At 37.9% G+C, this 288,358-nt stretch overlaps 7 protein-coding genes across 16 annotated transcripts; 3 read left to right on the top strand and 4 right to left on the bottom strand.

Moving 5' to 3' along the window:
- The first annotated feature begins 32,835 nt into the window (after nt 1-32,835).
- Nucleotides 32,836-39,346, top strand: mrps22 (mitochondrial ribosomal protein S22). Its single transcript, XM_026941241.3, has 8 exons — nt 32,836-33,005; nt 33,784-33,941; nt 34,207-34,371; nt 35,363-35,506; nt 35,596-35,679; nt 35,984-36,129; nt 38,638-38,740; nt 39,109-39,346. The coding sequence occupies exons 1-8, from the start codon at nt 32,879-32,881 to the stop codon at nt 39,193-39,195; spliced, it is 1,014 nt and encodes a 337-aa protein (XP_026797042.1). The 5' UTR covers nt 32,836-32,878; the 3' UTR covers nt 39,196-39,346.
- Nucleotides 39,347-41,084: 1,738 nt separating this feature from the next.
- On the bottom strand, nt 41,085-45,343 carry rbp2a (retinol binding protein 2a, cellular). Its single transcript, XM_026940815.3, has 4 exons — nt 45,184-45,343; nt 44,539-44,717; nt 42,768-42,869; nt 41,085-41,265 (listed from the first exon to the last, which is right to left on the bottom strand). Exons 1-4 carry the CDS (start codon nt 45,317-45,319, stop codon nt 41,212-41,214), a joined length of 471 nt encoding a protein of 156 aa, XP_026796616.1. The 5' UTR covers nt 45,320-45,343; the 3' UTR covers nt 41,085-41,211.
- A 5,516-nt stretch (nt 45,344-50,859) lies between these two features.
- brwd1 (bromodomain and WD repeat domain containing 1) lies at nt 50,860-79,415 on the bottom strand. 4 transcript variants are annotated; one of them, XM_053227521.1, is made up of 44 exons: nt 79,088-79,415; nt 77,968-78,237; nt 77,794-77,852; nt 77,655-77,684; nt 77,395-77,454; nt 75,689-75,839; nt 75,503-75,601; nt 73,647-73,807; nt 72,157-72,378; nt 71,984-72,084; nt 71,164-71,234; nt 70,583-70,683; nt 70,438-70,478; nt 69,872-69,973; nt 69,330-69,480; nt 68,870-69,004; nt 68,067-68,195; nt 66,910-67,135; nt 66,337-66,489; nt 65,881-66,064; nt 64,936-65,026; nt 64,373-64,513; nt 64,210-64,286; nt 63,771-63,996; nt 62,909-63,025; nt 62,721-62,828; nt 62,382-62,506; nt 62,188-62,270; nt 61,931-62,042; nt 61,762-61,823; nt 60,844-60,999; nt 60,601-60,721; nt 59,856-59,981; nt 59,694-59,763; nt 59,565-59,618; nt 59,056-59,172; nt 58,086-58,238; nt 57,670-57,845; nt 57,271-57,440; nt 56,666-56,797; nt 56,407-56,559; nt 55,670-55,969; nt 55,309-55,449; nt 50,860-53,336 (listed from the first exon to the last, which is right to left on the bottom strand). In XM_053227521.1, exons 2-44 carry the CDS (start codon nt 78,014-78,016, stop codon nt 51,925-51,927), a joined length of 6,648 nt encoding a protein of 2,215 aa, XP_053083496.1. In that variant the 5' UTR covers nt 78,017-78,237; nt 79,088-79,415; the 3' UTR covers nt 50,860-51,924. The 4 variants fall into 4 exon arrangements, with proteins under 4 accessions (XP_053083496.1, XP_034170543.2, XP_034170541.2 ...); XM_034314652.2 differs by lacking the exon at nt 79,088-79,415 and having other exon boundaries at nt 77,968-78,397; XM_034314650.2 differs by lacking the exon at nt 79,088-79,415 and having other exon boundaries at nt 55,670-55,966; nt 77,968-78,397.
- Nucleotides 79,416-85,913: 6,498 nt separating this feature from the next.
- On the top strand, nt 85,914-91,973 carry get1 (guided entry of tail-anchored proteins factor 1). The gene is made up of 5 exons (XM_026941121.3): nt 85,914-86,075; nt 87,552-87,717; nt 88,408-88,475; nt 88,915-89,029; nt 89,553-91,973. The coding sequence occupies exons 1-5, from the start codon at nt 85,983-85,985 to the stop codon at nt 89,624-89,626; spliced, it is 516 nt and encodes a 171-aa protein (XP_026796922.1). The 5' UTR covers nt 85,914-85,982; the 3' UTR covers nt 89,627-91,973.
- Nucleotides 91,974-92,039: 66 nt separating this feature from the next.
- On the bottom strand, nt 92,040-103,650 carry LOC113543091 (lebercilin-like protein). 2 transcript variants are annotated; one of them, XM_034314701.2, is made up of 12 exons: nt 103,595-103,650; nt 100,837-101,115; nt 98,658-99,154; nt 98,427-98,564; nt 98,205-98,274; nt 96,604-96,719; nt 96,417-96,522; nt 95,336-95,451; nt 95,073-95,166; nt 93,806-93,921; nt 93,633-93,726; nt 92,040-92,610 (listed from the first exon to the last, which is right to left on the bottom strand). In XM_034314701.2, exons 2-12 carry the CDS (start codon nt 101,093-101,095, stop codon nt 92,087-92,089), a joined length of 2,130 nt encoding a protein of 709 aa, XP_034170592.2. In that variant the 5' UTR covers nt 101,096-101,115; nt 103,595-103,650; the 3' UTR covers nt 92,040-92,086. The 2 variants fall into 2 exon arrangements, with proteins under 2 accessions (XP_034170592.2, XP_053083528.1); XM_053227553.1 differs by having other exon boundaries at nt 96,417-96,510.
- A 1,586-nt stretch (nt 103,651-105,236) lies between these two features.
- Nucleotides 105,237-121,424, top strand: sh3bgr (SH3 domain binding glutamate-rich protein). Of its 6 annotated transcripts, XM_026941111.3 has the most exons (11): nt 105,237-105,396; nt 109,756-109,941; nt 110,376-110,456; nt 112,319-112,546; nt 112,945-112,974; nt 113,475-113,504; nt 115,650-115,673; nt 116,000-116,026; nt 117,602-117,628; nt 119,126-119,180; nt 120,507-121,424. In XM_026941111.3, the coding sequence occupies exons 1-10, from the start codon at nt 105,352-105,354 to the stop codon at nt 119,147-119,149; spliced, it is 702 nt and encodes a 233-aa protein (XP_026796912.1). In that variant the 5' UTR covers nt 105,237-105,351; the 3' UTR covers nt 119,150-119,180; nt 120,507-121,424. The 6 variants fall into 6 exon arrangements, with proteins under 6 accessions (XP_026796912.1, XP_034170597.1, XP_026796915.1 ...); XM_034314706.2 differs by lacking the exon at nt 112,319-112,546; XM_026941114.3 differs by lacking the exons at nt 115,650-115,673; nt 116,000-116,026.
- Nucleotides 121,425-150,926: 29,502 nt separating this feature from the next.
- Nucleotides 150,927-286,088, bottom strand: dscamb (Down syndrome cell adhesion molecule b). The gene is made up of 33 exons (XM_026941410.3): nt 284,874-286,088; nt 260,016-260,333; nt 257,829-257,975; nt 206,432-206,578; nt 202,221-202,499; nt 201,706-201,981; nt 192,221-192,517; nt 190,371-190,643; nt 187,326-187,604; nt 186,769-186,888; nt 183,116-183,295; nt 173,895-174,091; nt 173,685-173,781; nt 172,743-172,871; nt 172,404-172,571; nt 171,939-172,009; nt 171,042-171,282; nt 169,761-169,907; nt 167,439-167,594; nt 166,921-167,054; nt 165,651-165,804; nt 164,993-165,110; nt 164,667-164,830; nt 164,111-164,209; nt 163,660-163,848; nt 162,866-163,156; nt 161,272-161,448; nt 161,130-161,160; nt 160,904-161,019; nt 157,431-157,580; nt 156,552-156,749; nt 155,858-156,160; nt 150,927-152,276 (listed from the first exon to the last, which is right to left on the bottom strand). The coding sequence occupies exons 1-33, from the start codon at nt 284,914-284,916 to the stop codon at nt 151,903-151,905; spliced, it is 6,063 nt and encodes a 2,020-aa protein (XP_026797211.3). The 5' UTR covers nt 284,917-286,088; the 3' UTR covers nt 150,927-151,902.
- Between the last annotated feature and the right edge of the window lie 2,270 nt (nt 286,089-288,358).

Genomic DNA, 288,358 nt, shown 5'->3' with positions numbered 1-288,358 from the left:
AGGTAATTTTAAAAGAATCAGTTAGAAGACAGACATATTTCAGTACAAATGTCTTCTCTTTTTTTAGTACTAGTTTTGTTACAGATGTTTAAGACTTCTGCATTATTGAATCAGTACAAAAATTTTATATTTTAAACATTACTTTTCCAACAAAAAGTTGAAAGTTACAGAAAAAGTGTTTGTATATCAGTAAAGAAAGCAAAATATTACATATCAGACCACTTTTCAGACAAAAAACATAATGAAGGCTTTTGCATGCAAAAAAACAAAACAAAAAAAAAACAAAACAAGTGCAACAGTCAGAGACTCCAGAAGAGTTGAAAAACTTGAACTGTTTGGCAATAATGATCAGTGTTATGTCTAGAGGAAAAAGGGTGAGGCTTTTAATCTGAAGAACACCAACCCAACTTTGAAGCATGGGGGTGGCAGCATCATATTGTGGGGGTGTTTTGCTGGAAAAGGGACTGGTTCACTTTAGAAAATAGATGGCATCATGAGGAAGGAGGTTTATCTAGAAATACTGAAGCAATACCTGAAGACATGAGACAGAAAGTTAAAGCTTGGCTGCAGGTAGGTCTTCCAGCAGAATAATGATCTTAAGCAAACCTCCAAAGTTGTAACAAAATGGCTTAAAGACACCAAAGTAAAAGTATTTGAGTGGCCATCACAAAGCCCTGACCTAACTCCTATTGAAAATTAGTGATCTTAACTGAAAAAGCATTATCTGAGCAAGGAGGCCCACAAACCTGACTGAGGTACACCAGTTCTGTCAGGAGGAATGAGCAAAAATCCTGATAAAGAATTGTGAGACGTTTCAGGAAGCCTACACCAAGCGTTTGATTCAGGTTCAAGCATTTTAAATGCAGTGCCACCAAATATTAACAAAGTGTATGTAAACCTTTATCTCGCTTAAAATCTGAAAAAAAGTCTCTTAGCTATTATTTTGAAATGACCTTTTATGGAAATAAAGTATATACCCTAAGTGACTTAACACAGGAAATGTATGGCAACATGAAATGTCGGGAGTTGTGAAAAAAAAAAAAAACTTCAATTTTATGTGTGTGTCTGTGTTTTCATCCACATTGCGCACACACTGTACTCTTAAAAAAAGGTTCCATCTAGTTCTTTGGGGTACCTATAAAGAAACATAAACCCGAGAGTTTGTCTTTAAGAAAAGGTTTCAAGTAGAACTTTTTTGGAAATGTAGAATCATTAACGCATCCCAAAAAAACCCTTGTGAAACCTATACCCTAAAAATGTATAAATTTTTAAAATTAAATTAATACTAAAATGTTTACATTGGGTCAAATTCCATTCAGATAATTTCACATAAGAAATATAAGTTTCAATTAGTCATCCATAAGTTGCATTGCAATGGATACAAGCGTCTGATCTGAGAGGAAGGAGGAAAAGAGAGATGTAAAGAAGTAAAAAAAAAAAAAAAAAAAGGCTGTAGAAACAGAAGAAGGGATTAAGAGAGAGATATCCCATAATCCTTGTTGTGAGTTGTGACCAGTTGGACACGGGGCTAGTTCCACACAAATAAACACACACACACGCACACACTCACACACACACACACACATTTTTCATATGCCTATGTCTATACCCCTAACCCTAATCTTAATAATTAAAGAAATCTTTTTGGATTTGAATTTTTTTGGTGCTTTTTATGAACACAAAGATCACCTAACCAACTGTCAGTACCCAGTAACATGCAAATAGTGTTTTGGATATATTTTTCTGTATTATTTTTCCAGGCACAGTTGACTGCATGTGTAAGTCATGTACAGTATGTCTATATGTTAATTGCTCCTGCTTGTGTGTGTGTGTGTGTGTGTGTGTGTGTGTGTGTGTGTTGGGGGGCAGGCTAAGGGGGGTGTTCACCTGACCCCCTCATGCCCTGTGGTTGCTAAGTGATAAGAGATCATTCTTAGCACACTATTTGTTCCATGTTACAAAGGCCTAAACCACATGTGGGTGGCAGTGAATTGTGGGAGATCATATCACATCACGTTGCCATGACAAGTAGAAAGTCAATAATGGCGCGTTGTGCCACACAGCTGTTCCTCTTTCCATTTTTCCTCTTTCTCATTCTCTTAATCTCTCTCATCATCTTTCAGTGAACCTTAACTTGTTTTTCCTTTACTTCATAATTCATGGTTCCTTTCTATGCGCATGCACCACTAATCTAAAAACATCAAGCCTTTAAAAATATTAAATGGGTAAAAATATTTAAATGGGTCTAAGCGGGACTTTGCACAAGGCAACTGTTTAGGTGGAAGCTATAATAACTGTACAGTAATAACTGTACAGTGAAACTGATGCTTAGCAAGTATTAGTGTTTATATCACATGCATACAACTATACTGTATATATTTGCAAACTATTTACAGTATAATGGCCAACACACAGCATAATGGCAACACACAGCATGATGCAGTTTGCTTTGGGCAGTGATTATACAGTCTTACTCTCTACAACCTACTACAATCTATAATTTTCTACGTAACTGTCCATTCCTTTCTGGAGTACCCCTTTTGTATGAGAATTTCTTGAGAGTTGATAGTGATAGTTTTCTTGATATTATTTTATTTACAATAGAGCAGATATAGTAGGGAGAAGTGAGGGGTGGAGAGAAAAGCTACGGTACATTTGGACATTTTTATTGCACCTGTAGCTCTATATATCCTCTAAAAATTCATCATATTGGTATACAAAGTTATACTGTATTTACCCCTTTTCCTGTATTGTAATTATTTCTGGCATGATCTTGTAATGAGTCACTATTTAATCAAAACTCAATAATGAAGATTATATAAAAAGTCAACAATGATAGTGATAATTACGAATACAATGAAGGTGGGGCACAAATGCCTTTGTGTGATACAGTGTATGTACATTGTTGTACAGTTAATTACTGAGCAAATTCTGAATTTCAAGAAGTGTAAAACAGAAGTTTACATTTGTAACCATGGTCCTGTGAAAGAGTGGACCTGGTGTTTTCCTGTTTCCTTATTATTTCCTTGACGAGTACTAATAGCAAAATCATCAGCTTGTGACTGTGGTTGCATGTGTGTAGCCTGTAAAAGGCCCACGCTACATCATACTCATCCTCTGGTCATTCTTGTCAACCCAAATATCAACCTCCCTTCCTTCCAGACCACAAGGACAGTTTCCTTCAGAACTAGTTGAGACCGTGTGTCAAAGTCTGTCACCAGGGTTTAACACATCCTGATAGTGCATCTTGTCAGACAACAACAAGCAGAACTCATAAACAGTGCAGAGTTGAGTATAAATTAACAGTAAGTCTCTTATACCCCCAAATTCCATGTGAATCTCCATGTGAAAGACCTATAGGGGGAATATAGGAACGGTGCCCAGAACTCCTAATTTTTATGGATGAGGAGAGTTCTGACTATAGCCACCAACTGCAAAAAAACAGACACATTCAAAAAGTAATCTTGAGGTTGGGAGACTTCTCTCCCTAGCATCATCTGCCCCAGTGCAGAAGTGTGATTTAAGGAGAAGTACAGTATCTTAGAGCAGTGAAGTAGAACCACATTTGCAAAAAGGAACCACCCCAAAATTCTCTCGGAACTTCAAGCCTGGCAGGGCCTCTCAAGGTTTCTTCACCATGTCATTTCTGAGACGTTTTTCTTTCCAAGCTCAGCACAATAAGCACTAGACAAAGGACTTGTGTCCAAAACATGCTATGTATATAGTGTATGTTGCCTGGGTTTGGCCTAGAGTCCCAGCCTGAATTATTGTACCATTTCAGCCCTGTCCACCAGGCTATGAATATGGTACCGGCATGGGACAATATGGTCATGGGGATACCCATGCGGCATAACAGATGCACAGAAATGGGCACTGTTGTGCACTGTAGACCTCCATAGAGCAAATGGCAGTATCTACTTTGATTAAGATGTTCTTGTGTCCCCAGGTTGAATGTGGTAGAGCCCAGACCAATCCATCCATGCATTCAAGGAGATAACAAGAAGGGATGCAATGGCAGTGGGTGGTGCACCAGTGCAAGGGATGAGAATGTGCTGGGGGCATCACTGTATGAATCTTTTTGCGGGGCATTAACTAGGAGTGTGGCAGCCAGCAGGTTCCTATGTCACTGTAGTTGGTATACAGAAGGATTTCACAGATGAGAAAGTTGTGAGGGAGTGGCTGATCCAGGGCTATCCTTTATCAACTTTTTATATGCTCATCCTTCCACACCTCCTGGAAGGAATCATATATAGCATTAATTGTTACCAGCCTGTCTTATTTGGGGCAGTCTCTTTGGTCTTATTGAAATCTATGAAACCACATCCCAGGAGGAGAGGACTTGCAGATAGGTAATAATTAGGCCTGTTTTGTGTGCTAGGATGGTGGGGACCTACTGAGTATCTAGGACTGTAGGACTCGAGTCCAAGACATTTTCTGTATTGACTTGGACTTTTCTCAGACATACTAGCAGTTGTACTTGCACTTGTCTCGGTCTTGGGCATTGGCTAAATATGGCCTTGGTCTTGACTGAGAGTTTGTAAAAATAATGTTTGTGCTGTCTTTTCTTTTTGCATGCACAAATTTCGACAAGTAGTAATTCCTTCTTCAAGAAAGCATAGCCTAATCGTTGGTGCAAACTATGAATGAAGCCAAGTAGCTGAAGTAAAGGCTTAGTCCAAAAAAGATTTGATGGTTTTTGGTCTTGATCTTGACTTAACTTTCATTTGGACTCGACTTGACTTAATATTGGCTAGTCCTGGTCTTGGACTTGACACTGGCAGTCTTGAATTCAGCCCTAGTATTACCATGCACACAAGCCTCATAAGTTGAACCATAGTTTGCATAATTCCTGTTCTGAATAGACTGGTTTTAGGGGTGTGTCCAGAAGTGATGTTTCCATTGTAGTCATCTTGAAACTTTTGGTGATAGTACACCAGCTGTGGGTAGCATTGACACCACTGCTACTCATGCACATTAGTAGCCAGATTTGTTTAAAAGATTTTTTTTACTACTGGAATAAACAATTTTGAAATGAAACTAGCCATATCTCATTTGATGTTAAAATGTGTGTGCATTTTTGAGACACAGCAGGTTTCTTTTAATGGCTTTCATTTAATGTCTTTTCAAAGTCCCAAACACAGACAAGTGTACCAATACCTTAATCTTTACAGGTGTCTGACTGCAAACCTTTACCAGACACACTTTCTGCAATATTCATGAGAAAGTTAGAGTAGAAAACTTCAAAATATGCAGGGTTGGGGAACTGCAGGATCGTCTTCATGCTAACCACAAATTCCTGAGCATGCAATGGCAAACAATCTGCTGCAAAATGATCTAAGTTGTACACTTCCTCACGAGCACACGAACAACCATGCCCCAGTGGACCTAAGATGTATATGTTCACTGCACTGGCTGATTATTTTTATCTGTCACAGGAAGCACCCTTCTAATAATAAACCCACAGATCAGAGTGATGACAGATCCCAATTAGGCTGAAAAAATTGGTGGAGAAGTATGACTGGAGCTGAGCTCTAGAGATTATCTACTTTCTGTAATGAGGATTTCAGTATTTATACAGGATTTCAAAAGGAACTGCAAAAAATTGAAACTTCGCACACACACACACACACACACACACACACAGTTCACACTCAAGCCCCACCAACACTGACATAACTGACATATGTGCACCTAAAAAGTTAACACCTGGACCTCAGACAGGCCCCTCCCCACCCTTACACACATACACACACAAAACACATCTGAGTATCTCAGGGGTCAGCAGAGGCATCAGAGAAACTGGAGAGCAGACTCCAGCTGGAAGAAACAATTCAACACAGTAGAGAGAGAAGAAGAGAGAGATTTTCATTATTTAAGTCACTGCTGCCAGTCACTTGTCTCAATCGCAAAAGATAGGATCAATCTACCATGTTGCATTCAAAACAGACCTAATAGTTATGTACAGAACAGAAAAAATAGACTTTGGCTCAAGTCCAGAAATAATTTTTTTCTCTCCTGTCCTTCTCCACTGCTTATTCAGATGTGGGTATGGCTGCAGATTTCCCTTAGGCTGTGTACGTGTGTGTATGTGTGTGTGGTGGGGGTGTTTTAGATAGTACAGCTGGTAGAGCTCTGAAACGAGCTTTGAGTGATCCATAAACACAAAACACTGCTGTTCATTCTGTCTGTGTCTGATCAAATGTTGCATACATACAGTATATAAAAGCCTTTAAGAATGCCTTTGACAAAAGAAGAACTTATTGAAATCATTCTCATGGCTGGATCGGGGAGCTGACGCAAGGTTGAGATGGACTTTAATAGGAAACATGTCAAGCACATCACACACGACACTGTTGCCAAACTTGTTAAAAAATTCGAACAGCCTGGAAGTCTTGCGGACCAACCGAGAAGTGGACGACCACGAACATCCACTGACGAAGACAAACCAACGTGGTGCTGGCATATATAGTCCCCTATGCATTCCCCGTAGTCCCCGAAGACTTTTGGGACACCGTGTATTTGCACACACACACACACACACACACACACACACACACACACAGAGTAGAATATACAAGGTATGTGTATTTTAAAGATTTTCCTTACTCACATTTATGACATGCATGTCCAAGACAGTGTATACAGAGTCAAGAATCATCTCCAAAATAGAATCAAAGAGGATTTTACTAAAGACAAATTGACGAGTGGCTTCAAAAAGCTATTATTAACAGCTAAAGTAGAGAAAAGACGTGTAGTGTGAATGTGGATACAAATAAGGAAGGATCCACAAAATTAATGACATTTTATTCCATTGTATGTCATACTAGATAAATGTTCTGTATATTTAGTGTGCATATCGGATACATGTCAAACCTGCAAGATGCCAAGATACGCATCTTTTCCTCTGATGTGTGACCTCGAATGTCAATATGTGTGAATGCATGCGTATCATGAATATGTGGTTGTGTGTGTGTGTGTGTGTGTATTTGAGGGAGAAGAAGTGGCAGAGAGAGACGCTTAAGGTGCTGGTTCAGTAAGAGGTTAGAAACTGACATGCTGGTATTTGTGAAAGAATCAGGTTCCACAGAGAGAGGTGTGTGAGATTCAGAGTGAAGGTAGTAAGTAGTTCCTGATCACGTGCGGAAACAACACATTCAGCACAGCTCTGTGTGTTTAGTGTGTGTGTTTTTTGTAACCTTGTGCATGTGAATGTGCCTAATAGGACCATAGCAGCATTGAACAAGAGAGGCAGCTATACTCAGGTGTTAGCTTGTGGCAGTGAAGCTTTGACTTTAAAAGCTATTAATTTCTTCGAAGAAACAGTGAAGAAGTCTTTAAAGGGATGCAGGGTAATGCTGGGAGAATTACTCCTCTTTCATTTTGAACAATACCTTTAACAATACCTTGAACAACAGACATACAGGTATCTTGGACCATCTCAAACACACAGAGAGTAACAGTGTAATAGCGAGGCATGTGGACGAAGCCTTCAGAGGAGCCAAGATCACTCTCAGTTGCTCTGTTTCGAAGCTACATACCAAGGGTCATCACCTGGTAGACCGTGGTCGTGATGCAGACCCAACAAAGGATTGCAGCAGACTGTCCAAAAATGAACCAGCTCAGCTTCTGTAGCAGTTTTATCCAATTCCATGCATTTATATAACTAATTTAGGCAGCACATCAGACCAGATACTAGCTACAGAACCAAAGACATTAGGTCAGAACATGGAAAATTTTCACAGACTTTTGTAGATTTTTCATTTTATTTACCCTCTCTGGTCTGAATAGTGAACTGATGATTTGAGTTGATCAAAGTCAACGATAGAAAACAAAATGTTTAAAGACAAGTGGACAGAGAAGTATGCCGTTATTTTCCCCAACTCATCCGTTTAGAGTCCACAGCACTAGTAAAACATGGTAAGAGTGAAGCACCAGTATGTAATCAAACATAACCATTTTGAATTGTCTTATTTATAGCTATAAATGAATCATTTGTGGTAACTGTTGTCTCCTTTTAGTCATGTTAATTGCTTAACCAGATCTTTCTAAGCAAGGAGTTTTATGTAACGAGATTGTTACACGTTCTTTACAAATACCCCCATGTTATACACAGTCAATAAGGCGTGGCTGTTTACATAGCCAGTTTACATAGTAAGATCTGATGCACTTGAACCTGTAATGAGAGAAGAAGTGAAGTGCTGAATGCAATAACACTGACGATCACTCCCTATTCACTTACAGGTTCTAAGTAACTGACACCATTCTGGTGGGTTTTAAAAGTGACCGTGAAAGTGGACAGTTTGAGATTTTTCAGATTTTCTCCACAGAAAAAGATGAGTCATATTAAAAGAGAATTTTATTGAACTGAAGCACATTCATTTTCAGATCTTATATTGCTAGTAATGCAAGTTATTATATGAAACAATATGCAGCTGCAGACCCAAACACTAGAACATCAGATCTGCAAAATAAGCCAATATGGAATTGCAGCTCTGATGAAATGATATAAATCACAATCACATGGACTTCACTTTATGAGATTATGGACCAGTGTGTTAGAGCTCTCCATAGCCATCTTCAAAACACCAACTGAGGGAAATAATTCGAATTCCCTGGTTTATTTGCTAAATGGGGTACAATATTTTAATTATATGCAGATAACCATACAGAGCACACAGTGGCAGCATTGCCATCTTTAAACTCCAGGTTCCCCAGTTCAATCCTGAGCTTGGGTTACTCTCTGTAAGGAGAGTTGGGTTACTCTCTGTAAGGAGTTTCTCATGTTCCTCCTGTGTGTGTGGTTTCCTCCAGGTTCTCTGCTTTCCTCCCACTTCCCAAAAACATGCCACTAAGTGTGCTGGTTATTCTAAATTGGCATTAGGGGAGAGAGAGATAGAGAGAGAGAGAGAGAGAGGCATCCCATCCAGGGTGTATTCCTACCTTGCATACAGTGTAAGCCTGAGCTAGGCTCCAGATTCACAGTGACCCTGACCAGGATAAAGTGGTTACTGAAGATAAATGAATGAATGAATGAATGCATGAATAATCATACAGGCCAGTAGTGAGGTGAATTAACCTAAAATACAACCAAGACATGAGAATGTACTGTATTTTGAAACTAAGAGGGAAACATTCAGGCATGAAGAATCCTCAAGTACACAGCTGGGTTGTATACAGTGGATCAGTGGGATTTCCTGGGAACACATGGCACAAGGCCATACATCCAGGAATACAACCTGGAAAGGTCACCAGTCTAACAGAGAATATCACGCACACACACACACACACACACATACTTGCCTTCCACTTTTACTAAAAGATGGTAGCGAGACTAAAAACAGGACACCTGGGTAGGCTTTCAGCTGAAACTGCAATACAGTGTGTTTGGAATATTATTTCATTATTTGTAAATATTCTGCTAAGATTTTCTATATATTTCAATATGGTTACTGCAGAAATGCACAAAGTCTGGAATCATTCTGTTTTGAATGTGTTTTTAACAGTTTTGAAAGCAGTGTGTTAGCATTTGAAAAATGTGCTGCAAATATATCGTGTTTTGCAGGTGATGGAGGATGAATGACTAAAGAGTTCATGGATTTTGGAAGATGTGGTCATTGAATGCATTTTGTGTGAAAAATGAAAACTGATTCACAGTTTGTTCTGCATAGACTTCTGTTTCACTGACTATGTGAAGAATTTTGACAGTGTGACTTCAGTTTTGACCAATGCATGTTAGCAATCGAAAAAAAAAACTGTAATAACACTCCCCTAAAATAGATATACACTTTGCATATCAGCAATGTCGAGTGTATGAGTGTGTATGTGTGCTAGTCTGAGAAAAATGTTTTCATCTGTGTGTGTGATCACATGGCAGGACAGTACGCTGATTCAGCTGTAGGTTATTGTCGCACTGAGATTCTTCTTTACTGAGAAAATATTGTGGTACATCTGTTCACACTTAGACACACACAGATAAGAGAATCAGGGCAGATTTGGAGCACTGACTTTTGGAGCACACATTTCTGTTGGATTAAGCTAAAATGATAATGCTCTGAAATATCACACAGAAACTATTTATTTAATTTAGTGCAACCTTTCCTAACTTCACAGAACTAAATCCATCCGTCCACATCCAAAATGTACTTCATTATCCTTTTCAGGAACCACAGTGTCACATGATGCTTTTGGAAAAAGTATTTTAGTATATTTTGTCATGTGTAGAAAAGTGAAATGCAAATAATTAATAATTCCCAAACGAACAATAGTATTTATTGTTATTCCACATGCCCCACATGCCCATATCTGCCACAGGGGTTATGTGGCAGCTAAAATACTTCAGTGTTTGTTTTGATATCTGCTAGATGTGCAGGTAGCATACTTTTAAATAAATAAATAAATAAATAAATAAATAAATAAGAGTCAAGGATCTATATGGAGTTTGGCATGTTCGCCCCGTGTCTACATGGGTGTCCTCAGGGTTGTCTGGTTTCCTCCCACTTCTCAAAAACATGCCAGTAGATGGATTGGCTATGTTAAATTTCCCACAGGTGTGAATGCATGCGCAAAGTGTGAGTGTGAGCAAAAATGTGTGAGTGTATGGCTTCAATTCCAGAGTGTATTCCCACCTTGTGGGTATAGGCCCTGGATCCACTGTGAGCCAACTTTATTATTACGAAAGTAAATTTGATCATATTCTTTACTCTTTACTCCAGCCTTTGTTGCTTCACACATTGCGTGGCAAAGGATAAATTGTTATTTAACAGTATTCAAATGTTAATACTGTTGGTAGGGCACCGCGTACACAACTCAGTCACTACTAAACATGGCCTTAAATGTATATCAGTATTAGGATTCTTTTAGTCCTGCAAAAAACATAGACAATGGGAAAAACTATTTCCTAAAAAATATATTTTATATTATATATTTGTATTTTGCATAAAAATCAAATTACAATTGTTTTTTGCTCTCTCTCTCTCTCTCTCTCTCTCTCTCTCTCTCTCTCTCTCTCTCTCTCTGAGCCCTGAGTAAGACATTATCACAGCAGAATGACCTTCCTTATTGCAGATGTGGTAACTGTATCTGCTGTGACCCTGTCAACCTTCTCAGACTTCACCCCCCTGCTATCTTTCTTTTTCTTTTTCTCTCCCTAGCTCGACCTCACACACACACACACACACACACACACACACACACACACACACACACATGGCACAGCCAGGCTCTGTATAGGACCAGATTTATCCCATTATTTGTTCAGTATGTTGAACTAATTTTCTGCATGTCATGAATGGGCCTTCTGGACTGAGTTACTGTTCCTCAGAGTTCAACGCTGACACTCCCAATCACTGAGAGAGAGAAAAAGAGATCACTGGCAGAGTCTGAGTGTGTTTCTAGCCAACGTCTCACCCTGTGTTTAAAGCACCGATCCTTATCGTGAATTAATCTAATAAAGCTGTAATGTGCTGCCAAGCTCTGATCCTCTCAGCAAGATCTGGATTCATATAGGTTTTCACCACTTTGGTGCATGAGGCTATGTGTGACAGTTTGTGTCACCTATGTGTGTGTTATGTGTTTGTGTATCTCATTTTGCAGGTGTGTCAATACATGTAAGTATAACTACATACAAGTGTATGTATGCTTGTATATGGGATGTAAAAGTGTGTGTTTGTGTGTATGTGTGTGTATGGGGTGTGAAAGTGTGTGTGATTGCTAGCTAATCAGAAACAGACTCTAGTGTGTCTGTAATGTGGTGAGCATAAAGGCTTAATCACATTTATTTTAGACTTTAAAATGATACGTGTTTTTTTTTTTTTTTGTTAACCCAATAGCAAAACGAGGTGAGCTGAACCAAGGTCACCAGAGCATTAGCAGCCATCTGTGCATATCAGAATATTATCAAAAGTTCAGTAATATTTTAAACAGGTTCTGTAGCAAAGTTCAAATATTGTTGTGGTATCACAGTGTTTTAGAGAAGATTCCACATGAGTGGTTGACTCTTGTGGTATTCACAACTTTGGAAGGTGAAATGTTCTGACAGGTTTAAGTTCATGGGTTGTCAAGTAACGTTCATGCAGATCTCACTGATATTTGGGTAGTGGTTCACTTAGTATAACTAAAGTTTAATTTGAGTTGAACAATGTCTTTTCCTAGTAATTTAGCACCATATCTGAGGAATATGTTGATTTTTCAGATGGTTTGGTCTCCACTGTAACCATGTCTTCCAGTGGCCTTATAAAAGACTCCAAGACAGAAGTCTTGTCATGACTTGAAGCATGTGAACAGCAAGCGAATCATGTGTTAGCCTTCTCATGTTGAAACTCACAATGAACTCGCAAATTTCATTTGAACACACTATAAGAAGGTTGTGCATGGGACGTTGAAAAACAATGTTTCTGCAACAGTCTGAAAGCATGGTTTGACTACACAATGTTTGCAGTTAAACAAAATTTATAAAAACGTTTGTGTTAATTTTCCTACACCTAAACATTTTTGCAGGAATGTTTACACTGCAAATGTTATATTAAAATGTTCACAGAATATGACGTAAACTTGACAGTTTGAATATTATAGAAGCCAAAAGTTCTGGAAACCTTAATGTTCCAAAAATGTCAACTCGATATTTATGGAAAATGTGTATGCATTTTAATGAGTGAGGATGATGTGGCTGAATTTCATACATAGGAATTAAGTTGTAAGAAAACATTCAAATGCTAACCCCTGAGCTTAACCTTAACCTTGGGAACTTTTATAGAATGTAGTGAATTATTATTATCATTATTATTATTATTATTATAGATCCTATCTTGGAAACACTGGACGTGAGGTGGGAATACACCCTGGATGGGACCCCAGTCCATTACAGGGCACCATGCACATATACTGTACACTCATACACTCTTTCACACCTAGGGTTTTTGTCTTAGCAATTTATCTTATCTAATCCACCTACTGACATGTTTTTGGGAGGTGGGAGGAAACCGGAGAACCTGGAGGAAACCCACTCAGACACAAGGAGTACAGGTACAGAAACTCCACACAGAGTTACCTGAACTCGGGACTGAACTTGGGCCCCTGGAGCCGTGAGGCAGGAAGGCTATCCACTGCACCACCATGCTGCCCATTATTATTATTATTATTATTATTATTATTATTATTATTATTATTATTATTATCATCATCATCATCATCATCATTATTATTATTATTATTATTGTTATTATTATTATTATTATTATTATATTCTTAAATATATTTTTTATAGATAATTAAATAAAATTATTTAATTTCTTTGTGAATTTGTGACTGACCTCATTCACACATTTTGTTTCTCAGCTTAAAAGAAGCTACAACACTACACAGTGAAAAACCTGGGCAGTTTATTAGGAACACCTGTACCCCTGCTCATACAATTATCCAATCAGCCAATCATGTGGCAGCAGTGCAATGCATAAACCATGCGGTCAAAAGCTTCAGGTAATGTTCACATCATACATAAAAATGGGGGAAAATGTGATCTTTGACCGTGGCATGGTTGACTGGATAATTGCTTGCATAAGTAGGTATACAAGTGTTCTGGTGAGTGTAGCTCACAACCCTTTAAAGTTTTACATTAAGACATAAAATTCTAAAACAGCAAACAAATCAGAAAAACAAATCAGCAAATATTAATAAATGCTGGGCAAAGATACAACTACAGATAGGACAGATTATAATATTAATACCTAAGAACAATCTAATAGTATGATGGTTATAGGCATGGGATAAAAACTATGTTAGGCCGAAATTAAATATATATCTCTGGTACACAATCAAAGAATACAATCAAGAAAAGAAATATGGAAAGAGAACTCTTTAGAAGAATCTATGAGAAACATAGTTTCATAGGAGAAACATAGTTTCTCATAGACTGCAGTGAGATAAAATAAAAAAGAAAGGGAGATTTCATCTCCTGACTGTCAGGTTTTTCTCCTGAGTAACCTCACATAAATAGAGATCTCAACAAAGTTATACATTGTGCTCAGATCTGCCAAGATAATGAGGTGTGAAGTTCATTCAAGTACAATACAGATTTAAGCAAGCTTACTACAGTTTACTTTTGATATACTATTGTGCTTCAGCAAACTAGTAGACTTTTAACATGCCAGAATTTATAGGTACACTTGAAGAGAAGCACACTAGGTGCTAAATAAACTATTAGTCTACTTTTAACAGCAATACAGGTATGAATAGTATACATGCTAAATACTAAGTTCTACTTATTTACGTTTGATTCAGCAAACTTTGCAGTGAACAACAGACAAAAAACATCAGTTAACATGTTCCTGAGTGGCGCGGTGGTAAAGGATTCATCCTATGATCAGAAGATTCAATCCTATTGATGACAAACTTGACCTTTCTCTCTCTGAATCTTTTAGTCAGAAAAATCTCAGGTCTTTTTACGCAATTCTATTTCTAAAAAGACATGAACTTGACCTCAGTCAAATAATGTAACAAAGTATGGTGACAAACTTCATGCAAGTCGCATTCAAGCAGCATAAAATTGTTCTTGCTACACATCAACCACAACTCAATTCTGACCCATCAGAATTTTTCTTAGTGACCTTGTAATCGACACTCCTCACCTCACCAGGGGATAAGAATGACGGGTGTGTTGGAGAAGGGGGGTGTGATCAGGGTCTGCATGGAGGGGTGTCTCTCTGTATTCAGAGGTCTGTTCACTCAGGATATTTGACCAGTATTTGCCCTTTATCCCCTAGTCCTCCCCTTCTAAACCCCCCACCAGATCAGTCAAATTGGATCAAGATGATAGCAATAATTGGCTCAAGCTGTGGCCAGAACTCGGACGGATCCAATGATCCATATCTGTGTTTGTCATTGGTGTCTGTACGCTTCCACGCTTTCAGCCAGATCCCCTTATGAGTGTCGGCACATGACATCACAAGAGCGTTGGAGAGGTTACATCTTCAAAGATGTCTTCGAATTTATTCTCTTCCAGTGCTTTTATGCCATTGCAGTTGTTTCCACAGACCCTGATCAACAGTCGCTGGATGTTGTGTGACACATTAGTGTTGATTTGAAACAGGATTACAGAACTTTGAAAATAAAAAACCTAAAATGGTGCATGGAGAAAATCTGGTATGGCTGTGCAGCATGTGCCTTTTAGGTATATATTTAACTCTCATCATGTAATCTGTATCCACAGAAAGTCTTGGATGTCTGATATTGCAACTCAATCTCCTGAGCGTGTGTATGGCAAAAATGCAGAGTTCACATTGTCTTTCTAATTGGAACTGGCAGTATGTGTTCATAGTTTTAAATATTTTTCCAGCTGTAATTAGCCATTTAAGAAGCATTTAAGGCCAAGATACATGTTAATGTTTAATATATTTTATTAAATTCAAATCCAATCAAAATTAAAGGTTGGAGAACACATTAACACACACAAGCATCTAAACTAGACATACACAATAATACTAGACCTAAAAATCAGTCTCATACACTATAGAGAAGCGTTAAGAAGTTTGGTCCCATTTCTTATTGATACTGTATTGTATTTAATAGTAATATATTTTATTTATACATTGTACAAAAAGTATTCAGGAAAATGATTTACAAAAATATTTACAAGCATAAAAACAAACAATTTTTGTTTTAATGAGCAGCATTAAACTGAGCACAACTGAGGTCCCACTACAACTGCGGTGCAGGTTAGACTTATTTTATCCTCACCTCCTTATCTACTCAAAGCCCTGTCCCCAGCTCATAATACCAGTTGGATAGTAATGTAAATTCATTCATTTATCTTCAGTAATCATCCAGGTCAGGGTTGAGATGGATCTGGAGCCTATCCTGGGAACACCGGGCATGACGCAGGAATACACCCAGGACGAGACTCCAGTCCATTGCAGGGCGCCACATTCACACACTCTTTCACACCTAAGGACAATTAAGCATAACCAGTCGACCTTCCATATTTTTGTGAGGTCGGAAGAAGCTGAGAGTCTGGAAGAAACTGAAACAGACACGGGAGAACATGCACAAAAACTCCACACAAGCACTAAACATGCCCCCAGGTAATGTATGAACATACAGATATATTAATATTTATTAACATTAATAGTAATGATAACATTATTACTTGGTAGAACAGAATTATTTAATCACATTAGCAACTTCCTTCTACATGCAGATTTACACAAAACACACTTTAAATTTGGGCCATTCTGGCAGCCTGCAGGCTCACGACGCTTTTGGCCCTTTGCAGCTTCCATAGTGCAGAACTCTGCCCAAAACAAACATGGCATGTAACAGACACAAGACACCACCTTGTTTAAACTAACATACATAACAAAACTCGACAACGACATGCACCAACATAACACATACTAACTTCAGTAAATGACCATGTGTGTGCCATTTAGCCCCATAACACTTTTCCCCCAATTTTCTCCACAGTTTGGCCACCTGCCAATTTCCATTCACCAGCCAACTCTCCCCTATTATATGGCAACTTCCAACCATGGAGGGTGAATGTTAACATGTGTTTATTCCAAAACACAATGAAGCCAGCCAACCGCATCTTTTTAAACTGTTGCTTATGCTACAGAGGAAAGTACTATCTGCCCTCTTCTACATACATGAGTGCACAGACAGCCATAATTAAAGAGTATGCCAGATCTCTCACCTAGACCGCATGACCAATTCTGCCCTTGGCTCCTGGCCAAAGATGGCTAGGGCATCGTCAGGATTCAAACTCACAACATCCTGATGATAGGGAGAACTCTTTTCTGTTGCACCACTTGGGAGCATTTAATCATTTAAAAATGCATTAAGACATCTAAATATCTCATTGCATTTTCTGAATTTTGCTCTGAAATAAGTAACAGGGTTGAGGGTTTTTTTTGCAAATCCATAAAATGTGGTTAAGCACTATCCACACAATGGTGTGAGAACATTAAGGATATTCTAATAATTCACTTAAAATATTTTTTAATTAATAATTTACTTTCAATCTATAATTTGGGTAACAGAGTCATTGACTAATGACCTCATCTTGAGAACTGAGAGAGAATATGTTCTTCCCATGAACATGTGACTTACTGTATATTCCATAAGATGTTTAATTTTAAGTTACATAATAAGGTTTCTGAAATATTTTAATGCTTATATTTCAGGGTAAATTGTAATTATAGTGGGCTGGGACAGTCTACGAGACATGTCTCTCCCAACAGTGTCCCAACGTATTTCTCTTTTGCTCACGCTCACACTCACTCACTCACTCACACACACACACAAACACACACACACACACACACACTAAATGAGATGACAGGAAAGAACAGTGTTATCAGGAAGGCAGATCAGGGAGGGTGCTCTCCTGTCCTGCACAACTGATGCATTTAATTACAGCACTCATTATCTAATACAACACACCTGTGTGTGTGTGTGTGTGTGTGTGTGTGTGTGCGTGTGTGTGTGTGTGTGTGTGCGTGTGTGTACACGTGCATGTACGTGTGCATGCATGTGTGTGTTTGTGGTCCTGCTACTCTGAAAGCTCACATCTCGTCTGACAAGTTCAGCTCAGAGTTTCCATGGTTAATGATCAGATTTCCATACTGTATCATGCATTTGAGATCAGTTAGTTAGTGCACTTCGTATCTGTGTGTATATATTTCACTAATCCCATGCCATTTTGCTTTTGTAATATATGTTTTCTAAAATGGTTTTTGATTGGCATGATGTAGAAACATGAAAAGAACACAATGTTCTTTCTAACTGTTTAAAGGGTTTCAGTCATGTGGAACTGGATGTTTTTTTTTTCACACCATTCTGTGTAAACTGTGGCGTATGAAAATCCCATAACATCAACAGTTTCTGAAATACACAAATCAGACCATCTGGCACCAACAGCCATGGCATGGTCACATTTTCCCCCATTCTGATGTTTGATATAAGCATTAAATGAAGCTCTTGACCTGTATCTGCATGATTTTATGCATTGTACTGCTGCCAGAGTACTGGCTAATTGAATAATTGCATGAATGTGCAGGTGTCCTGGTCTTCCTTATAAAGTGGCTGGTGAGTGTATATAAGCATGGTTCTACGACTGAGTGGAGGACTGAAAAAAGGTTTCCTTTGGAACTAATAGAGTATTCCCTTTTGTTCATTTCCTTGCCGAGTACCAAAAGTACCAAAAGTTGTCACTTTGTGCCTGTGTGAGTAGCCAATAAAAGGTCCTGGAAAAACAGTGCTTATCCTCTGGCCATTCTCGTTAACCCGAGTGACTCATCTGACATGTTGGTCCTCCACTCAGTTGTAGATGCATGGTTACAATGGCAAAGTGACTGCTAGTCACCTTAAAATATTAATTCAAAGTCAGAGCTGTTGGGTCAGATTTGGTGATACTCGTACGTCGTATGTCACATACCAAGATAGGCACAAAAAAAGGACATTATCAGCACATTAGCACATTAGCAGAAGAACCTGAACATGGTGGACACCCCAAAAACAAACCGGGGCAGAGTGAGGATGTCAGGTCCTCCTTTTGAATGTTACAATCACACGATCCTTAACATGGCACGGCAGACCATTAATTCATTTTGGCACAAACTAAGACAGTGCAACAGAGCCATAGATCCACTTTAAAAGCTGTCTCTGCTCCATACAAGATATATAGTGTGCATGGATCGGAAACATCTTTAGCTCACACCCACATGTCAGCAGGTCTGTTGCTGCTGTCACTCATCAGTCCTGTGTGCCATTTAAGCAGGTCACTAATGCAGCAGACCATTCAAAAGTTAAAATAACACACACAGACTCAGGCACACACACACACACACACACACACACACACATCTTTAGAGTACATCCTTACATTGTGTACACACACATACACCCCATCACACAGAACATACACAGAGGCACGTGTGCATACATCCCCGAACACAAACACATATACACATTATCTGTAAAATAACAATTTATATAATGTTAACAATGTTAACAATTTATATAACAAATTTAATCAGTAATCAGATTTCATCTGTGAATTAGCCATTCTGCATTAATTGCTAGATCAATAACAATCATTTGCAATATCATGTTAATCCCAAACAGGTACACAGTCTCTTCTCTTTAGTATGTAATGCGTAACACATTATACTCTTAGCAACTATCTTCTGTGCACTGAAGTTCCCTTTATCACAAATGGTACTATATGGAAATATTATCTACATTAAATACATTATATTATCTATATTAGTTTCTGTTATGCATTTCTTAAATGGACAGCCGTTCCCACAATATCTTCGAATAAATTCAATAATAACTTGAGATAAATTCATGGTGTCAGTTTCAATACCTCATAATCATAATATCCAAAACTTTGGGATTTTGTTGTCACATCATATGTCTCTGTTTCAGTGTTTCTGCAAATTAGTGGAATCCTATAATCAGAAACCTATTTAATCCTAAATATTCCCAGCTGTGTGAGTAAATTAATTTTACTCCTTGGGCAACACCATGGCACAGACTGCATGAATTTTCAATTAATTGTTTTGGAAAAGTTTGGGAAAAACTGCTGTTGACTGACTAAAATTTTTTAAAAGCATATAGCAACAAACAAACAATATGAATGATAGTAAATTCACAGGATTTTTTTTTCATATATGTGAGGTGACTGGTAAAACCATTTTGACATTTTTTACTATATGCTGCTCTAAAAGCTACAGGCTTTCCTGACCTGAAATGTTTCTCTTTTGCGTATATCTCAACCAGATGTAAAATTATAGCATTTTAAAGATTTCATTCCACTGAGAGATACCAAGGTATTACGTCATTTATTTTAATTGAACATGCAGTAAATAAGCTATATAAATTATAATAATGGAAAATGTCCATCTTTATATCAGTCTTTATTCATAGCCTGTAGACTGACAAGCTGTTCAGAAGTCCAATCCATCTAGTAGCCATTCCATATTCCAGGGCCTGCACCTCCCTACTCATCACAATCTGGAGATGGATCTCCAGACATGGGCAGGATTTTCTTGATTCAGTACTTTCTGGTCTTTGAGGTCTAAGTCCATCAGTATGCCTCTGAGAGTGTCTGAGTGGCTTACATGTTCTCCCTACTGACAGGACACTGGAGTGGTGCTACTGAACCTTGGACACATTGGTTCTCAACCACCCTGCTGTGAGCATCCCTGGCAACTGAGAGCACACACTAATCACAGACTTCTACTTGCGATTGGCCAAAACGATTGAAGGGCAAGCTTGCAAGTCAGGATTGAGGTGACTAGCTGCAGGGGTGGACAAATATTGTGATAGAGACAACTGGCATGAAAACAGCACGACCCCACTGATCTACCCACATTTAACTCAGCACTGTGCTAGTCACCTGAGATTAATGTAGAAAAGTCTATTGCTCGGGGTCGCTCAAGCTTGACCCAGGAAGAGAAGAGGATATGAGAAATAATGCCTTTTAATGGGCTACTTTCATGACCAGTGCTATGAGCTTCATAGAAAGGGCTATGCTCACCAGGGGCACTGGGGCAGGCTTCATTACCAACCTAATTTTCTCGGATGGTACTTACACAACCATAGTAGACTGTTTCTCCAGACCTGCACACTTGCTTCTGGACTACGTTTAATACAACCATAGGTTTTCCTCAGCTTATCAATCCCAGTCCAACTAATAGACTGAATGTACCAATCAGGAAGAATTACCTCTGATGTGTGGCTGTTAAGACATCTGTGATACCTTCGTGGGTATGGAGGGAAGTGAGGGTGTGGGAGGAAGGCTTTGGACCTTTGGTCGAAAAGCCTTCTTTTCTTCACTGCGAGACATGCAGATAGACTCACACACAGGTGAACACTTATTTATGGAATTACTCACTCCTTCTCCTGGACTCCATTCACAAATGATGTTTGACCACACCTCCACCTCCACATACCTCCACTGCCTGTCTCAGGCCAGCAGCTGTCCAGCCTGCCATAGTAATTCAAATGGGGAGAACCCTTTTGGGTGGGACCTCTTGTAGGGTATCATTGTACACAAACTTATGAATCATAATTTTAAGCATTAAAAGCTTTTTAAGCTAGACTAGTCCATCTGTTTGCAGATGGTAAACAGTGGTATAAATCAATTTAATCCCCAATAAATCATACAGTTTGCAGAGTGTATGTAACATAAATGCAGTGCCCTGATCCTGAAACAGACTCTGACTTGAGAGATTACTCTGAAGAGTGCCTCTGCAACATTGCTTCCAGGTGTTTTTTGCGTAATCCACTAGAACTAAGAGGAAGCGATGCCTTTGTGCAGTCTGGTCTAATGGCCCACTGAGGTCCATACCAAATCTCTTGAAGAGAACCTCAATCAAAGAAGCGGCGGTGCTTTTGGGGTGACTGACAGATTGATCAGCTGACATTTGCAACCATTCAGTGCTTTATAAGTCATTATTATTATTTTATAGTCAGTGTGAAATTTTACTGAGAGATAATCTGGATCGTGTGGATAAGGTAAGGGTAATGTGGTTACATCTTCTTGATCTAGTAAGGACTCTAGCAGCTGCATTCTGGACAAACTGGAGCTTGTTTATGCACTTGGATGTGGAACATCCAGACAGCAGGTCATTACAATAGTCCAACCTAGAGGTAACAAAAAAAAAATTTTTCTGCATCATATAGTGACATTACATTTATTATATTAGCAATATTTCTGAGAGGAAAGAAGGATATTCTAGTAATATTATCTATATGAGCTTCAAAGGAGGGTCTAGAGTCAATAATCACACCATGGTCTTTTACCATGTGGATAGGTTCAACAAACCGGACTTCCTGTGAAAACTGTAATGAATTTACTGGTTGCACAATTACACTATTTATCCACGTAGTACAAAGTTGTAGAAGGGATTTATTTATAATTGCACTATCTGTTATCACCCAGATGAGGATGGGTTCCCTTTTGAGTCTGGTTCCTCTCAAGGTTTCTTCCTCACATCATCTCAAGCAGTTTTTCCTTGCCACCGTCACCTCTGGCTTGCTCCTTAGGGATAAATTCACACATTTACACTTTATTTTGCTTCTAGCTGCCTGTGGTTCTAGTAGAAGTATTTCTATGTTGTCAGAAGTAACTAGGAGGAAGTTACTCAGCATCCAGTTGGATTCTTTCATCTGACTTTGCTGAAAAATAAAACTGTGCGTCATCAGCATAACAGTAGAAGTTTATGAATAGTAGTAGGTCATTTGCCACTTTGACTAGCACTATCTTAGTACTGTGGTGAGTTCTAAGTTATGACTGATAGATTTCATGAATGTTATTCCTATGAAAGTATGAGCATAACTGCGGTAATACAACTTTTTCTAGGATCTTGGAGGCAACCAGGCAAAGCCAATCTTTGTTTCTGATTATTTTTCACAAAATCCTTTTGGGCTGATATGTGATCAATTAACCATAAGTAAATTAAAGGAGAATTATAGTTTATTACTAGCTGCATAGCATATCACTAAACAAACATTAAAAACAGTAGGCCTTGGACCTCTTGGGGCTGTCTTGAGCTGTCTTGTCTAAATAAACACAATTAAATAGTAATTCCATCTAAACTATGAATATAGAACCCATCTCACAGTGGTTGAGAAAATAGAAGCAGTGTTCAGTAATAATATGATTTTAGCAATTGATACTGAATATCTCACAAAGCTGGATTTACTGTTGAAACAGAGGAGAAGATTCTATTAAAAGCCACATTGACATAGTTTATTTTATGGATTCAGACAGGTATGGATTTACAGTATTACAGTACAGGTATGTATTTTCAGTATTCACCCCAACTGACAGCTGTTTCCTTACAACAAACAATGTATTTTGATGAGCTATTGGTTCATTTTAAGAAACAGGAAATGCTGGGTGCAGAAATTGAAGAAAAGAGCATAACCTCTGTTGCACCTAATGATACTGGCATGATATACTAATTCTAGAGACAATCCTCTGAATGGAACAGAGTGAAAGATTCAGGAGGGTTTTTACCAGCATATAATGCACTGTATAAACTCTAATCAATGTCATTAACTTAAATTAACTAAAATATGGAGCAGTATAGACCTCTGGGTCACATCTTTTCTGTACTTTTCATGTAAAAATGTTTGAATCAGAACCTTTGTGCAACATCACAGTACATATCGGTATTTAAAACCATATAAAAATACCTTATGGTTGAAATATTTTACTTATTTTATGTTTTAGACATTTCAGATGATGGACCAGTTTTTTGTGTACTAGAACAAAGTATCACAGTCTTACTCTTCTGCACATCACAGCTCCCATTTGACAACGCCATGTGCTTTTGTTTATTTAAATTTTGACTTCCTGTTCTAGTCTCTGCCCTTCTCCTGTTATTGGTTCATTTCCTGTGTCCTTCTTTGTCAAGATTCTCTTAATTACATTGTCTATTTAGACCCTTTCATGTATCTCATTCCTTGCACTGTCTGATTCACTTAATCATTGTGCTTGTATTTGTTCTTGATCTTTTTTCTTGTTTTGCATTTGGATCTCTAGAGTAGCCTGTTGATGATATTTTGACCCTATGCCTGTTTTTCCAACTACAGTTGTAGGTTTGTGACTGTAAAACACTTGCACTCGTATCCAATCCTCTTCATTTGTGACGCAGAACTTTTTTTAAATACATGTTGGTCAACATGTTGGTCAACTAAAAAGTTAAGGGTAAAACTGTCTAGCTATCTAATTAAAGCTTCTTAAAATGAAATACAGGCATTGTGTCTTTTAATTCTTGATTGCAGAGAAAGAGCAGCCAGATACTTTTACTGTGAGCAAAAAAATATACCCTGCTTCAAAAAAACTTAATGACATTAAGTGAAGTGAAGTGACTTGTGGCCAAGTATGGTGACCCATACTCGGAATTTGTGCTCTGCATTTAACCCATCCAAGTGCACACACACAGAAGTGAACACACACCCGGAGCAGTAGGCAGCCTTTTTTTGCTGTGGCACCCGGGGAGCAGTTGGGGGTTCGGTGCCTTGCTCAAGGGTCTCACCTCAGTTGTGGTATTGAGGGTGGGAGAGAGCGCTGGTCATTCACTCCCCCCACTTACAATCCCTGCTGGACCTGAGACTCAAACCCACAACCTTCAGGTTGTAAGTCCAACTCTCTCAAGTTCAAGTTCAAGTCTCTAACCATTAGGCCACAACTGCCCCCAACATAACATAACATAGTAATATTACAATAAACACTGGTATTGCTTTCCAAGATGTAGAAATTTATTAGTGATGATTAGGGATGAAGTGGACACAAATTGGACATAAATTCCACCTGGACATAAATTGTCTAATGTGCTGAACTGTTTGAATGGCTGGCTTTACATAATGAATCAAGTGGATTTTGAAGTACATTTTTATCATTTAGAGAGCAAGGTAAGGAAATGCTTTGGGTGAACCACCTTTATAGAAATCCATGCAGTGCTAGCTACATTGATCAGACTCCTATGCGGCTACCAATGCTAACTAGCTAACACTGGTAGTGACGATCAGCTGAAAAACTCATGGGAGCTCATTTCAAAGAAAACCAGGACAGTGAAGGCATGCTTGACCATTATTGCAGCAGCAAATCAGTTTGAGCCAAATATCACATGTTTATAGTGGTCATCACCTATCTAACTGAACTCTATGAAGGACCTATGAAGCAATGGAGGCAGGTTCAAGGATAAAAAAAAAAATAGTTGCATTGTTGTTGTACTTCACCTACTTAACTGCTAGAGCTCCAGTCTTGAGTAATTTTGACCCCCGGGAGTCTGTGAAATTGATTGATTGATTGATTGACTTACAGTGGCGGAAATCACAACCCAACATTATTATATTTTATTATATTTCTTACTGACTTCTTAGAGTTATTAACCTATGTGATTGGTCATGTTGGTCATTTTAATTATAGGTTTTTATTGACCATCTGAATATGGGTTTAACCCAAACCTCAGTAACTCAAACCATGTAGCTTATAAATAATGTCAAATTGGACATAATGTGTTCTGTCTGAGGAATGATCAGGAATAAAAAGCTCTTTGGCTCCAATATTTAGCCAGAATATTATTGTGCATAGCTTAATAATATAAGCTTAATATTTGAACATTTGTATTATGTTCATAAAAAAAAACTGTTTTGGGAAATCAGTGGAATTTATTTCACTGTGGTTCCTACCTGCAAAACCTTTAAGAACCCTTGGTCTACAGCATCATTTCTTTTCAGAGAAACAGGGGTATGCATAATTATCATCATCATAGTTTTCTATTTCTTACTCAGTTTACAAACTCTGTTATTGCAAAACTTGCTCTGAAATATTTCAGTGCTTTGGGTCAGGTGTTTTCTCAGCAGCTGAAGTAGGTATGTATTCAAGATTTTAAGTAAAGACCAGTCTGAGATGCTCTGCATAGCCAGTGGTCAGGTTGCTATAGTTGTACTGGGTAAGGACACATTAAACAGAAACAATGCAAAAGAGACTGACAGTAAAAAAAAAAAAACAGGTAAAAGAAGAGAAATTGACTTTAGAAAAACTGTGCTGCTACTGGTGTATGGAGCAGTACAAGCTCATCATTTGGATGTGTAAGTGGACATGTTCCATTTCTTCAAAAGTCAATAATAAAATAGCATCAAAACAACTAAAAGTTTGCAATCAGAGACAAAAACAACAACCCTGCTGTCGTCATCACATTTTACTCATATCCTTCATCATCATCATCCTCATCCGTAAACCAGACTGTTGCGTGTCAGGCTACTTCCAGAATGTTTTTGAGATGACAGTGACAAACGACCATCTTTTCCTTAGTCTTTGATTGGTGTGTGGGAGTGGAACAGCATTAATGAGTTCGGAGCCATAATTAGCATCCCACTCACTCATCGCCAGAATTTATTCTCTTACTGCCTGTGTGTTCTTTCCTGTGTGGTTTGCCTCCTAATTACTGGCCCCATTCAAAGTGAGTGAGGAAAGCATTCAGCCTGTGTTCTCTCAGATTTTGAAGTTGAAAAGCCTTAAATTAGGATTTGTCCTCTATTGATCTATATTTAGCACCATGTTATACAATAAAGAGGAAAACTCTGTTAGCCCTAAAGCATTTAGTACAAGTGAGACAGTTCAGGAGAAATTAAAAGTTGAACATCAAAGGAAAAAACTAATGGCTCATAGTTTTTTGTACTTCCTGTGTGGAGAATTAATTTCCGATTGATTCTTGAAAAAGTTCTCATCATGTTTAATTATCATCTGAGGATGATTCTGTCACTAACTAACTAACTAGCTAACTAATATATCACAAGATTGAAGAAGACCAATGTAATAATAATAATAATAATAATAATCTGTCTATCTACATCTATCTATACTATATGGCCCTACATATTGTAGACACCCATATGTGCTTTTTGAACATCCAGATTTAGTCCCCCTTTGCTGTTATAAGAACCTCCACCCTTCTGGGAAGGCTTGCCACTAGATTTTGGAATGTGGCTGTGGGGATTTGCCCATTCAACCACAAGATCATTAGAGAGCTGAGGCACTGACAGGTGAGAAGGTCTGGCATGCAGTCTATCTATCTATTTAACGTTTGTTAATGTCCACCACAATGTGCATAAAATGTTATACAGTGCTATAATTAGGAGGTCTTTTTTTAAGCCAATTGTATTACTTTTGTGGGTAACTACTGCCAGCAAATTGTAGACCATATACATCAAAAATCTATATCTCTATATAAGATATAAATGCTTATAAATCTATAAGAAAAGCAATGAAAATAATCTCTGGTTCTTAGAAACCCACTTTATACAGCTTCAGAGCTGCTACCCTCAGACTGCAGGTTTTGGTCTTCAGCCTTAGTTCTAAATAGGATCAAATTTGAGTTTCTCTTGTTCACCAGGATGAAATCATTACTTTGTGTTACTTGTATAATATAATATAATAAAGTATAATATAATTAAATTGTATCTTTTTTTTTATAAAAAAAAAATTGAAATTTCCTCCTGTAAAAAATGTAAGAAGGTCCTGTAGTATAATGTAGTGTAAAAACAGTAATGTAGTGTAAAAAAAAAACAAACAAAAAAAAAACAGTTCTAATGGCAATGAGAGCCCTCGAGTTAGAGGCACGTTTGTAAATCCAAAATTTATATGCAATATTTTCAAATAAATAAATAAATAAATAAATAAATTACACACACACACACACACACACACACACACACACACACACACACACACAAAAAAAAAAAAAAAAAAAAAACAGTTACTCAGTTACAGGCCAGGGCACTTCCTGATGTTTGACCTGTTGGGACATGAATAGCACAACTATAGAAAGCTCTAAATCAAGCCAAAGAAGAGAGAGCAGCATCCATTTCTCTAGAGCTAATTCAAAAGCTCCAGTACAAGATAAACATCTTGAGCTTTGGTTGAAGGTAATACTTTTCAGTGTGTGTGTGTGTGTGTGTGTGTGTGTGTGTGTGCGTGTGTGGCACAAGTCAATTACAGCATGCCAGCCATGTCACATTATCCCTGCGATAAACCTGCACCCATCACCCAGAAACTGAGGGGGGAAAGTCTGGCTTTCAATGCAGCAACTCATCATCATCATCTCAAAGAGTGAGAACTGCGTGAGGCGGCTGAGCATGAGAAAGAAAGAGAAAGATAGATGATGAGAAGAAGGCAGTTACACTGAATGTGAGAACTGACGAAGTTCTGGTGTCATGGTGACCTGCAACTCCTCGCTCCCATCTGCTGCTCCTTTACTCCCAAAGAACACAGGGGTGAGGAAAACAGTAAAACTTCTGTGGTGTCAGACCTTGAAGCATTTTTTCACTGCCTAAAAAAACCTTGAACTTTTTTTTTGCCTAAATGAACAGCATGCACACACCTTTTCCGTTTCACCTTTTCTGAACCCTTCATTCTCTGACAAAATGAAAATAAACACACACTTCCATACTTACAACAGGTGCACACACACAAATGCATACTGTATAGGCTACCACACAATTCTCTTCACTTCCCAAACAGTCCAACACCTCCTTTGCTGATTGTCCATTTGCACAAGGATATGTGTGTGTGTGTGTGTGTGTGTGTGCATTTTCAAGGTAAGTGAGCCAGTCATAAAGAGCATGTGGTTCCTTATGGAGGCAGCTGTTGCTTGCTGAAAGCTTGATTGTTTCTGCTGTCTTACTCCATCATAATTCCCCCCAAGCCCCCTCAAAAAGAAAAAAAAAATGCATGAACATTTCAAAATGTTCATGTGTTTGTGATAAACACTTGGTAAGCGTGCCAATGTTATAATGTTTTAATTGGTTTGGGGCAAAATACTGCCTCCAGACGCCTGCCAGTCTCATGTCTTAGAACAACAATAGTAAGAAAAAAGGCCTTTTGAGTCCAAAAGCTTACATAAGTATGTGGTTCCAGTAGTGCCAGAAATACGTCAGCTGTGTGCAATGCTTTGTCACTGTTAGCTATCATGTTATACATTTCAAATGTAGCTGATGGAAATGTAGCTCCCTGCTCATTTCTCTTCTTCCCATTGTCATTTTGAGGTTTCGTTATGCTCCATCTTTTGCTTTTCTGACTAAACCTGCTACATAACTCTGAAAAATAAAACAGTGCCCTGGACAAAGTGAACACTGCACCTTAATTTCTCCAGCTACTGTTTTTCATGTTAATTATCTTACAAGATAAGTAAGTCAAGATATGTAATTAGCTGTTAGTAAACTACACAATCCAAGAGTTTACACATCTAAGTGACAGTGAGAATGACACAACAATCACAAAGCCAAAACAAATCAAAATATAGACTCATGGGGTCCCAAATGGTTCAACATTAAAGCGTTTACCCTCAGCAGGAGGTCATGAGCTCAAATCGCAAGGATGCCACAGTCATGTGTGGCCAGAAGTCAAAGAGCACATAATTGACAAAGCTCTGTATGTGGGTAGGGTGATGTTTCTCTCCCCGCTGTCAATCAGAGCGACACTAGCCAATAGTGGTAACTGCTCATGTGCACAGATGAGGACACAGTTAATGCTCTCCTCCAAGAGTGTTCAGCTGCTCTGTGATGTTTGAAAAGTCAAAGTAGGCTATTAACAATTAACAAATTTGGTTTAAAAAAAAAAAAGAGTTAAAAAAGAGAAAAAGTAAAGACAATAACAGTTGACATTGATCAAGTCAAGCACCCTTAAGGTTCTATCCTTTCTATCAAATTTCACATTTTAATAATGAAACACGTTTTTAGGCCCTTTGTGTTATTTATCACGTGATCACATATTATTTACATTATTCCACACGCGGTTACTTGTTGTCATATGTGTAAAACATTATTGTGCTAATCTTATACAAAGATTAATTCATTATTCCAGTGCACTAACTAATGATTCTGGCATGAAGGATGTTATTTTAGCTACCAGTGGCACATGTTTTCTGTTTTCTTCATAACTGCTTCATAACTCACAATAAATACATGTCTAGAACAAGTCTAATTTTTTTTTAAAGAACATGCATTTTAACATGTACATTATTGTTCTTATTGCATCTAGTGCACAACAGGATGAGGTGTAAAATGTAAAACTGGTTTCTGGTGTGACTTGGAAAGCTGGCGCCATCTTTGGATGGACTTTAATAACTGTAGAAGATCATTTTCATTTTGTTTTGCATGAGCCTGTTTTTCATCACCATTAGTGTCAACAGGTTAAGGATCACGAGGGGGTGAAGGGCACACAGGAGAAAAAAATCTCAGTGTTCCACTGCTCAACATGAGGAATAAGAAGATGAAGTTTCACTCGTGCCTTGTGCCAACAGTGCAGGCAGCTGCACACTTCCAGGCTCCTAAAGCTAGCCTCTAGCCCCGTTCATTCCTCTATTCCTAGTGTCACTGAGTCTCTTTACATATCCATTATACTTCTATTGTCACTTAGTAACTTTACATCTTACTTTCACACAGTGCTATATTTTGTATTGTTTACACTACTCATATTGTTTTTTTTTTTTACCACTTCCACACCCCTGCTTTATAAATTTCAGAGGGACGTCCTGTTCTTGGCAAAGTGCTCCATTTTCTCCATTGGTGCTCCATTTTCTCCATTGGTGCTCCATTTTCTCCACTGGTGCTCCATTTTCTCCACTTGATGATGGCCTTCATGGTGTTCCATGGTACATCTAATGTTTTGGAAATTATTTAATACTCCTCTCCTGATTGATTCCTTTCGACGGTGAGACCATATATAGGCTTTGTACGCTCTTGGCGGACCATTGCTTCAGCAGTCAGATGAAACCAAGAAGACGCGAAGAAGAGACAGCTGATCTTTATTTGCGGTTAATCAGACTAATTTCATTGATGACAGCTGTATGAGAATTACTTTTGAACATGAGATTGAATGTGATTGGTTCATTCTGAACACATCCACATCTCCAATTATAAAAGCATGTGCACAATTATGCAACCTGATTACTGTAACTTTTTTATTTTTCGTATTTTTCCCTAAAATGTTTCTGATTGTTTTTCACTTAATTTGTACGTTGTAATTTCACATTCAGCGTGGTAAAACTTCTGTCATGATTCATCTTGGTTTATTATTTTTTTTTCATCACAAAACCCTGCCATTTTAACAGGGACTTTTGATATCCACTGTACTTATATTGTATTATTGTATTTTTATTGTACCTTTTCTATTTTAATCATGTTTCTTAAAATGAGCTTGAATTAGCTGGTACTCTTGTGTTGTGTGAATGGATGTGTGTTTTGTATATTCTATGCCTTACAGTGTTACAATGTTATGTAATGAATTTACTCGAGCCTTGACAAAATATTGTGAAATTCCAAGTAGAAGTTATTTGCTGAAACTCTACAGCAGCATTGTGAGTGAAAGGCCGAAATGAGACCAAGATGATATAATCTTTTTGTAAATATTTCCGAGATGATGAATCCTGAGATGGTCTCTTTTCTCTGATCCAGTCCTTGAGCTTTCATTCACTCCAGGTAATTTAAGCATGAGTTATATTTTCACAAGACTGCGAGGAGGCCAAATACAGCCAGTGACAGGCAGTCATTATACTCTGTGCCTGTACAAACTTTAGTCTGCTTTTTTTTTTCCACAGAAAGCACATACCCTGGATGCCAGCCAGCCACTACAGGCTAAGTGCAGACATAGTTATAGTCACCGAGTCAGGCTTCCCATGCAGAAAGCTTCAGGTACCACCATTTGAACACCACCGAGCTACCTAACAAACTATTCTTTCTAGTAGAGCCAAGAGTATCTCAACCAGACAACATAAAACACTGATTATTGCACTTATATAGGAGTAAGGAGGCAGAAGTGGGGTTTAGGCTTCAAAAGATGGTGCAAATATCTGCAATATTATCTGTCACATCTATTCACAAGGCCTCAGCATTTACTGATCCCTGTCCTGGAACTAAAAAAACGTGTTTTCCTTTCTGACTGAAAAACACCAGGCAGTTTGCCATCAAAGCTGGCCAGTAGAGATGGTCTTCATGCAACTCAAAGTGGAAAATTCATGCTGGCAGCTAATATTGAAAAAATATGTAAATATCTATGACTGCGGGATATTTAAATATCTTCAACTGCAAGCATCTCACCAAAAGCCTTCATAATCATTTCTGACATGTATCCTGTTTAGTATGTGGTGCCAGATTATGGACTCAGATAAAACTATTAATTTAGAAAATATGTTAGAAAACTGACCATCACAAAATCCTCTGCTTTATGTTCCTAAAACAGTTTTAGTGAATATGTGGTCTCTGGTTTAACAAAATGTATGGGTCCAATTTTTGTTTAATCAGTAAAATGTGGTTGTGTTTAGGTAGGGAAGTCCCTCTCACTGAGCAGACCAAAACTATACCATTGTTCCCATTACACAGCTGTGAAAGAGGAGAGGTGGATTTAAAGAAGTGATTGTGTTTGAAAAACATTCCTTTTGGGGAATTTTAATCTTACGCATGAGTTGCGATACTTTTTTTAGTCAAAAATTATTGGGAAAAGCATCCCCACAGCATGATGCTACCACCACCATGCTTCACTCTGGAAATAGTGATGGGCATTGCTGAGGTTTCACCAAATATAACGCTTTGTGCCAAGGCTAAAAATTTCAGTTTTGGTCTCAACAGACCATGAAGCCTTTTTCAATATTTGCCTCCAAATGGGATTTGATATGGCTTTTTTCCCCCCCGAGAATGTCTTTCTTCCTAGAGCGTATGTTGGTCCTGGGAATAGTTGTTCTTCTGTGCATCTCTCCAGCTCTCCAGATGTTTTTTTAATAGCTAAACTAAATTGATAATTTTCCAGAACTTTGTCCCAGACTTATTTTGATAGCTCCTTGGCCTCCATGATGCTGTTTGTTTGGGTATGTTCGCTGACAAACCCTGGGGCCTTCCAGGAACAGGTGTATTTATACTGAGCTCATGTGACACTTTAATTTCACCCCATTCAACTAATTACATGTATTCAAATGACACATAATTAATAAAGAAGTGAGTTATGGGTTTCACCGCAGCAGTGGTGAATTCTCATGCAATCACAACTTTCTGAGAAGATTCATGACGTATAAGCTCATTTACGTCAATTTTAATTTCAGGATGTAACACTACAAAAAGTGGATAAGTTCAAGGGGGTGAATACTTATGCAAGGCATTAAAGCTAAAGAGTTCCAATTTAAAAATGTAAATCTTGGTGTGAGACTTGATCTTTCTCATAGGAAAAAAAAAAAAACCCAACAGTGTTGCTGACGTCATGGGTTTGGCGTGCTCTATGTGCTGTATGAACGCTAGATGGCGGTAAGCGCTGCAGTTCATCATCACAGCCGCAGAAGAAGAAACCGAAGAAGAAGAAGAAGCAGCAGGCGGAAACATGGCTGCCCTCAGTGCTGTACTGCGCTTATTTCGCTCATGTCATGGAGTGAGACCTGTGGATTTTGATGCTAGAACCGTTTTACGTGGTGTTAAGCGGCTGTCTTGTAGTTTATCCTCAGTGGACAGTGAGTAAATGATATTTGAACTTTTTGAAAATAAAGCAGCGACCCCTGAAGTGGGTTTGTGTGTTGACCTGTGCTTAGCTAACCTTAGCTCCCTCCTGTGAGGAATCAACCTGAGTACCTCACTGAGCATCACACAGTGCTGTTTCAGTAGAACATTTTATAAAATACAGAAAAAATCCATCATAAGGTTTGGTATTGTATGCAATGACAGATTTTAAATTCATAATGCACTTTTTACTGGACTTCTGTCAGCATTGTGCTAGGCAAGGAGTGAGGTATTGTTTAATTTGTCCTGTTGTGGGTTATATTCCTCTTAATTTACTAAATAAATATTAATGTTTAATATTAATAATCTTGAAAGAATTTAGACAGATGCAAGACAGAACCAACTGCCTGACATCAAGTCATTTGAAATATATTTTACACTTGTCACATGCTTTCTTTTGTGTGTGTGTGTGTGTGTGTGTGTGTGTGTGTGTGTGTGTGTGTGTATATATATATATATATATATATATATATATATATATATATATATATATATATATATATATATATATATATATATATATATTTTTTTTTTTTTCATATATTCCTATATACTAGTTATGGGTTGTATATAAGATTCGTAAACTCCAAAATAAGTGGGTAAATCCTATATATCATGTACGTGTATACGGTTATTACTACATCCTGAAGGCCAGTTATACAGAAGCTTAGATCCACATTGCTGATTTATTGTTTTCTTTATTTTTTTTTCTCCGTTTGCTTTTCTTTCAAGATACTGACGGGGTTAAAAAAGCCCAGTTCACGGATGCTGAAGTTCAAGACATTTTGACAAGAATCACAAGTTTGGATTTGAATAAAGTGTTTCGTCCGCTTAAACAGGAGCTAAAACCACCAAAGTATAAACTTCTGACTGACGCTCAGTTAGAGGAGGTAAGATAGAGAATTTTTTCCTTTTTCTTTTTGTAAACATCATGTTCTTTCCTTTAAAAAAAAAAAAAAAAAAAAAAAAATTCATTCATATTTTCAGCTTATAGCAGCACTGCTGTGTGTTGGGGTGCATGTGCCAAATACACAAACATACATACAGATTAAAAGTGGTGCAAATGATAAAAAAGAAACTTAAACATTAAGGTGGGTGGGTGTGTGTGTGTGTGTGTGTGTGTGTGTGTGGGTGTGTGTGTGTGTTTGTGTGTAGGCTGTGTGGAAGGCAGAGGAACAGGCCCAGAGGTTGCTGAAGATGCCCCCAGTTTTACCAGAAAGGCAACCCATTGAGGATGTCCTGTGTGAGGATAAGATACTGGAAGGCATGGACACGGCCAAATACGTCTTCACAGACATCACCTACAACATCCCACACCGAGTAATTATGTCCATTATATTATCTGTGTATGAATAGTGTGAGTGTGTGTGGACGTTATCAGGTTTGTATATGATTTTTATGTATGCGAGTTGTGTAGGGAATCAGGGATTCCAGGACACATCAGCTAGCCTGTACGTCTGCAATACCTGGTTGCTGATGAGCCTGGGCTTCACTGACAGAGTTAATCTGTTGACTATAACCAGAATTATTAGATTAGATTATTAGATTAGAATCATACTGTTTCATACTGTTTCTAGTTTATTTGTCATGTGCACAAAATGTCAGGGGCAGTTGTACATTGAAATGCTTGTTGTGAAGCTCAGGTACTCTACAGCTGTGCAGTACAAAATATAAGAAGATAAAGGGAAAGGAGGAGAAGAAAGAGGGGGGGAAAAAAGAATCAGAATCAATCACAGGAACAAGAGTAGGTTATAGGAACCAGAGCTATTAGAACCCGAGTCAGTCATAATAAACCAGAGCTATTAGAACCCGAGTCAGTCATAAGAAAACAGAGCTATTAGAACCAGAGTCAGTCATAAGAACCAGAGCCAGTGTTTGGGACCAGAGCTATTAGAACCCGAGTCAGTCACAGGAACCAGAGCTATTAGAACCCAAGTCAGTCACAGAGCTATTAGAACCAGAGTCATACATAATCAGTCATAAGAACCAGAGCCAGTGTTGGGATCCAGAGCTATTAGAACCTGAGTCAGTTATAGGAACCCGGGTCCATCATAAACCAGTCAGTCATTGGAACCAGAGTTATTAGTTAGATTTTGCTGTGCGTTTGATCTGCATTTACTTAAAAAGGTTGAAATGTTTTGAAGCGTAATGACGTAATGAGCTTCTTTTTATTATATTTTCCAGAACATTCTGGATATGTCCCCAAGGCTGATTTCAGCACCATTACAAACACTGCTTTGAGTTGTTCTTCACTGCTAATGCTGAATCTACAGTTCCTTTCACCTTCTTTTACTCCTTAAATTTTCAATAGGAGCGGTTTATTGTGGTGAGAGAGCCGAGTGGGGTGCTGCGCAAAGCATCATGGGAGGAAAGAGACCGACTCATACAGGTTTACTTCCCCAGGGAGGGCCGCAAGCTCACAGCGCCACCTGTCTTTAAAGAAGAAAACCTCAAGGTACTGCAGAAGAAAATCCATCTTTTTAAAAAAAAAAAAAAATGGTGGATTGAAGTGTAACCCCACTCCTTTTCTCTGTCCATTCGTAGGTCTTGTTCGGGCAAAACAGACACGAGGAGGTTCTGAACTACTGCCTGGTCCAGTTTGAACCCGACTCTGCAGATTTCAAGCGGGTATGATTTATTAAACGATAAGGAAATGTCACTGTTTTATTATACATGCATTACAATTAGTATTTCACTTTCATATTAAAGCTACGGCCCTGATCAGTGCAGTCACTCCTGTTTGATCTGGCGCTCAGCTTATTCTGGCAGAAAATCTCTTCTTTTTGATTAATCAGAAGTGAGTGGAGGGAGGGACAGAGGAGGGAGTGTGTGTTTCAGGCTGTTTCAGTAAATAAAATTCAGATTTCAGTCAACAAAATGATATACAGATTACCAAACGATTCCTGACTGTGTTTGTGTGAATTGTTCTCAGGTACACACACTGACCTACGAGGACATCGAGAAATACGGGAAATATGACCTTCTCAGATCCACGTGTTTATTTGGAGGTGTTGTGTGGCACCTCGTCAGCAGCCGCAGAATAGACGGACTGTTGCTGGACATGCTGCAGAGAAACCGGTGAGCGTGAGACGGGCAGAGTGTTTAAAAAGATGAGGATAAAACCAAAGATTTGTTTCAAATGACATACCATTGGTGTCAATGGTGGGATTTTAAACAAGCTGTCTTAGCTGATTAATAGTGACCTTGATTTATGAAAGTAGTGTAGAAATGAGCTCAGAGTTGAGTACACAGAATGACATACTAACAGTACTGCATCTGATTCATGAAACTGATACATGAACAGTTACTTCACCCCAATCCACCTCCGCTCCCTCCCACTAGTGCTTTATTTACACGTCACATGCCTACGGCATGCCCCAATTTACCCTCGTATATATATATTTATATTTATATATATATATATATATATATATATATATATATATATATATATATATATATATATATATATATATATATATATATATATATATATACACACTATATTACCAAAAGTATTCGGTCACCTGCCTTGACTCACATATGAACTTAAGTGCCATCCCATTCCTAACCCATAGGGTTTAATATGATGTCGGTCCACCTTTTGCAGCTATTACAGCATCAACTCTTCTGGGAAGGCTGTCCACAAGGTTGAGGAGTGTGTTTATAGGAATTTTTGACCATTCTTCCAAAAGCGCATTGGTGAGGTCACACACTGATGTTGGTCGAGAAGGCCTGGCTCTCAGTCTCCGCTCTAATTCATCCCAAAGGTGTTCTATCGGGTTCAGGTCAGGACTTTGTGCAGGCCAGTCAAGTTCATCCACACCAGACTCTGTCATCCATGTCTTTCTGGACCTTGCTTTGTGCACTGGTGCACAGTCATGTTGGAAGAGGAAGGGGCCCGCTCCAAACTGTTCCCGCAAGGTTGGGAGCATGGAATTGTCCAAAATGTTTTGGTATCCTGAAGCATTCAAAGTTCCTTTCACTGGAACTAAGGGGCCAAGCCCAACTCCTGAGAAACAACCCCACACCATAATTCCTCCTCCACCAAATTTCACACTCGGCACAATGCAGTCCGAAATGTACCGTTCTCGTGGCAACCTCCAAACCCAGACTCGTCCATCAGATTGCCAGATGGAAAAGCGTGATTCATCACTCCAGAGAATGCGTCTCCACTGCTCTAGAGTCCAGTGGCGGCGTGCTTTACACCACTGCATCCGACGCTTTGCATTGCACTTGGTGATGTGTGGCTTGGATGCAGCTGCTCGGCCATGGAAACCCATTCCATGAAGCTCTCTGCGTACTGTACTTGGGCTAATCTGAAGGTCACATGAAGTTTGGAGCTCTGTAGCAATTGACTGTGAAGAAAGTCGACGACCTCTTTGCACTATGCGCTTCAGCATCCGCTGACCCCTCTCCGTCAGTTTACGTGGCCTACCACTTCGTCGCTGAGTTGCTGTTGTTCCCAAACTCTTCCATTTTGTTATGATAAAGCTGACAGTTGACTGTGGAATATTTAGGAGCGAGGAAATTTCATGACTGGATTTGTTGCACAGGTGGCATCCTATGACAGTTCCACGCTGGAATTCACTGAGCTCCTGAGAGCGGCCCATTCTTTCACAAATGTTTGTAAAAACAGTCTGCATGCCCAAGTGCTTGATTTTATACACCTGTGGCCAGGCCAAGTGATTAGGACACCTGATTCTGATCATTTGGATGGGTGACCGAATAAGTATAGTGTATATAGTAATATAGTGTATATACATCATCTATATAAAACACTACCTCATTTATGCTGGTCCTACGTTAGCGAGCCAATTACTGCAAAGAATTCAGTGTGCTACTCATCCAATGTCCGAGCAAGAAGTAAATTAGAGGGGGGGATATATATTTTTAAAAAAATTTTAATATCAACAAAACTTCTTGTTTTGTTGATCCCTCGGGGATATTTGGGATAGAATTGATTTATAATATTGATGTACACCCGTATATTGGTTCTGATTTATTAAACTGCAAATCAAGAATTTTTCAGGTTGTTAAAACATCATGCTCATATTTACACACATTACAACCAGGCACATGAAAGATGAAAGAGACAAATAAGGAAATTGTTGGTGTAATTTCCATGCGTTCCATTTACAATCAAATTTGTCACTGTGTTACTGACAAACAAGGGCTATTATGTAATAAGAGGCGATGCTATGGATGGGTTTAACTAATTAATTGTGTGTGTTATTGGTATTTGTGTTACTATTATTATTATTATTATTATTATTATAATTATAATATATAATTATAATAATAATTACTCTGGAGAGGTGGAGCATTTATACTGTAGGCTTAAGAATCACCTTAAGACTGCCGCATAAGAAGCACCTGTTGTACCTGTGTATAATTAAAAGCCTTGATTCGCTTGATTACTCCGAGTGCATTCCTTAAAGATCGCAGACATTGATCGAATCCAGCTCATGGGCTGAAGGATGTATCGAGGAATCAAGGAGTAAAACATTTGTGTAGATATCTTTGTTGATATGGAGCCAGAATTCTGTAATATGACGGTTATGTATGGTGCTCTTACTGTTTCAGGCTACAGGATGCAGTGGATTTAGTGCATCTGTTTAATCTGGTGCATCCTCAGAGTGATGTGGCTTTACAGAGCCAACAAGCCACAGGCATCGACCTGCTCAAGGTGATGACACACACACACACACCCACACACACACACACACACACACACATACACACCCCTTATCTGAACATGCTTTGCTGATAGATTGTACTAGATGGTGTCAAATCAACATTTCCTTACAACTGCAGTTTTATAACTGTGTGAAAACTGTAAGATCAGCACACCTCTCTCAACTCAAACACAAACTTTTATCTTGATGGTTCAAACGAGGGATTAGCGCTGTTATCTTTTACTCTGCATATAATTATTTATTTATTTATTTTTTAAAGTTTCACTTAATTTCCCTTGCATCGTGTCCTGAAGGTCACACGTCTCACACGTCTCACACATCTCACACGTTTCACACTTTTTTTTTTTTTCTTTCTCAGGTCTATGCTGATTGTGAGTCTCAGAAGCCTGCAATAAAGTTGGCTTTGCAGTCATACGAACAGGCGATGGCAGTGAACTCTGCTTAAATTGAAACTGTACCAAAGTGCGGCATCATGTGAGACATCACTATGTATTGTACAATAAGACGTTTTGTAATACTACAACTGCACAGAATATTGCAAATTGATTATTGTTCTTGTGTAACACTGTGTGTTAATAAACTCTCAGCTATGTGAAGTGTGTCATGCCTACAGTATCTACACACCACCTAGCCTAAAGAATAGCTATACAGTGAAATATCTCAAATTGAGTTATCAGTGAAGTCCTCTTCAAAAACTTATATCTTGGCAAGTGAAAATATCTTGAATATCGGCAAATTTATCTAATATTTCTTATGATATTATTATAAATCAAATATAAGATTATTCTAGAATGCTTAAAATTCTACGATTATTTCAAGCTTGAAATTAGTAACAGATGACTAGATATAGGTTTAATAATCATATTTCGCTTATTTGTTTTTTGCACTTGCTAATTAAGTTCTGAGACTTTACAACTGGAAGGGTGTTCACACTTTTGCACATGCCATAATTTTATTTTTTTTTCTATTGTTTAAGTTCATCAAATAGACAGTAACTGTGCAGTAACATCTGCAGAATTTTTTTTTTTTAAATAGTTGTGTTTACTTCTTTTAACTTTGATAATATGTAATTTGCTGAGGGGTGCCCAAACATTTGCACACAACTATATACACACCTATATAGACACAACTATATACACGCCTAATATTGTGTAGATCCCACTGTTGCTGTCAAAACAGCTCTGATCCGTCGAGGCATGGACTCCACAAGACGTCAGCAGCAGTCCTGTAAGTTGTGAGGTGGGGTCTCCATGGATGGGACTTGTTTGTACAGCACATCCCACAGATGCTCGATCAGATTGAAATCGGGGGAATTTGGAGGCCAAATCAACACCTTGAACTCTGTCATGTTCCTCAAACCATTCCTGAGCAATTTTTGCAGTGTGGCAGTGCGCATTATCCTGCTGAAAGAGGTCACTGCCATTAGGGAATACCATTGCCATGAAGGGGTGTACTTGGTCTGCTACAATATTTAGGTAGGTTGTACATATCAAAGTAACATCCACATGAATGCCAGGACCCACGATTTCCCAGCAGAACATTGCCCAGAGCATCACACTGCCTCCACCAGCTTTTCTTCTTCCCATAGTGCATCCTGGTTCCGTCTTTTCCCCACGTAAGCGATGCACCCGGTTGTCCACATGATGTAAAAGAAAACGTGATTCATCAGACCAGGCCACCTTCTTCCATTGCTCCGTGGTCCAGTTCTGATGTTCACGTGCCCACTGTAGGCTCTTTTGGCGATGGACAGGGGTCAGCATGGGCACTCAGACCGGTCTGCGGCTACACAGCCCCATACGCAGCAAACTGCGATGCACTGTGTGTTCTGACACCATTCTATCATAGCCAACATTAACTTTTTCACCAGTTTGTGCTACAGTAGCTCTTCTGTGGGATCAAAACAGATGGGCTAGCCTTCGCTCCCCACATGTATCAGTGAGCCTTGGGCAGCCATGACCCTGTCACCGGTTCACGTTAATAATGTTATGTTTAAAATAATTGCATACTATATTAAAAAAAAACAGAAATATTGTGTAAATTTGACTATATTTTAAGATGTTTTTGACTTGATCAGTTATCTATAAAAGCAGGATATACTGTGTATATATATATATATATATATATATAGCAGGTAACGTGGTATCAAAAAGGTATCAAATGGTTCTACCTTTATGAATGAGGCATAATGTGAACAACTTACATTTAACAGGTTGATATCATATCAGGTACAATAAATCATCTAATCTGGTTGTATTTATTGATTGATTTCTTGAACTCATACCACACAAAGTGGCTCATGCACACTACTTAAAAAATTTTTTAACGTACAACCGATTAAAAGACTGTGTAAAACTCCTTTAATAGAATCACATTGCATAAGTACATATGTACAGCAACATTAAATGCACACACATGAGCGTTAAAAGGTGACACACAGGAGAGCTGCTACATCTTCAGAGTCCTACTCCTTCTTCTTAAAGACCTGATGGCAGACTTTGTCCTCACAGGTGATCTCCTGATGAAGGAAAGGGTATAATTTAAAAAAGACCATCACAGACTCACACACTACATACACTAGAAGATTACTCTTTGGACAGGTTCTTATGCTCCACTGGCTGGGTTTACAGGCAGACATTTTTATCAGTCCAAATTTTAAGAAACTATAAACTTGGCACTTGGTTGTAAAAATGTGCATTTACATTTGTATATGGTTACACTGATTAAATCCTAATTTTTGGACATGAAGCTGTTTAAACCAAAATCAAATTATATATAACGTGTCTTTTATGATGTGCAAAAAGTGGTCTGAAGGCAATAAGAGCTCGTGACTGGACATTGCACTTATATACAACATAATTCACAGCCAAATCTCCATGATGTCTGTCTGATGGCACTCAGTGAATACATGCCAGCGTTGTTAATAACAACCACCAGACAAATTGGATTGGATTCAAACCACAATGCTGCTGAATTCTTGTATCTCAGTTTTTAATAGATTTTTTATATAGTGCTTTTAACAATGGACATTGTCACAACCAGCTTTACAGAAATCCAGATATGGCTCTATTTGACCTGAATCTGATTGGTCAGATTGGTCAGTGTTAATGTATTGTATATAACAGCATGGTGACATTTATTTAACATTTCTGGAAGGAGTCTCCAGTGTCAGCACTTTGTAACACTCAGTAAGTTTTCCACCCCAGGAAAGTCATCAGGACAGAGGACCTTTCACTTTGCGGTTTCTTGGTAATAAGACAAGCTGTACGTTTTTTTTTTATGTCTTAACTTCAAAAGAGAGAGGCATAAAGAGGCTGGTGAGAAAATGACTGATTATAGCTGCTATAAAGTAAGTGATAACAGAAACTAACATGGCCTGCGGTTGTTCCACAAAGCTAAATGTAACAATAAACGATTTAAAAGCATGACATGTTGTTTATAAATAAATTAAAAATGGTAGTCATTGGCACTTCAGGACATGCTGTTATAGGAAAACAATCTTGATAACCACCTGAATGTGGATTATTTTCCTATAAATAAACACTCTGTCGTTTTTATTCATCAGTTGCAATGTGGATAGTCAAATCAAATCAAATCTGCAGTGTTAATACTGTAACATTATCAAAACGAGAAGAAGGACAAGAACAATCATAAATGATGTTGGTCTTAGTATATCCTCTCCAAATTTTTTCTATTAAACTTAATAATAGTTTGCATACCACATAACTGTGCTTCAGAATGCTCCTCATACATCCACCAACTAACCTTACAATTATTTTAAAAACTTTGGTCAGCATGCTTTATGACACAGACACATGCGCAGAACATAGGAAAAATTTCTGATTGTAAAAGTAACCAGGTTAAAAATATGCACTTTACTATCATATAACCGGCTATTAAATGATAATTTCCATCTGATAGAAATCTCATTTGAATTGACCTCTATTCCAGTGTAGGCATGCCTGTGAAGCTCTTAGTTATCAGGTTATTAAGCAATGAAGGTGCTGATAGATGATTTACCAGATGTAGCAGGTCTCCCTCGATCCAGTGCTTCCAGCCTCGATTGTTCTTCTCCCCTTTTTGCACACACACAAGCTTATCTCCATCCCAGGTGACGAGTGTCTGCAAAGCAAAGGCTGTGAGCAAAAGACACACACGTGCAATGGAAGATCTAAAGTGATCTAAAGATCTAAAGGGACAACAGTGTGTGTGAGTGTGTGTGCACTTCACAACGCAACAGCAACATCTCTGTATTAAAGGACTATAAAATGCAGAGTCCAGAAAGATACTTCATTCTAACTGACAAGCGAATGCACCTTCTGTGTTATTCATTCACTAGATAACAAGTGAGCTAAACAGATAGCTAGCTAGCTAAATGGCGCACAAGCTTAGAAAAATGTTTGCCACTTAACATTCTCTGTATTGTTGTCATGATATTACAATGTTCAATCCTGTGCACATTCAGCTTGTATTTCCATCACCTCCAACAATGAGCAAATGCAAGAAAGTATGATGTTAAGTCATACTTAGCATTGCGTGAGTGAGTGAGAGTGTGTGTGTGTGTGTGTGTGTGTGCACGCACCCTTTGCCCTTTGGTACAGACTGAGACCACTTGTCACTTGTACAGTTTCTTGTACAGAGTAAGCCTTTGCCCTACCCCTAGCCAGTGGGCGGGGCTTGGCAATGACAAAATTTTGAGATAATTACAGAAAAAGTGCCCTGTTGGCTAGTGTGTATAATAATTGTATTAACTGTGTTAGAAATCAAGTGAAAAAGCAAACATGCAGCTTGGAGAGCAACCGTGAGACCTTTGGCCAGCACTTCGTCCTAATCTGCACCACCGGCTAAGATCTGCCTCACCCTCAGAATAGAGCTCCACCCTGGTGCAGTACCAGACGCTTATAGAAGCTCGCATCAGTGAACTCAACCCTGTCATGGATTCATCCCCACAGCATTGGAGTGATAATTACAGTTATAGCAGTGTATGTACATATCTGAAATGTCTTGAAGATGTTGAAATCACTGATCAAATGTGAGTGGACAGGTTTAATCAGCTGACCACTGACTTCTTGTCATATAGAGTTATGCATACATACAGTGTGTGATTATGAATACAGATGTGATAGTCGCATCACACAAGAGACAATGTTTGACGATCCACTTGCACAAGTCACTTTATATGTTCATACTGCTGCTCAGGACTATTGTGTGATAAAGTTTGGTTTTGCAGTATTTAATGTTCACTGTATTGCTTTGTTAATCGTATAGTCTATTGTCTGTTTTTATTGTAATTACTGACTTTGCTCTGCCTGTCACTGTGTTTCCTACCCTCTTGTCTGATATCACATTATGCTAAGTGTAGCGCCATGATTCCAGGGGAACTATAGTTAATTTCTAACATTACATCTGTCTGCAATGAGAAGAATGACAATGAAGCCTAACTTGACTTTATATCATTGGTGCCAGACTAGAAGGATTGGTTTGTGTATGGTTGGGGATCAATAGAATTATTGATTTGTTATTTATTTTATTATTTGTTTTATTGATCACAGTATACTTTGAATCTGGTGATTAGAAGCAAATGATAAGTGATAACTTATGCACTCCTGTATAACTTTTTCTAATTGACTGTTCTAATTCAGCTTGAGGAATAAGTGTTTGCACTCTAGAGAACATTACAGAGGGAACAATATTGACATATGGAGAAAAAAAAGAAGAAATGGAGTTATAGATGACAGAACAGACAGAAATGTCCTTAGACATTGTCCTCAGCTCTAGAGGTCACACACACCTTGACCACTCTGTTGTCCAGGCCCTTAGTGTGCTCCTCAAACTCCTCTCCAACAGTGAAGTTCACTTCGTAATTTCTGAATGTGCTGAGAGTTTTGGTCTCAAATTTATCTCCATTTTGCACAATAACCTTTGTTTGTGTGAGGTGTGCGGCGATCTTGCGTGTGGCAAAGTCAATGTCTGATAGAGAAAAAAAGAAAAAAAGTAAATACATAGCTGAAAAATAGTGATTGTCTGTCATTTTTTCTGCTGACCATAGCTAGATTATGTCTTTTTGTCTCTCAGATGCATGTGGATTCAAAGGGTAAGCAGGATAACCAATTATCTTATCAGTCTTATCACTAACACACTATGACCTGAACACACTTTGATTTTGACACAAAGCTTTAAAGAAGAATTTTGCAGTTATGATAGTATAGAAGACTAAGATCATCCCTAAGGACTGTACAGAGGGTTTTCCCTTTTACAGAAAGAACCTTTTTAGAAAAAAAAAAAAATATTATTTAAATATTATATAAATATTAACCATCATTTTATTTAAGATCGTATCTCACATCAGGTCTGCTAATGTTTTAAATAAATAATGTTTTAAATAAATAAATTCAGATTTGTGTTTTTGAACTGCAGGTATAAAGAAAGTACTCACCCATAGCCTTCATGACATCATCAAATTTCTCATTGCTCACCATCTCCCATCTCCCGTTATAGTCGGCAGGCATTGTGGTGTAGTGAGTCAGGCTGTGTGATGGGTAAGCGGGGTCAGAAAGGATCCAAGTCTGCATAGATCCAAGGCTGGCTCTTTTATATCTGGAATAGTGTGTGTGTGTGTGTGTGTGTGTGTCACAACGTGGACTTCTGTGTCAAAGTTCAACTGATAAGGCCCTGTATGGAGATGTGGGGCGTTGTCTATTATATTAACTCACCTTTTAACTGCTGATCAATTTATTATTAATGTTTCTTTTATAAGTTGGAGGCAGAGAAATAAAAAAAAAAAACAAGTGTGAGAAAAAATTCTTAGAAATACCCTATTGCACTGTGGTGTCTTTCACCCAAATGGAGACACTGAAGTCTCGATGATGGGATGATGTAACTCATATCTGTCTCAATGATCTATCTTTTTTTCACAGCTCTACACAGTGTCTACCTTTTGATCATTGATCACAAGCATTATCTGTGGAGTCACTGTTAATCAATTCACCCACCCGCCTCTACACAGATTAAATAAATTGGCACATGCAGCAGTTAACAATGGAATTTAAATGCTATTACAAAGGTATGATAGTAACTACAGGCTCCTTTGTCTCTCTAATAAACCGTTTGTCCTTTTGAAAGTTGTGTTTTGAGATTTTCTCTTAGACATTGAGAAACATCCACTTCGTCTTGAGACTAAAGCCTCAATTCTAAATTTCAGATGATAGCATGAACACAAGATCCATTTAGATACTGTTGCTTTCAAGGCATTTTATGCAGAAAAGTATAGCAACACATTTCCCTGGGTGGTCAAGATGAGAAAATTGAGGGAAAGTTCAAACTGGGCCCTGCTGTATGTACAAAATTACTGTCATGGTCTTAAACATTGCAAAATACTGGTTTTGTGTTCCTGCAACCATTTTTGTTCATTGAGATGTATCCTTGGGGTCATTATGTTGAAAGTTCTATCTAGAGCCAAGTCTTATCCTCCTGGGAGAAGCAGCCAGAAGGAGTGGGAGGGAAGGGAAGGGGAAGGGAGAGAGAGAGAGAGAGAGAGAATCTTGCAATTATGTGGGAAAACTGTAAACCTGATAACACTGCCATTGCATCTGAATCTGCTACAGACCTCTGCAACTGATCAAACAGTTAGTGATAGTGATCGTGATAGTGAACAGTTGATAACGTCTACAAAATAGACTTCATGTGAAAAGTATACTGAATTTCCTGTTTACGCAATTGCACTTGTTGACCATGTAGTACACAGTTATAGGAGGGAATTATTTATAATTGCTCTATCCAGTGTTACCCAGATGAGGATGGCTTCCCTTTTGAATCTGGTTGCTCTCAAGGTTTCTTCCTCATGTCGTCTCAGGGAGTTTTCCCTTGCCATCGTCGCCTCTGGTTTGCTCATTAGAGATAAATTTATACGTTTAAAATTTATATCCTGAATTTATATATTTCTTCGTGACAGTGGCCATTGTTAAAAGAGCTATACAAATAACACTGAATTGAATTATTCACAATTATAAAATGTCATTACAAAGAAAATGTAATCTACTCATAAACTTTTAGCACCATTATTTTTTAAACATTTGAATTCATAAGTGATATATGGGGTAATGAACATGTCTGTGCATGCGCTCCCTGTGACAGTATGGATTTCCTCTGGGTTCTGTGGTTTCCTCCCACCTCCCACAAATAGTAGGTGGATTGGCTAAGATATATTGCCTCTAGGTGTGAATGTGTGTGTACATAGTACCCTGTGATGGATCCATCCATACCGGGATAGGCTCTGGATACACTGCAAGCCTGACCAAGAGAAAGAGGTTACTGAAAGTGAGTGTGGGAGCTTATCCTCTAATGCTAGTATCTAATGCAGTTTGACATATAAAAGTAATTTAAAATGCTATACTAGGGATGAAAACTCCAGTCCAGGAAGACCACAGCCCTACAGAGGTTTATGCTTCCCCTCTTCTAACACACCAAGCCCATAAAGGCCTTAGCAATAAGTGAAGCTGGTAATGAATCAGGTGTATTAAATGAGGTGAAATGCTAAACTATACCGGACTGGAGTCTGTCATCCATGTGCTTTACATTGCAGGATATTCTGTATAAAGGTTTCATTGTCAGGAATTCAAACTTTGCATGAAATTAGGCATGAGGACCTCCAAGTTCAGCACACATTACATCCATACTATATCAGCTACACAGGTTACCTGTTTCACAAAGAATTAAGTACAAAGTCCTACTTCTCAAAAAGCACTTCATGGCACAGTTATCAGATACTCCCAATTAAATTCTCAAAAATACTGGTGTGACATTTTTATTAGTTCTCTTTAGCAATAAAAATGTTCCATATTTTTCTGCAGCTAAGTAGAGGGAAAATCTAACAATAGTGATTACATTTACTTGAGCAATATGTGGTTAAAATACTATACAAACCTCTATATATAGCTCTACGTTTGTGGTGGTCATAAAGATAGAGAGATGCATAAACCAGAGATTCTAGTATTATTAGTCACTCACCCCAATTTCTAATGCTGGTGTGCAATTGAGAAGAGGAAACAGACCACAAACATACTATTTTAAAAATTCTTAATTTTATATCTAATCCAATGCAACTGAAAAAAAAAACTGAATTGCACTGAAATTGGATGGAGACTGTTAGTGAACAGCAATTTTCAAGAGCTGTCAGATTCTCAATTGATCGAGGGCCATTCTATCACATTTAGGTTTTGAACCATGCCAGTGGTCAGTGATTGGCAGCATACATATGATTGTTGATTGATACTTTTCGAGAACATTGTTCCATACTTCATAGCTCCATGGGTGCAATGATACTCTTTGTTTAGGTATGTTGTCTAACAAACTCTGGGGCCATCCAGAAACAGGTCTAACAAACTCTGGGGCCATCCAGAACAGATTTCAACTTACGTTGAAATCACACTTTGACAGTTTATTTGCCCAAAAGTGGACACCATTATGTGACTTTTCCTGACAACTGGTTGAACTGGACCTATTTAGGGGTTTCATAGCAAAGTGGGTGAATACAATCACACTTAGTGGCAAGGCTTCCAGCATGTAGGCCAAGGTGATGACGTCTAACTCCCAGTGGGCCGTTCTTTAAGACAGAGATGCTCCCTGTGTCTTACCCAAATGAACGACTGACCTGATGATGTACTGGCCCCTTTTTCTGGAACACTGTCAGATCAAGAGATTGGGTAACTAAAGTAGGTAAAAGGTCTTTGGGCAGGAACTCCAAGTTCAACCACAATGTCACTCTGGATGGTAAGATCCCACATTTGGATCTTGGGGCATCATGGTGGACAAAGGGGCCTAACTTCCCTGAGAAAATCTTAAACAAAATTATGAGCTACAGTACATCCACTGTCACAGCATACATGTGCACAAGAAGGTATCCAGGTGATTAGGGTTTGAAGAGTTGAAATAAAACCAGTATTATGTGGAGTTAATGAACCAGTGAATTTGAGTTTACAGGCTTGTGGAATTATGCTATGTTGTACTAATTAGGGTTTTGCATTACTTGATCACTTTGGTAATTCAATCACCACTAATGTCAAAGCTACAGTCACCTCTGAAAGTATTCAAACTGTCTTGTTTTTGCTACACACGGAACACATTTGTGTTCACGATCAAAAGATGAATATGAGACGATAGTTCCGAATTTCAGCTTTCATTTCCTAATATTTACATCTAGATGTGCTAAACTAAACAACTTAGAACATGGCACCTTTTTTGAACCCACCCATTTTTCAAGTGATGAAACAACAGCAGCAGTTGGTGACAAACATTGTGAGAGCTGTGAAGGAAAAACCCCAAAGCAACAGTCAGTGAGAGCAACCTCCACAGGGCAGGGGTGAAGCTACCACAATCCACCGTTTGAAGAAGACTTCAAGAGTAAAAATATAGAAGCCATACTGCAAGATGCATACCACTCATCAGCAATAAGAATCTGAAGGCCAGATTGGAATTCGCAAAGAAATACAGAGATTAGCTACAAAAAAATCTGGAACCAAGATTAACCTCTAGGAAAGTGTGGAGACAGGAACGATCTGTTGTTGATTTGAAACATATGAACTCATCATTCAGGCATGGTGGAGGTAGTGTCATGGCTTGGGCTTGCATGGCTGCTTCTGGAATGGGCTCATCACTAATCTTTTTGATGATACAACTCATACTGGTAGCAGCAGAGTAAATTCAGAAGTCTACAGAAACATTGTCTGCCAATTTACAGAGAAATGCATCTAATCTAATTGGGAGGAACTTCATCATGCAGCAAGGCAATGACCCAAAACACAGGTTTAGACTGGCTAAGTCAATCACCAGACTTCAACCCAACTGAGCATGCATTTCACCTACTGAAGAGGAGACTGAAGGGAGAAACCCAATAAAATAACAACAATTGAAAGAAGCTGCGGTACAAGCCTGTTCCAATATTTTGCACACCTAAAAATTAGGTGGTCTGTTAAGCACATGTAGATGTAAATATTAGGAAATGAAAGCTAAAATTTTGATCAATCATCTCATCTTTCGATCTCAAATTCAAATGCCTCCAGTGTATAGCAAAAACAGAAGAATTGGTCTTGCCGTTCCAATACTTTCAGAGGAGACTGTATCTGCGTGTGGCAGCGCATTGATCTACGAGTTGCTGTTTTTATATGAAAAGCAACATTGCAACTTGATGCGTAAATTTTATACTTTAATTCTTGCACCTTCCAGTATGAAGGTTTGGAATGCACAAGGGCTGTAATTACTACACACAGTGTCCTGCTCCAAAGGGTTCATTTTTTTTGTCCGTTCCGTTTATTTCACAATTTTTTCATTGCTTTATGTATGATGTAAGCACTTTGTAAACCAGTTTTTTTTTTAAAGTACTGTATTACTAATTACTATTGATATTTTGTAATGAACTGTAAAACAAATTATCTGTTGTAAACCACCATGAATGCGTGAAATAAGATGTAATAGGCTGTAGCATGGACTAATCACAATGAGCATGCACCAACAATGCTTAATGAAGGAAAACAGTGTGAGCGGCTTGTTAGCCACAATGTTATGACCGTTAGGTCTAGCCCTTCTTGTTACCAATTTGAATGCCAGAAATATCCTTAAAATATACTTAAAACAGAAAGGAAGCCATTGAAGAATCTGACCACAGACATTTGACCTTGCTGTGACCTTGACCCTGTTTGAATCAATTCCAAAATCTAATCAGTTCATCCACTGGTTACAACGATAATTCCATATATATTACACAATTATTCAATCACTCGTTCTTGAGATATTTTGCTAAAGAGAATCTTGGACAGACAGATGGACAGACACACAGACAGACTGAGCAACAGACAGACCGATGCCAAAAATCATAGATAGCCAGAAAATGCATCTTGAGTTCCTGAACATGAATGTGTAAGTAACATCTCTGTATGGAAGGAAGGAAGCCATTGAAGAAAAAATATTTCAGACATTTGACCTTGCTGTGACTTCGTCCCTGTTTGAATCAATTCCAAAATCTAATCAATCAGTTTATCCATATAAATCCTACAAACATTCAATTGACAAACAGACGATCCACCTGAAAACATAATGCTTCCACAAAAGAAATATGAAATCGGTTTTGCCATTAAACAGTAGGCTATTTTATTCATCAAATGCTTTTACCTCTCACTCCATCCATGTTCCATTATACTCAACATCTGCAAAACTTGAATTAAAGAGTTGGCTTTTTGCAAAAGACATTAAGAAATAATGTCAGGTCGGACGTATTTCATCTCCAACACTAATAAATTCAATGCAGTGGGTACAAAAGTTATTTACCGTTCATAAGTTAAGTCAGAAAATGAATTAATACTGAAAAGTATATAACAGGTGACTGAAACATCTTCCCAATATGAGAAATCTCTGTATTTCGCAGCAAGTACTGATTTCCTGTACTTTGCAAACATGTACCAAATTTATACTATATGGCAAGACAATGCATTTGAATTTAATACAAAATAATGCTTGACAATTTTAAATATGCAAAGCTTTGCTACAAACCGATTCTCAGAAAACTCTGGAAAGATGCAGATTTAAAAAAAAAAAAAAAAAAAAAAATCCACATAATGTATATACACACCCTAACTGAAATGGGAAAAGGAAACTTTGTACATATTGGCTCAATAATTCCTTTGACAAATACAATATAAGATTCATGTGGCTTTAAAAAAAGAAGCAAGTGTCAAATGATGGAAGAAAAGTTCATCACAATTATACTTAATGGGGGAAAAACCCTGAAAGGGAAAAAAGAACAACCCGACAAGTCTGAAAACGGTAAATGTAGTTGACCCCTGAGTTTCTAACAGAACTAGTGTATGAGATACCTCAGTACAGTGTGCCATTTAGTGCAAGCCAGCAAAAATATGCTCAATTAAGCAGGAGGTATATTAAGATAGCACCCAGACAGACAATGCACCTCTAATCATTCTTGGTGGCCAAATCACAAACAGAAAGGGGCAGCCAAACCAGTAGCTCAAATCTCATATCTATACATAGCTTCCCCCCCTCCCCCAACAGAAAATATAAATATCCCTGAAGTTGATTCACAGTATGTAGAGGACTCCAGTGCTACTACTTTTTTGGGACAATCAAATGTCTTCAAGTTCTCCAGTTAGTGTCTCTTACACAGCCAACTCCTTCACTCGCTGTCTCTGTAGTTTACAGTCCGTTTGCCGAGATTCCGGGTCCGAATGCGTGTGGCTCGCCGAGGCTTTCCATAGGAATTGTCACTGTCCATATCAGAAGTAGATGGTTTGTGATGTGCAGTACCTCGTTTTCGATCCCTCAGTCTTCCCTTGACATATCTTTTTGGACTGCTTTGTGATCCTGAGCTGGAGAACTGTGACTCATTGCTGGACTCCTCCTGGCTCTCCGAGTCTGTGTTGCCATCACTGCTGTAGCTCTCGCTGTGCTTCCGTTTCCCAGACTGCCGTTTTCTTCGCTGACCAGCACCTCCAGAGAGTTCATCCTCAGATTGGTGCCTTTCTGAAGGACCATTTGCTACTTTCTCCCTACTTCCAGAATCGCTCTCTGATTCTGAAAGTTTCTTGAACCGCTTCCCTTTACTCCCTGAAGGTTTGCCACACTCGCTTTCATCACTGGCGTTACCATTTTCTTCTCTGTCTTCAGATTCCGAAGTGCTGATATGTTTCCTTTTGGATCCTCCTGATGATTTTGGGCGACGGTTGGTGCCGTCTTTCACTGAATCAGAGCTTCTCTTCCCATTCCATGGCTGCTTTTCTCCCTCAGAATCAAGGTCTTCCTCTGAGTCTGTGATGTATTTCTTCTTGGGGAGGGCTCTTAGAGTAGGTCTTCTGGAAAACGATTTCTTATCCTTTTCTGATTCATCGCTTTGTCGCCACTCTTCCGAAGAATCAGCCTCTTTTTTCTTACGTCTCTGGTTTGAGGCCGTTTCACTCTCAGAGTCAGAAGTGTTGGAGTCACCATCCAAACTCTGAGACTTGGCTGGTCTTCTTGATTTGTTCTTTCTCGCCAGTGAGCTTTTTTTGTTCGTGATTTCTTCTTCTCCACTACTGCTCTCATTCTCCTCATTTTTTCCCTCTTCTTCATCTTCAGACCTGATTTTTCTCCTTGAAGCACTGGATTCCTTGACACCTGACTTTAATGCTATGGCTCCAGGAGCTGTACGAGCTTTTGAGGCAGATACTAGTTCTTGGCTTTTTAACGTCATATTATTCATTTTCTCAGAGTATTTAAGGTCCTGTGTGTCTAATTTTCTTCCATTTTGATGAGGGTGTTTCTCAGCCTTTGGAGTCTCCATTTCCTCATCAGACATTTTTGAGGTATTTGGATTGCTTGGATGATTTCTCCGTCGTCTGGTTCTACAGTGATTCTCTTCCTCCTCATCACTCTCATTAATTTGTTTTATCTTACATACTGCAACTCTTGCAGTTTTCCTGATGAGCTTTCGCCTGCTGATGGAATCCTCCTCCTCATCTAAACTTTCATTCTCACTTTCTCCCTCGTTGCTGTTGTCCTCACTCTCTTCGTGGCTGTGCTTTCTGTGCCCATTGACACGAGGAGAATCATCTGAAATGAAAATATAAAACAGAATTATAATTCAGCCTGGCAAGAAAAGTGTGTGTGAATGAAACTTAGAACTGAAATGAGCAAACAGATTCAGAACTGAAGTGTCTCACATTTACTCCCTTGGTTATCAACGTTTCTCTCCCTCATCACGTCTACAGACATTTCAGAAAATGCTTACATAAACCGGTACAGCACTGAACCAAAACAACCAGCTATGAGATAGATTATGATGATATAACCATTTCATCAAAAAATATGAGACTTCACTACTAATCTCATAAAACCCTGCAAAATGACATCACTGAATCTGCTTCCTTCCAACAGCTTGTTTTACACAAACACTGCACTTGTAACACTAACTCTTGCATTTTATACAGCATTAGTGCTCGTGGCTGATATTATTGTTACCCAATTATTACAGAGTGGTTTTGTTTACATATAGCTTCAATGCGCATTGGCACAGATTCGATAAGTCTCTGGAAATGTTTTAACACCAATCTTCCTGAACATATTCCCTCAGTTGGTGTTTTGTTGATGGTGCCAGAGAGCATTGTCCAACACATCACTCCATATAAATAAGTCGTGTTAATCACTGCAGTACAGTTCCAGAGACTGGAATCTTTGCCAATGCAATGAAATGAAATGATTTTCATTTCAGATGATCCAGTGTGGATGCAGGTTTTCATTCCAATCAAGCAGAAACCACATCTGATTCCACCTGTTCAATTGGCTGATCTTGGCTTTCAATAGACTATCAGGTGCGGCTTCCGATTCGTTGGAATGAAAACCACAGTGTGGAATGCGTCCACACTGGCCCTGATAACACTGGACGCTCCTGATATAAATCCTACAAATATTCAGCAACTCGTTCTTGATATATCACACTAATGAAAATCTCAGACAGACAGACGTGCAGACAACCTGAAAACCTACACACCACCTAGTGGCAGAGGCATAAACAATTAAAACCATACTTGGCTTGTATTTAAATTGTGCATAAAATCTCACAGCTAAAACTTGTCCAGTTTTGTAAGGAAATTGGCTGGTAAGCTGTTCTGGCTTCTTGGACAATTTACTACAGTTCTTGTGTCTCTGCAGGTAAAATGCATACAGCCTCCATGTTTTTTTTTTTTTTTTTTTATCACAAATGTCTATTACTTCATATGTTCCATTAAAATTAAATTCAGGTGTCTACACAAGTATATACACCATTAACTCATAGCTCACAGCTCACAGCTTGAAGGTGGAGAAATTTTATAACACTGTATTCACTGTTTTCATGTGGATAGGAAAAATATATGTTTCTGAAAAGTGATATCACGGCATCCACAATGCATGTACCCTTTGCAGTTTTGCATGCATTCTGAATAGGCTTGGACTCTTTTTTTTTTTTTTTTTAATCATAGCTGCTGACCAGGCTGTAGTTTGTAGTCTGCAAGTTCTTATTTCATAACATGTTTGAAATTTTGTTTCACTGTGTTTATTACAACACTGTCCTGCAGAAGCGCCAGAATATGATACATGCTGTACTGCTCCTGAATCCACCACTCTGGTAGTACAAACTGCACTACAAATGGAGATTTTGGATAAGATCCAAGTGGAACCTTAAGCAGTAACTCCACCTCAAGGTCAATCCATACATGTGAACGTTTGGCCAACTGTGACGCCGACCTGGATAAAGTGGTTACTGAAGATGGTATGAACAACCTTCTGGCCATGTTGGTGATTTCTGCATTTCACCTTCTCTATGTTATTCTTGAGATGTTAGACATAATATATGACATACTACAACTGGGTTGGGGTGCATCTGTGAGTGTATATGTCTGCATGGGGCCTCTGAAGGCTTATGACATTGTCACTGATTATGATATTCACCACAGCCACCACACCAAGGCCATCACAAAACATCTGTTCAGCACTATCTGTTCATTTCTTGTCATCTATATTTTGCTTCAAATCAAACTGTATTCACCTTCTTTCACGACTCTCCTCCTTGATGGTCTACGGTTAAGTCTTTTACTCTCGCCATTCCGATGTGAAACTGAGAAGTCACTATCAGGACTGGCCTCACTCTTCTCCTCCTCACTGGCACAGTCTTCACTTTCATGCGACTCTGTCAGGAAAATAATCTGTACTGTAATTCTTGTTTAGGAGACTGAGGGAAAAGAAACAATGCCAATCCAGACCAACATAAAAATCAAGAGTAGTTGTTTTCAAGGATTGATTTTTCCAAGTAACCCAGGTAACTTGTAACGTTGCCACGGAAAATTAAATTTCAGACAGAAGGCAAGTCTATCATAGAATAAATTCTAAAAATATTTAATTCCTCCTACCCTGCTGGTCATGCTCCTCAGACTCTGAGCTGCTCTGGATAACTGCAGCACGTTTGCTGGTCCTGGAACGAGCCTTATGCTCTGAAGTATCCTCTTCCTCAGATGCGTCAATCAGCTTCATCTTACTGACTGCAGCCATAGCGGTTTTCCTGGGCTGGCGACTCTGGTCTGCGTCAGCCGCATTTTCCATATTCTCCTCGTCTTCAGAACGTTCCAGGTCAGAGCCACTGCTGTGTCGAACTCTTCTGCGCTCTGCACGGGTGGATCTGCTGCTAAGCCCGTTCACCTGATTACTACCTTCTTACACACAACAGGATTCTTGTTAGGGAAATTTACCAACATTGTAACACCAACATTTTACTGCCATTTTCAGTCTGAACAGCCTAACTGGATCAGCAGACATTATACATCAATAATTTTACCACAATAAAATAAGCAGCATAGATTTTTTTTTTTTTTTTAAATAAGGAAAAAATATTTGCCTCAAATATTAAGATTCAACATGTTGTACTAATCAGATATAAACAAGGTATCATGGTATTGTTAGCCTCAGTTCAACACACTCCTCTGTCTCATGTAAGGGACCCCTTATTTACATAATACAAAAATGTAAGTATTATGCAGTGGGAATGATATCAGATTTAACTCAGGGGGTAAATCCAGGACAAGAGTTGGGAACCTCTACATTAAACGAATTCCACTGATTACGGTGTGCAAAGGCCATTGTTGGTATTTACCTGGCTTTCTTTTCTCAGAGTTCCGAGTGAGTCGGGTGTTCCTGTTTTTGGTTCTGCTCGACTGCAGTCGTCTTAATGAGCTGGACTTCCCAGAATACTCAGCATCATCATCATCCCCAGTTGAGCAGTCAATTTGACTTCCACTGTCAGTGACTGTAAATAGAAGTTTAAAAAAAATAAAAAATAGAAGCAACAGCTAAGATAAACTGTGATTTGCAGTTTGGAGTAAAAAGAACATTTGGCAGCACAGTAGCCTCACCATTCTTTTTCCTCGCCTCTCTCTTTTGCATGGCTCTCCGTGTCGCTCTTGTTTCCCGTCTGAATGGCTGAGAAGACGGAGGGAATTCTTCCTTTGATTCACTCAATGAGACTTCACTGTCATTTTCAGATTCTACGGCAATAAAAAGGGGATAGAGATAGAACTGTTACAGTGGGCGGGTTATAAAACAAACTGAAGTTCCTGGTTTAAACACTGGGTGTCACTATCACATGAAAACATATCTAAAAGGAAATCAGACCATCTTTCTCCCATTAAAAACATTAAAACCATTAATTCTGTAAGAATACATTAGGCTTCTGGATCAATATGTCCACACCAAAGAAACAGTTCAGAGGAAAGTGTCTGTGTGTCTGGAATGTGCTGCTGTATAACGGTATAAAAATAGCGTGTAACATCTGAAAATGAGTATATCAGAATGGGCTTAAAACTCACTCACATCCTCAGGCATTTGCTTAAATTAAAATGCTATGATCACACAGGTTTATGATTTCTTCTTTTCCTTCAGTTAGAGCACCTTGCTGTAGGAATTAACATGAGCATGTTGTCTTATTTTAACAGCAATGTTGTGATTATTTTAGGCATACCTGACAGAGATGATGCACTCTTATTGGAGTCCTCCACTGATGTGTAGGTAGAACTGAGCCGCCTTCGCTTCTTACTGCGATGGCGCTCCACTGTAGAGGCTTTGGCCGAGGTAGGTTTGGTTGTAGGTGGTTCCACTTTTTCCTGAGTTTTAACAGCACCCCTCTTCTGACTGACAAGACGAAAAAAAAAAAAAAAAAAAAAAAAAAAAAAAATCACTTACAATTGTGAAACGATGCTGTGGACGTTGACTGCTATCCAGTTATTCTAGCTAAAGTACAATAAACTTGTTAGGGATGATCAGACATGATCAATGTGAAGCATCATTAAAAAGGCAATGAATAAAATACAAACTGGACACAGAATAAAGTGGAATAACAATGGCTGAATGAAAAGCCCACCTAGTGGATTCAACCCTGGGAGGAGGAAAAACAGGTTCCTGCTGCTGAGTTCTCTTTTTAAACCTCTGACTGCGTCTCAGCTTCAAACTGCTTTTAACTGCAGTCTTGTAGTCAGATATGATTTTACGAATGCGCTCCTCAAAGAATGCAGACAGACGCAGAGTCATACTGTAAATCTGTAAATTTAAGAAACAAATGTAATGAACATTAGGCATAGCATCGTGGCATTACAATTGATGATACTTCAAAACAACATGACCAAATTAGTTAAACATGGAAAAAAAGTTTTTCTAAAACCCAAATATGCTTTACGCAGACTATCACAAATGTTTACAAAGATTAACGCATGTCACAGGCACATAAAACCATACAAATGGTTCTGATTAAGAGACCATTACCAAAAAAGTCAATTTTACCTTTGAACGTTTGTTTGGTGTGTAGGCTTTAGCATTGGCAAAAATAAGCCTGGTGTCTTTGCATAGTTCAGTGGGGTTTTCATAGCGGTCTTCTTCAAGGGTTCGTCGAACGGTCTCCAGATCCATGGGAGTGTCGATGATTGCTAAATAGTCCTACAGCAGTGACATGCAATGAGATTTAACTTTTTTATCAAGGTCATTCCTAATTAAATAAGCAAAAGACTCAATAAGCTTTTGACAGTAAACGTTTGGTTGTTTGGGCTTTGTGCTGCATTAGATTCAAAATGACAATGGCAAAGTTTTAACTGTAGTTTATGGAAAGGGATATCCCTTCTGCCTGACTTGAATATTCAAATATCTATTAATGAATGGATTTTCAGTTATGTACTAGGAGGTCTTTATTGTGGCGAAATCAACTATAATTTTCCATAGCAAATGAACATTCACCCCGTTGATGGCAGAGAACGTGTATGAATTTTCAGATATAATACAGAAAAAAAAAATAATTAAATGAACGAATGTTGATTGCTCTGAATGTTAGCTCAATATTTTAGCCAGTAGCCATAATGAAGCAGCTTTGTCAGTGTTATAACTGTGATAGAGGTGAGCATTGGATTGGTAAAATCTACCACCAGCTCCAGAGACTTTTTCAGTCCTGATTTCTACTACAAAAAACTGTCACACAAGACTTTTCTCTTTCATATTTTCTCACTGACTTCATGTGGATGCATGGCATAATGAATACTTCATTGACAAACTACATCTAATGGATTTAAATCATATTAATCAAAATCTAAAATATTGCACATATCGAAATGAATTGAAGTGTTTATCATGCTTAAACTGTGAACATCCACAGACTACTTCCAGGATCTTATACATTTTTAAAAACATTACATTGGTATGTGCTGTGTTACGATGTGGATATTAGTGTTTTAAAAACATAATTATGATCTTTGCATCATCATACCTGATACTCATTCTGATCCACAGGCTGACGAAAAGGCTCAGAGTCTTCACACTCAAACATATAATCCAGCAGCTGTTTGCATGCATCCTTCCATGCATCCCTGTCCAGCTCCATCTGCTTAACAAGATATAAAAGAGCCAAAAAAAACATTTCTGGGGAACTGTTTGTAGGATTAGATAATGTTTTACCACTGAATTTGGATTAAACAGAAGTACTCCTTCCTGATCCAAATAAGATGTCTGGACCAGGCTGTAGAAATGCTTCATGGCAATTTAATCAAATAAAACTGCATATAACTAAATTAGATTTCTTAGCTGACTGCAGTGTGTCTTAGTAGAGGCACAATAATATGATATCCTGAACAGAATTCTCTCAATAAATGCATAACACAACTATTACTATTACTATTAATGGTCAGGTGTCCACAAACTTATAGTATATGCAATCAGTCCAAGTTTCAGCTGTTTAACTTAATCCTGTGTAGTCCATCTTAAAATATCAAGTGTTACCTGATGTGCCCTCCGCCCAGTAGATGTGCCTGGTGCATCAACATCTTCCATATCCTGAAACAATATAAAGCAATGAAGAAGACAGCAAACACAAAGAGTTATCTACAGTAATAAAGGAACCTAGGTCACCTCATCCTCAGTGTACTCCATGTTTTCAACTGCATTGTAAATCTCCATAACATCAGTACAATGTGGCTTGCTGAGGAAAAAAAACACACACGTTGTAAGTAAGGGTACATATAAACTACTTTCATGAAAGATATATAAATATTATCTATAATACAAACCTACCTAATGAACTTTAAGAGGACATCTGTTATAAATTTTGCTGAGTGTGCAATCTTGCTACGTGGTTCATTGAAGGTCTTTGCATTGAAATAAATATACCTCGTGTCCCAAATTAGTGCAGATAGTCTCCTGAAAATAAGACGGCAAAACAAGATAAGGCAATATAAACAAAGCCAAGGCAAGTCGGATCAAAAACAGAATGGAATTTACATAGGGCAACAAGTTAGAGTAATTTTGAAAATGACATCAAAACCACTCCACCTTGCCTAATAATTTCTCTGGATGAAAAACTCTATAGAAAGTCATGGCCCTTAAATAGTATCTTTAAAAAGAGCACAAGCATGGCCAAACTAAGCACGCAGAGCACTTATCAGTAGGTGTGGTCATTAAAGAGTGCAGGGTGCCAAGAAACAATTACTACATAAGTACTGTATGTAACATCTTTTTCCTAGAATAGGAAGAATGAAAGTAAAATTTTCTAGTGTTGACACCTAATTAAATCAGAACTAAAGCAACAAGAGTTTATTTCACACAAATTCTCAAAACATTCTTCATTTACCCAGAGAGAAAACTTACTAATGTGAGACTTACAGATGCTGCTCTGCATGCTCAGGTTGTCTATCCTTGTGCTCTCTACTAAAGATACTATTCAAACACCATACAAAATGGCATATCCATAGCTGGGACTCAACTGGGATTTTTATTAGTTAGATGAGATGGTGGAAATTCCCTCCCATTTAAGATTCACCTGTAGAAGTTGTGCTTCAGCCTCATGCGGATGGAGCCCAGGTCAGTGGGGTAGGCGATTACAGTACAGTAAGTGGGATATTGAATGAGGTCCACTGGGCCAGAGAAGGGTGCAGCAATATCTTAAGTCCATACAGAAAAATATATATTTAGTATAGTTTCCACGCAGGTCTTGACAGTGATATGAACAATCATAGTAGTTAAGAACTGAGAATTAATTCAGCTCTGTTTTCAGCACACATACCTACTGTGATGAGCTGGTCTATGCCGGCAATGATACGTGCGCACTCTTCTTCTCGACTCCTCCCTCCCCACTCGTCCTCCTGTGGTTTGTACAGGATGTCAGCTCTTTCTTCATCTGTAACCGGCACACATCCACCCACCACCTCTGGACGCTGAGCTACACAACCAACACACACTGTGAAATACACTACACAACCCTCATCTCTATTAACAGGACACTGCTAATGTTTGAACTGGGGCACTACAGACTTTATCAGAAATGTTTCAGTTATATACCAAAAGGACACAAGATATGAGTTAACATTGCATTCAGTGTTGAGTTTCTCCCACTGTGTATTACAACAGAATTCAGAACTATAAAGTTCAAATCAAAGCTGAATTACCAAAATTAGGCCAAAAAAGCCTTTTAATTTTAATATTTATGCGCCCTCCCCTGCACGATAAAAGGTTTTAACATGCAATGAAAAAGAAATGAATTAAAAATTACAATTTCAACTGAGGATACTGAATGCATGGAACTAAAAGATTTAAAGCTCATGCAAAAAGATAAAACAAATAGGTCCCCCACAAGTGTCATTTTAAGCAATAAACATAACAGTAAATATGGCTAGGATTGTCTCAACACCTTTAAACTCAAAAAATGCCAGCTTTTATAAATAGGCATATTTAAATATATGCATATCCAATCATCTAAGACGGGTTAGCCATTTAAACATTTTCCCTTTCAATCAATTCTCTTGATATAACACAAATAGTAAGGGATACCCTGCTGCTGTGTATCTGGCTGAAGACACATCTAATGGAATGTACAGAGCGCAAGTGAGAGCATTCCTCTCCTTCAAAAATAATGTACATAACCTAAGGTTTCTGAGGAGAGAGGTACTTTGGGTTCTTGTGTGTGTGTGTGATAGGAGTTTACCATTCTCTGGAATAGCCTCAATGTCCCATGGACTAAGCTTTTCAATTTCTCCATTGTCCCACCTGCAAAGAGGCCATTGCATTACCAATACGACATATCAAAGCCAAACAAACATCTGAACACACTACAGTTGGGGGGGGGGGGGGGGGGGGGGGGGTTTGCCCCTTACTTGACTTTGAAGCATTGGAAATGGCTGTCAGGATACTCAGGCTGATACGGCTCCTGACAGACTATGGTCCCAAACCACCAAGCATCGTCAATTACTGACCGGAAATGATCATCTAAATGACAAAACAGGATCACGTTAACATAAAAAAATTCCTGGGAATACAGGAATTTACTGTTTTTCCCAAACAAGTGTTCCATCTGGATATAGATGTAAATGCTATAAGGTTAAATAAGGTAAAGAGCACTAAGGTGACATACTTGGCCTCCAGATCCTGCTGCGTGCTTCATCATAGCTCTGGCGGAGCACAAGGAAGTCAATCACATCGGGCATATCATGATACCTGCAGGAAAGCAAGAGCAAACAAGACTCCAGCAAAATATGACAAGGAAGTTCTAATAACAGACTACAGTAGCTAATAGGTGCAAACACAATAGAAAATGGTGACTCTTACTTCACAGAAAACGACTTGTTTGTTATTTTGCCTGTTCCTGTGTCAATCTGCGTCAGTTTCAAGCAACAAAGTGTTGGAGGACACACCTCGTACTTGATCCCAGTTATTTTAACAAACTCTTGGTCCTGGTGATTAAACAGCAGTGTTATTTGAAGTAGTGATGCACCAAAGACATCTATAAAATAAAAGGACCACTACAGGACTATGACAAATAACACATAAAATCCAGACAAATCTAAATGAGGGATAAACATTTAATTACCAAACTGATGGAACTATCACAACAGTAAATGATGTTTCAAGCCTAAATGTTACAAGAGCTTTTAAATGAAAACTGACTCTCAGATCCATCTTCCTCCATGGCTGTTTGTCCAGGTTGATGGGGTACAAATTACTCCTGCACACTGCATCAACATAGGCCTCGTGACCCTGACGGAAGTAGATCACCTACAGACAGAGTGTGAAGTATAAATATCAGACACAAGTCAGCACAGAACATGGAGTAATATGGGACAGTGAAAACAAACCTCATCTCCCATTTGCGGAACAAAAGGAGACTTTCGAGGAATGACATCAGTAATCCAGGTAGAGGGACGAAACTCGTTGGACACCTCTCTGTTCAGGGACAGCCTGGGTTTTGGACACTTTGGTTTTCAGAAGAGACAATCAACAAGGTAAACAATATTTATTGTAATCATTTTGTTCTATTTACAGCACATTGTCTACTAACGTACTGATTCATTACACTACTGTCCCTTAAACATTCCTCTCAGGTTGATATCACAACCATTACTGCACTTTACACTAAACTGCATTCTAGTTGCAGCTATGGACCTTATGGTTACATCTATGTCTTACTGTCATGTTAAATGTTCTTTGTGATTGGAGTATTTATGCTCTACTGCCCCTCTGTGTACTCACTCCCACTGTTTCACCCCTTCCTGCATGCTTGTTATTTGTTTTGCACTTTATTTACATCCTGTCAGCACTGTGTATGTCATGTCATACATATATCTTGCACCTTGGGTCCAGGAGAAATGTTATTTAATCTCACTGTATACTGCACACTGTATATGACTGTGAAAACAATAAAGATCTAATTCACTTGATTTAATTTTTCTCAATATTTTCTAACCCTAAAATCCAAACAACAGAAAGAGGTCTAAATATATAACTAATATCCTAGAACCTGAATTATAATACACCAGGCTGACAGTCCAGGGTTTCCCTACCAAAACCCTAAAGTGCTGGCTAGGTGTTTTACTTACTCTTTTAGGTGGCAATTTCACAAGTTTCACTAATATCTCATTAGGTACTGGAATACAGTTAGCTAACATACAGTTGGTTAACATCTGTTAAAGAACACTGCTGCCTCTTGATGCTATTCACCTTTGGTGTTTTGGTTTTTGCTTTTCTCTTCGGTTTCTGAGGTGACGAGGACGGTGCATCCTCATCCTGTGTTTGTTCGGTTTGCTCATCCTCTGCAGTGTTGTCTTCCTCCTCCTCCTCATCAGAACTGCTAATCTGCCTACGAGCACGTCTTCGGGAGGACATGGCCGCCTGCGCAGTGATGCCAGCATCAGCTGTCCAATCAGAATACTCGCTGGACGAGTGACTTCAAATAAGAACATGCAGACATGTAATTAAACAATCTGGTAATATTTACATTAGCATGTGCAATGAAATAATAGATTTGCTAAAATATACTTGGAAGAAATATAAGCCTTTAGGTCTTTACTCGGCCTAGACTATGACGTGCGTGCCATGATGACAGAAAATGTTAACATCACCCTAAAGCAAACCACTTGCTGGAGTTATGGGTTTGTACCTTGAGCTGTCACTTTTCCATTCCTCCTCTTCCTCTTCATTTGACGAGTCTACCTCGCTAGCTTCAATTTCATTCTCCTAAATGTCCACATACACCAGGATGAGCGGTCACCACAAATATCACACACAGAAAAAAAACATCAAGAGATGAACACAGGCTTTACCTCAGAGGAAGCAGTTTCCTCTCCCTCCTCACAGGAAAACTCGATCAGACTCTCTGCATAACTGTTCGTGCTCTCCAAATTGCGGTGCCGCTTGCGTGGCTGTGTGCGCTTAGTGCACACCGCCTCATCATCAGAATCATCCTGTGTTTAAACCAAGTCCACAAACAGTAAGTAGATATAATAAGCGCAAATCCAGTCTCAGGTGACAATTCCAAACATTCTTCAGTCAAAGGAGGTGAATCTTTGTTAGTTACTGAAATGTTCTACTACCAAAGGAAGGAAAAATCCCTACGATGTAAAATTTCTATTGAACAAACAACACTCATAGAAAAGTAAAAACTACATAAGTGAAAATAGATGTTACTAAAGTACTGTATGCTGACTGCAAGTACATTTAATATTTTACAATCCTATTTAAATTAATCACCTGGGAAATCTGACAGAAAATTACAATTCATATAAATCTACCACTTGAAAATAATACAGTGATTCATTTTGCAAAATACATTACATATAGCTGCAATTCATTACTTCAGCATTGAACATATGAAAAAATGTTTTACCCTAAAGGTGCCGTGTGCAATTCTGCGTTTCTTGGCATTATAGAGGACAATCTCCTCGTCTCCCTTAGCGATTCTGAATAACTCCTGATCACTGCAACGGAAAGTTGTGTCATTGTTATTATTCCTGGACCAAATCTTTTTTTTTTGTCTGAATCTCCATGCCAGGGGTTAGGTAAACAGTTACCTTTTAATGCTTAACCATAAAGTGAATAGTTATATACAATGGCTATAAACAAGACAATGTGAAGTGGTTTTGTTTTGTGAGTGGCATGTCACACTGCCATTGCCACTTTTGACTAGTGCCACAGACTCGAATAAACGCATACTTCTCTGTCCATTGGTCTTTAAACATTCTGTTTTCATTGTTCACTTTCCTGTAAACAAGCCATGTCTTCAGTTTACTGATCAGACCAGATTATGGAAATAAAATGAAAAATCTGTGCAAGCCTGTAAAAAAGCTGCTTTGTGACAATGTCCACTGTCAAAATAAAACTGAACTGAATTCTGACTGTATATCTCTAGCCCTGTAGCTATCGTCTGGTTTGATGAGTTGATGGGCTTCAGCTAAATAATTTACACAAATGCATGCAGTTGGATGAAACCACAATAGACATAGTACAGAAGCCACACTGGGTGATATTTAGATAATGGAATCACTGAAGTATGGCCAGGTTTTTCTGCTACAGTATTTTTTGCCGTATATAAGTACTCAGTTAGGTCTACTGAAATCACCAGTTCATGTTGCCCGAGTTAGAATGTCACAGCAACCTCGCTTACAGCTTTGACATACCTGTTTTAACCATTCATTTAATTATGAACCATGTGACAAGTTTGGACGTTGCGGGGAAGAGCAGGCATTACCATAAGTTATTAAAGTGACACTTTATAACTTTAATATAACTATAAACCACAAACATTCTGAATTTAGAATTTAGAAGGCCTTACCTGTACGCACTGGCAGTAAGTTCAGGCACCACCACCCTGCGCCGCCATGCCTGCAGATCCCTTTCTGTTGCCATCTGACTGCGCGGTGCGTTTTGATGCATCTGCCGCACTCCCTCCACTTGCCCGCTGCGCCGGAGCCCCACGTTAGGTGGAGACTGCACCTCCATCCGCTCACTCAGAGACACTACGCAGAAAAATCAGGGCAAAATTACACCAAATTGATTTATGTTCCATACACAGTATGTCACCAATGACACACACAAACTACAAAAACCAATATGTATAACTGATCACTGAATTAAGCTGTTGCTAAATTTTTACATCTGTACTGCAAGGAAATTGGATGTCATGTAGATCTGTATGGTACTATGGGCTTAACAGTATTCACACTTAGTAATGAGCAAGAAATTGCCTAAATATTTTACTCAAAAGGGTTTGAAAATTTGCAACATGCACCTCTTCTAGGGGTACCCTGCTGCCTCCCAGCCTGCTGGTCCTGCTGCTCCTGGAGCTGACGGATGGCGTCATCTAAGAGACTGCGGCGCGCCTGAGGATCCTCACTCTCAGCTGGCTGCTGGCTGATTACCTGCTCCACCACCTCACCATCACCTGCATAAATGCAAACGATCTGCTGAGTAATGTTTTTAATATGAAAACAAGAGTGGCTTTATCTAGACATTTCCCACTGATGTGGGATCAGTGCTTCCCAGGCTGGTGCCTAGATTAGAGCTGTTCTGTGATTTTCCACCATTGGGGTTTTGGCTCTCTGGATCAGTACCAATATGCAACTGGTTTTGTACCAAGAAATGGTGATGGTAAGGGCTTGGGGCATATATATATATATTCCATACTTTTTTCATAAGATTTCTGGGATTTAAACTCACACTCCTTAATCCAGAACCTTAACCCCCAGCACTGCTTGCATACTTGGACAACTTTGCAAAAATTTAATAGTTATTAATAAAATAATAAATATAATCAAAACACAGAAGTAAAGAGGCTGTTACTTAAAACAGATATCTGTCTTACTCGTAGCAACGTATCCAAGCTGAGGAACCAGGTGCTCATCTGTGAAGTTCTCCCTCCCTGGCACAAGTCTCTGATATCTAGGAGGATGAGGATTCCCGTCGACATCCACGAGGAAGGGTGGGGGCATGAGGTGAGGTGCCTGTTGTGTCTGCTCGTCTAACACGAACCCGTTGGAGTCCCGGATCAATGGACGGTAGTCAGTGTGAAAAAACACCTGATCTGGAAGCTGCAAGTAATTTCAAAAGAGGTTTTCATCATGTAACATCTTCCCAGATTAGCCGCAGCAGTAGCACCTTTACATAACTAAAATGAGCCAAAGTCCAGCCCCTGTAGCCCTTCTGTTACATAAACGTACAAGTACAGCAGTGCCCCAGTTGTATTTTCTTCTTTGAATTGTAAATGAGATCACTGCACACTTTGGTAACGTTCTAATGCATGGTGATGGCTAAAATAACTGGATTTTAAAATTAGCTTGGTCATTTGTAACCCATGTGCATGCCATTAAATTCAAAATCTACAGACATGACAACTAGCATTGAGTTGATAAAAGACATTGTCCATCATGAGAATTTAAAATCAGTATTTGGCAGCTACCTGAAAAAGCAAAACATTAAAAAATACTCAAAGTAAATTCTAACAAGTATAAATAAATTATGTATGAAATTAAAAATAAATATTCCTAAATTAACCTCTGCAGATTGAAAGTTTTTTCTGCGGCACTCGAATACGCATGTTCCACCACCTCATGATATTACTCAGCATGACAAATGAAAAGTTGCTTAATTGCTGTAATCACTAATTATAGCCTAAGGATTTAATTAATATATTTATCTTTGTGAATGCAGATGTAAGTGAAGATTGTAATTATATTCATCACCACAGAGAACTCACTGCATAATGTCAGCATCCACTGTGATGATATGATTCATACTGATAATATTAATCATGCTAGTTTAACAGACAATAATACTGTTTAAACTCTTATGGGTTGCACATGTATTCATGGAATCTAGATCTTATACACAAGCAAGGACTTGCTGTAAACAGGATGGCAGCAAATGGAAATGTTAAAAGCCCTAATTAACCACATTTCAGGCAAAGAAGTTTGTCATCAGTGACAAGCTTTACAAGTGCAGATGTAAAAGATGAAGGCAAACCTTTTCATAAGGCTTGGAGCTCCCAAATCCAAAAATGACCAGGTGACCATGAGAGTCTGTACAGGCGAAGCGATGACCATCAGGGGTGAACTTGCAGTCAAAAACAGCACCATGCCCCTGCCCCTCAATCTACACCGAAAGAAACATAGAAACCTTTAGACAGAGGGTTCTTAACTCCTGTCCCTTTGGTTTCAAGTTCTGCCTACCGATCCAACTGTAGTTGAACGAGGGGTGTTGAGGGTAGGGAAATGCTAATGCTTATACCGACATCGTGCTCGTAATCCAGTACATCGCTAACTAGCTGAGCCAAATCCCTGCAGTAATTCAGAGCAACTGTTTGGTATAGCTGCTTTACATTTCGGAAGTTCTGTCCAACCTTATCTGTCTCCACTACTTCTGTGTTGGTGTTCTCATCAATGTGATGTTTAACATCACTGGAAAATGGTGAGTGAATAAAGGTGTTGTTGCTGTTTTTGGTTTTAGTAGGTAAAAGCACAACCTGCTTGTTATCCCTTATGTTTAAGATGACTGAATCTTTTCTTATTAAACACCACTGTAAGCGCACCAGCACGGCACGTGACTGCTAACTTCTCATGGGAATAACGTACCAAAATACAACACACCAACAAATCAGCATCAGAATCACTACAAACAAAAAACTTCAATATAAAACTATTTAATGTGTTTCAGGGAGGAGTTTTCCTTTAAGAACCCTTCCTTTAGCCTAATAAGGCGTACAAATCCAGATCTGCACAAAGCAAGATTTTTTGTAAATTGTAGTAAGTAGTACTGGAATACTGCACCATGTTAAAGTAGTGATGAGTCTTTGTGCCTCGTATTAGGTCCCAAATGAAAATGTTGCCATCATGACCTGCAGACAGCATGACACGGGGATCATATGGGTGTGGCTCCAGCACAAACACCTCTGCCTCATGACCCTGGAAGGAACGAAGAACATTACAGCCTGTCCCACAGCAACACTCTCAAAAACCATCTTTTTTTTTTTTTTTTAACATTCAAATGATCCAAAATTAGGTGTTTGAATTCTTACTTTTCTAAACAGATATTTTTGGACCATATATATATTTTATTTTGATATTTTATGTCACTACTATGTCTATACTTGGCCATATATCAGCCTGTAGTCCTATTGTAGCAGCACACAACCTCATGCCAGTTAAAAGTCCTGAATGTTCTGAGTAAAATCTCACCAGACTAACAAACGTTATTTAATCATATAGAGTTTTTTTTTTTTTTTAATACCTTCAACACATGTAGAAGTTGCCCTGTATAGGAGTTCCACACTTTGAGGAGATGATTGTTGACAGCAGTGATAACTGTGTTGTCATGACGATCCCATGACACCATGGTGACCTTGGGTTTGAAGAAGCTTTCTTCTTCCGCAGGCACAGTTCTGCAATCAGCAAAGATTAAGAATAGCAGTGATAAAGGTTATAAAGCAAGGCCAAATATCAAGAGAGCACTACTAAGGACTGTTTTTTTTTTTTTTTTTAATTTCACATTATCACAAAAAAACAGACTACTTTTATTGTGTAAGCTTATCATTAAAAATATCATATTACTTAAAGAAGATTCATTTTAATGAGCTGTATGAAAAAAATCTCATGAATATTCAGCTTGTGCAGGATTTGCTTTCATTTTTCAATTATTCTAACGCACCTTTTTCAACAAATAAAATACATACACACTCCTAACACACAATGTTAAACAAAATGTCATTTTGTTTAAACAATAAAGTCAAGTCAAATCTGATGGGATAAAATTGTGATTCTGGGGACACATACCCTGGTAAAGTGGCAGACATCTCCAGCAAAATGCTTCTCCACTGATGTCTCTGATGCAGCCTCCAGATGCGAGCAGTGCCGTCACGACTGCCACTTACAAACCTGAAAGTTTTGTACAAATAGTTGAATACAATTTAATTTTACAACACCATCACCCAAATGTCTTTAGTGTCTGGGTTTGGATCAATTCATTAAAAAAATTTTAAAAAAACAAGCACATCTATAAATCCAGTACATTGTCCAACAGGATGTTTTTCAAAAAGCAAAGGATGTTCATGAAGTTTAGATATGCTGTAATTTTATTGCACCTGACCAAATATTACTGGCTGGTTTAGGATAAAACAACAAAATCAGCACACAAGAGGTTATAAGCAAAAAAAAAGTTTGTAAGTTAGACACCATGAAATTTTGGAATGAAGGCATGATGGATAATTAAGAAGGGAAGAAAAAAAAAAAAAAAAGCCTTGTGTGCACTGAGGCCTGCCTGAAATCAGTCACGATTCCTTCACCCCAACATTCCACCAATCTGACTGAAAATCTGAAAATGCTCCAGAAAACCTACATACCTCTCTCCTGTATTGCAGAACTGGATGCTGTCGACTTTATCCTAAAGACAAAAACGTGTCAAAGCTAGCACCACATTCAGTTACCGTCAGTTAAAGCAAAGGACGGCAAATGTGACGCCTCCATGTTTAAAAATTAAGCTCTTACTGTGTGTGAATTGAGCTCCGCTATTTTTTCCGGACTCCCATTGCCCAGGTAGTATATCCTGATTACATCATCGGTGCTCCCTGTGGCTAGGAACATGCCTCCTGTATCAGGTAAGAGCAATTATATCAGTTACATTAGGTTCATTTGAACCTGAAATCAGGATGCTTGGTTAAAAATATTGATTCTGTTGAGACTGTGAATGTTAGATATGAATTCATTTCACTGAATTTCACATTTTCAAAAATTCAGTGAATGTGAAAATGTTCAAATTACCAAGAAATAAACCACTCTGGATATAATCATGTCTTTGAGGTCAAGGCTACACTGACTTCTGTGCTACTGTCCGTTTTTTCCCCACTACAACTGAATACACCAGGTGCTCACTGTGGGACGCTTCAAAATAAATGGAAAAGAAATTTGCCCCAAATTACTTGTAATGCAATCTCGTAAGTCCATTAGCTATTAAATCTGTTCCTGAAACCTCTTTTCTGTACTATTAGGTGTGGCTCGTATTTGGCTGAATGGGAAAATTTGCAGTTACACTGGTTATTTTCCAGGATCGCTCAGGCGTTTCGCCTTACCTGGGCTGAATGAGGAACACACCATCTGAACACCAGGTCTCGGCCTTTCTGTGAACTTCAGGGGACGATCACTAAAACCAATAAATGAGAGAACAGGATTTTACATAACATATATACTAGGAGTATTCATCTAAAAGATCCAGCTACATAAAACTTCAAGCTTTGTAAACAAAGGTCTGGATAAGCAACTAACATGACTGAATGATGACAACAGATATCTTTTAATGCATAACCATTAATGATTGGTCCATGGCTATAAATAAGATGCTACGTTATGTTTTGTTTTACAGTGGCACTTCATGTTACTACTTCTGACTATTGCCCAGAACTCTGAATAGATGACATGCATTTTAAAACGTAAAGCAGGGAAAACAAATGTATACCCTCTATGTCCTTGATCATCAACTTTTAATTTTGAACAAGTCACTCAATTAATCAGACCAGAGAGGGAAAAATTTATTTTTAAAAATCACAAAAGTCTGAAAACTCTTCCCTTTCCTCTTCTTTTTAGGCAGATAAGAACATATATAACACTTGACCCTTCTTCTCATTCTTGATGGGCTTCATGCGATTTGCTGCAACAAGCCACAACAAAGACCTGTTACAGAAGCCATGATGCTACATATTTAAAAGACTAGATTCACTGAATTACTGCGTTTTTACTGAGTTTTTCTGCTCTGCAGTGTTTCTGAGTGCTCTGTTTAATCTGCAGCCAGTTGTATTGGCTCTTACAGTCTCTGATGTTGTAAGCTCTGTACAGTCTCTGTCTGCCAGTTACAGGACACAATTCAACAAAATTGCAAGGAATTGTCACACTTACGTGAAACTGGTGTTATTTACATCCCACTGCCAGAAGCAGACAGTTGCATCAGTTCCTGTAGAGACCATGTACCTTTTGGAGCCCTTGACAAATGGAGAAAACTAATGGGACAAGACACGAGCGTCAGATCAAGCTTATTAAATAAAGTAGTAGTAAACGGTAGTGTAGCATACCTGTAAAGAGGTAATAGATCCACTGTGACCCTGCAGCACTGCCACTGGGGCACAGGTACGAAGGCACCAAACTCGGATGGTTTTGTCGCAGCTCCCTGCTGCAATGAGGGTGTTCTCCAAGTTGACAGCGAGGTCTGAGATCTCAGCATGGTGTCCTCGCAGAGTGGAGTGGAGCCTCCCGTCAAAAGAGGACCAAATTTTTACCAAGGCATCATCTGAACCCTGAAGAGGAGAGAAAGGAGCTTAATCATTCTTCAGGCCAGAGCAACTAGCAGCTACACCCGGAGCTTTAAAGATTGTGTAGCACTGGATCAATAATCAATATAATATGATATTTTAATTTATCTTCTAAAATAATGGATTTAACCATGCATCTTGTGAGGTTCAAATTTTGAGACATTTTCTACAATCAAACCCTGATTAGTAATTTTCCAGAACTTGTTCTGAACTTGTTTTGATAGCTCCTTTGTCTTCAGTACCCTGTTTGTTTAGGTATGATGTCTAACAAACTCTGGGGCCTTTCAGGAACAGGTGTACTTATATTAAGTCTGTGACACTATAGCTCCACACGTGAACTCCATTCAAATAATTATATAACTTCTGATGGCAACTAGCTGCAAAATCTAAAGGTTTCACAGCAACAGTGTGAATGTTTGTGATTTTAAATTTTTTTTATTTGTAAACAATTTTACAAACTATATTATATAACTACTACTATTTTCCCCACTGAAATATGATGGGCCATTTGGTGCAGATACGACACACAATCCCAATTAAGTCCATTTAAATTGAGGCTGTAACACAACAAAATGTGGACAAGTTAACGGGGGAGTAAATACTTTTGGACAGTTTGAATACTATAGAAGATTTTCAGTTTGCAAAGAATGCTGAGATGTATGCAAATAAAACAAACTCTGCAGAAAGTTGAATGGCCAATCAATAACATTTGTAAAATGTGTGGCAATGAAGCAAGAAGAAACAGGAAACACTTGAATGCACTTTTACACACCCTGTATATTCAACTGTTTTTTTCAAATGGTGGAACAAACTGGTAGTGTTTCCAGACTTGCTGGCACTTGCTAGACTCTGACATATTTTGCACTTTGGGTCTTAACTGCACTTGGTCAGACTTTAAATATCTGAACTATACACTCCATATGATGGACTTGATGTGGCCTTTCTTTGAAACAGTCATCAAGAGCAGTTTGTTGTTTAAACACGATTCCCTCAAGTGGGCATGCAATACACCATTCAGCCTGATCAGCTGTAGTGATGGCTTTAAAAAAAAAACCCGCGTGCTGCGTAAACAGGCTACATGCGTTGGTTTTTTCGGCAAGTTAGACAGGAAAATAGAAACGAATGTTTATCAAATTTGAATACCCTCAGCTTATCATCGTTGTTGAAGAAACCTTTATATAAGATGTTTGTTTTCCTCGTAAAGCATACATGTGTGTCAGAGTAAAATATCCACAGCTGAAGTAAGTTCTCACCGTGAAAATCCTGGATCCTGTTCGGTCGAAGGCAATGCAGTAAACAGCCGACAGATGTCCCAGAATCCTCCTGTGCATTTTGATGTTCTGATATACACTGACAGGATGGACAAAGCTGAAACGCTGAGTGCCTGTCAACTCCCTGCCTCTGCACACCTCCACTGCATCCACACAGACACACACACATAGTTCAACACACACCGCAGTTATTCTTCTATTACTTGCTAGTTACAGTACTGTGCAAAAGTCTTAGGCACATGTAAAGAAATAATGTAGAGCAAAGATGCCTTCAAAAATATTCAAATTAAATGTTTCTACATTTAAAAAAAAATACTATAAAGAGCAGTAAACAGTAATAAATGAAACAAAGTCAATATTTGGTGTGATGATCCTTCGCTTTAAAAAAAGCTGTAGGTTTTACTGAGCATCTTGCAGAAGCAGCCACAGTTCTTCTTGAGACTTTGGCTGTCGCACTTGCTTCTTATTTTTGCAGCACAATCTAGCAGGCTTCATTCTTTTTGTCTGAAAAGTGTCTCTTATGTAATATGCTGCTTTCTTTACTGACATACATACATTTTTCTGTAATATTTAATTTTGTGTTGGAAAACTAATGTTTGGAAATCTAAGAAGTTTCTGTACTGAAATCAATAATGTAGAAGTCATAAAATAAAGAAAATCTATAACAATAACAGTTTGTACTATAAAAAAAATAGGGTGCCTAAGACTTTTGCACAGTACTGTATATTAACTCTACCACAGATTTCGTGTTATGATTGTAATGGTGAATGGAACGGCAGCACACCAGTTAAGAAAAATGCAGTATAGACTTCACCCTATGAACTGTCACCGACTGAAACCTGAGCTGAAGCGAACAATCGCAGTTAACCAAGATGTGCGGAAATTAAACCACAGATCAGCTTAAGAAGTGCACCTAATGTATAGACTCAGCAGAGGCTAAATAAAATAAACACAGACAGAAACATGAAGGTTGCCATGCCGCATTGGACGTATTTGCGCACGTACACCTTCCTCTTTTTGGCAGGAAGTGCTTTTCCAGAACTGTTTCAGAGCTGAATTATTTACTCAGATATTCAGTGAATCTGAATCAAGTGGTCAAGTTTTTGCTCAATAGGGCTGACTAAAAACCACTGAAAAGTATCTTAGGGTACTTTTACACCAGCTAGCCTGTTTGCTGAGTCCAAATCTGAGTGAAACTGATACCTTTTGATTTATCTATCATTTGGTTTCGTACTGCAAATGAAACCAAAGCAAAAAAGCAAAAAAGTGTGGGCCTGTAGGGCTGAAAACATACTCATAAATGACAAAAAAAATTATGCAAGCATGAACACCACATCACCGCTCAATAAACAACAAATAAATTAGATAATTATATAAATAGCACCCATGTGTCTCTTTTTGTTTGTCAGCCCAAATATCCAAAACATGTCGCATTACTGTAGCTCATTTTGGACCTGGCTAATTCTGGGCATTGCAGCCCAGTTTAGCAGCTTGCATTTACAAAATATTGTTGAGAGCAAACCAAAATACACAGAGGTTTGGTTCACTTCCTGCAGTTGGGTCGATTCAGAGCTGAATCATTTTATCACTGCGATCAAACCTCACTAGATTTCGACTGGAACCAGACTGAGGTCTCCTCGCTTACCTATTCTCAGATCAGTTATTTTTGTCCGTACCCAAGTGTGATTGCTGTGTTCTCACCTACACACAGAAGCTCAGTGAGAAACAAAAACACATCAGTGTTCTATTCAAACAGACTAAACCCTGCATATGTAAAAGCACCCTGTCTTCATATAACTATAACCAATAATACCCAGTGAAACAGCAGTGGCACCTACCCAGATTTGGGGCATCCCTGCAGCTCAGAGGCCTCTCCGGTGGTCTTCCTCGATGAAGTGCAGCAAAAGTTGAGCTTTTCCATCGGCTACGGCCACAATCTGTACCATATGAAGAGATAATATTGGGTAAGAAGAATGCGTGTATTCCAGAAAGGTCAGTTGGGTTAAATGTTAACGCTACCCCACCTTTAGCTGTACGAAGTAAGGAGTGTCTCCCTGTTCCCAGTAGAGAATGCACCCCAGGCAAACCAGACGGCACCTGCTTGTCAAGGATTGGACCGATCTGCTTACATATCTGCAGCAAGTGGTCTGGTGCAATATGTTTGTTGGCGGTGATCTGACGGAGGAAAAAAACAACACGTGACGCAGATGTCACTCGAATACGGCAGAAGCTCCCTTATGAGACCAACTTGATCTGACCGGTTTATTTAAATAATCCATTCCTTCATCTTCAGCAACTGCTTTATCCTGAGTCACAGTGGATCCAAGGCTAATCCTAGGAACACTGGGTGTGAGATTACTGCTAGATAAAAACATATTAAAAGATGTCCATAACCAAACAGATGATCAGAGTAATGAGTAGACTATGCATGCAATCATCTTTCACAAAATTCAGTGCTAATTTAAAGGCATTGCTTGAAAACTGTTTCCTATATTTAGACATATATTTATAGACATGTTGGTCTATTTCCTCCATTACCCAGAATGCAGTTAAACTACCTGCTGATAGTGGTGCCAGTGGGATTTAGCTCTTGCTTCATTGCTACTAAAGAGAGCAGTGCAGTAGCGCTTTAGTCCTTGAGTCTGTCCAGCTCTCTCACCTCCTCATCTGTACATGCTGCTTAAACAGATGGTTCTACTTAAACAGGTTCTAGATCGCCAACCATCAGACCAATACCGCCATCAACACCATCCTGCTTGTCATGTCGTCGATCGATAACTAGGCGAGCCGATTCTGTGCAGTTACTTGGCACAGCTGCTTCGTACATCTGCACTGCATTCTGAAAAGCTGAGCCCAATGTTTGTTTCTCCTTAATAGGACATTGAATGTCACTGGAAAGTGGTGAGTGAGAAAAGAAGCTCTTGCTCTTCTGTATTTAGGAGCTAACAACAAAATCCACCCTTTATCTCTTATGCTTGAAATCTTTAAACACCACTGTAGCTGCACTAGCAATGTCCCCCTTGCGACAGCACGGCACACAATCACTAACTTTTCACAGAAATAAAGAAAATACAGCACCAACCAACAAAGTAGCACCTGAATCCTTAAGCACATTACAAATATTTCAATATAATCATATTTAATGTGTTCCAGGGTGGAGGTTTCCTTTAATGCACTTGTTAAGGTTTCACCAAAGATTTCTATTTTCTTGGACTAATTTGCAGGTCAGCAGCACTATAGGCAACAATCAGTGTGATTTCAGAAATAAAATCAATCATGATAAATAACCATGTCTGAAAAGGAAGTGGTTTGAAAGTGAAGCGTTTATGCAAATCAGGACCGCGCGTCAACCAATCAGAACGCAGGGACAAAATAAAAAAAATAGAACGCGAACAGCTGTTTGAGGAAGCTGATTGGTCGTGAGAAGGGCGACGTCACGAGAGCTCGGGATTCTCCACCCTCACTGCAATACGACACTAAGTAAGAAGCGAGTCCGGTCAAAAACAAAACAAAACGAAAAATAAGATAAAACCTCAGCGCATCTGGTACAGAGAAATGCATACACATACCAATATAAACAGTGCAGCATGCTTTTTTAATAAATCCAAATGGCTGCCTAGGCTTCTTCCGGATTAGTGAATCTTTTGGTTAATCAAATCCTGGGGAAATTAGTATCATTCAGCAGAAATACACACATGCAGCAATTAAAGGCAACAAGATGAAAACATACCAAGTCTTCATATGATCTGGGATGTTCATTTCCTTCCCAGTCCACTCTACGGGGAAGGAGCTGCCGAGAACAGAAACCCGTTCAGAAATGACAGGACTTCAAATATGATCAAATAACAACTTGATTCACCATATCATCCCAAAACTCTGTCAAAGACAGTGAAAAGCTATCAAAAGTGACAAGCATTAAATCCGCCTCTGAGTGAGCTTCACTCGAGCCAGGCTTTGTGCTGATTACGAACAAAACACACGGACACACACCTGATGTTCCTCCAGTTCACTCACGAGAACCTGCAACAGATTAGACACAGTGATGTGTAATGAGCACTCGCAACCAAAACACAGCATTTTCACCACAACACATCCACATATCACCGAGTCGGAAATACACTGCGCTCACCTCGGCCGCTCTCTGACAAGGACCGGTGGTTAAAAAGCGAGAAATTAGATAATAAAGCTCTGAAAAAAAACACACAGACGAAAAGCGAGGAAATGAGTGAAAATGGGATTTAAACGCAGGAAAAGGTGATGCTAGCTATTCAAAACATTAAACCTTACTTTTCTTGTGCCTTACCCGATTCAAGGAGCGAAATACTCCCTCTTTTGTCCATTCTGTCAGCCATAACTTAGCTGACGTACTCCTCTTGAAACTTCTTTCTATGTCTTGTTATCCGCTGATATATTTATTTAATTCTGACTGCACGGTTCGGGTCTCCTTCGTGATAGCTCCCGCTTTCCGTTCAGCCAGTTTTCAGTCGCCATTGGAAGTGCGAGGCCTCGGCTTACAGAACAACTTCCGCTCCGACCAAAGGAAATGGGGGGTTGGGGGAGAAAAAAAGTCTCCCTGTCAAACAAAGGAAGTAGAAATGTCACTGACAAATTAAAACCATATCGACAGTTTTTTTTTTCTGTGTTTACTCGCTTATAGGCGTCGAAAAGCTATTCTGTTTAGCGGCTTCGTAACGAAAAGATTTTTTTTTGTCTCGCGCTTGCTCGCGTGAGCTTGTGGATGACGTCAGCAGCTCGTGCTCTTGCTTTTGCAGCTGAATCTGGCCTTCGTTTATTTTTTGGAGTAAATATACGATAATTATTATTAATATGAATTTATTTTATAAATTAAAAAGTAAAATGAATTCAAAAGTATTCTAGAAATCTGCCAAGTATTCAAACATTTAATACAAAATGCACCAGCTTGTTTTTCTTTATTCCTTTCTTATATTTTATTTTAAAAATATTTTATTTAAAACATCTTTGTAGCATTAAAAATGTATTTAGATTCAGGTTGAAATGAAATATGAATGCTACAAAATGTCACATGAACTTATATAATGACATCATTCACCTGTGAATTTACACATGTGCTATGTAGACAGTTAGCATGTCACTGTTTCACACGCTGTCACATGTAATAGACTTTTCACATGTGATTTTTACACAATCAACTTTTTTTTTTTCTTGGCCTTGTGCTTTTATTTTTTCTCATGTAATTTATCACCCAATTTACATGTACGGCACATAATTTTGTTTTTTCAGATGTGATTTTCTCACGTGTAAGTCTTGTTCACATGTGATATTCTCATGAAGTCACGCATGTTTGTTCGAGTTCACGTATGCAGTTTCAGGGCATGACATGGTTAAATGTGTATATATATGTGTGTGTATATTAGTTCCCCAGTGCCGTATTGATGTCATACTATGCCTGCAGCAGTAGCAGGTTGTTCTCGTGGATCCCACAGTGGAAGGTTGTTTTCGTGGATCCTGGAATAGCAGGTTGTTCTTGTGGATCCCGCAGTAACAAGTTGTTCTCATGGATCCCGCAGTAGAAGCTTGTTCTCTTGGATTCTGCAGCAGTAGCAGGTTGTTCTCATGGATCCTGCAGCAGCAGGTTGTTCTCATGGATCCCTCAGTAGAAGGTTGTTCTCATGGATCCAACAGTAGAAGGTTGTTCTAAAGGATCCCGCAGTAGCAGGTTATTGTCATGGATCCAGCAGGAGCAGGTTGTTCTCATGGATCCCACAGTAGAAGGTTGTTCTCATGGATCCCGCAGTAGCAGGTTGTTCGCATGGCTCTACACATTCCTGCACTTGTCTCACTCCTGCACTCTTGTGGCTGCTCTCATTACATGCCACTGAACCCAGAGCAAAGTTTCCAATGAACGCAGAGCACCAACACCACCAACAGAGGCAGGGAATAGCCCAGCAACAGGATAACAGGAGTGTCGCCCACTCTTTTCAGGAGAAAGTAGCTAATGCATGCTCAAAAAATTCATTAGAATTTGTCAGACAAATCTGTAGACTATTTTGCATATTCACTGAATTGTTATCATTTGCATACCAAAACTTGTTACATGAAGAAGGAAGATTGTCTGAAGACAATTAGAATAGAATAGAATAGAGTTTTATCAGAATAAATAATACATTATAACTTAATTCTTAAAAAGATGTACATTCAAACCAACTATTTACTGTATGTATTTACACAATCTCATTTATTTCAAGAATGCAGAAAAACAACAGTGGTTGTGAGTAGTCAGGAAATAGAAAAGGAGGAAATGGTTACTGATAAAATAACTCATTCGTGCACAGATGGGACAAACAATGGTGATCAGTGATTTGTCAATGGGAACAGTGGTGAACAGTGATTGGTTATTGGGAAATGACAGTGATCAGTGATTTGTCATTGGGAACAATGGTGATCAGTGATTGGTTATTGGGAAAGATAGTGATCAATGATTGGTCATTGGCAACCATGGTGATCAGTGATTTGTCATTGGGAACAATGGTGATCAGTGATTGGTTATTGGGAAAGATAGTGATCAATGATTTGTCATTGGGAACAATGGTGATCAATGATTGGTTATTGGGAACATAGGCTCACACAAGCGCAACTCAGTCAAGCTCAGTGGACAAAACTCAGTGGACAACATTCTCCACCCTCACAGTGCTGCCAGTGTCACATGTAGCATGTGAGAGCTGTCCTGAGATCTTTGAGTCAGGCAGGACATGTAGCATACTGTAGGAAGTGTGCAATAAGATGGACGAAATGTATGGCATCTGGGCTTTCATTTGTATAATGGGCAGATACATCCCCAATTTGATAAAACTTGAGCAAGGGACGCACCGCAGTATGAATGCGGATGCGGTAAAATATTAATTTAATGTAGCTGAATCATCACAGATTTTGGCTGAATGCCCTTGGACTACAGCAATTGCAGCTTGTCCAAAACCCAAAAGGATGTCAGACAGTTGTTTGAGCTGGCTGGCTTTCATCACAGGTTTGTACCTCAAGATTCAGATGTCACCAACCTCCTGACTGGTATCACTGAAAGTAGCACTAGACACGGTCCAATGAATAGAGCAGTGCAAACGTGATTTTTATCTTGCTGAAACTGTTTTCTGTTTCTCTATCACATTCTCCTAATTTCTCTCTTCCTTTTGTTCTGCAGACCGACGCATCAGATGGTGGACTGGGAACCATTTTGTCCCAGATGGTGGAGGGGAAGGAAGTGTTCTCTTCTTTGTTTATTCTCTGAGTGTGCAAATGTGTGTGTGTGTGTGTGTGTGTGTGTGTGTGTGTGGGTGGGTGAGACACCGGTCCCCATTTGCATCTTCATTTTTCAAAAATAAGGAAAAAGGACATCTCTGCCATTCAAATATCTGCTTACTGGGGGTTTTGTCTTACTGAGTAACTCAAGTCTCTTGCTTGTCTAGTAGTTGTCAGCATCCCTACCAATCAACTGGAGTCTCACAGGGTTAAAGCCATACTATGGTATGGCATCCAGAGTGACTTCAGATATGCTGTAATATGAATAACAATAATAAGACTTTAAGAGGTTAATATTATGAAACACTGTTTGCTGTAGTTCTTGAATCAAATCTGTAGAAGAGCTGATCAGTGTATCAAAAAAACTGGCTGTAGTCCAATGACCCAGCTCAGCTTCTGCAGCAGATCCTCTGTTGCAGTTTGTCCAATCACATTCATTTATGTAGATTATTTTCCGGAAGGAAGCTTGTTGGACCACAGACTAGTCACAGAGCTAGAGACATTATTTCAGAAAAGGGAGAGATTTAGATTTTTTTTTCTGCAGACTTTTCATTCTATTTTCCCTCTATAGTCTGATGAGTGATTACATGACGTTCTTCCTGCTTCAAATTCAAAACAGCTCATTGCGTGTGGCATTAGTCAAAAGGTGAATTGCCACTATGAATCAAAACACAATCACTTCACATGTCCTAATAATAGCCATACACTAATCATTAATGGTTAAGCATTAATAGGTAACTTCTTATTATTCAGGCTTGTTCGTTGCTTATCTAGGCATGGAATTTTTAAGGAACTGGATCTGTACAAATTTTAGCTGAATATCATGGCAGTAGAGGAAGGTGTTTGATACTGTAGCCTACTGTATTTGACAATGTTCCTGGATGAAGCTTTAAGTTTTTGCCAAATATATCACAATGATTTACACAACCAGGTAGTTCAAAACAACTGAATCACTAAAGTGAGTCATTACATGCGATCTATGACTGAGAATATTCAATGGGTATAAAAATAGTTTTTTTTATTTTTTATTTTACAACATTTTCTCCCCAATTTGGTCACCAAATTGGCCGCCATCCAGCTCTCCCCTGTCATACAACAGTTACCAACTGGGGAGGATGAGGGCTAACACCTGCTTCCTCTGAGACACGTGAAGCCAGCCAGCCATAGCTTTTCAGAAGCACTATCTGCCCTCTCCTGTATGCACGAGCTCACAGATGCCCACGGTTGGCTAGTGTTGCTGTGACTGCCAGTGGAGTGAGATTATGCCATCCCTCCCACCCAGAGAGCATGGGTAATTTTGCTTCTTTGGCTCCTGGCCAATAAAGCACTCATTACTTTAAAAAGCAACACCAGTTGTAATGAGGTTTCAGATTTTTATTAAATAACCTGTGAGAATTATCTAGCAAAAACCAGTACAACCATTGAAACTGTGAACACATACTAACTCTCTCAATGAGGGGTGAGAAGAACTCTTTTTACTCCTTTTACTTTTTTTCATCTCAGCCTCTTAGGAGGTGTAGTTCCTATTTTACCATCACCAAATATTACATCAAAATATTACACTTCATACACTGACTTAGGATAGAACACTGATATGGTAAATGACTTAGAATAAATGATACCATTCTCTGTGTACAATTATAGATTCACAATCAACCACACAGCAAACCTGACATTATATGAATTAAAATTTGTTTCTCAAATTCCAGATTGCCATCTGGAATGTAGTATTATAGTATAATAAAATAATATAATGAAAAATGCTCATTTTATATACAGAAGAGGTCAAAAGTTTACATCCCCCTTTCAGAATCTGCAAAATGTTAATTATTTTACCAAAATAAGAAGGATCATACAAAATGCATGTTATTGTTTATTTAGTGCTGATCTGAATAAGATATTTCACATAAAAGATGTTTATATATAGTCCACAAGAGAAAATAATAGCTGAATTTATAAAAATGACCCCGTTCAAAAGTTTACATCTCCTTGATTCTTAATACTGTGTTGTTACCTGAATGATCCACAGCTGTGTTTTTTTGTTTAGTGATAGTTGCTCATGAGTCCCTTGTTTGTCCTGAACAGTTAAACTGCCTGCTGTTCTTCAGAAAAATCCTTCAGGTCCCACAAATTCTTTGGTTTTCCAGCATTTTTGTGTATTTGAACCCTTTCCAACAATGACTGTATGATTTTGAGATCCATCTTTTCACACTGAGGACAACTGAGGGACTCATATGCAACTATTACAGAAGGTTCAAACGCTCACTGATGCTCCAGAAGGAAAAACCATGCATTAAGAGCCGGGGGGTGAAAACAAGATCAGGGTAAATTTAACTTATTTTGTCTTCTGGGAAACATGTAACTATCTTCTGTAGCCTCCGAAGGGCAGTACTAAATGAAAAAAATAGGATATTTAGGCAAAATAAGAAAAATGTACACATCTCCATTCTCCATCCCCCCGGCTCTCAGTTGTCCTCATTGTGAAAAGATGGATCTCAAAATCATATAGTCATTGTTGGAAAGGGTTCAAATACACAAAAAATGCTGGAAAACCAAAGAATTTATCACTAAACAAAAAAAAAAACAGCTGTGGATCATTCAGGTAACAATACAGTATTAAGAATCAAGTGGATGTAAACTTTTGAACAGGGTCATTTTTATAAATTCAACTATTATTTTCTCTTGTGGACTATATGATATGTATCTTTTATGTGAAATATCTTATTCAGATCAGCACTAAATAAACAATAACATGCATTTTGTACGATCCCTCTTATTTTGGTAAAATAATTAACATTTTGCAGATTCTGAAAGGGGGATGTAAACTTTTGACCTCAACTGTGTGTATATATATATATATATATATATATATATATATATATATATATATATATATATATATATATAGCATGCTAACATTTCAAGAAGGAAACACAAAATATCAATGAAGCATCATGATAGCCAATTTCTCTAAGTAAAACTATAACCTTTATCAGTGATGACTGATGGATCATAACATATCCTGATAACATACTGGTAAAATAATCATCATAATAAGACAGTAAAATCACACACATTTCACGTGATCATTTTCTTCAGCAGCACAGATCTAAATATTTATGACAGTAACATAAATGATGGATTCATATTAATGCACTTGATCTAATACGTTATCGTTTCTGTAACTGCTCATTCACAGGGACTTGTACTGCGGATGCCCTACATAACCTAAGCCTAATAATAAACAGATTAAAAAAAACATGATGTTACACAACAAAGAAAACGTTTAATCAGTGATATGGTGAATTTGTCTGTAAGGAGATGTTTATTTAAAATCTATGGAAGGAGTCTCAAGTGTTAGCACCTCGTAAAAGTCAATAAGTTTCCTGACACGGGAGTTAGTTCACTTTATTACTTGTGTTATAGCAGCTATAAACAGTCATTCCCTCACCTACCTCTTTTTTCTCTCTTTTGAAGTTAACGAGACAAAAAAACTTGCAGCTTGTCATGTTACAGAGAAGCCGGAAAGTGCAAACTCCTCTGTCTTGAAAACTCGAGTCTCAGACAGACATTCAGTAACATGCAATGTAACTATGAACAGTTAAAAAGAGCAGTGTGTCGCTCAGTAATAAAATAAATGAAATTTGACCGTGGCATGATTGTTGGTGCCGGATGGTCTGGTTTGAGTATTTCTATAACTGCTGATCTCCTGGGATTGTCACACAAAACAGTCTCTACAGTTTACTCAGAATGGTGCAATAAAGAAATAACATCCAGGGAGTGTCAGTTCGGCGGACGGAGAAAGGCCAGACTGGTTGGACTTGACAAAAAGGCTACAGTAACTCAGATAACCACTCTGTACAATTGTGGTGAGCAGAAAAGCATCTCAGAATGCACAACACGTCGAACCTTGAGGTGGATGGGCTACAACAGCAGAAGACCACCTCGGGTTCGGCTTCTGTCAGCCAAGAAAATGTGTAGGAATTGTGTGAGGCAATCATGTCAACATGGACCAGCGTCTCAAAGGAATGTTTCCAGTATCTTGTGGAATCAATGCCATGAAGAATTGAGACTGTTTTGAGAGCAAAGGGAGACCCTACGCAGTATTAGTATAGTGTTCCTAATAAAGTGCTACGTGTGTTTTCTCAAAACTGGATAAAAATTGTGGTCTCCAGACCTGTGGCTGTTTGTCTTGGGTGATCTGATCACAAGCACACGGATAAGACGGATAGCTGTTCACACCTGGGACGGTGACAACCATTATTGAGGAATAATAATACCCAGTCTGAACAGGGCCTTAGTCCAGGTTCAGTGTAAGGCACTATACTAACCCTGATCAGCTGAAAACACATGCTGTCAGTGCTTTCACCATTTAAAACTGATGCCTAGTTATTTTATTTTGAGCTGTTTGTAATGTTTTATTTACACCCTAATGCTATTAAGTGTTCCGGGACTTTTGAAGGAACTTTTTGTTGACGCTTTAAATTCAAGTTAGCTCAAGCTGGAAAACTGCCCTGTCCAAGATGGCGTCACATTTCTGTGCGGACAAAAAAATGTCGCAAATGGGGTAAAGAGTGTGAATGAAAATTGTGTATATTCTCAGTCGTGATATGTAAATCTCCTAGTTATGAATGCCGTTCTGTGTTATTGTTCAAAGCATTGAATAAAAAATCTTGGACAAAAAAAAAAATTATATAAAAATAAAAAAATTATTTAAAAAAAATGTCGCAAATGGGGCGGGATTTAAGGAAAACATTTCTTTTGTGATATGCAGCCGCTCTGATTGACGTGCTTTAGAGCTTTAGGTCAGCACACTTTTTTTGCTCGACCTTCGAATATTGTATGCCTTCTTTACATAACATAACTAACTAACTAACTAACTAACTAAATAAATAAATAAATAAATAAAGCAAGCAAGCAAGCAAGCAAGCTTCCTTTTACTTTGAAGGAAGTATCGTACCACATACACTTCCGGCTTCACGTCGCCCAACCTGCGCCTGGGTCCTAGTTGCCGCCGACTTCCCTAACGCTTCATAAACAAAGAACATGGCTGACGTCGGATACAACTGGCTGCTGGTCCTGAGCTCGGTTTTTGTGTGTAATCTCGTCAAAACGTTATTACCATCCATTTCCTCACTTGTAAGTAGCAAAGTGATTTAGAATGCAGTTTCCTGAAAGTTACGTGATGTATGTGTATTGTTAGGATGGTGAGAATGAGCCTTTAAGCCAGTGGTTCTCCATCACTGCATGGCCAGGGCTTAGCACCTGCACATCATTTATTCATATCATAAAGTGTTTAATAAGCTCTGATTACAGTGATATTTTCAGTATGGTAACTTGGACCAACCTCTAACACTCACATTTAGACTAGTACAGAATTACAGACCTGATCTGATGTAACTGGCATTCTGCTTGTGGAGGTAATGTCAGTTGTGCTGTGTTCACTGCCTAGTAATAAATGTGCTGTTCAATATGTGAGTATTTTGACAGAAAATAATATAAGAAATGATATGAAACCCTTTAATACATTTATGTTTTTGGGCGGGACAGTAAAGGAACATGCTGGGGAGCTCCTACCAGCCGGTGTGTGTAATCAGGAATCAGTGCTATTAAGACATGAATGAATGAGTGAATTCACCTGTTTTGTTTTGTTTTTGTAAAAGCAGTTGGTACCAATTGATCTTTTATCATTTTTTTTAGTTTGTTTTATTGTCATGTTTTCAGAAGACAACGTATCCAAAATAAACAAATGCATAAATTTCTCATACTACAGTAGAGTGCTCTTTCATCTAATATAAAGAGCATACAACAAATGTACCGGAAAACATAAGGACACAGTTGCACATTAGTGGGGAAAAGTATTGCTCAAGGTTGAGATTTCACATAGTATGAATTTTGAAAATTGTGTAATATGTTTAAAAAAATGCATAACATATAGTGCAAGTAATGATACAGAGGTATGTGGAGGATTGTATACATCACTGAACAGTATAAAAGAAATACATAAGCAGAATGTATAATATACATAAAATAGTGAAAAGTATACACTGAGGACTGAGTACAGTGAAAAGACAAAGTCTACACACCCATGTTGAAATGGCAGGTTTTTAAAACCAAGATCAATCATGCCAGGTCTTTGTTTTTTGTACCTTTTAATGTGAAATACTGTGGATATAAAAGGGCTACACACTCCTATTAAAATGGTTTGTGTGATGTAAAAAATTCATAAATCAAGTCAGAACTTTCTCCACCCTCAATGTGAAATTACAATGTATAAAAATTAAGTCAAAAACAATCAGAAACATTTTATGGAAAAATAGGAATTTTAAAAAAGTTACAATAACCTGGTTGCATAAGTGTGTACAAGCTTTTATAATTGGAGATGTTGCTGTGTTCAGAATGAACCAGTCACATTCAATCTCATGTTCAAAAGTAATTATCATACAGCTGTCATCAGTGAAATTAGTCTGATTAACCGCAAATAAAGATCAGCTGTTTCTGTAGGATTTTCTTCACATCTCCTTGGTTTCATCTGACTGCTGAATTGTATTATAGTTTTATAAACTAGCATGAATTTTAAGAATTTTTTTTTTTTTTAAATGTTTGCACGCGAAGCTCACAAAGATCCTGCAGAAAGATGCTGAGCAGGAAATGGAGATGCGAACAGAAATCCAGAACATGAGGTTGGAGCTTTCGTCTATAAGCATGATGGATGAATTCGCCAGGTATGCAAGGCTGGAGCGCAAGATAAACAAGATGACAGACAAGCTGAAAACTCATGGTAAGAGAATCAGACATGGCTTAATAAAAGGAGGTGAAGACAGAAATGACTGTCAGTAAAATACTAACCTACTGTCATTAGACTAAGATGCCATGTAGCACTATGATAAATCTGTCATATGAAGTTGAACACCTGGTGATATCATGTTATTGCATCATTTTTATTTGTAGCAAAGTGCAATCTTGATATTGTGGCTAAAAATATCAAGGTTTTTACAGTATCACGGTCCTAATTGACCATTTAACTTACACACAAGCAGTTGTTGAAAAAAAAAAAAGTAACTTTTTGTAAATGCTTTGAATACCGAGCAAACCCCCTCTAGATCGTAACTTGGATGTAGATGTGAAATTTGAAAGATAACAACAGTTTTGGCTGGATATCTGAGTAGGAGCAATGACTGTATACGAGTGGACAACAACACATCATTTACTCCTATTGTGTAGTCCCATTTTTTTACATTTAAATAGTGACCTAGAAATAATGCCGAGTCATGAATATTAAATATTCAAGATATTGAACATTTGCTTTCTTTGTTTTAAATATTTAAAAATTCTAAAACTTCTGGTTTATTTCCAATTTTAAGTGGAAAAAAAAAAAAATCAGACTTTTGATGTGGTCTCAGACATTTGGACCCCACTGTATCCCAATATAGTTAGATTTTTATTTTTTTTTCTGTTATCTTTCATACAGTGAAATCAAGAACGGCTCAGCAGGCTAAAATGAAATGGATTGTCAACATCATTTTCTACATTCTTCAAGTAAGTTATAGTCATGTTTTATTTGTGTTCAATTCTTTAAAAATAATACCTTATTGAATTCAGAATGTTCAGTCTGAAAGACAAAACAGATGCAGTTTTGCATATTGCCCTGACCAAGAAAGAGACCAAAAAATGTAAAAGCAAATATAACTGCGTTATAGGGAAAATTAGCTCACGGTTATTAACTATTTCAGCAAAAACACATAAATCTTTGTATATAGCATTAAATAAGCAGATGATTTGAGACTGTGCTAAAAAAGCTACAACTTTCTGAAAGGTGTCTGAAATCTTGAAGCTACAGAGAAATGTGTATAATTTGCTTCAGAATGTAAAAATCCCTTTATGGTTTCTCATTACATTATAGCAGTAAGTGTAGCTGCAGTGTTGCCTCACTGGGTGTGAGTTTAATGTTGCTACACGTTTTGCTGTATGATCCCAGGCGGTTCTCATGATCTCACTTATCTGGAAGTATTATGCAGACCCAGTCACTGTGGTTCCCAGCAAGTGGATTTCACCACTGGAAAGACTTGTAGCTTTTCCATCTGGAGTTGCAGGTAAGGACAGATGGATCAGTAAAAAAAAATAAAAATAAAATTAACATAGTCGGTTTATATATACAGACCACTATACTGTTGTATGCAAAAGTGTGGGCACTCCATTTCCACCCCAAATTATGTATTTTATTTGATTTTGGAAGTGAAAAGATGTAAACACAACAAGCTGGCTAAAAGAAGGGTTTGCAGGCTATCTCCCAAAGGAGTGTCACTAAGTACTGATTTAGGGTAGGGTGTCAAAACATTTGCCCAGGCCACAATTACTTTTTTTTTTTAAAGTTTTTTTCATTACTATCCGCAGAAAAATGTTGTTTTAAGAATAGTTTGCTGCAGAGGTTGTGTTTACTTCTTTTGAACAAAATATAATTTGGCCAGGGGCGCCCAAACTTATGCACACAACTGTATATGTTTAAAAAAAATATGTGAAATGAATAGAAACTGTTGCCAACAGAGAGTATATTTTTGTTACACACAAATATTTATTTTATCTAAATTCGACTTGCATTTCCTTGTCTTGTTTTAGGTGGTGTTGGGATAACGTGCTGGTTGGTGGTCTGCAACAAAGTAGTAGCCATTGGCATTCATGCTTTTAGCTAATTCTTAGTTTAAGTCCTCTGTCTACGACTGTGGAAATTATTTACAAGATCTCAAAAACGTGTTATTAGGAGAACTATGATTTCATTAAAGCCAAATTATGTAGTTTGTTTAAAGACATTTTGGCTACCAAATTTCCCCACGTTGAATTTGAGGAATACTGATAAATCTAGTCCCTTCTTTCAGTTGTATAGCAAATAAAGTTGCTTTTTGTTGTAAATTTGTCATTTTGAGCATAAACTTATAATTTGATTTTGAGTATCATTACACATCTTTCATATACCATCAGTGATTTTAATTTTTGTTTAATGTGAGGGGTTTATGGTTATCTAAACTGTAAATACAGCTGTGCCTCTTTATTGCACTTGTATATAAATCATCATCAATGCATTTAAGAAATGTTTCCCAATAGTTTACAGCTAATGAAGTTAACATTCCTGAACACATAGTAAAACAAATAGAACTGGATAATGGAAACACTAGTGACTTATGTAACTATGGTTCTGTAAACACTGGATAACAGCCAGGGACGGTGAATGTCATGTGGAAACCTTATTGTGTGCATGGTGAGGTAGCCCAGGTAGCAGCAGTACAGACTTCTTGGCCATGCATTTAAGTAATATCCATGAGGAGTAGACATTCCTCGTAGAGTGTAGGGTCTGGCTATGAAGCCTGCCAGTAGGATATGGCGATAGTGTCCATCACCCAGTGGGCCAGTTTTTGTTTAGACATGGACGTGTCCCGTGTCTTTCCTCCATGACAGGTGAACAGTTAACTTGATTTGGTCCACATAGTACCACAGGGTGAGTACTGGGCATAATAAGAAGCACTCCAGAATGCTGCAAGATCAATTGATTTGGTTAAAAAAATTTGCTATGACCTTGATCAATAACCCTGGGTTTTATCCAAGAGGTCATTCCAGAATCATCTGGCCACCAGAGCATTCAAGGGAAGAATATCACCAAGGCATGCAGTACTCTTTTTGCCGAGTTGATCTCTAGCAATGACAATCTTTAGAGAAACTCATTTCATTTCAGCATCCTTCATGTGCTCATAAGGAGAGGACTTAAAGGGCTCCATCACAAGGGGGAGATCTCATTGGTGGGCTCTTGGGGGAACGTAACTGACGAAGACACCTTGTTCCCTTCAGAAAGTATGTGATAATTTTATCACTTGGACTCCTAGGTCATAGTCCTCAACCTGCACTTTAATCTGAGGGGCCAAACCCATTGGCACAGCGAAGAAGTTCCCAAGATGTTCTGACCACTAGTGAGAGCAGCAGGGGAAACCAAGGCCTTTACTGGCCATTTTGGGGCCATTAGCCAGGACTCTGTGGCCCAATTTCTAAATTCCGTGCAACACCGGCAGTCAGGGAGAGCCACAGTCAACAGGGACTCGATTTGCCATTGGCGAAGAGGTCCACTTGTGCCCTGCAAAACTTCCCCAAGATCTGCTACACCACTCCTGAGTGCAGATGCCAGGCATATATTGTGCCTCAACAGTGCATCTGCCTCACCATTGTGCCATCCAGGCAAAGTGAGATTTTCTCATGAGGCTTATGCTTATGAGTTTTTGTGCAAGGCAGACAGCGCTATCCGGCCTTGTGCTGTCTTGATGATTGATGTATGTTATGCAAATGTTAAAATGGACCAGCATATGGCAGTTTCACAGAACCATTAAGAAGAACTGCTGTTCTAATCCATTCTAATCTCACAGTGTGGTTGACATAACCTCTGTGCCGCTGTGACACCACACTACCCCCAGCCATTGAGAGAGGGTACGTGGTGGCTTCAATGGAGCAACCCTCCCAAGCTGATCCCTGTTGTCAGAAACGCCACCTATGGACACCTGTGGACTTACGGCTGAAGGGTAGATAACTGTTGGCTGAACAAAAATGGTATTTACCAAATACTACCTCATGTGGTCACTTTCTTGGGAGATTTTGGCATGTGTGCCTGCATGCACAAGAAGGTACCCAGGTGATATTCACCACCCCTGGTGGTTAAGAGGGGTGAAACAGAACCTGCTATATATTTATTGAATTGTGGTTGTATTTCGAATTGTTTTTTTGCATTTTAATTAATTTAATTAAAATGCAAATTCAATTTGCGGAAAAGTCTTTAATTTGAGGAAAAAATAATCTATCATTTGTAATGATATCCATACAAACAGTGTCCTGTATTTTCACTTATTTGAAAGGGTAGCATTGGTCCACTGTGAAGAAAGCATACTGCACCCTGGTTTGATGTTTGAATTTATTTGACTTTTTGGATGTTTATATTGATTATTATATTCATTCATGCTTCATGATGTTCAGTTTCAGTAAATAAACACAACATCTGATCAAGCATTTTTATTTTGCATATTATTTGCATATTAATATGTAATTCAAACAACAAATTTAGACAATGGAGTATATTGATTAAACAGGCTAAGATAAGAGCCTTCACATGGCTTAACTTCTTAAATTCTGAGATTAGTTGGATCTGAGGATTTAGTGCCAGCGTCTAGTTTATTATCAGGCATCTGCTCAACCAATTTTACTTGACCAAACAGTTCCTTCATCAAGTTGTTCTTTTTGGTATTGCTTGGCCTCACTATTGGCTGTGGCTCCTGCTTCATTGATGATGTGGATGCTGGCACAAAAAATGATGGGTCATATGTACCAGTGTCAAGAACGGTGGTAGTGGCTTTGGGTTTGTTACATCTGTGGAACCTTGGTCCAGATCTTTGACTTGTTCCATAAGCAGGTGTCCCACTGTGTAGGTTCAGGATGGTCTCTTTAAATATGTATTGCTGTCTATTCTTGCCTAGGGATTTGGTGGCCTTTTTTGTTGACGGTGACTGAGTGATAACTAACTGGTCATTATTATCTTGTGAATTGTGCCCCTCAAATGCTAAGTCCTGAGTGAGGTTGGCTGTCATTTCTTCCTGCTCTGCATCATACTCCAGCTTAATTCCATCAGTGCCACTAGTCCTTCCAATGTCTAATAGGAAATAGCAAGTAGTAAAACCAGACAGATTTAAGAAATTAAATAAAAGCATATCCAAATTCAAGCACTAAGGATCCTTCTGTATAGTGTAATCACTCTATTTTCCCATAAGAGCACTTCCTGAAATGTTTTATTAGTCTTATACCACAGCAATTTACCAATGATTACAATTTTTAACAACACCACAGCATACTTTTTACCTGTTTATAGTTACATTTAATGTTGTGGACCATCCTTGAGACAAGTTATAGGAGCTATGAACATTTTTTCCCTCATCAGTATCACCTTTTTCTCTCTTGAAGTCAGTAAGACCAAAAAACCCCACAGCTAATGTTACAGAGAAACTGGAAACAGCAGTCCTGAGGACTTTCCTGTAAAGGAACGCTTACTGAATGTTACAAAGCACTGGAACCCAGGACTTATTTAACCACAAATGTTAAATAAACATCTCCTTACAGAAATCTTCACCGTATCAACGATTATATGTTTTGCTTTTGTTAAATAACAATATGTTTTTTTTTTTTTTTAACTATTAGACTGTTATTATGTGCTATACAAGTCCCTGTGAATGAGTTGCTATTAGATAAACCTATGTATTAGATAAACCTGTGATACAGCTGGAACTACTGTCAGAGCTACTGTTACAGAAAAGTCAGATTCAGACATTCAACAATGCTGTGGTATAAATATAATAAACTAATGGCCAAACCCCAGCCAAAGCTATTTGAGGGGCTTGCTGTCCTTCAGGCATCATCATGAGACAAATAAACTTTTGCTTTCTTGAGAAAAAATAGGATGTGAGGAGCCTTAGACAGGGAAGTGGTGGCTCAGTGGCTTTGGGCTGCTGATTGGAAGGTCATGAGTTCAAATCTCAGCACCACCAAGCTGCTTTGGATATTAGTGTCAGCCAACTGAGCAAATGTAAATGTAGACTTGGACAGTACAGCTATACTGAAAAGGACTGTCATGTATCAGTCCACCTACAGTGGCAGCCTGGACAGTCTGGCAGCTCTTACCAGGAGGTGTCTCATTAGAGGTTTCCTCCTTTTCCTTGTGCGTCAGTTCGTCCTCACTGCTCCTGTCCTTTGCTGGTTTACTGGCATCAAATCTCTGTAAGTGAAACTACAGTAAGCACAAATAGAGTTGAGTTTCATTTAAGTGACTCAAAGCAATTTAACGTGAACATTACCCAAGCGTTCTTCTCAATGTCTTTCTGTGGATACTTTATCTGCAGTGAGAGAGGAGGAGTTTCAAATGCTATAGACGACAAAGGTTCAGTTTGAACTAATTTGGTCTCTTCTGTCGCTGGAAATGGGAGATGTAAAAGCACAAGGTTAGTCACATTTTCATATTTAATTGTAGTGCATATGTTGAGTGACTTTTTTTGCTTTATAAGGCTGTTTTTGCACCTAAAAACTGGAAAAAACAAAGTCTTCTGTCCTGAAGACTTTCCCATGGAGGAAAACTAACTGAATGTTACAACGTGCTGTCACCTCGGACTCATATAAGCATAAATGTTAAATAAATGTCTCTTTACAGAAATCTTCACCCTACTAATGTTTTACATTTTATTTGTCTTATACCACAGCAATTTACCAATGATTACAATTTTTAACAACACCACAGCATACTTTTTACCTGTTTATAGTTACATTTAATGTTGTGGACCATCCTTGAGACAAGTTATAGGAGCTATGAACAATTTCTCCCTCAAAAGTATCACCTTTTTCTCTCTTGAAGTCAATAAGACCAAAAAAACCCCACAGCTAATGTTACAGAGAAACTGGAAACAGCAGTCCTGAGGACTTTCCCGTAAAGGAACGCTTACTGAATGTTACAAAGCACTGGAACCCAGGTCTTATTTAACCAGAAATGTTAAATAAACATCTTACAGAAATCTTCACCGTATCAAGGATTATACATTTTACTTTTGTTAAATATGTTTTTTTTATTATTAGACTTTTATTATATGCTATACAAGTCCCTGTGAATGAGTTGTTACTATTTAAAAAATAACATATTAGATTGAGTGCGTTAATATAAACCTGTGATACAGCTGGAACTACGGTCTGACTTTACTGTTATAGAAAAGTCAGATTCAGGCATTCAACAATGCTGTGGTATAAATATAATAAACTAATGGCCAAACCCCAACCAAAGCCATTTGAGGGGCTTGCTGTCCTTCACGCATCATCATGAGACAAATAAACTTTTGCTTTCTTGAGAAAAAATAGGATGTGAGGAGCCTTAGACAGGGAAGTGGTGGCTCAGTGGCTTTGGGCTGCTGATTGGAAGGTCATGAGTTCAAATCTCAGCACCACCAAGCTGCTTTGGATATTAGCGTCAGCCAACTGAGCAAATGTAAATGTAGACTTGGACAGTACAGCTATACTGAAAAGGACTGTCATGTATCAGTCCACCTACAGTGGCAGCCTGGACCGTCTGGCAGCTCTTACCAGGAGGTGTCTCATTAGAGGTTTCCTCCTTTTCCTTGTGCGTCAGTTCGTCCTCACTGCTCCTGTCCTTTGCTGGTTTACTGGCATCAAATCCCTGTAAGTGAAACTACAGTAAATACAGACTTTTCAGTTTCATTTAAGTGACTCAAAGCAGCATACCAGCAACATATTCTAATATGAACTTTACCCAAGGCTTCTTCTCATTGCACAAATAGAGTTGAGTTTCATTTAAGTGACTCAAAGCAATTTAACGTGAACATTACCCAAGCGTTCTTCTCAATGTCTTTCTGTGGATACTTTATCTGCAGTGAGAGAGGAGGAGTTTCAAATGCTATAGACGACAAAGGTTCAGTTTGAACTAATTTGGTCTCTTCTGTCGCTGGAAATGGGAGATGTAAAAGCACAAGGTTAGTCACATTTTCACATTAATTGCAGTGCATATGTTGAGTGACTTTTTTTTTTGCTTTGCAAGGCTTCAAAGTCCTCTGTCAAAGTCCTCTGTCCTGAAGACTTTCCCATGGAGGAAAACTAACTGAATGTTAGAAAGCACTGACACCTGGGACTCATTTAAGCATAAATGTTAAATAACTGTCTCCTTACAGATATCTTCACCCTGTCAATGTTTATATGATTTCCTTTTGCTAAATAACAATATGTTTTTATGATTACACTTAGATGTTATGGTGCATCTGCCATATAAGTGCCTGTGAATTAGTTGTTACTATTGAAACAACGTTGTTGTTCCTAATTCGGCTGCTCCCGTTAGGGGTTGCCACAGTGGATCATTGGTCCGCATACTCGATTTGGCACAGTTTTTACACCATATGCTCTTCCTGACACAACCCTCCGCAATTTTATCTGGGCTTGGGGCCAGCACTTGGGGCCAGGCTGGGGTTGATTCCCTGGCCGGGAGTCGAACCCGGGCTGCAGGGACCCTTACTATTGAAACAATAACATATTAGAATATTAGAGTGCATTAATATAACCTGTGATTTTAATTAGAGCTAGAACTACTGTTATAGAAAAGTCAGATTCAAGAATTCAACAATACTGTGGTATAGATCCAATGAAAAAAATGACTAAAGCTAGTTGAGGGACCTGCTGACTTTCATCATCACGCGATCAAAGAACTTTTGCTCTTATGAGAAAAAGAAGAATGTGAGGAGCCTTAGACAGGGAAGTGGTGGCTCAGTGGCTTTGGGCTTCTGATTGTTAGGTCATCACCAAGTTGCTCTGGATTACAGCCAATTGAGCAAATGTATTGGACAGTACAGCTATACTAAAAAGGATTGTCATGTATCAGGCCACCTACAGTGGCAGCCTGGACAGTCTAGCAGCTCTTACCAGGAGGTGTCTCATTAGAGGTTTGCTCATTATCTTTCTGCATCAGTTTGTCCTCACTGCTCCTGTCCTTTGCTGGTTCACTGGCATCAAACTCCTGTAAGTGAAACTACAGTAAATACAGACTTTTCAGTTTCATTTAAGTGCCTCAAAGCAGCATACCAGCAACATATTCTAATATGAACATTACCCAAGGCTTCTTCTCATTGTCTTTTTGTGGATACTCTGTCTGCATTAGGAGAGGAGGAGTTTCAAGTACTATAGGTGACAAAGGTTCTGTCTGAACAAATTTGCTTTCTTTTGTCCCTGAAAACGGAGACATAAAAACAAGGTTATTCACCTTTTCACATTTAATTGCAGTGTGTATGCTGAGTGATTTTTTTTTAAAATTTGATTTGCAAGGCTGGTTTCACACTAGACTTAGATGCAAATTTTTTGGAACACTGTATCGTTTTCAGAGGCTAGCTACACTAAATCTCCCCAAGGTGTAAATGAGTGTGTGAACATGTGTCTGCGATGGACTGGCAGACTCCATCCAGGCTGCATATTCCCACTTCATGCCCAGTATTTCTGGGAAAGGCTCCATAAACACTGCGACGCTGACCAGGATGAAGAGGTTACTGAAGATGAATGAACGACTGTATCTTTTTCATTTGGTTCACACTGCACCAGTAGTTTGCAAGTACACTAAATTGTTTGCATGTGAGGCTGTTCTCTGCTTGGTCAGATATTTGGTCGGTTGTGATTTGTTTGTTTTTAGTGAAATGACAGAATACTATAATTGTTAACTACTAGTTACACCACAGTGCTGTTAAATTTTCTGATTGGTTAGTAGGTGTTGATTAATTTCCTGCTCTGACAGTAGTTAGGCTGCAAGGCAAATCACAGGTTTACATTAATGAGCTCATTTGAATTGTTGTGTTATTGTTTCTATAGCAACAACATACACAGCGATGGTGGGTGATCCGCCATACATTTCTGTGAGGATATGTTTATTTAGCATTTTTGGATGGATTCTCTATCATCAGTACTTTGTAACAGTCAGAGGTCAAACTACTGCTTTAAGTTCTGCGATATGGAGGAGTCATCAGGATAGCAGACTTTGTGCTTTTGAGGTTCTCGGTAAATGACAAGCTACGTTGTTTTGTCTTATTCACTTCAAGAGAGAGGAAAAAAGAGAGGCTGGTGAGGGAACAGATTTTTATAGCTGCTATAACAAATGATAAGAGGAACTAACTCTGTTGTGGCTGTTCCACAACATTAAACATAACTATAAGTGTATGTAAAGTATGACATATCGTTATTTGATAAATAAAAAAATTGCTAGTGTTGGCAAATTGCTGTACTATGAAAAGAATAAAACACTTTGGAATGTGCTACCACTCTGTCACAGATTATCTTCAGTATGTCCTAAATGCATGTCCTGTCCTTGTTTTATTCTTTACTTAATAGTGTGCCAATATTACCCATAATTTAAGGTCACTTTTCTACACACCCTTCAGGATATATATCAGAGCCATTTTCATTGTTCATTGAAATGGCCATAGTTCACTTGGACAAGGAGCGAGTCCCTGATTTTTAGCAGACCAGGGTCCAGTTGTTTGGTGGGAACTTGAGTATGGGTGTCAGGTTCACATCAGAAAAAAAAACAACCCAAACCATAATGAAAAAATTAAACGGTCCACACCAAACAAGGACAGTATAAAAACACCCTAGTTGTGTGTCTTTGCTTACTTGGACTGCTCTTGGAACAAAGTCTCTAATTGTGAGAAATTATACAATGTGTAGTACCTTTCTTTAAACTGCCTTTCAGAAATCTGTGCGAGTAGATATCATGGTTCGCCAATTCTTTCTCCATCCCCTATATTGCAGGATAAACAGATAAACAAAAACAATATAAAATAAGATATATTACGCAAGTAATCTTACTATGCAGGCCAACAAAACTGCCTTCCAGCTTTGGCACTTAATCTAAATTTAAAACTCAAATTTAAAACTCAAGAAATGCTGCACCTTGATTTTCTGCATTAAATTACTTATTAATTCCTCCAGATGTCGGGACAGGTCTCGGGCTTCCATCGTCTTTCTCATTTCCGAGCTCATTTGACGATTAAATGATGCAGTGCTCAGCGCAAGGTTTGTCTCCAGATCCTGGTGTGAATTTGAGAATTCGAATCATTAAGAGAGAGCTGCTGGTGTTGCTGCATGACACACACGTCACTGCAGCTCAACTTTACCCAATACCTGAATCCTTTTGTTCTTCTTCTCCAAGTCCACAGTGAGTACAGTGAGGCGCTGTGTCAGGGTCTCTCGCTCCTCCAGGTTCTGGTCCTTGCTGAGGCACTGTAGCCACTGCAGCGTGTCGCGGGTGTGCAGCAGTGCGCTCTCTGTGCTCCGCAGCTTGCGTGCGAGAAGGTTGATGTGAGTTTTAGCTCTGCGCAGGAGCTCCTGGAGTGCTCTAACCTCACTGCTGTGATTATGGAGCAGTTGGGGCAGGCTGCCCTGGATGTCCTGGAAGTGCAGCAGCGCAGCTGCGTGTCTGCACTGTAGACGCTGGAGTAGCCGATTCTCCTGCACGGTGGTGCGCAGTTGCCGCTGCAGATCCCACACCTCATTGCTCAGCTGCTGGTTGTGCCTCTGATGGGCTGATGCTATGCGTTGACTGGTGCCATCTAGGAGCTTGAGGGGGGCGAGGACAGGTACCCTGTTACTCCTGTGCTGCTGCCCAACTCTATTTTGACCTATAGGGGAAAAAGATGTAAATGCTATACACTGCAAAAAATAACCGTCTAAATATAAGAAACAAATGCATGATTTAAGAAGATACAGAGTAGAAACAAGTCAAATGATCTGCCAGTGCAGTAAGATAATTACACTTGGTAAGATTTCTTGAAATAAGAAAACATATCTAGGCTTTAGAAAAGAACAAAATGTCTTAAAATAAGCATTAAAACACTTATTCCAAGCAGTGTATTTAGTCTAATTAATTAAAACTAGCTTTTTAATTAATTTTTAAACAGTTTGCTTATCTTAATTTGTGTGAAAATATCTTAAAACCAGAGCTACTAAACAAGATAATTCCTCTTAATTTAAGAATTGGAAATTAAATGTAAATAAATGTGTTGGTGTTGACATAAAACAAGCATTTGGAATAAATAATACTAATGAACAAGTCCTAAGTGTGATTATTGAGCATTTTTTACTGGGCAACCTGAAAACCAGTTATTACTAAAACAATTATTTATAGATATTTATAGATACAAGGCTGGCCTCAAATGATGCCTGTGATGGTAAATAAGCTTAATTTGCAGGTAAAATAACTAACTTAAAGCTTTGCTAACTAAGTAAGAAAAAAAAGATAAATAATCTTAAAACAATCATAATAATCTTACACGATCTGCACTTGCATAGTACTTTATTCTTAAATTAAGATCAATAAGATTTTATGGCTAGAAATAAGATTGTAAGTCTTGACTAGATGAGGAGTTTTTGCAGCGTAAACGATACAAAATAAGCACAATATACAACTCTTCATTTCCTGTCTCTGGTCCCAATGGACCTGCTCATATGCAGTACAAGTCTGCAATGCCAGCTTACACAATATCCAATGCAACTGCACCTACTTGCCTTACATTACATTAGGTTACATTCCAAATCAAGTCTAATAACACGCACTCTTCTCTTTTTTTATACTTAGTGTACTATTATTTATTAATTATCCCCCTCCACGCTTCTCGTTTCCTTTCAGTTCCAATCAATCAAACTGAAATCAGACTAATAGCCTGATACTGAATGGTGCACAGGTTTCTAAACACTCTGAAGTGTATTTTGTTGACACAGAAAAGCATCAACCCTGTTGTCACAAGATCACAAGCTCAAATCCCAATGATAGTTTCTTTAAATGTAGCTTTCACACATAGCGTATGGAGATGCACACTTTATGTGGATTGTCTCGAAAGGAGAAATACACAACTCTAATCCTGATTATTACAATCTGCAAACACCTGGGTTTATCAGACTGTGATGTCATTCTTGGCCATAGACTTACATTAAAAATAAAGCTGTTATTATGTCTTAAAAACCAAACAAGCACAATCAGTTAATTTACAGCACAAGTATTATTTAAGTTACTGTCATATTTACAGAAATGGTCTGACTATTTGACTGTTTGTGGTGATCAGATCAGCGCTGTTCTATCGCAGGACAGCAGAGTTGCTGTTGTGGATAATGAGAGGCAACCAGATGACAAATGAGATAAAAAAATGAGCCCACATTTACCACTTGGAATGGCAGCATGCAACTAAATAAAGTCAAATACTTTGATTTAAAAGATAGAATGCACAGCACAATTTGTTTACTCTAAATTAGTTTATATGTAATAATTATGATGGTCATTTTATATGTAGAGAAAATGCATAAATACCTTTGAACCTCTTTCGTGTTAACTTCTTGCGGGTGGTTAGTGGTGCAGTGCGTTCAACCTCCTCGTACTCCTCTTTGAACGACTGAAAACAGGATTGATCGGAATCTTTTCTGGGAGAGTCTGCTTCATCTGCAGATCTGTGGGACGGTGCGCTGAAGGAATCGTCATGTCCGTCACCTTGTCCACCATGCCCCTTTTCTTCAGCTGCTCTACAGCTTGCATTATCACCTCGCCATTCGCTGTGATGTTCCTTGGGCATTTCTCAGAGCAATGGCTGCACTAAGGTTTCAAAAACAAAAATCATATGTGATGTATGATGCAGTATTCTCCAGATATACGCAAACACATAATATTAACATCACTTCCAAGTTCTCCATTTTAAAATTTCAGTTAGTTTAAATTTAATATTATTTAGACTAGCTATTTAGATTAGAGTTTTCAAGTTTTAAATTAGGCTTATTCAATTAGGCTTACAACTATAATAACTAAATCATAACCATAACAACCTTGATACTAGTTGATACTAATCTCCACCAGCATCATGTGATTTTTATAAAAGCAATATGGTCTGGATGTACATCACAGACCACCGGGGGCCCTGGACCCCAGGTTTTGTACCAGGAGTTTAGAGAGTAACTCAGATTGCTTTCTGGGTGTCTTGCTGTGTTTGTCAGTTGTTTAGACTGAGGAGCTTAGGTCAGATTCAGCTCTGAGTCAGGATCCAAATCTGGCAACCGAGCATGCCGTGTCAACATGCCCAGTAAGAGCAGGAGATGTCCAACTCAGCTTCCTGGAGATGGTCAATGCCAAGGCAGTGAACATACAAACATACAGTATCTGGTGCACATCCTCCCTCTATACATGGTTTGAATACTCACTCCATAATATATAGCTGCAAATTAGTGGGAATCTAGCTAAAAATAGCAGGCTTAGCCATTAACATGCAAGATATTTTGAAGAAGTACACACACTATGAGCCAGCTACAGTAATTGGGAAGGAATGTGAAATATTTGGAGGAAGAAAGCAGAGGAGAAACCAGCTTGGTGGGAGAAAGCCTTCTAAAAAGGTGTGGATTAAGAAAGGAATAACTGACCTAACTGAATCTGACCTAAGCTCCTCAGTCTAAACAAGTAAGAAAAATTCAAGAATAATAAAAAGAAACAAATTCAGTAAAAATGATAAAATATAGAAGTATAAAAATTAAAAGTAAAACATAAAATAAATATAACTGCATAAACACCAGTCCTCTGAGTAAATGTATACGTGACAGTGCAGTGGTAACAACGGAAGTATGTATGATCAGTAGAGCATCCACGATAATTTGTACAGTGTAATTATACGGTATATTAAATGAGCAGCAGTGCAGTACACAGAATGCAGCCAAGCGCAAAAATGCACCAGATGTCCAATGAGCTTATTCTAAGAGTAGGCTCTAAGGTACAGTAATGTCAAGACAAGTGCATTTACTAAAGTAAAAAGGAAAAACAGGAGGCTATGCCTAGCTTTACAGGACCAGACACGAGTTGCTGAACTGTAGTCACATGTAGTCACATGCTGTTATAGAGATAGCCCTGTAGCATGCTCATGTCGCCTGACACTGGTACAGGTCAGAAGGACAAAAGGAGTGACTGTGGTATGAGGGCAAAAACTGTGTCATACTGAAAAATCTCTGCATGTGTGCACACACACAGGAGGTGATGTTTGAAAGGCACTCCCCTGCCTATAAAGGAGTATATCCACAATATATTTTTGTGGATCCATTTATATCTGTAAAGCTGCTTTGTGACAATGTCCATTGTTAAAAGCGCTATACAAATAAAATTGAATTGAATTGAATTGAGTATATTAATCTTTAAGAATTTATATGTGACCTCTTGGGGGTGTACATGGGATCTCCGGGGTTGGGGGTTCGAATCTTGCCTCCAGTCTGCATGTTCTCCCCGTGCTTTGGGGGTTTCCTCCCCCAGTCTAAAGACATGCGTTGCAGACTGACTGGCATTTCCAAACTGTCTGAAGTGAGTGAATGGGTGTGTGAGTGTGTGTGTGTGATTGTGGCACCCCGTCCAGGGTGTCCCCCGCCTTGTGCCCCGAGTCCCCTGGGATAGGCTCCAGGCTCCCCGTGACTCTGTGTAGGATAAGCGGTACATAGAATGGATGGATGGGTGGATGGATGGATGGATGGATGGACGGACCTCTTGAGTATGGACCCTTGCCATTTTAAACGTAACTCACCTATCCTCCATTAGAGACCATGCATTTTTTAAACGATTCCTAAATGCAGCACAAATTACCTAGTGCTTATTAAAAAATCTTTTACAAATAAGATAATGTAGGTTTCTATCTTTCAGTTCTACTGGTTCATTAAAATGAGAAATAACACAAATATAAGTTATGGTCATACTGATTAATTTGATTACTAGGCTATTTATATAGTATAAATCTAATATCTGCTACTCATTACTAACTGGTGCCGAAAAAAATTAGAAAATATACATTATTAGATATGACTACAGCCTACAGATGTGTTTGCAGATCACTGAAAAAAGTGTATAAGAATACTACAAGCAAACTAACTATTGTTGCTAAAATCCTCTCTAGTACTGGAACCAGGACATGTAGCTGACTACAGCACTAGCCATTTCTCACTGTTTATTATAAATTATAGACTCTATATGATTTATGGAGTAAACTAATCAACACTGTTAAGCTAAAAGATTAATTATTTGGGCATTATTTGAATAAATCCATGCATTTTACCTGCTTCAGTTCAAAATAGCCGTGAGATGGCGATAGATGTGTTTCATAGATCACTGTGCATTGCTTGAAAAGATTTTTGGTTTCCATGGAAACCATGACGCCGCGATTCTCAGTGTGGAATATATATGTATATAAGTAAGTATAAAGTATAAAATATAAAATTTATATAAAATTATAAGTTTAAAAACATTAAATAATATTACAAATTAAAAGAAAATACTGCTACTACTACTACTACTACTACTACTAATAATAATAATAGTAATAATAATAATAATAGTAATAGTAATAGTAATAATGATAATAAGTAATTTTATACGCAGAGGTTTTATGAATGAATGTAATTTCATTCATAAAGAAGGAATTTCAGGTTTAAACCCCCTGAAATATTTTTTAACATTTCCAAATGGTTGGGTAACATGGCACACATTCAGCGCAGTTGATTATAACCGTGATAAATAGCATGTCATGCGCATTAATTGCGCTGTAATGATGCTCATAAATGCCCTACGAAGTCATCACTACTATTCCTCTACATTAATCCACCCCAAAGGTCAAATCAACATGTAACCTTACTTACTGGATGTTGGAATAGATCTGGTTTTATAAGATGAAAATGTAATTTCCTTCTAAATAGCATCTTAACTGAATTATTTTTAAAAGTATAGAAAATATAGAAAATTATATTTGAATTATTTAATTATAAAGGTATTTTATAGCAATTTTGTTAATATGGCCAGATGGGTTAATGGAGATTGATGATGGAGCCTTAAGGGATTAAATATTAAAATAAAATTTGTGCAAATCATGCGATGATTTTATTTAGTATATTTCCTCATTTCCTCCTGAAATGAACTCCTGGCTATGTCACTACGTATGACTACACATACACTCCTGGGCAAAACATGTGCCAAGCCCCAAATGGCAAAATATTAAGCTTTTAATGGTCTTAACAACAAATCAGTGGTCAGAAAATGAGCAAGAATTAAATAAATGCACTCCTGAGAACTCCTGTGCCACCATTTGCTGGTTTATTTTTGCTGCAGTGAACTATTTGGGGAAAAGCTAGAAACAGGGAAACTCACTTATAGTCTTCTTGTACACAAAGGTAAAATCATAATAATGATTAAAATGTTAGTAATATGTAGTATTCAAACTAACACACGTCTGGGTGTACAAAAAACTTTCAAAAATATCTTCTAGGATGTTTTTTTTTTTTCTTAAAAGATTTAGAAGATTTAAAAGATTAGTCATTTTTTGGTTATCTGCCGCGCCTGATGCAGTCCATCAAGGGGATGATAACAAGCTCATAAATGGAACCAGGATTGATAGAGCAGGGAGATATCTACAGTATTTGTTTAACCCTTGCTAATTTCCTGACCAATGATTTGTTGTTAAGACCATTAAAAAGTTTTACTTTACCATTTTGGACTTGGCTTATTTTTTGCAGGACCCAGGAGTGTACACTTTGGCAACCTGTCTCATTTCTGTCTCCAAAGGCAATAAAAATCCTGTTTTTTCAAAGGGGCTATTCATTAACTACAGGCCTTCAAACTTTCTCGGCTGGCCTAACTTGCTATTTCTGTCCATGTGCGAGTTTGCAGTGCCCCTCAATGCTGACAGACAGACAGCTGAAGTTGCCAATCATTCAGTAAGAACCACTATCATGAAGTGCTGGAGGACAGAAATAGACCTCAGTGCCTCCTGTGCGCTCCAGCCGAGTGAACAACCTACAGCCTGTCCCCAAAAACCTCACCATGGTTATTAAAGTGTTTCTGGCCTCTTCCTCAGGATCGACGGCGGTAAGTCAGCCTGAGTTTTATTTGTAGGCCATACTGTGCTTAGTTGTTGGCTATAGATCTAGTTTTAATATAGACTAGTGATGTAACTTATTGCTGATAAATCGGACTACTTATAGGGGCAGCCTACAAGTTCATTGGTCTCAATGAGTATAAACTGAGAATAAAATTAAGCTTTAGGCTATATTAATTATTCTGAAAGAGTTGGAGCCACAGTGCAGTTCTTAGCCCTCCACCAGTTTCCTTATATATCTGTGCAGTCAGAGCTGGATCACATACCAACCCTGCAGAAACACTTAGCAACACACAGAACCTGCTAGAACACACAAGACATGCTATTCGATCAAAAAAAGGCATTTTTATATTAACTGTTAGGCTGCTTTCACACTGTGCATTTCTTACCCTCAGCATTTTGTATGCCCCTATTTGGGCCTATGCCCTGCTAGTTATTTAACCTTATATTTAACTCTCTATATAATGGATTTTTACAAATAAAAATCCATAAATCCATTTATAAATATTAGTAATCGATACTGATGGAGAAGTATAAAAATGGTAATCAGATACAGTTAATGTATGAGAGTGCTGAGTTGCTATTAGCCTATGTCATAAATTTTGTCCGCTGGTCATGAAGTCCATGTAGGCAATGTTATGCACCTTCTCTCTTTCTCTCTCTCTCTCTCTCTCTCTCTCCCTCTTTATATATATACATATATATATATATATATATATATATATATATATATATATATATATATATATATATATATATTGATTGTGTGTGTGTATATAGTTGAATATGGTTGAATAGTTGCATTACATTATGCATTAGTTGCATTATATTATGCATTTTATGATAATTAATTACCCTTTACTCTAAACTTTAACTAAACATTGGATTATGGACTAAAATGTACTAATGTGGACTAAAATATGAGAAAAGATGTTCATTTACAGATTGATTCAAATTTGTTAGAAGTTAGCATTTGTACAGTTGTTTTTACCAGGTTTCCCTGAGGTTTTCTGCGTGTGTGTTTGTGTGTAAGTATGTATGTATGTGTGTGTTTGTATACATATATATATATATATATATATATATATATATATATATATATATATATATATATATATATATATATGTATATAGGTCTGTTCCGGAAGTATTTGGACACTGACAGAGGTTTTTTTTTTGTGATTTTGCCTTTATACTCCACCACAATGGATTTGAAATAAAACAATCAAGATGTGATCGAAGTGTAGACTTTCAGCTTTATTTTAAGAGGTTTCACAAAAATATGGCATTTACCATTTAGGAATTACAGCCATTTTCAACAAAGTACCTCCATTTTCAGGGGCTCAAAGGTATTTGGACAATTGACTGGCAAGAAGTTAATTGACCAGGTGCGGTCCATTCCCTCATTACTGCAAGACAAATGAAGCAGATAAAAGGTCTGGAGTTGATATCAGGTATTGAGTTGACATTTGGCAACTGTTCGACTGGAGCTACCAATATGAAGTCCAAGGAGATCTCAATGCAAGTGAAGGAGGCCATCATTAGGCTGAAAAAACAACATAAATCTATAAGAGAGATAGCAAAAACCTTAGGTGTGGCCAAATGTGTTGGGTACATTCTTAAAAAGAAAGACTACTCTGGAGAAGGTAGGCATATCATTGTCAAAATCTACAATCAAGAGACGCCTTCATGAGTGTAAATACAGAGGGTTTACAACAAGGTGCAAACCACTGGTAACATTCAAGAACAGAAAAGCCAGATTAGACTTTTCCAGAAAACATCTAAAAAAGCCTCCCATGTTCTGGAATAAGATTCTTTAGACTGATGAAACCAAGATTAACTTATAACAGAATGATGGGAAGAGAAAAGTATGGCTAAAGAAAGGAACAGCTCATGATCCAAAGTATACCACATCATGTGTCAATCATGGTGGAGGCAGTGTTATGGCATGGGCATGTATGGCTGCCAATGGAATGGGCTCACTGGTGTTTATTGATGATGTGACTGCTGACAGAAGTAGCAAGATGAATTCTGAGGTGTGTAGGGCTATACTCTCTGCTCACATTCAGCCAAATGCTACAAAACTGATAGGATGCCGCTTCACAGTGCAGGTAGTTAATGACCCTAAACATACTGCGAAAGCAACTCAAGACTTTTTGAAGGCAAAGAAATGGAATATTCTTCAATGGTCAAGTCAGTCGCCTGATCTCAACCCAATACTTTTCATTTACTGAAGACAAGACTGAAGGCAGAAAGACTCACAAACAAGCAGCAACTGAAGACCTGGCAAAGTGTCTTCAGGCAGGAAACTCAGAATTTGAGTTTTGAGAACATGGGCTCCAGACTTCAGACAGTCAATGACTGCAAAGGATTTTCATCCAAGTATTAAAAATTATGGTTATATTTACAATTATGTCTCTTTGTCCAAATACCTTTGAGCCCCTGAAAATGGAGGTACTTTGTTGAAAATGGCTATAATTCCTAAATGGTAAATGCCATATTTTTGTGGAACCTCTTAAAATAAAGATGAAAGTTTACACTTCAATCACATCTTGATTTTTATTTCAAATCCATTGTGGTGGTGTATAATCACAAAAACTCTGTCATTGTCCAAATACTTCCAGACCTGACTGTATATATGTCAAGAGCTTCAGTTAATGTCCACATCTAACATCAGAATGGGGGAAAATGTGATCTCAGTGACATGGGTGTTGGTGCCTGGTGGGCAGGTGTGAGTATTTCAGAAACTGTTGATCTCCTGGGATTTACACGCATAACAGTCTCTAGAGTTTATACAGAATGGAGTGTAGAGTAAAAAACACCCTGATTAATAGTAATGTTGTTATGTGACATGGATACATGTGGGACAAAGATACACAAGTCCATCTACATGGTGGTTTGTATGTCCCAATACAAATACATTAACATACCAAACACGAAGCAGCAAAACAAAAAACACAACGGCAAAAGAAAAAACACAACAGCAAAACTAAGGACACAACAGAAAATTCAAAACGGATGTGGTAGCGCATGTCATTCTGAGGGACTGTGAAAAACAGACAGCTGGAGGATGTTGTTTACTGTAAGAGGGACTCATGAGCCTAAATGAATCTGCTGATGCTCCATTCATGCTAATTTTTTTCATCAAGGGCTATGAGGTTATTTTAGATATGCTGTCAACATTGCATGGCGATAATATGAGTACACAAATGCTGAAAAGCCAGCTAAAGTAACCTGAGTTATTCAGAGACAAGAATTAATCCTCATTATAATAAAGTAAGTAACTTCACATTAAATTGTTTTTGCGAGCTTAACTAGATAACAGAGTGAAAAATTTACATTCTTTTTCCTTGTGATAGTCATATGCCACGTCCAATCAGCAATGAGAATGTGATGTTCAATAAGGATCTACACTTTTCATTTTGATTTTATGATAATGTGTTTCTGAACTTGCTGTTGTTTGTTTGGTTTTGGGTGGTTTTGAGTTCACAGCTCCAGGGTCCCAGGTTCAACCCTGAGCTTGGTTACTGTCTGTGTGGAGTCTCTTTCTATGTTCTCTGTGTCTTCATCTTCCTCCAGTGTCTTCCTCCAGGCTCTTCTGTTTCTTCCCACCTCCCACATGCATGCTAGTAGGTGGACTGGCCAAGATAAATTGCCCATAGGGTGTGAATGAGTGTATGAATGGTGCCCTGTGATGGACTGACATCACATCCAGGGTGTATTCGCACCTCACGCCCAGTGTTCCCAGGATAGACTCCAGGTCCACCGCGACCCTGATCACGATGAGCGGTTACTGAAAGTGAACGAGTAATCATTTTGTTTCGCTGTTTTTTTTTCTGAAATTGCTGTTGCATTTTTGTTTTTGCACTTATGGGCTACTGTACATCTACAATTCTGGCAAGAACAGAGATCAAATTTGCTACATTTGGATTTGTTTGATTGTTTTTCTAAAATTTGATGATATACCATTAATGTTTATAATGTTCAGATCAACAGATCAACAACCCATGTATGATGGCACTGCGTCTTAAAGGTTGCTACTATTGTACCTCTGCCGCTTCACATAACTTGGCAAAACATTTTATAGAATGAATATTGGATCAATATTGTGTATCGGCTGATACTCATGGCTTTGATATCAGCATTGCATTGAAAGTGGACAGATTGGATTGGTGCATTTCAATGAAAAACACCTCAAAAACTATTTACTTGCTCTCTCTTTTCAAAAAGTGTATGTGTTGATTGATTTTGCTAGTTTTGCTTTTTTTTTTTTTTTTAGTGTTTCCTATGTAATGTAATGGTTAACTAAAAGAAATTCAATAGGCTATATATTTCCTTCATTCCCACAGATCAAAAAGAAGCAGCAGGATGTGCTTGGGTTTCTGGAAGCTCTAAAAATTGAATATGCACAGCTTGATATTGCTTCAAATGAAGAAAATCGCATGTGGATGAGGGAGAATGTACCTGGAGACAAGAAGCCCTCCAATGGAATCCCACTCCCACCTCAGATCTTCAATGAGGACAACTACTGTGGGGTTAGTAATTTAGTGATGCCATGGTCTACTTACAGGAATCGGCTCTACGTATCAAGACTTCAGCTGAGCTTTACCAACAGAGTACATCTTTCTTGTAGTTAACCTGGTAAAACACCCTCAAATTCAGTTAGCCTCAGTAAACCTGGCTGTGATTTTCATAAGAGCAAGTGGTTGAACAAGGTAAAAATCTTGTGCTGAACTCGATCAAGAGATCTTGTTTGTGCTTTATTTTTTCAGTTTCATTTCTTGCTCTTCCTAATATTGTCACTAGATCTAACCCACCACAATGCTGAAAAACACACCTCTATTCCGATAATGTTTGAATTTGACAAAAGAGATGTTTTTCTCGAGTTCTATAATTTTATAATTCCTATAAGTTCTATAATTCCTGTCCGTCTACGAGACACAAACTGAAACAATATCTTGTGTTACAGGACTATGACACATTCTTTGATGCTAAGGAGGACAACTCGGTTTATGAATTCCTGGGTTTGACCCCTCCACCTGGCTTCAAGGTCAGTATTTTCTATTGTTTAGTATATTTTATGAAGGAACATTTAGATTTTAACAAATGAAATGCTTGTAGAAGTCGGTGTTTTCTTTTGTTGCACGATATGCATTTGCAGAAGGTTTCTGAACCCTTTGGAATTACCTGGATTTCTGCATTAATTCATCTACTCTTGATATTGGATCTCCTTCTGCCTAAACTAATAACACACAAAGGATTGTGCTTTTCCAGTCTTTATTGATCACACGGTTTAATCATTTACAGTCCAAGTGTGAAAACCCTTGTATTTAATAACCAGCTATTACATCCACCAAATGTTTCCTGTAGATGACATATTCATGCCTACAAATAAGAGGACTATTCTCCCTACAAAACTGTATTTCTGGAATTTGTATTTATAACTGACTCTATTTAAGAGAACTGTATTTCTTGCAGGAATTGTTCTGTTCAGGTCATGCCACAGCATCTCAGTTGGGTTAAAATCTGGTCTCTGGATTATTATTATTATTATTGTTATTAAACCATTCTTGCATAGTTTGCATCAATGTCATTGTCATTGCATTATCCAACCTCTGTTAAGCTTCAGGTGACAGGCAGCTGCTCTGACATTCCCTTGTAAAGTTGAATTTGTTGTTCCTTCAATGATTCAAACTCTCCAGGCCCTGAGGCAGCAAAGCAGCCTCAAACCTTGATGCTCCCTCCACCATGCTTCACAACTGGGATGAGGTTTTCATGTTGGCATGCGGTGCATCTTTTCCTCCAAATATAATCATCTGTTTCTTCCAAAAATTAAACCTTTGTCCAGAAAACATATTGATGTATTTAAATGGTGTGTCCAGTACTGACAAAGCAAGTAGAATTGTTGTTTTGACATTACTTTAAGTAGATTGCTTTTATCTATAATTGCGGTGGGTAAAGCTCAGACCACCATTTATGAGTAAATAGTAGAGAATAATATAGAAATCTTGGTAATTCCAAATGATTGACAGATTTTTCCTTGCAGCTATACATAAAAGAATCCTGTAATCACCAACACTGTTCTGTTTTTTTCCTTTATCCAAACTTTAACAGGTGATGTAAATGATTGTGTCCTTTTTAACTTAAATCTTTTGGTACAGGTAGCGAAACAGTCAAGGAGAACATTGATGACGAGCCTGCAATGTCAAAATTATTCCTGAGAAATTGAAAGGAATTCTCCTCATTCCTCACTCATCTCATTTCCATCCACCTCATCTGTAGCATATATCTGATTACCATGGACTTTCCAATATGTAGTCTCTCTCGCTTTTTTTAAAATGTTTATTGATGGATTAATGTCTGCCCTTAGACTTCAGTTATAAATTAATTTTGAGTAATCATACATGCGCTACAGATGTGGTAGATATAGATTTGGCTGAAAACACAGCATTTATTTAATATTGCCAAGCCTGTCCATGAAGTCAAGATTTCAGCTGATTTGCAAACTGAACTGTGCTTTTTACTGAACTGTTTATTTCCCCCATTTTCCTCTGTATTGACACTTGTGTATGTATTGATTATTTCTTTTTCCTTCCTTCTTCAAGGTAAAATCCTTCTGCAGCAATTCAAAAGTGCAAAAATTAAACAAAATAGGAAACAAGAAATGGGAAAAAGAAGCTAGTTATATTCATATCATTAACATTAATTATTCTTTTGCATTAAGTCTCGGGTTTTCTCGGCATCCTGTTGTCCAGATGGCTGTTGTTCCTGATGTTTTCCCACTGCTGATACACCTGATTATGTGTGTCAGCAGTAAGACCAGCGTGACGTTCACAATCATCATGTTTACATCCTGCTACATATGTGTTTTACCTGTTTTGTTTTGGGGAATGCTGATCTCTTTGCCTTCAGAAAGAGGCAATCGCAGAAGAAGAACAGAACGAAAATACACCTGCGGGGACTTCGCCAGGGGAGGAGGGAGGAGAAGAGATTAAAGAAGATGTCGTAGCACAGGACGAGCCTTCAGAAGAGCCTAAAGTGGAAGAAGAAGAAGCAAAAGAAGAAGAAGAAGTGGAGGCAAAGGAAGACGAAGAAGGAGAAGACGCAAAGGAAGAAGAAGAAGAAGTAGTACAAGACAGTGTAATTCAGCACTTTGGTTAAACCCTTTCCTCCTGGTGCACTGTTTTCTTCCCTCTACCTCTCATCCATTCCCTCAATAATGCTTTCTGTTCTTTCTCCCTGATCTCCCGAGGTTTGGTTCCTCCACACTCCTCCCCTAACCTCCTACCTGTAACACATTAATTCTGAGTTTGTTGTTCTTCAGGTCTGTTGGACATGCAACCATCTCCAATTTTAATCATTTCCTCATTTCCTCATTTTCTCATCTAAGCCTTCGCACAGCTCTCACTGCATGATTAGCACCATCATTTTTATATGGATTATTGAGTTATTATTGAGTCTGGAAGAATGGGGAAGACTTCTGATTTTATGACAGGAACTGCGCACTAATGGAGAATTTTCCTTTATCTTTTCAATAGAAAATGCCATATGCAGAGGAGGAAGACCAGGTAAAGTACTGAATCATTTCCTCTGACAGGCTTAGTCATACCATATACTCTTAATCAGGGTTCATCAGGGGAATTTTTGCGTAGATATTGGCTCAAAGGACAAGATTTGACAAGTGTACGTAGCCCTAGAAATAAAATAAATTGTCTCATGAGGTTGGAGGTGAGCTGTCATGATGGTTTGTCCCTTAAAACACATAAATAGAAGAATAAATAAAGAGGCATGTAGAAATACAAGAAGATGCACAGTAATTATTTGGACGAAGTTGGGTGTAGATTAAACCCAAGATGGATATTAGGTAGATGTATGACAGTACGATTTTGGAGAATGTTTTATTACATATTCAATAGATTCATAGAAACGATCTAATAAAGTCCTCAGTCCCCAATTGAAGAGCTTTTTTTTTTTTTTTTTTTTTAAAAAAAAAGGAGAATTGTGTTAAATTTTGTATTAAATTCCTTCTTATTGTTGACAGTACTGTATTTTTCTGCCTCTTTGACAGGAAGGTGAAGTAGAAGCAGAATATGAACAGGTAATGTCTTTTAAACATTATTTTTAACAAATCTCTGGTATCTGCATAATAAATGAAGACTGCAGTCTTCAGTAATAATTATTTGTTCACGACTGTAGAGAGACATAAGTTGGCTTATTTTACAGTACATACAGTATTTTATTTGTATTTTATTTTTGTTATTGTATATCATATAAGCCTGGGTTTAGTGTTTAGAATGAGTCTTGTGTCAAATCAGTATTTTCTTTCTTTCTTTCTTTTGTTCTTTCTTTTGTTCTTTCTTTCCCCACTGAGAATTACAAAAAGTTCAGAAGTGTCATAGATGTTACGAAAACAAAAACCTAATTATTTTTATTGACTCTTTAAGGGAAAAGAGGAACCCACAGTTTCAGAGGTAGATGTATGTTTAAAGTGTGTTTAAGCTCTTTACATCTCTTTCCTCACTAGAATGTAATCTGACCTCTGACCTCCTCTGTTTGTGAAAAGTCCTGCCGTCCATCAGCTTGTTTCTTTCTTCCAGCTATGTGTTTGTGTGTCCCTGTGTCTGGACTGCTAACTCGTCCCTACTTTCTCTCTCGTAGCCCCTCATTTGCAAGTTTCTTTCCTTTATTACCTTCCTATTTCTCCACAGGCTACATGGATTCATTTCAGGTTTTGGGGAAGTGGCTTTTAACCGTTCTTTTTCAGCACACACTTTGCTTCAGCATGACGTTTTGCACATTATACATCTTGACCACAATTTTAATTATTTCATCTTTCTGTTACAAACACAATATACACTATGATCTAGATTGTCTAATATAGAGGTTCGTAAACATTTTTGCAGCCAAGAACCCTGTGAAATGTAACGGTTCCAGGGAGCCTCTCGGTACAGATTTAGTTTATGAACGTAATACAACTATTTAAATTTTTATTATTTAGTTTTGTCAATTAATTTTCTGGCTGTTGGAGACCTAGAGCATTTTTCCAGCACTTTCCACCACCAGAACCAAGTTAGGCCCAAGCTGACATTATTTATAGGACTGCTTGTTTTTGATTTGGATTAAACCTATTTCAGTCAAATATGCTAATAATATAGGAGCGCAGTAGGAAATATAACTTCGATAAAGATGGGTAGTGTTTCCAGCATTCCAGCATCCCTGGGAGTTTGTAGATTCACTGGTCTAATATTTACTCAATATGTGAAATTTGAATGAATGTATGGCAGCCTAAAGTACAGCTGTAGCTTGTCCTATATAAAAACACGTACAAATGTTATAAGAACTAGAAAAAAATCTGATTTTCCAAAAGGCTAGCCTTATCTCTGGAGGATGAGCATCGTTTTGACTACGCAATTTGACTACTCAAATTGGTACGTTTCTACCTAAAGATGCAAATTATAGGATGGTGTGAATACAAATGCATTAACTTAACAGCCACAGTGTGATTTTAGTAAGCGTGAAGGTCACTTTGGGAATAGCAACTGCTGTTGTATTATTTGCATAAACCCGTTAAAATAAAAATCCTGATGTCTCAAAAAATAGGACTTAATATTACCTCTGATGATAACAACATTTAAAGAGTGTAAATTCTTTACATATACCTTAGTAAGAGGCATCAATCATGTCTACACTTTAGTTTTAAAAGCTTTTAAATCATGTTTCGAATCATGTTTTTCAACGTATATCGGCACATATAACTGCATTTAAACTTGATGTTATTTTTACACGTATACAGTGTGTGTGACAATTGATAATTTACTCCTCCAGGATTTGTAAAATTTGAACAAGACAACTCACATGGCCATGTGGTCTAAAAACAGCAGGAAATCTCCAGTGTGTATATGCTTTCTGATTCAGTCCCCATTGCTTCCCACTTCTTTTACATCCGGCTTCATACCTTACCATAGAACACTTTACTGCAAAGAGTTTTCTAAATAAACTGTTTATCTTTCTCTATCTCTTTCAGGGCTGCTTCGGTGCATATATTTTTATATCATCTGTTTTTTGTTAACTGTTGTGCCGTTACATGACTTCTGTTTTCCTGTGCTCTGGGCAGCATGGTGTGTTCAGTCCTCAAACTGGACCAAACTATATGAACTTTTAAAAAAAATTTAAAAAACAGTTCAACCTCTTTTAAACCTTTAAACACCCTTTTTGCCCCTTCTGTCCATGTGCTTTCCTCCAGGGAGAAGAGGACTTGATGTCTGAGGTAACTTGGCTTGTGTGGGTCTCAGTAAACACAGTGATCTGGGTTTATTTCTCATTGTCCACCAGAAAGACCCTCCTCTTCCTTACCTCTCCCTCTCTCTCTCTCCTCCCTAACCGCCTCTCTCCCTAGTCCTGCACCTGCTGGTTTGATTCTTTTCCATATACTCCATACACAAAACAGCTCTTTTATTCCTTTTACTGCATGTGTGTGCTTTGTATGTGCTTTGTGTGTGTGTGTGTGTCTGTGTGTGTGTGTGTATGTGCGTGTTTTCTCTCTTTTGCCCATCATGTGAGCAATGCCTTTGACCCACTGCGGTTCCTTCTTAGGAGGAGGAAGAACTTCGACAGCTTGAGGTAGATCACAACACTCTCTCTCTCTCTCTCTCTCTCTCTCTCTCTCTCTCTCTCTCTCGCTTTTCTATCTCTCCAACTGTCTGTCTAATGTGATGGTTGTGGACCAAACCTGATACAGGGACATACATATTAATATTAATATACATATTATTAATGCTTATACCACAGTCTTGCTGAATTCTGAAATCTGATTGGTCAGAAGGAGTTGATTAATTTTCTATAACCATATGCCTGTGATGTAGTGTGAGCGACAAGGTATATAATAATCTGCTCATTCTGATACGTTATTGTTTATATAGTAACAACTCATTCACAAGGATTTGTATGGCAGACAGTCACATAATCTAAGATTTAACGTAAATGTGTTGTTTTTAACGTAATAGTCACCACAAACTTTAAGTTTTTCACCAAGGGAAAGTCTTCAGGACAGAGAACGTTGTGCTTTGTGGTTTTTCAGTAACAAGCTGCATTTTTTCAGTCTTATTAACTTCAAGAGAAAGTAAAGGAACTACTGTTTTCATATAGCTGCTATAATGAAAGTGATAACAGGAACTAATTTCCTTCATGGATGTTCCACAACATTAAATGTAACTATAAAAGGATAAAATTATGATATGTTGTCTTTAATAAATAAAACATTTTAATTGTTGGCAAATCACTGTGGTATAAGAGGAATTAAACACATCGGGATGCATGGTTCATGTCAGACCACATCACATCACCCCATCCCTGATGCCCCGTCATGATTTATTCGGTACATAATGACTACACTAGTTGGGCCAGTACCAAAGGCAGCAATTAATGCTGTGTGTTAGGAGTGTACATAATGTAACATGTGGGTTTACTCTTGGTTCTTCAGTTTCCTCCCAAAAACATGCTGGTAGGTGGATTGGCTATGCTAAATTGCCTTCAGTTGTGTATGCTTATGTGAATGTGTGTGTGCATGGTGCACTGTGAATGACTGGAATTTAAATCGAGGGTGTATTCCCACCTTATGTCCAGTGTTCTCGGGATACGCTCCAGATCTACTGCAACCCTGACCAGGATAAAGTGCTTACTGAATGAATGAATGAATGAATGAATGAATGAATGGATGTATTACTATACCCCCTTCTCTCTCACTCACTCTCTCTCTGTCTCTCTCTCTCTCTCACACATCTTTTAAATAAAAAAAAAATCTCTTCATTCTCAACTTGACTATCACTGCTTTGCTTCCCTCTCCGCTACATTTTCTCTTCTCACTGTCTGAAATCCAGCTCTGTTCAGGTTTTCTCTTACCATGCTTCTTTTCCCCATCCAATCATATCACAGGAAAAAACAACACCAGCCTCTGGTCTCTGTTTTTCCACCCATCGAGTGTTGCATTTTGCTTTTTTAAATTTTTTAAAAAAATTTTTATTTCAGCGTGTGAAACAGATCTCCATTTTAGCCTGATTACACACACATCATCTAAGTGACTATAGCTTTGTTTTTCTCTCTCTGTTGTTGTCATTGTTGTACTGTTTGTGGTCTAAAAACATGGGACACATTTTGCATGTTTTAATCGATTTCCTTGCTACTATTTCTGTGACCCAGGAAGAAGAAGAGGCGCAAGCATCAGAGGTATAAAGGCTCACTGCATTGCATGTGTAGTGGATTTAGCGGGCAGAGATCTTAACATGTTTTTGTGCTGTGTTTTAATCCAAAGCTTTATATTATATCCATCCACATCCTGGAGTATAAACAGTGTTTTCTCCGTGAATTATGATCTCAACAAGATTCAGACAGCATGTAAGGGGCAATTGCAAATTTGTTCTCACATTGTTGTTGAATTTTCCCTTACTAAATAAGAGCAATAACAAGCACTTAAATGGCCAGTATTTCTGATATGTGTACAGTCAAAATATCTATTTGAAATGCTAAAATATAATTTTGTATTTGATGGTCATAGAAAAATGGGTTTCTAATTTGGATCGAAATCCTTTTCTGTTCTGGATTGAAAATAGTTTTGTTCATTTTGATACAGTTACAGCTGGGGTCCTTTGAATCATGCTTAAATATGCGTTATATATACATACACACACATACACACACACACACACACACAAACATATATATACTATATATACATATAGTGCCCATTCCCTGGTGGTAGTGTTTTATACATGAGAATGGAATCCATTGGAAGAAAAAAAGAAAAAAAATATCAACCTTGTGTTCATTTGTTCTCGAGCAGACACGGTTAAAGTCCTGATACAGTATTTAAACCAGTACTTTAAACCAGACATGCACAATAACATACCATCCAGAGGTATGTTTGAATCCATCTGAGTCAGTCATTTAGGAACTCGTTTCAAACCAGGTCCTTACAGCAAACATACATGACTTCTTCCATCATCACAAACTCATTCACTAGCACATGACATTAATTAAAACTTTAAACCTTAAAATAAATAAACTTTACACCATTACAGGAGTTATGAAATAACAGAGGTTTGGGACAAAACCACGCCTGAAGCTCCACCGTCAACCTAGTCAATGTCCTCTAAATTCCCATCTCTCTCTTTCTCTTCTAGTGAAGAACTTTTGCACCCACAACCTCCCTAGATTTTCTGTTGACCAGACCCTTGTAGCTACTTACAAAGATTTGAATCAACCTAAGACAAGCAGAAAAAAGTCTGATCTGTCTACTATACAACCCTGTAAATGTAAATGTTCTCCTGATGGAGGGGTAGAGAACGCTTCCCCTATCTATTCCTACTGTCTAGAGAAGAAGTGGACTGTGTTCACCTCATGGAGTTACACATTTGTTCTATGTAACCTCTCATCAATGATGATGATCCCACACTTCTGTCCATCACTGAAGAGAATACACGGTTCTCCTTTTGTGACACAGTGGAATTGATCTCAGTTTTAATCCCCATACCCTTGTATTATATTTGTCTATTCAGTAATCAGATGACGTGTGAACATTATTTCATAACTAAACTAACATTTGCAGCCTTTTAATATTTCAAAAGATGATAACTGATTAATTAACTCAACTAAAAAACAATTTTTTTAGGTAGCAAATGTTAGTATTGTTTATAAAAACCAATTCTGATCCGTTTTGTGCTACAGGAGGGAGAAGAGGCTGAGGACTGAGGATGGGACACTGAGGATCAGGACAATTAAGGTATTTGTTGTTCTCCACTCCTATCACTAGATGGAGTAATAGGGTAAATTTGATAGACTATAGAGCATATATATATATATCTATATCTATATCTATATATATATATATATATATATATATATATATATATATATATATATATATAGATATATATAATTCTTTAAGTATGAATTGGTGTTCATGCTATTTTTTAAAAACTAACTTTGTTAACCAGCTAGCTAACATGAACTTACCTTATTTGAGAGTTTTTTTTTTTTTAAATTCATTTTCATATACTGTATGTTCATAGGCTTCACTGCTATAGCTAACCAGCTAGTTATCATGAACTAGCCAGATTTCTGAGAGGATTTTTACACTATATTTGTGTATTTTAATGTTTCACTTATAATGTTAGCTAGCTAGTTTTTCCAAACTATTCTGACAGAATTCCTGAGAGGATTTTAAAGTAATATTTATGTTTATCATTTTCACTGCTCATGCTAGGCAGCTAGTTATTAAGAACTAATCTCAGAGAATTCCTGAGAGGATTTTAAAGTAATATTTATGTTTATCATTTTCACTGCTCATGCTAGGCAGCTAGTTATTAAGAACTAACCTCAGAGAATTCCTGAGAGGATTTTAAAGTAATATTTATGTTTATCATTTTCACTGCTCATGCTAGGCAGCTAGTTATTATGAACTAACCTGATAGAATTTCTGAGAGGATTTTAAAGTAATATATTTCACTGATATTTGAACCAGCTAGTTATTATGAACTAACCTGATAGAAATTATAGTCATATATCTGTTCATATGCTTCACTATTAATGTTAGCCAGCTAGTTATCATGAAGTAACCCGATAGAATTTCTGAGAGGATTTTTAAGTCATATTTATATACTGTAGGTTAATACGTTTCAGTGGTAATGTTATTGGACAGCTAGGTATTATGACTAACCTGAATTTATGAGAAGACTTATAATTATGCTTATATGTGATTATTTTCAGTACTAATGCTAGGCAGCTAGTTAAGGTGATCGCCTATCATGAATTCTGAGAGGTTTTTTCATGAATTCTGAGAGGAACTTTCATATACAGAGGAATGTGAAATGAATATGAATATGATGGTCATTAGTCAGAGGATTAGTCATATTCAAGAATGTTATATGTGGATAATCTCCACTGCTAATGTTAGCTAGATCTAATATAAGTTAAGAAATACACATCTCAGTATGAACTGAATTCACCAAGCAGTATATCATCTGTACTATTACGAAGTAATAGTTTCTACTAATATCCATTGCAGCTTGCTAAATAGAAAATAACCACATTTCTGTTAATGTGTTAGATTTTTAGTTTCGCAAATATTGACTCCCACCCACCGTGACAGCCTCTGTTTGAAGACCATGAAGATGTTTAGCGCAGGACATTTTCCACACAATGGTCCTGGAGTGCGTGTTCACATGGACACTTTCTGGAACTTAGACATGAGCATCAAGCCACCAAACTTGAATGAAACTGCTGTTTCCCTTCCTCTTTAGCTACCTTTAGTCTTTTTTTTACTATGATGAAGGAGCTTTTGTAATATCTAAAGGTTTAATGGTTTAGCATATGTGCTGTGGCATTGCTCATCTCAGTGCCATATTGCATGTTTTATGTTTAGAAGAATTTAATGCTGTTTTAGAAGATAGTACTAATAATCTTGCAGTCTGTTATAGTTCTATACCATAATCAGTAGTGTGTAACTGCAACCCGGCGAGCCGAAAGTGTGAGGGCTGGAAGTAAACTGCTCTTTCAAATCACTACTTGTGGCTTTATAATCATGCAGTTATGTATATAAGGTAAAAAAAAAAAAAAGTCAGTACAGCATAACTTTATGAAAGACAGCATTAATAGGAACATTGATATTGTTGTATCATTTCTATTCTATCTTTCTATCTATCCTTCATGAGGCTCGGTTTGCAGGGCTGCAGCTAGATGTCACTAATAAGGTCTATTTTCCAGAATATCAAAATGGTTAAGTTATTCCTGAATGTGCAGAATATCCAAATGTTTTGTCCAAACCCAGTCTTAATCTTTGTTTGGAAAATACCCCCCACAATATTCTATTATGAACAGGGGCCTCTCTCTCTATCTTCATCTCCATTTGATCTGAGATGTAGGTTCTGGCTGTAGGCTGCTGTAGTCATGTATGAACTAAAAAGCACTTTTGTTTAACATGATTTGCTGAAAATAAGTGAATGCCATTAAAATGTTGGTGGCATAAGATGCTGTCTGCTTCATTATTTACAACATATTTAAAACTCCCACAAATGAAAGTTTTTTTCCTTTCTTTCTTTCTTTCTTTTAACAATACAGTCGAGTGTATTGTGTATCGGAATCAATCAAAAACATCATGTTTATTGACATCTAGTTTAAAATGTCTTTGGAAGGCTCTGAATATGGAAACCATACTGTTGATAATATTTTCTATTTTATTTTATAGACATTTGGTCAAACCCTTTCTTTTCCGATATCATTACTGGAACTTCGAGTATCAGCTGATATCTACACCTATGCAATATTGTTCGCTTTAAAAACTACTAAGCTTTCATTTTTTTCCCCCTGAAGCACTTCACAGTTAAACTCTTCCACAAAAAATCACCTACATTGTGAATATATAATATAATAAATATAATACAAACAATCCTAACAAAAGAAAAACCAGTCAAGTCCAGGTGCAAAAATAAATTACTTTCCCAAATACTATTTCAGTCTGTGCCATTTGTTACAGGATCTGATGTTTTCTCTGATACTCAATCCACCATTTTTTTTACTGGTATCAGCCCGAGACTGATACTTGGTAGTGGATCGGTGCCAGTTCTAGTTTCTTGTTTATTATGTACATTAACATAGAAACACTTGGTTTTCTGGTCCTTGCCTCTGCTGTCTCTTCAGTCAGTACCACTGCTTCACATCAAACTTCACCATGCTAGTAGTGACAGTGACGCCTGTGGGTGCTGTTCTGCCAGCAACTCTATTCGCATTACCTAATGTCCCCTAAGAGTCCTGCCAGTGATACAACTGAGAGTTCCAGACAGTGGGTGATGACTGGTCACAGCCTACAGAGATCACCTGGAAGCATCATGTGGAATCTTGAAGGGTAAGCGACAGTGGAGGTAGTGCTGCTTGTTTCTCCAAGCCCAGTCTACACGTTAGACAAAAAATTGCTACTCAAGGAAATACACTGGGTCTTATCTCTTTGCTTTCCTTTGTGTCCCCAGTCCTCTGTTCGTTAGATTTACCTGTTTGTAATGTTTGTGTTTACTTTTCCTTTAAGGATTTGTCCTTTCGGTAACCACGTCTACCATAGCAAAAATCATTTCTTAATCACTGTATAATGTCATATGTATATGATGTCAATGTACAGAGTAGTGCCTGAGCCTTAAATCAATAATTTAAGCCAATAATTAAATAAAATTTTACAAAGTGTAGTAGTATGGGTGTGTATGTATGTGTATATTATTATGTGTATATGTGTATATAGTAATTCTATTCTAATATATATATATATATATATATATATATATATATATATATGTTTAATTACTAGCTATGATTATCATTAAGGATATGCTGCTGGGAGTGCCGGTAATTAAATGTACAGTATTATTAATAACGTACTAGGAAATTGTATTTATTTACTCTGTACGTAGTTGGTAATATGAATTGTCTAATATTTTAAGCATGCAAAAAACAAACAAACAAACAGAAAAAAAAAACAGAAGGATGCAACAGAATGATAATACTCAGACTATGCCTGGCACATGGACCATGACTGAAATATTCTTAAATATTGTACTATAATAAAAAGTTGGGTTATTTGTTTATTGTTGTTAATGCTGCATTAAAAACCTGATACTGAACCAATGAATGCAACACATGCATGCCTTTGCTTGAAGCTCTGCTGCTTGCAAGGAGTCACCCAGTTTCTTTTTTTTTTCCTTCTTTTTTTTTTGGTGTAAGCACTTACTAAGACATTTTTCACTAAGAATTTATTTGCTCCTGGCTAGGAGGAGACAGTTGCTCAGGTACATTTGATCAGGGATATGACATGAAGAAGGTTTCTGGAATGAGAATCGATTGGGCAGTGTTATTAATTCCTATAGCAGAGCAGTTCTGTTGGGTAGTAGGCAGAGCCGCAAAGAGCTGAATTTGACTCTGATAGGAGATTTAAAGTCCATTAGGACATTCTTGATCTATGACCTTCCACTCCCTTACCAGTCATTCTTATGCACTAACATCCAAGCATACTGCTGACCAGTCGACTGTTTCTCTTCCTGTATGAAACTGCTGTACCAAAGCTTACCTTTTTATCCGTATAATTCACTTATTTCTGTACCTCAGTTGACCAAACTTATAGAAGAGTGTTCTTATGAGCTTTGCATCATGCCTAAAACCCCCTTACCCATGATTACACATGCCCTCTTGTGGCTTACTGTGTTTATAGAATGGTGACAAAAACAATATATAGAGAAAAAAATTGAGCCTTTAATAAATAATGTAATTTATTATTAATAATATTCACAGTAAACAATTATTTTGCCATACAATGTAATCTGTTACAGCAAGCTCTGGTTGCTAAGCAACATAACAGGCAAAGATTTGGGTATTAGGTGTAATAGATTTATTGGTTTAAACCCTGGAGCATTAATACAGAATTTGATTACAGTATTCACAGATGTGCATATGTTAAGGATTTTAAAATGGCTTTGAATGCAGCTCAGCCAATCAGATTTTAGAACAGAGACTATCCATTTTATATAAGCCCTTTTCTAACTTCCTAAATAAGTCTTGTATTCCCCAGGTTTGATGGTGGGGAAATTTAAATTCTGTGTTTTTAATGCCCATATTTAATTTGATCTTATGATGTTCAGTTTTATGTCTAGCTGTATTCAACTTTACACATTTTGTCTTACAATAGTAAAACCCAGTGATTAGTATAAACCTGGAAAACACTTTATTTAGACTACCCATTGCTATTGAAAACAGGAAATGAGACAAAACAGTTTTTTAAAGCTTGAATTAGCTCATTTGCCATATGTGCTACTATAACAAACACTAGCTGATTTATCGTTAACAGAATTTCAAAACTCTATTAAAATCCTGGGAAATAAAACCATACATTAAAGAGAGAGCTTTTTTATTGCTCATCTTACAAATTCTCCTCGACACGTGCACCCATTAACATTAATGTGTGTTATATCACTGCACTGTGGATACTAGGCAGGGCTCTCTTCTGACAGAGGTTTTGAATAAATTTGTGCATTCTGGCAAGTGAAGTTAACAATCAGTAACCCAGGCCGTGATTTGTGGGACTACGTGTCAGATATTTCACTGGAGGAGAGTCAGAAATCCATGGCCCCATTCATAGACAGTAGATCAGCACATGTGGGCAGCTAATATGTCATTTCTCAAATAAAATGCATGGGTTACATAAAAAAACACTTTTTTAAAAACTTGCTTCTCTCAATTTTATCTTAACACATAAAAATTATTGGTATTCCTTTGTGATTATGAAGATATTTGATTTATCTCTATTTTGTACTGCTACTATGCCTACAACTAAACATAAATCCAGCCATAATCTCAGCAACGAAATATGACAGATAAAAACAATAATAAAAAAAACTAACTATTGCCATGTTTTTTTTTTTTTGTTACTGTACTGAGCATAATATTTTAAAGTAGTCTGGGTGTGTAGCTAGCTAGGGCTCACACATTAGCATCACATTACCAAGCTCAGAATGTTAGAAAGTAGGGATATAGACAAATATGATTATTATGATTATTTAGAATTAATACATAATGCATTTTAAACAGGTACAAATACAAATAGGAAGTAAAAGTTATGCAACTGGGAGGTTTTTACTTCCATGAGGCTAAGTGGTCAGATCTGAAGCTGATACTGGGCATAAGCAAGCAGATCTGATATGATATGAAGTTCAAAGGTGAAAGACCACATTCATTAACACGAGCATGCGTTGCTGTGTGATGCATTTACATTCATTTATCCTTAGTAACTGCCTGGTCAGGGTCACGGTGGTTTAAATTAGGCTGTCAATTTGTTTATATTTTGGGAAATAGATCCAACTAAATTGTTAGATTTTTACAGGTACAAACAAAAGTACATTTCGGGTTGACACTAATTCTGAACTGGATTGATATAGCTGAGGTTGAGGAACTGCCAGAATTCACAGACCATGCTGACAGTGCTCTCTTTTCTACCTGTGGGTTTTTAACCTCAGGGTCGGAGTAGTAGGGTTCATATTTTAATTAAAAAAGCAAAACAAAAAACAAAATCTCCATCCAGTTTAGGCTACACCCAAATCCAAGGTACATATTGGATTTACATAGTTACAGGTACATATTGTGGCATTGTGTTACACTCCATTAGAAGGCTACAAAGTATTAAAAGTACAAAATTCTAAACAGAGGTGCTGCTTCAATAATTCTAAGAAATTCCGGATTGTGTTTACATTTTATGAACACTTTAATTCTCATGGAAATTGTACATATTGGAGGGCATTTTAAAATGGCTTTAGACTGGTCTAAAAGTTGAACTGTGTCTCTGGAGGAAATTTTAAGCAGCTCAGGAGTGGAAATATTCAGAAGTACGTACTAACAATGTCAGATCGCAACAATTTATTAAAAAGAATATTGCTTCAGGAACAACAGGAGGATGGTGATCCAGGATGTCCTGGGTGTCCTGAAGCATGTTCACTGTAGGGGTATGTGGTCCCCACAAAGAGAGCAAAACAAAGTACACTGATGAAAGCAATACACTGCACAGGATTGTACTCTGTTCCTCAGTTTTCTCTGCTCAAGGCAAAAGGCCTCTGGTGTAAATCAGAGGAGGTTAAATGTGCGTCAGCTTCCTGGAGCAAGATTGCTCACAAAGCTTTTCATTAAGCTTTGGCAAGCCGTAGATCGTTTAGATTAAGTGTTGTCTTGGGCAGCCCCAAATCCGTTGTGCTTTAAGGCTAGCTGCAGGCCTTGTGCCATCCATACTGAGACTTGGCAATCAAATATAAAATATAGCAACGTAGTGATATAAAGTTAGGAGTTTTAGGTTTTTGACTCATCATATTGTGAGCTGGATGTCCTTCAGTCCTTTCAGAAGAAATGGTTTTTACCTCCTTTTTATCCTGTGTTGCTAACATTTGTCAGGGAAAAGTAGGAAAAGTATCTCAAAACATGGCTAGAATTCACCGGATTATGTCATGAACTAATTTACATATTATTTTGATCATAATGATCATTTTTCTGAATATAGAATAGAATAGAAAGAAGAAGTCTTTGGTCATGGCACCATAAGTTAACTATTAACATACAGTATTTACAAAATACTGATTAAGGATGGAATAACTCCCTTTTATTTCTTATTTCTCTTCATCAAGAAGAGATCTTAGAGCAAAGAACATAAAAAAAGTGCTTGAAATAGTCTTGTTCTATTGGCAAATTTTGCTCCTATTAAGCATTTATTTCTAGAAAGAAGCAAAATTATCTGCCAAAGAGTATTTCAAGCACTTTTTCTTCTTTTTGTTCACTATTTCAAGCATGAAATGAGTGAAAAAGTCTCGGAATAGGATTACTAATCTTATATTTGGTTTACTGTAATCTTCTAATAGGAATACTAGATACATTTGACTATAAGATATTTTCACTTGGTAAGATATGAGTTTTTGCAGTGTTCTGCTTGGAGCTTTCTGCACTTATGACTCACCTTCTGCTGCTCCGGATGGCTACAGTATATGAATACCCTGTAAAGATTTGCACATCCCAAGAACAGTTTAAGTCTCACCCTTGCTTCAGTGGATACTCACCTGTATACTGTAGATTTGTACCTAAGAACTGCTGCTGTAATAAAAAAAATTGTCCTTTGCTCATCTTAGAATTCTTATTCACAACATGCTTTCAGCACACTTAGTACTGTTTGACTTTATAACATACATAGAAGAGTAATGAATTAAATCCTACTATTCAGTGTCACCCAGAAGAGGATGGGTTCACTTTTGAGTCTGGTTGCACTCACGGTTTCTTCCTCATGTCATCTCAGTGAGGTTTTCCTTGTCATTTTTGCCTCTGCTTTGCTCATTAGAGATCTAAATCTGCATCTGAATTTCTGTAAAGCTGGTTTTGAAAATATCTACTGCTAACAGTGCTATACAAATAAACTTGAATGGAATGCATCTGATTTATGTGATTTACAATGCTTCTTGATCTCTGTTTGGTGAGGGCACAGACTGAAAAATGCATCAGTACACTTGTTATTAAACACTCGTCTCTTCTTTGTTAAGGCCAGATGGCCCTGACATGAGGAACAGCTTTCTAATCAGCTCCATTGTCAGATTTATAAATGTTACCCAATCCAAATCCACTCATTATTTGCCACTCGGTAATGTCTGTTGAGTTATGCCCAATTCCTGACTGCAGAAAGGTAATGAACTCGAATTTCTTCAGAGTTGTTGCATATTTGCTACTATTCTATCCATGATTGTGTCCTGCTTAAAGAACTCAATTGAATTCAATTTAATTTATGTAGGACTTTTAACAATAGACCTTGTCCCAAAGCAACTTAGAAATCCAGATGTAGATCCCTAATAAGCAAGCTACATGTGAATGTGGCAAGGAAAAACTCCCTAAGAGGACATGAAAAATCTTCTGGGTAACACTTGACAAATCATTACAGTATACAGCTGAAGAAGCGACAAACAGCTTTTTTTAGTCATGTTTCAAGTCTGTAATCATGCTATGTTTTTTCTGAAGCATGTAAAGAGAAAAGTTGTGCTTGCTGTTAGCCAGCTCTTTCCTTCAAACCACAGAAAATTGTTCTGTTGTTTGTCCCTTTGTGTAATTGATTGTACAATGTTTGCTTAGTCTATTCACTTCTAGCTTCTCCTCCGAAGGCATTTTGAAAAATCGAGAAATCCACCTCACTCATGCTTATTACACTTATTATTGTATTTCACATGTGCCTTCTCAGACACTGCTGAGGATGTGTTATGGATTTGTCAGCAGAGCAGGCCTAAACAATTGAGCCTCAATGCACATGAAATCTAAGGAACATTCACTAAGTGTAAAACCTGATATGCTGTCAAGAATAGGCTGTGTGAATCTATAGTGTGGACTATAAAGAAATCAGCCCAAGCCTCACTTCTTCATAAGCCTTATGCTGAAATACTTTAATTTTTTTCCCACATCAATCTACACTCCATACCCCATAATGAAAAAGCAAAAACCAGATCATTGCAAGACATGTGAAAGCATGAAAACATGAAATTTCAAAATTTTTTTGCAAATACCTAATGGGATTTCATGTGTCTTGGACTGAGGAGAGGCTTCCGTCTGGCCACTCTGCCCTAAATCCCAGATCAGTGGAGTGTTGCAATGATGGTTGACCTTCTGCAAGTTTCTCTCATCTCCACACATGATCTCTGGAGCTCAACCAGAGTGACCATCAGGTTCTTGGTCACCTCTCTTACCAAGGACCTTCTCCCCGATTGCACAGTTAGGCTGGGTGGCCAGCTCTAAGAAGAGTCCTGGTCATTCCAAACTTCTTCCATTTAAGAATTACGGATGCCGCTGTGCTCTTGGGAAGTTGCTTTAGGCTTTTGTAGCCTTCCCCAAATCTATGCCTCAACACAATCCTGTCTCTGAGCTCTGCAGTTTCTTTGAACACATGGCTTGGTTTTTGCTCTGATATGCATTTTCAGCTGTTAGACCTTATATAGACATGTGTATGCCTCTCCAAATCATGACTAATCAATTAAACTTGCCACAGGTGGACCCTAATGAAAGTGTAGAAACTCAAAAAAGATCTCAAAAATGATCCAGAGAAATGGGATGCACCTGCACTAAATTTGTAATAGCAAAGGGTCTAAATGCTTATGTCAGTGTGATATTTCAGTTTTTCCCTTTTAATATAGAGAGGGAGGGCTCAGCCCTTTGAGCCCATATATATCAGCCAGCCCTGAGACTGTGAAAAAAAAAATACTATATTGCCAAAAGTTGTGAACATGTGACATCTGACCATCACACTCATATGTGGTTCTTCCCCAAACTGTTGCCTCAAAGTTGGAAGTAGACAATTGTATAGGACATCTTTGTATGCTGTAGCATTACAATTTCCCTTCACTGGAACTAAGGGGTCTAAACTTGTTCCACAATGACAATGCTCACAAAGTGAGGTCCATAAAGACATGGTTTGCCAAGGTTTGTGTGGAAGAATTCGAGTGATCTCCACAGAGCCCTGACCTCAACCCCACTGAACACCTTTGGATGAACTTGAACCCTGACTGTGCACCAGGTCTTCTCGCCCAACATCAGTGCCTGACCTCACTAATGCACTTGTGGCTAAATGGGCAAATGACCACATCCACACTTCAAACTCTAGTGGAAAGCCTTTCCAGAATAATGGATTATTATAACAGCAATTGGGGAATTAAATCTGAAATGGGATGGTCAAAAAGCAAATATGAGTGCGATAGTGAGGTGGCCACAAACATTGCATTCCATTGCACCATTGCCAAAACAATATATATATGTGACAGAGCATTGATACACAGTGCTACTCATCACTGCCACTCACTCTTGCATCAGCAAGAGAACACTTTGGCGCAGGAGCTATCAGCAGTAAGGTTTTGAAAGTGCTGGCCTTGGCTTTTGTAGCAGCACCATGCCTGTAAAGCATCTAAGCAGCACTAAAGTTTACACAGTCAAGGAGAATTTCTTACTGAGACTATTAGTCTTGATGACAGTTTCATGTCTCTGTCCTACTCTCTCATTATATGCAATCTTATTCATTCTTACAGTAACTCAGTGTGACAGTCAAATTATTATAATGCTGTATCATATAAATTAAAAACATAATTTGTTTAAAACGCACTAGAGAAAGTCCACAAAGGCAGCCAGTATTATGAGGCTGGGAGGCTAAAAATTGTCTCTTAGTTACCTTAGAGACTGATAGATTACTCTATAAAAATGACTCTTCAGACAAGTTAATATTATGAATCCTATAAATCTTAGTTTTCTTTTAGTAATTCTGGAGTGATCACAGATCTCTTCCATCCAGTGGGCTACTGCCATGAAATTACGTATAATGTGGCACAATATCATGCATTAATTTCCTTCTATATTCTCTCAAATTTATTTTCTCAGGGAGAAAATAGGGTGCATTAAATATGACTTCATTTATATCTGTTTGTTTCATGGATCTTGAGTATCAGGATTATATTCTCGGAATTATGGGGTTTTGTGATTTATATGGAAGAAGAAGGAATAAACTTTTGTTGGCGTAGGAGGCATCCCCATCAATACTGTAACCGAGTTCTACTTGTTTCCAATAACAGCACATCCTGTATTTTAATTGATTCTTTTATTCCTTGTATATTGATGATGATTCCAGGTGCACTGCAAGATGTGTGTTCAAAACCATCAGTCTGGATGAATCAGTAACAGCCAGGAATAGGCTAGCTGACAACCATTGATACGGTGGGGACAGATGAAGACAGTAGACGGCTTGGAGAGACAGCAACAGGAGCAGGTAGATTTAGCAGTCTGACCAGCATATTCTGAGAGGAAAAACCTGCAAGAAGCTACAGTGAGATGTCCCCAGGGTTGCCCAAGATGGGGGATGTTGAGCACCCCATCCAGATGGACCTAAGGACACAACTACACTATAGATGTATATTACATCATAACTATGGATGAGTATAGAATGCCTCTGCTGTAAGGTGTCCAAGAACCCACATGTTCTGAGGATCCACCAAACCAAGATGAAATGTATACATAAGTGGGAGGCAGGAGGATGTCAGATCCAAGAGGAGCCAGGCCTGGAGTCAACCCACAGCGTCCAGAACCTTTCCAATGATACAAGCCCCAGCCCAAAGCAGAGAACCGAGAATCAGAACAGTGGTGGCTCAAATGACCCCTAGACAACAAGGAGAAGGAGTGGCTCCATATTGATGAACAGGCAGATGCAGTTTCAGAAACAATAAGGTGAAATGGACTGTTGTTCAAGCAATGGCCATCATCATCTGCCTAGCATCTCTGAGATTTGGCTTGGAGAAGAAGAGAGCAGTGCAGGCCCCCAACACCATGAACAACGGTGTGAATATGATCCATCAGACCAGGAGCTGAAGAGTCTGAGGTGCCAATTCAAGGTGGCAGGTCAGGAGGAGAGGGTAGCTCTCTTAGAGATGCGTAGTGTCCTCCAGAAGAGGCTGGTGACTTTGAGAAGAACAGAGTGGCAGTTTCCAGCCTACAAGTCCCTGTGTAAGTTATTAATATAGAAACAAAAACATTAGAACAAACTCATTAATATAAACCTGTGATTTTTCTTGCAGCCAGAACTTATTTAAGCTAATGTTATTAAATTAATAAACACCTTCTGACAAATCTGATTTTGGTATAATTACATCAATTGTGGAAGTAGTAGCTGTCTTAGTGCAGAGCCTTGAGAGACACAGTTGTTTCTTATGTAAGAAACTTTGATTAAAATAAAAATTACTTCACGAACATGAAAAACGTTCTGTGGTTCTGACTGAATAGCAAATAGATCAACTCTAATGACTGTGTACACTAAAAAAATCAGGTTAAAAATAAAATATCACAAATCCTTTCGGCAGATGGCTTTGTAAATGTGTAGGTATTGCCATTTTATTTCTGTATTATTTTTCTGTTGCTTTTAATGCCATGAGCAATGCAAGGCTATATGGACACCATAACTTTTCTCTAATTTCCCTATGGCCATAGCAATACAACAATCTCTTTTTCAGTTAATCTTCCATCAAATTGGCAGCTGATGAATAAATTAGGCATACCTCCAGGAGGTTACACAGCGTGGCCGTGATATGAGAAGGCTGTTACTTGACCCTGCTGTTTATGTTTTCTTTTCAGCCCAGGGTTAGCTTTCCTTTGACACTCACTTTGCTAAAGGTTTTATGTTGCCTATGACAAGTGGTATTCTAATGTCAATCTCCTCTGTGGGCTGGCATGAGGGATGTGGTATGTTTTTAAAAGAAGTCTGCATCTTTCCATTTCCTACTGTTTTTTTTGTTCATGTTGCATCTTTCTCATATCTGCTCCTGAATGACTTTTATGCTTTCATGCAGCTGAAGCGTTATTCATAGATATTGGTTCTCTTTGAGAATGTATGATTTTGAATTATTAAAATGATCTTGCTGTGTTTTCTATTATTGCTTTGTATATATATTATAATTTTTTGTTGAATTGTTGAATCTAAAGGTGTGGCTTTATTTTCTATAACAGGAGCTCAAACGGTAGTTCTGGCGGTAGTTTATTAGTTTATTATTTCGTTTTTTATTATTAGTTTATTAATGTGTTCATTCTAATACATTTTGGTTTCTATAGTAACAGCTCATTCACCAGGACTTGCATGGAAGACACTCCACATAATCAAAAGCTAATAATAGATGGATTTTTAAAAATGTTGTCATTTCACATAGAAAAATGTTTGATATTGTGACTTTTTCTGTAGGGGGGCATTTATTTATAGAAAGAGCTTCCAGTATCTGCGCTTCCAGTGTCAGTAGGTTTTCCGCAGGTTTCTCAGTACCATGACAGGCCGCTTTTTTGTCTTATTAACTTGAAGAGTAAGAGAAAAGACAGGCTGATGAACGAAAGACTGTTTACAGCTAATATAACACAAGTGATAACAGAAACTAACTTATCTCATGGATGTTCCATAACATTAAATGTAACTATAAATATATAAAAAGTGTGATTTATTGTTGTTGATTAATTCATTAAAAATTGGCAAATCCCTGTAGCGTAAGAGGAATAAAGCTTTGGGATGGTATGTTTTTATCTAAATGCTTCATATAACAACAAAAAAAGCATCTTTGCTGATTTATGATCTATGCGATTGAGCTAATGTTAACTGGTAACTTGTTGGAACTGGTTTCCCATCCAAGGTGAACTCTTGAACTTTTGCACAATGTTTCAGGGAGAGGTTTCGGATCCACTACCGCCTTGAATGAATGAATGTTGAGCATGTCAGTTCATTACCAAATGAGTACATTTATTATTAATATTTTTCTTCAAAAGCTCTTCAGCGTCTTAATTGTTGTTAATTGTGGTGCCTTAATTCTTGATACAGGAGAAGATATTGATACTATAGTAGTTAGTTGTGCCATTTACACTGTTTCCCCATTCCCATATTAAGGCTATGGTTTTTGATTGCCTTTAAACTGTTCTCTTCTGCTTTTAGCTCTAACCAATACAATTATTTGAAAATAACATTAAAAAAAAAATCTCTGCACAAAAATGAAGCAGGATGAAGTAACAGCGAGGACATGGCTTCCAGGAGAATGTAACTGACAGGTAGTCACATGACTAGTGTACTAGAGTATATTTGTTACATGCTGCACACTACGGCAGGGGAATAGTCAATATTGCACAGTATGGACAGGTACAGTATATAAGTCTGCCTTTTGCGAAACAGCCAGTGGGAACCGGGTAGGCGGGGTCTGGGATGCAAATTTGCTGAAGGAGCTCTTATTGGTTTGGGTGAAACCTGATGACAGAAGAGAAGGCTTTAATACTTTATAAAGCTCTCGCTTGATTCTCACACACGCAGTGGGAAAAGCAGGAGGATACTTCAGCTGGTGCAGGAGAGAAAACCTGTGTAGAAGATTACTGCTTCACCATGAGTGAGGTAGGCTCGCTGCTCTGCGTCAGTTAATGTCAGCTATTTAACAATCAGGAGGTTATTCCTGTAATTAGGTTTAAAAACTAGATTAGATTGCAATATTATTTTAATGGCATCATCTAATCATGTACTACAGTATTATATATGATGCTACAGTATCATTGTTATTAGAATATATGTATGGCAGTTACTAATCTGTTTTAGATTAGTTTTATGAATATCTGTTTTGCAATTTTTTTTTTTCCCATGAGACCTAAATACAGTGCGGATTATTCATACTATACTATACTATACTATACTATACTATACTATACTATACTATACTATACTATATTTATTTTACTAGACTATCAGAAAAAAAGGCTACTAAACTGTACCATTTCTTGTCTCTGAAGACAAATTATTATTATTATTATTAGTAGTAGTAGTAGTGGTAGTAGTAGCAGTATGAATGATAATAATAATAATAATAATAATAATAATAATAATAATAATAATAATAATAATCCTCAAGGGTACACTTTTGGTACCTTTAGTATCTTTTACCCAGAAAGGTACATGTGTATTTTTACTCTAAACCTAATTAAGGTCCATTTATGTACCTTACATCTTAAAGGTATACTATATCCCCATTTCCAGGTGAAAATTAAATCTAATTCCAGCTTTTAAGCATTCAGGTGAAAAAAAAAAAAAAGATAAAGGCACCACATCAGGGACAATTATCAATCAAAGATTACTGATGAACAAATAAAAGATGCTGGTTTGTGCTGACATTGTGGAATTATTTCCCATGCTTTCTGCTGATTGGTTGTGATTTTTTTTTTTAAAATATGTATGGGTATATATGGGTATTAATAATTAATAACCTGTTTGGCTGAGTGAATTTGGAGCATTATTTGTTTGTTTATTATTATTATTATTATTATTATTATTATTACTTCTTAGAAATTCAATCAATTGAATCATAAAATAAGAATTGATTGCATAAGTTGTATTTCTAATCACGTATCACATATCACCGGCTTCAGCTCAACCCTGACCAGGATAAGCAGTTACTGAACATATTGCGATCGCAACACAAAGCACTGAATCATATATACACTGATGACTCCATTACTATATTTTATAATAAGTAGAATCATATTATTGTCTTGATTCCAATTTACTACCATTGCTGGTAACTGATTGAAAGGCATAAAGCCTACAGAACTAACTTATTGTTAATAAGGAGCTGAACAATAAAACAACAATCATATTACTGTAAAACAACTCTGACCAATAGGGTGCTATTACTCAAAAATTAAGAAAAAAGTGGATATTACTCTAGATATCTAATAATAAGCAACAAACATTTTCAATCCAAACATTTAATAAAAAGATAATCTGTTTGTGATGCATGCATATAGTAGCCTAATAATGAATGAAAGGACATAGTAAAGGCTTTTTTATGAAATAAACAGTGGTCGTTTGTTCCTTAAGCAATTCTGTGATGCAGTGAGTGATGGTCCAGTTCTGGTCCATATTTACCACTTTCATATGGTCAATATGATGCCATGGCATAGTATCATGCAACTAAATAAATATATTTTTATTGCCTCGCTTTAAAATACAGCATGCACAGCACATTTTGTTTAACCTATTGTAAAAAAAAGAAAAAGAAAAATCTATAGGGGCAGCTCACGGTGAGCCTCGGCTCACCACATTGGCAGTGTGTGTACAGGTCTTTTAGGTTATAGTACAATATAGTAGCCTACATGAATTTCACCTAACGCTGAACATATTTTGGTAGCATTATCCACGTGTCTGTGCTAGGAGTGTAGCAGTAATGCATGTGCATTTTTGTACCAGAATGGGTTTGAAAATTCAACTGCGCCAGTTTAAATATCACACCCCCTAACTGCAGTGCTTTAATTTATGACCACAGAGTGCAAGCACAAAAAAAATTCACACATCCTGAACCGAAATTACAACCGCAAGTTACTGACGCTGGCAAGAAATTAGCCCCAGAGGTTCCCTTTTCAGTCTCCAGGTTTCTTACTCATGCTGTGTCACAGAGTTTTCCTCGTTACCTTCGCCTCTGGCTTGCTCATTAAGGATCTAAATCTAATTCATTCAGATTTCTGTAAAGCTATTTTGTGTCAGTGTCTAATGTTAAAAGTGCTATACAAACAAAATTGTATTAAAATTGAATTTAACTTATTTTAAATGCTGATAAGAAGAGTATACAGAAGAAGATAAGAAGATATAGCCTAATAGACATTAGGTTCAATATTGTGGCAAAGGATTGGGCCATAATGCATCATCCTGTGGATTGGGTATTTGAAAAAATGTTTTTTCTCTCAAATATTTAAAAGATGTTAAGCTTTACAATATATCGTTCTCTAACACACACACAGAAGTTACATCAGCTTAGTGTTCTCTAAAGGGGTTTCACCCAGAGGCAGTTAGTGTCTTCTCCTAGCACTTTGGACATGCTGTGATGTTGCATAAGTTCTGATATGTCTTGGAGGAAGCATGTATTAGCCCTCATAATCCCTGGCTGATAAATGGAAGTCGCCAATGATGAAACTGGAAAAAAAAAAAGAAGAAGATGGGTTGCAAAGTTGGGTTATTACATTTTCACTTCCACTAAGGCAAAGCTGATCTCCAATTACCCATAATTCCTTTGCCAAAGACAATAATGAACATAAAAAAAAAATGTCAGTGCTTGTTATGGACTCGTATTATTTTATTACTCATGCTTGTTTAGATTAATTTTTGATGCTGTTAGATTCTCTACTCAAATTATACACATCCACAGTGAAATAGTTAATGAATATGAAAATGTGAGTGCAATTTAAATGCCATATAAATCACATTACAGCCCTCTTTCTCTGTCCCTCACACACATATTACAGTACGTGGTCTGGGCTGTGCTCTGTGCTCTGAGAATAAATTGTGCTTTGTGATATATTGGTTTTTTTTCTTCGATTACCAAAGCACAGCCAATAAATTTTGGAGATCTCTAAACACTCTCTCTCTTGCTGAGGCAGTGCAATGATGCAAATGTCCAGATTAAAATCAATAAAATAAATTTACAGCTTTATTATATGGTTAAGGCTATGTTTGGAGGGCAATGACAGAAAATTACAGGCATGGAGTAGTGAAATGGGTTAAAGTAGTTCATAAGGTGTAAAAACAACAATAAACCTTGTATAAATACCCAATCAGGATTTTTTTTCTGAGTGTTTAAAATGCTTTCATAGCTGCTGTGGTTGCATTTTTTTTAATGATTTTATGTTTCTCATAAAATTTTTGGATTTAATGCCAATAAAATGATATTGGATTTGGACCAATACATTTAATCTGCCTTTATTGCACTGGTACACTATATATAGATATTTTACTGCACTCCATTTCCCACTAAGCAATTTCACTTCATAATAAAATGAGCATATCATTCTAAAGGCATAGATTTTTTTAATAATTTCAGGATGAGTTTTGTAAGCTTTTTGTCCCACCTTTCTCCTTCCAAATCAATCATGACAAATTGGTCATGAATTTTGTTGAAATGAAGCACACAGACTTTTAAATGATAGCAGAACATATATTTAAATTACACAGTTAAACACTGAAAAAAGTCATCACTTGTGTCTCTGGTGTGAATAGAAAGCAAGTGTCTCGGCCACTAGTGAAAATTTCACTGTGTTCCATCCTCCTTCCATCCTCCAGTGTGAGGAATCCCAGTGTACTGATTAGAAAAGCCAGATTCCTCTTTTTTTGTCACTTGTCAATGGCTCTTTCTTTTGGTTTATTATAGGCAGAACATTATTCTGGAAATCAAGGAAACTATGTATTTTTTTGTATTTTCCCCCGATTTTCTCCCTCATTTAGTCATGGACAATTCCCAGCTATCAGACATCTCTCCCCTATCACACGACAGCTACCAACCAGGCAGGGCAAAGGCTACCATGTGCTTTTCAAACTGCTGCTCATGCAACGTCAGGGGGGTGGCGTAACACACTCAGAGGAAAGCGCTATCTACCCACTTCTGCATGCATGAGCTCACAGATGCTTATGATTGGCTAATGTCACTATGACTGATAGGAGAGAGAGTATGCCACCCCTCGTTCCCTGAGAACATGGCCAATTTTGCCAGTCTTGGACTCCTGGCCATGGGTGGCTGTGGCATCACTGGGATTTGAACTCATTAAATCATAGATCATAGAGTGAATCTTCATGGGAAGATTGCAAGCATCAGGCACTGCACGGATCCAGCAGTGCTCACCACTGGAGTAAATAGGATGCAGCATGGTGAACTTCGACCTGTATTGTACAGGGCATATTAGCATGTTAGTTCTCTAGCTGAAGGATTCAGCCTTTTTCAATGCGCAGCTAATAAGCTCAAGTGAACGCACATAACTGATTTAACATCATTAAACCAAGAGAATCTTCTGTTTCTTGTTATGACTCCATACCCCTGAGTGGCACGTGAGTTTTGCACGCTTTTGGATTTGATTAACTTGGAAGAGAACTTGGTAAAGACATTATTTGCTTGCCACAAAACGGTCATTTCTGGTTTTTCATTTGTTTTTTTTTTTCAACAGTGCCACAGCCATCCATTGCTTGGGAGAGCAAAATTGACCATGCTCTAAGAGTGGCATTACTGGCTCTCTCCACTGTCAATCACAGTGACAGTGGGCATCTGTGAGCTCATGCATGCAGAAGAAGCCAGATAGTGCTTTCCTCTTTTACGCCTCCCTGCTATGCAGCATGAGCACAATTTCGAAAAAATGTGGTGGTTACCCCACCCCTGGTTGGTAGTTGTCTTGTGGTAGGTGAGTGTTAGCTACTAGGTGGGACTTGGCAAGACCAAACTGGGGAGAAAATGACGGCAAAATACAAATATCAAGTAAAATCAATTAAAGAATGGCAGAACAATATAAAGTCTTTTACATAAGCTTTAGGTTGCAAAAAAATTCAAGGCTCTTCTATGTTAATCTGTAGTATGATATTCTATGTGTGTGTTTTTACATTTTCTGCATCCCTGTGGCTTTTTTATGCAAAGTCTAATTTGTTTAAATTGAGGTGTGCCATGGGATCACGTTGCAGTGTCCCGTGCAAACAGGCTGTAGTACAATTCGTGTGTACATATATGTGATTGTTGTAATATCTTTATTTTGTGAGACTTGCTGTAATAACCAGATCACTGAATGAGAAAGGAAAATTAAAACAAAACATTTTCTTTTTTGCAGACCAAAGGATCTGCAGCAGTTGGTGGAAACAACAAAACGTCTGGAGGGCAAGGTAAATAAATGCTAACTACACTAATAAAATAAAAAAATAATAAAAATAAAATAAAATAACAATGAAACAACAACAAAAATTAAGTCAGATATTGCAGTCACTTTTTTTTAATAGAACACGAGGGTTACAGAAACTTTGATAAGAGATGGTTGGCACCAGGCCCGATATTTGCTTGTCAATGTACACATACACATATAGATTCACTGCCATGACAATCACTCCTGAATGGTCGAGCATGAGTTTACCAGCACATTTGCAATTTACCTCACGTGAGTCCCATAGGAAGCTAAATATGTCAAAGCAAATGAAAAATCCTGCTAAGCAATTTGATTTTGGGGGAGTTCTGAATGCAACAAAAGTGCCCATGCTTGCTCCTGGGCTTTTTCCCTTCCTCCTAGTAAAATATGCACTTCATGACTAGAGCAGCTGAAGGAAAACTTGCATTACTGTAGTATTCAGAGCCTCAGTGAGATGTCGCTGACTGAGAGCAATATATCATAACAGAGAATAAGAATGTAAAGAGCAAAAATATTAATATACTAATACTAATGTGCAACAGATTCCAAAACTCTGAAAGGTATAGGTGAAATGTGAGAACCGTAGGTTATGTATGGTTCTACACCTAAGCATTATTCTTGTCAAATTCTACTTCCTTATGTTTCAGACCGCTAAGGCAGTGTCCTTTGGAGCTAAGGTTCATAACAAATCCTTATAGTGCACCTCACGAGACAATAACAGACCATTCTCCTATATTGAGGATTCCAATTCCAGTGTTAATAATGCTCCCTTTAGGCTAAAAGTTGCTCAGTGTTCTGATATTAAGGATAAAAGTCATTCAAACCCACCACAGAGCACATGTGCTGTGATGAAGCAACTTCAATTCTCTAAAATCTGACAAAGGTAGACAGTGAACAAATTGTTGCAGCTTTGCAAATATCTGTAAGTGCCACCAATGCCACCAGGAGGTAGCCAAAGTGTGCATAAAATTTCATTTAAGGATAAGAAGAACGCATCTCTTGGTATGCCTGTGCAATCATGTCCTTTACCCAATGGGTATTTACGTTGTCCCCCAATGCAATTAAGTGAAATAGTTGAAAGCCAAATGCTTTTGTTTTGTTTAGCAGACTTTTGTCTCAATAGGAGGAATCCATGTGTTTACTGTTCATCATGTAAAGAGTAGCTTTAAAACACTTATGTATTATTCACTGAAAGCTATTAGTTTGTTTCCCAGGATGAAAAGCTCTAGTATGAACAATACTAAAATGAACTCAGGCTACACGCCTGACCTTGTGTTTTAATATTTTAGGAAATAGCTTGAATGTGTTATTTTTGTTTACTTGGGCATTTATATTCAAGAATAGGCAACAAACATGCATGTACCTGTACACACATGAATGCAGCACTACAATGGCTTTTTCTTAGTGTACAATACAGATTAAAATTTCATTAAATCTATAGATCTGATTTTGGTTTCTGACTGTTAATTCTGCAAGTGCATGCAAGTACAAACAATACATGCTACAGAGCAGCAGGAATTCTCAGTTTATCCAAAACTGCACCTATTTTTGCACCTAAGGGCCAATTATGTGTATAATGTCCTGTAAAATAATCCCAGATGAAAGAACACTGTTCTTAAATACAAAATACTGGGTAACAGATTTGAAGTGAAGGCCTCTGCATTTAAAGACCTTGCCTCAAACACAATTTTCAAGTTAATTCTGAGAACATTTACTACAGCTATTGACATTTCCAGTATTGGCAACATGCCAACTGTAGCTCTTACCTGTACGCTGGTCGAAAGGGCCACACATAGATCAGAGCTGACAGATCAATAATATCACGTTTCTGCACTGTCTATCAGGTAAACTGCTTTCCCGGCAGGAAACTGTGAGGCAAAGGCATTGGCCACGGTATACTAGATAAAGCTAGATCATGTTTATGGGCTAAAGAATGGAACAAAACAGCCAGCCACAATCAATGCTGATGTGCTGCCATATCAGATGTTGGAGTTCCGTAGAAAGAGAATTTGAAAGAGTATGTGGCAGCGTAGACTCAAATTTCTGTTTTGTATCCAAAGTGTGAACTAGTAAAGACAATTCAACTATATTCTTTAAACTGGCCAAACAGGGATAAAACATAAGAACAAGAGCCGTAGAAAAGCATAAATTCCACTGATTGTTGTTTCTGATGGGAAATTAGTGCCTCTTCACCAGGAAATCAAGGAAAGTGGGAAAACTAAGGGTAAATAATTATCCAAGGGTAACCAACAATAGATTTATTTCTAATCTCTCAAATGCTAGCTAGCATAATAACAACTCAATCTAGCTGAATGTTAATAGCTAGCTGTCACAATACAAACTACTGTGATTAATACAAAGTGTATATAGTAGAAGATTAAGTGATGGATATTAGATTAGATTACTGCTGTAATTTTTTTTAGTTTTGTTAGGAATTTAGATCAACTTTTCAAAGCTGCCTGATGCTTGAGGCATCTCACTACATCAGAATTCCAGTGGGTCAGAAGTTTAAATACATACACCAAGTTGACTGTCTCTTTAAACAGTCTGGAAGATTCCAGAAAGCCAATTCAGCCAAGACCTCAGAAAAACATCATGAACTGCCACAAGTCCAGTACCTCCTAGAGCAATTTCTAAACAGCTCTAGGTGCCACAAGCATCTGTACAAACAATTGTATGCAAAATTAAAAGTCTTGGGACCACATAGAAACTGCATCATTCACGTTGGAATCACAAATAAACTCCCAGGGATGAACAAACTTTGGTCTGAAAGGTACAACCGAATCCCAAGACAATAACAAAGGAACTGGTGATGGAGTTGGAGGCATCAGGTACATCAGGTGCAAAGTATGTACATCCACCATAAAGAAAGCCCTACATCACGATGACCTGAAAGGCTGCTGCGCGAAGAAGAAGCAATGACTCCAAGATTAGCATGAAAAAAATGAGAATGAGGTTTACAGCTGATTTTAACCTCCCTGTGTTCTCTGTTCAGATGAAACATAAATTGAACTGTTTGGCAATAATGATCAGTGCTAAGTCCAGAGGAAAAAGGGTGAGGCTTTTAAACTTAAGAACACCATCCCAACTATTGAAGCATGGGGGTGGCAGCATCATTTTATGGAGGTGTTTTGCTGGAAAAGGGACTGGTTCACTTTGGAAAATAGATGGCATCATGAAGAAGGAGGATTATCTAGAATTACCAAAGCAATACCTCAAGACGTCAGCCAGAAAGTTAAAGCTTGGCTGCAGGTAGGTCTTCCAGCAGAATAATGATCTTAAGCAAACCTCCAAAGTTGTGACAAAATGGCTTAAAGGCATCAAAGTAAAAGTATTTGAGTGGCCATCACAAAGCCCTGACCTAACTCCTATAGAAAATTAGTGATCTTAACTGAAAAAGCATTATCTGAGCAAGGAGGCCCACAAACCTGACGGAGTTACACCAGTTCTGTCAGGAGGAATGAGCAAAAATCCTGATAAAGAATTGTGAGAGGTTTCCGGAAGCCTACACCAAGCGTTTGGCACCAAATACTAATAAAGTGTATGTAAACTTTTGACCCACGGAAAATCTGATATAGTAAATAAAAGCTGAAATAAATCTGTCTATTATTTTGAAATATCCTCTTATGCTAATAAAGTAGATACCCTAAGTGACTTAACACAGGAAATGTATAGTAATGTGGATTTAAAACATTGAGTTTGAGTCTTTAGCCTAGGTATGTAAACTTCTGGCCTCAACTGTATGTGATTATAGAGAAATGTAGAGATGTTTGAAAATGTAGTGAGTATAAAACATTAAGTGAAATAAAAACTCAAGTAAAGTGTAGATAACTAAAAATCAGACTTAAGTACAGTAATAAAATAATTGTACTTCGTTACTTCCATCTCTGCTTATTCTTATATTGACTACAGAGCAATTAATCTCTCTAATGGTGTATTGAAAGAGTGAAGCTCCATTTAACTGCTGTGTCAAACATTATTTATTACTGGATGTTCCAGTCCTAATGCCATCTTTTCTTCCCCTAGACACTTGCTATTGAACTGTCTTCTTGTCTTACTGACACTTGATATGCACTTTATCTCCGTCTTCTATCTCAGAGAGTGGAATATTTTCAATTAAATAACTAAAGCTCTACAGCGAATATCAGTGAAGGGATGTGATATAAATGTCTTAATGTAATGTCTGAGACACTTGCACTATTGGTTTATGTGTGTGAACATGCAGGTTGCACAGGATGGTTCACACTGTGATGATGGTCTAGAGCTGACATTAGTTCTGATGGATCTCATAATGGCTATAGGGTCAGAATGTCTACTTGATTATTTTTGCATTTTTTTGCAGATTATTTTTATAGTAAATAAAAGCAACACTGAAATGTGGAGTGTGATCTGCCACTTTGACTCCATTTACAAGACTGGCTTCTCTGCCTGACTTGGACATCCTGCCATATCAGATATTTGAGCTACATAGAGCTGCATGAATGAACGTCATAAGAAAAGCTAAAAAAAATTAACTTCTCACCTTAACTTCTCAATTTGATCCCTTTCTAACTTTTCTTAAGAGTCAACTCACACAGTAAGACAGGTTTGCACTTGTGAGCCAATGTTGTTTGGTATTGTCTCTATTCTCACTCATTATTAACTCAATGCTGCTTAGTACTATAACATTTGGGTTTCACCATTTTGGCTTAACCATTTTTTCTCATTAGTTTAGCATATCATTATGGTAATATGATTTCCTACAGATGGGTGTCTGTTTTTCTAAACAACATGTGCTGAACTCAGCATATGGTCCTCATTTAGATGTTCCAAAAAACCAGATGCTAAATGATCCATTGATAAAAAATTAAACAGAACAGTCATTTTAGGATCTGCTCAGCAGCACTGTAAAAGACATGCAGTGTATAAATATACATAGAGACCTATTTCCCTCTGCAGATTTAAAAAAAAAACATGCTAAAAATTTGTTATTGAGCTTTAACCTACATGGTTCATCTATATGACAATATTTTATTTATTGATTTAATGAAGCAATAGCTTGCAGATACAGATTTGAAATGAGGACACTTGTAAATAAATAAAAGAATCAATATAAACATATCTCCTCCATCTCCAGATGCATCCAAGAAGGATGTTCCAGAGGACTTTGACATCGACATGGATGCCCCTGAAACAGAAAAGGCAGCTGTTGCCATCCAATCACAGTTCAGGAGGTTCCAGAAGAAGAAGAATGAAGACAAGTCCTAGTGGCTGCAGAGGGAACATCTCCTGATTGACACACCCAAGAGGTGTGGCGTGATGCTGCATGTGAAAGAATTTCATTCTATACAGACTCAAGGAGTGAGGTGGAGCTGGAGCAAAGACATAACCTTTCAACCTTTCAATGAAAAAATCCATCATGCAATTTATTGGTCAACTACTGTATAAAAAATCTGTTATCTACATTGAGAATTTTCTTGTAGTCACATGTTCCTTTGTTCCTACAACCTGAAAAATTCATAGTAAATTCATATTAACAAATGAGAGCGATTTCATTGGGTGTTTAAAATTTCAAATTTTCAAATTCGCACTAGGTTTTGGTGTCACTACTTTTCTCACTCACTATTACCTCAATACCGCTTCATATATCAGTGATTATAAATCAAACAGAAGAATCCGAAAAGTTTCTTAAAGGGCATGCCAGTTATTTTTTGTTCATAGTCATGATACATTGCAGTATAGAGTTTTTAAAAGCTCAAATGCAGAACACATTGTGCACAAAGTGTAACAAACTGTTAATGGTAAATACAGTAATCATGCATTCTGGTTTAAATCTTAATAGACATAAAATATTCTTTGAAGTGTTCCAATCTGTTGTGTATATCTATTTAATTAAATTGGATTTCATTAATCCAATGTGCAATCACTCATTTAAACAGTTTTAAACTAATCAGTAAATCTTGCATTATCTTCCGCTAGATTGATAGAGCAGGCTTCTAGAACAGCAGTTCTTATCTTTCACTGTTTGCTAAAGGTCAACACTTGGACAAACCTTGGACTATTTTTGTATTTTTTTCCTCAGTGCAATTCAGTACAATTCAGGATTATGAGTGAACCTATTAATAAATATCCTTGAGTCTCTGGAATCACTGTGTCTTTTCCTTTATTTTCCTTTAATTTGTCAGACACTGCAGCTCATCTTAGGTGAGAGCCTTTCTGCTCAGTGGGATAATACCCTGGCCTGTATTTACCACCTCATCTGATTGTTCATTCACTCATCTTTAGTATCCACTTCATCAGTGTCAGGGTTGCAGTGGGAAGAGGCTGGAATATACATCCTGGATGAGACACCAATTTATCACAGAGCAATATACACACATAAATTCACACACTCATTCACAACTAGGAGCAATTTAGAGTAGCCAATTCACCTAATAGCATGTTTTTGGGAGGCGGGAGAAAAAAACGAGAACCTGGAGGAAACTCATGCAGATATGGAAGGAACATGCACAGAAACTCCACACAGTCAGTAAGATGAGCACAGGATTAAACCTGGGACATGCTTATGGCTGGGCCTTAATTCCAAGTTCAACTAAAACCTTTAAATGTGTCTGAATACCCTGAACCACTTTTGGGCTGCAATACACTTACCATTACTATAACTGGCCCAAATTCAACCATATTTGGCCCAGAGAAGCTCTTGTGCTTCATATTCTTACAGATATTTTGTGAATAATCATCTAAAAAATACAGAATAAGCCTGTTCTTAGCTGACAGGATATCATCTGATTGCTCTGTTACGGAAAATACAGTTTTAAGAGATGCACATTATGTGTTACACTACTCAAATTTTGCATTTTGCTCTTTGAATAGTGTTTGCATGGCCACGATATCTAAGATCTGCCATGCACTGAGCAACACTTGATAGTACAATAATTAATTTTCTGCACTGATTTACAGTATGATTTCCTGATTACATCTGATCAGTCTAGAGAACGACGTTGGCCAAATGAATATGTTCAGCTTTCTGACTGCCTGATGCCACATTTCTGGACAGATTAGGATGTGGAGTGATTCAAGAGAAGCCTGAGGAGTGCCACAGCCAGCTGATAGCATAGCATAGCTATTAAATTTAGAATTCCTGTTTAGTTGATTGGCTAGTATTCTAGCAAAAGCTAAGGATAATATTCTAGATTTATTAGCTGTTTCATCCATCTTTACGCAACACACCGTTCATCCCATACAGTCATATAAAGTCACAGTCATGATATAACACCGATCATGAAATGTGTTTGGTCTGTTGTCCTTCTCTCACTCACCTACCTAGATAGGGAAAACAGTATCTGCCATGCTACCAAGCTTCAGCAACATGCTACAGTGGTGACTTTCTCTGCCTGACTGCAAAAGGACTGAACCGTCATCACAGCTCTTGTAGCATCTGGTGCAGGATTGGGCTGAACAAAGGCACACTGAGACAGTTTGGACAGTTCACATCCCAATAGGGTTGTGTTTATTTAGTGTCAAGGTGAAAGGGAGGTGGATTTGTGTGAAGAGGGAGAGAGTGAGAGGGAGAACAGCCTTTTTAGAGGCGTCAAGTCAGGCAGGAGAATTGATGTTTGGGGCAGGCTGTAGCCGTGGCTGAGCTCAATGGTGTGGCAGAGCGATGGTCCAAGCTGCGTCAGCTTTTCTTCGGGGGGTGAGTGGTGTGGTCCTCTTCATCGTTTTCTGTTCTCGAAACCACATAGAAGAAACACTGTTAAATGCATACCAGAGACTACCCTCCTCCTCTCTCTGTGAACGCCATCCTTTTGTAAGGACAGAGGGTCTGCTTCCAGCATCATCTGCTTCCATCATCTGCTTCCAGCTGTGTCTCCTTGTTGGCCCCCGCCTCCCAGCCATGTGCCGCCTAGCTGTCCACAGCAGTGGTGCTGTCCCTTCACTACACAATGCTAATCTGGTTAGCTAGCACATCAGATTTCAAAATGTGGGCTCAGTGTAACAGTGTTACAAATACAAATATTTAAGATATTTCACAAAACCTAAACAGAAACTACTTTCCTTCCTGGAAAACTTCATGGCACAAGGATGAAGCTCAGAGACCCAAGCATATCAACTGTTATTCATGTGATTGCTCTATTTGTTTTGTATTCAACATGTGGTGCCCAACATTTATGCACCCACTTAAGAATATGTTTTAATAAAGAAAGTGCTTTGATTTAATTATTATTAAATAAGTTTTTTGTTTATTATGAATAGTTAACAGACAAAACTGGAGCCTTATAATATTTTATTCATATGGTTGGAGTTGAAGAATTGGAGCGGCTACACAGAGCCCTGACATCAACCCCACTGAACAAACACTGACTGCACCCCAGGCCTCCTCACCCAACATCAGTGCCTGATCACACTAATGCTCTTGAGGCCAAATCCCCACAGCCATGCTCCAAAATCTAGTGGAAAGCCTTCCCAGAAGAGTGGACCTTCTGAAAAATAGTATACATTAATATGATAATAGCCTACTAGAATTATTTAATTTAATTGCAGAATGTATTTTGTTTCACTTTATACATATCATTTACCTGTTTAATATATATTTAAGTATACTTTGAAACAGTGTACTTCAATTTGGGTATGCTAATTTGGTATTTTTACAGCAATTTATAAAAGTACATATTTACTTATATTTCTATATTTATATTTACAAAGTACATATTTATATTGACTGCTTATTTTATGATAGAACTATACGTTCACAAAGTAGGTTAGAGGAACATGTTATCGTTTTAATGTTTTGATTTTTTCTGGACCACGTACAGCGCACTGTTTTGAACTTGGTTAAAAAGACCTGCTAGATTTGGATGAAATTTAGCTAAAACTGAAAATTAAAGTATAACAAAGTGTTCTGCATTCATTAGATTCTGTTGTATCTATTTGCTTGCATTCATTATTTGCAGCACTTTGTTTGCACCATCCTGAAATAAAACCAGTACAGGGTAGTTGTACTTGTACCTAGTAAATAAAGCTCCTAGGCTAAATATTTGACTATATTCTTTATGTATTGTAAGTACTAAAATGCTTGAGTGCTCTGTAAATTTAGTGTTTCTATAGTTTAACTATAATGCCATTAGAAAGCTTATTCAAATATAGTACTTAGTATAGTGTTATACTATAGCACACTTCAAGTATAGGAGATTTGTTGCAAATTTACATATAGACTATTACAAAAGTGCTTTTCACATACTATAAATTTACTAGAGGTATTTGACTTGATATACTAACCATGTATTTACTGTATACTATAGTACATTAAAGAACACAATTTAATATAAGGAAAAGGTAATGTAGTATCACATGAAGGGTTGTACAAATATGCTTGAATGTATTTGTAAATAAAGTAGTTATGTACTGGGATTGTATAACTTGATATACTAATCTTGTAATTGAAGAAGACATGGATAGCATTACAAAAATGACTGAAACACAGTTTTAATGTGTTCTGTGGTTCACTTTGGTGTCATGGAATTATATAATTACATGATATCATACTGGGAGCCAAAATAACACGAGTAGTATACTTAGTATATATAAAATGTAGTTCCAATATATTCCATATATAGTGCTGAAATAGTGTATAACTGTTTCAGCACTATTAAGTATACTTTTTTTTTTTCCACAATAGAAGTTTATTATAAAAGATAAAAAAAGTGACTAAACCTGGAATGGGATGTTCAAAAACCACATATGGGTGTGATGGTCAGGTGTCCACAAACTTTTGGTCATATAGTTTATATTTAGTACAAAATTTGACCGTGTGAGGGGTTATTGTGGGCGACCACACATTTACGGTGAAGTTGATGCACTGAATCTGAAAATTCTGGTGCTTTCACTGCAATATACTGGTCTGCAATTTTAACGATTTTCTTTTCAAGTACAGATCTGGTAATAAAAGCATACATTCTTCCTTTTGCCAAAGCCAGTGAAGTAAAAGGAATAATGGACCACTGTCTCTCTCTGAGAGAGAGAGAGAGAGAGAGAGAGAGAGAGAAAGAGAGAGGGAGAGAGAGAAAGGCATTTCTTAAATCAATCTTAACTTCTGAAATATGAGCACACTGCTAAGGCAATCCATAGACTTATTCGACTTGTATCATTATCATTACCTTCAGACAGTTTGTTTTAAAGGAGGCAAAATTACTTTATGAATGATTGCCTTCAATAAGTTCAAACATTAAATAAATTAAATGTATCTATCTGCACCCTAAACTATCATTCCGTTTATAAATATTTCACAAGAACATCCAGCACCATCTGTTGGCATCCAGAATACTAACACGATCCAGTTTCTCATTCATGGCCTAAGACAACTAATGTTGAATTTTCCTTTATCAGTCATTGTCCTCTGAAAGGATTGAAGGGATTGTCAATTATTATTTGGAGACTATATAATTAGTTTGTCCCTTTATTATCAATCATGTTATTCTTATTTATTTTTCATGTTGCATTACTCAATACATTCATATCTGTTAGTACTTCAAGATGTTCAGGAAGTAAGAAATTATTAGTAAATCAATTGACTTCATATTGCTCAATTCAAAATTCCCCCCCTTTTTAATATTTGAACCCAAACAGGCCTTACTATTAGGAGTGTAATGATATGGCGTATCATATTGTATCATTTGATATGAGACTCTGTGTCGTATCGAACAATAGGTTCAGCAGACTACATAATAAAGAAGGCCATTAGTTATAAAATACCACTTATAATATGTGATGTGTAATAAACTTTTAATCAAGCCCACACTCCCTCGTCTAAACAAGTGGATTCCTCTTTATCTCAAATCAGGACAGGCTACACAGGTTTTAACAAGCTAAATACTCTAGCGTACTAGCTTGAGAAAAACAAGCAGGAGCTGGAAAATTCCCTCCAATCTTTAAGGTCTGGTGTAAGGGAGCACTTTGGCTTTCTGGTATGTTACGATACTGATGGCCAGTGAGTGGAGAACAAGGATGTTACACCAGCCCTAATACCACAAACACATCCGTGCATGGTCGGTGGGACTACACACACACACACACACACACACACACACACACACACACACACACACACACACACACACACATACAGCTGCATTCAGGCAGCCTTTCCTCACTGATTCAATCTAGGTTAAAGGAATCACCTCTGGCATTGACAAGTTCATAGCTGTAGATATGAGACTTGGCAGTGAAGAACGCAGGATTCATGTGTACGGCTACAGCCAGCTGACACTGACAGCATAAATGACTCACAGCAGAATACGAAGTAAACAGCCCTGTGTTTCAACATGCCCCCATTAAAGACACACCCAGAGTGCTAATGGTTAATTAGCCATGTTTAATTCTCTTATATTCTAATGCACAGCTTTTGTTTTGTTTGAAGCTGTGAAGTCTGAATGGATCACAAACACTGTGTCATGATTAAGTTTCAATTATTGTACTTTTAGAATGTTGAATTTTTTAGTCAATTGAAAATGGACACCTAAGGCACATTCATATTCAGGAAATGCTTATTGTGTGTATCGTACACAACTGTGTCTCATCGTGTCATATCCAATTTGAATTTTGTGTATCATTACACCCCTAATTACCATCTACATAGAGTCTGTAGTATTCAGTTTTATAAGGGAATCTTTTTACCTTTTCAGAATTTCCTGCACTGCTGGTGTTGTGCAGGCTGAATTCATACCAGTTTCACAAACAAGTGAAGAAGGAGGGAAAAAAAGACAAGCAAAGCCAATTTTGATTGCCTAATCAAACCAGATGTGTGCAAACATGACTAAGGACTTTATTTACCAAACCATTTTCCCTGGATTATCCACAAATAAAAGTGATCTCTTTATATTTATATGAACATTATTATAGAATTCCTTAGTATGACAAATAAAAATGTCTTTTGGATTTTTTTTTTTTTTTTTTTTTTTGAGCCGACACTTTACTCAACATTTCAGGTCCCCATGCAGTCCTTGGAAAGCTCAACAATCTGACGAGATCGGAGAAAGTGGACACACGTCATCCGTCCATATCACTCTTACTGTATTCATTCGGTTTCCTCTGTAATCTTTGAACATGATGCCATGGTAAAAAGCTAATCATTCATTGATCACATCTCAACATTAAAAAAAAAAAAGAAAAAATCAATGGATAAAGAATGGAACACTTTCCCAGTGAGTGTTCCGCACCCTTCCACCCTTCTTTTTTATTTTTTGATATTTTTCATCTATTTTATATAATAATAATAATGACTATAGAATTATCCTTGATATAAATTCAAAAGTAGTACCTCTGTCAATTTAAATAAATAATTTTGGCAATCTTCATAATGGTGTTATTTAAAATAATGATAAAGATTCCAAAATGCAAGCTAAAGAAAAGGATGAGAAAGAAAAGAAGCTGAGAGAAATGCTGAGTGCAAAAGAAAAAGAATATATCAGGGGAGTGATACGTAATGAAAAGAAAAATCAGATGCAAAGAACATCAATTTTGCCTTTTAGAATTCTGAAATATGTATATACAGGGCTCATCTATGTCTCTGAAAAGTGCTCTTCTTTGCAGCAGAGCTTTTTTATGTTTGTGTGCTTGTGTGTGAGTATGTAAATGTGTTTTGTATGTGCGTGTGAGTGTGTAAATGTGTGTGTGTGTAAATGTGTGTGTGTGTTCGTGTGTGTGTGTGTGTGTAGTGCTGCGCCCAATGGTCCTTGCTTTATAGTCCTGTGTTATACCAGTGTATAGGACTTTGCGTATGGGTTGTTGCTCTGTTTCAGGTGTCCTCTAGAGTCTAACAGTGATTCCTGGGAGCTGCTGAGTTTGGCGGCCTGGGCGAGGTCCCCGGGCTCGCGGTGGGGCAGCGTGGAGGCTGAGCCTGGCTGCCACTGCTGCACCGCTTCCCTGCTGGGTGGGCCGGAAGAGGCAGGTGCAGTGGAAGGCGTCTCGGAGGGCGTTGGGGCTAACACGGCCGGCCGCTTTGCTGTGCGACTTCTCTGGGGCTCCAGACACGTCTGACCCGTGGCTTCCCTGCCCGAATGAGCCGCTCCCCGGTTCAGCAGGAAGTCCATACGCAGGTAAGGAGGCAGGTGGACCAGTTCACCCCCTGTACAGAGGATTCATGGTTATCTCACTGGAGACTATGCCATTAAATTCATTTTAAAATTGCATTTGTATTTTAATTCCTTTCAGTACTTTAGTATTAGTTTTTGAAAGCATTTGAATATTCATGAGGCTATAATGTTACGCTACAGCTACACAATTTGTTTGTATTGCAAACGTAATAATAAAAGGTGAAAACTGTGTCACTTTCTAAAGTAAAAGAGGCAATAAAATTTTATCATCAACTTTTTTTTTAATCCACTTGTCACTTGTCACTAATTTTTCTTGTCACTGACATTTAGCCCAGTTCTACATTTCTTGGCTTGGCTTCCTTGTAAACATCCGCCATCTTCATAAATTTTTCACAAAGGAATCATCTTTATTTAAACCACTATTTAAGGCTAAATCCAAAATGAGATTATATTAACTACTGTACATATGCACACTACTGAAGTTCTAACATAATGGTGGTGTAGTGCACTGTGTAAGGAATAAAACACAAAAGGGCTTGCTGTTATAGGAAATATATATATACATATATATATATATATATATATATATATATATATATATATGTTAAAGAAAGACATACTGTATTTTTATCTGTTTATAGTTACAACTAATGTTGTGAAACGTCTGCAAAACAAGCCATTTCCTGTTATTACTTATGTTATAATGTTATAAACAGTCACTCCCTCACTAGCCTGTTTTTTCTCTCTTGAAGTTAAAAAAAGAAAACCAGTGCAGCTTGTCATGCAAAAAAAGCAAAAAAGACGGAAAACTGGCGGAAAACTTACTGATTGTTACAGAATGGTGACACCTGAAATGCCTATCATAAATGTTCAATAAACATCTCCTTATCAATGATTAAACATTTTCTTTACAGGTTTTTTTTTTAATTCATTTATCCATAGATTACATGAAGTGTCCGCCTACAAGTCTCTGTGTATTAGCTGTTACTATAGAGACACTAACTTATTAGAACAGACACTTTAATATAGACCTGTCAATGGACATACAGCTGGAACTACTGTCATAGAAAATGATCAAAACCTTCTGACCAATCAATTTCAAGAAATCAACAAGTGTCCAACAGAACATGGCTTGAGAAAAACACTGTTAGAAATTGTAACATGTAATATTATTTTTAAGACACATACTTTGTTGATTTAATTGGTTATTAACAGACTCCTAAATTTAAATGATGTGATAAAACAAAGTATGCAGTAAAAGACAAGCATTTTTTTTCACTTTTCCACCAAAGAGTTATTTAAAGTCAGAAAATGTTTAGAAAAAGGCATATATTAGATGATTAAAAGGGATCTTAAATATCCATTATATTTAAAAAAGTATAACACATTAACAAACAGATAGATCGATTTTTCCAGAATTTCAGTAGATATACCAATAATCATATGCAAGTAACATTATATATATATAAAACTCTGTGAGTTCTTGCACTTCTTAGACTTTTAAAATGACATGGCAAGTTCTTAGCAAGCTCCTAAACTAAAGACTCTAAACAGAACTGAATGAGGCTTTCTAACATGAAACCTCTTCACAATGTAAATTCAACTCCTAAAATTTTTTAATATTCAAAAAAAGGCCATCTCTGAAATCTGACAATGTTTTTTTCATGATAAACATGTTCTGTATTGTTCTCTTTTTCTTACACATCATATCAAATCTATTTCAGTGCAATGAGTTATGAGTAATTGCGAGAATTTCAGCACAGTGTCATCATTCTGTTTGCCAAGGGAGGATTTTTTCTTTCTGACTTCAGAGTTCAAAGCTAATTATTTAGCGCAGCCTTAATATGCAGTGAAAATGATGTGTGTATAAGAGAAATGCTGGGGACTCGGAATGTAATAGAAACGTAATGCAGATGAGCTTAAATTCTGTCTTGTATTCAAACAGCAAAAGGTCACTATCTGTTATCTTCGTTCTATATACGTATATATTATCTTTTTTTTTTTAAATATAATGGCCAGAGCTCTCAACCAATCAGTCAGTTTAATAGTTTTCAGCCCTGATTTAATCCAGGTCCTGTAGGTATGCTGACAATCAAACAATCAACAAAAGCGCACTTTTGTTCTGGTTTCAGGAAGTGAGGGAGCGGTAGCGTTTTATCACACCAGTCAGTCATATAAAGGCAGTGTTCTCATTCCATCTCAGATTCAATGAGTCCATTGTGTCAGTAAACTGCCATTTTGTACTGGCAGACAAAAACCTTTTTCGATAATGAGCACCGGTGGCCTCTATTCACCCTCTGCACATGGTGCACAGTGACGCATTTCACAATGAAGCCTAAACTGAGACGGGTAACCCGAGAGTCCAACACCCAGTCTGCTGTGCCCCATGTCACTTCTATAGACACCAATGGACACAGATAGTGGTGTGTCTGCATGTGTGTGTTTGTCAACACAGGGAGCCAACAACAGAGCAACTGATATACCCAGGAACGCAGGTCGGCAAAGAGTGACAGGGTTCACTGAGAATGTTCAGTGAGGAAAAAACCCCAAGCAAATCAAAAAATTAAAGGCTAATAATTAAATAACATCCATAAAAACAGAGACTGAAATGATACAGGCATTTTAGTCAAATTCTAAGAACTATAGCAAGAGATTTTGCAACTTCCTTCTAATTTGTGACTTTAAAATAGCCTGGAGGGTGGGATTGAATAATTTATTGCGTATTCAGACCATGGAACTGGCCCTTAGTAAATTAAACAGGCCCTGAATTAAGTGAGTCTCTGCAGCACGACAAGTTACCTGATATTCAGCTGAGAGGCCGAGGTAACGTAATCTAGAAGGTTAATGCCACTTATTTTAACATGGCCAGAAACCAAGCAGAACTTTATGTTAAGTGCCACAACTTATGCCATTCACAGGTCTAGAAAGTCTACTTGTGTTTTCACTGTTCTGTTGTCAAGCCAATGTTAATGTGGCTTTACTTAGAATTTGCTGATTATCTTTTAAGAATATCTTGAACATGTGATGTGAAGAGAACACACCACCATCTCATAGCTGAAATGTTGGTGACTTTTTTTTAAAAAAAACCTCCCACTCGCACAAACTTTTCGTTGCTTCCCACTAGATCCCAGTCCTAACACATATCTCTAGATATAAATAGATGCCCTGTGAACCTTTTTGGCAAGGTTTATTAACAACACAACAACAAGAACAACAAAAGAATAGTTTTCCTCCTGTTTGTTTGTGCATTTGCATCAGTTTAGAATATCACTAATAGACACATATACACTATCAACGAGTGGAAGAAAAAATACTGAAAAAATAATGTATTAATCTTTCAGCAGAAATTTTTACCATTTTTGTTCCTTGTGATAAAGGGACATCTGTAAAGTCTCACATTGCATGTCCTTTTGTTTTCATTGTTTATAAATGCAACCTTTTTCCTTCAACTGAACATATGGATGTGGTCTAGTATAAAAGAAAAGTTCTTCCAGTTGCATAGCTCTAAAATGAAAAGAAGTGGCCTGGGTCCAGATCCATTGCTGAGTACAGAACAGAAACATCAACATGAAGAACACATCTTCAGCCAAATCTTTGATGTTTTCAAACTCACCAGGTCTGTGTGCTTTGGGCACGGCCATGTTCATGACCCGGCTGGCATCCTGTGGTTTTGGTGGAGAGGCGGTGAAGCGGCAGATGCCCGACTCAGAGGGCGTGCTGGATGTCATACTGTCTGTGTAGTCGTTGGTGCCGGCTGTCATCTGCTCAGAGGATGTGTCAGAGATGAAGCACTCTGTGATGGTGAACTTGGCGTGGCGCAGCTGTTCTTCCATCTTGGCGTGCTCATATGCTCGGGCGAGTTCCTCATATGTAGAGGAAGCACTCTCTGTGGACACCATGCTGCTTCGAGCACGGTCTGTATGGGAATGTGGATGTGTTTTACAAACACACACACAAAGATTTAATGAGACACTTGTGCATCTTTACATCAAATGTTTCAGGTGAGTTTGGCAGCACTGTGGTCTGATATGGTTGATGAAGAACAAACTTGAACCTTTTTCTAATGTCAGGTCTGTGCAATGAAGGCTATCATCTAATATTCTTCAATAGCTTGACAATGAAATGATTAGAGCTGAGGAATGTATTATACGGTCCCATCGATGGTATAATCAGAATGATGAGGGGCAAAGTACACACTCTTATTCCAGCTAGCTAATGTACTGTAATGTACATGAGGAAAAAAAAGATACAGGAATGTTTCTGTAATGGAGTTCCAGTCTGGTTTAATCTTATAGCTTTAGTGTTACCTGTGTCCTGAGAGGGACTGACACTGTAGCTGTCACTTTCCTTGTCCACTGAGCCTGTGGCACGTGGTGTGGGCAGCCTCCAATCTGTAGTGAGTGTGTGTGAGGACATGGGCTGATGAGGTCTGTTTAACGTCCACTGGCTGGCATAGCGGCTCCGTGTTGCTGGACCCGCTTTAGCTGTACGACGGGCAGTGGGATCTATGGGACACCAACAACATGACTGACTAACATCTCGTTTAAAATTTACTTTAAAACCACCACCCTTAAAGCATTCATGTAATCAGTCTTGGTATTGGTATAAGCACAAATTACATCAACAGCAATATTATTTAGGTGGGCTCATAAAGCTTCCACTGGAGCTGCACTTCTAAAATTCTATTGTGAGGTTGTGGGATTTGTTGAGTCAACACTAGTGAGTTTAATCGAATCAGTTCCCCCAGCATGAAGGATTGCAATCTGTGTGCATGCGCGCGCATGTGTGTGTGTGTGTGTGTGTGTGTATGTGTCAGGTAGATTGAGCGACCTCACTACTTCTGATTAGTTCAGCTCCACTGGACATCTATGGTGCTTTCCCTACGGCTCATTTCAGCCTCATCAGCAATAACATTAGCTTGAACACTGAATTTCCCTTAAGGTGTAAAAGGAAACCACAGGCGCTTAACACTGAGATACAATATCCTATTGACTAAGCAACTGGAACCCAATACACTGTTAACCCTTATGTCCTCTTTGGGTATAAATGACCCATTTTGAATATTTATTTCCATAAATATGGAAATTCAAGTGACGACTAATTGTAAAAATACAGTGTCAGGCATTGTTTCCCTTTACGTCTGAAAGCTCATATAGTTTTGCCTTATTAAACACTTCAGTACTCACTTGTACCAGGTCGAGCGTCTGAGACATCCACCAGTGGGCCAGTTGTCTGGGACAGTGACTGGTAGTGAACCGTGTGTGTGACTGTGGAGGACTTCTGCTTAGACGTCTCTCCAAAATCATTATCTGTCAACAGCACTGTTGATCGGTCATCTGAAAGAGAAACACATATATATATATATAAATATATAGGCTAAGATGGAAATAACTGGAGTGACCTTAAAATTATAAATATGCATTGCCACTGTGATCATATAAAATAAATAAAATGTGATTTTCAAACATTCTGCAAATATTAAAGTGGTTGGACATGCTACTACAGGGCTAGAGGCTCACATATTGAGCTAACATTCAGTAGAGCTTCTGTTGTGTTGTTTAATTCCTGCTCATTCTTTCCCTGTATTATGTCTGTGAAACACATAAATACATGTGCGCTACCACAGACAAGAGGAGTGGCAGTGTAAAATGGTACTTGACTTGCAGGGAGTTTAAAATGATACTTCATTACACCATATGAAATATGCATTTACTCCCATCCTAGCGGTTGACCACATATCCATTCATTAACTCTTGATGGATGCTTGAATAATAAAATTAGGCAGAAGTCACATCTCTAGCTTGCAACCTACATTATATGGCCAAACGTATGTGGACACCTGACCATGACACCCATATGTGCTTGGTGATCATCCTATTCCAAAGGCATGGGATTAATATGGAGATGTTCACCTCTTTGCTGCTATAATAGCCTCCACTGTTCTGGGAAGGCTTTCCATTGGATTTTGGAATGTTGCTTTGGGAATTGTGGCTATTCAGCCACAAAAGTGTTAGTGAGGTTGGGCACTGATGTCGGGCAAGGGGGCCTGGAATGCAGTCAGCACTCCAGTTCATCATAAAGGTGTTCACTGGGGTTAAAGTCAGGGCTCTGTGCATGCCACTTGAGTGCTTCCAAACCATCATGGACCTTGCTTTGTGCTCAGGGGCACTGTCAATGCTGGAACAGATTTGGGATAAGCTCCATAGCTCCAGTGAAGGGAAATGTTAATGTTTCAGCATACAAAGACATTCTAGATAATCATGTGCCTCCAACTTTGTGGCAAAAGTTTGGGGAAGGCCCACATAAGGGGGTCATGGTCAGCCATCCATATACTTTTGGCCGTACAGTGTAGTTTTTAAAACATGGTCGCAGTGAAAATCACTCTGATACCTTCTTTTGCCTCCTTCTTACCCTTTCTTCTTCTCACTTTGTACACGTCAGACAACATGTACATCATGTACAGCTTGTGACTATGAACAGAGCTACAGGTAACCTGAGGTTGAGTAGTTTTCCCTCCCCATACCATGTGCTTTTTTATTGGTGTGTCTTCTCAGTTAGCTGGATTCACATCTTCTGATCTCTAATCAACAAGCCTGTACATAAGCCCTGCTGGGGTTGTTGAGTGGTTTTTCCCTCACTGTACCATGTACTGTTCACTGCTGAACCTGCTACATTAGTTGGATTCTGTTAAGGCACCTTACTGGCACAGGAGCCAGGTTTCCAGTGGCTATATACTACTAACATGGTTGAGAACTACATGCTGCTCCTTACGACCCTCCTTCTCCACATGCTAAGGTTAGCATCTACATGCTGTGCTACCACAGGACTGGTTTACATTCACAGAGGATCCGTGCAACACCTAATTTCATATCCCTACTACACTGGAACACAAATGTTTTTAAGATTTGCTTTCTAAGGACAGGCATTTTAATTCAAAGGTCTACATTTCGGCCTCATTCAAGCACCACAGATATTTTTCAAGAAGCTAGATTCACTAACAATGCTAGCTACCCTCTCAGGTTCCTACAGTATGTGCAGTACCAGCTCCTGTTGAGGATGCTAGGATTAATAATGGCAGCTGCACCTTAGGCTTGCTGGAACTATGAGTCTTTCTGAAGTTGGCTATTAGCCTACAGCTGGGCACCAAACACTACAAAGAAGATGGAGATGGAAGGCTTTTGTAATGAACGGGGTCCACTAGAGAGCAGCGCCCCAGTGGAGAGAGATCACATCCCTTACAGGCTGGGGAGCAACGTGGTGCTACAGGGGCACAGAAGATGTGTGGGTATGTTTTCACCTGGTATAATATCAGAATGCATCAACCAGTTAAAACAGAGGGTGGTCCATCTGCCTTCAGTCCATCAGGGAGGCACATGGCCAGGAGGCTCCCTTCACTTGCAAGGAATCTAACAATGGTTAGCCTCATTGAGTACAGTGTATCTGCTGGGGCTTTAATTGGACAGGATGGATTGGCCTACATTTGGCCTCATCATCTATATATGCTTTTCCTCTCAGGCTGCTTATCTTTCTCACATGCTTGTGGCCCCTGAGATGCCTGACAAAACCTTGATTCTACTACTGCCTTTTTGAGAGCATCTTCTGTCCCAAATGAACAGAGAGATCTAGCAGCCTCAGGCAGGTCACATGTACCTGTGGGTTTGCTCCAAAAAGAGTGGGAGAAGTGCATGCTCTGGCGATAATCTTGCATGCATTTGTGGCCAGATGACTCTAGAGTGACCTTGTGGCTGAATCTGGGATTTCCGCCCAAGGTCATATCTCTCAGTTTTGTAAATCAATCAGTTGTCCTTGCAGTGCTCCATGAAGGAAAGCCTGCAGACTGAACCTTGTTGTGTCTGGTAAGTGCCCCAAAGTACTGCTTAAACTGAATGGCAGCCATCCAATCCTCAGACGAGCAGTTCATCTGTCACAGAGCAAAACTTGCCAAGTGGGTGATGGACATCATCATGGCCTATAGACAGGCTGGCCTATAAACACCTTTCCATTTAATCTTAAGGTGTATTGGTCTGTCAAGACATTGTGGCATAGTTATCCAGGTGATTCTCATTGCCCCTTTTGGGTAGGAGAGGTAAAACAGGATGCTATTTACACATATAACTCTGGTTTTGGGAGCCCTGGATAACTGCCAGTGTTTCCTGTGCTTCATAACTGGTGCCAACTTGGTGAGAACTCAGTGAGAAGGTTTCAAGTTAAGATGGCTGTATGCCAGTGGTGTTTATTGCAAATAATGTGTCTTACATCGTTCTGTGACTATGAAAGGTCTCAGCATGTGTGCGCACAGGCAAAACAAAATATTTGAATTTTAAAAATGCCAATACAATGGTTGTATTAACCTGTCAGGGGTTATCCTGGACACCTTGTGTGTGTGTGTGTGTGTGTGTGTGTGTGCAGGCTGAGACCTTCCAACATAGTTCTACAATGACCTCACATGAACTACTGTATATATGTTGGAAGATACATTATATAGCACTAAGTAGGGACATTTTTGTGGCAGTAGGAACATTGTTGATTGCAGGTCTTGAAGAAGGGGAGGAGTCATGGCGTGTTTTTAATTAGTTTACTCTATTCTGATTTGGGTATATTTATGAAAGTTTGGAGAAACAGTTCAAATCTTGGAAGCTCTTGTAAATTAAGATCTTACCTATCGTCTCCATTGTGTCTCTCTCCTCAATGAGCAGTTGGGCTCGTGGGATATCAATGTGCATTCGGAGGGTTTGCTGTTGCTTGTTTACAGCATCCGGAGTTCGTGTGTTCTTACTGAAAATACATATTCAAACTGGTTATATCTTAGAGTTGTCATAACTACAGTGACTTGGAAGTTATGAGAACATGATTCAAATACATTTAGCATATTAACGTTTACATACCTCATAAGCATTTCTGCCAAGCTTTTTGCATCTGCGAATCAAGGAGAGAAGAGAATGAACTACAAATGCTTCTATAAGAAAAATATAAGTGAGGGTTAGGCAAAAATTGTTTTTATGCTTTCAGATTTGTATGTTCACATACCCCGTAATCTCTTGAGCCTCTGTTCCCTCCTCCTTCTCCTCATAACAAGCAGCACAATGAAAACCATTGCAATGGCCACCAGGATGCAGATGATGGTCACCATCATCTTCAGGCCCTCAGTGCCTTGCCTGTTCTCCTGGCTGGGGTCCACAATCTTCAGCAGTGGAGCAATAGTGCCTGGAGAGATGTAAGGGAATTTGGGTTATGAATGTTTTCTATAATCCAATTCACTCACCCACCTCATTTTGTGCCCACTTTTCCCCCATTTTTCTCCCTAATTTTGTCACCAGCCAATTCTCTCCAACCAGCCATTGGCCAGACATTGGCCACGATTGGCTAGTGTCATGGTCATTGACAGGGGAGAGAGTATGTCCCCCCACACACACACCCAGATAGCATGACCAATTTTGCTCTCTTGGACTCCCGGCCAAAACTGTTGAGATTTGAACTTGTGATCGCCAGACAACAGGTCTTTTCTGTTGCACCACTCGGGAGGTATGTTCTGCCACCTTTAGCAATATTGTTGCTCTGGTAATTATAATATTATATCACTGAATTAGAGATACTTCTATTACATAGCTCTAAAAATGTTGGTTTTACTTAAGCTTAGTTTTCATAGGGTCACATGACACCTGCATAGTCCATCATGATTAGTGACATTCATCATAAAGGCTGTTTATATCATCAATATTGATGTTGATTTGACATGTTTTTTTTTTTTTGACATAAGGCTGTGTTATGACATTTTCTGGAATTATCTTCATTAAAACATCAAGACAACTGACTTTGACGGCTAATTAAACATTAGAGAAAATATACACAACTCTGTTATATCAGTTTTATGGCATTGTCATAGTTTTACTATTTATATTATAAAATGAAAAAAATTACTTACTCAGTTTACTTAAAGGCCATAGAAGATATACTCATATTATCATATTGTGCCATTGTCATGAGTATTACTAAAAATATTAGATGTGGAAATAAGAAACACATTTGAGTCATGGACCAAATTAAATATACTATCTGCGTTAATTGTTACAGTGTAATGACTCATGTGTTATATGAACTGGACAACAAAATTGACAGTAGAGGAATTTTTGTCAGCTGATGCCTGTTGGAATATGCTTTTTATAAATCTATATGTAAATATGTCAGTGTAAGTCTTATAGTATGAAGGGCTTATAGTAGTGTGCTAACCAAATCCTTTTCCATCACCTTTAACTAAATTCTATCAAACCAAACGCCCAGAACCCAGGCAGATTTAACCTTCACATTTTGTTCGCTGCATAGAAATGAAGATCTTCTGTTTCGATGTTATAGCAATGCCACTGTAAAACTTAATCTATACCCAATATACTGTGTTTAATCTTCATCTCATTTATTAGCAATATAAGCAATATTTATAGGAATAAACACAAAACACTTTAACATGCTTGCAGTTCTTCCTGATGGCACATGTGTGTGTGTGTCTCTGTGTGTGTGTCTGTGGGCAGAGGTGTGAATGAAAGGTATGAAAAATTAGGTTCATTTGTTGATATTAAAGCAGAAAGTACCCCGACCTCTTTGTTGTGCGTTTTGTAAAAACACTTACTGCCGTCTACATTCAGTGTTGCAAACAACACCCTCTTCTCAGCTGTACCCGCGCTGTTGCCCACCCTCATCTGCAGCTCGTACCACGTGCCCTCCTGCAGGTCATACAGCACGTGGCTCTTGGGTAAAGAGGTGCGCTGCATTGTGGTCCATGGTGTGGTGTCCACTGGCCGGTACTCCAGCGTGAACGAGCTGATCGGACAGCCGCCGTTATTCCAGCCAATCAGATTAAGCTCCACGCGTGTTGAGTTGATGCTGGAGAAAAGCTCATGGTCTTTGGCAAACTGTGGTTCTGAGGAGAGAAACAGCATGATAAGATAAACAGAAATATCTTTAGGGGATTTGGAAAGTAATATGATATTTAAACAGTTACACTGTTGCATAAAAGGGTCTCAAAGTGTTAGGTTCATCCTAAATCTGTAACAAAATAATCAAATTCAGCAAACTATGATTTATATACTAAAAACTTCTAGCTTATTATATGGCTACAATATTGAAAAGTCTGGAACCTCTGATGGATCCTGGGAGTTTCAGGAAGACCAGAAGTGGGACAGGTTTATTACGAGATCCACATTTTTAGTCACTCATGTTTGTTTTTTGCACTAATTTGAGACAACTGGAACAGTCAACCATTATGACAGTAAAAACAACTTTGTGAAACAACAGCAACATGGAAAAAGTTGAAGTAGTAAAACTTTTTAGTTCAGGCCCCTTTACCTATGGTTTTGTGCAGTAATAACATCTTGACCATGACATAGTGCAGCCCTGATACCTTCCTAACTGGCTACTTCTCACCTTTTCCATGGGTTTTGGCCTCGATGATCTCACTAATGCGGCCCGGACCCACAGCATTCTGCGCAGTCAGGGTAAACTTGTACCAGGTGCCACACTTCATATTCTCCAGCCGGTATGATCGTTCACTGGGGCTGATGGGAAAGCTGCCCCATTCCTCACTGTTATCCTCTGAGTACTGCAGAATGTAACCTTAAAGAGAGAAAGCAGACAAGTACATTTGCTTTCATCCAAATTGGCAGAAAGAACTGTTTCGTGTAGTATTTCGCTGGTGGGACATCATTTGGAAATTATAAAATTAATTTTACTGTGTTACTGTGGTAAGCAAATAGTGAAATCATGAATTAATCACTTTGTTACTTAAAATGAGGAAAGCACTTATAGTTTTGTGCAAGACTTTTTTTTTTTTTTTTTTAAAGGTTAATAGTGACAGCAGGAAGCAAAGGAGTCTCACCTCTGATCGAGCTTCCTCCGTTGTCTCCAGGAATCCAGGACAGAGTGATGGATGTGGTGGTGGTTTTAGTTACAGTGAGACGTGGCTGGTCCGGAGGTACTACAAGTACAAAATGATATTTTATGTTTCAGGTTTTAATTTAATATCAGCATTTTTAACAAATACAATAATAATAATAATAATAATAATAATTAACAGGGTTGGTATTCAGATCACAAGAAAGCATGTGCTTGATTCTATATATAGAAATGGGAGTGGCTTTGAGTGGGCATGCATTAAAGCTATATAACAGGGATAGAGAGCATTAATTAATAAATGAATGATTTGTATATTATACGGCAGACAAGAGAAAACAGCAGTCTATGTGGGTGTGTCCTACTGAGTCCTACTGAAGTCACTCCTGCTTCCTGAATGAGGGTCACACTAGGACTAAATGGTCCCCAATAGTATCTCCTTGCTACGTACAGGGGATTTAGGTTATTCCTATGAAGTCCTGATGGTTCAGATTGTGGCATGATTTTGTTTTATATTCTATAGAGCTGATTCAGAGACTCACCTTGAACCTGTAGATTTAGCGTGATTTCATCCGAACCCCAGTTGTTGCTCACAATGCAGGTGTAGTACCCAGAATCCTCAGCTTTCACTGTGCGGATCACAAAGCTGCCGTTGCCATGGACACTGCGCCGGCCATCAATAGAGACAGGAGCGGGTGTCCCGTTGCTAAAGGGGAAATCAACAGAAGCTTCTGTGACACATGCTCCAGTGAATAACCTGGCTTGTTTGCATTATATATACCTTATTAAAATTATTACTTTTTAAAATTATTTAAAAAGTAAGTATGCCAGCATGTGCTAATAAGTCTTTATCTCAAAATAAACTCACTTTCCCTTCAGCCACTTGATGGTCGGAGGAGGGTCTCCAACAGCTCTACAGGGTAGTACAATGTCCCTCATCCATGGTGTGGTCACTGTGCCACTGAATGTTAGAATACGAGCAGGAGCTAACAAAGCAAATGAAATTAAGCCACAGTTAATTCTTACATTTATAATTCTGTTTATAATGCCATTTCTGTTTAAAGCCTTTTCTAACATTCAGTAAAATCAGGTTTCTATATGAGAATTTTCCCAAAAACAAAATTTTATATGTACTAATAAGTCACAAATAATCTACTTAAAAATGTAAAAAAAAAAAATATTTATAACACACTTTTGACTTGTAAAAGTTACTTATTAACAGTTATGAATGTATTTGACCACAGCCATTGAGAATGCCTACAGCCACAGGCAATGCTACATCTCTAATGACAGAATTATACTGAAAATATCTATATAGGAGTTACGGTAAAATGATATTGCACGTGTCACACATGAATACTTAGATCTGCCATTTCCACATTCAAAACCCGCAGAAATAAAGAATGACTCAGTCTTCTTTTTTAATTCATTATATAACACACCTGGATCAACACCTGTACCAGGTAGTAGAGGTTTCAGCTCAGTCAGCTTCAGTTTTCATAATGTAAAATCATCTATGTCTGTACCTTTAGCTTGCGGCTCCACAGTGATGATCTCACTCGCGTTCCCTCGACCAGCTGCAGTCACTGCCACCACCCAAATACTGTACTGCCAGTTCTGGTTCAGGTTGGTCACTCGACGAAAATACACATCGGGTGCAGCCTCAAACTCACTGATGACCTGTAGTGTGGAGGACCAAACCAGCACATGCATACAAAAAGTGTTATATGTTGTTTATATACTCCATCTCCCAGTGATGTATTGCAATTTCATTGACAGTAGTAATTATGTAAGTATGTCTAATTTGTTCTTTAACCTCTTAAACTCATCAGCAAATTCCAAAGCTTCAATCACAGGTTCATGGTACTCTATAAGTATTAGCCATATTGGTTTATATAGGGAAAAAGGGCAAATCCTCAATCAGACGATATGGAAAAGTGGCCTGTGGTGCACTAATAACGATCAGAAACATTAAGAAATAACCAGAACAAAACCTTAAAACTCTTAATTTTACAACCACACTGCTGTAAATAAAACCATATGGACATAAAAGATTGTAGTTGATTTGATATTGGACATTTAACTTTCCTCTCTTTCATTTCTCATGAACAAAACATCACAAAAAAACCCAGTGTATCTCATTCTAAAGAAGAAACAACAACTAAAAACCTATTTCAAAATATGCTTTAATAAATCACGCTTAAGGCGATGCCCCAGAAATGTTGATTACTGGCACTCCGTCATTACAAAACCACCTAAAAAAGCATAACATGGATGACCTAAATTAATTTTCCATGAAAAAGAAGGTTAAAAACAAAATCACTTGTAGCTATTTCACTCCCTTTAGCCAAACTGTGGAAAATGGCTCTTACTGTGTCTTCTAATATGTGCAGTTCTCTTAAAGATTCCCTTAAATATTAAACAGAGTTAATGTACATTACTGAAAGGTTTTCACAGCAACACTTAATGGATATATATTTTGAAGCACAGTTGATATTATGCTCTGTTTCTTCACTGGAGCTGGATGTTTTGTTCACGTTAAGTTAAATGTTCAGTTAACAATAACTACTCTTTTAAGTGCACATGGTTTTATCTTCATTAAGGTTCTTAATGTTTCTGATCATTTTTGGCCACTTTTCCTCTTCTCACCCTGAGCGTGACATCAACAGCAAAACGACTGATGCGTTAACCTGTAAATATTTTCGGAGCTTTATGTTTTGCAGCTGCATGGCACCCAAATGTCGGATGATAATCATGCTAAAGAACGTGCCACCGTGTTGTGGTTTGGCTGAATACCGTGGGATAAGGGTTGGAGCAGAAGACTGTGTATTTCCGGATGATTCCGTTGAGTTTCAGTGGAGGAAGCCAGGAGACGAACACCACTGAGGCAGACGCAGCAGCAGCCTTCACACCAGCTGGAGGACCTGGAACTGTTTGGAGACAAGAACAACATTTTGACTTTTTATTTCTGCTCTTAAAACTTTATATTTTGTAACTGAACTGATATAAAAAAAACCTTGTGACCAATCAAAGTCGATGTGGTATAATGAAAATTAACACAAGGCAGGGTATTTATAATAACATTATAATAATATTTACAATTCTACTGAAAGAAAGTTAGCGCTAAGTATCTTGTCATCACAAATATACAGGAAACTGGACAAATACAGCTGATCTCTCATCCCAAACTAAGATTAAAAGATGATGTGTCGACTTATGTTTTGTGTGTCTTATTTTATGGACTTATGAACAAGTGCGTGTGTGTACGCATGTGTGTTTGTTCATGAGAACTAAAACTAAATGAGATGTCTCACCGTCCTCTTTGGTCCTTGTGTATATTTGCTCGCTGCGAACTCCGTCCCCAGCCCGGGTGAAGGCCAGCACTTGGATGCTGTAGTTGGTGTATTTCTCCAATCCTTCAAGTTCCAGAGAGGGCTTTGTGGTAGTGATGTTCTTGATCTCACCCAGCTCTGAGACAAACCAGAAATAAACACACCTTTCAATGCCCATTCTAGCAAACGCAACAATATATAGTAATAGCAATAATCCTAGTACACTGCACCCTGGAGCTACTATAGTACAGTCTATAGGATGGTCACTTTTCTGGACTTTTCTGTAAAATAAGGTGTCAGTGAGACTGATTCATGAACTAATAGCACATTCACAATGTAATTACTACAATAAACAATTACTTTTATGTTTTCAGGCCAAATGATTTAACTTTCACAGTGGTACTTCGCACTTTTGAGGTATTGAGGTTACAGTGTAATAAAGCAAGGAAGTGCACAGGACCTAGAACAAGTAGTGCTGAATAAAATTAAAATTTATTTCTTGTAAACCTAATCCATGTTTAACATGTAAAATTTACCACTATGTTGCTTGTTGTCAGGTCATGCGTTCATGTTATGTCATTATAGTTATTACAAGATGATAACGCTGAGATATTACTAGGAGACGAGCCACTTCTCTGCTAACACACACAACACCAATAGACCACAATGGAATAGACTACTCCCATCAGCAAAGAAATGTTTCATCATAGCATAAAGGTGATCAGTAAGAAGAACTTTGTATTCATAGGAGTGACTCTTCCCTGTAAGGGAACCCATATACTCAAACCATGCCAGTAAAATGGTTGCTAAAGGTTTACACAGCCACCAGGTGTTTCGCATCTCCTGCATGAAGCTTTCGATCGTATTTGAAACCAACAGTATCCCCTTCAGGCGAAGACCAGAAATGAAGCAGCTGAATTGGTTCAATTGAAATGATTTTTGATAATTAAAATTCATAGCTTCATGAATAAAATCCAGATTTCAAAAGGAGTCCACTATTGGTCAAAGGCTTGAGTGCACTTGTCTGTACAAAATGAGTGTATAAAATATTTTAAGTGCTTCTTTCTTGTTAGAACAATGTATTGCATCATATGTGAGCTGTGAAATGTTTTAAGGCTTTAGACTGTAGTGTCTAGATTGTAAATTAGAAGTCATTATAGTTTACACTATCTTCATTTGAACCACTTTTCACTTATTATTTTCTCTTCAGTATATAAAACTAAATAACACAGACTATAGACTAATTTACTGTATACTTAAACAAGCTTAACATATGGAATTATGAAATATCTTAAGTTTGGGAGAAATGCCATTCCTGAAGCTCCTCCTTCTTCCTAGAAAACTTCCTATACATTCTCTTTTCTCTCTAACGAGATTTCCCCAGTTTCCCCATCTCCACCCTACTATTCAAGAGTGTTTAGTGGGGATCAGGCTAGTTAGCATAAAGCAGCCAAAGTTCTCAGAGTTCTGCTCACATTTTATAGTTCCACAATTATGTTTCTTGTCCATCAGCTGAGGGCATGATATGCAATTGAACATGGAGTGGTAGTGTCATCAGATGAAGAAAAATCCATTCATAAAGGAAATATAAGACTGGATAGAAGACTGGAATCTGCTTCCAATGTCATATGTAGACATAATGGCCTGTATAAGGTTATAGCTTATACCTACCTACCTCCCTCTACCCTGTACATCAGTGGAAAGAATCCACCATAGGACCACCACTGACCAGATATTATTTAGTTGGTGGTTCATTGTCAGCACAGCAGTGATAACAGTCTGCAAACCAGTATCTCTAAGCCAACATCTCTAGTCTTACCGTCAGAAGCTGACAGTAATCAAGAACTAGAGGACAATTTACACAAAGCATGTATGGAAGAACTTTACTTAGAGTCACTACAAGGTTTCAACAACATAGGTTTGTATACACTGCTGTGATTGGTACATACATACCAGCACCACACACACTAAAATGTCAGTGACACTGCTGGTGTGAGAATAAACCAATATTTAAATCATGTGTGGTTAGTGGTGACCCTGTGGTCTTCCCTAAACACTGATGGACAGGGTAGATAGAGAGAGGGCTGACAAATTTTGCTTAGCAACAATTATGTATATGCCTCAGTCATTAAATATATGCCTACAAAGTCCTCTATAGTATGTTTACCTGACAAAAAGTCTATATGCAACTGCATGTATATACAGTATTTTATTGGTTTGTTTGTTTATGCATGTCCTGCATATGTCCTGAGCTGATATACTGTATGTCCTGTATTATTGTATATAGATATAGGACTGACTCACCTCCGTCTGGTAAGTTGGCCCAGTAAATGACTCGGTAGCCAAGAAGCATGCCGTTCAGTGCCTCTTTTGGGAGAGGAGCCCAGGACAGAGAGATGGTCTCTGGGGTTGTGGCTGTGGTCACAACGTTTTCAGGTGGTCGGCTTGGAACTGTGAGAGGGGGCATAGGAAGCGCATTGACAAATCACTTTTATAACATTAGAAATCAAAACTGCATTACCATATGTATTTCCCAGAATGCTGTATATGTGTGAAACTCTGTCATCTACATGGTGAATTGCTGACATTTTCTACTGTATATAGTTCTGCAAACTACAAACATTCCTGAACATAAACACAGTCAAGACCAAAAGTTAACATACACCTAGCTTAAAGACATTCAAGCTGGGTTTCACACATCCACAGTCCACACATTTCATGCTAACATATATCTCTTTGGCAAGCCAATTAGAGCATCTACTTCGTTCACATTAGAGGTAATAAAAAACAGTAGATTAGATTTATTTCAGCTTTAATTTACTATATCAGAATTCCAACGAGTCAAAAGTTTACATGCACCAGGTTGACTGTCTCTGTCTCTTGGTGAAGGACTGGCAAGAAAAAGCCAGGCTGAAGTTTGCAGGTGATCACAAGAGTGCCGGTGATTTTGGAAGAGTGTTCTCTGGATAGATAAAAGAAAAATTGAACTATTTGGCTGTAATGATCAGCGCATGTATGAAAAAAAAGACTGATGCTTTTAATGTGAAGAAAAGGGTGTTTTGGGGTGGCAGGGTCATGTTGTGGAAAAGGGACTGGTGCACTTTCGAAAAATAGATGGCATTATTAGAAAGGAGAATTGTCCAGAAATACAACTCAAGACATCAACCAGAGGGGCAAAACTTGGTCGCAACTGGGTCTTTCAGCAGAAAAAATGACCTTAAGCATACTTAAACTGAAAATCTGGTATAGTAAATAAACGCTGAAATAAATCTGTCTCTTAGGTATTATTTTGAAATGATCTCTTATGCAAATAAAGTACAGACCCTAATTGAATTAACACAGAAATGTATGGAAACATGATGTGTAAAGTGCAAAACTGAGTTTGAATGTCTTTTGCCTGGGTGTGTGTACACTTTTGACCTTAACTGCATATTACAGTGCCATTATAAACCTACAAAATGACAACAATCATAGCTTCTTCTCTCAGAATTAATCTCATTCCCTATAAATCTCCTTCTTAACCTTTGTAATAAAGTAAAATCTACACGTCTCTCTGCGATATTCAGGTGATATGTCCTGACTGACCGTCTTCCAGAGTGGTGATGATGGCTTCCTCAGATGTGGGCCCCATTCCTGCGCGATTGGCAGCCTGCACGCGCACCTCATACTGTGTGTACTTCTTCAGGTTGTCCAGAGTGATGGTCTCGATGTCGCCTGTTGTGTCCAGATTGATGGTGTTGTACTGGGCGCTTCCTCCTGTACCATATTCCCTATAGCACACCTGATAGCTCCGGATCAAACCATTCTGAAGATGCTTGTGGGGAGCCTGAGAGTAAAAAGGGACATAAAAAAGGTTCTGTGGAAAATGGACAGTGCTAGCTATAAGATTTAGTACAGAATTTTGCCGGTATTCACTTCAAGGAAGGATAAGAAATAAGAAAGCTGGCACCTATGTCTAAATTACGGTTCTGAATGTAATGATGAAACATGTCATTGACGTATGTAGTTTAGCATCTCTAATAAAGCTATTTGATATTCATTATGCAGCATATGATACTGTACTGACTAAGCATTATCCATTTATTAAACTCAGCAATAGATTTTCTTCCTGCTATTTAATAAACAATAGTGTCCTTCAAGGTGCTGCTATAAGGAACTTACTATTTCCCTTGTGCTGAAGCAAGTGTAGTAATTATACATAAGCATGGTGAATATTTCTTTATTATGCAGCAACACAGCTGTGTATATCTGCCAAGCCATATGAAGTATACCGATTCACTAAGACTGAGGATTGTACCATAGAAATTAAAAACCGAATGTCAAATAAGTCTACCTTACATAGTTCAGCCAAGCAGAAATATTTGTAGATAGCTTGCTAACACCAGCCAGCCTGAGAGAAATGTGTTTTTTTTTCTATTACGAGCACTGCTCTCAGTTTACTCAATATTTACAGATGACCAACCGTGAGAATCGAGCTTTTACCTTCCATGTGACTTTAATGCTCTGGGATGATATTGCTTCAAGCTGCACATCCTGGGGCGCACCATCAGGAGCTGAGGAAATCAGAGACCATAAACATCACAGTTAGAAAATAGATAGCGTTTTAGATAAAAGCTTCCACTAGATGGCAACAGACTTCACAGAACTGATAACTGGAAAGCAACCACACACGCACAGAACATACACAAGATAAATCTAATCATTTAAAAACAATTACTATCATTTAGGTTTCACTGTATGTCTGTGTAATTTTTCTAACTAAAGTAACGAAAGAATTTAGAGCCTATATTCTAAACTAAGTAACTATAAGACTGGTGACTGGTGTCTGCTTGACTAAGAGCAGTTTTGCAATTGATCTTATAAAGCATATCTTATAAAGGTTAGGACTTTGCTTGGGGAAGAGTAGGACACATTGGACGTGAACATGCTTGCTGAAAAGCCACTCACGGGCTTCGTCTGTAGTGATGGTGAGCTCGTTACTGGGCCGGCTCTCTCCAATCTGGTTCTTAGCAAACATGCGGATGTTATAGGTGGAGGCAGGGTGCAACTCGATGATGGTGGCCTGGTTCAGCTGGGGTGAGACGTCTTTGGTGGTTTGGGACAATGCCCAGGAGGCTGTAGGGAAAAAGTGCACAGTTATGCTACAAAGCATTCACACTGACACCATTTCCTGTCCTCAGTAACAATCATGTCAATTATCAAAAGACACTGAGGCTGATACAAATTTACTTAGTGTATGTGGAATTCTTGCATATTTAGAAGCAGTATAGTTCTATGTTCTTGTACCTGATTTGTTCTTGTAGTTGATGTCATATCCTGTGATCGGACTGTTGCCATCAAATCCCATTGTCCAGCGAAGCGCAATGGTTCGATCTTTCACCTCTCTGATTTCTACTTCGGGAGGGTCCGGACGATCTAAGGTTATAATAGGGAAAAGAAGCCATTAATGTTCACATCCCATCCTATAAGCTTTAAGAATACTTGTGGCTGTTCAGATGCTGATAACACAAACTTTAAATAAAAAAAAATGTATAAGTTATTTGTTGTAAAAAAAAACTCTAAAAAAGCCTGTTGGGGCTAAAATTGAGAACTTTGGGAAAATAGAAACAGCAAGCAGAGCTAAGCTCTGATCTAATAATTTGATGGAAATCATAGCATGGCATAATGGTGACAAAAAAAATGTAATACTGTTATACATATTTACAGAAAAATATACCTTTATGTTAAATTGTATTATATTCAAAATATTATTTTGATGCCAAAATGTCTTGTCTCTTTTATTTTTCATTTTTAAAATGTCTCTTGCCTATATATATATATATATATATATATATATATATATATATATATATATATATATATATATATTGACAGCAAAGCAAAAACATGCAAGGTCCTCATTTTCTATCCCCCCGTTTTTTTAAGTGTTTAAAGGCAGTAAAAGGTATTTAAAGCCTGTGATGTGTCTATTCTGTCTCTGATGTCTATATTCAAGAGAAATCTGGAAACCCTCCAGAGAGGAGAACCCTGAAAATCAGTTTAAGCAATTGCGTAACTCGATTCTGAATATGAGTAACTTTCCCGGCATAGATAACTTTGGACCTAACTCACTGATTCTGAATACTTCCCCCAGCAACATTTAAAAATATTTTCGACTGATAACAGACTGCATGATATGATGATGAAAAAAATCACTGTTTTAAAAAACTTGAACTGCAGAGACCTTACCTTGTACTATAAGCTGAATAATTCCCTTGTCTTCACCGTAAGAGTTAATGGCAATGCAGGAATAAAACCCAGAATCCTCTCTGACTGTGTGCAAGATCTATTTGAAGAAACAGAAAAAAACGATGGACTTAAGGACGTACTAGCATTTCCATATATGGTCACGACGATGCATTCTGTAATCTGTGATCTGCAGACACTGCTACTGCTCACCTGTAAGGTGGAAATGACCTCATCAGCCACTTCCTTGACGCTCACCACGTAGCGGTTTATGTCAGGGTTGATGATGTGGGATTCCTTCTCCCAGCGCACCTTGATGGGCTTTTCACCATGTGCTGTGCAACTCATCTCTGTCATGTGACCTTGTTCTGCTCGAGTGGTGTTAGGATAGGATGTGATCATGGCAGGAACTGACAGAGAGGGAAAGACAGAGAGTGAGACACTGGAAGAGAAAAAGAATTCTTATTTCGATGACCAATACTACAACTATATTTCATTTCATGGTTTAAGTGGCACCTTGTCACTAAAGTTTCTGCATGAAATGATCATTTCATGCGCACACATTAATTTGCATACAGCAAGTTTGACCTTTTCCATTTTAAAATGACCTCTTTATCAGGTCAATTTGTCAAAAGTGGTAGTTTATCCACTTTAGCCTTGGAACAAAACGCAAGAACGAAGACACAAAAACACAAGAGCAAGGCTCTATGGAATTACCTTTTGAGTGATCTAGGTCAAAGATGTGTCAGCTGAAATCATTTCTCTTATTCTGTTATTTCTGTTGTTTTGCTGCCTTCTACCTCTTGTCAGTGTGCAGCATCTTTACAAGAAAGTTACTGGACCACTTGATTGCTTCATTTCAAATCCATTGTGGTGGTGTACAGAGGCAAAATTACGAAAATTGTCAGGAACGAAGGAAATAAACAGTTTTTGTTTTTCACAGTACAAAGCGTGTAAACGTCCTCTCAAAGGTATAGCTGTGATCCCGGAGGTCCGATTACTTTTAAAGGTGCACAGCAGTTACTTCATCAGCTATGTAAATGTTAATGATGCACCCTTGAATGCACCCACCACATTAATGGCAAGTGTTTTACCCTGATAGCTACAATTTAGTATCTTTTTTCAGATTCAGTATTCAGATTTGATGAATAAGGGCCAAATAAGAGCTCTTCTCCAGCATTAGTATGATTATATGAAAAGAAATGTAATTGTTTTTAGAGATGTTTTAAAATGGCAGGAGGTGTAAACCTTTTTAATCCTCATGTATGTCCAAATGATGTCCATTTAACCCTGTTCAAGTGTACAGCTACACATTTGCAAAACCTACTTTAAAATACATCATATGTCAATTATCGTAATATAAATAACATTTACCACTTACATCAGGGATCCTTCTCAAAAACTCAACTAAAACAAACATTATTATGACCTGCACATAAGCACTGTAATGTAGCAATGTAAAAAATATTTTTAACATTATTTATGTACTTTTAAACCCAAAAAGATTGCCTTTTTGCTGGAGAACTTGTTATCCTGGAGCAGAAACAGAGTGATCTCGCTGTTTCTCCATCACCAACAAGCACAGCTATGATTAAATGATGAGTGCTCTTTGGATCCTACGTGTAGCCCTTCTTCCACTACAGTACACACACTCTGATACACACACTCACATGAGAATGCATATGTACACAAGTGCTTTTCTGACTCATGCACACACACACACACACACACACACACACATACACACACACATAAGAGAAAGTGCTTGCTCTTTCCTGCAGGAGCTGGGGGGAGGTTTATGCAGCAAGTGAATGCTGATGTGATCGAGTGTGTCAGCATGAGCCCCATGAACATTTAAGTCTAATTTCTTATTCACTCTTGAGCCCCACACAGTGGTGACACGGGACAGAACACGTTTGAATCATTTATTCTGCAAAACAACTGTAAAACTTAAGTGAAGCATATTTAAGGAAAAAAAAAAACTTCTTTAGATGTTACTGTTTAACTGAGAGTGTTTTTACTACTCATCTTTACACTACTGAAATATTGTTTAAAACTTAATGTTTAGACAATAATAATGAGAAGAAAATGTATTATATAAAATATAAAAGGCATTAGAATTCATGATCAGATCTGAACACTGACAAAAAAATAAAAGGTTTCCCGACATCCACTGCATGATAGTATATATTTATCTTTAATAAAGGGTAATAATATATATTATACATCTTTGTAATATTATATATATATATATATATATATATATATATATATATATATATATATAATGCAAGAAAAGCATGAGAAGGCCACTGCAGATGATGATATTGACACTATTCTTGATAGTTTTTTCTACATTGTTTAACTTGATTGGATGCTTTAAACTGAAATCTAACTAAATGCATGGGAACCCTATTCATACTTAGTGTACAGTCATTGACTAAATCATAGAAGAAGAGATCTTTGAGATTTGTAACGAGTATGTCGAAGGTCTAAATAAAAGTGTAAGGAGTACAAAGTATGTTTTTTCTTGGAAAATGTAGTCTAATTAAGTAAAATCACAAATATTAAATTTCAAGTAAAGTAAAAATACACCAAAATATTAGTTAAGGATAGTAACAAATTACTATTAACAATTACTCAAGTATTTTCCAGCCTTATGTCTAAAGATAACTATTAGAAGTTATCAGTTTCCTAATTTAAAATCTCAAAATGAATGTAGAAAGTACAAGAAGTTGTACTTAATGAAAATGATGGGTATTGTCACAATTATAAGTGCAATCAAAATTATACCTGAGTGAACGCTGTAAATTTACATAAGTATTAAAATTGAATTATTTTGAGTGAAATTAAAATGTATACGTTTTACACACAGCATAAACCAACTAATAGGAAAGGATAAGGTGTTAGTAGTAGTGTACTTTTTCATAAAAAATAACACAACAACAACAACAGCAAAACCCTGAATTATGATCTTGAGACTTGCAACAAATACCTAGAAGGCATGATTATAATGTAACTGCAAATAATATGATTTTCTTTATGAAACTGTAAGTGCTAATGTTTTATTTATAATCTAGTAAACAAAATACACCTCAATATGTAATCTCTGTGGAAAAAAAAAACAAAATGCAAGGAATGAACTATAATGACCATTACTTTCATAGCCCTTGTCATTTTAACTAGAAACATTACATCAAACAGAGGATCAGTAAAAAAGCCTAAAACCATTACGTGATAAACTTTAATTCTATGAAATTTACTAAAAACTATACATTTTATATAACAAAAATAAAATATTAGCCCAGCAATTTGTTGATTGAAATGACAATCAATTGACTGCAAAAATGAATAATTCTAAACACAATATAAAAACAAAAAAACAAACAAAAAATATATTATTTTCTCAGTGTAACCAATTAGATGCCTGGAAAAGATTTACAGGTTTCCAATATATGACATGTTTTAGCACAGACAAAAACACCAACTCAGTGAGAGACAGAATCTTCAGCTAAACTTAAAATTCTCCTTCCCTGACAGCTAACATAATAAGTGAGGTGGTTGCAACTAACAACAAAAGACTGCTAATAATCTCAATTCAGCTCTCACTGTCAGCAGAAATGGGGCTCCAGACAAGCAGAGGCTAAATGGTATTCCCATAACAGCTTAGTTGATGTATATTTTTAATATCTAGTAATATTATGAGCTCGTAAAACAGAGGAGCGCTGATGGCAGCTATAACCTCACATCAAGTCGTCTTCTTTTATTTGTTTCAGCAGCCAGTGCACCACGTAACTATTAAACAAACTACGGAGGACCATGGGGAAGGCCATGTGTGAAATTTATGGAGTTAAGACATGTGCTATCTGTATCAACGTGATATCTTCACTAATGATTTCCAGTGCTGTTTGCAATAGTCTAACAAATAAATGCTTGCTAGGAACCTTAAGAAACTATTACGTACAGCAAAGGTTTGATTCCCTCATAGTTTGAATAGAAAAAAAGTTCAATGAACTCTACTTTAGAATTTATATAAAAGAAAGGAAACCAGAGGGAAAATGGAAAAAATACCATTCAGAAAGGAAATGCAACTCTTTTTCACTATTTAAACCTTAACCTAGATTATTTGATTGTGTTACATGAAGGATGACCTGTAAATCCTAGCTGCTATGATGTAATCGATAACAGGACCCAACTTGTCTAGTGGACACTCCGTAACATTAAATAACTACAAACCATGTAAAAGTGTCATGCATCATTCAGTAATAAATTAAAAATTGTAATAGTTGGAAAATCATTCCTGTAAAAGCAGAATCGCACACCAACCTGGCATGGACTATTTTCGTATAACAGCACAGTCTGTTTTACTCATCTTCTGTATATTGTCTTAAGGGTATACAAACTTTTGCATATGAATGTGATTTATATGATCAGAATAGGTCCTCAGGGTAAAATAAGGTCCTTTCATAATCATGTACACACAGAGAAGGTTCAAGTAACTGCAACAGACAGGCAAATAACCCCGTCCACACACACTCACACACACACACACACACACACAGAGTAACATCACTGAGTGGTTTTATTCATCTCTGTGTGTGCTCTTCACTGGCCTTTACAATCTGTTCAATGAGGTGGAAGATCTTTTTGCCCCCAGAAGTTTAGGGGTTAAAAAAAAAGCATGAAATGCCACTAGATCTAAATGATAGTGCAGGGCCGAATGTAGCTAAGAATTCCAACAAATAGCTCATATTGGTAGTTACATATCTTAGGATAATTTGTTGGATAACAGAGATTCTTATAGCAACGTACATCAACTTCCATTTAATTCAGTGGGAAACCCTCAGGGCCTTCTTCTAAGAACCGTTTTATTTCAGAGAATCACAATGCCTGTTGTGTTTAATGTGTGTCATGTCATGATATTAGATGGAGGGATAAAGTCTAATATATATTAATAGCTTGATAATGAAAGGAATGCTCATAATAAGAATGATGTGGGGCAAACTGTACATACGTGTATACATGCACACTTAAAAGGCAGATAGGCGGCTGCATTTTTTTTTATTTTATTTTTTTAGAGAGCTTCAAATCTGTAGTGCCTTACTAGCAAACAGAAAAGTTGTAACTTTTTGTAAAATAAAATAATAAAAAAAAACTTATGCTTCTGGCATCTGTCCTTTTGTGTAACTTGTACTTTGATTAGGCAATGTGTGTATAGTCTAACTACTTCTAGTTTGTCCTCCAAAAGCATTAAGGAGAAAAAAAAACATGTTATGGATGTGTTACTGAAGCGGGCTGAAAAATATCAGCTCAAATCAAGATCAAATCTAGGACTCACTCTGTGTTATCACCTAATATGACTGACACTGATAGGCTGCACGAATCTACAGTGTGGGCTATAAAGAAATCAGCCATAGCCTCGCCTCTTCATACCATTCTGAGGATTTTTCTTATGACCACTGGTGCTCTTGTGCTTGGTTCCACAAAAATCCAAAATGTGCCATCATCTGTTAACGGAGAACAATCTGATGTGGAAGCCAAAAAATACATTTTATACTGATGTCTGTTTTATTTATTTATTTTTAAGACTTTAACCCCACCTCCTACCACAGTGTATTGTATATTGTTAATGGGTCATTGGAGATAAAAGTCTTATAATCTTAGATTATAACAAAAAAATAATTGGATCTGTGTCTGGGTAGATGCAGCCAAGCAAGCTCACACACTTGTTAGGTTTTCAGGAGCAGGACAGAAGGCTGTGTGTGTCCGATTAACCACCAGCATAATTGGAATCAACCAATCATTTCTGATTTCCATAGAGTGGGGATAAAAATGTCACGCCAGGCTTCTGGAAGGCTGAGATACTGTATGTCACGGACCGAAGGATGAGCACAGACTAACTATTAGCTTTGATTTATGCAATACCATTATATTAATTAACTTGGTTTACAATGGGAATTACCCTTATTGCTTGCTGTGAGTTTTTCTTTTTTGGCTTTGATGGTGATTTCCTGATTCTCATGCTTAATTGTTTTTGTTTGGCTATTAATGCATGATTATTGAATGCCAATTTTTTCTATTTATTTTAAAGCACTTGTCGTCAGTGGGGCATCCATACCACCAGTGGGCACTGTGAGTATTTTGTTCATTTCCATGGCTTTGGCAAGGCGCCACCTGGTGGTGTGAAAAGAATAACTGCACCCTAACAGCTATTCAAGTTTATATCAAGCCATGTGAGGATTAGGATGAAGTGTACACGTCTATCTGGAGCTGAGAATCCCCCCCCCCCCCCCCCCCCCCCCAAAAAAAAAGGCCAAAAAGGGATAGTAAGAAATAAATGGTAACTAGTTTGGGAAGTTGCTTGACTTTGTCCTGAGAAAATTAGAAATCTGTACAGCTCTTTTTTTAGCAGTGTTAACAGGCAAATTCACAGGTACATGCTAGTTTCTGAACACCTGAGCACAGATCAGAATATAGGTAATAAATAGAACCTTCAGAAAATATACATGCAATGTGGAGAAAATATACAGTCATTACAGACATAATATGCTTGGGGTGGGTGGCGAGACCCCCAGTAGAGCTCGGGGGTCAGAGCCAGGGGGTCTGCGATTTTCAAATTTTGTCACAACTGGAATCTAATGAATGGATTCTACAGTATATGGAAAGTTCTGAAATTAAATCACTGCCTTGAATATACTATTTTACACATTTAAATAATGTGATTAATTTTTTTTCAGCACTTATGTGTTCTGTGAATTTTTTCTGTTTTTTTTTTTTTTTTCTTTTTACATTCATGCCACAGCAGAATCAATCAGTGTGATGTGTTTCTGGTGGACGTATCTGTTCCACTGTCGAGTCTTCTGAAGCGGAGATGTATGAAATACCCTCTCTTTACTACAGCTGCAGGGGCACCTTGGGAAAAGTAGGCCACGTCACTGCGCCTTAGTTGGCCATCTACAACCCTCTCCACCCCCTCCTAAACACTCACATGGTATCACCTAACCTCCTCCCTGCTGTCCAATGGAGTGCAGTAAAATGCATTTTCCTTCATGCTGGGTGGGGCAGTAAGTGTGTGTGTGTGTGTGTGTGTGTGTGTGTGTGTGTGAGTCTATGTGTGTGTAACACGCTGCCATGCCAAAGTGATTCCCCCTTTTCCATGCACAATTGGTCACAGGCTGCACATTTTCCCTTTTGATACTGCAGGCGGAGGACAGAGCTTTCACAGTGAGCAGCCGGGAAAGGAAACAAAACAAGAAGGAAAAAAAATAAAAAGCAAAAAAAAGGAGGAAAAAGAAGAAAAATCCTACAGGACAGCACGATGAATAAGGGCAAAAATAGTGCTCGTCCAGTCCTTATCAATACGTCCGTCTTAATTTTTGAACAATTTAAGCTAATATAATTTATATCAACGCTGTTGAATTCTTGTGAGAAGGTGGTGATTAATTTTTTAGAATTCTTGAATCAGAAGGTGCGCAATAATTTTTTTAATGACAGCAGCTCTGACAGGAGTTCTGGCTGTAACATAAATGATAGCTTTATATTACTGAGCTCATTCACAGGGGTTCGTATAGCAGATATGCCACATAATCTAAAGCTAATAATAAGTGGCAACATTTTTAATAAAGATAAAACATATAATCGTTGATATTGTCAAGCTTTCTATAAGGAGGCATTTATGTAACATTTAGGAAAGGAGTCCCCAGTATCAGTACCCAGGACAATCTGTGTTTTTTTTTTCTCTTTCTGACTTCAACAGAGAGAATACATGAGAGGCTGGTGAGGGAAGAACTGTTTACAGCTGTTGCAATGTAAGTGGGAACTAATTTGTCTCATGAACATTCCATAACATTAAATGTAACTATAAATGGTTAAAAAGCACACTGTGTTGTTCATGAATTAAACAAATGAATGATTGGCAAATAAGAATCCACAAATGAGTTTCGTATTATAGCACAGGCTGAGATGTGTTATTCCTTATACATGAGCAGCTCTGACAGTCGTTCCGGCTGTAACGCAAATCCCAGGTTATATTAATGCATAATGCATGATGTTATGGTTTCTATAGTAACGACTCATTCACAGGGACTCATTCAGTTGTAATGTGTTTACACGGACATTCCACGTAAACAGATTACAATCGTAGAAAAAAATTTTGAAATTAAATTTGGAAGGAGTCTCCAGTATCAGCACTTTGTAACAGTCAGAGATAAAAATATTCAGGACAACACGGAAAAGACTATTTCCGGTTTCTCAGGAGCATGACAAGCCACAAAACACCTAACTTGTTTTGTGGACATTCCATAAAATATAAGTATAAATGGATCAAAAGTATGATGTATGTTGTAATTTAATAAATAAAAAAACCTGTTGGCCTCGGTATATTGCTGTGGCATAAGAGGAATATAACACATCAGGACATGCTGTTAGTGGAAACTAAATAATTTCGGTGTGCTTATAGTAACTATAACATTTCATACTTATCATGACATTTTAAATGATTTTTACAAAATTCTAAAATTTTATAGCACAAAATTCTATGCAGTAAATATGCATACCCTAAAAGCTATTTATTTATAAACTAGGTATATCAACATTGAACTATAATATTGATATTATGATACATTACACATGTTTTTTGAGGTATCACAGGTATTGTCAGTGTTTTTATAATAATTACAAACTTTGATTACAAGCAGCCAATCATATACAGCTTCTAAGTGTCATAATTTTTTATTAAAACTTCCAAAATGCAATATTTGATCAATGCACATTTATGCAAGATAACCACAAATTTCTAAGTTACACCTCACTGGTATTGCCATCATGGTGTTAATAAACACAGTGACAACGCAAGAGTTTTAGATCATGGCTGGATGAATGATGAGAAAGTGGAATTATGGACAAAAAAAAAAACATCCTTCTTTTGTATTCTGTCTGTAATGGCAGAGGAGCTATCAGTGTTGTGTTGAGTTGTGGAGGAGTAATGGAGGGGATGTAAGTCTGTTCCTTAACAAATGCAGTTTACTGAGGAGCACAATAGCGCATCCACAACACTCAACGGTGCGGAAAACTGCCCTCAGGCCCGCACTGTAATTTTACACACACACACACACACACACACACACACACACACAAAACATCAGACTGGAAAAGTGCTAATCATTTGTATGAAACACAGTGCTAACCCCTTTAACTGTAAAGTGATATTTATTTGATTATCATATACAAAGATTTTGTGTATCACATTTCAGTAATCAAGAAAATGTAATTATTAGTGTTCTCATGTTCTGTTCAGTAATTAGCAGAGGATTTAATAAAAGTTTAAATACCCATTTGGATAATATTATGAACATATCTACCTAATGTATGCAATGTTTCACTTAATGTACAATCCACACACACACACACACACACAGCTGGGTGAGGCTCCTTACTTTTGACGGTGAGGTACATGCTCTTGCTGATGTCAGCGCCCACGTCGTTGCTGACCTTGCACAGGTAGTAGCCACTGTCCTCCTCCAGCACGTGTTTGATGAGCAGTGAGCCTCTCTCCAGCAACTGCACACGAGATCCCGAGTTCAGCGCAATGGGCTGGAACTGAGGAACTCCCGCTCCTGGGAACACAGCATAACAAGAAGGCAAGAAAACCCCATCACATGATTTCGTACAACACGTTTTGGTCCAAATCAGCTGCATTCCATCACAGTAGCAATGTTTAGATCTTCCATACAATCTGTATGATCAGTGGAGTCACATACGGTTGACTGGAGAGATTTGCTACAGCCATGGTTTTTGGAAAGGGAAAAAAATGTACCTCTATTTTATATTTTAATAAATATTGATTTAAGCACAACAGAAATGCGTTGACCCTTTTTTTTTTTCAGAAGAGCTTGAGTTCGCTGAGGTTTTGTTTGTATGCCTGCCTGACTTCTGTGTGGGTGGAGTGGCTGGCCGCTTTATGTCCCAGGGCGCCCTCTTGTCTGTGTTACCTTCTGGCTCTCCCTTTTAGTTATGCTGTCATAGCTAGTCTTGCCGGAGTCCCTGCTTGCACTTTGCCACAATGTACAATATATTGTCCTTAACATTACGTAACAATGAGCATACCTAATAATCCGTGTTTCTCTCTCCCTCTCCCTCTCTTTCTCTCTCTTTCTCTCTGTCATTCTACACAGGCTGACCCCTTCTGCTCTCCAGACCTGGTTGGAGTTCTCATCACTTGGAATCTACTTGCTGCTGCTGAGGATGGCCCCACATGGACATGAAGATGGCTTTGAACAATTTTGCTATGATGGCTTAGGACTAACTGCCATAATAGCTTTAGGAATGCATTTGTCATGACCAGTTTTGCACTGAAGTGTCCATCAGCGAACAGTTGATATCTTCAACAAAACAGACTTCATGTTAAGACTATAATGAATTTCCTAGTTACACAATTGCATTTTTTGACCATATTGCACACAGTTATGGAAGGGAATTATTTATAATCACACTATTCAGTGTCACCCAGAAGAGGAGGAGGTCCCTTTTGAGTCTGGTTCCTTTCAAGGTTTCTTCTTCATATCGTCTCTAAATGTATAAGTTTAAAATTTATATCCTGAATTTATATTTTCTGTAAAGCTGCTTTGTGACAATGTCCATTGTTAAAAGCACTATACAAACAAAATTGAATTGTGTGTGTGTGTGTGTGTGTGTGTGTGTGTGTGGCAGATGGTGTTGGAATTATCTGTAGTTTCTATTCTGCACATTGTTATTACATCTGAAAACATTAATTTTTCACAATGTCTTTGATAAAAAAAATATATATATAAACACACAGCATTGATATTCTTATAATAGGAAAAAAAAAACACTAGAACCAGAAGTACTGATACTTCAGTATCGATCCACCCATTCCTAGTTGGAGGAAGTAGTAAAGACAAAAATAACATACAAATTATAGAGAATATCTAAGTCATATTCATACAGAACTGAACTTTTGTTTATATTTAATGTCTTTACATATAGTATTTTTATTACTCAAGCTAATAAAGGAACATCTATGATACCTAATAAAGTAAATGCCTAGTTGGTATAGATTACTTTTCTTTGTCATTCTGATTTTATCTTAAGAATATAGAAACTTTTACACTTCACTGTATAGATTTTGTATTATTTTCTTAAGTGAAGCCATACTAACATACTGTATTATATTAGGAGATTGAATTTTTATGAATATCAATGGACTGCAACCAAATCCAGTGCCACAGTAAAGTTGACCGGGCTGGCTGTGGGCTGCTATGGTCAATATTCAACAAGAAATGTTGAACTGTTTCTATAATTAAATAGACATTGCACGAGTTGAATTTTCCCTATTTCTCTTGTATTTAACGTTCCTAATCACAGAAGCCCTACAGGCATAGAAAGCCATTTGGGTAAGTTGGTTAATATGCCTTCCTCATTAATACTTGCTCTTTCAATCTGTGTGGATTCTGCCAGTCTTTCAATTGTGTTCTCTTGTTGTTAACAATCTAGTTTTGGTGTCTATAATGGATGCATTTCACATTATTAGAAACTCCATACTAATAAGTAAGATCCCTCTTTGCTCTCAGAACAGCCTCAAGTATTCATGGCATGGATTCCACAACGTGTTAGGAACATTCCTTTGAAATTCTTCCATGCTGACATGATTACATCACATAACTGCTGCAGATTTCTGCTCCTGGTCTACGAAACCCAAAGGTGATCTGTTGGATTCAGATCTGGTGACTGGGGAGGCCAGTGAAGTACACTGAACTCATTGTCCTGGTCTTAGAACAACTTGTGCTTTGAGTTGTGGTACTTTATCATGCTGGAAGTAGCCATTATAAGATGGGTATATTGTGCCCATAAAGGGATGCATATGGTCAGCAACAAATCTGAGATAGGCTGTGGCAATCAATCAATGCTCGAGTAGTATTAACGGACCCAGAGTGTGCTAAAAAAAAAATCCCCACACCATTACACCACCACCACCACCGCTGGTCTGGACTTTTGACATAAGGCAGGTTGGGTCCACGGATTCATGCTGTTGGCACCAAATTCTGACCCTACCATCTGCATGTCACAGCAGAAATCGAGATTCATCAGGTCAGGTGACATTTTTCCAATCTTCAGCTGTCCAGCTCTAGGCTCATGGTTTGACGGGTTGTGTATTCTGGGATGCTTTTCTGCTCACCGTGGTTGTAAAGAGTGGTTATTTGAGCTGACTTTCTGTCAGCTCAAACCAGTCTGGCATTGTCCTCTGATCTCTCTCATCAACAAGGCGTTTCTACCCACAGAATTGCTTCTCACTTGACGTTTTCTGTTTTTCCCATCATTCTGTGTAAAATCTGGAGACTGTTGTGAGTGAAAATCCCAGGAGATCAGCAGTAGCTGAAACCAGTCTGTCTGGCACCAACAACCATGCCTCAGTCACAGAGATCACATTTTCCCCATTCTGATGTTTGATGTGAACATTAACTGAAACTCTTGACCTGTATCTGCATGATTTTATGCATTGCACTGCCGCCATATGATTGGCTGATTGACTAATTGCATGTACCTAAGTGTTCCTGATAAAGTGGACAGCGAATGTGCAAAACTGTTCCCGAAAGTGTTTATTGAGTAATACAATGTTTTCTAAGTGTTGTTTTTTAAGGATTTGTCCACTTCTTTTGAAAGACTTTTATTAAAGCCCTATTTCTATAATTTTTCATACTGAGCAGTAAAGTGACTTTCACCAGTAGCGTTGACATTTTCTGTTTCTGTGATTTTCCATGAGCAGGTTATTTGGGATTGCTATATTTTGGTGCATATCGGCTATTCTAAATTCAGCTACAAAGCAAAAATGAGTGAACGAGGTTTCCTTATGAAAGACCGTAAACAGGTCAAGCATTGAAAGAGAAGCCGCAATGGTTAGTTCAAGATCCTTCGTATTGTTAGCATGGAACATCCAAATAATATGACAAAATAATGTCATTGATTTGCATATTCACCAGCCTTAATTCAGCCTCACAGTGTGGTTTAGCAATAGTTTAATTTAATTTACATCTTCATTGCTTTTTTCATCAACAGATTTTTTTTTTTTTACCTTTAGAATGTTTCCACACAATTGTAGGAATCGGGTTTCCTTTAGCCGAGCAGTTCAAAATAACAGATTTCCCGTAGATTCCATCTTGATCCCGAGGTTGCACCTCAAAATGTGGGGGGACTGTGGAAAACAAACGAAACAAACATACAAACAAATAAACATATAAATAAGGAACCATCAACCACATCTGAGATTATACAGGTATGTATATCCAATATAAAGATATACCATGCTACAGAAAACTGAAATACCCTATTTTATTGTTTTTACCACATCATTGTTGAATTCTTAACTCAGATTAATCATAAGGTATTGATGAACTTTCTATAAAAGCAGCTCTGGCAGTAGTGCCAGGCACGTCACACATTTCTACTGATGAAGCTGTTCTAATATGTTATCTTTTGTAAAGTAACAACTAATTCACAGGAACTTGTAGGGTGGATGCTCGATAACCTAGGACTTATATTAAACAGATTCTCTGTAAGGAATTATTTATTATCTAGCACTTGCAAACTTGATCTTTTAGCTTATTGTCACCTGGAACTTTGACCTCTGACCTTTAACAATAAGCTGAATGCTGTGCTCCACAGCAGCTGCCTCATTGCGGGCGATACAGGTATAGCTCCCGTTGTGGATCTCAGACAGGTTGGAGATGCGCAGTGAGCTGGTGAAGTCGATATTGTCGATAGTGACTCCTAAGCTGGCGTTGATCGGCTTGCCGTCTTTGTGCCAGGTAATGGACATGGGCAGGTCGCCGGAGGTCACCACACAGGGGATGAAGACTCTCTGACCTATGGAGGCGCTTTGGGAGTCTGAGTGCTGGATCAGAGGCGGAACTGAGATGGAATTGTCATAGAGGTGGATAAAGAGAGAGAGAGAGAGAGAGAGAGAGCAATTAACTTGATAGAGAATGTTAATATGGTTAAAATGTATTTATACCACAGTGCTGTTGAACTCTTAAATCTGACTGGTCAGACGTTGTTAATTAATTTTCTATACCAGCATGGCTCTGGTAGCTGCAGGACAAATTGCAGGCTTATCCAAATACACTTGTTGTAATACTTTATCATTTCTATCGTAACGTTTAATTCACAGGGACTTGTAAAGCAGATGTTGCACATAATCTAAGATTAGCAATAAACAGGTTCAACTGTGTTCTTATTTAATGAAAAAAAAATGTATAATTGTTGCTATTGTGAGGCTTTCTGTAAGGAGATGTTTACTTAACATTTAAGGAGTCTGGAGTGTTAGCTCATAAAGATGTACCTTTACGTTTTCTGCCATGGGAAAATCTTCAGGATAGTGGATTTTGTGTTTTGCGGTTTCTCTGTGACACAGCAACCTGCATTTTTTGTCTTATTAACTTTTTTAGATTTACAAGTTGTAAGATAATACTGTTTTATCTCTTACTCCATGTTTTAAAATAATGAAATTTTCTGGTTATTTGTGGTGAATTAATGATAACATACCATTATGGTGTATGTTTAGAACCACTAAAAATCCTGATTCTAGCTATATATAAGGATATACCACTGAATGCAATGACAACCATCATAACACGCAATGACGAGACAAACACCAAGTACATGTCGTCACACGTAAGATAATTGGCAATTTTCAACCACAAGGTCCCGCTCTGCCTGTAACACAAGCCACTGTGGCTCCAAATCTGCAGATTTCACAGAGGAGGAGGCATAATGTGAGCTAATGAGGGGAGAAGCAGAGCAGTGAAGAGGAAAAAGACAACTATAAAAGGGTTATTTCCTTTCCTGGCAAATTTAGCATAATGCATTCTCAGGGGACCCAGCCATGGTGTGCATCAGCCTGTCGCGAGAATCAATGAGTTAAAATAACGTTGAACTAAAGCAGCACTTCACTGCTTATTTAATTCACAACAAAGTGGGGATAATGGACTCTAGGGATTCCCTCCTAGCTGCTTCAGAATTTTAAGCATGAACAAATTAGCTAACTCAATCGTGGAGATATTTTTTCTTTCCATCACTGACGGCATCCACTCAAAAGAGTAATAAGATGACTGAGAGTATGCTGGCGATGCTACTTGAGAGCATACAGATGGTGATGATTTATAAGTTGGACTGGATTATGGTGTTATGTATAAACCATTACAACAATATAGTGTGTTATAACCAATTACAGACATTGTCCTTTTTGTCAAAACCAATGATAGCTGGTCGTGATATTAGACGGGAAGCTAAAATCTAACATCTCTCAATAGCTCAATGATTTGAGCAATGCAATATATCATGAAGTGATAATATAATAAGAATGATGTGAGGTAAACGATTACACTTAAAGATGGAAAGGCAGTTGCATTTGTGATTTCAAATTATTCATGTCTGTAATGCCCTACTCGGTTCATGCCATGTTTCCTCCAAATACCAAACATAGTAAACAGAAAAGCTATAACCCTTCAAAAAACCCCACTAAGCTTATTGTTCTGTGGTACTTCATTTTATGTAATTTATACTTTGATTAGACTGTGCTTTGTCTATCTACTGTAATTTTAGTTTCTCCAGTGGGGGCATGGCCAGCTGTGAAGAGGAGCAGGAGTTGCATAGAATGAGCAGGTAATGAATGAGTGACTACACCTGTGTGTAATGAATGGGCTGTCTTGCTATTGTTCTCCTCTGCACAGAGGAACTACATAGCCTTCTTGATTTCTGTTCTGTTTTAATTTCATTTTCTGAGCATGGAACACAAAAAAAAACACACACTCCAAAACACACACACACACACAGCCCTGCTCTCTCTTACACCTGCCTCCAGTGTGCTCAGTCCCATCAGCATGTCACAAACACTAACTGTAATAGGCAAAGCGGTTAGTGTTAGTACTCAATAACTATCTAAAATAGTATATTAACATTTGGTTTGAGACACCATGCTAGTTTGTTTAGTCACTTACGGACATAGTATCACACAGAGCTATACTGCCCCCACTATTTATGTTGGTATTGCACCATGCAGACACGTAGCATTAATCTCTGCAGATGTGCACAAGTGATGCTTCAGATGAACACAGGATATGTGCAGCAACAATCTTGCATATATGTATAGTTAAAAACAAGTATAATCCAGGCTTTATGGATGTGTCAATAAAGCAATACAAAAATATCTGCCCAAACAGATACCAAATCTAGGTTGCATTTCACTCTGTGTAATCATCTGACATGACTTGTCACTGATAGGCTGTATGAATCTACACTCTGGGCTAGAAAGAAATCAGTCGCAGCCTTGCTTCATTATACCATTTGGTGTATTTTTCTTACAACCGTTGATGGTTTTATTGTGCTTAATTCTGCAAAAATCCAAAATAATCCACCCTTATAATATTTGTTACCAGCAAATAATCTGATGTGGATGCCAAAAAATAAACCATATACTAATGTCTTTTTTTTAATCTCCGAAAAACATATTAGCCGTGCTAGCCCATTTATACCAGCCATCCCTGGTCAAAACTGTCTTTGCTTATAATGTGATGGAATAAATGTACATGTGATGGAATAAACTGAGGTGTTGCTGGAACCTGTAAATAAATTAAGCAAAACTTGCTTTTTAAGTTAAAGCACTTCTTGCCAGCTGACCTTTTACAGTAACATGGACGCTCCTATGGATCTGTTTCTCAGGATCCACCAGAACGTAACACGTGTACTCGCCCTCATCTGAGTTCTGCACATTAGACAGCTTCAATGTGCCATTGTTCTCAAAGGCACGCTGGCGATGGTTAAACGGGAGTAAGTTGGAATCTTTGTACCACTTGATGGAGTAGTAGGGGTAGCCAATGATGCGGCAGTGAATGAACATGTCCCGCCCCGCGATGGCAGTGAGGTTTTTCATTGGGCGGATACTGGCAGGACCTGTTAGGGAAAAGGAAAAATTGGGAATGTCAACATGCTTATGTTCAGAATGTTTATCCTTTGTTTGAGTTGCACTACTAAGCACTAATAAGTTGCAGAGCCTTGAAAGGCCAAAACTAGGAATATTATGCATTTTAATATATTAAAGTGCTATAAGTGCATCTATTCTCTAACCTGATCATAGTTATGAATCAGTTTACTCTACACTGTATTTATATACAGAAAAAACTGAGCAGCCAACCATTTAATCACTTTTAGTCACATAAAATATGAGGGCTATATATTAAAAGAGCTGTATTAAAATTACGAGGTATTGTGCACATGAACCTCAGAAGTTTCATTCTAGTTTGCTGGAGCGCAGAGATAAAACAACTAAAATTACACACAGATTGCACTGTATAAAACAAAATTTGCACATGAAAATTTGTTATATAATAACTATTTATATAACAAACTATTTATAATGCCATATACTGTATTATCAGCATACAAACCTAATACGCTATGTCAACTTTAAGCAAATCTAGCAAATTTTGAAAAAAAACTAGTAGATTGACATTACAGCTTATGTACACTTACTGACCACTTTATCAGCCACTACATTGTTGGTCCACCGTGTAGGTCTGCAGTTACAATAATACTACAATATATAGTAAAATATAAAAAAAACCAACCTAATTAATATCTGATCAGTGATCCTATGGTGGTCTCTATTCTATTCTATTGATAGACAAGATAAAGGAGGGCTGACAAATTGTGCAGCATATACAGTAATTTACAGTCACTAAGTGTTTACCTACAAACAGGGCTGTTTCTAGCTATAAATGGATTAAGCAATCACTTAGGGCCCCTTAGAGTTTATAAATACGTACGTAACCATGGTTCCGCAGGGGGCTCCCTTCAGCCCTCTATATAGCCTATATAGACACTGTATAGCCAAAGGTTTGTTGACACCTGACCATCACACCCATATGTGCTTTTCAAACATGCCAGATTTAGTCCCCCTTTTGCTGTTGTAATAACCACTCTTCTGTGCAGGCCACTCGAGTTCTTCAATTCCAACCTTGGCAAATCATGTCTTCATTGACCTTGCTTTGTGCACAGAGGCACTGTCATGCTGGAACAGGTTTGGGCCTTTCTGTCTAGTGAAGGGAAATTGTAATGCTACAGTATACAAAGACATCCTATGCAATTGTGTGCTTCCAGATTTGTGGCAACAGTTGGGAGAAGAACCACAAATGGGTGTGAAGGTCTGGCTTCCACAAACTTTTGATCATGTAGTGTATGACTGAGGTGGTTAGTTGGGTTGGAGGGTGGCCAAAGTAGCATGTTATTTAGGGTCTTATATTCAGAATATTCAGAATTAGCACTGCTTACAAAAAGCTACATGGTACGTTTAGCTGAAAAACTGGCTACAACTGTCAAGTAAGCATATGTCAAAAAGAAAACCAGAAACATGAAATTTCAGACTACCTCTCTCGGATAGAAAAAAAAACATCTTAAACACAGGTTTCATAAAGATGTGATGTGAGTGCATTTTTGTTTGTTTTTGTTGGAGGAGCTGATCTGACAAGCACCTCTTACGTTTATTCGCGCCTGGTAGGAGACCGATCCGGCAGAGTTGTTGCAGGTGCAACGGTAGACGCCGCCGTCGGTGACCTGCGTATGTGAGACGTTCAGGTAGCTGAGCACGTGGCCCTCGACCGTGACAAAGCGATCCATGCGGTGGTGGCTGTCCTTGATGACCGGCTCATCATCCAGTGTCCATGTCACGCTAGGGAGTGGGGTGCCTTTGACGTGACACACCAGGGAGATTGGCTCGTTGGGGCTCACCACCTTCTCGCTGAAAGCTGACAAGATCTTCGGCGTTCCATCTGAGGAGGAGATACGGAGGAAGGAGAAGATATAAACGCAGAAAGTTTTTACAGCTTAACAGTGGTTTGTTATGCAAACTGCAGATATATTTTTATAGTGTTTATAGTTTATAGTATAGGTATCAGATATACATTAACAGTGCGGAAGATCAATCATAACTCTAGATGTGAACTGAAGGCCACGGGTAATTCTTTTAAAATTCCATATTTAAAACGTAAAAAATAGTTTTAATTGTATTGTTCATACTAGAGAGCACCAAGTCACTGAGGTCAGTCCAGGTTGTCTTTTTGCAGGTGTGGCATGTCCAGCTTGTAAGTTTGAAATAAAATTAGTAGTACACAAAATGTATACAATCTACTGTGTAATTTATACACATCACTGTGTACCTGTTTTAAAATATACTTTAATATCGTAATCCATGAAAAGCTGAAACTACAGTGGAACTAATCCTAATTAAATGCAGCTAGGAACTGAAGGGTTTTTTTGGATTCGGATTTGATGCTTTAACATTTGGATTTGATGCGTTAGCATGCCCTGACAATTTTACATAGGATCTCAAGTCAAACTGGAATCAGTCTATATGTAACAGGGTTATTTTGATACAATCAAAAACAGGATAAACAAAATATAATTTAAGGTGACTTCTTGTCACTACTTCTTAAAAGGTTGAAGTTAAAGCTAAAGTTCATATGCAAATATATACATGGCAACAATTAAATATACAGATTTTATCCATGTACTGAGCTTGTGTGGGAGTTATAAGCAGAATGAAAGTGTACACTCGTAGCATGTATATCAGGGGAAGTTAAAGTTCATGGCTTGGGTCAAAACACAGGCAGTCAAAAAGAGCTGTAATCCAAACTCCCACCAGAAAAACATGATAATTAGGAAAACTTCACAAAATACTAAATAAATAAAACAGTGGGTTTAAACATACCATCTCATTATTTAGAAACAGTTTTGTCCTTCAAAACTAGACATTTACTGTTCTTTGTTTTCTCATGTCCTTTATTTCTGTCAGCCAAGAAGTTAAAACGGCTGTGATTCCAAGCTTGGTGCCTTTACAGTCATAGCTCATCACTGCTCTTTGATTGTGCAGACTCATGCTACATCATTATAGATGATCAATATCTCTTTACTCAATTCCATTGCCCTGGGCCACAGTTGCCTCAGGAACCAGGCTCAGGTAAGAATCTGCTGGCTGAAGGTCCGATCATCTCAATTTAAACCTACTGTAAACACAGCTTTGTCTCAACATAAGATGAAATGTCATCCAGGCTGTATTTCAGTACTGTTCTTATCATGCCCTGGTCAACTACCCTTTAACAGTTCCTCTCTGTGAAACTCATGTAGCCATCCAAAGGGCCTTTTCAATAGTTTGAGCTAAAGTGAAATTGGTTAGATGAGGAACAACAACAAAATATTTAATATTGCAAACCTATATTGTACCTACATATTATATATTCATAGATGGAAACTGACATCTGCATATGCAACTGTGGTACTACAACAAAGTGGAGGACAGACAGGGTGGTTCTGTTCTGGAACTGGAGATTTCCCATTTGCTCGCTTCATAGCCAAGCACTATAAGCAAAGTCATCACTTTGTAGCAAAGTCGTCACTTTGTAAATGTGACAGTGACCTCACATGTATAGCCTACAAAAGGCTCCTGCTATAGCATGCTCATGGCCTGCTATTCCTCCACTTAACTGTAGAACTACTGTATGTGTACGTATGTAAAGTACTGCTCTGCTTCCTTACATTCCAGACTGCCAGGGCAGTTTCCTTCAAGATATAGAGGAGACTGCACATCAAAATCATCATGAACACTTCCTGACATATTTCCCCAGACAATGCTTACAACAGTTGCTGATACCTTTTTTCTATGTGCATTTTTGACCACTCAAGGCATTAATATTGCTCTCTCTTGCCCAATAAAGGTGATGCTGATCCTTATTCAGGGTAAGATCCACTCAATTGCTGACACTGATGTCATTTGAGAATTAGAATCACTTGAGTGCTGATACTGTTTCTATTGAGTTTAAGAGTCATTCTTAAAGTACTGACACTGCTTTCTACTGATAATGAGAATCACTCACTATATTAGTATTGCACTCTATAATTGATGATGTGAATCACCCAATCTACCTAACTGAGGATGAAAAACACGCAAGGCCCTGCTACTGCCTTCTGTTGTAGGTGAGAATCAATCAAGCATTCAAGATACTGATCTTAGTCGAAGCACAGACTCACTCAAGGTCTCATTACTGTGCTCTGTTAATGATGGAATAACTTAAACAACCAATGCTTTTTCTACTGAGGATGAAAATTACTCAGGGTCAAATACTGTTCTTCATTAAGGATGACAGTCACTCAATCTCATCTCAGAACTCATGGGGTGTGGTGACATAAGATTATAAGAAGTATATAGAGTCTGGTGAATGTGGGCAGTGAGTTCCATGTTGTTAGGTTTATTAACACACCACATAAATTTCTTTATTATAGCAACAGTGCTGGGTTCAGTCACAACATTACATGTTTGAATTCCAGTCCCTAACACAGGCACTGAGTGCTGACCTATAGCACATGCAATTCACCATCTCCTTTGGCTATAGTGATGGCCAAAAAAACTGTCGTAGGTGAAACACACTTCATATCTGTTCTGTTCTCCTTCTATTGGTTCATACAGCAAGTTGAATAAACTGCCTAGCACCAAGTCCAGAATAGCGTTATCAACAATAGTGGCTGCGTCATCTGCCTTCATGCACTGCAGTGTCCACCATAACAGTAATATTGGTGGAAAAGCATACAGTCCTACATTTGGCCAATCATATGTGAATGCAATCATATGTGGCCAATCATATGTGAGCCTCTGTCTCTGTCCTGTCATGAACTATATTGGACAGTGAGTTGTCGATATCTTTTTAGATGTAGGCGTTCAAAATTCAACTCTTTTTGAATCTCCAGACACAGACTTGCTGTGAAACAGTGCATCTGGCTGTCTGTTGAAACAGTATGGTAGGTAGGCAGCTCTCAGATACAGAAGGTGTGCATGTGCACAATTACAAAGCTTGCTTGTCGATCTCAACATTGTTTTTGAGTTTGTGCCCCTTGGCGGTTGATGTAAAACCACTGTAGTGTTATCTGTCTGCAATAGTACCTTAGGGGTTCCTGGTTCCTGTGCCAGCACTATCCACATAACTTTCATTTCAAGGATGTTGATTTGCTGATAACAAACCTTGATCTTCTATTGAGAAGACCCTACAACCCCCAGATCTTCTATTGACACAACACAGAAATGGTCTGAGATACAGCCTTCCTAGATCTATTACTGGAGTTGCTGCTGCCAGCATCCTCACCAGATGCAGATGTATGGCCATTTACAATTTCCTCACTGTTTTCATTTGAGGCTGCTCTGTTTTTCATTAAAAAGGCTTGTCAAGTTTAATGCCAATGAACTGCACAGTCTTTTAGCCCCAAAGCTTCCAGATGTGAAATCAGGAGCTCTGCCTGTCTTGTCATTTACTGATGAGGCTGTATAGAAGTCAGTCATCTAGATAGGAAAGTATATACAGACCCTGGTGCTGCAAGGGCTCTAGGGAACTTGCACACACTAGGGCCTTTCGCACCACGGGAACCTTTTCATAGTATCTGAACTAATTGTGGAACTACCCACTTTTTGGTGTTTTCGCACCTCCGGAACTGAGTGCGATTTTAGTGCCAGACTGCCTTTTTCGAGAACCAAATTAGCTCCTACTCCGCAGCAGGGTCTAACCAGCACAACTGGTATAAACCGTGATGTAAGTAGACGTTGATTGGCCAAACGAGTACGAAAATGCCCTCGCCCGCCATGATTTAAAACGCCGTGTAAACATACTGTAGTGTCAACTTATTTTGCAAGTATGGAGAACAGCGATAGATGGACGCGAGACACAACAAAAACACAGCTCCGATCACAGTGTCCTCCATCCTCCGGTTGTTTACGTTGTTCTTCTTTGTCTCCGTTGTTGAACGCCGCGCACAAATGACGTCGCTGTCGACCGGCTTACGTCACTTCTTAGTGCCCACTGTCGGTGCGAATGCAACCCTTTAAATGGTATTGGGAAATAAATTGGTGCGAAAGGCCCTAATATGTAGACATCCCAGGTGCAAGAACTAACCCAAAAGGAAAACACTGAATTTATACAGTATGTCACTCCACTTATATGGAAAACAGGGAAATTTTTTGTCTTTCACAACAGTTGGCCAGTGCAATGCAAATCTTTCCACTGGGGCCAATATGTTACAGACAAATGTGACTGTGGAGATAAATCTAAACAGTGAACCACATCCTCTGTTAATGAGGCTGGATTGAGGCTTGAAAATGTTGCACAGAGCTGATATCAGAGAACAAACGTGGCTGCAGAATACTATGGCTCATACATACATGAAATAAGCATATTGAATACAGAAATATGCATATTTCAGCTCTAGAATGGGACGGATTCCACCTCCTTTATTGCAACCATAAAATGTGTTGAAAAAAAATCTGTCCAGACGCTCTGGCTCATGTAAAATCTCTATTGCCTGTTTCTGTAATATTGACTCCACTTTCACAGTGAATATGGGCAATTTAATTGGGTATTGCACTTATTTGAGATGGCCCCTTGTGTTCAATGGTGGATGAAGGTGAAACTGTAAATGATGCTTTGTGGACTTAGTGCTCAGTAGCCACTGATCTGATAATATCATCCTCCAATGCTTTAATAGCAGAGGGTAAACATGCCCACTGTCAACTGTGTATTTTCAAACCTGCCACTAGTTTTGGGTTAGTCTTTGTTTTAACTTAACCTTTGAATTCTGATCAGCTGCTGTAGTAGCAATGTGGTGTGTGCTGTATCCTGCATAACTTTTTTCATTCTGCCATTATGGACTTTGACCTCAAGTCTTCTGGGACCTCAAGTAGCCTGCTGTTCTACATGCTTAGTTTGTGTTTCAACCATGAAGGGGCAATTATCCAGTGCCTCCTTAACCTGTACACCACAGGCCCCAGCCCAGGCACCAGCAACAGGTGGGGAAAAGTGTTTTACCACCCTCTGGCAATGGCATTTGAGCAAGCCAAACTTGCCTTCTGATTTGTGTTAATAGACCCAGAACCAATGATTTCCCTTGCCTATGCTATAGCTTCCATAGCTTAGAGAACAGGTTCCCAAAGCTGGTCCTAAAGAACCCCACGTCCTTTCTGTCCTTGCTGTGTTTTCCTTGCCCTAACACACCTGATTCATCTAATCATCTAATTATCAGCCCTTCCAGAGTTGAAGTGGGTGTGTTAGAGCAGGAAAAATAGGCAGGAATTAGGAATGAGGCATGGTGTTAGAGATTACACTCGCAAGGTTTACAAACCAGCGTGTCAGTTCTTTTATATACAGGTTTTGCACAGTGCAGATCTGCCCACAATGCTTTGTTCTCACTTACTACTAGGGAGTTCTCTCTCTACTGGTGGCATTAATTGCAGCCCTGTGGTTTCTGCATCTGCCATTGCAGCCATTAAGTGTGCTCTGATAACTAGTAGGAGCTTTCCTGCATTCTATAAAGTTAAAGATATAAAATTTTCTTTAGGAAGCTGGTACAATGTGGAATAGTCCAGCTTGTGTTGATATAATGAGTCAGGCATTTGATCCACTGCATTAGGTCAAGGATCAAGTTTTTGTTTTGCCACGGTGGCCTTGAGCCTGCTTGGAACACATTATCCGCTACTGTGTGACACACTGTGCTTCCACTGTGCTTCCAATCAGCTGTACTGCACATTATTGTGATGTTGCATTGCTGATAATAGTTCTTGCATTTGGCCCATGCTCACTGGCAGCTTCTCTGCTCTGTGCTCCAACTCAGTAAGGGTGTACATTCTTTCCTCTCCACGGCACTGAAGAGCTGAACCCTCTGTCAGCTGTAGCTTTTCCTTTGATTGTGCCACAGAGGACCTTGCCTGCCTTTTCCTAGTATGCCTTGCAGTGACATCAGTTGCCCACTTCAGTCCACACTATAGTCCTACAGCTTCGGGGAAGGTTGCTGAATAGGCTGCATTCTTCCATAGACTGTGAGATGTGCTTTCTGTGTCACCATTGGCATTATGCTACAGTTGGGTCAAGGCTATGTCTTGAAGTCTTTAATCGGCTTCTTCTGCTTCCTCAGTAATACAAGAATGGCCTTGGTCACGTGTGTCACATGTGAGGTCTTGGTCACAAGGTGACAACTTTGTTTTTAGTACTCAACTAGGAAACTAGCAAATTGGAAAACTCCACTAGCTCCACAAGGAACCCGTTCCGGTGGTCTGGAATGTAAGGAAGCAGATCTTCGTTCTGCTGTTAGCAAGATAGTTTATTACTCAAGTCAAGAAAACCGCTTCAACTACATTAAGCTGCTGCCAAGAAGTAATGCAAAATTCACTCATTACACTCTTCTTCCCGGTATTGTGTGAATATACATAAGAGTTGAAAGGAGGCAGCATTAAGACCCAGTCATCTTGAAAATCAGAACTGTTATGTGGTGATGCTCTCAGCTCAGAGGTAACTTGAGTCTTGAAAGTTAGCAGTTGATAGCAATCAATTCTAATCCTCTGATCTGTGTAACACAAAGGTTAACATGAAATAGGAAACTGTCAAACTGTGGTCAAATTGTAAACATTTTTATAGATTGGGTGCTACTAGTCTAGCAATGCATGAAACCCATATACACCAGTTAGTTAGCTGATAGTATACTGTTAGTACATACATGCTATTATGCAAATACCACAGTTAATGCAGGACAGATGGGGTTTGAGTTTGACCATATTTAATAACAAATGTTCATACAGTAAGATTAAATTAAGAACCACAGCACTGCATTCTGTTGCACTCTTTCCCCATATTATTATTATTATTATTATTATTATTATTATTATCATTTCCCCATATTATGTGTAGGCACCCGATTGTTATTCTACCTTTCCTTCTTCTTCTTCTTCTGGCTAGGGTGTCTATGGCAGCCCATAGAACTGTCTGGTAAAAAGTTGTGAAATTTGGCACACTGATTGGGGAGGGTCTGAGGAACATTCTGACCAAATTTGGGCCTAGTGCTGCCAACGTGCTAGTGCCACCATCAGGTCAAATTTTGGCCTAATTTGGAAGTACTTTTATGGTCATACCTTTTGAACCATGTGGGTTGAGATGAGTTCAGGCGAGTGAGGCTGTATCTCAGCACTGAGTTTGCGCACTGACACAAAACTTGGTAGGCATCTTCAGGACCATGACCTGAGCCTATGCAACAAATTTTGTGACAGTGCCAACTACTGGTCAAAAGTTACAATAACATGCTTAAAATGCTTCCATATAACTGCCATTTTTGCTACTCCTCCTCCAAATTTTGTCCAAACTTCACCAAATTTGGCGAACATTGTCTTGAGACCTGTCTGAACAAAATTTATCAAAGGAATTTTGATATTCAAAATTGTAATGCACTGGCAAATGCAAAAAATAGGATGTGAGGGTGTATTTCAGCAATGCATCTATGTATCATCATGAAACTTAATAAGTACCTTCAGGACCATGCCCTGAATTTACCCAAGAAGTTTCATGACTGCTCTAACTTGGTCAAGAACTGTAACAACTTTTATTTTTTTCTTTATATCATGAAGGCACACCAAGATCTGAAATTCAAGTGTACTTCCTATCGATCATCTTGGATTTTGTCAAAAACTGGGGTTTTTTTCGCTACTCCTCCTACAAATTATGTCCAATCAACACCAAATTTGGCAGACATCAAATTCAGAACATGTTGATATTCCAAACGGTTTGCCCATAATGTGCCAACAAATCTGACAGCGAAGGCGCCAAACAGGAAGCGAGGCTGTATCTCAGCAATGACCTCGGCCACTTTGGCCCTGAAGATGACAAAAAATCTGGGTAGGAAGCTTCCTGAGGCTATACGACAAATTTTGTGACAGTGCTACTTACTGGTCAAAAGTTACAATAACATGCCAAAAATGCTTCCATCTAACTGCCATTTTTACTACTCCTCCTCCAAATTTTGTCCAATCTTCACCACATTTGGCTCACGGCATCTTAAGACCTGTCTAAACGTGCACAAAGTAGGGAAAAAGGCCCAGACTGATGAGAAAAAAACATAAATACCTTAGATTTTTTTTAATTGCAAAAAGAAAAAAATTTTAGGTCAGAGCAGTAGCAATCATGACCAAAGGTAGCAAAAGACAACTGCGCAGTAGTGGCAGCTACAGCAGCAATGCCACCCTGCTGCCCATTTGTTCATCTAGACCTTTCCTCCTGCAGTCAGAGAATTCCGCCACTGTCCGTGGTCAAAACACATCATGAGTGAAACTTCAAATCACTTTTGAATCCCTTTGCCTAAAGTTATGGCTCTGCTTTCCTGTGACTGCTTAGGCAACCTGTGACTGCTTAGGCAGCATGTCTGTGAATGTGTGGCTCACAGAGTCTGAATGCTTGGCCCCAGAAGATGCTGCTTGCAGCTTTTATTTTATTTTATTTTATACGCTGAATACAGTGGCTTTCTGAAACATGCCAGTTCTTATTTTGCAAATCATAACTAAATATTCCGATAAAATATATGCTATGTGTTATTGTAGTTTGTTTGTGATGCTCACGTTTTGTTTAAGAATAATCTCTAATCTGTACTTGCATCTGCCTCCAACTCCAACAACTGACACAATGTCATTCCTGAGCTTACTGAGTTAGGGTGACTCAGCTTATAATCAGTAATGATTTTCACACAGATTAGTAGAAAAAGATGCACACTGGAAGGCACTGAATGTTTTTGGCCTGTGGTCCTACATATTTCTGCCGCATCAAAAACACAACTTTCTTCATATTTGAACATCTAGGTGGGTTTTGTGAATGACTAGGCTGTTGTGTTTTAAGGCATCTGCTTACTGATATAATCCAGGCATTCAGAAGGTGAGTGAACACTGGACATGTGAGTTTCTAGCAGCTTTCACTCGAATAATTCCATCATGCATGGTGATAAAATACTATTGCTGGATCATGCATTTATCTATAGAAAATGTTAGATTGAGATTAAGCTGTGTGGCAAATGTGTGTATGAGGGGGTAAATTTTTTTTTTCAAGAGAGTGGCATCCTTTGGGTCCCTCTCAAACCTGCTCACAAGTCATTTAAGATTAGGTTAAAACCAACTCACCCTCCAGAATGACCTGCACAAAATCCTGGGTGGACATCTTGCCATTGCGTGCAAAACACTGGTAGGCTCCTCCATCACTCTTGGCCATGCCCTCCATCACCAGGTTCTCATGGCTGAGGCCAGTGATGCGGACATTGGGCCCTGGCTGGATCCTCTCACCATTTCTGTACCAGGTGATTTCATATTCATCAGAGCCAGTGACACTGCAGAACAGAGAGACCTGACTGCCCACACTGCCTCTCACCTTACGAGGACTCACCACTGCTTTCAGGGGCTCTGGAGAAGAACACACACAGACATAGTAGAGAAAATCAGCTATTTTTCCATAATCCAGCCTGAATCTTGTGAGTTTTCACCTTTCAGTGGTACTTCATGGCTGGCATTTTCCTTATTTGTTTACATTTATGCCATTATCAATTAGATCATGGCCTGACTGGTGCAGACTCAATGAGTGGTTTCAGGATTATAAAACATTTCACTCTTAAACAATTTTCCACAAGAAACTGGGAACTCACGTTTGACCACCAACCGTCCCACCACCTTGGCATTGCCAAAGCTATTCCAGACTTCACACACATAGTTGCCTCCATCACTGGGTCGGGTGGCCTCAATCAGGAGGCCTGAGACACTCTGGTGGTAGCGACTGTCTGACTCCAGAGGGCTGTTGTCCTTTAGCCAGCGGTACCGAGGCGGAGGATGACCCGAAGCCTTACAGGGCAGCTCGACCCGATGACCGACCATGACCTCCTTCCTCTCAAAGCCATCCAGAATCACTGGAGCTGAATCCACAGGTTCTACAACAAAGAAAGATAAAGAAAGGTAGACAGACAAATAGAAAGTAATTAGTGTTACTTTGCCGGGGTAATTTACCTCTAGCTATTACTCCTGCATTAGTCTTTATTGGTTTCTATAGTCAAAGTGTCATCATTTTGTATAAAAATGTTTTATGATAAGTCTAAGAAAACTGCTTTGATTAATATCATATAACATACTGGGCTCTACTGTCACACAGGGGCAAGCACAACTAAGCAGCATTGTTTAGGGTAGGTTTAATTCATTTGCACTCTACTGCCATTTTCATGGTCAGAAATGAATGTCCTTGAGCTGGTGTTTTTTCCTGATGTGTTTGTGAAAGTGAAGCCATAAAAGTCTTGTCTAATATCTTGCAACCTTTAATGTCAATCCATTTCAATATAAATGGAATACAAATACAATAAACTGAATTAGTTTATCAGTATCAAACTCATACACACATCTATCACTAAGTCTTGTACAAGTAACCCACAAAGCAAAACCTACAAATAATGCCAACTGTGTAAATAAAAAATAGTAAAGTACCAAGTTGAGAATAGGAAAATAAAAATGCACTTCCTTTTGTTGCTTCACCTTGACCTCACTTGTGTAGCCAATAAAAGGCCTCAGCCAGGTCATGGTCATCCTTTGGCCATTGACCCAGGTAGCCCTGGCAGTCCTCCACTCAGTAGTAGAAACACAGTTACATACCTAACCCTCGGTTTTATCTCCTTTGTTTCTTTTCTGGTCCTCTTTCCCATTCTCCTCTTATTGATATGGATTCAAGGAAGTGGATTCAAGACAGAAAGTATAGAGCAATAAAATCTATTTCTTGCATATAGAGTGCATTGATGTGAACAATGAATAATGGACTTATTATTGTTTTTGCCGCAATGACTATCACAAGACATGCACTCCATTGTTTGAGTTGGTGTGCAGCAGCATGGCCATTGTGGACACAAAGTAACTAATCTTATAATCTCGACTAGTCCATAAACTTAAAATTTGTGTGAATAACTGAAACTCTGTCAACTTTCCCAAACTTTTGTGTATTTCATGATAGGATAAAGAGCTGTTCATGCCAAGCCATGATGGAGTTAGATAACAGACATACCAACACCCAAATTGTTTGAGACCTGAATATTTGCAACACACAGCCTTGTAACTGCATGTTATAGACATGTAAAGCACACCTCCCAGGAAATACTGGTGACTATGCATCAGTATGGAAATACTGCTGACTATGCATCAGCTTCCTCTGGCACTCTGAGGCCACAGTGAGGAGTAAAACAAGAAGCAGATAAGGCAGCAGAGCTTGCTGGGAAGAAAGAGGTAAGCTTCTTTGCAGGGGCAGGAACTGGCAGTGGGGAAGGGCAAATGCAAGAGCTGTTAGCAGCAATGCAACAATGCACAAAAGTGTAGAGCTCAGAGGAGCTTATAGTAGCCTACAGCTATCATGCCTCCAGAGACAGACCTTGAGGTACTTTCAGCAGCTGCCTCTCATTCTCTAGCTTGAGGCCCACTTTGGTAGAAAGTGCTGAGAGTGGCCACCGGTCCACCATCTGAGGATCAATGTGGAGTTCAGGAGGTCTGGCTCAGGAACAGTGGCGATTGTGCTGCAGGCTTATATTAAGGCGACCTTAGTGAAACTTAAGTTGATCTAACCCAACTCATGGTACAGTTGCCCAAGAAAGTTACTGGGCTATCCAACAATGTATTAACTGCATTAAAGAGTTCTTATACGCACTCAAAAGCAAATCGACGCAGCACCCTGAGAAAAGAGCACATTTACTAATAGTGATGACAGATACGGAAGGACTAATGTTGAGATTAATGCCTCTACAGACACTGTCTCACTAGTGTTACAGGGTGATGAAGCCATGCTTGTAAATCTGGGTGGCATGAAGCCAAATATAAAGGAGCTGGGAGAAAGGTTCACAAATTGTACGCTGCGTATGGTGAATGTATGGGGCACAGCTACTCCTGGCCACAAATGAGATAATGCTGATACAGTAACTGCAAATGAAATGGGTCCCACAATGAGAAACAGGGCAGTGAACTGCAGTAGATCACTGGAATTGTTCATGTAGATGAGAAGGCTAGCTGGCCATTCCTGGAAGTACACACTGTGCCAACTTCTGCTATTACTATTATAGGTCTCCAGCACACAGGTCTGAAAGGCACTAGATTGTCGTCTTGTTCTGTTCAAACATTTTGAGGCAGCAGGCTACCTTTAGACATCTTTGTCTGCCAACACAAATATTGAAATTCTTGCATCTGTTCAGCAAATTGATGGTTGATTCCATTCTTAAATGATTCATTCAGTTGCATGGACAGCCCATACTTCAGCCAATACTGCTGAATGTACTGAAAACCTGGAAATCTCCAGCTTGAACCAAATGAACCCAAATGAACTCGAGCAGTGTGACTAAAAAGACAGAGTTGTTAGCAAACTAAAAATATTTAGCCATCACCCTACTCCTGCAAAGCTAGGTTTAGGAAACTGCATGTGTCCATAGATCTGAAAGATGAATTTCCACATATAATTGCTGCAGGATACAGGAGATTTCTTCTCTTTCACATCAGTGGAGTTCCATATCCATTCCTAAAGAGTGTTCATAAAGAGTATGCAAGTCTCCCTACAGCACCTGCAATGGCAGGGTCTGTGTGTAGTTCTTTACGTGGACAATTGCACATATCTATATCACAAAGATAGTGGTCACTAGTAGTGTGAGTCCAGGACACATTCTTCCCATCAAAGAAGGAAATTGTAGTGTTAGATGCCTCCAGCAAGGTTGGAGAAGCTAGTGAAAAGTACTAGCTTCTCTTAAGAGCTGCCTACATATTGGACTGATTACATGAGACATTGGACACATGGATCTCACATTCCTGTGCCAGGGGAATCTGTAATTTTGAAGTAGGTAGTTCATGTAAGATGAAAACACCTACAGAAGTGCAGAGCATTAGTTTGTTTGTGAACAGACAGACAACTCCCTGTCTGATATGATTCATGAACAAGGCAGAGACAGACACAAGCTCTTTATACCAGGATGTGTTGGTGCATTATTGGCCATAATGGATGTGGATGATGCAGCAGTGCCTCTGGCAGACTGTGTAATCATTGTGTTGATACCCCCATTGAATCTGAAAAGATCATTGTTTCACCTGTTAATATTACTGATGGGCCATCCATGTCCACTACCCTGCAAGCCAAAAATGTCACTGTGGCACAGCAGAGCGCAAACCTTGATATTGTGCTCTGGCCCCTGGGAGCAACCCCACCATACTGACACAAGATGTCAGTCACTCTTGTGAGTCTGCATGCTGCAACTATGCGGCACTTAAATGCAGGCAAGTGAGAAGTTTTCTCACTTTGTGCTAGGGGCTGAATAGACTAGTCAACTGATTGCCTAATACATTCACTACTCAGTGCTCTGGGGAGCTTTCTACTAGTCAATGGAAAAAAACAGTGAGACAGACAGTAAGGAGGTACAGGCAGATTGTAAAGAAAGTGGGCAAAATGTATTTTGTTAGTTTAAAAAATTTCAAACTGGATGAAGCCAATGGGCTCTCAAGTGTAGAGCTGTATGTTCGCCATGAACATATGATACAAATCCTCCTGGTGACTTTGATACATGGCCACCACTAGTTCTGAAGGAAACTGCTCTGGTGTTCCTGAACACAAGGAAATAGAACAGTTGGATATGTATGTAACCCTGGTTCTATGATTGAGTGGAGGGCCACCAGGGCTAACTGGTACACTCGGGCTAAGGAGAATGGCCAGAGGAGAAGTGTGCTACTTGTAGTTGACAAGGAAATGAGCAAATGGGGAAACGCCACAATTTTTGGAAAAAAAAAATGCTGTATGGTTAGTCGTAAAACCATATGTAACCTGCTTTACTTGTTTATCATATAAGATGAATGAATCCCTCACCTGATAAAAGTAATCGGGCACTGTTACTTTGTCTTGTCTCTCCTGTGTAGCGATGCCGCGTAGTGCAGCGGTAGATGTTCACTGCATCCTCTGACTGCACGTCCAGAATATACAAGGCCCCTGTGGATGTAACGAGAAATCTTGATCCTAAAAGTGAGAAGAAAAGATAGAGAGACTCAGTATAATGGTATCAGGTCACCTAAATGTGTCATTTAGTGTACACAGAGTCATAGAATATTTACAGTACAACATTGTGCTATTCAATCAAATTCAGTAAAGGGGAAAGATGATTGGATGTGTGTAAAATATTTTATTTTATTCTTCGAGTTAAAGGCACAGGCCAACTTGGGGGTAGTGGTGAAGTAGTGAGCTGTTGAACGTGACTGTGCTGCTACTGAGCTGATGGAAAGATATGCTGTTACCTCAAGCTTAAAGTGAGATGTATTAAAACACAACAGCTTGTGTTGTGTGAGCAGCATATAATGATAGAAAAATAGTTTGTTTTATTAATTTTTTCAATTCATTGTGATTTTCCTGCATTGCCTCCATTCAGACCAATCGTGTAAAAGCCAATGCAGCTTGAAATGGTTTGTTGATGCATGCAGTCTGCCAAACACAGCTAGTGGCATATAGGGTGTGAGGGTGAAGGAAGAGGAGGGGGAGAGAGGGGGAAAGGAGTCTGCAGCTATTGTAAGCAATGACCTACTTAGGAATGGGCGTTTAAGATTTGATATCCTAAGGGGGGTTTGGCTTCTAGTTTAAAGCTAGTTGTGTGAGAAACCACTACTATTACTATATTAAACCATACACTATGTGTATGTGTTTCGATATCAAGAAGGTCAAGGAGAGTAGTCCTCCAGACTCTCATTCCTCACCATGCACCAGCCATCAGTTTTATTATGTAAACCCATATCACACCGAGATGCTCAGTTACAGTGCGAACACATCATTGCATGATTAACAGTAACCAAAACAAGCCACAACTAAGACCAATAGTTAACACATACCTACATGCAGACGCTACAACGGCAATGGAATGCAGTGCAGCTGATTGAGGGATTATGGTAGCCAAATGTCTCAGAGATCTCAGAGATTTGTAAAAACAGTCTAAACAGTTTTTTAATTGCTATTGATTAATACTAACTGACACACTGGACACTTTATGTGCCTCGTATTTTCTACATTGCCTGGTAAAGCACTAGCAGCTGTTAAGGCACACAAATTTCTAACCAATATTTGGCATTAGTTGAACATTCCTTTGCACATTTCCTAGCCGAATTTCATTTGTCTCCTGGCTTCCAAGTACACTGGAATACAGTATTAGAATGTCAGTATTCTCTCTTGGTATTCCAATTAGCTTATTTGGAGCTAATCACAGCTAAATACCGGAGCCAGACGGCAGTTGTACAGGGGATAAGAAGCCTTATCATTGCTAATTAAGATCATTAAACCTGAAACACCCCACCCTAAGAACTCCAGACCAGCTGACAAAGGCACAGTACTTTTAGTCTGGTCTTCAAGAATAAGACACTACATTAGAGAATGTTTTATGTCTTCCTGGTGTAAAATAAGTAGCAAAGGTAATCTGTTGGGCTTTTCTTAGATAAAAGCATGTACTAATCAAGTGTACAGTTGAGAACCTATAACACATCAGGATGAACCAATATAATGGTGTATGGTATAGGACAGAGGTTGAGGGTGCCATAGAATGGAGATGGATGCAAGTGCAGATAATTTATTACATAAAGTGCAAGCAGACCAACCAAAAACATGAAAACAAGAACCATAAACATGAACTGTGGAGACAAGGCAAGAGACATAAAGACTGTAAGCAATAATGTGGCTATTATTGTGAGACGCTGAAAGACTGGAACTTAAATAGTAAAAGACTGAAAGACTGGAACTTAAATAGTTTTACAACCAAGTTTAAAGGACATCTATATCTTGCATTTATCTAGTATTACCTGTCTACAAAGTTTTCATTTATTCTATTCATGCCAAAATATGCTTAACATAAAGATTTAACAGTTTAGAAATCATATTTACATCTGAGAAGGCTTTCCGCAACTACACACGAACTATAAAGATAAGCTGTTCTGACTCAGATTGCTTATTTGTAAGAGATTTTATGATCAAATAACAGTGCTTTTATTTATTTTATTTAATATATTTGGTTATGGAAAGTTGCTCAACATTCAATCCTTGAAGACAATGTAAAACTAGATTTTTTTATTTTACTTTGTTAATTCATGTTCATCTGTGGTCAAATTAGGCACAACTGTTCAGTATCAACTACATTAAAAATAGAAAAAAGAAATTCATCAAAATTCAATGACTTTTGCCTGAAAAACATCAGGATTTTTTTATTATGTCACTATGCATGTTTGTTTTGTATTTTGTGGCCACTTTGAAATGCCCACTTTTTATAAAACAATGTTTTCAACGTGGTACTAAAATGTAATAAATACAAATCTTATACATACTCGAGCCAAGCAACAACATATTCAAGGAAAACTTTAACGGTCCCAGAACACAGCTCTGTGGGACAGCGTGTCTATTCCTGAACATATCATTTTCATTTGTGTGATGTCATACACTGTTATGGTGTGTGGTGTCAAACACTTTGAGGTCTAATATTTTCTATTGTTTTCTGTGTTTTGTTTCTGAGGAACACAATCTCATTGGAATGGGTCTATAGCCAAACCAGGCCACATGAATACAAATATGAATGTCATATCAAAAATCGACACAAGAGCTCACATTCATAGCAAATAATTTAGTAAATGAAAGCAATATCCAAAAAGCTACAGCTTTTTTAATGAACATCAATGAAGCTGGGTCCTGGCACCAATTGCCTATTGCTCCTGGTGTGCCTAAAGAAATGGTTATATACTGTATATATGCATGTATATATAAATTAAAAACTGGAGATTTTAAATGTAGAAAAGTAAAGGTGCATAGTCTAGCCATATATTCAGTTCTGTTCTACTCAGAAGTCAGATATTTCTGAGCCTTAAAATATCTGAGACATGCTCTGAGGCTGATCTAAATGCATTGCAGTGACTCAACTCATTCCACCCTCCTGAAATTCTGAACATAAAATTCTGGCATAACGATAGCTTGAAGGCTAGTAGGCATGGAGAAATACTTGAATTTAGTATTGTTATGCACAAATTAACTGAGTCATAAAGATTATCCTATGCCCATCCCAGCACTTATTCACACTATGATTATACTGAACATCATAATCATAATCCACACTTAGTACTGTTTGCATTGTCTCTTTCACTGTAATGTACTCTGCTGTCACCCAAAAGAGGCTAAGATTTCTTAAGGTTTTTTTCTTCATGTCATCTCGGGTAGTTTTTCGTTACCACTACTGGGCCTCTCAGCACCCAGCACATTTCCCAGCATGACTAGCACGGCTCTCGTGTAATTTTGCTTTTGGTCCTGTCTCTGCCTCAGTCATGGACATGGGTTGATTACCCTAATGTATTCACCTGTTCTGTGTCTTGATTAGTTTGCTTACTTCTGCCCTGTTGTTTCTGTACCTTCTTGCGAAGTCATATCATACTTTTGTGTCATTAAGTGTAAGCCTTAGTATTCCATGTTTCATGTTCTTTCTTTCTTGTGGTACTTCCTGGTTTGGACCCTTGCTTGTATAAAGTGTTTTGCTTATAGATTATCCTTATATTATGTTATCTGCTTGTGTTTTGGCCCCAGCTACACACTTTGATGATGATTCTTGGATTATCCTTAATAAAACACAAGCTGAATCTATGCACTTGTGTCCTGCCTCCCACTGCTGTATGTTACACTGGCTTGTTCGTTAGGGATCTAGATGATCTACAATCCACATTTCTGTAAAGCTGCTTTGTGACCATATCTATTGTTAAAAGCACTGTACAAATAAAACTGAACTCAACTTAGCCAAGCTAGTCAGTGCACCGCCATTTTGACTATGATGTCTGTTGTGTCTGTTCGTAAGTTTCTGATCTAGAATTCTGACAGATTCAGCCACATATTTCCACTGCTAATTGTAGGTTTTTTTTAATCCTGAGTACACCTGGTTTGTAACTAATAACTCAAGGGCTTAGTATGTGTTTAGTGGTCATAGTTTTTCATTCCACATGTGACAGTTCTGAGCAATACTGGGTGTAAAATAATCCATAGCAAAACGATCTATTGTAATGAAATACGAGTCCAGCTTCAGAATGGCTGTTGTACGTGCGTCAAGAAACTGAGACTATGGCTCACAACCGTGTCACATGTCCACATATAGCAATGCTGCAGGACATAAAATGATGTCTAGAATGTCTGTGAGCAGTAGCGAGATGCCAGTGAGTGATAAGCCTGCCTATAGTGACTGACACTAGATCCAGAGGCCCAGGCTTTTAATAAGGTCTTATGCCAGTAATTATGCTGACAATTCGATCAGCTCAGCCTGAGTATCTGCATCCCAGGCTGATCGAGAGGGCGAATTAACGCTGATGTAATGAGTACCATTTGTCACTATTAGAGTGATGTGTTGACAGCAGCCTACATCATCATGGCAACAGTGGGTAACCCTGAACCCCTAACAAATACGGAACAATCCGACCACTTATAATGTAAAGCAAAGATGACATCACTAACATATAACTACATGTCTCAGGGAAATATATGCATATATAATATATCATCATCTATAGCACTCTGAAGCATAAAGATAAAATGTGGACTAGGAAATGTATAAAAAAATGCCTACCCATATAACCTAATATCCCATTTTACATATATCATGGCATCTAGTTACTTTACATGATAATATGTAAAGAAGAAAACATGACAAAGAGTTACCTTGAAGTTGATTATTTTCCAATAAAAACATGTCACAATGTGTTTTTTCCCTATTATACTGCATCAATTTTTAGCCAATGCTAATGTTTTTATTTATTAAAGAATGACATGTCATAATTTGTAACTGTTTATAGTTACAAATTCTAAGTTGTGGAACGTCTTTGATGCAAGTCAGTTCCTGTTATCACTTATGTTATAGCTGCTATTAACAGTCTTTCCCTCACTAGCCTATTTTTTAAACATCTTTTTATACCATATCAAAGTTTTTCTTTGTTAAATATAAATATCAATTATATATACAGTAGATATAATTAAATGATCTTAAAAATGGTTTGCACTTAACAGTGGATGCTGTGTTTATTGTAAATGATCAGAACATCAACAAGTCTGCACATTTTCCCTATTAGAGCTGTTAATTTCCTTTACATATTCCATTCAAATATTATTTACTTAAAAGACTGAGTATTCAATTCTATTTGAATATTACAGAGGCAATATTGTCATTGGCAGAGTGAATATTAACAGTTCATACACCTTCTCGAGTGAAGAAAATTGTGATGAGGCAATATCATATTTTATGACTAACATTAATATTTACAGTTCTTTATTATTTTTTATTTGACCACAAATCAAAATAATATTTATTATAAATTAATTGATAATGTTACATGTCCTATGTAACACAAGCTCCTCCATCTTCAACTTGCCATCAGCATTGGTTAATTGAAAGCTTTAACACACAGGACGAATCCCAAATGGTTTAAAATTCACTATATACTGTATGATCACTAGATAGACTGTAACGATGATGTTATCTAGTGACATTGTGCCTAATAGAAAATGATTGGAGTGTATTGGAAATTCTAACATGCTAGTAGGACTCATAATGTTTGTATATAATTATATAAAATTAGTACACAATTTAAAAAAAAATAGAAGTATATACCGTACAGCAGGCATTATTTTGAAGCTCTTCTGCTACATCAGGACACACAGTCATTTGACCAATTTTTGCACATATTTAATCTATACATGAATATTATTAACATTTAAATAGTATTCACACAGTAATATCTGATGACCCTTTTCTCTACTCCAGGGTTCATATAAGCCTGAAAAATGTTTGAATTTGGCCAGCCTGAGATGGAGGCAGCATGACAGGAGGAACAAGGACAGAAGGAAAATGGAGGGGAAAAATGAAAAAAAAAAAAAAAAGGACAGCGAGTACGAGACCATGAGATAAAATGAGAGAGAGTAATCAAACGGCACACAAGACTTCGTTATGCTGGAACTCGTTAAACTATACCGCTGCCTGGGGGCCATGTCCATCTTACCAGCACTTTTCCTGTCTGTCTGACAAGAGCTGGGTTATTTTCAGCATGGCCATGCACCTCAGTACCTGATTGGAGCAATCATCTGCCCGGGCACTTTATCTGCCTCTTGTTGCGCTCCTGTCCTCTGAATGCTATCTCACAAAACCATGTGTGCTAGACGAGAACTGGGGTCACCCTGGAGGGCAACATGCATCATCAGTACTGTTTAATGGTCTGATACAGGCTCTGTGTGCAAATGATTGTTAATTGCAATTTTCTCTTTACATGAAATCACCCTATTTAAGTACAAGACAACGAAAACATTATGGTCTTAAGTGAAAACAGGGCCACTGTTAGTGTACAGCTCATTAAGCGATGGTAAAAATCCCGATAAACAATTTACTCATCCAGACTCGACAGCCTAAACATAAACAGGAAAACGAGCATTTCCACCATTTCAGGTTTAAGAATAGTAAGGAGGGTGTAATAATTTGCTCATGTCACTACGTGTTCCTCCACTATGCTTCAATCTTTTACCTATTCACTCTCCATCCTCGTTGACCATACTGCTTTTTAAAAGAGCCAACGGGGAGTTGTAAAGGAAAACAGAAAATTCCTGTCGGGTCACATAATCCAAGAGAGATGTAAAACTGTATGACATACGACATTAATAAAAGGTCAGAGGCAGAATCATATATTAACTGTAACGAGACAGTCATCTCTCTGGAATAAAAAAATAGCTGAGAGAAGATGCATTCATATTGGGACTGATTTTTTAATAATTTCAAGTCTTTCTTTTAGGATATAGACAAGAATTACGGTATCTTACACACACACACACATATATATATATATATACACACACACACAGACACACACAGACACACACACACACATTACTTCTAGTGATTGCTGTCATGTATGTACAGTCAGTTCTATGCCTGTGTAGTGTATAGTGAATACTCTGTATAGTGTAAAAAGTGTATCGTGTCTATATAGTGTATATTATGTATATCAATGCAATACAGTATATGGTCTATATAGTGTATCACATATACATATAGTGTATATTCTGTGTACTGTATGCATGTACGTTATATACATACAGTGTATAATTTGTATACTGTATAGCATATACTATATAGCCACATGCACAGTGTATATATATTGCAAAGCCAGCTATAGTCTTTGCAGTATGACTTTAAGCATTGACTGCTGCAGGGAGGGAAATGCACACCCAGCTTTGACAGATTGTCATGTTTGCTATTTTTTGACACATTTTTGTATGTAAATTATGCTGAATGAAGCTTTGATAACGCCTACACCCAGCGTTTTTTAAAGAGTGGCACGTATGAAAGTTCAAATGGCTCCAGTGTTTTAATTTTTGTTAATCTGTGATAACTGAGCCACCATTCACCTGACGAGGCAGGCAGAGGGAGATGGTATGAGGGTGTGAAGGGAGCAGAGGGAGGATTATGGTTCCAGGCATCACAGCAGTCCATGAGGGTGCTGAAGGCAGCCTCCAAGTGTGCACTCCAGGGACTCACAGTGGTGGAGGAAAATTAACAGGAAAACATATAGGGAAATCATACGAAAACAGCTGGAGGCCTGTAAACATGCACCGAGCTATATTTAGAAAAGCCAAATCTTAAGCAAATCCTGCACCTTAATTGCTATTTGATTGATTTGATTGCATGATGCAAAGACTTGTATGTCATTATGGATGGTCATGTGATATGCTGGAGCGCAAGAGCTACTTTCCCTCTCTGTGTTCTTACACAGCCGGGTGAGTTGATTAAGATTTAGTGAGTTAATGGCATAGAAATGAACACAGATTCCTCGTAATTGATCCTGCCGGCTGTAACTAAGCACTAAACAACCTAAATTGGAAAGTAAGTCCACACAGTCGACAGAAACACATGCAGGACTTTAAAAATAACTTGCAAATGAAAAAAATGATGCTTGTTAAATGATGGTTAATAGAATTGGAGAAGGGTTTGTGTAGTTCAAGCATTTGTGTGTAGTATTAGTTGATGAAAGTGGAGTGTGCATGCATGCAGTGTGAGGAATGGATGGAGTATTCGCTCCATTCTAGAAACCGGGGCTTCAACAAAATCCTCAAGGGGAGAGGGGGCATTGTTGAAATGTATGTAGGAAATTTTTCAAAGGAATCATGCCATTGAAGCTGACACTCATTAAAATTCAGATGCCGGGCTGAAATCTGAATTTGCGTGCGTGTGTGTGTATGTATATATATATATATATATATATATATATATATATATATATATATATATTGAGCAGTAATATATATATATTAGTATATATATATATATATATATATATATATATATATATATATATGTATATATATATATATATATATATATATATATATATATATATATATATATAGAGCATACGTGTTGTGGCATGGGAAAACCCTTCTTATGGTGAAATTTTGACATTTTCTACTGTACATCTAGCATTTTAAGTTTTGTTTACCCCAAAAGTGAAAAAGGAGAAAACTGCATTTAAAGATTTCATTTTAAAAGCCAATATCTGATTACAGATTAAATTGGTTATCCATATATCTGTTCCTCTATGGATATTCAACAAAGTCTGACTTCACTGTGTGAGGAAATCACACTCGGTTGCTTAAAGTTGTAAAATGTCAAAAATGTCAAAGTATGTTATGGGCAGAAAAACCCAGTTTTTGCCAAAACCACAGTAACGTCCAACATCGCCACACATATACACACTCACATTAAATAGTAATACATTTTTTCCCCCTATTTTCAAATTTTGTTGGTAGTCCATTTTTTTCTCACTGCTCCTTGTGATTGTTGTCAAGATGTAAAGTCAGTTTAGAAAGAAACTTTACTAGCTGGTCTCAAGCCAAATAAAGGCCAATCTGAGCATTGCAACCATGTCAACATCAGTGATTTAGTGGTGTGAATCTAACTAAACACACCAATTAAAAGGCAGAAGTAGTACACAGTGGTGGTAGAGGTGTGTGAGTCAGTAGCGTGTGTGTGTGTGTGTGTGCTAGGGGGTTCCATTCATATGAGGAAATTGAGGTTAAAAATTATGCGCCACGTGAGCCAAGCCTGAGCAAATAGCTGCCTTTATCAGCAGCGTCCCTGCCACAAGCAGACACACACACACACACACACACACACACACACGCACACACGCGCACACGCGCACACACGCACACACGCACAGAGGGAGAGGAAGATGAGGGAAGGAAAACAATGTGAGGCAGATATGACATTCATGAAGAAAAAGATATGAAGAGAGAGACAGGGCATTTTTTAAGGAAGGTCTTGTACATCTGTTTTTCTGCCTGGATGTAGGCAGGATATGCTTCACTTCTCTAGCACTGACATAATCTCCTCATGAAGCACACTCTTGGAAAAAGAAATTATTGCAAATAAAATACCAAAGATACAGGAAGAGGAGAAAGGGGCTATATGGTATATATATATAATTTCTAAGCAAAATGTATTGAAAAAAATTGAAAGCATGTATTTCTTTAACTATCGTTCATGAGAATTTACTGAATGCATAAATATCATTCTGGCACTTCTCTTCAGGTTCTCTATTCGAGTTGTCAAGATACCGTAATTTTGATTTCACTAACAATATCATGTATTGTTTCATATAAGCATACATAATGCTTGATCCCAAAACAATACCATGACAAAGGACATAAAAAAAACATTTATCACTTTACAATATGCATCACATTGTGTTTAAAACAGTATTAAACACATACCGTGGATTAAACCTACTGGATTAAACCTATTCAGTGACTGGTCAAACTATATAATAACTAATAGTTCTTAGATATATTATTAGATACATTAACTATAAGAACTCAATAATAAATATAAAATCTTTAATTATAAAAACTCAATAATGAATATAATAACTTTATTATGGCGGATTGTGATTTCTACCACTGTACCAAAATATGCTATTCCTCACAGACCTCACAGATAATATGTGATGCATTAATGAATACAAATTCTTCACTGGTGCATTTTCAGGGCAATTAATATATCGAAAATATCATTTTTTTAGCAAGTGCATTTTTCTACTCAGTCACCATAAACAGAACTGCTGCTTATTGTTTTTTTGTTTTTCGCACCATTCTGTGTAAACTCTAGAGACTGTGTAAACTAATCCCAGGAGATCAGCAGTCTCTGAAATACTCAAACCAGCCTGTCTGGCACCAACAACCATGCCATAGTTAAAGTCACTGAGATCACATTTTCTCTATTCTGATGTCTACACCGTTCAGCCATAACATTAAAACCACTGACAGGTGACGTGAATAACATTGATTATCTCATTACAATGGCACCTGTCCAGAGGTGAGATATGTTAGGCAGCAAGTGAACAGTCAGTTCTCAAGTTGATGTGTTAGAAGCACGAAAAATGGGCAAGCGTAAGGACCTGAGCGACTTTGACAAGGACCAAAAAACGACTGGGTCAGAGCAACTCCAAATCCGTGAACCGGCGACATGGTCATGGGCGCCCAAGGCTCGTTGATGCGCAGGGGGAGCAAAGGCTAGCCCGTCTAGTCCTATCCCACGGAACAGCTACTGTAGCATAAATTACTGAAAAAGTTAATGCTGGCTATGATATAAAGGTGTCAGAACACACAGTGCATCGCAGCTTGCTGCATATGGGGCTGTGTAGCTGCGTGCTGACCCCTGTCCACCTACAATGGGCACGTGAACATCAGAACTGGACCACAGAGCAATGGAAGAAGGTGGCCTGGTCTGATGAATCACATTTTCTTTTACGTCATGTGGACAGGCGGGTGCATGTACGTCGCTTACCTGGGGAAAAGATGGCACCAGGATGCACTATGGGAAGAAGAAAAGCCGGCAGAGGAAGTGTGATGCTCTGGGCAATGTTCTGCTGGGAAATCTTGGGTCCTGGCATTCATGTGGTTGTTACTTTGATATGTACCACCTACCTAAACAGTGTTGCAGACCAAGAACACCCCTTCATGGCAACGGTATTCCCTAAAGGCAGTGGCCTCTTTCAGCAGGATAATGTGCTCTGCCACACTGCAAAAATTGCTCAGGAATGGACTGAGGAACATGACAAAGAGTTCAAGGTGTTGATTTGGCCTCCATTCCCAAGATCTCAATCCGATCGAGCATCTGTGGGATGTGCTGGACAAACAAGTCCCATCCATGGAGACCCCACCTCACAACTTACAGGACTTAAAGGATCTACTGCTAACATCTTGGTGCCAGACTCCACAGCACACCTTCAGAGGTCTTGTGGAGTCCATGCCTCAACGGGTCAGAGCTGTTTTGGCGGCACAAGTGGGATCTACACAATATTAGGCAGGTGGTTTTAATTTTATGGCTGATATAAACACATATAGTGTGGCGATGTTGGACGTTACTGTGGATGAATTCAGGTCAACAGCCAAAAAGCCAAAAAAAAGAAAAATTATGTTTTGGCAAAAGCTGGGTTTTAAACATATTTCAGCAACACAATGTGCAAAGCTACAAAATTTCCTTAAACCAAATTTTTTTAAAAACCTTTTATTTTTAAAAACCTCCTACAAAAAAATGGCTTGAAAACTCTTAAGTTACATTGTGCAAGCATTGTACTGGAATATTTTCCTAGATGTGTCTGCAATAAGATTTTATGACTATACCACAGCTGTCCTTGTGGAGGAGTCCGAGAGCCTTCCTCTCTTCCCTTAAAAAAAGAGAGACTTGCTAATCACAGAGTTTGATAGCTCATTTATACTGAATAGAGAATATAATAGAAAATAATTGAGAATATTGATTCAAAACTTCTGAACAGTAGCATAGTTGTTGCTAATCAGAACACCAGGTTGACAGTTGTTATCAGTGCTGTAATATGGTTGCCTGCTGAGTGGATAGAGGTCTCTGACTGTGAAGTAAACAGCCATGTGACTATTTCAACGAGGTGATTTCCACTATTAACTTCCAATTTAGTACCAAAGATGATACTGAGTCACATGCTTCTCGCAGGTCATGCTTCTGCCTGTCTCTACACAGACAGAAAGAACGAGACACTTCAGGCTCTGTATAGCGTCTAATTTGATCTACTTGAGATTGCTACTTCCTATACTTCATGTAATTAACGTCAGATGTGACTAATTAAGCTGACGCTAGAAATGAACAAAAAAGGAAGGAAAGTGCTTGACTCTCGGTGCTAAAAGATGCAGACAACTGTAAATATTGTCCCAGTTGAATGATTGCATCAAACAAGTGTAAATCTTTGATATTGGATTTCTTTTGTTTGGATATAGCAAAGGCATGTTCATGTCTTTACACATAGAATGAGACATGAATTGGCATGAATTTGAGAAATACATACAGGGGAAACAACTATCTCCAACTGTATTCTAATTATTGCTAACTGGCTCACTTACATTAGCAATAATTTCAGTTACACCTTGTATTGACATGTGATCTGTATCCAGAGATCAACTTTTGGTCAATGAATGATCTGATCTCATCATTGTTGTTACATCTGGAATGCATTATGATTGCATTTTCATTTATTTCATACAATATGCTAGTAGAATAGCTAACTAGGTCAGGATACTGTAAAGCCTGCGCTTACTTTTCTCATGCCAAGCAAGGGGCCGTCCTTTACAGTTGTCTGTTAGCGACAACATAACATTAATGACAACACGCTACCTTTGCAATTATTGTAAAATGACTGACGGTAAATGTCTTTATTTGGCATTGCTTGTACATGATTAAATATTCCATGACTGAATAACCTGCTTATATTTTTCAGAATATAATTACAATGCTATAAAGTAAACACAATTAAAAAGATCAAATAAAATAAACACATAGAATCAACAATTTACAAGTCAGCTTGTTCACTCTCACCACTGTGACAATGCATATTTAAATTCTTTCCTGTTAACAAGTCACTGACTGATGCATCAATATTTTAACCGTTCTCAAAATTGAACTCAGCAGTGTAAAACATCAGAAGAGTACTCAAGTAAGCAATAACTCATCATAATACAATGAAAAATTGCAAGATAGTGTAGGTGTGTCCTTTCTCCCTAATGCTATCACACTGCGACACTATGCGCTGTGTTTTTACCGAACCTATGATCTGATCAAAATGTACTCCCATGTTGTCTGATCATGTGATGTGAAAAATGTTAATGCACAATGTAAACAGGGTGATGTAGAAAGTGTATGGGTGATGGGGTGATATTTAGAAAGTGTATTCAGAGAATTGTTTGTTCTAGATAAACATCTCATTTCAGCACAGACAGTATTAAATGGATAGAAATGGGTCCTTCATTCAGTCATTTATCGCCAGTCAGCAATCAGCTTTATCCTGGTCAGGGTTGCGGTGGGTCCGGAGCCTATCCCGGGAACACTGAGTGTGTGACGGGAATACACCCTGGATGGGACACCAGTCCACCGCAGGGCTAGATTTTTACAATTGTTTTCAATTGAGTTTGTAACGAACACCTACCATGTCTATGTAGGCAGGAAATCAATATAGGTAAAAATGTAGGTAAAAACAGGCACCGGCTAGCCACAAATTTAATAACCACTTTAATGGAAAGTGTAGTGTGTCTCTTCATATATCCACATTTTCTTCACTCAGCCTCATACTTCTACCGCATATGGAATTGCTATATTAGGAAAACATGCAGTGTAGCCCAGTGGATTGTGAACTGCAAAGGAAATTTTAAGTTCTGGTTGGACGTAAAAGCAACGGTGGTAACAGTAATTTTCTTTCTTTCTTTCTTTCTTTCTTTCTTTGGAACCTAGTCTCCAGTAACTATGGATAATTCAAATGAATATGTATGAATACACATTTTTTGTAACGAGTACTCTGTGGGTCTCAATGAATATGTATATAGTAGAAAAGGTTATTTTTCATGGAAATGTAATTCAGGAAGACGTGTAAAAGTCCTTGCTTTTAATTATACTTAGGTAAAATAAAATGGCACTTAAGTATAGCAACAACGGACAATGACTTAATCATTTCTACGTGTACAAAAGCAGAACTCGTCCTAAACAGACAGTAATAATGACAGAATTCAAATAATATATTTCAGCTAATGTGAGGAGATTGATGAGTTCCCATGATGTTCATCTATGATGGACATTTTATCTCTACATCAATGCAGAGGCTGCTTCACTAACAGCTGATAAGAGCAGCAAGTGATAATATTATTATTTGATGGAGATTCAGAGTGCAAGTACAGCGGCCTGTAACAAACCAAAACACGCAGCAGCAAACCAGAAACCGCAAATCTGACCAGCAAATGCAGAAACACATCAACGTTAACTAAAAATGGAAAGCCCTTATTAGACAAACTTGTTGCTGAATGGACATGGCATATGAGTATCAAAATGAAAAACATTTTTTAGTCTGTTATCTAGTTAACTTTAAATGATTAAAATGATTTTAATGGGATGTTACTTATGTTATTATAATGAGGAATAATTCTTTCTTCTGAACAACTCGGCTTCCTTGGGTGGGTTTTCAACATTCACATACTCATATTAATGCTGTGCCGGACATATTTAAAAAATAACATTATATGAATGCACTTGATATAAAAATAAGCATGAATAAAAGCATCAGTATTCAACATCAGGTTCATTCAGGCTGATATTTTTTTTATTGTAAAAATCCTCCTGCGCTGTATTCTTCCACAGTCTCTCAGACTGACACTCACTGTAGCCAATCAGTAACGAGTATGCATTCAATAAGGACCTACCCTTATCATAGGGTTTGGCATTTTTTTCTTTTACTGTTGTGTTTTCTGATTTGCTGTTGCATTTATGGTTTGTTAATGTGTTTAGCAAACACATCAATATGCATAACATCTATGCCAAAGGGTAAAAGACACAGGAAATAAAAACCCCACAGTCAAGACTACATCAAAAAAAAAAAAAAGAAAAAAGAAGGTGAGGCAATGGTTAAACCTGCTTTGTACAATATTACATCACTAACTTAGCCTGGTGGCTGTTTTGCTTGGAGATAAGGACAGAATTTCATTCACTCCAGTCAGGTCAAAACAGATTAGAAGCCATATCTATTATTACAGTAATGTTAGCAGATACCCTAGATATATTTTTGAACAATCATTCCTAACGAACAACAGCATATGTTGATTCTCTAAATACTCTAAATCTCTTAAGCTCAATTAAATTGCTTTATAAAGTCTTGAACAATATATACAGAACCACCACTACACAATAATGAGCACAAGGTGCAGTTTTGAATTTTATGGCAATTTTTGATCATCATCATAACTGTTTGAGTGCAGGGTGATTAACTGTTAATGATTATGTTATTGCGTTTGAGTGAAAGGCAATTACAGCACGCAGAGTTAAAGCATATGAGCTGCAGAGCTTTCCTTTTGTCTGAAGGCAGGCTGCTGGTTAGAAAATAGCCACAGAGTGTATAAGGGGCTGACAGACAAGGGTGTGTGTGTGTGCGTGTGTGTGTGTGTGTGTGTGTGTGTGTGTGTGCGTGCGTGGGAGGAAAAACAGAGCTCTGTGAGGGTTTTCTAGACTGAATAACAACACCATAAAGATGACAAGACCACAGATGCTAAGTCACTGACTGTCTTGTCCCTCTCTTCCCTCTCCCTTCATTTCTCTCTCCCTTTCTCTTTCCTTTGCATGGTTTCACTCGCTTATCCTTTTTGTCTATTCTCTGCCTCACACACGAGTCAGGAGACATGAGGAATAGGTGACAGCACTGTGTTTTTTTTCCCTCCAAAAAAAACATGCAATATGTGGAGGAGAGAGAATAGATACACAGAAAACACATATTTGGCATTCTCTCAATAAAACATGTTTTTTTTTTTTTTGTTCATGCTAACACCTCCTAGCTCTTCTTTTTACTCTCTCGCCTGCTTTCTATCTCTCACCACACTCACCTCATTATGTGTGACTGGAGAGAGAAGGTGAGATGGTTACTGTGACAACCAAAAAAAAGGGGGATATGGAGAGAGAGAGTGAGAGACAGAGAGAGAGAGAGAGAGAGAGAGCAAGAGAGCGAGAGAAAGAGAGAGAGAGAGAGAACGAGAGAAGGAAAAGCTGGTGAATCTGTGGCACATAAGAGTGATGCGGCAAGTGTGTGACTAGTGTGTATCCTATTCATGTGGCAGGAATAAAGGGGAGGAAACGTAACAAAGACGTCAGTCCTGGAAAAATGGAGCCTGAGCGATCACTCCTCTGTGCTGTCACAGCAACCGCCATGAAAGCAAAACTGCTCCAAACACCCCCCAACCCACCATATACACTCCTGAGCAAGATGGAGAATCCTCCATTTGAGCCGACTCACTCTTCCCCACCAACACACACAGTTTCCGCTTGCCTGCGTTCGGCATCCACTATGGTGCCCCACCACAGTTTCTAAATAAGCTCTTCATTATCAATTTGAAATCCTCGCACTTTTTAAAGGTGCGTTTTGTCATGTTTAAAGGTGCTAATGGACCTGTAATAATCATAGAATTTCAAATACAGTTAAGAAATAGTACACTTTGTAATACTGCAACGTAATTTCTCTAGTCATTCTATTTCAAATTTCTGTTTATATTTTTCTGGCCTGGAAATTACCTCCATCCCCAGTTACAACAGTGTGCTAAAAATTACACATTGCTACTTTAAGGCCACTCTTTAAGGCTTTAATTGCCTAATTTAAGGCATCCGCAACATTCATACCAAACAATATGTTACAATATTTAAATCTCTCCATGTTCAATTGCTCAATACAACAATATTTAAATCTCTCCATGTTCAATCGCTCAATACAGCAATATTTAAATCTCTCCATGTTCAACTGTATCAATCGTAATTTACTTTAATCATTATAAACGTCATTTCCCAAAACCTAATGTTATTGCAATCCATGTTGCCCTAGATTAATGATTTGTGCTCATTCATGAAATTCTGTTGGTTACTAGCATTGTGTTTATAGTCTTAAAAACTATATTATATAGCATAAGCCATGTGAGTTTTATCAGATTTCAACTGAGGAACATCCATATAATCACACTCTGGTCTTAAAGCCTGACTTAAGGTTACACTTAATATATTGATTTTATATATATATATATATATATATATATATATATATATATATATATAATATATATGTATACATACATGTAAATAGTGTTTTCTTTGTTGTTTTTTTTTTTTGTTTTTTTTTTTTTTGCTATTATATGTATACACCTATGCATGATAGGCTGACCATTGGGCATGTAATCAAGATAAAAAAAAAAATTGACTCAAAGAGCACAATGCAACAGTTTCAATGTAACAAACTATTGCTAGAATTACAATATTATGTATTATCTGAACACAGATAAGCAGAGTGACACAAACAGTGAAATGTACCAATGTTACTATACTAAATATCAGCACTCTTGGAATGCCCTTTATCCAATCAAATTATTGCACTAATTATTATGAACTGACTGTATAATTTCATTCTTTTATAGCTTTAGATGCTTTAGTTGGGATACTTATTTCAGTTGCTGATTGTAGTCAGTTATCTGTTACCAGCAACAGCTCAAAAAAGTAGATTTTCAATTAATCACAGGAAAGTTGTTCAGGAAACTTGAGGAACTGCTTATCACATGGTGAAAGTGTGGAGATGTAATAACTCATCACCAGCAGGAAATTCTGTATTACAACACTGGAAGATTTCAATCACACATTATACTCAATGATGGCAGAAAGTAACAGATGATTAGAAAAAAAAAAACAATGTCGTAGATGCTGACATCTTTCCAATTAGCAAACAGGGTCCTAGAGACGTAAATTGTACAATATGTGGACTGGGTATATATATCTATATATATATAAAAAAAGAGCAGACATTTGTTTAAAAAAAATTTACAGCTAGCAAGAAAAGATGGGAGTGTATTGGGTTTCCAATGCCTAGGATGAATTAAATAAAGAGGTCTGAAACAAAATACCATTCCAACAGTGTGGTTTGAGGTTAGATTTCAGAGTAACCACTGAACAATATTCTATTAGGTGAAATATAAACCATCACGTCATTTCCAACTCAGACATTAACCACAGGTCTTCTTTAGATTAACCCTGCAGTCTGAAGTGCCATTAGCATCTATGCTGGGATAATGTGTCTCTTTTACAGGGATGTAGGAGATACTGAAGCTACTTCAGTCCTAAAGTGCACTTGACAAGACATACAGGAAATCTGAATTACTGCAGAAAATGTAGAAAATGCAGTTACGTAGAATTTTATTCAAGAGTAACGTTAGTTAAGCTGGTAAACTAACTGTTAGTAAACCAACTCATTTTATTTCAGTATATGTGACTATTTGTATTGTAATATTCTGAGAGATTTATTTACCAGTAGCCAAACAGGCCAATATACAGTATACCATAACAATTAGAAATGTTTGTTAATCATTGACATTTGCTAAGATAGCTAGGTTCTGTAGCTAAACATTTCAGGATACTTTGCCAATCTGCAATCTCAGGCATGACAAGTGCAAAACTGTAGACCTATTATCTTCTGAACTAATACACATTTCATAACATATAGATAGAAACTCACCAACACCTCTCAGATATCATGAGGTCTTTAGCTCAACAACTTTTTAGCTGGGTTACGCATACAAAATCCACAATGGGAATAAATTAGCTGAATACTGTCTATCAAAAAGTTCCATCCAAGTTACAGAACAAATAAATGCCTTATCTCTTCAATGAGAAAAATGCTAAAACTCCATCAGACCTTAATCCTTTTTCCTCTGATAATGTAGTGTTGGACTCTTTTACCTGCTGTCTCTCCTGACTGGCTGTGGCTCCTGCCTGTCACTGTGTAGCCAGGCTTTTTTCATGCCTAAATTTGGGGGCTGATGACGTTTAACATATCTGTGCTGATGTATGATGTATGCTGATGTATACTGAGTGCGGGGTGCAATCACATCTTATTTCCATATGTTCCAGAAAATCTTTATGGTTTGTCGGTGCTAGAAAAATGAATATGAATTTTTTTGTCTTCACACTGTCACAAAGAAGATAATAAATAGGTTCATTTTTGTTTCAAAGAGCACAAAAAATGTAAATTTACCCTTAAAGGTAAAAACAGTGATCCTTAATGTCTAATTAAGTAGCTTAAATGAACAGGAATGAACATAACATCAACTAGGTGAGTGCAGTATGGTTATTTCTAGTTGATGACATTTAGTTTCCTCCAAATTTACATATTTTTTTTTTTTCACTGTAGTTAAACGACAGTGGGTAGAGATGTGGTTTAATTACTGTCAGTTTGACTATCTGGATTTTGTGCATATTTGGTGCCTTAATTTTTTTAGTATGTTCCTCTTTGGGAACATTTGTAAGTGTCTTTTCTAAAGTTTATAAAATATCTGTCTTCATTAATTTCTGAAATGAAATCTGAAATTCTGAAATCTAACCATGAAGAAAAGATTATTTAGGTTTGCAGGTTCATTGTTGTTTTACAATTCGCCAATACCATTATAAGCCACCTTTCCCCTTTTCTTTTAAGAATCATTTTGGCACGTACGCAACGAACTTTTTTAATCATTTATTCTGCATATTATTGTATGTTTGTTATTTAAGCTTCTAAGCTACCTCTGTGTGTCCTCCGGACCCGGTGAGAAAAGGGCATGCAACACCCACGGGGAAAGCAGAAGGACCGAGTATAGCTCAGCAGGTAGCATGAAATGAAGATACCGCCCCCTGCTGTGTGGATGACCTTCATGCTGCGTCAACAATCTAAGGATGTGTCATGTGTGCTTATGGAGTGAACACACTGAATTAGGTTAGCTTTCTACTGCCTTACATTACACCTTGTAAATAACAGCTATAATTGTATATATATATATTAAAAATGTAATAAAATGAATAGTAACCTTATGCGGCTATATGACACAATCCCAGTGTTGATATTGGCAAGGGGTGGGACTGACATGCTGCTTGTGTAAACTAAATATCATTGAATGTTGTTGCTAAAAGTGTCCTTTTCAAGTCTAATTACAGTCAAAGCCTGAAACAACTAACAGATGTGGGGAGGGCAAAGAAGAGAGGGAGACACAATAATGTGACACTGCAGGAAGACAGATGTTAGGTAATCTCAGTATCAGGCACAGAAATATCCCATGGTGCTTCTGGCATTTATTATGAGTTACCTTTATGTAGTTATGTAGCACATAGCTTTATGTAGTACATACTGTAGCACATAGTATAGATCAGGAACAGCTGGTATAAATGTGCTAGCAGGGTTAAGTTTCATCTCCGTAAGGTTCAATTTTGGCATCCATATCAGATTATTTCCTTGTAACAAATGCCTTAAAGCAGATTTTTTTGGACTTTTGTTGAACCAAGCGCAACAGCACCGCCACAGGTCATAAGAAATATGGTAAGTGAGACTGGGGCTGATTTCTTTCTAGCCCAGACCGTAGATTCATGCAGCCTGTCAAGCACAGTCACGTCAGTCATGTCAGGTGATTACACAGAGTGAATCCCCTAGATTTTATTTGTATATTGGGCTGATATTTTGCATCCCGCTTCTCTGACACATCTGTAGAACGTCATCAGTAGTGATAGAGAAGGCGCATGTGAAACACAGTCATGGGTGTAATGAATGTGAACAAAGTGGATTATTTATTCTATCATCCTTTTTTTCCCAGAATGCCTTTGGGGGAGTAGATAAAGTAGATAAAGTAGCACAGATTGTACAATCAGAGTAAAAATTACACAAATGTACAGATGACAGAACTGTATGTTTAGTGTTTTATTGTTTGTTTGTTTGAACAAAAGGATTACTGTTGTTTTATCATTTAGCATTTTTGGTATTTGGAGGAAATATGACATTAAGCTAGCAGGGCATTTTGAAATCAGGAATGCAGCTGCCTTTCTGTCTTGTGTGTGTGTGTGTGTGTGTGTGCATAATAGTTTGCCTCACATTATTCTTATTATGCCATCAATGAGTCCTTATAATATAAAGCATTGCTCAACCCGAAATGTTTTATTGTTGAGCTGATAGATATTAGATTTTAGCTCTCCTATGTAATATCATCAGCCTTCACTGGTCCAGATACTTTTCCTGTTCCAGGCTGCAGGCATTAACAACCACTTTAAAATGATGCATGGTTTGCTTTTGAAAAAAACATCACAGTCTAATCATTTAGTCACAATCACCAAAGGAAACCTTTAAAAACGTAGACAGATTTGCTACTAAATTTGTCTAAAAAGTCTTTGTAGACCTGTCTCATATTTTTCCAGAGATACTTTAGAAAAGCTGCACAATATTGGCATGCAGTGTACATGGTAGTTTTCTTCATTTCAGGCTTTAGCCCTGCCACCAGCAAGAACAGAGCTGCTCAGCCCTGCCCCTTTTCTTCAAAGCCAACTCATGTAGCAGAGTGGGTGGGGTCAGTTGGGAGAAGAGAAAGGCTTCTCAGTGTTTGCAGTTGCAGCTCACCTCACAGGCACCAGAGGGCACTAAACATAACAAACCGCTCCTTTAAATAGCATTCCACCTAAGCAGAAAGGAAAACCTTTTTCAGAATGAGTCAATGAGATTTTTTTTCAGGCACCAGAAGAAAAGGCTTGCTCCCAGAATCTCACTACAAAAGCTAATGTGAGATGTTCAGTGATCTGAGGTACTACTGGATGAGATTTTAAAAAAAATTGGATGAAATAGCAGCAAAGAAAAATAGGTGTTATACTCATACAATGGAGTCACACAGTGTGTTTTTGGTTAACCATTGATATAACTAAAAAAAGGTTAAATCTAGAACACTTACAGGTTCTTCAGTTTGTCCCCATAAAGGCTCTATTTAGAACCCTACAGCAGAGAGATAAGTAGTAAAACCCATTCAGGAAGGTAAGAACCCTTAACCATCCAAAGAACCCTTGAGGAACGTTTTTTTATCTAAGAGTGCCATTTTGGTCTATATGATAGACGTGCTTGGGATTGTTTTTTAATATATGAGGGCATTCAAGTGATTTAAGGGGTCTTCATTTTGTCCCTCTAGAACCTGTATAGTGTTAATGTAGAACCTTAAAACAAAGGTTTTCTCTATCAGAAAAAATACCAAGTAGAACCTATTAAGAAGCCTAGAACCATTGAGGATATTTATATTTAGATCAGTGTGAATATTTTACAAAACAAAACGATCAAATGATACTTAATATTGTGGAGACCTATGCTGTATTTACTCCTCCTTTAATCTCATAATGCACAAACCCACCCAAATAAATTATACTGACATGCTAGGGGTGTAACACAATGCCACTATCTGAACCTTATCTGTTTTGTGCTCCAAATATCTGTATCTGTTTCTGGGTTCAAACAAGAAGTGGGCGTGGGCTAAACTGTAAGAGTCTCTTTTTCTTTTTCTAGAATACATTATTTGTACATTCTGAATGATGTATTCATGTGCTACATGCACAGGAAGCAATCGTTGACCAGATGACCATCTCAACTCTGAGTGAGTATATGGATGAAGCAGTGCTCCTCCACATGGCTCAGGTTCTGTCGAGTGAGCAAGCTGGGTCAGGCCCAGGAGTGAGACAGAAGTCTCTTCAGACTAAATAAGAGATAATCAGATTAAGTAGCAGCTGCCAGAGAAGGCCCACACTGCCATGTTTTATGAGCCTTTCCATGCACGTGCATGCGTGTTGAGCTGCCAGATGAATGTCTGCACAACCCACTCTTTATGTTCCAGCACACCATTAACATTCATTAGAGTTTGCCTGTAGAAGGGTGACGAGTGGTCAGGCAGGATGGATGGATTCTCTGACAATATTTACACAGTGTATCTCTTTAATGTTATACTACACAGAGACCAACTGCACAGATATAAGGCTAAGTGTCCCCCACGAATGCTAAGGGAATAAGGCTTAAAGCTTGCAGGTTCGACTTTGAGTACTTGATGGCAAATGAGCATGGGCCATGCTCCGAAAACATTCTATAAATCACTCCAGTCTCACACACATAGATATGTGCTTCCTTCTCTGAGCTGCATCCCACTTTGCCAGTGTGGCCATGCACAGAAGCTAATGTCTCATAACTGATTGCAAATAAGGACAGCCAGCTATAGAGCACCATGACATCGCACGAGAGGGGGGATTCCCCACGCTGGAATCTCTGATGCTGCTTGAGGTGCCTGATAGCACGTGCCATGCTTCCCACCATTACAGTATTGGAGCATTCCTCTATTATGCAACAAATGAAAGTGAACGCAGGGATTCCACTCGGATCACAGATGGCAAATCGTGGAATCACACGGCAGAGAGGAGCAGGCGACGCTTTCATCCGCGCCGCCTGTCACTTTGCTCGAGGGATCGTCCCTTTGTAGAGACGTGCCACCAATCGCTAGTGAAGTAGCATGCCAGCAGCGTGTAGGGAGGTTGGGGGTGGTTGTTCCAACAAACAGCATGGCATATGGTTCCTTGCATTTTTGGCGATTACAAGTGACAAGTTAACAGAGCAGTCGGCAGTGGGTGTGCACGCAAGGGAGGGGTGGTAAGGCAAGAAGGGAGGGAGGGTGCTTTGCTAACTGCTCTCATTTGTTCATGCCCTGAGGCACTACTGTAGTCCTTTATGTAGATGAATTAGTAACAGGGTTTTCTTTTTAGTCATGATGTATATATACATGAGAATAATGGTGGGCGCTGAGCAGCACTGCAGCTTGTAATGCAATGTCAACTGTTGCCTTGGGGCAATAAAGCTTGTTTCTTTTACAGAATTACAATCAGAAGATAAAAAAATGCTGCCAGAATGGCCTCCCTCTATTGCTGTTAATTGTTGTCACCCTATGGGACTCTCATTCACCCCCAGGGAGCCATCTCCTCAGCTGGGACCTCTGGTAAACAAAACTAGGCTCATTAAGGACTTCATTTCCCACTGGCTATCATCAGTGGGCAAAACTAAACACACAAGTAGCAGGTTAAGAGGGGCTGGACTGGATGATGGAAAAATTGGTAAGAATGGCTGTGTGTACTGACATGCAGAATTTCTTATATTGTTGAAGTAGGGGGTGGATTCGTGGCACAGCAGGTAGCATTGCCAACGCACAGCTCCAGGGTTCACGTTGCTGTCTGTGTGGAGTTCTCTCAATGTCTGCATGGGTTTTCTCCAGGTTCTCTGGTTTCTTTCCACGTCCCAAAAAACATGGTGGTAGGTGGACTGCTGTGATTGTGTATATGCATGTCAAACTGTAATGTACTTGCAACCCATGCAGGGTGTGTCCCGGTCTTGCACCGAGTGTTTCCATGATATACTCCAGACCCACCTGGACCAGAATAAAGTACTGAAGATGAAGGAATCAATGAATGAATGCATGAACTACGTTATGTTAATGTTACGATTGTTTGAGAAACTGGGCCTTGGGTGTCTTATATTTTCTGGGATGCTGAAATAAAGGTAGGAATAGTTTGATGTGTTTTTAAGGCAATTGTTCTGAAAACCAAATCTGGGGGACCTCATGATCTACACAAAGAATAAGCTAATTGTTCAAGCTGTTAAATGATATTGTGCAAAATCTGGCCTCACTAGGACTGGGAGTAAGACAGGTAAAATAACTGAATGTTAATGTCGTATTTTTACAGTTGGAAAATGTTTCTACATCGGATATGCAACCACAGGCATTGCTCTAGTCTCTGAAACAGGCAAACCTCCATTGAGGCATACTAAAGCCTCATCTCTAGGCCTTTTTAGAGAAAAAAGCTGTTTCAGGACCATGGCCAGGGACATTGCCTACTGTAACGCATATCTCTTCCCCTTGTCCACAACTGCATTAGGAAGAAAAACTGTATTCATCACATAAAGCTAAACTGTTTACTACAGATCTGCTAACTGTTCTCTTACTAGGATTTTACTGTAATTATTTAAAAGTTCCCTTAAACCTGTTTATAAAATGTGTTTTTATTAACGCTTACAGGGGAATCTATTAGAGTTCGCAGACCCTCACATTGTGAAAATTGTCACTGCAGTCCTTCTGCCACATTGTTTAAACTTATGTTAGTGTTACTATGTCATTAAATATATAATGCTGTACATGCAGCACAAAACATGACAAAATGTCACCTGACCTTTTTCCAATCTTCAACTATCCAGTTTTGGTGAACCTGTGACCACTGCAGCCTCAGATTCCTGCACTTGGCTGACAAAACATGATGTGGTCTTCTGCTGTTGTAGATCATCAGCTTCAAGGTTCAACGTGTTGTGCGTTCTGAGATGCTTTTCTGCTCACCACGGTTGTAAAGAGTGCTTATTTTGAGTTACCTTAGACTTACTGTCAGCTCGAAATCAGTCTAGCCATTCTCCTCTGACCTTTCTCATTAACAGAGAGTTTCTGCCCACAGAACTGCTCCTCAGTGGATGTTTTTTTCTGCAAAATTCTGTGTAAAATCTAGAGACTGTTCAGCAGTTTCTAAAATACTCAAAGCAGTCCATCTGGCACCAACAACCATGCCACCGTTAAAGTCACTAAGATCACATTTTTCCCAATTCTGATGTTTGACATGAATATTAACTGAAGCTCTTGACCTGTATTTCCATGATTTTATGCATTGTGCTGCTGCCACGTGACTGGTTGACTGGATAACTGGATGGTGGCTGGTGAGTATATACAATGGAATATAGAAAAATATAATCTCTCAGTTATTTTTAAGGATGCAAAAAACATTGTAAATAAATAAAAGTATAAAACACATTTCACTGATTAACAACCACTTCTGTCCCAGATTTCTGCTATGTATCATACTAGCGACATCAAGACCAGGTGTACTTCACGAAACAACATAAAAACAGATGAGATCAAATGTGGTTATAAAGCCTCTCTCTCCTATAAATTAGCCACTATTGTTTCTCTGGAGGGCAAAGCTTTAGTGAGGAGAAATGTGCGTAAGAGATGGCTATTGTAATTTCTGCACAGCATGCTTGCTATACTGATTGCTGACACACTCTACCGAGCGTTCGGGATAATGGGAGGCTATTTTTAGTATTTCTAATATAAAGGGAGAGAGAGGGAGAGAGAGAGAGAGAATCTCATTCACAATCATGCCCACAATACGGAAGTACTAAGGGAGGAATGAAATGTTATGGGCAGCCAAGCAACTAATAGGCTTGAACCCAGGCACTCTCCATAATATGACCACTCATTAGATCCTAATTAGGCATTAAAAAAGCCACTGTTCACCCATGCAAATTAGGTTGGAAAAGATATATTATTGTCAAAAGAGCAAGCTAAATGACTTGGCTAATAGGAATCACTGTCATCAGTGGATAAATTTAGATACAAAGAATTTCATAAATAAGAATTAATTCGTTCCACTCGCAGATTGCAAATGAGCTGTTTACATTTTCACTTTAATCAGCATTCTGTTACAAGATATATGTAATCATAACCACATGTATGAGCATGCAATGAGCAGCACCTTGTGTCAAAGTTACCATAATTACAAGGTGTCCTGTCTGAGCATAACGAGTTGCTAATGTTAGCTCAGTGTATGAGTTGGGTCTTCAATCACCTTATTTGTCTTATATGAGTCTTAAATGATGTCTCTTTAAGCATAACATCCTTCACATATCCTAGTTTCACAAAAGATGGTAAGCATGTCCCGCATCAATTTGCTTCTGAAGGTTAGTTGGACTCTGCTATTACAATTAAGAGAAAGAAATGACATTACTGTGAAGTTTTCTGGGAATATGTTTGTACCTATCAGTACTAATTGTGCTGTATAGACTGCCATGGTGTTTACCATTTTTCTATAATACACACTCACCATCTATTTTATTATGTACACCTGCACAATCATGCAGTTATCTAATCAGCCAATCATGTGGCAGCAGCGCAATGCAAAAAAAATCATGAATGCAAAAAAACAGATACAGGTCAAGAGCTTCAGTTAAGGTTCACATCAATCATCTGATTGGGGAAAAATGTGATCTCTGTAACTTTGACCATGGCATGGTTGCTGACGCCAGACCGGCTGGTTCGAGTATTTCGGAAACTGCTGATCTCCTGGGATTTTCACACACACCAATCTCTAGACTTTACACCGAATGGTGCGAAAAACAACTATAAAAAATAAAAAACTTCAAGTGAGCAGCACTTCTGCAGGCAGAAATGAGTTGTTGATGAGAGAAGTCAGAGGAGAATTGCATGACTAGTTTGAGCTGACAGGAATGCTACAGTGACTCAAATAACCACTCTTTACAACCGTGATGAACAGAAAAGCATCTACATCCTCAAGGTAATATGCCAAACCATGAGAAGGATGAGCTACAACAGCAGAAGACCACATCAGGTTCGACTCCTCTCAGCCAAGAACAAGAATCTGAGGCTACAGATGAGCCCAGGCTCACCCAAACTGGACAGCTGAAGATTAGAACTAGACAGTTGAACTTTTTTTTATCTTCAGCTACCCAGTTTCTGTGAGCCTGTGTCCACTGTAGCATAATTTTATGCAATAAACTCCTACCACATGATTCCCTCTTTGGATAATTGCATGGATAAGCAGGTGTACAGGTGTACAGGTGTTCCTAATAAAATAGCAGTGGCATACAGTTTATATCACACTTTTGCCCAATTAGAAAGAAAAAAATGAAGACAGCTATTGATGTCATTGTACATAGACGTTTGAACAGTACAACGAATTTGTTTCTTGCATATCTAAAACACTAGAGTCATGCAATTCAGTGTAATTGAGTTAAAACATCTTGGGTATTCCTATCTTTTTAACTGACATAACCTCCCAGGACTTTGGGATATGGTTAAAAAATGGTGTTCCACAAGATGCTGTTCTAGGACCATTAATTTTCCATTTGTTGTTTCTATTTTTTTAAACAATATTGTATCAAGATTCTTACGGACATTGTCTTTGCTCTTTTTCTATCAGAGTAGAAGTGTAGGTCCAGATCTCTGCAAAGCTACTTCATGATGCTGTATATTATGAAATGTGTTATACAGGTAAGGAAAACTGTATTAAATGTAATTGATACAGGCTCCTTATTTTTCCTAGCCCTGAGAATGAGTAGATAAGTGAATATCACAGGGCTGGGCTAGAGATTTGTTTCTGTCAGTGGTTACACTCAGGCACAATGCAAATGAGATGTTACCATGATTTTAAAGATCTGATTAGGTCTCTGGGTTTCTTTGTCCAGTTCCCACAACATCAGGTGCTCTCTCTCTCTCTCTAAAAAGCAGAATGTTCAGGTATTCGTTATTTTTGTTCAATTGTGATAATGTTTATATCCCCATATGCTATCTGGATTAGCATGTACCAGTGGCTGCAGTCTGGATGAGGCTGGGCTCACCACAAGAGTGGCAGCCTGCATCTTTTTAATGGGCCAATCGTGTAACCTGATAAAGGGCAATCCATCTGCACTCCCCCAGTCAACCCTGACATGGTTTCCAAGGAAACAGCACCCACGGGAAAGGGCGGTAGACCTTGGGGGGGGGGGGGTATCGTCCTACCATGCTGCCTGAAACTCATAAGCTGAGGAAAGAAAAGGAGAGGAGCAAAGAGAAGGAGTGACGCAAATACCAGCCACTGTCCAAGGGGTTAAACCTAATCAGACATGACAAATACCTTTTCTAAATAAGTGTCAGTGCTAAGGCAAGTCCAGCCTAACAGTGCATGTAATACCAGCATTGTTTTAGACATTTTGCCCAGATTCTGCTCAGCCCAATTGATTTCACATGTCATGGAAATCACAGTATAACAATATACAATAGTAGGAGGTATGGTGATAATCCCAATGACTTACTATTTACATCAAGTACTTGGTAAGAGTATATCTGAGAAAAGGTGAGAATATCCATACATGCACCAGCAGTCTTGAAAAAAGCCAATTCACCTTAAAGGGGTATTCAACTAAAAGGTCCAGGATAAGCAACTAACGACTGAATATTAACAAGAGTTACCTTTAAAAAGACAATTTAAGCTGATTAACCGCAACAAAGGATCTGCTACAAAGCTGTGCTGCTTCATATTTTTCACACATTCATTGCTCTTCAAGGACACGGTCAGTCCGCTGAAATATTTTGCTGGTTCACATCTGGACCGCGGTCCACCAGTTCCCAACCCTCTTGTAGAATTTAAGTAAGCCACCATGTTTACTGTTCAGCATTTAGCAGGCTGCCCTGTGGAAGATGGGACAATGTGCATCAATCTAGAGAGGGATCTGTTCAATAAAATAGCCAGTTGAAGACTGATCTTACCTAAAGATTTTGGTTCAGCTCAAACCATACAACTTGCTAATCACTGAATCCAATTTTGTGGTGTAGCTCCCTGGTTATCCTGACCTTATCCTAGAGCTGCCATGGTAATCTGAAGGTTTGTTTTAGTAAACCCTCAGCTTGGTTATTATAGTTTAAGAATGCAATCATGCTCTGTCCTTCTCCCAGGCACAAAAGGATGGAGAAAATAACTGTTAAAGTTATGCAAGGTCTAGCTACTGCCGTCTGTATGGAAGTCTAGTCAGTAGCTGCAGGTCAGGCTGACCAAGTACATAGATCGTCTCTGATTGTTCTTTCCATTCTTCTACATTATTGAATTCTATAGAAGCAGCAGAATTATTTATTCTATATTATCTAATACCGTAACCAGTCATCACTCTGTGTGTTCATTGTGTTGAAGCCAATGTTTTTGGGATTTTTCTCAATTTTTCTCCCCTAATTGGCTCTCTCCTATCATACGACAGCTACCAACTGGGTTGGGTGAAGGCTGACACATGTCTCCTCAGAAGCACCCAAAGCTAGCCAAAAGTATGTTTTCGAAATGCTGTTTATGCCACAAAACAGAGCAGCATAACACACTCAGAGGAAAGCGCTATCTGCCCTCTTCTGCATACATGAACTCACAGATGCCCAGGAATGGCTAGTGTTGCTCTGATTGACAGGGGAGAGAGAGTAATGCCATACCTCCCACCCAGACAGCACAGCCAATTTTTGCACGGATGGCTTTAGCATTGTTGGATTCAAACTCGCAATCTACTGACAATAGGCCGAATGCATTTCTGTAGCCTTGTGTCTGCAGTTTGATCAAAACGTGTATATACCTTTGAAAAATCTATAATATCATTTAGTGTTATTAGCCCTCATTACAAATTCTACTAGATCCTAGAATGTCACAGAATTTTTTTTTTTTTTTTCAAATGTTTCAAAGTGAAATCTGAAGACAATTTAAGTCTGTTTACAGTGTGCATCAGTCAAATTGATGAAAAACATACATGTTCTATATGTTAATTCTGGCATTTTCTGATGCACTTATTTGTCACTTACATCTATAGAACATGAAGATGATTGGAAAATCAGCACTGAGGCTGCATATCATTTGTTGATCACTATTGCAATACTGGCCACTATAACAAATCACATTTTTATCGTGTTCTGTGAGGATTCTGGCTGATTCAGACATTTTCTTTTGACACTGTGATAGCAATGGCTTGATGCAAACAACAGTTATTACAGGTTGATTTTTTAATAGTGACATTTTACAACGTCACTATTTGTCTTAATATATTACTGGTCATATGATAATCACCTTGTTTACTAATATAATTGTATATAATAATATACACTCTTAGACAAAATTGTAATAAACTGTACCTTTCCTTGTTGCTGAGGTGGCATCCTCAAGGGTACATTTTTCACACCTTTAATATGTATCATTTACATGGAAATATTGATATAGTGTACCTATAAAAATGTTTTTGCATTAGCAAAAACATTGCAGTTTCGGGTTTAAAATTTACTGTTACATTTCTTTAGTTTGTTCATTTATTTTGCACTCGGGGACGTCTGTAGTTTCTAGCACAGGACACTAGCCAAATGTCACAAGGGCTGAACAGCAGCAGAAAGGTCCATATTGTTGTTATATTGATGTCTTCAATTTACAGGATACTGCAGTGCACAAACACAGCCTCTCTCACACTTACGCATACACAGACACGTATGCACACAGACCAAGGACAAGCCGCATACACACACAGACACAGACATCACAGCCGGCAATGATGGCAGTTTATCAAGGAGAATAAATGCATCACACTGAGTCATTTTTTCAGCACCTAAGCAACACATGATATACAATGAACTTCACAGGTATTAGCTCATAATTTTTTTTTATTAAATAACATTTTTTTTTTCAAATCACCTGCCAGTTGCCAGTGAGAAAACCATATTAGTATTATAATTTTTTGGAGATGTGGAAAAACAATAGAAATGGTCCATGGTAAATACACCAGCATTAAAAAAAAAAAAAGCAACAACCAGTTTTATGGGTCCACGGCAGCAGGAACAACAATAGCTGTTGTGGCGAGTGCCCTTTTTTCTGCAGTAGTCCTTCTCACAGAGCCTAGCAACAGACCTGCCTCCCCTTTAAAAATAGGATGGGCCTCGCTGAGACCGTCTCAATGCTGAGGTTACACCAGACACACTTCTCTTCATTGATTATGCACCGCAGCTCTGGAGACAGCCGCTTACAAGACATCCCTTCTCGACTCTACCTACACACCTCGCATTTACCTTTCTTTTCCCCTTCCCCATTCGCTTTTCATATTTGGTACATTTCCTTTCCCTTACGCACATTAATGTTTCAACACCACCCACTCTTGAATTGTCTTCATCCCTCCATCACTAAATGAATGAAATGTTAATGTCAGGTAACGCTGGACCGCAAAAAAGGAAAAAGTACTAGAGATATATCGAGGGCTCTACCTCAAACCCAAAAATAGAAACACAGTACGATTAATAATACAATATGAGAGAAGTATTAGCTAAATGTAAAATGGAATTGTATCAGAGAGAAACAGGGTAAGATTGTGCACTCATCCCTCCTATCCTCGCTAAGATACAGTCATGGCCTGGACTCCATTTGCAGTCGGGTGCTGCCTTTTTGCTCCTCATCCAATAGGAGCATCGGACATGTTACTCCCCCCGAAACGTCACTAATGACACTACCAAGGCCGTATTGATCAAGAGCTCAAGCCAGACACACACTTAAATCAACAAGATCTTTCTTGAGAAAAAAAAAAGATAAATACAGACAGGTACTTTAATTTTTTTTCTCTTCGTGCATCCATATTGTGAATAAAATAAATCTCTGCAAAAAGCACTTTTGATCAAAATGCTTTATATTATTCTCTACAAACAGTGTGAGCACACACACATATTTCAGTGATATTTTCTAAGAGCCCAGATTATGGATTAGCCTGGATTATGCAAAGGACCCTGCACATGCATGCTTATCGCTTTCATTTCTTTGTCCTCCCAATGATATTTGTGCAAAAAAACCCGCTGCACCATATCTTTGCTCACAGCTGGCAAGTGTAACTAAAGGATTATGCAAGCTGCTTCCACAAGCAAATAGATTTCTCCCACTTCAGAAGAATTGCTAGTTATGCACCCCTCTATCTGTCTGCCGGGCATTCACAAAAGATGGTTCAGAAAAATTCGGTTTTGCTTGTTTCAGAGGTAAAGGAGGTAAGGGATGAGCTGGTGTGTGTGTGTGTGTGTGTTTAAAGTGGTGCTCTGCTCGAGTAAGGTAAACTGTTTAAATGGCAAAATATTGGCTTGCAAATTTTTGGTCAGTCATTTAAGTGCTATTACAAGAGCTGTATATTGACAATATACATTACATTTAATTACATCTAACAAAAGCAAATGTATTTGAAATTAAATGTGCTGAATAATTTAGAGCATTCTGGTCTTATCCAGAATGTTTCTTTAATGTTTAGTTCATGACATCACCTTATGGCTCAGTCTAAATAATACAATTGGTGTTTTTTAAGAAATGCTACATCTCACATATGGGATCCATTCAAACAAGACTTCCTAATGAAGTGTGATTCACTAATTGGCATTGAGCTACAAGTACTGTATGACTAATGGCAGGTGTAGGGTGTTGCGGTAGTGGTATAGTTTCTCCCCCATGTATAGGGCATAGGGATTACAGTAAAGCATGCTACCTGTAGTCATACAAGGGGCAACAGTATGGTTTCTCTTCTATATAGCCATTGCATTACATACGGTATGTTATTTGGGGCAGTGGTATAGGTTCTTTCTGATGTGAACATTAGGGCTTTGGATGTACCGTGTGGGGCATAGTATGTAGGATTTATAGTATTTATGGCATTTATGGTATTTACGGTATAAGGTATGACGTGAAGTCACAACAAAGCAAGTGCTATGTTTTCTCTCCCACATGAATGTTAGGGTGTAGAGCATATACATTACAGTAAATTGTGTTACCTGTAGAGATTACGCTTTACTCACATGGGCAGCGGTAATGGTTTCTCTTGTGTGAACATTAGGGGCAGCGGTATGATTCCTCTTCAAGTTTAAAGTGTAGTGATTAGGTGTAAAATGTTATCTTTATTCACATCAGGAGCAGAAGTATGCTTTCTCTCTCGTCTGAACATTAGAGTATAGAGTGTGGGGTATATGGTGCAGGTATAACCTGTAGTCACACCTGTGTCCGCAGTATGGTTTTTCTGCTACATGACATGTTTAGGGTTAGGGTGCAGCATTTTGGAGGCAGCAGGAAGGTTTCTCTGCCATGTGAATATTAGGATGTAGACCATAGTAATTAAAGTGTGTTAGATGTAATCACACAATGAGCAACAGTATGGTTTCTCTTCTTGTTTAGGATGTAGGAATTAGGTATAAAATGTTAACTTTACTCACCTCACGGGCAGCAGTATGCTTTCTCACTGGTATGAACATTAGGGTGTAGCATAGCATCCATAGTGACACCAGGGTCAACAGTATGATTTCTCTTCCATGTGAAAATTGGGTTTTAGGATGTACAGGGTATGGTTTCTTTCCCTTGTGAACATTAGGTATATTGGAATTATATATAATATGAATGTGTAGAGTCAGAATTGCAGTAAAGCATGCTTCCTGTGGTCACATAAGGGACAGCACTATTATTTCACTTCTTTAAAAACATTTATGTTTAGGGTGTAAGATGGTGTAAGATGTTAACTTTTCTCCCATCAAATGCAGCAGTATGGTTTCTCTCTCATATAAACATTAGGGTTTAACGTTTATAGTTTAGGGATTAAGATACAGGGCATTATCTATAATTAAGCCAGGGCAGTGCTTTCTCAGGCTTAATATTATCTATAGTCACACTAGGTGCAGTAGCATGGTTTCTCTCCTCTGTGGGGTTTCTCTCTTGTGAATGTACATATTAGCGGTGTAGGATGTTAAAGTATTAGGGATGGTGGTTAAAATAAGATTATGTCTTGGTAAAAACAGTAACTAGACTAGTCTATATGTACATACAGCAGTTTTCCTCTTTATTATGCATAATCATAGAAATTTAATATCAAAAATAAGTAGCACATTTTGAAGACAGTGTCAAATATTTGTCTTCTTTTTGCACTGAGCGCTTTGTCACATTGAAAACGTGACCTCTTTCTGATTCCTCATTTCGGAGAATTAAGCAGTGCCTGCAAATAGCTGCAAATTGTATTCCTTGCAAGCATGAGTTATTTTTCAGTTTAATACAGATCAGCTAGAAACTAAGCCCAATGTCAGTGATGTACTCCTGACATTAACAGGAGTGAATGCAGAGGGCTGATGAGGGTGATTACAGCCCTGTACAGTGTGTGTGTGAATAGGCTCATGTGGAATAGCACTGAACCAGTAACCCCACAATTAGCCCAGGAATGAGCACTAATCACTGCTGCCGCACACTTAAGAAGAGAACATTTGGACCTTCTCAGTGCCAGGCTGATACAGTGGCTTCATCTGACTGTTAATTTACTGTACTTCTCTGCTTTAATGTTGCCACGATGGACTTAAAATCAAGGAAGCATTTCTAACTCGTTTAATCGAGCCTATAACTGTTACACCAATATTTAGGTAGTGCTATATATAAGGAATAAAACACAGCAGGGTGTGCTGTATAGATAATGATGGGGTGGTGTTATGCAGCCAGGTACGTTACTCTTACCACCCTGAAGTTGATTATTTTCTGATAACAGCACATCCAGAAGTGTTTAATTCATCTTATATCACAGCAATTTTCTAACTACTACAATTTTTTTTAATTTATTAACAAATGACACAACATACACTTTACAAGTTAGTTCCTGTTATCACTTTTACATTATAACAGCAATAAAAAGTCACCATCCTTTCTCTCTTTTTCTCTCTCTTGCTTAGAATTAGTTAATAAAACTTGTTTAAAAAATGCAGCTTGTACTGCCACAGTACCAGGAAACCGGAAAGCATTAAGCCTTCTATCCTGAGGACTTTTTCTGACTATTAAAAAGTGCTGACACTCGAAACTCCTTCCATAAATGTGAAATAATTTATTTACAGGAAACATCACCATATTGATCATTATCAATTTTCCATGCATTTTACATATTTAAATAACAATCTGTTTATTTTAAAATTCTAGACTTTTATGTGGAGTGTTTGGGATACAAGACCCTGTCAATGAGTTATTACTATAGGAACAATAACCTGATTTGAATTACGGCCAGCACATTAATAGCAAATAGCATGATCACATATTAAAAACATCAGTTGTTCAGTCAAGACAAAGATATTTATCAGTTTTTTTGTCATAATGATGCTGGTCTACTACATCACTTTTCCAGTTTTCCAGTTATTTTCTACAGTATAATTTTTATTGCCAGATTTCTTGGAATTTCACCTTGTATCTTAATTGAGCCATTATTTCAGACAGGAGTTCCCAAAATATGGTCCCTTGATTTATAAATGGGGTCATGGGTTTCACTCACTGATTCACCCAGGCTTTATGTTGGGCCGTATCACACCACCCTGGCCAGGATTATTTTACTATAACAACACGGCACTTCCAGTGCAAGGAACATTCATTTTGGTTTTTAGTCATTTACCATTTACTAACATAATACAATACATATTTACCCAATTAATGCATTATACAATCCCTTTTTTCTTCTATATCACATAATACTACACAATAACATATGTAAATGTTACAGTAATCATATATTATAAATCTGAAATTTAAAAAAAAATGTATGGTGGTAAAAGTTTGGAGTCGCAGAAATTTCATGAAGTCAATTTGGGGTCATTTGCCCAAAACATCTGGGAACCCCTGTTTTAAGATAAATGGAGCATGCATGAATGCGGTTCAGAGCGAAGCAGCTCACCAGAAGTCCTATTTGAAAAGGTGTACAGCTGTATACAAAGGTGCCTTCTGTGTACAACCAAACCAGACCACTGTTTCATCAAAGTTTTGACAAACATGCCTCATGAAAAACTGTTCCTCCGCTGCAGGAATATGTTTATAAATGCCATGTATTTCTTGTCTTGTATCTAACAGTCATATTTAGGTTTTGAATTTGTTTCAATTGCCAGAAGTTAATCTGTGGTTAAAATGTACTAGCTAACATACCATGCCTTGATAGACACTAATTTGCTATGCACTAAAGCTAACTTTCTTTACTGAATTTGGAGAATTTTACTGGAAATTATTGGAAATGTGGTATGGCAAGAGAGTAAAAATGTCCCATTCCTACAGTGCACACAGCTACATGATGGGTAAGACAGTAAGGCTATTTTTATTCCCCATTTTTATCCCCAATTTGGACACCTGCCAATTCCCACTCCCCGACCAACTCTCCCCGTATTACGACAGCTACCAACCAAGGAGGATGAAGGCTTACGTGTGCTTCCTCCAAGACACGTGAAGCCAGCCTGCAACATCTTTTTGTGTTGCTGCTCAAGCTGCATCACAGGGCAGCATGAGACCATTGGAGGAGAGCGTTATCTGCCCTCCTCAGCGCACATGGTGAGGCTGATGTATACCAGGTATTGGTGTGGTCATCATTTAACTTGGGCTCTAATGCCACTGAGAGCTTTGAGCCTGGTGATTTATAAGTCATCAGTCATATGGGGAGGTGGAATATAACAAAAACTGGGTGTTGGTCCTCAAGAACGGGCTTAGATATGAAACTGATATAGAACATAACAATTAAGAGGTTCTGAACAAGACGTGCTGGGAATCTGAGGGCGCTACAATGCTGAATACTGAGAAATCATACATTAGCCAGAGGACTATTTGATTTGAAAAGAGCTTCTTCAAGAGCCTGGCTTATTGCTGAGCTAGTGCACGCTCAGGACAAGCTGCCTGCCACACTTCCACTTAATTACTCCAGAAGGAAAACGGGAGCCCCTGCTCTCCCTCCCACCCTTCTCTCTCTCTCTCTCTCTCTCTCTCTCTCTCTTGCTCTGCCCATTCTGTTTATTGTCATGTTTTTCCTGAAGCAGCGAGCTTCACCGCAGGACAAACTGATGTTCTGTTTTTAATGACAGCCATATTTCAGCAGAGAATAAGTGCAAAATAGGAGGCCTGTTTCAAAGAAAAACTATAACCCATAAGGGTAATGTCAACTGTTTGTAACTTTGCACTTGAGGTGGCTTATGCATATTCTTGCAAATTCACTGTGAGTGGAGTGATACGTGCACGTTATTAGTAACAAGCACCGTTTACTGGCCTGAAACCACTGCCTTACTAACTAAATCAGAGCACGGTATCAACAATATGTCCTTGAAAACATGATGCTAAATTGTGTCAGAGAAACAGATAACAGTTACACCTGCCTTAGGAGGTCTGAGGGAGGAAAAAAACATGACACGCAAGCACAGGAAAAAGTAAGGGAGGGGTGTAGATTCAGAAAGATCTTTTTTTATTACTTATTTTAGCACATTTTCCGCAAACACAACAAATACTATAAGTTTTTACAACTGCATGATATGGCAATTATGAATTCTACTGTAATGGCTTTAATATCACTTTATCATCCTCTCTGATATTTGGTTGAGTAAAGTGTACCATCACTGGGAAGTCTTTTGATTGGCTGATGAAGCTCCCACACAGTCATCGAAATTAATCATGACTGCAAGTGTCAAAGTTTATTCTTCAAGCTTATGATATCTGAATTTTTAAAAATCAGTCAAGACTTTAAAACACAGTTTACAAATAAACAGGTAAGACTGTAAAAAGATTATTTTACACCGCATAAGTACAAAAGCTAAACATTATTACTAATCACAAAGAAAAAGATAATATTATAATATTCAGTTGCTGTAAATCCCAGAAAAATGCTTCACAGAAAAAAAAATCATTTTATCATTTCATTTGAGATTCTCTAGTGGGAAGTACGTTCTCAAGAAACTAAAAATTCAATTGCTGATTTGTATAGACACTAATATCTGCTTCATACTGTATATCTGAGGATCTTGCTAAGTTTATCATTCATGTCTTTCTGTCCTTTTGATTCATTTTTAGTTAAACATTTCTATTGGTTATGATTTAGTTTTTTGGCTTTTTTTCATTTCAGCTGTAGTTTTATTAATTTTATTTTTTTAGACTATTATTAGGAGCCATGCCAGGCATTTCTATGTTAAATTAAAAATATTCTTAGAGTGCACTTTTACATTTTACACACTGAACTACAAATAGAAAATAAAATGTCAAATATTTTTTTAATTTTATCTCCATTTCAACTCCATGCAGCTAGTTGAATTTTTTATGCTATTGTTTTATTTAAGGTTTTTAAAATATTTACTTTGAAAAACCCTGACTACAGAACCGCTCTTTTTTTTTTTTTTTTACATCTTTTTTCTTTATCTTAAATACCTATCCAAAGCAAACCACAGAAGAAAAAACATTCACGTGCAACTTTTTTGCAGCACATTCTAGATATTGAATATCATATAGCAATGTGTTGCATAGCAATGTTTCATACATTTACTTGAATGCTCTGAATGAGAGAACAATCAAGATAACTTCTACCACTATGCTATTTGAATTAGATCAATATGTATTAAATAATTCTACCTCCTTTTAAAATGTATTGAGGGTAAAGCTTATGCTTTTCACAACATATGATCAGATTACCAGGATCATGAAACTTTTCTGAATCTTCTCTGATTGCACTTGCAGAGAAGATGAGAAGTTTCATGAGCTGAGTAAGAGTAATCATATGCCATGAAAAGCACAAACTTTACACATAAAGTGGGCAACGTTATGTGTACATTATGTTGAAAAAAGAGGTCAAACTATTTAATGCAGATCGATCTAATTCAAATACCATAGTGGTAGAGGTCAGCTTGGTTAAAATACGTTAGTGCAGAACGTGAAATCTAAAGGCCTGATGGAAAATTCTTTCTAGCTGAATTTTATTCACTGGTATTGTATAGTAAATGATGGCGTTTGTGAGGAATGTGCCTTAATAGCATAATACAAAATGGAGCCAGTACAGAGCATCCCGGTTCCCCCGACCTTCACAGGACGATGGGGGGGGGGGGGGGGGGGGGGGTGTGAGTGGCCTCAGGGAAAAGCGAGTGTCAAGAGAAAAGTAAAAGAGGGAGCGAGGGGAGGTAATAAGGTCACTAAGGTTGATGACTAATATTGTGTATGAAAGAGATAGAAGGTCATTTCAGACAGACTTTAGTTATTGCAGTGTGCTTATGAAAACAGAAACCATGAAAGGACCTGAACGTTAATGTGTGACTTGTGTATCATTTGATAACAGAACAACTGAGGCAAATGCTTCATTTGTAAGTAAGATGTGGTAGAATATGGTTCAGTACAGGTCACTTTCTGGAACCATAATAATGCTGGTATAAAACAGGTATGTAAGTCCATCTTACAGGAAAAAGTAAACATGGAAAATGGAATAGTTTCGAACTTCCTATATAGCAGAGACCATTCTGCCCTCAGCTGAATTTCATCTGCCTCTGCCATCCTTTTTTTTTTTTTTTTTTGTTGTTGTTTAAAAAAAACCTGAAAAGCAAAGGCCACATGCATCCACCACCATGTTTTTTGAGATACATATTTGAGTGTTGTAAAGTGTTTTGAAATGCTTGGAGCAATATTAGAGAGAGAAATGTGATTCAGTTTATTTCATAAGGACTTAAGTAACAATATCTATGAATCTTGGCTTCATAATGCATTTTAAATACATTTATGAGATGTTATGTAACTTATACATTATCTTATAATGCTTCATATTATAAAGTATAACTGTTCATAAATAGTTTCCATAACACCTTACAATATGAGCTTAGTATAATTTCATAATGTCATGTTATATAGCAGGTTATATATAATATCTGTTCATAAGAACATGCTAAGGATGAAATAGACAAGCTAACTGTAACATATGTTATAATGCAGAGTCTTTGTTATAATGTTTAGTGGCTTAAGTTAATATCCTGACTTTATGCATTAAGTCATATATTCATGCTTTCTAACTACTTATCTGTACGTTTACAGGATTATGTCAGACATTATAGACTATTTTAAATACTAGAAATATGTTATAAATGCATTTAAATTGCATTAGGAATACTCTATTCATAGGAATAGTATCAGGATGCCTGAGTAAGGAAAGAGTGCATTTGTATATGGGTACGTTTGAGTGTCCAGCTCTGAGCAGTTCATTCATTCATTCCTCTTCACTAAACCGCTTTTTCATGGTCAGGGTCATTTTGGACCCGGAGCATATCCCGGGAACGTTGGGTATAAGGCAGGAATATGATAGAAATCCAGTCCATGCACACACACATTTACACACTCATTCATACCTAGGGGCAATTTAGAGTATGCAAGCCACCTACCAGAAATGTTTTTATGAGCTGGGCAGAAACCAGAGAATCCAGATGAAACCCACACAGACATGGGGAGAACATACAGAAAATCCACACAGACAGTAACCCAAAATTTGCAGGATGTCCATGATCATTTCTTTCACCATGGGTAATTGTCAAATTAACAGCATTTAAATCATTGTGTTAAGATATTGTATACACACAACACAGAAGATAGTGTAGGATACATATGGTACCATACTCATATTTTGGAAAACAAATTGGGGGAAAAAATGACAAGAGAGATGGTGATTTCTTGAAAGGCACAGTTTACATTAGGTTTGTGGTTACCACAACAATGTGTGGTTTATTTCGGCAGCTGGAGTGCCTTGCAGGTTAATAGCTGCATTGATAATTGCTGAGTCAGTTGTTTTGGGTCATTTATTATTATGATATAAGCACTTTTACCTGAAACTTGTTCAGATGAGTTGCACACAATGTTAGCGATGGTATTGAATATCAACATCTTGTTTAGGTTACAGGTTACGTGAAGTGTACGGATGTAACTGAATATGAAAACATTATTCAGATCGAACAGATAATGCGTTCTAAACAGATACAAAAACAGATTCAAATATAAGGTGCACTATTAATTTTATTCAGATAGTTTGTCAGGGTAATTTTATTTAGAAAGGTTCTCAGGGCATCAGGTTGAGACTAGAGGTGTGCATCAGAGCTGGGATCTCACAGACGACAAAAAACAAGTGGGAGGTTTTTACTTTCATGCCAGAGCCAGCGAGTGCTCAGAAATGAAGCTCAAATAACAACATGCGAAGGTCTTTAGTAACTGCCTGGCCAGGGTTGCCTATTAGTCATATATATTTGGGGAAATAAAAATCAACTAAATTTGTTGAAAAAATATTGCTGGGAGGTACAAAAAAAAATAAAATAGCTGCACTAGCGAGATTAAAAAAAAAAAAAGAAACAATTCCACACACACACATCTCTTGAGTGATATGAGGTTGATTACTTTGTTTTGTTTTTTGTTATTTAATTATTATTATTACTATTATTGTTATTAATAATTGAATTGTATTTTATTATTAACTGTTTTTGGATACACGTCTGTATACGCTTATGTAAAACACCTTGAGAGGCCTTTTTAAAGGTGCTATATAAAATAAAATTTATTATTATTATTATTATTATTGTTGTTGTTGTTATTATTGTTAACTATTACCTGAAAGTGCAGGCATTTCTTCCTCTATTTTCTAAACCCTTTTTGTTTAGGCCACTCCCAATTCAGGTTTAAATCCAAATACAGATACAGATACGGATATTTACGGTGCAGTTAAATAGTAATATTATTTGTAGTAGAACATTGCCCAGGTCACTTCTAGCTTGTTTGTACACTAGACTCAGGTCCAAAAAGCTTTGCATAGGCATCCAAAGTCGCTACTGATTTATAACTGTGATAGAAAATGTAGAAAGGTGTTCTCACTTAGAGCATCTTTAATCAGTAACAATATGTAATAAAGCTGAAAAGAAATTTCTTTTTCAGACTAGCCTCAATAGACTCCTTTTAGAATAACATGCACATGGTCTAGATAGAACAGAACTCATGCCTAATATCCTTTCCTGATTGAGCCTATTTTGCACTGCATGCTTTCAAGGCAACATCAGAAGCAGCTTTTGATCATTCACCAGAACCAGCCATGTTTTTTTTTTTTGTTTGCAGTGTTTGAAACAACATATGGAAAGCTTCCACCTTGATCCAGAACACCTGTCACTTACCCTTTTCCATTTACAGAGGTGAGCACAGCTGACCCCAGAACAGAGGTAAACACGAGCTCAAAATTTACAGGAGTTTATAAACTGAAATTAATTGGTTGTTCTAGCCATAATTAGCTCATGCCACACTTATTGCTAATCTGACGGTTGGAGTGCTGCCATCTTGGGCTCTGGACTGTGTCCAGTGCACCGGTGGGGTGTAATCCATAAGCCAGGAAAGTCCTGCTTTGACATGCACTGCCAAACAACAACATTCCATAAACCCATCAGTGCTTATTAAAGATTAACGCAGAGTTCCTAGTGGCCTACACACATTGTTCTGTAGTCATTTTCATCCTAATTGCCAACATGACGTATTGCTCTTATTTAGCAGCACAAAGCAATGCAAGAACCTTTAATTTAGTCCCTTTTTTTCTTTCTGTCTTCTCAATTTGAATGATATATATAAAAAAATCCATTACAGCGAAGAATATTAACCACAAACGTGCTATGGATCAAGTATGGTTCCTTGAGGTACACCATTTTCTAAGCAAAATCAAAATCATACCATCTCCTTCTATTGTTCTCTTACTCCCTCACTTCCTTTGTTTCTTTTTATTCCCAGTTCTATTCTTCATTACTAATGATGCACAAAGCACTGATTTTTTGAGTCAGGTTTTTTTGGACTATATATATATATATATATATATATATATATATATATATATATATATATATATATATATATATACATATACCTCTTGCCTTTCACGTAGCTCATTTTCCCATTTTTCCCAGTTCACTGCCATTTTTTTCAAATCAATAAGCAGGCTGTTATTGATATACAGCAACTATTACAACTGCAGTTTAATGTTCTAAACAATTTTTTTTTGTTTATTATTATCTTTATTATACTTAACGGCATTTTTATTGCTCAGGTATTTTTTTTAAATGATCTATTATCTGACCATCTCTTTTGTATTGAAAAATCTTTGACTTTTTCCAAGGCTATGGACAACAAAGCGATTTTACATATTTGTTCAATTGCAATAACAGCCTCATATTCGGTCCTGGATAATGAGAGCGAAAGGATGACAATTTCTTTGGATTTATTTTTGAATATTCTTTAGTGATGCCAATAAATTTTTTAACATTATTTTAGACAAAACTTTTTTCTCTTTTTTGCATTTTAAGAGAGACGTATTAGGCAAAGCATATTGTAGGTAATTGTTCTGTGATCATTTCTGACAGTTCCTTCAAAGGGGGCCAATCAGATTGGGAGGTGACTGTATTCAGCGCTTCATGTTGAATTTTACCAGCTTAGCAGGTCATCACTATTTTATGCAATATACTTCCAAACCTATACACTGTACATGTTAATCTGATTTTAATGGTTTTTATTGTGTGCATTGTTTAGTGAATCACTGAATCTTGGCTGGTGGCTGCAACGCTGCTGTGTACGGGGAGATCACGCTTTCTCCTTGAGCCCTGACCTAATTTACTTCCAAGCCTGCCAGCACAGGGAGGCACAGAGGTTGGGAGGAAAGGAGAGAGAACAAGTGAGAGAGAGTGAGAGAGCAAGAGAAAATGAGAATGTAAAAGTAACACTGGTGCCTGTATGGTGCAGTCGATGGTGTGTCTTATTTACAGCAGAAATATTCTGGCCTCATGCACTCACTCTGCACAGCATCCAGTTGCCGAGTGCCGCCTTGTCTGCCGTGTGTGTGTCACTCTTGGCTGAGCAAGGAGCAATAAAGAGCTTATTTCTGTGGCTTCTTTCTCTCTCGCTCTCTGTTCAAGGTTGTGCTGACTTTGGTCTGTGAGTGCACAAATCCACTGTCTCTCGCACAGTGATGAAAACATTTCTGTTAGGACTTCTCACTCGCCTATTTCCTGTAGCAAACTATGCTGGCAGTACCTGTGTTCGATGCTTCATATCCAGTATTTTGTGGCCAAATGCCAAAGCTGGGGTTGTGCAATGGCCTGTGTAACAGCTGAGCCTGACTACAGACAGCATCAGTTAAAATAATGATCAGTGAAGGGAGGGTTGCTGGAGCAAAGTCCAGACCAGATATCATCATGACTGAATAGTTACATCAGTTACCTTTTAATGCTTAACCAGAAAGTGATTCATTTATTACTATAAATAAGACAATCCGAAGTGGTTAGTTAGTCATCCACTGGTCTTTAAACTATTTTTTTGTGAACTCTCTTCCCTTTCTGGCCTAATTTGTCTAGCCCTGTAGCTAGTCTCTGGTCTGATGAGCTGTCTTCAGCTAAATAATTAACATAAATGCATGTGATTAGATGTACCACAACAGAGGATCTGTTTAGAATACTAGAGTCGCTGTACTACAACCTGTTTTTTTATCAGCTCTGCTACAGTAATTTTCTGTACTCGGTTCGGTCCGCTGATCCAAGATGGCGGCGCGGCTGCAGCACGCAGCGGCTGTTCCGGATCCAAAATGGTGCTGTTTTTGTTTTTAGCCCGACTCTTCAAAGGCACATGGACATCGGAGTGACCGGTGTTCGTGTCTACCATCGCCAGACACTAATAAGCTACAAATATCACGTACCTGGCTGCTACTCCTTATGTTTACATTCAGCAACTTATTTTGTCAATCTTTTGCACTACTGTCATATGATTCACTTTTTTATTAGTACTGTGTGCTAGTCGGTGCTGCACTGTAACTCACCGTGCCCATTGCCTTGTTTTGATAGTTTCTGTACTGTCTTGTGCCACCTGCACATGTTTGCGCTGTGCACTTTATGTAAATATATGTAATGTCTACTGTAGTTCTGTATTTTGTTCTATGTAGCACCTTGGTACTGGAGGAACGTTGTTTCGCTTCACTGTGTACTAACTAGCTGTATATAGTTGAAATGACAATAAAGCCACTTGACTTGACTTGACATTCCTTTCTGGGTTCGTATGCGTTCCTGATCTAGATAATCCAACAATAAGATAGAAGAATGAACATAAAGAGATACTTATTGAGCACAAATTTTTAGTTCATAACCAAAAGATCCGAAGTACATGTCATACTGACTAAGCTCCCTATTTGAATAACTAGCTTATAACTAATAACGAAGCACCCTGCAATTAATAACTAGCTTTATAATAAAAAAAAAAAAAAAAACACCATGTAGGTTACTTATTTTAAACAGAATCAAATTTAAAGACAATTATCAGTTGGGTTAATGGTCAATGGTGTTACCAAACATTTATCATTAAAACATCATGAGAAGAACCGCTTTATGTAAATGAAGGGGATTATAGGAAAGGAAGGGAAATTATTATCTATTTTAATACAGTTCAAAACAGATGTGTTTACTTTGTAGATTTTTTTTGTCATTTTTACAACAGGCAGTGTGTTCAGATTCTTTCTCATAGTCTAATATAGAAGGCTACTTTGCTGAAATAGTGATAAGACAAAAAAAAGTGTGTTGTTAATTAACACATTGATGTTGAGACAGCAACAACACATCCAGATGGCTCTTTGATTGCAGAAATATTGCAGAATTAACAAACCAATGTGTAGCCTGTGCCTGCTATGACACTGCAGGAGAGGTGCAGATTTCACTCACTGTTTCATATATTTTCATGCTTAGTTTTCTGCCTAATACGAGAGTGCAGATACATTACAAACAATCCCCTTCAATCTACCAGAAAGGGATGCAAAATAATCATTTCTTTTAAACTTAGAGATAAAGAAAATCTGCATAATAAATAAAAACATTATTACCATGAGCAATATCAGTGTTTTATATATGCAGTGTTATTAGTATTAAGAAATGTTCCTTTTAAAATTTAACTCCACCCATGCATTTCTGGTAGCCGGTTACACCAGCTGAAATTAAGCTCTATCGTTGTCTAGTTTGGATGTAAATGGCACTAAGTTTACTAAACCTAGCAAATTGCTAAAAAAAATGCATGGTGACATAAGTGACATAGTTTCAATGCAGTCTAAAATTTACACCTGCTCCCTAATAGGTGCAGCGATCACCGTAAATAAAACTACTTAGTGATTCTGTTTAATTTGAATAATGCTGCCATGTGCAGAGTAAAAATCATTGTTAGGAGGATTTTTCATGTGGATAATTACATACAAATAGTTTGTATATTCACAGCTATAGCAAGCTTCCTCCTCTTTTAGTCATCAATCTGAGATATTGGCAAAGATATTGGTAGTATACACCATAAAATATTGTAAAAAAAATTACTATTAATGTTACTATTACCATTACCATTAATATTGTACTGTTGTTCCGTGTGTTCAAATGCAGACTAAGTTTGCAGGGTAGGTATTTTTTGTTGCTATGGTTAGTAACTAAAATGCCATTAAATTTGTTGCACGAGAGCTCAAACTGCAGAACACAATAACTGCATACCAGTTAAAAAAAAAAAACAGACACGCTTTATAAATTAGTCACCACTTTATTGTAAAGCGTAATTCTTTTTCATTTTGTTCATTTATCATACTAACTAACTTGAGATAAATATATTCCACTGGAAAAAAGGTTGTCTAATGTTAATCATTTGCTGAACAAACCTTAAAAAGAAATATTTGGGATATTGTCCAGGACACTTCATTTTCTATTGCTATACTGATCCACCATTTAAAAAACGAAAAGAATAGGAAACAAACAAGCGAACGAAAAACCATCGATACTCATGTTGCATCATTCAACCCGGCACAATAAACCAGATCAAATGGATGAGTCGGAGAACAAAAGCCACAAAGGGCAGCAAATAAAGGTGAGAGAGAGATAGAAAGACAGAGAGAGAGAAAAGAAAAGAGAGAGAGAGAGAGAGCCTCCATCATGTTTCCTTTCCATATTCAGCTCCTATTCCACTTTCTACACAAAATAAAGCAGTCCCTGTGAGATGCATTAGACTGCATATAACACTCAGCAAACTCCAAACAGAAAGCGCACGCATCCCTTTCACCTGCAGGCCCTTTCATCTCTTCATTAGCATGGTCAATTGTTTATCAAAAGCCCGAGAGGGGCGGGAGACAGGCGCATGGCCATGAATTCGAAAGCGCCCATCGCGCTCGGTTTTTAAATGCATGACAGGTTAATGGTAAGTTAGTGGCATCATTAGATTCCGTTCATTCACATTTAAAGCAGGGCCTCCGCTTCAAATGACTACTAAGCAGTCCTTATTTTGAGAGGTAATTCATATTGTAATTATATTTTCAATCACATTTCATTAATTAAGACAAGCCCGGCCATGTAATTATGCATTTCATCTTCTCCATGATTTGCTGGAAAATCACCAGCGTCAGAGGGATTGTACGGCTGGATAATTCGTGTCGTCCATTCTAAATGCTGATTTATGCCAGAGGAATGGAAGAGATGAATATTTTATCCTGTCTATGCATCTGAGCGAGAAATATTGTCTGTTCTTTAAGCTGAATTAGAAATGATGGATTAAGTTGGTTTATTTGACTAGTGGCTTAATGGTCAAGCAAAGACTGGAACACAAACTACGTAGCACCATGTCATCATTTTTAGCATGTCATGGAAATCCAGCAATTTTGGTAGGCACGTCAAACCAGCACGTTGTTTTCACAAGTATAATGTTAATGGTATAATTCTTGGATTCTGGGTTGGAACCCTGTAATATCTCAAGGTATTTTATGGCAACATTATTAATATGGCAAGATCGGTTGATCATCACTACACCTACCAAAATCTGTCCAGTTACACAATGGTCACAAAGTGATTCTATATGAATTCCATATAGTGTATGCTATATGTTGCTTGCAGAAGCGACTGGGTGTGTAAGGTTTGGAAGCATCTACAAATAACCTGTTTGGTTCACTGTAATGGCCTTGACATTTTGTACAGAATGAATAGTATGGATGTGAAATAAAGGCAGAAGAAATATCATTCCTATTTCATTTGCAGAGATTGACAGGAACATGCACTTCTTGACCATAAATGGATTTTTACCACATTTTGTCCTAATTTGGTCACTTTGCTAATTTCCACCCATCAGCCAGCTCTCCCCTATCACATGACAGCTACAAACAAGGGAGGGTGAAGGCTAGGATATGCGTTCTTCAAGGCACATGAAGGCAGTCACCGCATCTTTTCAAACTGCTGCCTGTTCAAACACACTTGAAGGAAATCGCTATCTACCCTCTTCCACATACATCAGCTCACACACACCCACGAATGGCTATTGGGTGACAAGGGACAGATAGTATGCCATCCTTAACACCCAGAAAATAATTTTGCTCTTTTTGACTCCCGGTCACAGATGGCTGTGGCATCGTCATAATTCAAACCCGTGACCTCATGACAATAGGGTCAGTGCTTTTCTGTTGCACTACTCGGAAACCCCAACCATAACTGTTTGAGAAAAATAAAGTCAAAGGCATACAGTTCTGCAGACTCCTGGTTTCCAATCTAATATTGGAAGGATGCAGAAACCCAGCATTAGTGCAAGAAAGTGAGAACCAACAGAGCATAATTTAATATTTGCCTGACCACTCAATCTTTAACACAGAAATTTACTGAGTAACATTTCTCACTACGCACCTAAATGCACTACGAAGTCATGTGAAAACCCAACAGCTGCCCAAATATACACTAACAAATCTAATAACTACCTATTACTTCAGGAAATCAGCAAAATGACCCCAAACAGAGCAGGAATTTCCACTGAAATTTGCACTGCTTAACAATCAGAGAGTCTGCACTGAAAAAAATTAGCACAGCAAGAAGCAGAATTTATTTTTAGATCTTAATAGAACTGTGATTGGGTACACAGGAAATTTTCTCTCTGTGTATGCTGACAGTGACATCGGTAACACTCCAGCTACAGGAACTTTGATTCCTGTGATCACACATGATCTTTGGGTACTTAGCCCCTACCAGAGTTAGATAACTAGCTCGCCATCCAACAAGTGTAGCATCATAATTAATGTAGCATAACATAATTACATTTAAGACTATGCACAGAGACTATAAACTCATAATTACTGTTTTATTAACTCTGGATATATTTCACTGACTAAAACTGCCTTACCTTTTTATTTGGTCATGAAATCAGTAACAGTCATTTTTCCATTTCTAAAGGCGCACTCCACTGCAACACTGATTAATAACGTGCGATTGTTTTTTAAAAATAACATCCTCCTCAGTGGCTGCACCCACCAACATATTTTACTTGTTGATTTGAGATTTTTAAGAATCTCATTCATGAAATTATAAGATTCATAATAGACAGAAATATAAGAACATTAATCCAAAGAGGATGTGAATGCAAACAAAGCTTTGAAGGCACGATTTTGTTCGGACCAGACATTGTGGTTTTTGCTGATTCTTATCTAGCAGAAACCACGAATGGACTCTAACTATACCACAGGGAAAAAACAATAAAAAAAGGCGAGCCTTCCATTATACATACATACATAGTGAGATGTAAAGCAATGCACTCAGCTATGTTCTACAGTAATGGACCTGTGGTAATGCTAGCATACTAAAGCATCCCACTTTCCACTGAGAAGAGCTGAGAAACATGCAAATGACTACAACTAACTATAACTTACTATAATTATAAATAACAGGTATCCACTGGCCCTGATGGGGTTGGGGGTTAGGATTAGGACTCATATACATACATACATATATATATATATACAGAGAGAGATATAGATTATCAAGATATCTAAAATCCTAACGATTTCTCTTCCCTTTAGACTTTATTCACTATAAAACAGGCACGAAAATCTTTATTTTCACTACATTTCACTAATAATATGAAAAACAATTAAAAATACAATTTTTAAAAAAAGACACTTTTACTTTCCACTTTCATATCCTAAATCTTAGTTTACAAGGTTGTTCTGTTTTTGCTTTGCAAAGCAAATCAATGTTCAGATAAAAATGAGGATTTTTCTTTTTATAGAGGTGGGCGTGTCTATGAAGTTATGCAACATACCAATTTTAACTGCATATTTATTCATTATAAATATCAGACATGAAATATTTCTTCTGGTTGTCTCAAAATAGTTTCATGATATTACATACAGTCTATTATTATCATAAATATAGAACATATCACTATGTGAAGGAGTCTACCAATACACTATATTCAGTTTAATCAGTTAAATGAAATTTACTTCATATGCATTTATTGCAGTTAAATCACTTTGTTTCATTACTTATTCGCTGTTAATATCTTCCTATACCAGAATTTCAATAACTTTGCTTACCTACAGTATACAGTATGCACTACATACAGTATACATTATGTTTAACAGCCTATTCACTTACTATAGCATTTATTTTTTAAAACATTGACTTACCACTTTAAACTAAAGAGACATATTACTCTAAAATAAAACCTTTATTTTAACATTAAACACTACCTAAAACAAATCAGAAAATTCAAATGGAATTTATAATATAGAAATGATTTTTTTTTTAAAATGCAAGGCATTTGTTTTGATTTTTATTTATAATTAGATTAGACATGCCCATGCTCTATTGCAGAATTCAGACGAAGCAAACTGAATTACATGAGTAATACAGTGAGGTGTGCAAGTGTAATAACCCTCATTTTGAGGGTCTTTTACTGAAAAAAATGACTCAAAAAATAATCTATACTGAGAAGCTTTTAACAGTGTGGTATTTGTGCTCTTTTCAGAAATGACCTTATTAAATTAGTTCTTAAACCTTTAGAAATTTAGTTCTTAAACCTTAATATTAGCAAACTGAAAGTTAGTCAGTCTAGTATAGGAAGATTTTGCCACACCAGAAACGATGGTAATATCTAACTTATACGATTGTAAGATTTAACCTGCGTCTAGATTCTTACCTGAGACAAGTGAGACAGTGTCTTTCTCCCATGATACAACAGTGACGTACTCCTCTACCGAGGCTGGGATAATGCACTTGAAGACCGCTGTATTGCCTCTCATGACTCTTTGGTCCGCCACACGGACAGTGTACGGTTCCCGAAATACTGAAACAAAGAAGCAACAAAGTATTGAATTGACTTTATTTTTTTTCGGATTTACTGTAACTCTTAGCTTAATTGTTTTTGCTTAACGTGGATTTGCATAAATCTGCAAGGAACAATTTGCTTGTCTAAAAAAACAATTTTATTTCCTTAATATTTTATACAGCGTGTCCCAAAAGTCTCCATACACAGGGGACTATGTATGCCAGCACCGTCTGCTGTGGATGTTGTGGACGTCCACTTCTCGGTCCTTCCTCAACACTTCCAGTCTTTCTGAATTTGTTAACGAGTTTGGCAGCAGTGTGGTGTGTGATGTGCTCGCCATGTATCCTGATAAAGTTCATCACAACTTTGCGACAGCTTCCCGATCCAGCCATGAAAATGATTTCAATACGTTCTTCTTTCCTCAAAGGCATTCTTAAAATATAATATACACTAAGTAAGTAAATTTTGGAAGACATTTTGCTTAAAAGTGTTCATTTGTCCTGTGTATTGAGACTTTTGGGACACCCTGTACTTAAGGTTTAAGATTTTGTGTTAATCTCTTTAATCAGTATTGCATCCATCATAAAGAGCCTACAACAAAAACATTTTTGTTGAACTCTCATGTTCTGTTTACTACTTGGAGCTTCTCATTTCCGGCAGTACAACTGCAAATTATTTCCTTCATCTCATTTAGAAATAGACACAGAAAACTTCACATGCTCGGGGACTTTCTGTTGGCTAGAAGAGTAAATAAGTGTATTTTCTTCTGTCTAGTTATCTTGTGATTATCTCTTAATTATTTTCTCAATGCAACAAAAGATGTTTTTCTCAAGATCATAATTTTTTGTGAGCAAGGTTAAATAAATATTATGGATTGTGTTTATACTGTGAACTGTTTTAATATATTTAGATGTTTATATACTGTATATTATAGCCTAATTACCAATATAATATAAGTTTTACAAGAGAAATCTATCCCAGTAAGGTTTCCTACAATGACGTTACTTCTCAAATGTTCAATTGATTGACTGCTTTTCAATAACAAGAACTATCCAACTGTATTTAATTCAGTTATCCAATTCTGGAGCATGAAATCAAAAAAAAAAAAAAAAAAAACACCTAAGAATCAGCTGCTGCATAAGAAAGTGACACCAGATGTTTTTTTTTACTGTTTTAGTAAAATTAATACATTTTAGAGAATTCTTTATTGTTTTTCAAGCTACTTTTTTCCTTGTTCATTTTATATTCTTAGTTAATAATATTATTTTTAACTTGTATTGCTTTTTTTATATTGATTTGCCATGACTTTATTACGTAATGCTAATTAATTAACAATGTAAGTAGTGATAATGTTTTTATTCTTTGCTTATAGAAACATGATACACATAATTACAATTGGTAGATGTTAAATACCACCAGTACAGCATAATGTATACAATAATTATAGAAAATAACACACATACTCTTGCAATTCCCTTGCAAAATTTGTAATTAATTGTAATCTATACTAGCTAACTCTACAGAGACTTTTTTAAAAATATATTTTCATTTTAAAATAAATATGCATTCTTTGATAGTCATCTTTGATTATCATGAGATATTATATATTATATAAATTATAATAAATATTGTTAAATATAAATAATAAATGTAATTTGTTATGTTCATAAAAAATATAAAATATAAAATAATAAATGTAATTAGTTATGTTCATAAAGGAAAATATAAAATGTATTATTGTAAATACTTCTTTATTCTTTCATAATTTAATAATCAAAGAGACCTGAATGTAGTCAATGTAATGCTTATTAGTGAAATTATTGTAAGTATTTTTTTTTTAAACATGAAACAGGTCATTTTGCCTCAAACCTAACATTAGATTTAAGCTGTGATGTTAAAGTGTCACATTAACAGTGAAATGATCCTATTCCTCATCATTCCTATTATAAGCTACTGGATCAATAACTACATAGTAATCAATAACTGCTTAAATTGATTATTCTGACAATAAGCAAAATGTTCAAGTTAATTATCTATTATGGGTTCATAAAAACTCACCAGCCTTGATGTGCAAGTCTTGGCTCCTGATCTTCCCTGACGGATTCTCTGCTGTGCAATAGTAGGTGTTGTCATTGATTAGGTTACTAAAGCTGGAGGGGAGGAAGCCGTAGATTTGCAGTGTGCCATTCGGGTGCACGTGTCGGATGCCTGGCACATCGTAGATCTCCTCCCCAGTGGCCAGGTACCAGCGCAGCGTAGCGGGGGGCACGGCCGCTGCCGGACACGGCACCAGTGCCCCTGTAGTGCTGGAGAACACTACCTCTTGCAGAGATGCATTGACAAAATATAAGCTGGAATGTAGATCTTCACCAAAAACTGGAGAGAAGAAAAAAAAGGGAGGAGTGTATTAACCTACAGTCGATCACGTTATTGCTGTAGACGCAACTCAAGGCAAGTTTTAAATCGAGAATTCAAATCTAGAAGCATGGACCTTTTTTTTTGACAGAATCTTCCGGACTGAATGAGGATCTGCGGTGTTGTGTAATGACGTTAAGCGACAATCTCGATAAAATGTTTATGACTAGAGATCGTGAGAAAATAATTTTGCGATCTTAAGATAACAAGACTGAAATTTGCTTACAATGATCTGTCATTTCTGACACTTGTGTTTCACCACAGGTGTTGAAACACCTGGACATGATCTCTGAAATATCCAACATGATGCTATATGTGTTATTTCTGCATACAACTGCCATTCAATTATTGTGATATTTGAGAATCAGCTGCAAATATTATAGGCATGTAATTATCTAACATGTGCTACTTCAACTAACAATATGTTTGTTTGTTTTTTTAATCTTAGTGGTCCGTGTTGTCATGCCACATTTTTAAAATTCTATGAGAAACCACATGTAGATGGATCGATGTGACAGAGTGGTTCTGCAGTGTTAAATATTTGATCATTTGTTCAGATGGACCCCCTTTACAGTTTCATCTTATGAAGCACCATAAATGACTACTCATAAATATATATAATGTGTTTAGCCAGAAATGAGTTTCAATATTGTAATATGTTAGTGATGTTACTATAATTAGAGACAGGAAACAGGAAAATTCTATTCCTTACTGCACTAGTTTTCATAAATAAATGGTCAAAGCACAATCTTTCGCAGCACTTTAGGTGGCTAACTACAAGTAGTACTAGGAGTTACAGTAGTAGAAGGTAAAATTTATCAGTGTCAGTTCATCTTTCTTCTCTGAAATAATAAAATGTCTTGGCCAGCTCTGATTTTACAGAATTTTTACAAACAATGGTAATGAATAAAATCACAGGTGTAAAAAGCAGACAGTAAAAGCTAATTGTCAGTTTAGTTTATAATCATATAGGCTTTTATTCTTCCACACTACACAATCAATACACAGTAGAAAATAAAATTTATTTGTAACACTAATTTTCTAAAATAAAATTATTTTTAGTGTTAATTATTAAAGCTCTGCTGCTTCTCACTATTATCTTTTGTCACATGCTATAACACCTATACATGATATATTACAGCTATATTACCAACTTTCACAATAGGTGGAATGTCTCTACCAATATTTGGGCTTTTAATGGAGGGCTAGCTAGCTGAAATTGTTATTTTCTATTTTTTGCTTCTTCTTTGATATTTCAGTGAGTTTAAAGCAAACACTTCTCATGCGTTCTCCCATTTAAAGACATTTTCTAATTTAATGTCTAGCTGTTAATATGGTGCCTAACAACCAGCTCGTGGCATGAGACAGTGAATAAACAGCCTTTTTCTTTTTTCTTTCCTTACATTTTTGGCTATCCAAATATGAATATGAATATCATTGCAGATTATGATTTTAAATAGTTAAGAATGAACAGATAGTGTGAGTTTGTGATTTCATTGGATTTCTATAGAAATTTCCATAGAAATCCATAGGAATTTCTTTTACACAAATAAAAAAAATGGAAATGGAAGCTCATGTTTTAAGCCCATTATACACCAGAAACCAAAACCACTCCATGATGAATTTCATTTTACAACAGACATGTCACATGTGAAGCATGCAAGGAGCAGTAATTTCTGTGCTTTCTTGTGCTGTTTTAGTAAATATAACATGCAAATATCTGTAGTGCTTGATTTGCTATTTCTGTTTTCTACTTAAAAATAACGCAAAATGAAACTTTCACGCTATATTATCCAGTGTATGCAAATAACCTAATCTACTCAGCACAGCACATGGCTGCTCTCAGTTTTGCAGGTGATTGTTTTTCGAAATTTTCCATATAGGCTCAGGGTCATTTCTTTCCATGGGTCCTGACCAACTTTCAAGGCAAATCTACGTCCATGCTGTAACACTATAAACCCTTCTAACAAGAGAGTCATTATTAACAAGTTTTCATACAATGTAGTCTCAGTGGCTCAGGCTTTCCCACAATGCACTGCAAGCTAGCAATGTTTTCTGTAACAGTGCAAAAGGCAGTATGTGTTAATCATCCTCGTCCCCTCTGATCAGCTGAGTGTTCAATTATGTACAGTGCCGTCACAACTGTTAATTAGCTGGAAATGAGCTAAACTGCTAGCTAAACTAATAGTTAGCAGACCTACAACAGTGCAAACATGTTGCTCTCTGTACTAGCAACTCATGTTTGTGGTTTGTCCCACACAAGCTGTCTGTATGTGCATTAAAGTTGGCTAAACATTCACAGCGCACCTGCAATAAAACTAGTGACAATATTTAAAGTTTCAGATGTTTCAGAAATAACCCTGAAAATGAAAATGCAATTTCAATATTGCCGAAAAGTCATCGTCCAGCCCCTTGGGCCATGGAACCTGTCCTATTTCAACATTACTGAGCACAAAGGCTGTCCTGCTCTAATGCGTGATTCTACCAGCAGAGGAAAACTGCAGAAGAGTTGAAATATTTCCCCAGCTGCTAATTGTTTAGCTTGTCCGTTGTTCAAAAGGCACTCGGCGGAGATGCTACAGTGCCGCCATCAGAGCTTTCCTCTCAGCTTGGCAGTAAACGTCTCGCCAGTGACATCTGGCAGCGCTCTCCCTGGGGACGGAGCATTTTAGCACTTCATAAATTTCTAACAAGGTTTCAAATTGCAGCGGTTTCCATCCGTTTCCCCCCCCATCAGCCGCATTCACTCATAAAGTAATATACACTAAAGTCCACATGGATGAATATAGGCAGAGACACACATGAGAGTAATACATGCTAAAACAACTTATGACTGCTGGCAATGGGAATACCCTCACTTTAACAAACATGTTTCATAATGCTTTCTCTCATTCTCTATGTCCTGGATACAAAAATGATCTTCTTATGAACTATAAATTCACCTAACCAGTGAAAAATTGCTCCTCTTATAATAGAAAGATCGTGAGGTTGTTGAGTTCGGAAGCCTTTAAGGTCTTATTTCATTAAGCGCAATGATGCAGTGGGTGTCAAAAGAAGAGCGTTTTATGAAGGATAACTGAGTTCCACATAACAAAAGACTGTCATTATGCACACCAGCATTTCCTAATCTGTGTCTAATAAAATAATTGATAAATACACAAACAAAGTGCACTTGCTAAAATCAAAATTAGTTTAAACATGTAAACATGAATGATATTTTATTAGCAACAAACTAATGAACAGCTTGCGCCAAATACTGTGAATACCACACAGTAAATAAATCTTTAAATACTGTTAAACCTGTCAACTTGTCCCAAATTATCTGTCATACAGATAATTACAGCTAGTGCTTTAATTCCTGTTCTTGGCTGACAGGAGTGGAACCTGATGGGGTCTTCTGCTGTTCTAGCCCATCTGCCTCAAGGTTTATGTGTTCTGAGTTGCTTTTCTGCTTACCACGGTTGTAAAGAGTGGTTATATGAGTTACTCTATCCTTCCTGACAGGTCGAACCAGTTTGCCTTCTATACAAATAAATAAAGAAATCCTATTACTGAAATACACAAAGGGGTTAATGTACTATAAAGTCACACAAACCTTACATGTGAATTTATTTTCACGTGATTTTCTCACAAGATTCACTTATTCTCACACGTTAGTGTATTGCATGTGGTTGTTGTCACATTCTTTTATTTTCACATGTTCATTCTTCACATGTAGGGCATGTGGGTTTACTTACTTACTTACTTACATGATGACACATTTCTTTTCTGAATTCACATACGCAGGGTCAAGGGGCATGATCACATCTCACTCACATATCACATATAATCACATACTCTCGTGTGAAATCAATGCGATTTCAAGCAATTAATCATGATCATTTCAAAAAATGGTGGTCAGCTTGAAAATTTCAGTGTGGTAATTTGCTTATATAATAATTGTGACAAGCCTAAATGCTGTATCAACTTTTTTTTTTTTTTTAATGAGTCCAAAACAGAAAACTCCCACTGAACAGCAGGTCACACCTCACAACTGAACTACATCAACCAAGGTCCAACAGAAACAGCCCAATGGTCCTTATGATCTCTCTTCATCACACTAGCCATGTCTCAACCCATCACCTTTCTGCTGTGCCCTGAGGAGAAATTGTTAATTGGCATCATTTTTCATGTGCTGAACAATAAAGACACTAAAGTGACACTGTTCAATAATGCATCATCTGCATCCATAATTAAATAAGATTTCCCACCTACTTTTCAGTTCAACTCAGCAATAAAATCATTGACTTTACAATAATAAAGTTATCCACGGATCTATCTAACTATTCCATAATTTTGGGCTGTGTGAATAAAAGTAGGATCATTACAGCAGGTGATTATGATGGTAGGCTTTTAGGCTCCCAAAGCTCCTGAAGTCTGTCAGTTCTGTTAGGGCAATGTAATATTAAAAAATATAAATTCTTGACCTACAGATAAATTATCTCTCTTTAGTAAGTACTATTTACTATATTCATCACTGAATATAATTCTATAAGTCAAGATAATTCATTAGAGCATGCAGATCAGTGTAGTTTCTTTTTAATGAATTGAAATGAATAGCTTTTGCCATTTAGACATATTTTATTTAGTTTTTATACACGCTAGTTTCAGTAATCAAACTAGAAGTTGTGGACCTATTTTGTGTGTGTCAGCACAAACTACATTGCATACTGAATAAAAAAATGGCATGTTTAAGATGTCATTAATAATCTACATCTAAACGTACAGTTATTTATCAGGCTTAGTGAGTTTCAGTCCAGTGAATATTGCTGACTAACTGTGTGTTTCAGTAAAAGAAATGAGTGTGCAGCTATGCAAATGAATAACGTGTTTAATTAAAATTACTTTTAATGCTGTGATGGGCCATGTGAATATAACATTAACATAATGAATATTAAAAATTCTTTAACATAATAGGACCTGCATAGGACACCTGTATGTTAGTTTTAGAAACTTTTCTAAAGAGCTAAATTCACAATGTTTGAGCACACTGCCATTTTTCACATTCACATCATGCTAAGGTCATACAGAAAAAAAGAACAAATAAAATTAATGCTGCTTTCAATTTGTACACACACAATATTTCTATGGCTTCCATTTTTAGTTTTGTTTTGTTTTTAGAACCCTTGCCAGGAGAAGCATACTGAAAATGAATGTACAATTAATTTATTTCATCTTGCACAAAAACCAAGAAAAAAATACCATGTTAAATGAAAAAATGCAGTGTACATTTTGAACATGGAATAACATTTGAATATTTGTGGTTCTACAGTTAAGAGGAGGACTTTTTTCAGGGTTTTTTCCTTTGTTACCAGCTGAGTTTTTTCTGTGTTTGTTTCCTTGCAGAGGACAAATAACCAAGCTATCACCTTGTGACCATGACTCTGACCTAACATGGGTAGCCAATATGTGACATTCGTTGGCTGGATATTCGTGTTTACCAGTTTTTTGGCAGTCCTTCACTTAATCGTAGAACCATGGTTATATTTGCAATCTTCTATTCTATTTCTGTCTGTATTAGACAGGTGGTTTCTGTCACAACTAGTGGATCATCAACAGGGTCCATACCATATCCTGACATTGTACCGTCCTGTCAATAAGCTAGAACTCATAAATAGTGTCGATACTGTTCTTTATTGAGGATGAGAATCACTCAATTTCACCACACACAGAGTGCAGTTAACAACATTTAATATGTAGCATCTATAACTAAGGCATATACAAATGTCAAACACAACAGTCCTTGCAAGACCTCTTGAACTGAATTGGAGTAAGCCTATGCAATCACTTCCTTTACCTACTGTGCTAATCTGTCTTTATGCCAATAAACTGAACAGTCTATGAAGGACGCTTTTAGGTTGATTTTTAGTCCGAGTGCTTCCAGTGCAAGACCGGGACCTTTGTCTGGATCAAAGACCTGCTGTTGTGACTGTCCACACAGCAGCCAAACACCCAAATATGGGAATACACAAAGATCCTGGCCTTGCAGGGGTTCTAAAGTAGCTTGCACATATATTGAGAACACCCAAGCTAACCCAAAGGGAAGGTCCCTGAACTGATTTATCATTTTATCAGGTCCTAACATCAATGCACTTGACGCATGAGAGCTCTTTAATGAGGTACATTGTGGGACAGCCCATTCACTCATTTGCACACTGAAACTGATCACTTGTGTTAGGTGGGTGATCAGGCTTTAGCTTTACTAAGGCAGTCTCAATTTTAGCCTGAAGTACAGTAGCTGCTGATGTCATGCCAACAGAATGGTCGGATGGCAGGCTATCAATACTGTCTGCCAGGGTGGGCTCAGTACTCAAGTTTGGAGAAGCAGAAGCAGACACCAAGATTACATCAGAGTGTCTTTATGAGTGGTGGACGTAGTAATCACCTCTGAGTTCTGCTTGTAGCCACGGCTCCACAGAGCAACCAGTGTTAATCACAAACATGAATAGGTCATGTATCTGTTCCACAAAAGATGGTGTGACTAGAATTACTGCTACATAATTTCTGCATCAGTGCAAACTTATAATATAGTGTAGCCTTAACAGCAACAAAAAGAGTCTTATTAATAAGAAAACAATTGGAGCTCTATATATAAGGTTATTTTACATCCACTTCTTCAAGTCCTAGCAAGACTAGTTCAGAAGGAAACATTAGAACGTAAGGAAATTTGTGCACACTACAATTGTGACCACTTTACACTGGCTGACATTGTTTGGTAATTGATGCATATTTAAAAAGGAACAAATGTTTACAATAACATGACATAAATTCAAAAGAAATTATGTTTGCAATTTTCAACAATTTACTTGTACTGTTGAAATACTTTAATAAGATGTGATCTGATGAGATGGAGGACCAGTGCTCAGTCTGAAAGCATATCGACCCTCAGAAAGGCTGTTCTTCAGCATTGATGTAATATTCTGACTGCAGGAATCAAAGTGCTTTTCACTGTACTGAGGGTAAAAGAGAGCAGGGTTTGTTTATGCCAGGAGCCTGCCAGTCCATATCTAGCCAACCTCAAAGTGAATATTCAGCCATTATTTAAGTCCATAATTCTAAAAGCAAAGCAAAGCCATCAGTTTAATAGATGTGAAATATGTTATAAATGTTATAAATATTATAAACTAGTTTAAAATTCAGAGGTTATGCAGAGTTAATATTGCTTTGGTAGAAATAATGAAGACATCAAATATTTATGGAGCTAAAAATTGTAGAAAAGAACCAAAGAAAAGAAAAGCAAAGTAGGCAGTTAGATGTTAAAATCAAAGGCCTGTCCATCAGCCTGGATTAAGACAAAGCAAGCAGTCACACATACTATCTAACCAGGCATTTCATGCTGCTTTCACTAATGGGCACTTGAGGCTACTATGACAAACCCCAACACAATAATTGCTCAACTCCATTTTGCCTTTCCATCTGCACCAAAACACAAGTTAACATCTGTAACTGTGGTTCTACATCTGAACAGAGGATAACCAGGGTAATTTCCTTTGGAACTCCTTTGGAGTTTTTCTGTTTGCTCATTTCCTTGCTGAGTACTAATAGTAAAGTCATCATGCTGTGACCATGACCTCACATGTGCAGCCTATAAAAGGCCAGCGCTATGTCAAGCTCTTCCTGTGGCCATTCTTGCTGTGGCCATCGTGAAGGTTCCTTGCCATAGTGCAAATACTAGACTCTACACAAACTGAGAATCACTCATTGTGTTAATACTCAGCCTGGTGGTTGATATAAAACACCATAATGGAGTTTTATATTACACTATTTTATGTGTTTCTTTTAGAGATTCCTGAAAATGTTGCAGTACCAGCTACACGGCTTGTCAAATGGCCATTCTCTTAATTGACTTTCAGTCCTGGCTTCCACAGCAGGAGATAAGAAGCTCTGTCTGGCTCATCAATTGCGGTTGGGATTGTCCACACAGCAGCCAGTTGTCCAGATAGGGGACTATGCATAGACCCTGGTGTTGCAGGGGCACTAAGGCTATTCTTACAAATATCGTGAGCTATTGCACTTCTCCAGTCGGTACAACCAATTGGCTTGGGTCTTGCACCTCTGTAGCGCAGACCCCCGTGTTTGGTAGTGGCCACTGGTCTGTTGGTAAAAAGCTCCAATGCTATAGTTGCAGAGAGGAGAGCCATCATATGATTGGCCATATGATTTCAGAACTGGCATCTGGATCCGCCGGCTATTTTAACAAATTGCGCTTTAGAGGTTTGATTATGCCCTTTTCTGGCACAAAACCACCATTGTGTCCTAGGTTACTGTGAGAGCACCATTGTGGTCCTGCTGCACCCCATGTAGCTCCTTCCATCTGCTGTTGTGGTCTTTCAATAATGTGCAGAGACATGTGTCACATATTTTGCTCTTATCCCAGAGAGAAGGAGGCAATTATTTAATGCTTCTTCAGCCTGTGTGTCAAAGACCTGTCCAGGTACCAAAGGCATGCATTTTGATTTTCTACTAAAGGCATAGGTCTCAAGTGTAGGGTTTCTGCATCTATCATTGCAGCCAGTAGGCCTGTCCTTTTATCAAGTTGCAGATTCAAAATGCTATTAAATACAAATAAAAGCTTGTCAGTGAAATTGGTATATTGTGGAAGAGCCCAGCCACTCATGTGGGCAGATGTACCATAAAATGGATTAAGAACTTGTCCAGCCACGTTTGGTGTAGGGATCCAACTTTAATTTTGCCTTGGCAGCCTTAACACCAGCCTGTAGCACGTTTTCTTGCTTTACACTCTGATTTACACTTCAAATCTCCTTCAATGCCGAGCACTGGCTGCTTATGTGGGCCTCAATTTCAGAGAATGAGATGCAGGAACTGATAGCACATCAGAGTCTGTTTCTGTATGCTAGTATTTGGCTCCCTTGAACTATGTACTTCAATGCACTGTTGTATTTCTACTAACAGCTCTCGCGTTTGGCCCATGTCTGATACCAGTTCCCCAAATGTGTGTCAAACCTTTACATGTAGTAAAGGCATTCTCTCTTCTTCTCTGCTGTTGCTCCTGCTGCTGCAACACAGCAATGGGAGCTTACCTTTTTCTTTACAGTGGGCTCTCCAGCAATGTCTTCTGTTCACTTCTTTGCTGTGGCTGTGCACTGCCAGAGGAAGGTGATGAATAGAAGGCAGTATTTTTATATCCTGCATGGTGTGCTTTGCACATGGCTAATGACATTTTGCTGCAGTTAGGGCAGGGTCTGGCGCAGATGTTCAGGTCCCAAACAATCTGGACATCGGTCATGTCCATCGAGGCAGCATGGTGGTGCACAGCTCCAGGGTCCTGAGTTCAAACGTGAGCTCGGGTTAAAGTCTGTACAGAGTTTTGCATGTTCTCCCCAGGTTTGCATGGGTATTCTGGGTTCTCTAGTTTTGTGTGTGTGTGTGCATGGTGCCCTGTGATGGACTAGCATCCCATCCAGGGGGAATTCTCCTGTCTTGCACTCAGTGTAACCGTGATACATCGCAACCCTGACCAGGATAAAGAGGTTACTGGAGATGAGTGAATGAATCATGTCCATCATCACCCTCCATTGGGCCTTGGCATAACAAACAACTTGCTATCCTGCCCAGAAATACAAAAAAAGGTAAGAAATTTGACAATGTTTCAATAATTCACCAAATTACTTTGTCATGGAGGTTCAACAATTTAAGGTTAGTTACTCTGCATCCGCAGAACCCATGCTGTTACGTGCTAACTTAAACAATATGCCATGTGTACTCAAATATTAGAAATACCATCACCTACAGCAAATTTTACCAACAACGATAACAAGATTAGTAAAAAAAAAAACAATAATCAAGGGATTAGAGATTAGAGATTATCGTGCTAAACTCGGTCTACCTGCCAATCATGCAACTAGGCATATTCAATGTCATACATTTTAACAGGGAAATAACAACACTGAAAAACTTGAGATTAAAAATTGGCACCTGCCAGTCCATAACAACAAACTGTTATAAGTAACCTATTTGTAATTTAATGTAATTTATGGCTTTTGCTTACAATACCTATCTAGCATTCTTAGCTATAGTGGAGCGTAAATGAGCATCGCTAATGCTTTTTTAGCTTGCTGTATCTATCACGTTTGTGACAAAACTCAACAAACCATATGGACAACTGAAAATTAGGAATTAGATGGATAATTAGGGCGTCTAATAAACCTAGCATACAAATTAGTGTAGAAAAGCATAGAATGAATGTTTATGATCATTTATGGCAAAAAGCTAAGCAGTCAACCATTAAACAGCCATTCCAAAACTTGCTCTTACAGTTACATTATGTTTCCCTGATCTGTCATTCTTTGCTTTTTTTTTCTTATTGCTGGGATATTAAGATCTGAGATCAGTTTTACCATTTCGTAGTTAAAGGCTTTTAATTTTGAACGGCAATGCATGCCTGGTTTAAAGGGTACGTTGAAAAATTCTTGTACTTAATATAGAATCTTGTTACTTAATCAACTATTTTAAAAACAGCATAATTTAATTACACTACAGCCATCCTTGCATGAAACAAGATTGCTTGCAAAAAAAATCAACTTAAAAAATGCTCTGCGTATGGCTGAGCAAGTACTTATCTTTTATTACACAATCCTGTCACTGCTGTTGAGCATTAAAGCTAATCGGTCTTTGATTGCACATTATCATCGTTAACCATATGGTATGCACCATATGCACATGCAACAAAACAAGCTGTTTTGATGAAATGAGGGTACTATAATGTTAAAATGTCTCATTTTGGATCAGTTAAACAAGCTGCACTCATGCATGTATGACGCAGAGTTCTACACCTGACTAAGGATTATGGTACTTTTTGTTTGGTTAAACTGACCCATTCCGAATATTTATTTTTATTTTTAAATCAAATTAGAGACAATACTAAAATGATTTTCCATGAAGCTTTATGTGCTTGCTTCTCTAATGGACATGAAGACCTAGGGGCTGAAATAATAATAGAAAATGAATAAATTAAATAGGAAAAATGCATGCAGAACACACGCACACACACACACACACACACACACACACACACACATATATATATATATATATATATGTATATATATATATATATATAGAGAGAGAGAGAGAGAGAGAGAGAGTTATTATATACGCATATAGTTTTATATATTTTCTCTTGAAAAGTAAAGATTTCTACATTTTTATTACCTTTCCAGCTAGTTGTAACAATTTTTTTATGACCTAACAATATCTGATTTATAATAAAATAATAATTTATATGCAGTATGTATCTTTAATAATAATAATAATAATAATAATAATAATAGCATATTATTTTCGGTTTTGGTGTTTGGTCCAGAGTTTTAACCGAGATTTTTCTTTTGAACGCGATACTATGAAGAAACATTTTGAAAATCAGATCCATATTACAGAGATAATGTTCAGACCATCATCATCTTCCTACCATTCAAATGTTTTTTTTACGATTTTTTGGACTGGTTCCTGCTTCTCTGCTGTATATCAGGGCTGATGAACAGCAATGCCTCTGTGTGCATTATCACCTTAACATGGCGTAGATGGTCTACCATGACAGGCAGAGCTTGGGCCTGGGGTGATTAAGGCAATACTCAGCACACAGCCTGGGGGAACTTTAGGGTGAGTGAGCAAGGGCTAGTGGGAGTAAGCAGGAACAAGAGACAAGGAACAGGTCTGGAGCGAACAGGACAACGTTTCATCCAATGCTAGCACACACTTCCTGCGTGCGGCTCCCCATGGGCCTGAGCTCACTCAGGCACTTGTCAAATGACTGTTTCCCAATTTGCTTTCATGAATATTAAGCAGGACATGACAGACAAAAAAAAGAGTCTGCCGTCTGTTCATCTGTGATCTGTGTAGACAGATCGGCGCTCTGATGTTAACGGTGGGGGGTGTGTGGATGTGGGGAGCTCTGATTCCCGTTGTCACATTCTAAACGAATGAACGTGAGCGGCTCGTTAAGAGCAGGGAGAACTGTGGTGCGTTCGCTGGAGCTGGAGCTGCACAAACGAGTCTGTTAGTGAGGAGATTTTCATCTTAGCATCTACTCTGGCTGAAAACTAAAACGCAAATAGGAGGATAACCAAATACTTAGGCCACCACAAACCTCAAAGGTAAAGACTGATAGGTGCTTACTGCTAATTAGCAAGCAATATATTGTACTCAAAGCTGGTTTAAAAATTCAATTATATATACGAACATGATCCAATCAGTATCAAAATCGGTATGATTTCATTATATTGGTGCTCTTGATTTCAGCCCCTGATTACCCCATTCTCATGGGTTTAGCCTTTGCTTGGTTAGTCTTATCGGACTGTTTTTAATCAAACCACAGTCAAATTCTGGCGTCCTCTAAACAACTGCCTATCAGTGAATGGTGAATAGGAATTAGATTAGGATGCTAAAACACCTTCAGTGTGAGGTCAAAAACCACCTCTGTCAAGCCACAAAAAGGCCTTTATCAAGTTGCTCAAAGAAGACAGGCGAAGTCTATGAGCCCTGTGTCCGGACGAACTGGCTCACTTTGGTTAATGTGAGCATCTTCACAAGCAAGTATCCGGTCTTCATTGGTGCCAGCGTGGATCAACAAGGGCCATTAGTGTGCACCAATTCGGCTCCGGATAGGGAAGCTTTTCTCTCACCGCCAAGCCAGACTACTGCGGGTTCAGTGAAAGAGAGAAAGGAAGGCTTATTAGCCCCTCAGTGTGGCCTTTGTTGAGGTGCAGGTGTTGATTTCCATGTCTTTCGGGCACATCCGTCTGGTTTGACTCGCTAAGGGGAGTGCCCAGTCCACCTGTTTTTTACTGCAGCCTCAGATAAAATAGTGTCTTAGAATCTCATTTCTCGCTTTCTAAAAAGACTAAAATTTAGCAGTTTTTATGCTCATATACAAATATTAAAGCAGTCTCATTAAAGTAAAATAATGTGCTAACACATTGACGTAATGATCAGGGTGTATATACAGTACTGTGCAAAAGTCTTAGGCACCCTATTTTTTTTTTTTTAGTACAAACTTTGTTACAGATTTTTATTTTAAGACTTCTACACTATTGATTCAATACAAAAATATTTTAGATTTCCAAACATTAGTTTTCCAGCACGAAATTAAATGTTACAGAAAAATGTTTGTATGTCAGTAAAGAAAGCAGCATATTACATAAGAGACACTTTTCAGATAAAAAACATGACGAAGGCTGCTGGGTTTCGCTGCAGAAATAAGAAGCAAGTGCGACAGCCAAGTCTCCAGAAGAACTGTGGCTGCTTCTGCAAGATGCTCAGTAAATCTCACAGCTAATTTCCTTATAAAACTGCACTAATTGTACCTGAGACTACTATTTTTTTTTAAAGCAAAGGGTCCTCACACCAAATATTGACTTTGTTTCATTTACTACTGTTTACTGCTCTTTATAGTATTTATTTAGTGTAGAAACATTTCATTTCATTATTTTTCAAGGCATCTTTGCACGTGCGTAAAACTTTTGCACAGTACTGTATGTGCATGTCCAATATTTCTGTATCCACGTTCATCTCGGACAAGATTTATTGTACAGAGAGCTAAATGATGACATTCTGCAGGAATGATGTCAGTAATTACTTGGGCAAAAGTGTATGTTGTGATGTGATATTTAGGCCTATTATACAGAAACACACCACAGTGATGCCTTTTTATAATGTGAATAGTCAAATCTTACTTTTGCAATATCCAGCATCTTATATACATATATATATATACTTATATACATATATATATTTATATAGATAGATAGATAAGATTCTTCTGTCATGGCAGCATGAAGCTACTATCTAATCAGTGTTGCCACATCATCACTATGGCTTCAATCTGCTACATGATCCAGATACTTCAAAACCTCAAAGACAACCCCATTATAAACTTCCACCTTTTGTATTTTTACCATCTAATTTAATGCTGACCATCATCCACAAGAGGTGTAGATGATCTTCATAGGGATAACCTGAGAGAACATATTCCGTAAACATATAAAAGTACAAAGGAAAAACAGAAAAAACACCAAAGGGCTACTTTAGATATAATTTTGTTTTGAAATGTTAGTCAAGTTATGAACAGCCACGACACTGCATGGTTTGGTGCCATTAGGTTGAAATGAAAACCTACAGCCACACTGCGCTTACATGTAGATGTAATATGTTCACATGCAGTACGGTAGGCCTAGCTCCAGCTGTGCATATCCAGAAGACTTTTTGAAGCTCTTTAAAGATATATCATAGTATCTAAAGTATAATGAAATAGGGTGAATTCTGAAGTATGTGTTTTTTTTTTTTATTTGCACATTGTCGAAGCTTTCTTGGCACTAATAAAACAAAATGCACCAAGGGGCGATACATTTCTGAATTCCTCATTGTTACCCTTTTGTCAAAACTGACTGAAAGTCATATTTAATGACATGTTTGGTCATTTGGGACACATATCCTCATCGGTTTAGATAGCTAGTCAGATTACTTTATTGATCCCCTAGGGGAAATCTGAGAGGGGAAATTTTCAGGCCTTTAGTTTCATCCTCAGCATACTTATTCATGGCATCAATAAATCAAATTACAATAACAGAATTTGAAAGAATCCTCACCAAATTTATCATCAACATATTCTAATATTGTATGAGCACAGCAGACTAAGTAAAACTGTCTCCATATTAAAACTTAGGCCTAAATAGCATTCTATAATTCAATTGTTACAGCAATAACAGGGTTTATGAAATCTTCATGTTTTCCAAATTCATGACTAATCTTTTCTAAAATGTTAATAAACAGTTAAAATTGCAGTAACAAACAACTAAGGTTAGTAACATTTTATAATTTATTTCTTGCAGTATAGCAGCACAACACAGAATTAAAATTAAAAAACACCTTTTAATACACATCAAATCCATAAATTAACCATAATCATAGTTGTGCTGTGTTTTGTTGTATCCACTCATGCATCCTGTATATGCCTTTACTTTTCCTCTCTAGACTTATTGTATTTAAGCACTTAATTTTATGCTTACAGTAGTACATCTTATCCGTGTGTGTGTGTATGTACGTATGTATATACATACATACATATGTGTATATATATGCATCATAAATATGTGTAATATGTTAGTCATGACGATTTATAACCTTATGAATGAAACTAGCCACAGCATATGAAATTTTTTCCCATGTCAAGTTTTTTGTGGTCATCTGTCTTTTTGATGCGGACCACACCCCCTTATATGATGTCACATGAATTAAATCATGTTACTTTTATCAAGCAGGTCCACTGCATACGAATATGGGCTTAGTAACATAAGTTCTGACTTTCACTTACAAGGGAAGAAAATAAACGTGGCTAAAATAAACTGTCCCAATTTACCTGATGTCCCAGTGTACCTAAATTCACTCTACTCTGAAGATTTAAAACTGAAAATTTTTCTGTGTCATTAATACACTGTAACCTGTAGTGTCTTTTTAAACACTGATCATTTCACTTTAAGTACAAAAGTGACATTTTTTTCTTTGAAACTCACTAAGCTGAAATTTAGTCTAATCTAGCATGCTAACATAGCTAGCTAATGTTTGCAAGGAACAGAGAACTAGATAAATTATCTATTAATTTGAGTAATGCTAGAAAATATATGCACAAGCTCTCATAACATTTCAAGGAATAAACACTGATGGACAACTGATAAATTGATTAGTTAGTCCACCAGGCAAGTAAAAGCTCCAGTGTAAAAGCCTAGTCCCATGTTTTGGTTGCCTGGAAACCTAAGGCTAAAAAACGTGGTAGCCAACATAATATAATACGTATAGTGAGCCAAGCGTTCAGCAAGTCACTGGCTATGAGATGTGGTTATAATCTGAGCCCAGCTAGCATCTTTATTTTCCTGCAGTACGGTTAAACAGCAGGACAGCCAAGCATGGTCACAGCAGTGTGGAAAGATTATCATCATCAGCTAGTTAGAGACACCAATAATATTGAGATCTATGGCTCTGACACCATCGTTGACATGTTAGAGAAAAGAAAGGAAGTGCAGCCTGGCAAGTAATACAGCCATCTTAAATATAAGCAGAGGATGTTAATTTCCTAAAGTGACAGTTCAGTTCTAAAGTCTACAACTATAAACGGTTTTAATTTCATTAAAACCAAAATAAAATTGTCAAGTCATGTTAGACTGCATCATTCTTCAGTAATATAAAGCACAAGTGAAACTTGCAGCAATAAGCCATATAGCTTATATAAATATATATACCCATATATACACACACACACACACACACACACACATACATATATACATATATAAGATTAGAAATATATATATATATATATATATATATATATATATATATATATATATATATTTCTAATCTTCAACTGTCTAGTTTCTGTGAGTCTGTGCCCATGATAGCCTCAGATTTCTGTTCTTGGCTGTCAGGAGCGGAAACCAATGTGGTCTTGTAGCTCATCCACCTCGAGGTTCTACGTTTTGCGCATGCTGAGATGCTTCTCTGCTCACCAAGATTGTAAAGAGTGATTATTTGAGTTACTATATCCGATCTGTTAGCTCAAACCAATCTGGCCATTTTCCTCTGACCTCATTTATCAACAAGGTGTTTCCACCCACAGAACCGTCGCTCACTCAATGTTTTTTGTTTTTCGCACCATTCTGTGTAAAGTCTAGACTGTTAAGACTGTTGTGTGTGAAATTCCCAGGAGATCAGCAGTTTATGAAATACTCAAACCATCTGGTACCAACATCCCTACCATGATCAAAGTCCCAGAAATCACACTTTTTCTTCATTCTGATGTTTGATGTGTACATTAACTGAAGCTCTTGACATGTATCTGCATGATATATGTACAATATATATATATATATATATATATATATATATATATATATACATATATATATATATATATACAGTATATATACACCAGCAAGACTATAGCTTTCCGGTGCCTCCTGTGTGCCATACCCATTTTACAGCATTGCAGAGCCACACACAGCTGTAGGGTCTTCAGCAGGAGACATAATGGCTGCCCCTCTTTTTTATACGGTCTTCCCCTCAACCCAGCTGTCCTCTAATCCCCTCTTCTTCTCCTCCACTCGCTCTCCTTCAGTCCAACACTCCTGTGAATTCTAGCTTGGACGAGAGGGGGACCAGCCAACCACGGAGACACAAATGTATTCAGAGCATTTAGTAGCCCGGATTAATCGAATTATAATTTAATCATCTGATCAAACAGCAATTAGCATAATCACTTCTGGGGAAAGGATGATAGAGAGGAGGAAGGAACACACGATAAACCTCGGGCAACTGGCGCTCTAATGAGACGTTTAACTGCGAAAACACACTTAAAATGTAACATTTTGCTGGGATCCTCATCAGATGTTAATGTTTACTGAAGGATATCTGTAGAATATAATGCAAGGAGGTGAAGGATGGTTTGGATTTTGCTGGCTTTGATTAAGTTTTGAATTGTCTTAACATCATTAAGACATTAAGATGATAATAGATCTAAAAACATTAGGGACAATTATATATCATCTATATTATATATATATATATATATATATATATATATATATATATATATGTATGTATATATATATATATATATATATATATATATATATATATATATATGTATATATGTATGTATATATATATTGGATTTCAGGTGTCCTTTAAATGTGTGTATGAGCAATGGTTAACATGATAAAAAAAAATCTCTAGTAATCTCTAGTAAAATTTCTAGTACACAGTATGTAAGTGTTGCCCAAAACATTTCACTGATGGCTTCAACAGTGACAAAAGGTACCATAGCAAGTTAAAATCAAATATACAAAAGTATATGCACCCTTTTCAAAAAGCTATATTTATGCATCTAAATGCATTATCTAAATCTTCAAAGTCATTTTACATGTGGCCTTTTAAAAAATCCAGACAAATGACAGTGTTTTGAAGTGTTAACATGGATGGCTTTTTAATATTAATATGCTTTGTGGCAAATGAGTCATGTTATTACTTTAACTACTGTTTTAACACTATGATTTGCTCTGATAGCTTCCTCCACCAAAATTCATAAGAATTCAAATAAACACCAAGTTCATTAGTCAGTAAAGTCATGATACACACTATGATTTAACATTTATATTTACAATTTCTTCCCAGTGGCTATCAAATCATGAATGGACATTGGCGTTAAAGATCATATTCCATCTGCAGTATGGTATCAAGAACGCACCTGAGGAACCTTCTTTTCTTTTCCTTCATCTACTGTGCAATAAATAGATTGTGCAGTACATGTTAAAAGAACCCTGTACATTTATTTATTATACATATTTATTGTAGTCCCAGTTTGCACTCTATTTCTGGCATATCACTTACACACTAGAAACTAGAGTTACTTCACTGCTACCAATTTACTGTCGGTGTTGTCTGATGTTAACTGTTCACACTGTTAATTTATGTGTTGTGTGTATGGCTGTGAGTGCAAGTGAGAACCAGAGTCACATTCCCTGTCTGTTCAGGCACACTGATTCTAACTCTGATTCTGGTTCTGATATAGGTGCGTAATGATCCAATGAATTGGATTGATGCATTGATTTAAAAGGCAACGATTGAATCAACAATCATAAATCGATTATTATCTACAAAGGACAATGGGTGTGTAAAAAAATTCATATTTTTAAACTGATTTTTTAAATGATTTAATATTCTACCAAGGTGCCTATAACTCTGATACATTTAAAAGAATCTTTCTCTATGATCATGATCATTCGTGTATTAAATGTAGACTAACTCCCGACTCTGAGCAAAGGTGGTCACATATAGGCTACTAAATCAAAATATATAGTATCAAAGCATCAAATATCCAACGATTGCTTTATGAACCGAAATCATATTGCATCATGTGAAAGCCTTGTGGTTTACACCCCTAACCGAAACCCACACACAATCCCTCTTCATTCTAAATAAGCATCTTTTTATCTTTTTTTTTTGTCTACAAAAAGGGCCACCATGTTGGTTTTACATTGTGCAGTATAATAACATGTTTACTGTGTCTAATCTTGACACATCCATCAGAAATCTAAGAACACAAGCCACAGTCATTCGTCTACATTGACTTGAGTCTACTAACTATTTTAATTTTGCAGGTCCCAAAGAATTCACAATAAAACAGATACTAAACAAGAATCAACTAAAGAAGCTTAGTAGGATTCCACTTATTTCATTCAGAAATAATCATTAGAAAATCATTAAAACAGTGCTATTTTTATTTCGCTTGGAATAGGAATAGGGTGGGTTTTTATTTATTACCTGTATTCAGAAATACCTTATTTATTCTATGCAATTTACTCTTGAGTAGGTTTAAACAAAATATAGACATAAAGCAGAGGATTTACTGTGATTTCAGTCCCATCAAATTCATATAGAGAGCTCTGTGAATGAAACTGTCTGCAGAAAGACAACAAATCATAAAAGAAAAATCTTAAAAGCAAACAGACTCTAGTTTTTAACCTTCTCCCACTTCCATCAGGTGAAATATTATAAATAAATCCAGATTATTGTAAAAGGTAGTCAATTCTATTATAACAATACTGTAATCTTAGTGTTTCTCATGAAACTGTTACACGTTTTGGTTAAGAGAGCTGTCAAAGTAACAAGCAAAGTAATAAGATGATTGATTTAAAAAAGACACCTACATTTGAGTCTTTAGATAATGCATTTAAACGTATAATTATAACTTTTTTAGGAAGGGTGCATATACATTTGTAACTCGGCACAGCACCCTTCTGTCAGTGTCAAATGTGTAACCTGACCCAAATGTCATGAATTTTATTAATGTTTATGTCGTATAGTAAAATTGCCCTGGTGTTTATACAGTTCAGAATAAATGCATGGATAAATACATGCAGGAAAGGAAAACATACAAGAACCAAAAATCTTGGAGTGGAGCCACTAGTTACTTTTTTTAAATTTTGCATTTAATCTTGTTTAGTTGTTATTCATAGATGTTAAAAAAGAAAAACCTCACAAATAGCCAATTAGTTATGTAATAGTTCATGTAGGTAATATAACCAAAAATAGATGAACTTAAAAATGAAAATTTGAGCAAATGTGAGAAATTAAGCAACGCAAATTGAAATTTCACATGGCCAATAACAATTTTTCTTATCACTTCAAAAATAAAGAATAATTCCAGACATGAAATTCCTTTTAGAATGATGATATGATGCCGTTTTCCTTTACTTCATAAGAAACATCTATGATGAAAAATATGCAATAGATACAGAAATAATGAGCAACCAAGCAGCAATTTCAGGTCAAACAATTTTCATCAAAAATATCCGATCGAGCCTAACGTGCTTACATAACGCTCAGTCACCTCGTTTTCAATAAGATCTGGAGAAAATAAAGGAGGGCTTCGGCTAGGTTCTGCCTGATTCTTATTCCTATTCTCTCCTTAATGAAACAGCAATTTTCACTACAGCCATCAACCAAGCAAAGCCGTCTAACAGGTCAGTCTCAGCAGACGTTATGTAAATAACAAAACAAGACAGTCCACTGATTGTCCAGACTCATAATTGAGACGTCCTAATAATTGTTCATGGAGATCTAGGGCTGATCTCAAACAGCGAAATCTGTGGAAAAGACAAATGACACGTGGTTGAACGCAAACAGCATGTCGAGCAAACACTGCAATAATTGATTTTAATCCAATTAGCCTGTGTAAGCCTTCCATCCAGCACCTGAACGAGGCCATGCTAACTTGGGAGAATCTTTAAATAGACAGAGGATTGAAAGGCATAAGACTTTCATGAGCACCTTGCAAAAACTCGAACAGATGGGCCCTTAATCAGCACAGTGGCTTAATTGCCCCCAGTAGATTAACTCCAATGAAACACACTTCCAAATGGCCAAATGGAGTCAAATTGATGCTAGTGTTTTCCACTTTAAATTGTTCGGCGATATTAACTGTAAACAGTAAAAAGCCTGCGTTATAATCTAGATTATTAATTGCTATTTCTACCTGCCAACCATCAGTGATCTCATCAGGAAACAGATGCTGTCCATACTGCATAGGATAATCTCAGATAACAGAACAGGGTATGTTTTCAGATTAGGATTAGGATTTGAAGACATGAGATTATAATCCACCATTACTCCATTACTCATCTTCCATTACTTCTCTTTCTGCAGCGTGGAATTCTATCATTACAGCTGCAAATCTGTAACATCTCTGTCCCTGTGTTCCCCTCCCAAGACAGTGATTGTACTGTTTAATTGTACACATTCAAATTTGAACATGCTTTGCCTGAAGGGTTGCTTGGCGTTAAAGCAGGAGCAAATTCCCAAAGCCCCTGTAATGCGTCTATCAAAATTAGCATTGAATATATTTTAGCTCGACATACAAAAACGGTTGTGGAAGATATCTGCCCTGAAGTCTAACACCAAGAGTTTAAAGGATTGATGGTTTTAATAAACATTTCAATTAGAGCTAAAACTATGTAAAAAAAATTTCACATTGTGCTAAAATGTGAACATTGTGCTATCTACTTAAAATGTTAATTTTAAGTTTTCAAGAAGGCTGGTAATAAGTAATGCAATGCTACTGTATAAATATGAAATGATATAGCTAGAGGAACTGAATATTTATTTTCAAAAAGCTTGTTAGCGTTCGATTGTTTAAAACAAAAAGTTTTCTTTCCTGATTTTCTGCATTGCATGCTGTATATTCCTCCACAGATAAATTTTAACGTTATTATGTAGGATCTAATTGAACTATTATTATGGTATAGTTTAATAGTAAGGATGGGCGATATGACAACATGTTACCGTTATTACGATAAATTACATCACGACACCCTTTTCGGTTAGAACAGACCAGCTCCGTTTTTTTTTTTTACTCACAGTAACAAGCAGTTGATTAAATGATTTTTTTAACCAATTCTTTTCCTTTTTTCTTCTATTCCTTCTGATCTGGTTTAATCTCAGTCACGCTGAATTATACGAACTTTTTTCACATGTACTGTTTTGCTATATGGTTCACAAATACTAAAAAAAATCATGATGCATATCATATATTGTGAAAATGTCTTTGAGTATTGCGCTATTTTTGCAGTATTGACCAGCACTGATTGACAGCATAACTGTTTCAGATTCCTCTTCCACACCACTAATGCCATCATGCAGAAATAAAACTAAATAATCGAGCAGTCTTTGGGCATGAAGGAAAATGGTGTGTATTTTAATCGAGAATTATATGGTTACTCAGATTCAGTCTATGATTTTACCGTGACCAGGCAGTGCAGTGATAAAGGCTCTACATGTACATTGCACTTCTAGGATCGTTCTCGCTATGGCCTTATTTGATGAAACACCCAGCCATGGCATTCATAATGGAGGTTTCCATAGAGACAGGCCAAGGAGCATGTGCAACCTTGTAGAGATCTAGAATTTTCTAGAATAGGCTTGATCCACAAAAAGAAGAAAAAGGCCAGCTTCCGAGAGCAAGTTTCCTTTACAGGATATTACAAGAATAACAAAGAGCATCACTTAAATTATTCCTGTTAATGACACTTATCATCCTAATCATCAATCTGTTTCAAAACACTTTATTCTGAAGATGCATTTAAAAAAACATGGGGACACAACCTTTTTAGCAGGTATTGTAGTAACCCACTGCATGGTTATAGCTGGAAAAATAGGAACACACCATGATGTACAGAATGTACAAACAGACGAGAGCTCACATGACTCTCATCCTGCTGTCTAACCTGGTGAATGATGAATAATCTGTCCTTATTGGTCTTTTATGAGATTCAGCAGCTGAGGCAGGGGAAGAGGGAGGCACTGTTTTTTTTTCACATTTTTGCAGTTAATATACCGCACAATGCGAAAAGATATACAACCCAACACTACTGTCCCAAAAGACAGCAGCCATGTCCACATCCACATCCACATCCACATCCGCAGCCACATCTTTTCCTCCTTCGCCAAAATGGGATTTCACTTTTAATCCCTTCAAACCCACCATCATTTGGCTGCACGGTATTTTTTTCTGGATGTTGCATAGTAACCTCCATTCAGCAACGTTTGTGTGTAATTTGTCAAGGAGACTGATTTCTTTCCCTGCCTTTCCCTTCATTTTGCTTTTTTTTTCTCCCTCCTTTGGTCTCCGTACACACCCAACCATGTTTTTTTACCTACTGACCGTCGGTTGCAGATCGGCTAAAAAAAACAACAGACTGTTTCTTCGGCAGTATGATTTTTCGTTTTCGTTGAAATCTATGCAATGCATAACATCCTGCCTTTTAATTCAACTCTGCATGCATACACACACACACACACACACACACAATTGGCCCTGAATGCAGGGATACTATATATAACTAACACACACCCAGACACAAACACATATTTTAACCATTTTTTCAGTCCTTATCTTGAAGTCTCTCACCTCATTTCAACTTGATTAATAAAATGGCATGTAAATGATAATTATACTGATCGGCAACATCCTGTAATGTCTTCATTAATCATATATACAAGGGTTTAAAAATGACAAAATGTGTGTTTTTTTTATCCTTAAGCATTTAAATATTACTACAATCCCGAGATTATTCATAAACCATTTTAAGCACAGGTAAACAGGTAAATGTGGTCAACATCTACAAATAACAAAGCATCATTGTTGTCTTATTTATTAATCCATATCATTTCATTCAATTTATGTGAAAAAAAAAGATTTATTCACTGGACACCCCCATCAGCTGCAATGTTAAACTCTGCATTATTGATCTATAATAATTATTAGCATATGTCAGACTGGTTTATTGCTTCCGAAATACATTTGAAATGGTAATACTTGGAAGAATGCAATTAAGTTGCTCATGGTGGGAATGGGTGAGGGAGGACAGGACATCATCTAAACACACGCCATGCTCGGTCAAGGCACCGGCCAGGCCGCTAAATCATGCTTTTTGGGTGTTTTTTTTTAAATATGCCTGTGAAATCTCAACGCATCATCAAATACCATCTAAATCACTTAAGGTGTTAAACAGGAGCTCGGGTCCATTAACGCGCCATCGAGCGGAAAGTGAATGGCAGGAAACGCGCAACCTGTGTAATTAGCGCTAAATCCCCCCTAGAAGACGCGCGCGCGCGCTCTGTGCGCGCGTGTGTGTGCGTGTGTGTGTGTGTGTGTGTGTCGGATAGACAGATCATTTCGTGAAGGCCTTTTTCTCTGTTTGCAGTGATTAGAGCTGCAGTTGAGGTTGTGGTCTGAGAGCTGCTTTAAATTTACATTAGAAAAAAAAATCACCTCTAAAAATGTTAAAATATTCGTTATTAATCATTTCCTATGCTTATTAGCCCTACCTGAGATTGAGTTAAATTTTGAATGAGATTTGATATGATGAATTTAAAAAATTAATAAAGGTGACCAACCATTTGAGATGCTCTGGAGAAAGAGAAATGCAAATATCCACATGCCCCGCTCCGTTCAATCCCCAAGCTATGCTTCCTCTTCGCACTCCGCGCACTTTGTCCACTGTTGTTTGTGTTTGTTTGTTTGTTTGTTTGTTGCCACCTCTCTAGGCCGGCGGAAAGGTGAGATTCGGTGCGGTTCTCGGTGACTCGGCGTGTGCAGTCTTCGCGCTCTCGCGCGCCGGGCACGAGCGTCGTGCGCTTCCGCGATCCGGTCCTGTGTAGTCCCGGGTTTGTGCTGCGCGGCTTGCGACGCAGAGTCTGAGTCCCAGTCCGAGTCCGGGTCCGAGTCCGGGTCCGAGTCCGGGTCCGAGTCCGGGGTCGTTCACGGGCGGAAACGGCTCTGCGCCACGCGCTTCGAGCGGGAAAACGAAGAAGGGGAAAGAAAACTCGGAAACAACACCAAGAGGCAAAAAGACGCACTCCTGCGTGTCATTGAAATGAAAACCAAACCGGGTGGGGGCGGAAAGGAAAAAAAGGAAAACGCATTTAAAGAAAAAATAAAAACAAGCATGTGTGGAATATGGAAGAAGGTAAATAAATCATAGTTTTTTTTTTCCAAGGGGGAAAACAGGGGGGGAAAAGGAAAGAAAGCAAATCCGGATAAAAGCAGAAGCGGCGGGAGCGAGCGTGCGGTCGCTGGATGCCGAACTCAGACCATCTTCACGCGCCTCTTGCCGTCCCGCAGGCTACACGCACGCGCATGCATCTCCTCCCGCAGCCGCTTTAATCGCGTTGGCTTCTGCTGCGCTCGCGCTCTCGGGCTCACAGCATCACGGGCAAGAAAGCTCCTTCCTCTCTCCTCTTCCTCCGCGGCCCGCTCATCCCTCCCATAGCGCCTTAAAGGAGCCGAGGTTCCCGCCTCCCGCGCGCGCGCTAAATAAATAAATAAATAAATAAATTACAAGGGTGCGAGAGAGCAGATCGGTGCAGGGGCACCTGAACTAATGATGTGCAGCTCGTTAATGAAGACTGCTAAGTGGATGCATGTTTACTTGGTGATTTTGGGAGAAGTCTTTAGATATTTGCGTTTCCCTTCTCTGAATTCCGTTGCTCCAACCACAACACCTGACTCACCTCATCAAGCCCTTCATACTGAAAAAATGGGTGTGTCAGAAAAGGAAAAAACACTAATGTGCATGACTGGGATATTAGTTCATACCAAGGTTATTACCAAAGTTCTTTGCCTCAGTCTTAAGAGCTGCACACAATAAGGAATGTGAATGAAGAATAAAAAAAAAATTGCATGAAAAGCAACAATAACTAGGCAACACAGGTTTAAGCTCCAAATTAAAAGACCAAAAAAGGGTGTTTCCCATTTCTGCTCCTGCAGCCCTGTTAGCATTTACATAGCTCCCAACACCTCAATCATATTTAAACACCAAGTCTTTCATGAGGTAAAATATTATATCAGGGATAACACTTAAATCTGCAGTTACTGTGAACTAGAGTCACTTGACTAGACATGGAAACAGTGATTTGTAGTCTGTCATGTGAAAAGAATGAAAAAAAATGTCTTTGAAAAATTCTCTTTCTTGAGTCATCTTCAAACTTGGCTTCAGTGAAATGTGAATTATTTAGTGAATTATGTTTGACATGAATATATCAGAGTGGATTGGGAACTCTAATTTGCCCCTACGTGTAAAGGAAGTGTGAATGTGTGTGTGCATGGTGCCCAGGGATGGGTTGGCTTCCCATTCGGTGTGTATTCCCACTTCGCATCCAGGATAGGCTCCGGATCCACCACAACCCCAGATAAAGCAGTACAGGAATGAATGTATAAATGAACAAATGAATATATCAGAAAATATCATCAAATTCACTAATCCACTTTGCAACTAATACGCTTCAGTCATTTATTGTGTCTTTAAAAATGAATATAGTTTTCTCTAAATAGACACCACGCAGGTAGTTTCCCCATATAAATTTTAATTTAAAATTGTTCTAGTTTAAAAAGAGAGAGAGATTAGTTGACAGGACAACAAATAATCATTAATCTATATCCCACATCTTAATTTCACGCTATATAGTGATACGCTGATGACAACTAGACCACACACACACAAAAAAAAAGATCAGAGAACAGAACACAGATCAGAGATGTACAGTACATCTAAAGTCAGGTGCAGAGTTCACCTGACTGTAGATGTACTGTACATCACACCATACCTGTGGGAAATTTAGTACAACTCTGTTCTCCATAGGGAGGCCCAGATCCTTTTAACAGGCCACCTGAGAGAGCAGGACCACATGGAAACATCTACCTTTGAACACACAGTCAACACACATAGGAAAACAACAGCACTATATGATTTGGGTTGTACCCTTGGGAATACTTGTTATGCAGATGAGCTTTTGAGAAGAATTATTGTAAGTTAGAGGGAGTTTCAGATATGAAGTGCTTATCAGGAAAAACTATTATCTATCAGTTGGAATCTGTGATTAGTCATAAGCAAGCCAGTGGAGGGAGATTTAAGGGGGTAAGTGAGTGTGAGGAAAGAGTGTAAGATTGCTATGGCCTTTGTCAACAAAATATGAGAATTTTAAAATGGGAAATTTTATAGGGAACAATCTCTACTTAGAAGATTTAAATGTGGACAGCTTTTAAGTTCAATGTAGTAGCCATAAACTTGATGACATGATGATTAATATTGGAGGTAGTTATATTTAATTAATTATCATTAGACCACATGTCAGACATCCATTCATTTGTTCATTCATTCAGCTGTAGTAACACACACACACACACACACACGTTAAATGTAATATTTAAAAAAAAAACTATAGTGCAATAAATGATAGAATCGAGACGTGTCACATTGTCTAGTCCAGAACATCTCCATGCTGGTGCTAGTGCCAGAGAGAGAGAGAGCGACTTCGGTATTGACATATGACAGGTGAGTTGAGATGCCTCCTTTTCTTGATTGGATGGATGTTGTTGAGCCACATCACATTTTTGAAATGTACATAGTCTACTACAGAGACCATCATTTCTCCTCTGAACAGAGCTCCAATATGACAGCTTACAAGCAAGTTGGGCCATATACCTGCTCTTGTTGCCTGTATTGTATTGTTGGTGGTGTCACCAGAAGCCGAATGCACCGAATGCTGAAATACTGATGACATTCCAGTGAGAACTTGCGATATATGGCGCCCATCTTTTTATTTTTGCACACGTGCCGTTTTACTGCTAGCACTGGAACAATAACTCTAGTATAGAAAACTGTAACCCCTTTGTGGAGGAGACAATCAACACCTCACCCCTAGCGGTGGGACATCTAGGCCAAAATATGGGGCAACTGTCTGCCAAGTGTCTGCCAAGTGTAGATCCACTCTGCTCAGCAGAATCTGACCTAGGCATGACTGCAGTTCTAGAAACTAGGCATGACTGCAGTTCAAAGAACCCCTTTATAAGAGCATGCATGTTTCAGAAACACAAAAACAGC

Source organism: Pangasianodon hypophthalmus, chromosome 21, assembly GCF_027358585.1.
Source record: "Pangasianodon hypophthalmus isolate fPanHyp1 chromosome 21, fPanHyp1.pri, whole genome shotgun sequence".
NCBI lineage: Eukaryota > Metazoa > Chordata > Actinopteri > Siluriformes > Pangasiidae > Pangasianodon > Pangasianodon hypophthalmus.
Note: the sequence above shows the minus strand (reverse complement) of the source record. Positions and strands in the feature narration are given on the sequence as shown.

Coding starts and splice junctions, on each gene's coding strand:
- mrps22 (XM_026941241.3), top strand. CDS start 32,879: ATGGCTGCCCTCAGTGCTGTACTGCGCTTATTTCGCTCATGTCATGGA. Junction 34,372..35,362: donor CCTACAACATCCCACACCGA/GTAATTATGTCC, acceptor AATTTTCAATAG/GAGCGGTTTATTGTGGTGAG. Junction 35,680..35,983: donor ACTCTGCAGATTTCAAGCGG/GTATGATTTATT, acceptor AATTGTTCTCAG/GTACACACACTGACCTACGA.
- rbp2a (XM_026940815.3), bottom strand. CDS start 45,319: ATGCAGACTTGGATCCTTTCTGACCCCGCTTACCCATCACACAGCCTG. Junction 44,718..45,183: donor TGATGTCATGAAGGCTATGG/GTGAGTACTTTC, acceptor TTTCTCTATCAG/ACATTGACTTTGCCACACGC. Junction 42,870..44,538: donor TGGACAACAGAGTGGTCAAG/GTGTGTGTGACC, acceptor TTTGCTTTGCAG/ACACTCGTCACCTGGGATGG.
- brwd1 (XM_053227521.1), bottom strand. CDS start 78,016: ATGGCTGACAGAATGGACAAAAGAGGGAGTATTTCGCTCCTTGAATCG. Junction 64,514..64,935: donor TTGCACACGGCACCTTTAGG/GTAAAACATTTT, acceptor GTTTAAACACAG/GATGATTCTGATGATGAGGC. Junction 59,764..59,855: donor GTCCTCTTAAAGTTCATTAG/GTAGGTTTGTAT, acceptor TTTTTTCCTCAG/CAAGCCACATTGTACTGATG.
- get1 (XM_026941121.3), top strand. CDS start 85,983: ATGGCTGACGTCGGATACAACTGGCTGCTGGTCCTGAGCTCGGTTTTT. Junction 88,476..88,914: donor TCATTTTCTACATTCTTCAA/GTAAGTTATAGT, acceptor GTATGATCCCAG/GCGGTTCTCATGATCTCACT. Junction 89,030..89,552: donor TTTTCCATCTGGAGTTGCAG/GTAAGGACAGAT, acceptor GTCTTGTTTTAG/GTGGTGTTGGGATAACGTGC.
- LOC113543091 (XM_034314701.2), bottom strand. CDS start 101,095: ATGCCCAAGGAACATCACAGCGAATGGCGAGGTGATAATGCAAGCTGT. Junction 98,275..98,426: donor ATTTAATGCAGAAAATCAAG/GTGCAGCATTTC, acceptor CCTGCAATATAG/GGGATGGAGAAAGAATTGGC. Junction 96,523..96,603: donor ACAATGAGAAGAAGCCTTGG/GTAATGTTCATA, acceptor TATTTACTGTAG/TTTCACTTACAGGAGTTTGA.
- sh3bgr (XM_026941111.3), top strand. CDS start 105,352: ATGGTTATTAAAGTGTTTCTGGCCTCTTCCTCAGGATCGACGGCG. Junction 112,975..113,474: donor ATGCAGAGGAGGAAGACCAG/GTAAAGTACTGA, acceptor CCTCTTTGACAG/GAAGGTGAAGTAGAAGCAGA. Junction 117,629..119,125: donor AAGAGGCGCAAGCATCAGAG/GTATAAAGGCTC, acceptor TTTGTGCTACAG/GAGGGAGAAGAGGCTGAGGA.
- dscamb (XM_026941410.3), bottom strand. CDS start 284,916: ATGTGGATATTTGCATTTCTCTTTCTCCAGAGCATCTCAAATG. Junction 183,296..186,768: donor TGTGTGGAAACATTCTAAAG/GTAAAAAAAAAA, acceptor CTGTGTTCCCAG/GAGCGGGAGTTCCTCAGTTC. Junction 161,161..161,271: donor GAGGCTCAAGAGATTACGGG/GTATGTGAACAT, acceptor CTTGATTCGCAG/ATGCAAAAAGCTTGGCAGAA.